General features: G+C 50.6%; 5 protein-coding genes and 1 non-coding gene across 7 annotated transcripts; 2 read left to right on the top strand and 4 right to left on the bottom strand.

Annotated features, from left to right (window-relative positions):
* Window positions 1-12441: 12441 nt before the first annotated feature.
* On the bottom strand, window positions 12442-24602 carry MCEE (methylmalonyl-CoA epimerase). Its single transcript, XM_054561963.1, has 3 exons — window positions 24495-24602; window positions 17947-18284; window positions 12442-12852 (listed from the first exon to the last, which is right to left on the bottom strand). Exons 1-3 carry the CDS (start codon window positions 24550-24552, stop codon window positions 12700-12702), a joined length of 549 nt encoding a protein of 182 aa, XP_054417938.1. The 5' UTR covers window positions 24553-24602; the 3' UTR covers window positions 12442-12699.
* Window positions 24603-25000: 398 nt separating this feature from the next.
* On the top strand, window positions 25001-38218 carry MPHOSPH10 (M-phase phosphoprotein 10). Its single transcript, XM_054561889.1, has 11 exons — window positions 25001-25167; window positions 26783-27461; window positions 28271-28434; window positions 29068-29239; window positions 31162-31303; window positions 32126-32193; window positions 33075-33212; window positions 35714-35821; window positions 36405-36512; window positions 37220-37450; window positions 37995-38218. The coding sequence occupies exons 1-11, from the start codon at window positions 25079-25081 to the stop codon at window positions 38142-38144; spliced, it is 2049 nt and encodes a 682-aa protein (XP_054417864.1). The 5' UTR covers window positions 25001-25078; the 3' UTR covers window positions 38145-38218.
* A 1969-nt stretch (window positions 38219-40187) lies between these two features.
* On the top strand, window positions 40188-57938 carry FAN1 (FANCD2 and FANCI associated nuclease 1). 2 transcript variants are annotated; one of them, XM_054561969.1, is made up of 14 exons: window positions 40188-40224; window positions 40690-42086; window positions 44949-45089; window positions 45887-46088; window positions 46562-46795; window positions 48375-48506; window positions 50062-50170; window positions 51334-51453; window positions 54587-54751; window positions 55150-55300; window positions 55713-55816; window positions 56264-56458; window positions 56837-56965; window positions 57671-57938. In XM_054561969.1, the coding sequence occupies exons 2-14, from the start codon at window positions 40841-40843 to the stop codon at window positions 57806-57808; spliced, it is 3066 nt and encodes a 1021-aa protein (XP_054417944.1). In that variant the 5' UTR covers window positions 40188-40224; window positions 40690-40840; the 3' UTR covers window positions 57809-57938. The 2 variants fall into 2 exon arrangements, with proteins under 2 accessions (XP_054417944.1, XP_054417943.1); XM_054561968.1 differs by lacking the exon at window positions 40188-40224 and adding an exon at window positions 40319-40367.
* Window positions 57939-60118: 2180 nt separating this feature from the next.
* Window positions 60119-92715, bottom strand: MTMR10 (myotubularin related protein 10). The gene is made up of 16 exons (XM_054561971.1): window positions 92286-92715; window positions 91658-91718; window positions 85112-85248; window positions 84918-84990; window positions 84282-84424; window positions 78305-78395; window positions 72284-72455; window positions 70329-70416; window positions 70160-70248; window positions 67684-67814; window positions 66527-66596; window positions 65859-65929; window positions 65020-65189; window positions 63704-63874; window positions 62325-62507; window positions 60119-61778 (listed from the first exon to the last, which is right to left on the bottom strand). The coding sequence occupies exons 1-16, from the start codon at window positions 92343-92345 to the stop codon at window positions 61182-61184; spliced, it is 2307 nt and encodes a 768-aa protein (XP_054417946.1). The 5' UTR covers window positions 92346-92715; the 3' UTR covers window positions 60119-61181.
* LOC129061311 (small nucleolar RNA SNORA77) lies at window positions 64533-64661 on the bottom strand. The gene has a single exon (XR_008528142.1). It is a non-coding gene; the product is annotated as a small nucleolar RNA SNORA77 (small nucleolar RNA).
* A 4740-nt stretch (window positions 92716-97455) lies between the features above and the next one.
* Window positions 97456-143119, bottom strand: TRPM1 (transient receptor potential cation channel subfamily M member 1). The gene is given in 27 exon segments (XM_054561967.1): window positions 97456-98728; window positions 109786-109918; window positions 110503-110705; window positions 111910-112054; window positions 112824-112844; window positions 114711-114885; window positions 116174-116425; window positions 117483-117611; window positions 119724-119855; window positions 120090-120212; window positions 120749-120977; window positions 121647-121939; window positions 126867-126896; window positions 127741-127881; window positions 129569-129619; window positions 129880-130014; window positions 131359-131532; window positions 132478-132578; window positions 133327-133399; window positions 134871-134994; window positions 135414-135588; window positions 138318-138489; window positions 139212-139336; window positions 140089-140302; window positions 141861-142056; window positions 142981-143089; window positions 143092-143119. Coding segments are annotated over 27 exon segments (4956 nt in total).
* Window positions 143120-207075: the final 63956 nt, after the last annotated feature.

The raw sequence follows: 207075 nt of genomic DNA, 5'->3' as shown, positions 1-207075 counted from the left end.
CACCCAAGGAGAGTCAGTGATCCACCCTCACAAGTGCGAACAACCCCCCTTGAAGCCCTTGAAGGACGGGACGTGCTGGAGACAGACACCGGCGTCACCTTTGACCCCTCTTGCCCGTTCATTCAGCCGCATGGCCAACTGATGTGGTCACCTGTGGGTTCTACCCGGGAAGCCCTGTCCACCCAGGGCCGGGGCTCGGGTGCCTCCTCCCGCAAACACCGCCCCCCCATTTGGCCCCTGTTCCCTTCTGTGCTGGATCGGGGTGCAGCTGTGGGGGTGGGGAGGGTTCTGAGGAAGAGTGCCGCAGAAGGAAGGGGAGGCCTGAGTGGGGTGAGGGGAGCCCGCTCCTGCGGCAGGAGGGCAGAGCTGAGACCCGGGAGACGGGGCTGGAACAGCGGCAGCCTAAGCCAGACCGTGGCGGACCTGGTATGGACTTCCTGTGGCCTTGAGCTCTTAGGCTCCTTCCTACTCCTCAACCCCCTGGAGCACCGCCCCCCCCTTCAAAAACACAAAACAAAAACCACTCACCCTGACCCACAGACCCAGACCCTCCAGTTGGGGGAGCTGGTCCTGGTGGCGCAGGTTCGTAACCCAAATGCCAAACAGAGGCAGCAAGGACAGAGCCCAGAGCAGGCCACGGGGATTCCCCACCCACTCCAACCTCGGGGCTGAGGTGTCGCCCAGCCAACAAAAAGCTCAGCTTCATCTAGTCTTCTCTGGCCCAAGCTTTCCTCCAAATGCCAATGACGGGATAGCAACAGAAGAGAAGAAATGACTCCGGCCTTAAACATTAAGTATGGAGTCCAAACGCTCATCTTACTCCAGGGTGGTCAGGTCTCAAAGGGGGTCTGTGCATCCCTGGATGTGGGTAAGCTGCTAGTGCGGCGCCGGTCCTTCGGCAGCGTCGCGAGAGCTCCGCCCGCGGCAGCCCTGGGCCGGCCAACGAGGTGAGCCCCCATGCTGCACGCAGGAGCGACCGCGGCTGGTGTCCCCCGGCCACCGGGTCCCAGGCCCAGGCCTGTCCTGCTGCCCAGCTGCACGCAGACCTCCTAAACCTGGTGAGCTTCAACCGTCACTATTCCGCGAATTTTTAAAAAATCTTGGAGCGGCGCAAGCATTTCTCAGTATTGGAAAACCACAATGTAAAAGACTGCCAGCCCTGGCCGGGCGGCTCAGTTGGTTGGAGCGTCATCCCCTGCACCAGAGGTGGCGGGTTCGATTCCTGGTCAGGGCACATGCCTGGGTTGCAGGGGATGTACAAGAGGTGACCGATCCACATTTCTCTCTCTCCCCTTTCAACCCCTGCTTCTTCTCACTCTAAAATCAATAAATATCCTCGGGTGCAGATTAAAAAATTCTTTTCTTAAAGACTGCCAAATGTGACTTCAGAAAAATTCCATGGCAACCATCACCATTAGCAAAGTCAATAACAAACCAAGAACAAAATATTTGCAACTCACATCACCAACAGTTAATTTCCCTCATATATAGGTAATTTCCTTCACCATTTCTAGATAGCATCTAGAAATGGTGAAGGAAAAAACAACTTAGGAAGAAAACAGGCAAAGAAAGGTAAGGAGACGACAGTCCACAGGAAATACAAATGACTTTCAACATCGGAAAAGATGTCCCTCCTTATTCGTAATACGAAATTATGATATTAAAAATGTGAGGACAACCAAACTAGGACACCGTTATAAATGGAAGAACCAAGAGGCCATGTTATTAACATGGAATGTTCTCGAAGACATACTGTTAACGAGAGAATGAAGAGCAGATGCAAGTAGTGTGCCAACATGTGTGTAAAAACAACAGTGAGCACACACATGCTCGTATGTAGTCATAATTTGAAATATATAATACCCCAAAGAAAAAAGCATTTAAATTATCATCCATAACCCTGGTTCTTAACTCTTTGGGGAGTAACAGATCTCCAAAATCTTTCTCTTTTTGCTCAGGGGGAATTAAAAAATAGACCCTCTGCCCCGCCGCAGGAGATGCCTCTAACAGTAGGGTTGAACCACGTGGCTGTGCTACCTACCACCACTTAGTGGTCACATTTGTGAATTGCAGGCACAGTGCCAATACCCTTAAGCCCAGAGGAGCTCCAGGCCAGACTTCCTGCAAGACGCATGTCCAGTGAAGCCAAAAACTTGTCAATTCCTCAGCACTCACCATAAGTTAGTTTGAAAAAATAATGCATGCCTTTTTTATACAGGGAAGGAGATTAATGGTCTGCCTTAGAGGCCGGGAGGACTTTCCCTTATAAAACTCCTGAACGACAGAACATTAATTTTCTTTCATTCCGGGGCTGAGCGTATAAACGGGTTTGATTGATAGACATGCGCTCTCTCTACGGGGAGGGCAGGGCGACGCTCCTCCCGGAAAGCTGCTGCTTGGCACAAGCCTTATTGGGTCTCGTCACTCACCAATTTTGCTAACTCCAAGCACGTGCACTCTCCCTTAACCCTCCATCCTGTGTTGTCACAAGTGTCCTGAACCACGAGCCAGGGGCCCTGTACCCTGGCACCAGCCAGGGCAAGGCTTCAGGTACAGGTGAGGAGGTCAGCCTCCCAAATCCCCAAGATGCATGGGAAGAAATGTGACGCAAGCCACTGCAGGGCGGCCTTTGACTCTCTTACCTTCAGGATGCAAGTCGGTGGGAAACTCACTAACCAGCTCACGCTCTCTTGGTCTTTCCACCAACCAGGGCTTTACGTCAGACGACACAGACACGCAGTGTGGAAATGCCTTTGACGCCCATGGAAGCCAATTTCCCTCCTAAAAAGTAAATACCATTTTTTTTTGGACTGAAATACTGTGAAGGGGACAGTTTCCACTGAGGCTGGAAGCAGTAAGGGCAAGCCTAGGGCTGCCAGAGCCACTGGTGAAGGCAGGCCTCCTAGAGAGCAGCACTAAGCCAGAGGAAAGCTGGGCTGAGGGTGGAGGCCCTGGATCCAGCCATGCCTGATTGCCCTGCAGCTAGGTGATTCCGTTTTTTGTTTTGTTTCGTTTTCATTGATTTGAGGGGTGGGGAGAGAGAGAGACACTGATGTGTTGTTCCACTTACTGATGCATTCATTGGTTGTCTCTTGCATGGGCCCTGACCAGGGATTGAACCCACAACCTTGGCAAATGGGCATGACGCTCCAACCAACTGCGCTACCCGGCCAGGGCTACAGTTCAGTTTTTAAGTCTCTCTGAGTTAAGTTCCTGCCCCCGGTAACCTTAAGAGCCTGATCGGATACAGTAAGAACCATGATTTCTTTGTTGTCACCAGGACCAGTAAGGAGAGGAAGAAACACAGCCACCAGATTGCAGAAAGAGCAGCGGCATTTATTGTCACAGGCCTCTCTCAGTTCCAGAAATGGTTTCCCTCGTCACTTCTGGAACCTCAGAAGCACATTTGAGAGGAACTTAAAGAATTGAATACAAAAAAAATCCAAAAAACAAACAAACAAAAAAACCCATTCAAAAAGAATTGAATACATAAAGCTTGTGGAGGCAGAGGCTCGGGGAGGTTTTTGGAGCGGTGCCTTCTGCAACTGGACTGAGTGCCGTCGGGGGGCACAGACCTTGCTGGGCCTGAGTCACAGCGTCACAGTGGGGTTGACAGTGGAGGTGATACAAGGAGCACTTTGCCACAGGGACCACTGGGCTCTGCGGTGACCTTCGACATTGCCTGGGCTCACTTGCTGGCTTTTCCAATGTGGCTTTTCCAGGGACAGGACCCAGGGCTGAATGACCCGCCCCTTCTGCCCCCCTCCCCCGCCGCCAGAGTCCCCTCTCCATCCTCTGGTCCTGCTGGACTGGGTTTATACAAGATCAACTATGTTTCCCACATCAGAACTTGGGGCTGGTCACAGGCCATTCCACAATGACCTGGCAACGTCAGGAGACGCTTTTGGTTGTCACCGATGGGCCGATGCTTGTGGCATCCAGAGGCTAGAGACCTGGGACGCTGCTAAACATTCTACAGCACACAGCTCAGGTCAGTCCCCGCACGCAAAGCGATCTGGCCAAGCCGAGACACCAACGGCCTGAGGCTGAGCAACCCTGCCGTAGTATCTTCTAATTCCATTTATTTGCATGAAAAAAAAATCTGGTAAGTATATAAAAGTTCATTGCAAGCAGGGAATGCTTTCAAATAAAGAAAATGAAACACTGCTACATTTCTATAGACGATAAAACAGACAACCAGACCGCAACAGGGCTGTGACCTGGCTTTTGGGTCTGTCCTGGGCGAGGCAGCGTCCAAGGCTGGCCACGCCGATCACACAGTGACACCCACGAGTGTCCCTGGCGATGCCCTGGCCCTGCCCCTCCACCCCCGCTTCAGGCCCAGAGCTGGCCACCCCAGGTCCAAGTGCAAACGCCGGCCCAACACAAGGGAGGCAAGTGAGGGCTGGGTCCTGGCCCGTCCTCCACAGCATCACTGAGCTCCTGCTCAGCTGGGTGAGCCCTGGTGAACCGCAGTGCTGAGTGACAAGCACAATCCTGACAGGGACATTAGGGACAAGGACACTGACAGATGATTCCCTGGTGAGAAGGGCTGCAGGGACGCCATTCTGGATCCTTCTGCACGGAGCCCAGCCTCCCGCTCCTGGGGCTGCCTTGGCCGGTTGCCTCCCCCCACTCCCTCCCCTCCCACCCCTCCCACCCACCCCCAAGGCTCGGCGCTGGCTCCTGGCTCCTGTCCTGGGCCTGCCTGCCTCCCTGTCTTGGAAACATTCCTAGAACACTTCACACAGAAGGCAGAGACTCCGGGAAGCCGCCTTATAGTTTCCAGAGACGGGCGCTGAGGTATTGTCTCTTTGCGGCAGGGTGGCTTTCTCTCTGGCTGGGGTTTTTGTGTTTCTTTTTTTTCCTTCTCAGAGAAGCTCTTGTTAAAGCCCCTCCCAGCAGAAAGCCTGGCCTTCGTGGGGGCGCACGAAGCCTCCAAGGACAGCAGATGCCAGACGTCCCGGTGGGGCCCACTCCCCTGCTTGACAAGAGCTCCAGCTTCTCAACTGCCTCCCCTCTCCTGGCCTTCGGCTCCCCAGAAAAGCCTCCCCCCGCCTGCCGCTGCCGACCCCACAGAGCTGCTCGGAAACGCTATTCCAGCATTTTCCTTCCTGACTTTTAATGTGTTTTGCAATTCTTTGTCTTCCTGAGCATTTGATTAACTGTTCTCTCTCTTGCTCTCGCTCTCCCCCACCCCACCCTCCTCGCCCCCGCCTCCGTACATGCTTTGACACAGCTCAGGGCACATCCTCTGCTCACAGCTCAGTGCCTGCCATAGAGGCTGCCCTCGGGGAAGACTGGCCGTCTGATCAAACGAACGCCTGGAAGATATTTAAGAACCATTTCAAGGTGCAGAATGCCAGCACCAGTGGAATTCAAAGGCTTGACCAGCATCCCACACGACGACGGCTTGGTGTGGAGTAAGATCCTGAGGTTTGGAGCGCAATGTCCAAATAGACTCAGATAAGGCTGAAAATCCTGCACCTTGAGTCTGTCAGAACCGCAGTCTGTCCCTGGCTCGTGGAAACAGCCTGCTGTCCTGTGTCGGAGGAGACCGGCCTTCTGTTGCTTAAGGATGCTGCGCTTGCTCTCCTCTGCAGGCCGGGGGTGATGGTAGGAGATGTCCCTACTGAGATGGTCCCTGGGCTCCTTGGGGATGGTGGAGTTCTATGATGGCAGAACCCGAGTAGCAGGACTGAACTGCCAAAGACAAGGTGGGGGGCTATTTGTTGTCACAGCAGGAAGACAGTGGTAACCCGGATGCTCCGCCCACGGGACCTTTGGCAGTGGTTAGTAGACCTTGAAGAATGAAGAGCGGCCACATTTCCAGGCTGAAGGCCGTTCCTAGTCCCAGGGTCCCTCGATGAAAGGGGAGGCTGAGTGTCCTGAGAAGACGCCACAGCATCGCCAGAAACATATGCTGTTGATCTGCCTGATTCTTCCCTACGGGGGCCTCTGGCCATTTGCTAAGGGTCACGGGTGCTCCAGGAAAAGGGGAATGCCAAGGCCCTGTGCAGACTTCCGGACGTCGCCTCTCAAGTCATGTTGGTGCTTTGGAAAGCCTGGGAAAATTCTGAGAAAAGCGAAACGCCGCTGGGCTCGATCGGTCCAAGGAGGGCTGACTGTCGTCAGGGGCATGGAGTCAGGGCCCAGGTCTGCCCCACAGCGGGCCTCGCGCACCCGTGACCTGTCCTGCAGTTGATTCCCCATGCCGGAACATGTCATTGGAACAGACACGCGTGGCCCCTTGGTGACCAACGCGGTGAGGGCCATCGTGGGAGGAAGGGCTAAGGGTAGTGGGCCAGAAGCAGCAGAGGTCACCGTCACCGTCGGAGACTGGGAAAGGACGCCTGTCACAGGCCCGTGTGCTCTGCCTCTTTAGTAGGTGGCATGTGAATCCTGGAAACTGACAACAGATTGTCATAAACTTAATCTGGTAGGGACTCCAATTGCAGCTGCTGTGCCAGATGAGGTTTAGAGACATTCCAGATGTGTCCAGACCGGAGCAGAACAATAGCCCCTGGCAGCTGGCGTGCTCACTGTTAACTGTTCCTTGTCCCCCTTTTCCCTCACTTCCTCGTGCAGACCAAACTGGTTAGCATTTTAGGGACCAGGTGAGAATGTGACCGAGCTGACTTGATTCCGCGATAATATGATAGTAGTGAGACTTCTCCATCCAGATGAAGGACAGGAGGGTGAAGCCGTGTCGGTCTGGGTTGTCCCCTCGCCGGCCCCTCCGGACCCACTGCCCCCACCGCCCGGCCTGCTCTGAGCCCAGGAAGCTGACGTCTGTGGACGGTGCCTGGGGCTCCCTGGGCCTGGGGCTTCCCGCTGGGTTTGCCCCATGGGAGATACTGGCAGGGCACTGGGGGAGTGAGGAGGGAAAGCACATGCACTCGCTCCCCTCGCGGAGCTTTCTGGGAGAGACAAGTAGGAATGTGACCATCGCACGGAGGGAAGTTACCAATGCAGTGCGAGGCTTGACAGGCACAGGGAGCTGTGAAAGCTCGCAGTGGGGGAGGGGTGCTCTTCTCGGACATTTGGGCCCTGTTCCAGGCAGTGGAACAGCGTGTGCTCGGGCCTCGGAGCTGGCAGGAGCACAGTGTGTTTGGGGGAATGAAGAAAGGCTTATGTAGAGGAGTCTGGAGGGGTGGAAGGTATGTGTGACCAGCAGGCGAGGCCTCCTGAAAGACTTCGTGCTATGGAGGAACCACTCAAGCACCAGGACGTGCGTTGGGTGGCCTCTTGGTGGCCCCTGTGGTCCGCGTCCAATGTGAACCCTTCCCTGAGGGTGGCATGGACTTACCGACTGACCTGATGAACAGGGCCGGCAGAAGTGAAGGAATATCACAGCTCAGGCTGGGTTACAAGAAAGGACTGGCTTCCATGTGGACACCCTCTGCTGTCCTCTTTCCTCTTGGCCCGCCGACGGCCCTGCGTGAGGACATACTCAGACAGCCTGTGGGGCTGCCATGTGGCGTGGAACCCAGGAAAGGTCATTGCCAAATCCATGTACGTAAGCATGCGAGTAGGTTGCCCCAGCTCACCTCAGCCTTTGGATGGATGGCTGCAGCCTCAGCGTACGCCTGAACCACGACCCCATGGGGGGCACCCAAGGACACCCAGGCAAGCCATGCCAGGGCCCAGACCCACAGGAACCAGGGGACACTAAATGTTTGCTGTTTTCAGTTGTCAAGTTGAGGGTAATTTGTTACACAGTCACAGGGACTTAACACAGAGCACATGCCTCGGGGGGTGGCAGGTGTCATTTGGTCAACAAGCACTAAAGAGCTACTAAGTGCCAGGCATGTTGTGGGTGCTGATATAATACATTTTATCTGTTTTCATGTAGTTATTTTTTGAGTGGGTAATACTGTCAACGTGGTTTGAAATTCTAAAGTGACAACAGGGGACAGAGAGGAAAGTCCCCAAAGACACTCAGTTCCCTCACCACAGCTTAACGTTCTGTGCAGCTGGGTGTCCATCGCAGATGTTACACACGTACAACCACGCACGCACTGGTTCACACACCAGTCCGCCACTCCCTTTTTTCGTGTAACCATCTACCTTAAAGGAGATTCTATGTCTGCACATAGAGAATTTCGTTGCTATTTTTCACGGCTGTATTGAATTCCATGATCTGAATGTCCCCCTATACAGGACAACCTGTTCCTTATCCAGAGACCTGTAGATCATTTCCAACCATTTGCTATTACAAACAATAGCGCAATACATAACCTTCGCCACACACTTCGCCCTCTAGGATAAATTTCTAACACTGGGTCGGAAAGCACGCAGGCGTGCAACTTTGATAAGAACTGCCCAACTGCTGGGGAGATGCCGTGGCTGGGTAGAGAGGTCCCAATTTATGTGGCCATCAGGGCACGAGACCGTCAGCTTCCCCCAAAATGTCAACAAGGCCTTCATGTTTGCCACGCGGGCCAGTGGGAAGCAGTGCCTCAGCGAGGCCTGAAGTTGTCCTCCCTTGTTAAGGGGTGAGGCTGAGATTCTTTGGACATGTCTAACAGCTGCTGACATGACTACAGGGAAAAAATAATCCCCATACATTAAACACACACGCTCTGGCTGCCAGGCGAGGGCCGCGGGGATGAGAGCGGATGCAGGGAGCCGGACAGAGCGGGGCGGAGAGCAGCAGATGGGCCGGAGCTACCGGAAAGCCTACAGAAAGAGGCCTTTGTGATGGCTCTGTGCGCGCGTGTGCATACGTGCGTGCGCACACACGGAGGGGCGGCTGGTGGGGGAGAGGCTGTGTCGGGATTCAACTTCAGCCTCTGGCTTGTGCAACCTGAAGGTAGGAACCTTCACTGGGGCAGGTGTGTGGGGAAAGAGCAAATGTGTTTCCCACCATGGGCATGACTGCCAGGGACCTCTTGCCTTTACTATATGCTGTGCCTTACCCCTTCACGGGGTTTTAAATTGTGACCTTATTTTGGATTTCACATGTGTAAGACACCAAGCCAGTGAATCACACATGTGAAGCGCTGTGTCAGGCTGCGTGTATAAAATGCGGACCAGCTCTCTGCAGTGTGCTGAGGGGTCGGCTGCCACAGAGGTGACAGAGGCTGCAAGCACCTGGACCTGGGTTCAGCCCAGGACGCGGCCGCTTAAGTAACTCACCCGAATGACACAGGTAGACAGGGCTCCCCAAAAACAGCTCTGTCCCACGTGGCCTGTGAAGCCAGCAGAGGCACCTGAACTTCACCTTCTCGCTTCCGAGCGGCCTTCTTGTTCGAGGCGTGCAATGTTAATGTCCGCAGGGTGGCGGCATGGGGTCCCATCCAATTCCGAGTCCGTTATTTTAGGGGGAGGAGGAAGTAATGGCAAAAGGGGGGAAGAAGTGTGACTTTTACAGTTATATATGTGAGTCTACAATGCCAGCTAGATCGGACGGATGCCGCCGTGACTGGCTGCGTTGTTTTTCACCCCCTGCCCCACTTCTCCTGGCCCTGCAGCCCAGACTCCTGGCTGTAAGGGCTGCCGACAGGCCAGGGAAGTCGGAGAGTGAGCCAGTCAGTTTCTGGCTTTGATGCTTCACAAGCCAACATCTGCGTATGAGACAGAAAGGGAGGGACCGTCCCCTGCTTCTCTGCCCTGGGCAGGATTCTGACATGGTGGTCCCCCATCACCTGGTACCTGCTTGGAGAGGAACATTCTCAGCTCTCACTGCAGACCTGCAGAATCGGAAGCTCTCAGGTGCAGAGCCCAGAGACCTGTTTTACACCCACCGGGTGATTCTGACGCAGGGGCTCCTTATTTATTATGGGGAAGCTGTTGAGAACGTTTCCCATAAGCTCCAAGTGTCTTTTCTGTGTGAGAACCTAAGGAAAATTTTTCTCATGTCTCACTTCTAGGAAAGCCTGACTGTCTTAGGCCATATGCGAGGTTTTATCTTCCAGAGCCCCCGAAAGTTGTAACCGGTTGTGTTCTGGGGTTGTTTGGCTGCTAACAAGATCAGAGACAAAAGTCTGGCTGACCTGTGGAAACGGCACAGGAACTGTCGAGGGCCATCTTTTTACTATCGGGCCCTGAACTTCCACGTACTGTGACTTTTTAAATCTATTTCATCCTGTTGCCTTATATGTGTTTTGTAACATACATACAAGTATCACGTGGCCCTCAAATGAGGCAATGTTGTATAAGATGCATTCAAAGCCCGAAATAAATGAAACGCTGGATTTCATTTTCCCAGTGTCTTTTGCTGCTATGGCATCAAGCAGCCTGGTGACAATGGGTACCGACTGAGACGGCCACGCTCTGCCAACAGGCTTAGAAGTGACATTTACACGGGTCTGGCTCCCAGCCCACCCACTGAAAACACCAATGTGGGCGCACCCAAGAGATCCTCTCTCATGAGAATGAACTCCCAGCAGCCAAACCTGTAGAGACTGAGATACCAGCCAGAATGTCATAGCATTGATTTAGGATGACAAGTATCTCCGTCAGGTAGACCCCGAATGCTGGCCCTGACACACGGTGCATGGAAAGGGAATGACAACAGAGAGTTCATTTCAGGCTCAGCTGCAGGAACAAACCCCCGGGCCCCCACACACAGCTGGGGCGGGGCGGGGGCGGCAGACTCTGGGAAGACGCCCAGGCTCTGCCGGCTCAGCTGCCCAAGCATCCTCTCTGTCCATTCCCAATCCATCGCCCTTGCGGTGTTCACAGCCTTGTTGCAAACAACTCAGTTTCTCACTAGCAAATTGCATTTACGTTCCTGTGCACCACTTGGAGCCTCACTCTCTATTCTGGTCACCCTGACGGGACTCTGGGGACAGCTACCTGGTCATGCATCTGAAAGCCACCTCTTGGCTTATCCTCTGGAAACGACTCCCATCGCATCCACTGCTTGTGGGTGCTGCTTGCGCCCCTGGCAAGGGGAAGCCCTTCCCTCCTTATCTCCAGCCCTCAGGAGGACCCTGTTGGCATTTCTCTCAGCAAAAAAACATGGCAGCCTTCCTCTCTAGAAAAAACCAACTCCTTCCATTTATAAAACTATAGAATACAGTTTGCCTTTTTAACAACTACGGATTGAGTTAAAACCAAGAGGTGGCTTTCTGCATAGAATAAGCCTATAAAGGTAAAATCTTTGTCCGACTGGTGAAAGGCACAGAGCTGACAGCTTTCCTGGCTTTGAACTGAGCAGGTGGTGCCATCCCTACTCAGACCCTGTGGATTCTGGGAATCCAGTGTCACGTCCGTTGGTCACCTGGAGACACGGACACCTGTTGTTAATGTCACTGCTAGCTGAACGTCATCATCTGACCAAAGAGGACAGACAAGGCCTGAAAACCCTGAGTTCATCTTGATTTTAGTGCTGCTTCAACAGCTCTGAGAAAGGTACCGTAGAAAACATGTTGGCAGAAAGATACAGAAAAAGAAAATCCACGCTCCTACCCCAGGCTCCGAGAACAACTTTTGAGACTAGGATCTTCTCATCCATCAGAAGATCACTTCCAGTCCTGCTCTCATCCTGTTGTGTGGGCGCCGGCACCCAGTCTGAGCCCACTGCCAATGTAAACACAGGAAAGAGCCTCGGATTTAGACACTTCGAGAAGTGCAGATCCAGTTTCCGGCCCCCAACAGGTACAGGATCCCCTACAACCTGTAGTTGCTTCTCCCTTGGAAGCAGACGTGGTGGAGGTAAACGGTTTGGGGAGGTCAGGCAGATGGGGGCTTTTATCGGAGCTATTTCCCTATTCGTAAAGTGGGGTTAATATCGGTGTCCAATCTCACAGATGGGGTGAGTTTAAAATGCTTAGCATAGGCCTGGCCGGGTGGCTCCGTTGCTTCCATAGTAACAAGCTCACTCTGTACACACCTGCTTATCTACTCAACATCCATCCACCCATGAATTTAACATGTTAACCACTTTCCCGTGCGCTGTACATTCTATACATCCATCCACCTGCAGAGTCTTAAAATTCATACGAGCCTTGTTTCTGTTATATTTGAAAGACCTGATATGCCTCTAAGCCCTTCCTGTGAGGGCTATATTCCCTTCCCTTTTCTTTTCAGCTCCTTCGTGTTCTTTTTTAAGTATTTACATTTATTTCTTGAAGTTGTTTCCCAAGTGGACCGGAAGCTTCTTTGCAATGGGCTCTGTTCACTTTGAGTAACTCTTCAGGACCTGCCGTGTTCTAGCACCGCAATGATTGCTGCCTCTGCAGATCCGCTGCCTTCTCCGTGCCTGCTGATTTAAAAAAGAATGCAGCCATCTCCACAACGAATAGGTCACGCTGCACGTTTCCTCTGACACTTCCTATTGGCACATGTAGTCCGTACCACCCCAAATGCCCGCCCTCAGGAGCTAGTGAACGTGACAGTCCCAGAAGAACAAGGCTTTTGAGGTCCTTTGCGTGCCCCCCCCAACACACAACATCCCCTTCCACAGCCAATATTCTGTACACAATCATCCCATTTTAGGACAGGAATAATTTATTACTATGAATATGATTTTTAACAATACTCCCTAGGTGCTAAGTAAGCAAAATTTTCTCCAAATCAGTAGAAAGCCCAAAATAATTAACAAATATATAGGTAGATATATATATATATATAAATAATGTTCTGATTCTCTGCCTGCAATTTAGTTTTTAACTTCGAAGCCACAGAGGAGTGAGGGCCTCAGCGCCGCAGCGCACACTGACCCCGCTCTGCCAGGCCCGCGCGCGCCCCTCAGGCCTGCTCCAGCTCCACGAGGACGCCCCCACAGTCCTTAGGATGGAGGAAAATCACCGGTTTCCCGTGCGCTCCTATCTTGGCCTCTTCACTTAGACTGCGGACCTTCTTTTCTTTCAAATCCGTCACAGCTGCCTTTATGTCGTCCACCTTGAGACAAGGGAGTAAGGACACGTTAGAGACCATACGAACACCGAGCGACAGCACCCTAAGGCTGGGCAGAAGCGCTGCAAGCCCTGGTGCCCCAGCCCCTCTGTCCCGAAGCCGTCGCACGTCAGAGAAGCAGCAGCAGCGGCTGGGTTGTCCTTGGTGAGTGCCTGCAGGGCTGGCGAATTTTCACCATCTGCAAACCTTTCTCCCTATGACTTCTACAATATATGCTACATTCTGTAACATTTTCTTCCCTTGGTGCTACTGGTGATACTGCATACATCGTTTTTTCCCAAGAGCCTTGGGCTCCCCAGCTATACAATAGGGAGACGAGGCCTGCCATACAAACGGGCAAGAGATTAAAGGGGATGAATAAGCAGCTCCCCGCACAGTTTATGGTGCGCACTCAGTAACCGTGGATGTTTCCCTGATCCCCAAACTTCCCCCTGCCAAACTACCTGGTTAATGTTTCTGAAATTAAAACTTCATACACAGGAAAATCACTAGTAAACTGTAACCAAAATGTGTTTTTCCATTTTAAAACTCCGAACATTTCTAATTTTTCTCTTCTAAATCACTTCTGTGTTCTTCACGTTTATTGACAGCCTAGGAAAAGAGCAAATGTGTCTCTCTATACTTATGGAAAAATGGTTCTCCTCTGTCCTGGAAAATCATCCTTAGACTGGGAACCCACCAGAAGGACAGAAAGGAGAATACGAGCGGCCACATTCCTGAGCTGTCGTAAATCGCCCCAGAGTTTATCGACCTAACAGCATGCCAAATAGTTTGTGCCCAACGTGTACCTTTAACAAATGCCCATATTATACAATCTTATTTTCAAAGAACCAAGGACTATATATACATACTGGATTCTAAAACTGGTCAGAAAGACAACAAGGACACTAAGTGCTACCATGAGTGAACTATGATTTCTTCCGACGACATACCCTCTACTTGTATGTTCTTGGTAACGTTTCTTGTAAAGCCTGACAGGTCTGCCAGAGCCGAGCCGGACTGTGAGCGTGGTCATTCCCTGCCACCGTCAGGTGGCTGCTCTGTTCTCACCTGTCCGGATGGTGAGGCCCTTCCCAAGCATGATACCTTTTTGCACCTTGATACAGCGAATTTCATTCTGTTGAAGTTGACCTCTTTTTCCGTTTTCCCAAAGTTAGTTTAAATTCAGTCTTTACATTTGAAAATAATTTTTAAATTACGCAGAACAGGAAAACGGAGAGCTAGGTACCCCTTGACCACCACTAGTACCATTTTCCTCTCCGGAGGTAATTACTACACTCAGTTTGACATGTGTTCCTCCAAATTTTAAAAGTTCTTTTTCCTCTTCTTTCTTTTTACTTGGTAATAAAATGCCCTTTCATTTACAAAATGATGTTAGCAATAGATGTAAATCTAAAAGTTTGTCTTCAGTTAATAACACAGAAAATTTAAACCTTTTATCAAATTGCCTAACTTTTTGCTTTGTTCTGTTCTCTAGAAATGTTATCATTCTATAAAACCCCCATGTCTGGGAGCTGGCGATACACAGATGCCTTGTGAAGCTTAGCAATTCTCTAGGGTTTCTTGTAAAGCCAAGAAGAGAATGGAATTTTTTGAAAAGTAGAATGCTCTCCCTTTCTGATTGAAGAATAGCCATTTCCCAACACGCAGGAAATAAGTTACCTCGCTGGCCTTTTACCTTAAAGTTATATAACTTTCCCTTCATAAGGAACATATGCTCAGGGAAAAAGATCTATAAAACACACAAAAGCATAAACAAGAAAATGAGTCACCTATTACGTGACTACCCAGAAAATAAAACTGTGACAACTGCTGCGTTTCTTCACACTTTTTTCTCTCTCATTTCTGACATAACATTTCCATCATGTGCTTTCCCCCAGCAGCCTGAGCCAGGACGGCTGCCCGTAGACGAAAGCTGACATCCTCTCCGTACTTGTAACGCATTTCTCTGGCCCCGGGAGCCTGGCTCCTGGCTCACTTGATAAACCTCCCTCCGGGCAACCATGCCCCTCCCCTGTGGCCCGTGCCTTGCACGCGCGCGCACACACACACACTCACTGCACAGGCGCCAATGCTCCATCCGCCCCCCACCCCCTCGGCACGCCTGGGCTCCAACTCCGCACTGGACTCGCCCCCATGCCGATGCCTCTTCGCTCTGACACCCCGCGTCTGGCTACCTCTGGGGTACAGCCCGCCAGCCCACCCTGCTCAGACTCTGACGCCCCGCCCTGAACCGCCCGGTCTTTCCCAGGGCAGGCAGCGCCAGCGTATGGGTACCCTGCGACCCCACCTGAGAGCCAGCAGCGCCCGCGTGGCGTGCGGGGTTCCGCCAGCCCTCGCCAGCGAGCACAGGCTCTGCTCTGCCCTCCCTAAAGTCTTCAGGGCGGAACTGTCTGGGAACGAGAGGGATGAGGAAGGAGGGCGGGAGAGGCCATAGTCCCTTTCAGACTGTGAATTTCCCCTTTTCTTTGGCAACTGGGAGGCCACGTTTGGCGGAACTAGTGGGCATACTGATCTCAGCTGCAGTTTTACTTGCCTTCCATGTCCTTTGTTCTCACCTGCTTTGTTAGTATGTTTACCTTTTGTACCTTCCAGGCTTCATTTTGGTCAGTCCCCTGTACCCTCTGTGGGAATGCAGGGCGTGAATGTGACCTGTACCCTCTGTGGGACACGCAGGGCACGAGGACATGCATGAAGCGGGACAGAATGCTGTCCTTTCTTCGGCTACCCATCCCCAGCGCCCAGGGCAGCGAAGGTCACAGTGCTACTGAAAACACAAACGAGGAAAGTAACACAGACCGAGGCACCGACCCAGCAGCGCTGCGGGGCCCCCACCGGGCGCTGAGTCCTGGGGGAGCCCGCTGCACAAGCACTGCCCTCCAGCTGCCGGCCCTGCGGGTGTGGTGGGGGCGGGGGTCCCAGGGAAGGCTCCTTCTGAAGGGAGATGTCACTCAGGAGGGTCAGGGCAACAGCTGTTTACCAGCCTGCACAGAAGCATTTTAATATTTTTACACCCTCAGCACAAGCTCGTTGAGTAAGGAAGTGTTTTCCGTGGCCTTTAATGTTCTCCCTGTGACAGGCCCTGCTGCCTGGGCGAGTTACTGAGGGAAAGCGCGGCCAGCCCTGTTCCCGCCAGGACCACCTCTTCAGGGACGGGCCTGCAGGGGCAGAAGCATCAACACGGCCAGTCCACACTGGGAGACGGCTGAGTGGTTTCCAGGGCACCTCCGGCCTTCCCTCCCCGCAGGCTGGGGAGGGGCGATGCCTGGGGCAGCCCCGGCGTCCTGTGCTCCGACACAGGGCTGCCCGGCAGCTCGTCAAGTCTGAATTCCCAGATGAGCCACTGGCTTTTCTACGGAGAGCAAGCGGAGAATATCGTGGGGAGTGTCCCGCTGATGTGGCACTCACCGACCACTTCCACCCCTTCTCCTACCACCTACCCTCATTTTACACTGATGCGCCTTTTCATCTGCCCCCACCCTCAACTTTCAGATTCACTGTCACGTTACTGAACTTGCACCGTTCTTCACTTAAGTGAACTCCTAACTCGCGTCGGCTCCCTTTGAAGGCCTGGGCTCTGATGTCGCACACAGACAGTGTGTGGGACGGGGAACAGTGGATTCAAAGGCTGGGGATCCTGCTTGTCATCCTGGGGGGTCTCAGACAAGCCCTCAAGTCCACTGCAATGAAGACTTGCAGCCAAAATCAACCTCCTAAGGAAAGGATAAAGGTTAACTATTCGGCTCTGTTAGTTTCCTTGCCTAACATCTTACGGGTCTCCCACCTCAGAGTTTAAACCCAGCTTGTACGACGACAACAATTTGGGACTGTGGCTACCAGTGTGAACCCTGGAATTGGAACGAATCTGGGTCCGAACCCCAGTCTTGGCACTTAACTACTAACGGGACTCAGGGCAAGCCGCCCTGAGTCTCAGTTCCCTCACCTGTCACATGGGGAGGACAGCGCCCTCAGACGATGGCTGTGAGGATTAAGGAAAGCGCAGCACACCAAGCTCTCTGTGCAGCCAGAGGACCCAGTGGTGGTCGTTAAAATAGCTCCGCGCCTCCCCGCACGCTGGTCCCCCTGCCTGGCAGAGCTCCGTCCTCTTGCCTGCCCTGGGGGATTCCTGACCAGATGCCTCTCCGCCTCCTGTCTTGCCACGAGCCATCCATCTCTCCCTCATTTGTGCAACTGAGAAGACAGATACACTAACTCTGGTTATCACAGGGTGAACGAGCCCCGCCTCCCTGCGGGCGGGGCCCATGTCCTAAGCATCCGAATCCAAGTGCATAGTAGCAGGCTCTCCAATACGTCTGCTGTGTGAACTAAGCAAATCCTTGATATCAATACCCCTCTCTCCTGGATTAGCAACGAAGCCTAACTGTTAATTGTGTCATTTCTCCCATCAAAAGAATTTAAATTAAAGCATAATTGCTACCGCTGATACTGTATTCCTACAGGCAGTTATCTGAACACGAACATCTACAGATAAAGGCTCTCTAATGAGAAAGTTCTTGTCTAACATTTCAGGTTTTCTTCAGGAATTGTTAGCAGGTGCAATTGAAAAGATCTTGACACGTCAGGGTCAGTAATTGAAAATGTGTTGCTTTTGTAATAAACAAGTTAACAGAATTTTAAGGATGGAAAATAATTACATGAACACTTAGCATGTATACAGAAATTCTTACTTTATAAAGCCCTTTTAGTTGCTTCTTCTAATTGCCTTGTGCTAGTGAAGGCAGTTGTATTCGTGTTATATTGGAGATCATCTATAATCAATAAATACTACAGTCAAAACTCAGCTCTGTTTCGGCCAACTTCAGTGGCTTTTATAGTGGCTGCTGAATTCAGATTTAATAAATTATATTATTATTATTATCTGCAGTTTTCTAGAGGCGAAGAGTATACCTGTGAATCCGTCTTGGAGTAGGACCAACAGTACCGTTCCCCTCACAGGACTTAATAAATGTTGCTGATGACAGTAACTACGTGTAATCTCGAAAAGGAAAAGATGTTTTGTGAAATTTATTTGAAATTTAGAGAAATTTAAAACACCAAGCATTACAATAAATAAAATACCTCGATGCAGATGTGATGCATTCCTCCAGCCTTGTTTTTCTGCAGAAAACCCGCAATGGGGCTGTCATTTCCCAGTGGGTGAAGCAGTTCCATTTTGGTGTTTCCGAGGTTGACAAAAACCACAGACACTCCATGGTCAGGAAGAGGGACCACATCGCTCACCTGGGCCCCCAGAACATCCTGGTAAAAGGCCCTGGCCTTCTCCAAGTCGGGCACGGCAATGGCCACGTGGTTCAGCCGCCCCAGGCTCCAGACGGCGCCAGCCACTCGAGGTGGGGACTGCGAGGTAGACAAAGCCCGGAGGGCTGGAAGTGGCGTTTGAAGTCTGGGGAAAAGCCCTGGAAAATGGAGCAGTCATTGAGATCCTTCTTTTGAGATGAATGTACTTTTAAAGTTATTTTTTAAATGAAACAAATAATCAATGGAGAAATTACTTACATACCTATTCTTTTGAATGACTGAAATGAAATCAGGGGAGATAAATGGCAAAACTGTGTAAAATTACTCATTCTGTTCTGAAATAACCGTCTGAAATTAAAAACGTAATTCTGAGCTTTTTAGATTCAGAACAAAGAATGCCATTTTTCATAAGTTTATATTTACTGATAACACATAAAGGGTAGCTGCTATTACTGAGAATTATTTGCTATTCTCTGCATTTCACAAAGGGCACGTTTGAAAGTGATAATGAAATAACACATTCACTGATGAGAACAAGCAATTTTCTTCCCTCTCTATAACTGATTTTTTTGTGTTATCATCTATAGTAAGTTCATTAAAGCCATGACCTTGCAGTACTTTTTAATGTGCATTTTATTTGAATGATTATCAACCAAAGTATCTCACTATTGGGGGGAAAAAGAAGCAAAGATCAAGAGGGTACTCCAACCAATGAGAATTTCCTCTGAGACAAGATTTTTAAAAAATATTTTTTATAATGTTGAAGGATTCCAAGCCAAACCCCTTCTGAATACAAAGAAATCCCTTTCGTTCAGAAGCCGAAGAGGCCTGCTATGTGTTCTCTGTTATTATTCTGTGTCCCCTGCCCCTAATCTCTGGACTTCAAGAGCCACATTCTCCCTGGAATGAAAGTTACACACGTGCACAAGGTCTAAACACAATCTTGTAAAGCAACATCACTTGATAAAAAACTACGATATAGCAAACTGAAGAACACATTTTAAATAATACTTTTAGCTCTTAATGCAAAACATTTTAAACAGTACCTAGTATCACAGAGCTTCAGCTGACATAAAATTCTTCTTTACTGAAGTTTTCGATAAGAAAGAAATTAAAGTGACAGTATTTGATTTAGGACCATAAACCTTGTGGGGAGAGGCGGTCTCACGCACGCAGTCTTTCCACCCCACCGAGCCACACAGGGACAGCCCTCAGGCCTGGCGCAGGTCCTTGTCAAGAGCAGTGGCCCACCCAGCCGGTGCCAGGCCTACTGCCCGGTGCTGGGAATGTCACTTCTTCCCTCAGGCTCCATGAAGGCGCCTTTGTCTCTGCGGACAGTGTGGCTTGCCATGGCCAACCCCATCGTTACTGCTGTCTCCCGAGTGGAGGGGACAAGGTTCTTTCTACTGTGGCACAAAGGGGGTGTGCAAAGGCAAACTCTCCTGCTGTCCTGTGCAGGCCACTGTGAGAGCCCTGCTGGCCGTGGGTGACTGACACCGGCTTCTTAAAGAAGCTGCTCTCGCTCTTTAAGTAAAGCGGGTTCCACATGGGGCTTGGAGACTCTGATCCATAGATGCAATGGGCGTTTGTTTAGTCTCCTCCTCTGGGACTGATGACCAGAGTGTGGCGCTCTGCTCGACACACCTGGTACACCACAGGTCAGCAGAGACAAAAGCCAGCCTAGCGTGGCCTTCTGCTAGGCTCCAGCCTGGGTTATTGATTACCGGACTTCCCAAAGGTCCCCACTATCACTAGGCAGGCACCGCCCTGTTCTGTGAACTCATGGTATTACCGCGACATTCAAGCGTATCCCAACCCAGGACACACACACATAACTGTACTACTGAAAGTGAATTTCATAAAAAGAATACCTAGTGTTCACGAGCTGTGATGTGCTCTACTATTTTCTAGTCTATTGTATTTTATTTCAGTTTTAAGATACTGGTACTACCCACTAAATCTCCATCTTGCTGGTTTGTTGTGAAAATTAGATATTTGATATAAAAATATATAGTACAATGCCAGACACACAACAGGTGCACAATAAATTGAGTCCCTCTTACTGTTCATGACACACAACGATTGTCTGCTAGTTGAGTGGCATGCAGGGTTATCTGTGGAGACCAAGAAACTGTCTCCAAGTCACAGAGGAGTAGTGAACTTTAAAAATGTTAATGACCAGCAAAATCACTGGTCAAACTGCCTGTCCCTCTTTTCCCCTGCATCTCTGATATGTGTACCAACTGCAATGAAAGGTCAATGTGGAATGTATTTGTGTTAAAAAACTGTGCATTTAGGGTAATATGCACAATAAGTCACTGGATCTGTAAAATTCGGAGGGTATGTCAAATCTGATTCTAGGTGTTTCTAAATTCTAACCCATGTCATCTCTGCAAGGCACGGGGCAGCGGGAGGAGCCTTGGCAGGTGTCCTGGTACCAGCGCAGGGGCACACGGAAATGTCGGAACAAACCAGACGTCCAAGTGAAGGTGACGGGTTACATACAACACCACTTTCCTTCAGGGACATTTCAAAAACTGGAGACCTCACTGTAGTCTACCTTTCTGCAAAACCTCCTTATCCTTTGGACGGGGAAAAGAGGGAGCAATTTCCTAGAATGGCTCATTCTTTTTCCTTTTAATAGAACACAGAATCTTCTTAATACGTTAGGAAGATGAGTAACATCTTTATATGAAAGTCAAGACTACAGCAATATAGGTTTACCTTATCTCTAGAAATGGAAACAAGTTTGAGAAAGGAAACATCCCTTTATTGGTTTTATTTGGCCCCTAAAGCCTATGTTCCAGGGATAGGACAAAAATAAATACAGTGATACTGGTGAGAATGCAATCATTCAGCTTCTTTAAAATGGTTAGGGATATAAAAATGGCCAAAATGTACATGATGTACTCAACATCATTAGCCGTCAGGGAAAAGCAAATCAAAATCACAGTGAGATACCACTTCACACCACAAAGGAGGTGTTGATGAAGATGTGGAGAAACTGGAGCCCTTGTACATGGCCTGGAAGAATGTAAAATGGTACAGCTGGCATGGAATAGGTGGGCAGTTCCTCAAAAAGTTATATACAGAATTACCACAGGACCCAGGAATTCCATTCCTAGTTACCCAAATTAATTATAACAGGGACTCAAACAAAAATTTGTATGTATTCATAGCAGCACTATTCTCAAGAACCAAACAATGGGATATTACTCATTCTGTACCATGTAATATTATCCATACAATGGATATAAAATACTAATACTTGCTATAACATGGATGAACCTTGAGAACATTATGCTAAGTGATAGAAGCTAGACATAAAGGGTCATACATCGTATGACTCCATTTATATGAAATATCCTGAATAGGTCAATCTGTAGAGACAAAAAAGGAAGATGGTGGTTGCCAAGGGCTGGAGCGAGGAAGGAATGGGAGTGACTGCTTCATTGGTAGGGGATTTCCTTTTGGGGCAATGAATGTGTTGGAACTAAATAAATGTGATGATTGCACAACACAGTAAATGTAATAAATGCAGCTGAATTATACATTTTAAAATGGTTAGTTTTTACGTTTTATGAATAACCCTTAAGGGAAAAAAAGGTGGTCCTGGCAGTCAGTCTATGGGTGAAGGGTGAAATAATAAAAGTACTTCTGAAAATATACATACAAAATGCTGCTCTGATAGTCCAATTATTATTTATATGTTCACCTTCAGGTTCTATGGTTGGGAACATGGGCTCTGGTGCCAGGCTGCCCAGGTTCAAATCTCAGCCCTGCCACGTTGCGTAACTTGGGCCAGTTGTTTACCCTCTTTGTGCCTTTGTCTTCTTATACAAGAAGCCAATACCTACCTCACAGGATTGTCATTAGACTAAAATGAATACATATAAGGGGTGCCTGACACACACAAATAAATAATGAACTCCAAGGAGTATCATTAGCACTTTAAGAAAGGTTACAAAATAACTTTTATAAATGGAAGCATCTCACGTTGTATTCCTTTAAAGGAAAACGTTGACTATGCACCTACCCTGTACTCGGTAGTACACGGTAGAATACAAATCCCATGCAACAGCTAAAGATTGCTTGCATTGGGCCCATGTCTTGGCACACATAGTGCTTCTGTATTCACTGCACCGTTTCATAAATCCAAGACCTATTACTCTTTATGCAGAGACTACCCTTTCACTCAGGAGAACGTCACTGTGTTACTACTGATCTAGAACATGCTCGGTAGTCTTTCAATATTTAGTGACTACTGACATCCTGGTGGAATAATGTCACTGGAAGGCACTACAAGCACAGTGTTCTTTTTGCATTTTGATACAAGAATACTGACTTACGACTTTTCCAAGTTAAAATTAGTTGTTTATGGTAACTCCCTAACTCCCTTACACTGCTCCTGACTATTGCTTTAACTTGGGAACGAACTCCTTTTGGTGTCATGTAAAAGTGGAAACTATATTTATAATTCTGCCTTCAAAAACCCACAAACTGGTTATGGTCCCCAATGCAGACATGCCTCAGACTCAAGGCATTCTTCCTCCTGCTGGGATCCAGAATCTGTGGAGGACAGAACCCCCTGGCCTAACCATTCCCTGATTTGACCTCTTCTTCCTAGTAGAGACCCGCGGGTTAATTTCACTGTTACTGTTACTTAGGCAGCGAGACTTCTTTGCAATCTTGCCTCAGCAACCTGTTAAATCACAAATTCTGAAACGAGAGTGGATCACGCCACAGCCCGGCTCGGACCAGGAGTCTTTATGGCCATAAAATAGAGCTAATAGTCATAGTCCGGGGAGCACTTTAATCGTCACAGTAACTCTGTGAATTAGGTAGTAGTAGTTTTCCCACTTAGAGATCAGGAAAATAGGCCTGAGTAAGTAATTTTCTTCAAAGTCACACTAGGTGGCAAAGCTGGGCCCCAAACTCAGGTCTGTCTGACATCGAAGTGCATGCTGTTAAGCCATTACGTTTAATTTTTCTCATTCCTCTGAAATTCTTTACCATTCTTTTGATCCTCGGTTTTCAGTATCTCCAGTTTATGTTCTCTGAGCAATATCTACTTGCTAAGAGATGGCTTTTGAGACATAATAAGAGACGACACTTTTATGACTTCTTTTTGTTTGTTTCTTGCAAAGGGCTACGTTTTTTTGTTTTGCAATGGTATATCAGATAAGATGCTGACTCGCATTTTACCAAGGAGAGGAAAGAGGGTCCAGGAGGGCACGTTATTAGCAGAACTTGGGTTCTCATTTGTTAATTAGAGATTCGTTTTAACAAGCTGTGCTCAGCCTGTTATAGTATTTTTCACGCAGACATACCGCCTCTTTAAACGGGTAGCGCCCTGAGGCCATTGTCCCACACCGCTTGGCAGGGGGCTGGCTCATCGCTTCGCCCTGGTCACTAGTGATCAACGGAGCCCTGGTTTGGCCTGAAGACGGGACTTGAGGGTGCGCAGCGCGGTACATTTCAGAGGCGGGGTGCAGAGCGCACCTTCCCGGCGAGGAGCCTGACGTTCTTCAAGGTTCACCCCCTCGAACGCTTTCTGAAGGTGCTGAGCTGAAGGGTTTTCACCCCTATTCGGGAGCAACGCAGAGACACTCCCACGCGGCACTGGCTTCCTAGCAGGGAGTTCCAGGTGCAGGGGAAGAGCTGCGCTCCGATGAGGACGAGAAGCAGCGGGAGTGGGGAGAAAGCGGGCCAGCGAGTCAGGACACCTGAGTTTCTGTCCTCACTGATTCTAGGCAGCCTTTTAATTTTTTTTTTATTTTTTAATGGATAACTCAAGGAACCTAACAAATGTGTCTGCTTTTCTCTTTCCTGCTCATATACAAGAATATAACTTTATTTGAGCCGGTTCCGGGGGAAACGCGCCTCTTCCCCCAACTGACCTTCAAGTGCTCCCAGCAGGTGGTGGAAATGCTCGGAGGCCAGCTGACAGGACCTGTTTTACAGGACGTGCCCTTCTTTTTGGTTTCACCCGTCTCTCAGGGCGCGCCAAAAAGTAAACTCAGCGTCCCTCTGCCATTTACGTCTGTCCCGGCCTTGCTGTCCCCACGGACAGGTTCCCTAGCCTCTCTGGGGCTTCACGAGAAAGGGGCAGCGTTAGCTGCACGCCCTTCCCAGGGCGGCTGTGAGACCCGCAGAATGAGGACCCGCCCCCCGACCCCGGCTAACCTGACGCGTTCCCGGGAGATACCTTCTACCTACAGGTGCTGATAGCGGCGCTGGGCACGCGCCTGAGGGGGGAAGAGCGCGGCACACCTAGTCGCTCCGACCACCCCGGACTCCTGCAGCCCCGGGCTTTCCGGCCCTCGCGCCCCACCCCACGGCGAGCCCCGAGGGCGCGGGGTATTCACCTCCTGCGCGCGCAGCCGCCGCCGCCACCACCGCGGCCACCTTCAGCACGCGCGCCATCTTGGGAAGCGGCAGGCTACCTCCCGACGAGCGTCCGCCCGGGCGTGGAGCTCGGCCGAGGGGCGGGGCAACGTGGCCGGAGGCGGGGCTGAAGGGCGGAGGGGCGGGGCGTTTGAGGTTAGGGGGCGTGGCGAGTAGTGCAGCGCCTTGGCGGGTTCCGGGGTGCGGCCCCGCTCTTATTTACAACACAACGTATTGAATCTTAGTGGATCTAAAGCGCCCCTAAAAGAAGGGCGCGCCATCCACTGCGGGCCCCTCTGGAATACAAAAATGGAATGTTTGGAGGAAGTTCCAAGGCGCACGACCTAACCAATAGCTATTTTCTGTTTCGCGCTCCATCCCCTGCGCAAGCGCAGTGGAGGCCCTCGCGCTGCCAGCGGCTCTGGCTGGGGGTGGGTCCGGAACCTGTATAAGGCGGAATCTTTGCTTCTGCGCTCCAGCGTGCGCGAGGCGCTTCTCTGTGACACGTTTCCGGCCATCCTTTTTTCCTTCCCATGCGGCGCTGTGTGCGGAGTTTTAGACAGCCATGGCCCCGCCGGTCTGGCGTCAGCGGACCCTGAAGCGGTGTCTGGACGAGGTTGGTAAAAACACAGGCCGGCCGGAGTGCTTCCTCACGTAAGTGCGCAGAGCGTGGGCTAGGGATTCGGCCCAGGTCTCACGTGGGCGCGGGCTGCGGGCGTGTCAGTTTCTGGAGGAAGGGGAAGGTACAGGGAAGCGTAGATCTCTTTTCCCCAAAATTCAGATCGTTTCTGCGCCTGTAGCCTATCAAAAGTTTTTAAAGTTGTACAGTGCGGATCTCGCAGTCGCCTGCTGTTGAAATCAAACTAAGCTCAGTTATCAACGCCCGGAGGCCTCCTTTGAGCCCTACGCAGTCCCTGCTCCCCTACGCACACGCACACCGCCGCACGCTAGGTTGGTTGCTGATTTCTCCCGTGTACTCCCAAAGCCCCCAGTGCTTACTTGCGCATCGTCATACTTTATTGAAAGTATTAACTTGTCACTTGTCTGTCTGTCCACCCCCACGACTGAGTTTCTGGAAAATTAGGACTGTCTTTCCTCTCTCTTCGAAACGTAAGCTCTTTGTACTCTGTTGAAGGATTTCAAAGGGCGATCTATGAAAGTGTGGCTCTCAGATTTATGTTTCAAACCTCACCTCTTGAGCTCTAGGCTCACAGGCACCTACAGCCTCTATACTCTCAACATCTCAAATTTAATATGCTTGATATGAACTGTTGCTTCTATTTACTCCCCTACACTCTGCCCTCCCACGAATTCTTGGCCCTTGTTCCCACCAGCCTTCTGTCTCAGTCGATGGCGCCTCTGTCTTTCCCATCATTCAGACATAGAACTAAGCTACTTCCTTTATGTATCCCATTTCCTCAATTCTACATCTCGTTCATTACCAAATCCTGTTGGTTCTATGTCCTAACCTTATTCTAAATTTGACTACTCAAATTTAGTGTGTCCAGTGCTCTAATCTCAGCACAGTTCTTCCTCATCCTTTGCCCAGAAGGCTGCATCCACCTCCTAATCACCCAGTTTTCATTCCTTTCCTCCATAGGCTGTATCTCCAAAGCATAAACTAGGTCATTTTAGTCTTCTGCTTAAAACCTTCTCTTTACACTTAGAATGGCAAACTCATAACTCTGAGCCTTACCAGACGAGGCCCCCATCAACGTCCCTAACCTTACTTTCTGCCTCGTTCACCACATTCCAGCCATGCTGACCTTTCTGCCCCTCAGACTCACGAAGTGCATGTCTATCTTAGGACGTTTATTCTTGTAGTTTCTTCTGCCCAGAATACATGTTTCCAAATCTTTGTAAGACTGTCTCCTTATGTGTAGCTCTCATCTCAGATGTCACAGCCTCAGAGAGGTGTTCTCTGTCCACTTTTGCCAAAGCAGCGGCATTTAATAGAGCAGAGTTGAGAATGTAAGGTTGTGTTTCAGAATAAAACTCTATGCAAATTGATCTGTAACAGATTCCCCACTAAAATCCTACGGCAGATTCACAGATACTTGTTTGACGCTTTTATATATTAAAGTGGCTCATCAGCAAGATTGCCCACTCTTGGGGACCAGAATCTATACTTAAAATTGACATTTCATTCAAATTTGACTTTGCACAAGAGGTGGGCGTGTGGTTTTTTTCCTTTTGATTTCAGAGGACTGTGAAATTATTACCTCTAAATATAAATCTCCTATCACTTTCTCCCCTGCTCCCTTCATAGGATTCAAAATGACTTGGCATCAAACTTCACGTCTTTAACAAAAGTACTTTATGACTTTAATAAAATCCTAGAGCGTGGCAGGATCGACGGAAGTCCTCTACAGAAACTGGTGATAGACAAGTTTGACGATGAGCAGATTTGGCAACAACTGGAACTGCAAAATGAGCCAGCCTTACAGTACTTTGACAGTGCAGTTAGTGAAACCCTTAACGACGAAGATATCAGTCTTCTCCCAGAGAGTGAAGAGCAGGACAATGAAGAGGATGGCTCAGAGATGGAGGCTGCTGGCCAGGAGGACCTAGACCAGCACGTGGAGGAGGAGCACGTGTCAGACCTAAGCGGCGATGAACCTGAAGGGGATGAGGCAACCAAGCGCCTGAGCAAAGGTGATCTGCAGAAAAGCCCAGTTTTCAGTGATGAGGATTCTGACCTTGACTTTGATATCGGCAAATTGGAACAGCAGACCAAGCTGCAAAACAAAATGCCCAAGAAACCAAGAGAAAAGTCCATAGTGGATGATAAATTCTTCAAACTCTCCGAAATGGAGACCTTTTTAGAAAACATGGAGAAAGAGGAGCAAAAAGATGATGCTGAGGAGGAAGAGATTGATTTATTTGAAGATATTGACTCGGATGAAGATGAGGGAGGACTGTTTGGAAGTCAAACACAAAAACTTAAGGTATAAGTTTTGGGAGAGGAGAGAAAGCGTCCCTTTTTTTTTTTTTTTTTTTTTTTTTTTTTTTTTTTTAAATCCTCCCTTGACGATATGTTCATTGATTTTTAGAGAGGAAGGAAAGGAGAGTGAGAGAGACATCAATGTCAGAGGGAAACGTCAATTGACTGCTTCCAGTACACACCCTGACTGGGGACTGAACCTGCAACCTAGGCATGTGTCCTGACCAGGGTTCAAACCTGCAGCCTTTCGGTTTATGGGACAGCGCTCCAACCAACTAAGCCACACTGTCCAGGGCAAGAAAGAGTACTTTTTACCTCCTCGAGTTATATTTTGTTCTGTTTCTTGGGAAGAGGTTAAAATACCTCAAAACTCACCAAGGCATAAGAGAAATATTTAGATCAGTTAAAAGGAATTGAATGGAAAAATTAAACCATCATTTCTATATCACAGAACACTTGTAGCTTAAGAACCGTAATCACATATGTTATGTTCAGAATATTCCCTCAAACATGTATTTTTACCTAACACTAAAAATAATAGTGAAAGGAAGGCATTTGTATACTTTATTTAGGCAGGGATATTTTGGAAATAATTGTAGTTAGACCATTTAGAGATAGGAATATTGTGCTCTATCTAATCAGACTTAAAGAACCCATACTTTCAGTCTGTTATGGTCTAGTAGTTCTTAAGGATTTATGGTAGTGTTATTGGTTAGTAATTTTCCCTGCATAATACTAAATACACATATAAGCCTGATTTCATGCATTTTGCTACCCTTAATTAAAAGTTAAATTTTTCTTGTTTTGTTTTAGTCAGGTAAAAGTTCCAGGAACCTGAAATACAAAGATTTCTTTGACCCAGTTGAAAGTGATGAAGATGTAGCAAGTGTTCATGATGAAGAACTGGGTGAAGAGGAAGAAGAGGAAGGAGAAGAAGAAATTGCTGAAGAGGAAGGAGGAGAAAGCCTGTCAGAAACGTGAGTATTTTCAGTGATCCTCTGCATGTAGGCTGGAGCTGCCCAGTCATATGTCCTAAGAAGTTAGATTCTCTAAGATCTCTAAGATTCACTAAGAAAGACAGAAGAAAGTCAACTCATAACGGGGGAAAGAAGGGGAAGGGTCAAGTCAAGGACCCTGTAGAAAGGACCCGTGGGCAAGGACAGCGGGGGCAAGGGGGGCAGATCAGGGGAGAGCAATGGGGGGAAAATGGGAGCAACTGTAACTGAACAAAATTTTTTTTTTAAATACATATGAAAAATAAAAGTCAAACAGTCATGAGAGGTCACCTAGTGAAGATAAACATCACTAGCAGTAGCACTCAAGCCTTTGTTACAAAGAGCTTTGATTTGTTTTTTGGGCCAATAAAAATAACCCTGTCGTTATTTGTACGCAATAACATCGCATTATATATGGACAGGAATTTACGTTGCACACTTTTTGTTCCATTTCACCTCAGTCGTTGCTTCTGTTTTTCTTTACTAACTGAAAGACTTTAGAAGTTCTGAATATTTAGTTGCATTACTTAGAAGAAGGGAACTTTAATTGCTAGAGAATTTGTTTCTTTTTGTTTTCCTATTGAAAAGCATTTTATATGTGTTTTGACACTATAGGGATGAAGATTATGACCTGGAAGAAACTGAAGACAGTAAACAACATAAAGAAACCTCGAAAAGAGTGACCTTTGCTTTGCCGGACGATGAGGAAACTGAAGACACAAGTATCTTAAATGTGCAGAAAGACTCTGCCGAAGTCAAATCCTCTTTCGAAAAAAGACAGGAAAAGGTAATAAATAGGAATTTAAGGAATTTGTTAACATGCTTAACGTGACTGTGAAGCTTGCAGACTACTAATCTACTGTTTTTCTTGGCAGAATGCTTGATTATCCTTTAAAACAGCACACAAATCTTGCTGCTCAGTAGAGCTCACTATAGAGATGCCCATGGGAAAAGCACCTCATTTGTAAAAATCGGTGCTGCAATCCCAGCCCGTGGCTTTCAATGTGTGGAGCCTCTATAAACGTGTTTCTTTTCCCTGTCCCTGCTGTCTTCTCACCTAAGGCTTGTCTTTCCAAGTTAGCTGTCCCGTGACCCTCTCCTTGTAACTGTCGGTAGCTGCTCCTACAGATCCTGTGTGTCTCTTTGAGGTGCTCCTCAGGTGGCTTTCATGAGTGCCACGTAGACGGAATTTTAATTAATCCCATCTCCAGCGCATCTTCCGAAGTTGATGAAAATTATCTCCACGTCACCTGATTTCAGACAAATGAAATGTCATTTGAAAATAATATCGTCGGGCTCCGGTTAGTTGGCTGTATCATTTAACTGCCTTAAAATCATATCCAATAATTAGAAATGAGGATAGGCAAATAGCCAAAGATACCAAGGATATCAAAAGAATTATTTTAAAAAAGAATCTGAGTTAAATCTATGATTGGCAGAGTGTCTTCAGAAGAGAGGGGAAGTCTGAAGGGATAAAAAGGAAAGCGCTGTAAAAGAAAATGAGAGATTTTTCACTGAGTTCATGTCCTTCCCTCCCCCTAAAAGAAGAAAGAAAAGCAAGTTTCATTTTACTGGGGAATTATATCAGACTCTTAAGAAATAGATAATTTAATGCTGTTTAATGAATTTCCATATATAAAGAGTAAAGCTTACAAACTGTTTTCTTGTGAAGCTGTTACAACATGAATAGTGAAGCATGACAAAGGTAACATTAAAGCATACACATGAGTGTCATGTATGAGTAGTGATGGGAGAACCCACAATAGCACAGTGAGATATTAATGCCACCACACCCATGTGGGCCTCATTGTCTCGAATCAGGATTAGGGAATCTATTAATTCAATTCTGGATTGTAACAGGTTAAGGAGAAAAAAAAAATCGTATGGTCAGCTCCATATATGTCAGAAAGACATTTGATAAAATTCAATGTCCATTTCTAATTTTTTTTTTACTCTTACTGGAATGCAAATACATCTAGGCAAAAGGTACCTTCACACTTAATGGTAAAATTCTAGAAACATCCCTTTAAAATAAGAAGACAAAATGGCTGCTATTAGCACTGTTATTTAACATTCCTATAGAATTTGTAGTTGCCAGTGCAACTATAAAAGAAAAAAATAAGAGGTAAGAAAAACTGAAATGAACGCGTTCCTCTTTGCAGGTAATCCCAGAAAAACCAAGCCGATGAACTGAAAGCTGTTAGCGAAAATAAGAGAATTCAGTTAGGGAGCTGAAAAGACTGGCATTTGATACGCTGTGCAGTCATTATAGATGTCGTCGTTCAGAAGTGAGAGAGGACTTGGACTGGGATGTGGAGTCAAGGGGCAGGCTCCATCGGGTACTAATGTAATGAAATACACGACTTAATCTTGGAGTGCTCTAATAATTAAAATTGTTAGTAGCTTGTAAATAGGTAGATCATTTGACTAGTAGAGCCTCAGAAATACACTAAAATGATTCTGGGGGGTGGGATTAGTATATTACAAACTTGACATGTCATATCCCTGGGGAAAAGAGGTCCTCACCCAACCTCAAGTGACAGGGGTGGGAAGTCACCACCGGCACAATGAAAGGGACAGGAACGCCATAGCATTGTATTGAGGATCAATACATTTCCTTCCCACTTAAAAATACTTGTTGCTCCTGCCCAATGAGACGTCCAATTTTGTTTCCTAAATGTGCGATAACTCTTTGTGTCTCTTCCTTAGATGAATGAAAAAATTGCATCTTTAGAAAAAGAGTTGTTGGAAAAAAAACCCTGGCAGCTTCAAGGGGAAGTGACGGCACAGAAGCGCCCGGAGAACAGCCTCCTGGAGGAGACGCTGCACTTCGACCACGCCGTCCGCATGGGTAGGTGCGCCCGCGCGCCCTGGGCTCCTGCCCGTGGCCCCGCCGTGCTTCCCCGTGGGTCTGGTTTTCAGAAAGACTTGACGAGTATTTCTCTTCCCCCAGCCTTGTAGATTAAAAACTGGCCAACATACAGAGGGATGGAAGAAATAGTACAGGGAATATACGTTTGCCAGTCACCTGGGTTCATTGTTACCGTGTTATATGTCTGCTGCATACGTGGGTGACTGTGTGCGCACATTTTCCCCACAGTCCTTTGAGAGTAAGTTGTTAATATCATGACACTTTACTCCTAAATACTAAGCGCTTACTCCTAAGTAACTAAGTTCTTCTCAGAATGAGGACATTCTCCTGTACAGCCACGAGAACATTACCCACCCAAGAATTACGGATACACTAACAGTACCTTACGTGTAGTCCATTCTCAGAGTGTTGCTAGCGTTCGGTGTACAATGCCTGCTGCCATTGTCCACTGATTACATTGTGATCTCTAGCCAGAACCCCCTCCCATTCTTTCTTGCACCCATGAAGTGAAAATGAATTTCCTCTGTATCCAGTGCTAGAGAGAATGGGAAAGGGGGCAACTCCCCAGGTGCGAGGGTAGAAGCGTCTGGTTTGGCGGTTCTGCAGGGGGCGGGGCATCAGAAGGGCTGGTGAACACAGGCAGGCGCCCCTCCCCCACTCCGATTCAGGGGCCGGGTGGGGCCCGAGATTTCGCAGTTCCAGCAGCTCCCAGGTACCGGTGCCGCTGGTGCATGGGCGCCCGTTGCGGACCACTGGTCCAGGTCCTACCTCCCCACTGAGGACGTGTCTCCTTGCCTCTAGCGCCTGTGATCACAGAAGAAACCACCCTTCAGCTAGAGGACATCATTAAGCAGAGGATCAGAGACCAGGTCAGTAAAAATGGCACTGACCTTCACTTAAAATGTGCCGGGAACTTTACAAATACTATGAGAGTATGTGGGGAGCAGGAATAACGCTGTTTTCATAGAAATTGTTATGTCCGTTGTTCGTTTAAAAGCCCTATGTCTATGCCAAAGGCATCCTCAGCTTTTGTTGTGTGAGGCGCTATCTTCACAGGTGGCCCGGAAGGACGGGTGTTGGGAAGGGGTAGCGAGAGCCGCTGCGGGGTCCCCTGCGCCTTGCCGACCCTGCTGGGTGGCGGGAGGTGAAGCGGGGCGGGGGGCTAGTGTCTGACTTGATGTGGTCACACCCAGGACGCCTGCTCTAGGCAGTCTCTGGTGTGACCAATGAAGGGTCTGTTTTTTGTTGCTCTTTTTTTTAATGAAATGTTAAAAACCTAGCAAAGAGGTTTTGTTTAAGGATTGATCTTCTTTTGTACACTCAGACTACAATTCGAGTATGTGACGCATAGAACGAGAGACGGCATTGGAACGTGAATGATGTTTGCCTAACATATGAAGGGTCTGACAAGTGGGCTATGCTGAGTGTCTTTTAAGCTGAACTGAGACAAAACAAACTTGATGTTGACTTTTAAATGAACCATGAAGGGGAAATAGGGGATTAACATTGGTAACCAGGAGGAAGACAAAAACCGAAACACAAAAGCATACTTGAGTGAGGCTCTCTTGGCGTTTTCACACACTTACTCTTTGTGACTTTGAGCAGGCATTTCAGAGTTGACTGTTGCTTTCCTGGTGTGGCAGTTGGCTTCGTCTGGGACAATACTAGATAACCCAGAGGTAGATCCTTCAGCGAGCCTAGAAAGGACAGATTTTGTAAATTGACCTTCCGCCTGCCATTTGTGCCTCAGGCCTGGGATGACGTGGTGCGGAAAGAGAAACCTAAAGAGGAAGCGTATGAATATAAGAAGCGGATAACGTTAGACCATGAGAAAAGCAAGTTGAGCCTCGCTGAGGTTTACGAACAGGAATACATCAAACTCCAGCAGGTAAGGCAGCGTCTGGGGCAATGCCGTCATTATTGGAAGGAGAGCATTAGAGAAGCAGTTCTCCTGGGACGGCTGAAATTCAGGAAACACAGAAAGCTTGAGCTCTTGGTCGACCTTGTGTAAGCGGGAGGCAGAGCAAGCTCAGGGTGGTGGGATACGGGGCTCCCGCTGAGCGAGGGGGTGGGCATTGGCTTGGCACAGAGCAGCGGTCACCTGATACGCCACAGCTACTTGTTACCTTTCCAGCAATTAGAAGAGTAGTGCTGCAGTTGCTAAATCATCCCTCACTCACACTGTAGATGTTGCTGTGTGTTTTATAAGATTATCTGTGGATTCATTCCGATTTTTAGGTCTGGTGGGTATTTTTGGGTTTTGTTTCTTTTTACTTAGATTCTAAAAAAAATAATAATATCTCTGGTTAAATAGAACAAAGTCATATTTCCAAAAATATTACATTCCCAATATAATAATTGTGAATTATTCCTTTACATTGGGTTTAATGGGACTGTGGTCAATATGTACTTAGGGTTGAGATATCGTCATTATTCTGCAAAAGCCGTTGAAGACTGGCCAGGTTTTGTTAACTGATGCCACTCAAGGAGCAAGAGCAAACGGTGCCCTCGGTGCCACCGTGAGGTTGAAGAACAGGGGAGGTTTGAGTTAAAATTCTTCCTGGCCGCTTTGCAACCCAAGGGGCGTGTGGGCAGCCTTGGGAGACGCTTATTGAACATCACCTGGCTACTTTGAGGAGACCAACAAAGGCAGAAAGTAGTTGGTAACTGAGAGTGAAAAATGAGATTAAGTGTCTGACAGACAGCTTGTACCAGCCCTGTAAATGTTTTATTCAGATCGCGAGAGCCCACAGCCAGTTCACCAGTCTGGGAGTGTGGACTCTGTTGAGGCTCATTCTAGACCCGCTCCTTTGAGTCCGTCTGAGCACAGTGGGCAGTATTTCCTGAAGTCTGGAACCAAACTCAAGGTCATGGGCAAAGCGGTGGCGAATAGCCTGTGAATGAACCTTTACTCTTAGTTGTCTTTGTGATCTGTATTCAGGGAGAGATATATTCTATATATCATGTCTGTGATTTACCTGGGATGAGGCAAATGACATGTTTGGGATTAAATGTGAAATAAGTTACAATAGCGAGAAGCAGTAGCGAGCGTTGGGGTGTGGCAGGCGCGTGAGCTCTGCTGACAGATGCTGGGGACAGACCCGGATGCATCTGCAGCGCTGGAGGCGACGGGGCAGTTGCTCTGCAGTTCTGGGGTTTTGTTTCTGTCTTAATAAAAGAGCAAGCAAAAGCAGTCTTAGCCTTTTAGAATAAGCATTTTGGGCCGAGGGGAAGGAAAAATACAAAGTTCGAGTTTTCCCCTCAGTAAAATGAAAACTGCTGGCAGTTTTTTTAAATTTGCATAATCAGATTAAGGAACAAATTACATGTAAATAAAAGAAGGTAAGTCCCTATAATTCCAGGGGATATTTGGATAATTTTACAAAGTCTACATTAACACCTTAGTTGTGTTTTTTTTTAATTGAAGTGACATAAGTTTAACTCCTTTAAAGTGAACAGTTTGCATAACATAAAGGTGATCATTTTAAAGTGAACAATCCAGGGGCATTTCGCGCAGTGTTGTGCAACCACTATCTCTAGTTTCAAAACATTTCCCTCGCCCCCAAAATAAAACCACACACCTTAAGCAGCCGCACCCCATCCCTCCGTCACGCCAGCCAGCCCCGGACAACTACCAGGCTTGGATTTACCTACTTTTAGATGTTTCATGTAACCGGAATCATGCTGCGTGACCTTTTGGGTCTGACTTCTTCTGCTTGCTGTAATGTTTTCAAGATTGTGCTACGTGTCATTGCGACATTTCTTGTTTTATGGGAGGAACAATATTCCATTGCGTGTATGTACCACAGTTTATCTAGTCACCAGTTTCGTGGGCATTGGGGCTCTTTCTACTTGGAGTTAGAGCGAATAGTGCTGCTCTGAACACGTGTGCACACGTTTTGTTTGAGTACCTGTTTTTAGTTCTCTTGGGTATGTGCCTCGGCACGGAATTGCTGGGTCAGATGGCAATTCTGTGTTCAGCCAGCTCGTTTCCGCGGTGACCGTACCTTCTTGCTTTCTCGCCAGCAGCGCACAAGGCTTCCGTCTTCCCCACATCCTCGCCAGCACTTGTTAGCTGGCTTTTGTAATGGTAGCCACCGAGGTGGGGACAGCTCAGTGCCTGACAGAAGGAAATACCAAGGGGGTTAAGCTGGGAGTCCCAGCTGCTGGAAGCAGTGGCTGCTGCGGCTCCCGGACACACGTCCCATGTCTTGCTGGATGTGCGCCGGTGCCATTGTGGTATCGGTCACCTGAATTCTGCCTGGGGTGCGTCACTGGCGCTGAAGCCTTGATGGAGAGAAACGGGGGTCCCCTCATTCGTCTTCAGTGGGTTGTCCTGTGGTGCCCTTGAAGCCGCTTAGGCTCATGTCGTTGGACTTATTTTCTAAGGAAAAAACTGAAGAAGAAAATCCTGAGCACGTGGAGATCCAGAAGATGATGGACTCCCTCTTCTTGAAGCTGGACGCCCTGTCGAACTTTCACTTCATCCCTAAGCCGGTCAGTGCGTGAACGTCCCGTTTTTGCGTGGAGCTCAGGCAGATGGGATCTCAGTTCCTTTCTGAGCGTTTGTGAGACAGGCTCTTTGTTTGGTTTCTATTTACAAAAGCCTGTTTTCCGTCGCTGGAAAAGGAGAAAATCGACCATGCAGTCCATTTTGACTCTTGTTCCAGGGAGCTGTCTTTTCCCACGTAGTTCTTAGGGTGACAAGGTAACATTTACGGGAATCCAGAGTCGGTTCACAGCAGGTGACGCTGAGAACGTATGCAGACAGGGTAGGTTAGTGACAGAGGGGAGAGCTGCTGTTCGAATGCGGCGGAAATGTCCTGCAGGAGCGCAGGCACTGCTGCTCCTGGCGCCGCGTGGAGACGAGGACCCTAAACACGCAGGTGTCAGAGGCACTGTCCCCAACCCGGCCACCGCCCCCGCGAGCTTCAGACTTGCGCTGTCGACACGGCTCGCGTTTTAAACAATCCCCCAAAGGATTTTATGTGTTAGATTTTCAATTGATACGTTCACAACTCCCAGTTCTTTTGTGAGCACTGCTTCTGACTTCCTGTTAAACGTATTGTCTGTCTTCTAGCCTGTCCCCGAGATTAAAGTCGTGTCGAACCTGCCGGCCATTGCCATGGAGGAGGTCGCCCCAGTGAGTGTCAGCGACGCAGCCCTCCTGGCCCCGGAGGAGGTCAAGGTACGGAGCCCGGGCCGAGACACTGAACGCCCGTCTATGCGTGAGCTGTCGGTAGCCAGGTCCCCACTTAACGTCATTTTCCATGAGTTTGTAATTTTTTAATGTATCTCAGCAGTCTCTAAGTATAATCAAAGTACTAATATTATCAGAGTATGTAATTTTCAAATACCAGAGTCCTATAATCAGGCATCATTGTGAGATGCAGGTACGAGCGTTATCATAAATTACTATAAAAGCTATTGGCAAATATCCAATGTCAGTATCTTGTTACAAGCCCTTTGAATAGCAGCAATGTTAGGTTTAAAACAAATTGCATGTGTTGCTTATATGCTATTAGCAATCTTTTAACATCAGCACTTTCCCCCTTATTTCATCCATTTAATGCTTATCAGTAGTGGAATCAGGGTGTAGAACATGAGCATTTGGATGTGGGAGTAGGTTGGATGTGCCAAATGCAGGCAGCTGCTGCCTTGTGATCATGGAACAAGAGGCAGTGACGCGTGTCTGGATAGATTCCCTCCTGTCTCTGGGGGCCCCGCAGTCGGCCTGGTGGCCGTCGACAGCGGCTTAGCTCTGGGGCTGCCTCGGGCGTGTTCCTGGAGCTCAGGCTGGGATCTGGGTGCCGTAGGGGCCGTCTTCGCCAGCGGTGCTACCTCCTGAGACGCCAGACTAACTAGCACAATGGGTCGGTGTTTGTTTTTCAACAGGAAAAAAATAAAGCCGGAGATATAAAAACCGCTGCTGAGAAAACAGCGACAGACAGGAAACGAGAAAGGAGGAAGAAGAAACACAGGAAGCACATGAAAATAAAGGAGAAGGAGAAGCGGAGGAAACTCCTTGAGAAGAGCAACCTGGACCAGACAGGGAAATACAGCAAGGCCGCTGCTGCAGAGAGGCTGAAGCAGCTGACGAGGGCAGGCAAAGCTTCACTGTTAAAGGTGAGGCAAGGCCGCAGAAGGGGATCGGCCCGCGGGGACCTTGGCGAGGAGCGGGTGGCAGGATGTAGCTGATTTGCTGTCCCCTGCACGGACAGAGCCACCGACATGGCCCCCTGGTGGCGGCTGCGTACAGCCTTCCACTCTCGGGGCCTCGCGGCAGTTGGTCCTTCTGCCCTGTCCCTTGAATGACAGGAACACTGTCGCAGCACAGGACGTGTAAACGCCTGTGTCGATTGGCTGCAGTTTTCAGTTTTGTCTATCAGGGTGTCCAGCCTTGGGGCGCCTCCGGGCCACACTGGAAGGAGAAGAGTTGTCTTGGGCCGCACATTAAATACACAAACACTGACCAAAACTGATGAGCAAAAAAATTTAAGTCAATTTCCGATTTTGTGTCAGGCCGCATTCCTAGCCATCCTGGGCCACATGGGGCCCGGGGGCCCCGGGTTGGACACCTCTGATACTCTTTCATAGGCTGTTGTCATTGTTAGGGTTTTTCACCCGTGAGCGCGCTGTGTACATGAAGCCTTGTGATTTTCAATTGCAGGATGAAGGGAAAGACAAAACCTTGAAGTCATCTCAAGCGTTCTTTTCTAAATTACAAGACCAAGTAAAAATGCAAATCAGCGATGCAAAGAAGACAGAAAAGAAAAAGAAGAAAAGACAGGACATTTCTGTTCATAAATTAAAACTGTAATATACTTTGACTGTAATGTAAATATGAATGCCTAAGTTTATATTCTCTCAGTATTCTGTTTTATAAATAAAGATTTTGGGAACTTTTCTCGGCCTGGATGGCAGCTACTTTGAGAATCCCACAGTGTGAAGAGACAAACTCCAGGCTGCCTTTGGAAGCGATTTCTTGCGTTTTCGGGGTGGGAAACAGGAGCCGCTGGCGAGGCCCTTCCAGTACTGAGCCCGCGGGAAAGCCAGCGTGGGCCGCAGGCCAGTGACACCCTATCACAACCAGCCGCCCCCGGCAGACGTGCTCACCCTCTGGGGTCTTGATTTTCTTCCCCCCCTGCTGCCCTGTCAACGTTTCACAAAATGGTGTGATTTTCACGCACAGGCCTGGCACCTTTCCCCTTGGGAAAGGAACTTGTCACCTAGGCCATCGAGTACCGTCCACAGTCAGGTGTACAGAGGACAGGTAGGATCTAAACAGGACAGAGGGTGAACAGCTAGAAGGAAGCCTGGCAGTCAGACGCTTATGGTTTCCAGCCTCCCCAGCCAGGGAATGCTGGCCTTTGGTCTGACAGCATCTCCTTGGACGCTTTGAGTGGAAGTGCCTTCCAGGCGCGTCCAGCCTTTGGTGTCTCTGGGCCACCCCTTAGGTACAGAATGACATGTAATCACAAAAATATCTCTTTTAAGTAAATTCATGATTGTGTGTGGGGCCATAGTCACAGCCATCCCGGGCTGCATGTGGCCCGCAGGCCACAGGTTGGACGCCCCTGCAAGCCTCACGGGTGGAGACCCCTCCTGGCCTTGTTCTGAGACTTGCCTGGCAAGCTTGTCCCTCAAAATGGGCGTCAAGGACATTTCCCAACGCGAGGGGGGCACTCAGTATGTATGATGATTAATTCCTTATTCACGGCTCTTTTCTCTGGTTGGTTCATTTATGCACCCGTTCAACACATGAAGGAATTAGTCACAGTGCTGGCCCCTGTTGCCGGCAGTGACAAGTGACAATAAGCACAGGTCCCCTGCACTCAGAAAGCTTACCGTCCCGTCATTCTTGGGGATGCTGGAAGCCGCTGGTCTCTGGGCCCAAGAGCTGACTGGTAAGCTTTAATTTTTCAGTTAAGCATAGCCATTATAAATTATATAACGTCACAATTAGGCTGTATTAAAAAGAAAAGTAAGAACCCCTCCAAACTCGCCACTCCCTAGTTACACGAGTGTCCCCTTAGGATCCATGGTTCCACTTTCCACCGGTGGTCCACCCCAGTCCAAAAACGCGAATGGAAAATTCCAGAAATAATTTGTAAGTTTTAAATTGCAGGCCATTCTGTGTAACTTGATAAAATTTCGCCAGCGCTTGCTCGGTCCTGCCCCTGCGTGAATAAATCCTTCGTCCAGCATATGCATGCGGAAGAAGCTCCCTGCCCACAAGTCACTTAGCAGCTGTCTCAGTTGTCAGGTCAGTTATCAGAGGGAGATGTCCCAGTCATATAACTCTTATTACAGTACATTGTTATCGTCCTATTTTATTATTATTGTTAATCTCTAATTTATAAATTAAATTCAATCCCAAATATGCATGTATAAGGAAAAACATTATACAGGGTTCGCTATTATCCGCGGTTTCAGGCATCTGCTGGGGTCCTGGGACGTGTCCCGGGAATAAGGGGGTGCGGCTGTACTTGACTCCGTTTTACTATTTTTTTGCCCTGGAGGTTGTTTGCATCTATGGTATCAAGGCGCCAATAGGACTTCCCTCCGAAAGCCTAGCATTACGGGTTGGGTAGAGTCCATCCATACCTGCGTCTTCTTCCGGGAGGGCACTTCACTTTGACGCGTCCGCTTCCCCAACAAGCCACCTTCGCGCCAGCCGAGTGCACGTGCCGGGGGAGCACCTGCGGTCGCCTCCATCAAGTGTGACGGGAAGCCGGTGTCCGGTCGCCCTGCAGGGCTGCGCCCCCGGCAGCCGCCCTGGGTAGAAAGAGGCCTTCGGCATGGAGGGGCGCGGAAATCGATCGCTCGGGCCTCCGCTGGCCGCGCCTGTGCGAGCGAGGCGCGGAGATCGGCTGGGCATGCCTGGCGCGCCGAGCCAGGTGAGAGGCGCGGGGCCGCCGGGCAGGGGGCGCGGGCGCGGGCGCGGGGCCTTGGGAGGCGGGGCCGGAGGGCGAGGGACGGGGTGCGAGCGGTCGGGTGGGTGGCGCGGGCTCGGCGGCGGAGCCCCAGGTGTGCACGCCAGGTGTGTGTGGCCGCGGCCCCCAGGGGACGGCCAGGCTCCCCGCGCGCCCCGGGTTAGGCCTGGAGTAGGCAAATTGTCCCTTTTTAAGAACGGCTAATTCTAGATCTTAAAGCGAGGTCTTAGCGATGATCCTTGCCAAGCCTAGGCCGTCATTTTAGGGCTGAGGTCACACTGAGGTTGCACGTGGAGCCTTGGTCTCCGGTCCCAAGCCCAGAGTTTTTCCCTTAAGCCAGAGATGCAGCCGGCCCATGCTTAGAGCTTTCTTTTCCCCCGTTTTGAATTCATAACAACGTTTCTAATCTGCTTGTGCTTTCTTTTGCAGAAAGAAGAAATCGCCTAAACGAATAACATGAGGTCAGATAAAGGCCCACTTTTTCTTCAATGCAGGGAAGTAAAAGCAAACCATTGCTATCTTTCCCCAGGGATATCCTTTGTTCTACTCCTTGAAACGTCCAGCTTTTCTCATAGTTACGATGTCAGAAGGGCAATCGCCTGCCAATAAAAGGCCCCGTCGAAGTTTATCAAGCAGCAGAACTAAAAAAAATGAATCTAAGTCTATTGTTTTGTTTTTTAACAATGCACCACCTGCTCAACTTGCCTGTCCCATTTGTAGGAAAATGGTGCCAAGATATGACTTAAACCGGCACCTTGATGAAATGTGTGCTAACAACAATGACGTCGCTCCAGCTGATCCTGGGCATGGTGGCCTAACGAATTCCAGTGTGTCCACTGTAGATTTAATCAATGTTGCCGTAGAAGATGCAACACCACAGAAGTCGTCTCCATTAAAGACAAATTTAACCCTTGACCAAAGCGATTCAGCAAAACTGGGTGTGAAAAAGCAGACCAGTCCCTACTTTAAAAGTAGTGATGACAAGCTGTGCAAAAATCAAGATGACCTGAGCCCTCGTAATGTCAAAGTCATTCCTTTGGGAAGCCTGTCATCTAAATTATCCAGAAAATACATAAAGGCGAAACGATCGTTAGAGAAGAATGAGGAATTTGCCAGTCATACCCCACAGAGTTCGTCAGCCACAGTGGCTGGGATGGTTAACTGTTCAGAGACCAAGGACGTGGATCAGATTTTGAACAGTTCTCAAAAGGAAAACATATTTACCTGTGATTCTCTTACGGAGCAAAACACTGAAAATACTGTAGAAGATGCTAAATTAATGGAAGCAGCAAACCAACAGACTGCCCAGGAATGGGAAAGATCAACTCTCACTCCTGCTTTCTCAGAGAGTGCTCCTGTGGTGTCATCACCAAAATTAACTCTTGGGAGTACACGGCAGCCTGCTTCACAGGCCAGTCTTGCAAAGCAGGAGAGTGTCAGACAAGTAGAGCGTGAAGGGGCTGAAAAACATGAGGCAGATACTGGTGAAATCAACATGCCTGTGGCTTCAGACGCTAAAACGCAGTTGTCAAATTGGGAGGCACGATCTCATAGTTCTACTCATGATGCTTCCCAGTGGAGTAATATCCACAAACGTCCTCTGGAAGGTGATAGTGGCTTAGAGAACAAAGTCACTTGTGGCAATCCTTTGGAACAGGGGTCAAGCTGTGGTGTTCCTGGTAAAACCGTTCCAGCACCATCGAATCATCCTTACTACCTTCGCAGTTTCCTTGTGGTGCTAGAAGCCGTCTTTGACAATGAAGATGACAGGGGGCTCTTTGATGAACACGACAAGGGAATTGTAACTAAATTTTATCAATTATCAGGTATCATAAGCCTCTTTGCTTTCAAGTTTGTCTTTCCCATTTGCTGTCCTGATTCAGGCTGGGATGTGATAGGTAGTAATCTGGTGACCACAAGGAGTCAGTGTGGTTTTGAGAATCATCTGCGACGCCTGGTTGGAGTCAGCCTTCTACAAGTTCCTCTAGGGAAGGATGCGTGTGGGAAAGAGGCGGGGTTTCGTGCCCTGTGATGTCTGCTCCTGCGATATTTATATAAAACAACTCGGACAAGGTTGTTTTATTTGACATCTTTTTGTTATAACATTAATGAAATGCAATAGGGACTTTTTTTTTAAAGATTCTATTCACTTATTTTTAGAGAGAGGGGAAGGGAGAGAGAGAAACATTGATGTGCAACAGATATATTGACTGGTTGTCTCTTGCACGCCCCCAACTGGGGACCTGGCCCTCAACCCGGGCATGTGCCCTGACCAGAATCGAACCAGTGACCTTTGAGTTCGAAGGCTGGCACTCAATCCACTGAGCCACGCTAGCCAGGGCTGAACTTACTTCTTCTTTATATCAGTCAGTCTATGGTAAAATTGGTTTTTTTTATACCTATTGAAATGACTGATAGTTGTAAAACAATCTTTTCTTGTAAAAAAAAAAATACAGTGCTACTTAGAAAAGCACACTTAAATTTTGAGCTTGTCATTTGGGTTACAGGTAGGTCTGGTTTTTGCACAGCCTTTTCTCAAATCTGAAAGCCAAAGAAAATACAGGAAAAAACACACCAAGGTGTGTTGAGGCCTATTTTCCCCCCCAACAATATTTTAGGTTTCTGGACTCTGCCTTTTAAAGTCTGGGCGGGGAGGAAATGGAAACTTACAAGCTAAATTGGTCCATTGAGAAAATATTAGTCTATGCCTCAGTTCCTTGGCAGCCAGTGGTGGCTCTAAGCCGGAGGTGCAGGTTTGGAACAAAAACCACCCTTGTGACAGCTGCAGTGCTTATCCAAAGGGCCATGGTGGCGTGGTGGAACCCGGTCCCTCCCGAGGTAGGAAAAGCTTGCTTGGAGGCCACGCTGACCTTGGGTAACATGGAGCCAGGTCTGACTCCTCAGTAGATTTTAAAAATCTTGAACATTACTACTAATGTTTAAAGGAAAGGCTTTTGTTTTAAATTCACACAGTGGAATTATGATGGAAGTCCTTATATTAAAAAAATTTTTTAAATACATTTATTGATTTTAGAGAGAGGAAAGGAGAGAGAAACATTGATGTGAGAGAGAAACATCGATTGGTTGCCTCCCATATGCATCCCAACCGGGGATCGAACCTGCAACCTAGGTATGTGTCCTGACCAGGGATCGAACCTGCAACCTTTTGGTGCACGGGACGATGCTCCAACTAACTGAGCCACCCAGCCAGGGTGGGGTTTCTTATATTTTTAATATGTGAGCCTTAACTGGGCACAGCTGCTTCAGGATGCACAGAGCTTCCATCTCTACTTGTCCGGTTCTCAGCAGACCATGGACACGATGCCACATAAACTCTTCTATCCGGAGCTGCTACATCTTTGGTTGGGTGCTGGTTGCGTTCGTGTAAACATTTCCCTGAGTAGCTGGTGGCTCTGTGCTTCCCTGTAATTGAGAAATAGGACCAGTTTCCCCTGGACAAGTTCTGCATATCTTTGTGTGTTGCTCTGTGGTGACTCATTTACCACCCGTGTGTGAAAGCAGCTACTGTGAATTGTTTTTGCCTTAGAGGAAAAAATTGTCGACCATTTAAAAAATATAATTTTACCATGTTAGAGTGGGCAGAAATTTCATGATAATCTGGGTAACAGGGAAACTGAGACCAAACAGGTTAAGTAGATTGGCTGAGATCACAGAGAGAGAGAGGCTGTCCTACCAAAGCTAGCCTTTTAAAAAATTTATTGGTTTTAGAGAGAGAATGATTTGATTTGTTGTTCTCCTTATTGATGCATTCACTGGTTCATTCTTGTCTTATGTTCTGACTGGGGCTCGAACCCACACCTTGGCATATTGGGACGACACTCTAACCCATTGAGCTAGCTACCTGGCCAGGCAAAGCTAAACAGGTTTTGAAAATTCTTTGGGTTGAAATTATTTTCAACCACAAACGGAATGCTGTGTATTAGACTGAAAGCAGAGGACAAAATAACTGCAAATCCAGGTAGAGCTTTTCTGCACAAGTGCAAAGGGCGGCTAGAAAAATGGGGGATGCGGTGCTTCGAAGTTTTGAAATGGTCAATAATCATTACCAATGTTGGAACTTTCCAAATGGTTTCTAGACTAGACATTGACTATGTCATCTTGTTTAATCTTTCCAATCGCTTTGGGAAGGTGATGTTATTGCTTTCCACCACCCTCTCCGTATAGAAGAGAAAATGAGGCCTCAGTAAGGTAGAGTGATGTTCACAGAATTCACAAGGGGCAGAACTGGCTATGCTGGGAATTTCTGTCTTTCGATGACAAGCACACGGGACAGGGAGACATCCCCATGGGGACTTTTCTTTTAAATTTTATTTTTAGAGAGAGGGAGAGAGAGATACATCCATCTGTTGCCTCTCACATACTCCTATCTGGGGACCTGGCGCATAACCCAGGCATGTGCCCTGACTGGGAATCGAACCAGTGGCCCTTTGGTTCAAAGATTGGCACTCAATCCACTGAGCCACACCAGCTAGGGTAAGACTTTCTATTTCAAATAAATTACATCTTCCACAGGAAGAAAAGATTTTCTTGGAACCTAAGTTGAGAGAGCATGTATGTCTTTCTAATAAAGTCTATTTTACCTTGTTTTTAAAAAGTAAAGGATGTTTGTATGTTGTTTTGGAAACGAAAGATAACATTTCCCCCCATTTTTCCTAACCTGATTGCAGATGGTGGTCAGAAGTTATACGTAAGACTTTTCCAACGTAAATTCAGCTGGATTAAGATGAATAAATTGGAGTACGAAGAGATCGCCCCTGACTTAGCCCCTGTGGTTGGAGAATTGCAGCGAGCCGGCTTTCTGCAGACAGGTACGATTCATCGAAGGAAACGTACAACGAAAACAGGACGCGAGGAATGAACTTCCTGCCGAATGACGGTGATATCAGTGTGGTGCTATCTCCTGGTCGGTGCCTGATAAATAGTAATCGCGTGTGTGCGTGCGTGCGTGTGCGTGCGCGTGCGTGTGTGTGTGTGTGTGTGTGTAAATTGAGTTTTTAATCATAGGACATGAATTATTCATGTGATGTTAGAGCCGTTGTTCGCCTTCAGGATTAGGACAACTAGGATAATGAGAGAGTGCCTGCTTTTGCCTTGTTGTCTGTCACGGCGTTGGGACCAGCAAACCACGTCGGGATAGGTGTGTGGGTTTGTGTTGCAGGAGGTGCCCCTCAGCCCTCCTCTGCTGCCTCCAGCCAGATGGAACCTCCTCCTCTCCTCACTCAAGCTCCTCATTTTATGACAGAATAAAGCTGGCCTGTCTGATGCTAATACTGCCTCTAAAAGCTTCATCTACCGCCCCCTGCGTGGTGCACAACTTAAGAGTTTCCAAGGTGGTTGCCTCAGGAATCGTATAGCTCATTGCAGCCTGTGTGAACAGCAGGTAACCTTGGTTGTCTTAGCAGCAGCCTCAAGTGCCCGCCTCCCTGACCGAGCAGAATAATATTGTCCTGGAGACAAGGGGACAAGGAGAATGACAGATGGGAGTCTCAGGTTCAAGTTGCTGATGGTTCAGACTAACATATGCAAACTAAGCCAAAGCCAGGTTTCTTTGCGGCTAGAGAATGCTCGAGTTCTTGAAAATGACTTTTTTCTAAACCCATTTCAGAATCTGAGCTGCAAGAGCTCTCTGAAGTGCTGGAACTACTTTCTGCTCCTGAACTGAAAACGCTGGCAAAGACGTTCCACTTGGTGAACCCCAATGGGCAGAAGCAGCAGCTGGTGAATGCCCTGCTCAAACTGGCCAGACAGCCTTCTGTCTGCACTTGGGGCAAGAAGCCGCCTGGAATCGGAGCAGTGATTTTAAAGAGGTTTTGTTGGCTCTCGTTACAGGGAAAGCATTTAAAATATTGATAGTGCACACTAACTTAATAGTGGATGGGACCTGGTTTTGAACCGTAATTGCTGATTTCATTTGCAAATAGATCCAGAAGGCAGAAGGGTTTTCATTCTAATAGCCTGGGTTCGTTCTTATTTTATTATTCATAATTCTTGTGACACCATACTGATTTCTAGGCCTGAGGAAAATGGGGAGGCAGGAGAATGCAGGCAATAGGCCCCTGGTCAATTCTAGTATTTTTTTATTCAAGAAATATGCCATTTGAACCACTATTCTTGCAAGATGGAAGGGAAGCTATCCAGTCAAATTTTTATTTTTGTAAACTTTTCATTGACGTGTAGCCTCTCCACCTTAGTACGCAGCTTCTCCTGAAAATAATTTGTAAAATCTGGTACCCAAAGGCTTAGAAACCGGAGAGTTACTTCTCGACTGTCTGTTCCTCAGAGCCCGGGACTTGGCAGGACCGTCACTGAGGCTGTGCAAAGGCCCCCGAGCTGTCTTCTCCCGGGTCCTGCTGCTCTTTTCCTTGGCGGACTCCCTGGAGGAGGAGGACGCTTCCTGCGGGGGGCAGGGCCAGCTCTGCACCGTGCTGCTGGTCAACCTTGGCCGCGTGGCGTTTCCTCAGTACACCGTCCATCGGGAGACCCGGATCTTCCAGGACAGAGACGACCTCATCAGGTCAGATGGCATCCGCTTGCGGTCAGAGCTGGGTATTAATCTTATGTAAAAAAAATTTTTTCAGCCACAGTAGAAACTTAAGTTCATAGTCAAAAAACAGTCTTTTTTTGGTTATCTTTCTGCCTCACGTGTATACATTTCGGAGACTCTCAGGAGCATGAAGACATGTGCTAAGGTTACAGTTGCCAAAACCAGTGTGTTTTGGGTTAGAGCTACAAATGTTTCTCCTGGCTTATGTTCCCAAAGAGCTTTGGCAGAGAGTATTTTTTAACATGTAGACATTTGAACAAACCTGCCTTGGGAATATGTTGTCAGCACGAACAAGACTGAAGATGAATGTTTTCCTAGTAATAATGCTTCAGATAAAGCCAATAGCAACTTATGTACTTATACCAGACCTGTGGGTGTGTTAGGTTAGAAATGTTCACCAGTGTGTTTTGGTGCATGGATTTAGTGAATGTTTGGTTCTGGTAAAAGCAGGTTTTGATAATAATGGTATAGGTATTACAGGAAAAAAATACTTGTATTTCCTAAGAATACACCTTTTAGAAGAAAAATAAATTTGGAATGCCTAAAATGTCACTTCTGAGTCTTGATTTAAGGTTTATGACTCAAATGAACTGCCCTTGAACCTGATATTTGATTTTAGGGAAGTCACTTAAATGTTGTTTAGTACATGCATTAAAAATAAGTTATTGAAGTGACTGAATCAAAGCAATGTCAGGATAAGCTAATTTTAACCCATTTTACCTTAGCTATGAGGAAGCTCAATATCTTCTTTGTGTTCAGCTGGAATAATGTTTTTTGTCAAATCTTTTCATGAGAATGTTTCCTTTTACCCTGTTTTTAGTTGTCTCATGTATTTTTGCCTTTTCATTTTTAGTGACTTTATAGTTTTCTCTTTTGTGAGACTCTGTACTCAGAAGCCAAATTCTGGTCTCTATACTAATGAACCATGAAACCACTCTGCCTCAGTTTCCTCACCTGTAAAATGGGGAGAATAATGGTGTATTCCTACATATGTGTGTTGATACTTGGAAAGAGCTTCGGGCCTGGCCTCTGGGGATGGCTTCTCATGTCTTACTTAGTAGGACAATTGCCATTATTACTGTTATAGCTAAAGATTACCTTTTAATTCTATGATTGACAGGACCGTGGGGTCAACAGGTTCAAAAGTTGGGGGTGGGGCTCGAGAGAAAAAATAAACAATATTTTTAGAAAGTAGGTACCCTATTTTGCCATATATAATGCACAGTTTTTACCCAAATATTTTGAGGGAAAAAATAAGGATGCTCATTATACATGGGACTATTATACATTAATAATAATACATTATTACATTACAACAAATACATTACATGATACATTACATTATTATATATTACATGATTACATTAATACAGTATTACAAATACATTAATATTAATAATCCCATGTATAATGCGCACACAAACGTGGGTGTGCCTTATACACGGCAAAATATGGTATGCCGGAAATGACACGAATAATTAAAACTCAACGGGTCTGAATATATACATGAAGTTAGACCTAACTGACCCGAGGAAGGTCATCTCCCCAGGTACGCCGCCGCCGCCCACACGCTGAATGACATTTCCACCGCCATGGCCAACGGGAACTGGAAGGAAGCAAACGAGCTCTCTCAGTGCGCCAAGAGGGACTGGAACAAACTGAAAAACCACCCTTCCCTGAAGTAAGACTGGTTTTTGGGGTTTTTTTTTTTAGGTAAGTCTCTCCATGGAGAACGTTCTCCTTCGGTCCCGTGGTCAGACCTGTGTGAGCTGACTCTCCCCGTTGCTCCGCGCAGGGTCAGCGTGGGCAAGGGGAGGAAATGTCTGTACATGTGAGGGGGCGTTGCTGTCGATCAGATCCCTGTGCAGCAGACTCGCAGGGGAGCCGACAGCGGGCGGTCCGTCAGGGGCCGCCTGGGGTGCCGGCTTCCCTGAGTGCTGAGCGGGATTGAACGTCGGGGGAGCCCAGCGGGGAGAGTGAGAGGCTCTTTCAATGCTATTATTCTGAAAAGGAAAACTGACTTGAACGTCACTTCCAAAGCTCAAGGACACAGTGCGTGATCCGTCGTTTTTCTGGTTTGATGTTAAACATTTTCCGTGTTTCAGGAATTTTTCCTTCATTGTTACACAGTGATGAGCAAAATGAGTCCGTGTTGTGAAATCCATCCGTCTTCCAGAAAAACAGAGGACGGACGTAAAGTTCATACAGAAGTAATGACTTAAGAACCATAGCCAAGTGAATAGATGACTTGCTTCGTTTAAAAACAAGGCCTCAGAGCCGGGAAGTCAGGCTGCCGTAGGACAGAGGCTGGGAGGCTGCCCCTGGAGAGGGTCGGCCGGTGTGTACTGTGGGCTTCGCTGCGGGCACCGAGCTCTGCCGTTGGGAGAGAGCAGCCACGGGTGCACGCGGATGAGCGAGCGGGACATGCTCCGGCTCAGCCTTACTGTGGGCACGGAAATACACGTTTCCTCTAACTTTCACATGCTTATTAGACTTGTCACCCTCCATTTGACTTATTTTAACCATTTAAAGATGTGAAAACCAGGATTAGTTTGCAGAATGTACAAATTCCAGGGTCAGCCTGGGCTTGATCTGGGGGCTGTGGTTTGCTGACCTCCAGCTTCAAATAGGACCATTTGTCCCCACCTTGCTGCGCTAAGTGATCCAGAAGGTGGTGGCTGCCTGTGGGCATGTAGATCGGTGGTGTAGAAAATTGTGCACAATAGTATCACCATGCGGCTATAAAAAAGAAGGAAGTCTTACCTTTTGCAACAGCCTGGATGGACCGGGAGAACATTATGCTGAGTGAAATAGCCAGTCAGAGAAAGACAAATACCGTATGATCTCACTTATATGTGGAATCTAATGGACCAAATAAACTGACCAACAAAATAGAACCAGAGGCACGGACACATGGAATAGACTGACGGCTGTCAGAGGGGAGGGGTCGGGGACTGGAGGAAAGAAGATGAAGGATTAGAGGACATCTATGCGTGACCCGTGGACACAGACAACCGTGTGGTGACGGTCAGGCGGAAGGGGCGGCAGGGGCTGGGTCGGGTGGGCCAAGGCAGGGAGAATGGGGACATCTGTAATGGTGTCAATAATAACAATAATTTTTAAATCATACTAGATTTTTTTAAAAAGGCACTCAGTCTGCTCTGTGACTGCTTGGGGTTGTCTCACAATAAAGAAACCACATTACCAAACCGCGGGCGTGTACACGTTCATTTCAGGCACCACGAGAACTTACCGCTCTTTCTGCGCTGCTTCACTGTTGGATGGGTTTACACAAGAATTCTGTCTCGGGCTGTCGAGATCTTGCAGAGACTTCACATGTACGAGGTGAGAACACAGACTCCCACCTGGCTTTTAGGGGCAGTTCAGCGGTGAGCTGGGGAGGGGGGCCTACCTGGCTGTCGACATTTTCCACGGACGCTAAATATGTCCTGGGTTGGCAGGAACGTGGCTGGACAACCCGCTGTTCTGTGAGTTGGCGTCGGGGTCACGGGAGGGCCCCGCAGGGCCTACCCGCCAGTCTGTGCCGCTGAGCCCCTCCTGGGCGCCAGGGGGCACTGGGGAGGTCTCCCAGAATCTCTCTGTTTCCCTGACAGATGTCATGGACTGGCTGGAAATAATTTATAATCACAAATCCGAAATTTGGTCGTATCCTTTCTTTTTTTCTTTTTTCTTTTTTTTCAAAGATTTTAGAAGGGAAGGGAGGGAGAAAGAGAGGGAGAGAAGCATCAATGTGTGGTTGCCTCTCACGTGCCCCCTATCAGGGACCTGGCTTGCAACCCAGGCTTGTGCCCCAGGCATGTGCCCTGACTGGGAATTGAACCGATGACCCTTTGGTTTGCAGTCCGGAACTCAATCCACTGAGCCACACCAGCCAGGGCTGGTCGTATCCTTTACCAAACATTGTGAGATTGCGCGAGTTAACCTCTGTTACATTTGATGTTCTACTCTGAAAAATGCTTAGTTTACAGAGGATATGCCAAAGCCAGATTCTTGACCTGGGTCTCTGTATCTGGAGGGTCCACAGGAGGGGTTCCGGGGAATCTGTGGACCCCACAATTGTGTGGACACAGGCTTTGTGCAGTCAGGAGATGTTTCAAAGAGATCCACGAACGACAGGAGATTAAGAATGAGTGAACAGTTTGTGCGAATTTAGACCACAAAGCATCCCTGTGAGGGTACCCTGCCTGCCCCAAATTCCTCCCAGCGTTGGCCCTGGGACCTGCAGGGATCCTGGAAGCGGGTGGGGCTCAGCTCCTTGGAACTTGATCCCTTGTGGTGGCCCCGTGCCCGTGACTGACCTGCAAGAATATTGGGCAGTGTTCACAGTTGGCAGGGGACCCGTAGGGACACCTCAGGTTGCTCAGGCCCCTCTAGAGGCCCTCCTTGGCCTGACTGTAGAATGGAAAGCTGTGCTTTGTAAATAGACGTTGCCTATTTGCTTTTCTGGTGTGTGTGAGTCTAACAAGCTTCCTTTGTTGCTGCGACAGGAAGCAGTCAAGGAACTTGAGGACCTTCTGTCCCAGAAAATCTACTGTCCCGACAGCAGAGGCCGCTGGTGGGATCGGCTGGCTCTCAACCTGCACCAGCACTTGAAACGCCTCCAACCGGTGGGTACTCAGCAACTAACATGCGCTTTTTATGGAGGCGTGCTTTTACACGTTCCATAAATTTGAAAAGTAAAGCAAACTACTGTTACCTTAAACATCTGAATGTAATGAGGACATTCATTGTTTAACCTCCTTTTGTCCATGTTCTCCCAACCCTACGAGGCATAACAAGGTTGCGCCCTGGCCGGGAGGCTCAGTTGGCTGAATTGTTGTCCAAAAGGTTGGGGGTTCGATTCCCAGTCCGGGCACAAGCCTGGGTTGCGGGTCCAATCCCATCGGGGCACGTACAGGAGGCAAGCAATTGATGTCTCTCTCTCCCTCTCTCTTTCTCTCCATAAAACCAGTAACATTAAAAGAAAAGAAATAACAGGGTTGCTAACACAAGCATGACCATGAAGGCAGGAGACTTTTGTCCTGTCCTCACTGGTTCGGGAGCAGGGTTGGCAGTGGGACCTGCGTGGGGATTCAGGAATTAATGAGAGTTAGGAGCCAGGGGGGTTGACAGCTGTGCCCTCAGTAGGTGCTTTCTGTAAAAAAAAAAAAATGGTGATTTTGTTCATTTCTTGCATGGGACCTCCAGGTACAAGGCTGCTGGAAGGTGTCCTATTGCAGGTACTTCATGAGCAACCCTGCCCCCTCTGCAAGGTATTGCGCCTGGCGGTGGCACAGGCCACGTTCTCCGTTAGGGACCCTCTGTGGCCAGCAGCACGGGCCTCCGCAGGCGGCGGCGGCGGCTGAGCCAGGCAGCAACAGTGGCTCTTTGTGTGGCCGCCGAGTCCTCCCACCCGGCCCCGTGCTGGCCCTGCCTTTGCCACGCACGGAGGACACTGTGTTTTCTGGGAGCTTTTGTTTTCCCCAGGAGCTCATGCAATGAATCAGGGTGACGTGGGGGTGGAAAAATTGACCCTGGGTGTGGAAACGCGGCAGGCTGTTTTTACCGCCTTCAAATGAAGAGGTGCCTTGTTAGCTCGAGGACATCGGGCCAGGGAAGCTGATTGCTGTCCTGCAGGAGGGTGGGGTTGGGGCTTCCTTCCCTCTTAGAGGTCATTTAGCTGAAATAGCAACAGAGGGCACCTGCCAGGCCGCGAGCAAATGTGCGGAGAGGCTGTGGGGGGGGGGGGTGCTGCTTCCTTTCGTTGAAATTAAATTCTAAAGAGTGGACAGCTTCCCCTCGCCTCCCCCTCCACGCCCCCACTTTGCTAACGGGAGTGTGTACTTATAATCCCAGAGGGAGACAAGCCACAGAGCTTATTTGGGAGACGGACGGAAAATCTCAGTTCCTTTTAGCCGTTTTCCAAAGCTCTTCCTGGCCACCCTCACAGTCTGCATTATTTCCTTGCCATTCCTGGCGTTCTTGACACCGGTGATGGAACCAGGGCCCACCGGCCAGGCAGGCCGAGGTGGGTGGCCTGGCTGTCCCCTCCCTGCGGCCAGGCCCCCAGTGGCCCTGGCTCCTGCTGGTGCCTCATTCTCTCTCCTTGATTCCTTTGGGCCACTCCGTTCCTGATGGCCTGATCCTTCATGGATTTTTCAGGTTTGGGGGGTTTTTTGTTTGTTTTTTGCTTTATATTCTTTTATAGTAAAATATCCATAATGTAAATAAAGCCTGTCATTTTAAGTCTTCAGGCATACAGTTCAGTGCCATTAATTATACTCACAATGTTGTGACAGCATCCTCTCTGTTTTTCGTTTTCATCCCTCCAAACAGAGACCCTGCACCCATTAGCCCTGGCTGCTGTGGCTCAGAGGATTGAGTGCCAGACTGTGAACCAAAGGGTCGTGGTTCGATTCCCAGTCAGGGCACGTGCCTGGGTTGCAGCCAGGTCCCCAGTAGGGGGCGTGCAAGAGGCAACCACACATTGATGTTTCTCTCCCTCTCTTTCTCCCTCCCTCCCCCTCTCTAAAAATAGATAAGTAAAATTAAGAAAAAATAGATTGCCTTTAAAAAAAAAAAAAAGAAAAGAAACCCTGTGCCCAGTAAACCATCACTCCCCACTCCCCTCCACCAGCCCCCATAGCCTCTAATCTAATTTCTGTTCCTATCAATTGGCCTGTTTTAGGTATTTCATATAAAGGGAATCATACAGTATTTGTCCTTTCGTCACTGCCCTATTTCACTGGGCAGTGTCTTTAAGGTTCATCCATGTTTTCGCACGGGTCAGAATTTCCTTCCTCTTCAAGGCTGAATAATATTCCACTGTACACAGAGATCACATTTTTCCACCTGTCGATGGGCACTTGGGTTGTTTCCGCCTTGTGGCAATTGTGAATAATGCTGCTATGAACGTGGGGGAGCAAGTATCTGTTTGGAACTCTGCTTTTAGTACTTTTGGATACACACCCAGAATGGAATTTCTGGGTCACATGATGGTTCCGCGTTTAGCTTTTCGAGGAGTTCCCAAACTTTTTTTCACAGCATTTGCATTATTTTTACATTTCTGCCAGCCGCGTGTGACGGTTCCAATTCCGCTCCCATTTTTCCCAACACTGACTACTTTCCATTGTCTGATGGCAGTCATGCTAGCGGGTCGTTTTGTTTATTGGTCCAAGTCTGAATAACCTTAGGAAATGCACTTAGCTCTTCCGAACCTAAGCTTCTTTTCCCCGTAAGTGAGAACCTGGACGGTTCTGTGCGAGAGACTCGCCTGGGAGCCCCGAAGTGGTCACGTGCCTGGGTCCTGCCCTGGAGGTGCTCCCTCTGTGGCTCAGGGGTGGGGACACCTGTCTCTTTCAGAGCTCCCAGGTGATTCTCCACGAACCACTGAGCCAGGTCCGTCTCCCGTCTCCTCTGGCCATGATCCAGGGCGTCCTGAACTTGCTTGGTCTCCCTGAGGGTGTGGCAGTTGAGACGTAACCGAACCGGGAGGTGGGGTCAGGAGCCGGGCCTCTGGTGCTCCAGACGTTTGTAGGCAGGGAGGAGCGGATACCCTTCCTCAGAGTAACCCTTCAGTGTATCACAGTGACACCTAAGGAATATTCTTTGTCTCTACAAGTGCTGCTTTGCCCATTGCTAATTAGGGAAACTCAGTAACTAATAAACAGCAGGGTTTCCTGTCACGTGAAGTCCTGGATGCAGCCACAGGGACTTTCGGGGTCTTTCCAGACCCTGATGTGGGACTACGTTCTTTGCTAGGCTATCAAGTGCATCGCCGAAGGGCTGGCAGATCCCGAAGTGAGGACGGGGCACCGCCTGTCATTGTATCAGAGAGCCGTGCGCCTGAGAGAGTCCCCGAGCTGTCGGAAGTACAGGCACCTCTTCCGTCAGCTGCCAGAAATCACCGTGCGCGATGTGAAACATGTGAGTGCCCGCGGGTTTTTCCTGAGTGAAGGCAGCCCAAGAATGGTTTGCAGTGTGCACTTGCTTTGAACAGTGGCTTGGCCATTGTTCCGTTTTCCCCTCAGTCCTCCTACCTTGCACCAGGATGGCTGGAGTGACTTTCTGGAAAACTCCCAGGTCAGAAGCTCACAGCCTTTGCCACTTTCGCCTTCTCGGTCAGGGCTCCTGGAGACTCGCGCTGGGGTCCATGTGTTCCCCGGGGCCGGGGCAGTGACCTGACCACCTCCTCGCAGGTGCCACAGTGTGGGTCACACAGCCTTGAGTTCTGCTAGGAAAGGGTGGCTTTGGGGGTGTGTAGGACAGTGTGTCCTCAGGACACCACAGTCAGGTTCACGAACGCTCTCCTGTCGCCACCTCAGGTGACCATTACGGGCCGGCTGTGCCCACAGCACGGGATGGGCAAGTCCGTGTTCGTAATGGAAGCTGGGGGGGCCGCCACGCCCGCCACCGTCCTGTGCTCCGTGGAGGAGCTGGCGCTGGCCTATTACAGACGCAGCGGCTTCGACCAAGGTAATGAATGCGCAGCATGTCTCCTGGCCACCCGGTCACCATGGCGTTTGTCAGCCATCGTCCATCCATTATGTCCCCAGTGGAAGACACGCTGACTGGGGAGGGTGGGAAAGAGAAAGAGATGGACTATGGGTGTCAAAGGCCGTCTTCCCCCGTTCGGCCCACGCCCACCACCGCAAACCTGTGAGGAGCAGCACTGGGTGGGATGTTAGAAGCCGGTGACATGGATTTTGCTCCCAGGCTGTTTTTGTAGATGAGCCACGTAATAAAAAATGAGCTAGGAATGGCATGAACATGGCCTTCAAATCCTAAATCCTTCTGTGGTTTCCTTTGCATCAAGTAGGTGGGTGATGGTGGCGGTTTTTGAACAAAAGGAAAAGCCTGAGTTTTCTTGTGTGTGACCTGGCTCTAGGCATTCATGGGGAGGGGTCCACCTTCAGCACCCTGTACGGCCTCCTGCTGTGGGACGTCATCTTCATGGACGGGATACCGGACGTCTTCAGAAACGCTTACCAGGTAAGCAGCCGGGCTCCAAGGTCCGGGCGTGTGCCCACCCAGGACCCATGCCCACTTGGGCCATGCGTCTGCAGCCCCCCGAAACCTGCTTGGACAGTGTTCCGTCAGGGTGCTAGTTCCACAATCAGGTGTGAAACTCGAAGGTGAATCTACCTTCAACTTTACACTTGAAATGTTACTGCATCTGCAGCTTCAACCTTTTCTGAGCGCCTGCCAGGATCCAGGTGTGTGCCAGGTGCTGTCACAGGTGCCATCTGTCATGTGTGCCTGCTGAGAGTTCCACCAATTCCCCTAAAAACTTCTCCCATGTTATTACTCTAAAAACCAGTGTAATAAATTGCTTTCACGTTAAGTATTTTTTACATAACTCCTGAGAAAAAGAATGTGCCAGTTGAACCAGGCGGGCCAGTTGTGTCGTGTGGTCTCTGATGAACCGGTTCTCACCAGGCATTCCCCCTGGACTTGTGCACGGACAGCTTCTTCGCCAGCCGGGGACCAGCCATCGAGGCCAGGCTGCAGCTGATCCACGGCGCCCCCACCGAGCAACTGCGAGCCTGGGTGGCGGACACGTGGCAGGCCCAGGAAGGCAGAGCGGCTTCCGTGGTCAGCTGGGATCGCTTCGCTTCTCTTCAGCAAGCTCAGGTGCAAATTTTCATACCAGACACACACAGTGTGTATATACACATATGCATGAATCTGTGTGCGTGGGCATGTGTATATATGATAGCACTCCAGCCCAGATGCTACAGTTACTGAGGGGAACACGCCAAGGCATCCAAGCCCATTATGCCTCCTCCCCCTTGGCTGACAGCTTCCTGTTGTCTGATCTGTAACTGACAGAGCTGCTGGGGGAGTTTTAGCTAGAGGCTCGGGAGCCCAGCGCAAGCAGCAAGATCATGCCCGGCGTCCTTGGAGCCACATCCGTTGGATTCCCGAGCCCTTCCTGTCTCATGATCCCCGGGAGTATTTCAGGGCCTCGGTCACCAGGGAGTGATGGTCACCCATGTATTCTGTGTTCAGGACCTTGTTTCCTGCTTGGGGGGCCCTATCCTGAGCGGCGTGTGCCGGCGCCTGGCTGCGGACTTCCGGCACTGCCGGGGAGGCCTGCCCGACCTGGTGGTGTGGAACTCCCAAAATCATCACTTCAAGGTCAGTTGAGCCAGAATGGAGGGTCCTATTTCTAATTCGATTGGCAACTTCATCCAAGGCCACCGTCTAGCCATCTCTTGCATGGTTGTCAGCGAGACTGAACCCTAGATAACTACTGGAGGGCCAGGGTTCCACGGCGGCTGACAAGGCCTCCCTGGTTCCCTGTGTATGGACCTGCCCCTCTCCCCATGGTAGCTCGTGTGAGCAAGATGAAGTCCATCCTTTCTAACCTGATCTTGGAAGTCACGTGCCATCATGCTTGCTGTATCCTGCTTTTAGAAGCAGGTCACCAGTGCAGCCCACGCTCAGGGGAAGGCATGGTGTAGGGCGTGCACACCAGGGGGCCAGGCGGACGGGGAGCCATTTGTGAAGCTCCCGGAAGGGAGCGCCTCCCATGTTGTAGGTCAGGCGCCTCCCTTGGCTCATGCTCCTGCCCACCACAGGTTAGCTGTTTTCTCATTAGTGAGCTTTGAGATTGAAAAACAAAAATCTGGTATCACACATCCTTTATCAGATATATTTCATCCCAGTCTGGCTTGTTTTTTCATTCTCTGATAGCGCCTTTTTAAGAGCCCAAGTTTTCCATGTCAACAGCAGTGTAGTACAGTAGAATGAACCATTTAAATAATTAGGGTGGAAACTAGCTTATTTGAATGGCTGTTCAGTTTCTGTAAGGTACCAATAACTTGAAAACTGCTCTTCCAGCTGGTGGAAGTTAAAGGCCCCAATGACCGCCTTTCGCATAAGCAAATGATCTGGCTGGATGAGCTGCAGAAGCTGGGGGCTGACGTCGAAGTCTGCCACGTGGTCGCAGTTGGAGCCAAGAGCAAAGGCCTTACCTAGTAACATCTATGGATCTAAGATTCTCAAAAGCCTAAGTGTCATAATGACGTTTCACTTCATTTTGACTGTTACTGTCAGAAATAAATGCGGTGGTAAAGTTGGTACTAGTTTGAATACACGCCTTGATTCCACCCAGCAGGTGGTGAACTTTTGAGAAAGGTGAACACTTTAGTGGCCATCTTAAGACTGGAGGCGTCTGTTACTAGAATTACCGAAACAGCTGAAATCCCCCCCACGAACAAGATGAGTCCCAGCTTTTATAGTGTGCATGGCATTTCTTTCTCAGGAGTATATTGGAAACAGATTCTTGTAAGTTTTCCTATTCTACTTTACGGTCAGCTGTTAAACAGTCTCATTTCATCATTATCCAAGAAGGGCATGAGCAGTTGAAATTCCAATTTCTTTAGGAATTTAATAACAAATTCGCATAAAGTTGCTTATTGCATCAGTCACATGACTGCTCTTATTAATCGGGCCTGTGCCACCAAAAGAGGGAATAGTCTTTATCGAAGGCAGCTGTCCCTTTTCATCCTTCTTGGGAACATCCCTAGTGACCAGGTTGGGGGCGATTTTCTGTGTCGACAGAACCACTGTCACAGGGCTGCTCGTCCCCCGTGGGAAGCCTCGCGCCGGGGGAGGTGTGAGGAAGGCGATTCAGCACAACGGTCGGCCCAGATGTCAGGGCCTGGGGTCCCCGGCTCCAACGGACTAGTTACTGGGACTTGAGGGAAATGACACTCCCAGCTTTTTCGGTGATTAGATGGAATGACCAATTTGGCCATGGTCCATGAACACACGTGGGGCCTGAACTGCAGCTGGTTCTGAAGTGATGCTAAAACGCCAGGGATCGCTCCTCAGGCTTAGGAGCCGGAGTGCTGAAGGGGCCCCCACACACGGGCAGCTAGAAGGAAGTGCCCCCACATCTCGAGTCTCCGTTCTCGTAGATGACGTCACACTGATAACAACTCCAACCAACAACTCGGAAGTTTTATTTAGCAGGCAGAATTTCCTTCACATTCAGCACTGTTGAACAACAAGATCTCTCTTCCTGCTCCTCCCAACTTTAACTCAAGTCATGATCAGTTTTAGGCACAAAGGCATTAGTTTCCTCTCAAGGTCAAGTTTAACTACTTGAGGTTACTGCTACAGCAAGCCGACTTGGCTGAAGGGGGCGTTGCATAGTTTTCGCCCTCTGTTAGCACAAATTAATATACTTCTCTTAAATAAAGTTAGACATTTTTGGTTTTAAAACTGGTTTCCATCATAAAATAACAGTGAGACATTGTACATCTTTTAGGTTCAGTACTAGAACGCCGAAGCCGTCTGGCGCCCGCGGGGCCGTGGGACACAGGGAGGCTCCCGGGCAGCGCAGCAGCCCCACGGGGACTTCTGCCGCCGCCACGTCCTGCAAGCTCCCCAAGAATCCAGGCAGTGCTGGGCCGGCCAGGACCGGGCTGGGGCAGCTGCTCTTCGTATCACGCCCGGACGCTGTGGCACAATAGTCATGGCAGAACTGCCGCCCGGCAGCAGAACACGAAAAACCGTGTTTTACTACGTTTGATTACCATACAAAAATAGGCACATTTTCTATCTGAAAACAGTATTAATAGTACCTAATTGTTTTTAAACTTGTAAATCAGAAAATTACTAAAGGAGCTGCAATAAATGTGTGAAAGGAAGAAAATTAGAGAAATAAATGCTCAACCCTCTCTAAAAGTAACAAATTTAGGACAATTTGTAATAATAAAAAAAGCAGCTTATGAAAAAGGGAGGAGAATTAATTAGTACACTTGCAGTGCCAGGATATTCACTGTGGTGGCTTAGGGGAACTGGGGCAGGTCTCCAAGAAGGCCTATAAAATGTTTAATGGCAATGATGATACTCTCAATAACTGAAAACAGCCCTTATTTTCTAGGCAACAAGTTGAAAGAACCCTGGGTTTATCCTGAAGATGAATTTTCTAAGACACTGTAGAAGAGCTTCTGTCCCTGTAAGTCCAGGGACATTACCAAACCATTTTTTAAAAGGCAAATAATTCAAAAAGAAACAACGATTCATTCCGTACACAGGGGAAACACTTACTTCAGAAAAGGAAGTACACTAACTGGACACTACTGCAGATTTCTTTTTAGAGTTCAGGATGGCAGCTTGAGAAACCAGGTAACAGCAACGTGGACTCCTTCGCCCCGTGAACAGGGCGAGGGCTGCTAGGGGCGCGCTGGCCCCACGGCTTTGGCTCTTGCACAGCGGGAAGACAAGGGCGTTTCCGACCCAGATGCCGCCTCTCACTGTTGCCGTATTCGTGTGGGGGCGGAGCGGGGGTGGCAGAGTTCGCTTGTGTGCTCTGCCGAAATGGCAGGGCTTTGAGAGGGCGTTTTTGTCTCTCCTCCTGAGCACTGAGGACGCTCTCTGGGAGGAAGGACTTCAGGGCAGGTGACCCAACTCGTGGCCTCGCTGGCTGCTTCCCAGGGAAAGTGCCAACGACAGTTGGTCACAACACTGGAGATACTGAGGGGGAAGTCCTCTTTCTAACCCACAGGCCTGCTGTGTCCTCAGGGACTTCTGGGGGGATGCAAAAGGTGGCTTTGGGGACCCCTGGCTATTGGTATGAACTCAGTGTGAAAGTCTGTTTCCAATGTGCAGGGGGATTTTAACTCCCTAATTTTAAAAACAAATTGTATCTAACTGTGTTATTCTTACCTTAATGTTAAAGGCACTTCTAAGTTTAATTATATTATCTACAGAGAATGCTTTTAAAGTTAACAGTGCATGTCATTTTAAAGTTAGTCCTAAGAAGTTAAGAGAAAACTCAGGATTTTAAGACACAGTGATTTACGGTCCCAAAGGGATCTAAAATAAATTACGGCGCTGGAATATTGAACCCTCAGGCGAGTTCAATCAGACAACAGAAAGTGACCAGAAAAACACGAATACCTGCTAAGGCCTGTCGGGGGATTATCGGTGCTTCTTGGAAAAATGCTCAGCCCTGATTTCTGAGCTTTCCTGACATCAGCTTCTTTGGGTTGCTAGTCTGAGGATCGGGTAACCTTTAGAAGGCAGTAGGAGCAACGGATGCAGACAGATCCTGGTTAATTTGATCACAGTAATAAGATGTGTGCATGTCTGCCTGCACATCACCTCAAAATGAGCAAGACCTAAAATGACAGGAAAAGGACATCAAAACCTAAATTCATGCCTATCTTCTAAAAAAAAGTGAAGCATAATTCAGTATGTTTTTAAAACATTAGTGCAAATTCCAACCATTATTCTTACGTATAAAATTATTAGAGCTTCAAATGCCTAGCTTAGCAATTCTAATCCAGAGGAAAAAAAGTCTCCAGCTTCCCTCAAAATGTTCAGAAAATACTCTATTTCAGTCTTCATTTGCTAGTGTCTCAGTAGATAACCATATTTTGGCCCCACTCAAAAATTTGCTTAACGGTGTTCCTGAAATGCTTCGTCTGCACAGATTGCCAACAGGGGAGAAGGGAAACGAGGAGGAGAGGAACTCCGGGGTCCCCGAGGGGTCGTGGGGGCCGCTGGCCCGGAAGTACATCCTGCTCTGGTCCAGCTCCGCATAGCAGGCCTCCAGAGGGCCAGCCCGATGCTGCCGAAGCGTCCTGCTGAGCACGTCCACCTCGTCGGCCAGCAGCGAGAGCCTGTGGAAGGCAGTGATGAAGCCCCCGTGGCTGATCTGGGCCTCGGGGACCCAGCGGAAGTAGCACAGTTTCCACAGCTTTATGTGCATCCCAGATACACGTGGCAGAAGAACGCCGTGCAGGTCGGCCGGTTTGGAAAACCACTCTCGGAAGAACTGCTCCATGCCGCCGTCCTGGGCGTCCGCTTGTGGCAGGGGGTCTGGTTTTACTTTTAGTATCAATGAGTTCCTCCGTGGAAGTGGTTCTTGGTCGCTGATGATCCCGTTCTTGAAGGAAGCTGGCACTCCTCTCAGTGTGGAGCTGTAGTTTCTCTGCAAAGGAGAGAGAGGTTAGCATTACTGTTCCGGGCGGCCCTTTTTAAAAAGACAGCAAAGGTGCAATGGCGAATACGGACTTGGTGTTAGGAGAAACTGGGGGATTTGGGCCTCAAAGAACAGTGTTCTCCCTTTTAATGTTTACTCCAGCCCTCCTCCCCTGAGGTTTAGCTTTTCCAGGCCTTGACCCCAGTAGTCTGCATGAGGGTGGACGCAATATATCCGATTCATCAACTGGCTTAAGAGCAGATTTCTAAGATTTCTGGCTTCGAAAAAATTCCAAGCAGGCTGCTCCTAGAAGGGAGAGTAGGCAGAGAGGATGCGTTTCAGGAACGGGGCCCCGAAGCTCACAGCTACGACCTGCCGCCTCTCGACACTGCCCTGGACTTCGCGCACCTCAGATGCCAAGAAGAATCAGAGTACATTTGAGTCCCTCACACCGGGCACTGGCAGTATCATCGGGGGGAAGACTTCGCCTTCACTACTCGGTGTTCTGAACACGACTGTCCCGACAGTGTGCGCAAGTGCCCGGCTGAGATTCACCTTGGTCCGCTTGAAGGCCTTCACCGAGCCGTTCTGCATGCGGGGCATGCTCCTTCCGACGTACAGAGGGTTGTGGAAGAGGGTGCGATCCTTCGCTGTGAACTGAAGAGACCAGTCCCAAACCGAGGGGAATTTTAAGCCCTTTTCATCACCCAACTGGATATTTTTGCTTATAGCAAATTCCTGCAAAATAAGAATTTTGAACCTTTGTGAAAAGATGCCAAAGTAAAGATTCTCTCACGTGAATTCCTGGCTTTGGGCGGGCCACCCGTCACCACCCAAGTTGAATTTTCAGAACCAGAGCAACACCAGACCAACTCCAGCCCATGGAGCAGCAGATTTTCCTTCCCGAGAAGAGGCGCCCTCGGCGCCCCAGGCCCGAGGACACGCCACAGCCTGCGTGAGGAAGGGAGTGGGACCTCTGTGCCATGAGTGTGTTGTGATGAGAACTCAGATTTCACAAACGTGACACCACAAATGTCTAAGTTACAATTGCAGCATCTTCCTTGTTAAGCACGTGATCACACATTTACGCAATTACCTGTTAGGTATAAAACCTGGTAAGTGAAGCAGCAAAACCACCTTCGGGTGGCGTTGCTGCCGTCTATCTCACGCCTCCACCCAGCTACGTGCCACCTACCCCGTGACCAGTATCTGGACCGCAGGCTGGGAGCAGGAAAAAGGGATCCACGCCCCACGGTCCTTGTACTTGTCGGAGACGTCAAAGACCCCAGCCCCGAGGCTGGGCCCTTGCTCACAGGAGCCCACCTCTCCCCGACTCACGCAGCTTGGTGGCCTGCGGACCTACCGACCCGGTCTCCCGGCACCGCAAAGCCAGGCTGCCCCGCGCTGCAGGTGACATGCGACCCCTGGCTGCTAAGTCCAGCGCCGTGCCCACAGACTGCTTCTCCACACAACTCTCACAAAAACAGACTCCTGCTCAGTGCAACTTTTATCCTGTTGACCTAGCATCTCTGATTACCCACTAGACAGCCCAAATGTGAAAGTAGAAATATAAAAGCACGATATTTAAGGTGGTTAAAGTCATTTACATGATCAGAAACAATGTACATAAGAGAAAAACAAAACATTCATAAAAATGAAACAAGTTCCTAGATTATGTCTTTAAATAATTCATTCAGAAAACTCATTTGTTATGGCTTAAAATGGTAGCTAAAATCATTTTAAAGTATAGACAGTCAAACCTCAGTTCTCAAACATCCCCCATCTCGAACAAATCACTTCTGAACAGCGTTTCAGGGCAAATGAAGCCCAAGAACCGAGGTCCCACTGTGTTTCAGATTCTCAGCTAATTGTCCTTCAATTCGATCTCATTGAAGTTGTAAAAACAAAGCAGCCACGGCCACCACGTCACTTACTGTGCTCTGCTTCACCCGCTGGTGCGGAGAGTTGAACAGGAAGGTGCCGAACAGTGGGATGCGGGTGCTGTCGCCCAGCACGGCCAGGTAGGTCTCCGAGAACTCGAAGGCAGCCGGGTGCTGTTCCAGTAGCTGCCACGTGGTGTCCAGGAACAGCAAGAACAGCGGAGACTGCAAGCATGACCCAGAAACGAGACTGCTTAATGCGGCCTTCAGGTCCCATGTTTCCTTCCAAACTCATCGCTATGTTGAGAAAGACGTAACTAACAAGACACCCGAGCCGAAAGCCCGGGGCCCCTAGGTTGAGCTCAGGACATGTTTGACGTGATAAACATCACAGCCCTTATTAGCCTGAGATGGAGGCAAAGCTGAAGGGGAAACACACAGACGGGCAGCTTGTTTGTCACTGTGTGAACAGGGAACAGTGAACCATGTGTAAGCCTAGCCCGGAAACAGTTCTTCAGGACAAAAAAAACCCACCCCAAACCAAGAAACAACTTCTGTAATCCACTTCTGCTTGCCCCTGCAGGCTCAGCTGCGAGAAGCTTCCCAGAGTCCCTGCAAACCGCGGGCACCGCCCATCTCGGGGTCCCAGGCTGTGTCCCCACGCACAACAGCTGTCGGCAGCTACTGTGGCCCGCCCAGCGCGCCCCGAGGAGTCCTAGCGTTTGCTACTGAACAGGAGATGCCACGGGCCACGCTGCACTTGCTCTCCAAGCCACCCCGGCAACAAGGTCCTTGCAGGGCCGCTCACAGCTTAACTAGGGGTCCAAGGCAGCCACTACCCCCAGCTGTTACACGCATGTCCCTCCAAACTCCCCCTTCTTTTCACCATGTCCCCAGGCAGCTGCGTCACCCTGGACAGGTCTAGGCGGTCGCAGCAGCCTGGAAGGCTTCTGTGGCAGATGAAAAAGCTCCCGCCTGGAACTGCATGCGGCCAGGTGCAGAGTGAGTCTGCGGGGAATGTCCCGTTCTCCACACGGGCGCTCCACTGTAAGAGCATGTGACACCCTCAAACGGATTTTTCAGAATATCTCATGTGCTCGTTATGTGCTTTGCAAATAGTGCATTTCTTCAAGAAGCTTTCCACTTAGAGAAAGGCAACAGACAACTCTTTAGACTTTACCTACAGTCACAATAACCTTCATCAGCACATCACCCGTTTGGACTCAGTCCTGGACTAAGCGGCAACACTGCACTAAATGCGATATTTAAAAAGCCTCCTCGTCTCTTTCCAGAAGGAACACGTCTGCACAGGGGACATGGGGTTTCCCTCGCGCACACCCCCAGCCCGGCAGCCGGCGCTGAGCCGTTACCTCCTTCTCCGATCTCTTCAGGTGGTTGCACCGGTCCAGGAACTGGTACCCTGCCATGACCCACTCCTTCTGTATCAGGCTCTGGAAGCCAGGGATGGTCCTGAAGTAGGGGTCCAGCATCACTTGCACGAGGGAAGCGACAATGCAGCTCAAGTCTCTCCCCTCCTCCTCTGTCGAGGAAATGGAGAGAAATGAGGGTCGCACCGGGGAACGCTGAGAGCAAGGGCAGGCAAGGTGGAGTGGACGATGCGGGGTTCCGTGCTGCCAAACGGTCCATGTGAGGCAAGTACCAATGCCACACATTGGACCTTTGCATCGACTCAACCAGTGTCTAGCAGGAGACGGCCTTGTGCATGCGGGTATTTTCCAGGTAACGGTGGCGCCTCCCGCACGGGTTTCACATCTCAGTGGTTGGTGGGGGAACTCTTTCCCGAGTCCCTCCTGCCTGTTTGTCAAGGACGTTAAATACAATGTAATCCTTCTGCCCACAACCCCACGGAGCCAGAGGCATCGACTCTAAGACCTGCGTGAATCAGAAAGACGGCACGACCAGGGAGAACGGCTGCCTGGCCACGGTAACGCCGTATGTGATTCTGCCAAGGACTGGAGCTGCCTCCCCATGGGGCGGGAGGGAGATTAAACACGTCACAGTCCCCTGGCTCCCTCCTCCTGCCCCGTGTGCAGCCTCCGCGCCCCGCTTCACTTGAGCAGTGTGAGGGGCCTGGACAGTCAATGGGCGTGGTGTCGTGAACCAGAGACGGCTGAGAGTCAAGAAACTGACTTGAACGTGGACACAGCACCCAGGCTGGCAGCAACCAGAGTTCTCAGCAATGAATTACCTTGGAGGACGACGGAGACACGCTTGCTTTCTAGTGTGTACACCAGTTCTGCTGAATGTTTCAGGAACGCCCTGAGGAGAGAGAGAGAAAAATACTGTTAAAAATCAAATTTACACTACAAAGCTTTTAAAAAAGTACTTGAAATCAGGCAAGTCTAACTTATCGCTATACACATTTGTAGTCTCAATAACCTTTATGAATTTCTTGAGAGTTTATATGATTCCTCAACAGACAACCATCTGGTTTTTGTATCAGGAAGTTCATTAACCTTTTATGAAAAGGAAGGAGCTGATTTAGAGAACGTTCTTGGAATGAACTGCAGAGGGAGAGGACAGATCAACTGGGTGCCAGGGGACAGGGCAGGGCTCTAAATGGCAGCAGGAGGCAGCCTGTGGTGACGGCGCTGGGCTCTGACCGGGGCAGAGGCCACGGCCCGCCGGTCGTAAAGCCGCGCAGGACCGTGGGCACGTGAGGGCCGGTGGGACTGGGAGGACCTGAACGAGGCCGGCAGCCCGTTTGCGGTCAGTCCCCACGCAGCGCAGTGGCGCGAGGCACCGCCCCGGGGTCACGCCGGGGGACGCGCACTGGCTCTGTGCCGCTTCTGCACCTCCTGGGTGTCCGCGGTTATTTCAGAACGTGAAGACAAAGCGGAATGTGGCGGTACAAACCTTACATATTCTAGCCACCGAGTATTTTCCAGTGAGGATAACCATTTCTCTTCAGTTTCTTCAAAAGGCTCTGTAATAAATGTGTGATCACATAGATAATTACATATATATTCACACACACATACACAGACAGTACCTTTTCAGGCTTTTTAAGCTTAATTTTACATGATCAATATCAGAGTTAAGTGCTACATCAGTTCTTAATATTTAGAAGTTGGCTTGAAGGAAGTGTCATGCACTTTAATTACACGCACATCTTAAGAAGACACGCCACAGTTCTATGGAAAACGCCACCAAGCATTCCCCTGGGCCTCCACCTTCTCGCAGGCTCTTCCAGGGAAACCTCGGGGCGCGTCCGACCCGCCGAGCCTCCTGGGAGCGAGTGACCCCGGCCTGGCGGCCGGCCCAGGCCGCAGCGCGGCCCCGCTCCCGGCGCCCTCCCTGCACGTGGCCGACGTGGCCTCGGTCGCTGACCATGCAGGGGCGAGGGCACCCCGCGCCATCATGCCCTGGCTCCTCACCACGCCCACGCTTCAGTCACATCCAACTTCCCGAAGGGCCGAGAACCGTTCGTGTCACTGTGCTTCCCGCCCTGACCCCGGCCCTCCCTCCGGGCTGCGCCCACGCTCACGCAGACCCGCGGCGCCGGCCGCCTCTCCCGGCTCCCAGGAGACACAGGGGCTCGCTCTGCGCACACTCTGCCTAAGACGCTCTCACGTGACCCGCCCCCCTGGGACACAGCGAAAGCACCTGACGAGGGTCTGCGCCGGCGGGCACCGGAAGCCGAGCCTGCACAGACCGCCGCGTGCCGCTGTCAGATCACACACCTCAGAAGGTGACCATGCGCTACCACCTTAAGTTTGTCTGGGAGGTAGCAAGTTATTCCTCGATGAGGACATCCCGTAAGCTTTCCAGGACTTGAAGGTGATTTATTTGGTTCATCTTTCCCTCCCAAACAGAAAGCATTTGTTTAAACTTGATTTTCTAAGGGCTCCTGACCTCATACAGTAATAATCTGTACAAACATTTCAATGAGCCTCTAGTTAAAAATATCTATTCCTATGTTTTTAAGGAATTACCACTTTTCCCACCACGCCTCATACAATGCTGTATCCCCCATTTGCCACTAAGTATATACAAAATAAACATGAAATTACCATTAACGCAGAGTTGTTTCAGTTTCACAAAAGCCCCTTGTATTTCTTGGATATTGGGCAGGGTCTTATCCAAATCTGATTTGTAGACATCACTTCTCTGTGGATGACTTTTAGTTATTGCGTTACAAATCCTAATAAAGACAAAATCCTTCCATCACTATTCATTTATTCAACATACATTTCTTGAACACCTGCTATGAGCCAGGACACTACAAGCTGGAGAGAGAGAGACGAACAAGACAGGCAGGGCCTCTGCCCTCGTGGGTTCACCGTCCTGGTTGGGGTGTCGGGGGTAAATGGGAAAATAACAGGCAGTGGCAAAAGCCACAGGTGATGTAATCGGGAAGCACAGGCTGGTTCAGGCCCCAGGTCAGACGAGGCCCCTCTGTGCAGCTGGCGCGGAAGCCACGCCCCAGACGAGCCGGAGCCGTGCACAGACCTGGGGGCAGTGGCCCGGGCAGAGGGACAGGAGGGGCAAAGGGCCTGTGGCAGGACACAGCTGAGCTGGAGGGGAAACGCGGAGGCGGCCATGGGGCTGACGGGACGGGTCCGAGGGTAAAAGGGTGGAGATAAGGGTGGCCAACAAAAGGAACCTGTCCTAGATACAAAGAACAGGACAGCGGAGAAAACAAAAGGAATGAATATCAGTCTTAGCTTAAATAAATTAAAGTCTTGCCCCGGCCGGTGTGGCTCAGTGGACTGAGCGCAGGCCAGGTCCCCGGTAGGGGGCTCGTGAGAGGCAACCACACACTGAAGTTTCTCTCCTTCTTTCTCCCTCCTTTCCCTCTAAACATAAATAAATTAAATCTTTAAAAAATAATAAAATAAAGTCTTCCCTTCAAGCACATTTACTTCATCAGCAGGCATGCTAGTGAAAAAGCAGCTTGGAATATGCTCATTTCCAATTACAGGCTGGGGGCCTGCCCTTCACAAGGGTGCGACATACTCATTTCTAATGTGATTAAAGTGAAATTAAAATCCACCAGGTAATATGGACTTGTGCAAACTGCAGTCACCCGCTTCTCTGGAAAACTACAGGGTCCTCTGGGAGCCACCTGATAGTCACTTGCTGCAGCAAATGTGTCTCTCTGAGTTGTGGCCCTGGGGGAGGACCTAAGATCTGGCTGTCCCCAGAGCAGCCCGTGCCACCCAACTTCTGAGACTCTTGGAGCCTGTTTTCTAAGATCTGCTCCTTTGTTCTTCATTTACTTAACAAGCACCGAATGCGTAGTGTCATAGGTGTGTCTCCTGCGTGCAGAGCAGACAACGGTGTGAAACAGCCGCAGCCCCCTCCCCGCACGGAGCTCACAGCCTCACAAGCAAGGAAGGCACAGATCGAACTGCCACGCACACAGCCACAGACGGAGAGCTACGGAGAGCGTCTGACCTGAGGCCGAAGCGCGCCTGGGAGGCGGGGGAGGCTCACCCACGAAGGTGACATCTGACGGGGACAGAAAGGGTCGGTGAGGACCGAGTGGGCGGGGGAGCATGCGCGAGGAGGAACAGGACGAGGGCGGCCCAGGAGAGACGAAGGCAAGGAAGGCCAGGGCGGGGGACCTGGCGTGTCGGGCGCCATCCTGGACGAGGCGGAGGAAGCGAGGGCTCCCTCCAACACACTGGCAGGGGTGAAGCTAGGGCAGCCACATGTGCGTTTTTAAGGTTTCTAAAAAGTGAAGTGACAGAGCCAGGTGACTGACAGGGCAGAGGAAGGAGGCGAAAGAGGACGGCATTGAGAAGGGCCCGCAGGCTTCCGAAGCGCAGGTGGGGAGGGGCCTGGCGGCCAGGCCCCGGCGTCTGGCTCTGCACACGATGAGCGCAGAGGGCCTTGGGGACCTCGACATGGGAGACACGCTTTAGACTGGAGGCCCAAGTTTCACAATGGTGACTCAGGCCACGGGCCACAGCAGGGCTTCTTTAGGAAGGAAACGCGAGCGGGAAGAGGAAGTGGCCCGACACCTGCACAGCAGCATCCGCGGAGAGGGCGGAGAGGGCGGAGAGGGCGCGGCCTGCGTGGCACCTGCCCAGGGGAGGAGGGCGGCCGTGGCGGCGCAGGGAGGAGCAGGGCTCTACGAGGGCAGACCGACCGCGGGGGCGCCCCGCTGTGCGGAGGGTTCCCCGCTGTGCGGAGGGCTCGGAAAGGCCTCCTGTGTGAACGACCGAAGAATGCGTAACTGTAACGGAAATGTCTGCTTCACCCTGAAGTTTCTCACCTGGAAATCACTGCTCTCCAGCATTAGAGCAAGAGCCTCGAGTGTCTCATAAGCCAAAGCATGAATTTGTATTTAGTATCACTTAAATGTCAGTTAATTTTAACATATTCACATTCTTCTCAAAATGGCAATTCTTGCATAGAATGCATGGCGCTAACTATCAAGATTGTGCCATTTCCCAACTAACTTCAATTAGGCAGGGATTCACTGTACTTATTGACGACAACTAGACGTGTCCAAAGCAGCGAAGACCACGCCTTGCTCACCTCTGGTCCACCTTCCTCTGCTGCAGCACGTCCTTTATGAGGGCCATTCGCACAAGGGCGCTGCCGTTGGAGTGGCTCCAGCACCAGAGCTAGGACGGAAGCAGAGCCCTTATGTGACTGGGGAGGAGAGCGGACACCAGCAACCATGAAATCCAACAGTGTCACTTACTGGCATCCTCCTCCCAACAAAGGAATGGGAAAAGGTCTTCAGGTCTTGGTCTGCTAGGGAACTTGGCACGACAAAGTACTCTGGAAGGCTGGAGGGAAAGAACAAACCACCGCGTAAGAGTCCTGTGCTGTCGGCAGGGTGAGTGTGTCCTGCAGACGCCACATGTGGTCAAACACATCTATCCCCATTTAACGTGCACCCCACATAGTGCACATCGTGTGGGACGCTAACGACCCCAGACAGCTCAGTGAAACATGTATGACGTGGCCAACTATCACAAAATTTATATTTACAGCAGGAGGAAAATCCGAAGGAGACCCTGCAATGTTTCCAGAATGACTATCAATCAAACGTGGCTGCAGTTTCTGAAAGACATACCCACCTTGCCCTCTGACAGGCTACAGGGAAGGAGATACCAGGCACACAAAACAAAAACCCGCAAATCTGCAAATCTACCAAGAAGCTTTCACTCCCTCCCTTCTCCTCCCCCTCTTCTACCTCCCCTGTCCCCAGAGACCCGCAGGCTCCACAGCCCGGAATAGGCACCAATTACTAGGAGGTCGCTCAATGCACCTTAAGACGCCTCCTCCTTTCTCTCTGTCCCCCACAGGGCCAGGCAGGGGGCCAGGCCATCACGTGCTCCTCCACACATGACATGCCAGAGCGCGCTGGCCACAAAGTCTAGAGTCTGGGGGGACAGGAGGCCCCAGCTGCAGGCTCCAAACACCTCCCCAGAACTGCACCCCCGCAAGCTCCTGGACCTGACCAGCCAGCAGCAACACTGCTTCTCTGCAGGAACCTGTGAGGACTTCCTTTAATGGTCTGAAAATAAAGCGTCCCCCAAACCCACCAGTACTACATGATGTAAGCAAACGAATTTAAAAAACAATTTCCCGGTCACTTCTGGCAGAGTCTAGGGAACCAGCTCGTTGCTCAAAACTGGTTAAATAACGGAAAAAAGTAAACACAAAAGTAGACCCTTGAGCAACACCGTCTGAACTGAAGGGTCCACGTATAAATGGATTTTTTCAGTGAATACAGTAAATGTATTGTCTCTATTTTATGACTTTCCTAATAACATCTTCTTTTCTCCAGCTGGCGTTAGGAACGCAGTTCGGGATACACATGACATACAAAATACACCTCAGCTGACTGGCTGTTCTCAGGAAGGCTTCTGGCTGAGCAGGCTGTTAGCAGGTAAGTGCTGGGGAGCTGAGGCTGTACGTGATTTTCGGCTGTGGGGCTCTGGGGCCCCAGGCGCTGCCCGTGCCGTACAGCGGCACTGCAGGGTCCTAGCGGGCTGACGGGAGGGACGCCTGCTGGCAGGGGGACAGAGTTGGAGCCCGACCGACAGCACTGCCGTCGCTGCTGAGGAAAACCGCAGGCGGCGACGGCCCAGGAGGGAGCTCTGCGCCGCAGGATCAGGCCAGGCGCACAGCACCCCCACCGGGGCACTCCTGCCAGAACCCCGGGCCTGCACCTAACGAACCCCCATGTGAACCCCGGAGCCAGCTCGCCCCATGCAGGGAACGCAGGGGGCGGAGGAGCGCACTGAAGGGCGCCGGCCAGCGCCCTGAATGTGGAAGACTCTGCAAGGCGAACGGCCGGCCCTGTCAACAAGTAAATGGCTAATAAAAAAGGGGGTGGGCAGGGGCTGCCCTCCATAAAGGGCCCAAGGCCAGAGCAGACAAGCTCACTGTGTCCCGACCCGGACAGACCGAGCACAAGAGGCCTTGGCAGGACCCCGATGCACAGAGGCACTGGCTGGATGAGCGACAGGTGGGAGGAAGGCCTGCCAGTTTCTTTCCGTGGCTACGACGCTGTCATTACGGTACAAAAGCCCTTCCACATAAAACATGCACTAAAGCACCGTTAAAAGCAAACGCCCCATCCGCTGTGACCTGAGAGCCGTCAAGGAGCCCGGGGCCGAGCCCGGCCGCCGCCCTGGGACTCACCACGTGGAGACCATGTAGCCCTCGTTGACGGAGCAGACCCGCCACCCCGAGGCGCCCGTCCTCTTGATCTCGCGGTCCCAGTCTGAGTACGTCTCAAAGAGCGGAGTTTTCTGGCTGCCGCCACCACCAGCTCCACTGCCGCCTCCTACGGGCATCCCGTTAATTTTGTTGGCTACAAGGAAAAGCAATCTTTTTAGTTCTGTTTTGGCAGCGACACGCCGTCCTGCCTCCGCGCCTCCTTCCGCAAACACCCCCGGAGGCGGCCTCTCGGCCCGGCCTGTCCTCTCGTGTCGCCAGGACTGTCTCCTTTCTCTCGCGGTTCTGCCCAGGGGCGGCCCGTCTCCCTCAGGACACCCGGGCCCTCCTGCCCCGGCCCCTTTCCCACTCCTTCAGCACCTCCGGCTTTCTGTCCCCCTCCCGGCTCTATCTCCGATGCCTTCACACACCCCCGGGTCCGCAGGGCTCTGAAGACTGTCCCTGGTGTTGCACTGGTACCGCCCTGGCGGGTCCCCTCCTCCTACCGACCACCTGCCCCAGTGAGGGATGGCGCCGGCTGCCATGGCTCCTCACCACGTACCCTCTCCTTATGTCCAACTCTCTTTAATCCCTGCTGGTCAGTGGAAACCATGCATGAGCCTCCCCCCTCCCCTGTCCTCAACTGTGGGAAATCCAAGTCATTGTTCATTTTCTCCCTGTTTTACCTGGAGAAGTAAGTGCATCCACAAACATCTGTTCTCAAGCCATCCAACCCGTCACCTTCTAACAGCGCCTTCTCAACCCTTTTCTATGGCTCACTATAAAACTGTCTTCTAGCTCTACTCAGTTTCTCTTCGACAAGCTCACAGGGATCCCTTATATTCCATCCGCGTGCCAGCCCACTGGGAATTTCAGCAGGAAGTGCCTGGCCTTGAAGTTCCACGGCAAGGGGCCTTCTCTAACCTGGGAGCACGCCCACGGCCTCAGCAGGGCCTGCAGAGCGGCTCGCGAGGACCAAGGTGTCCCAAGGGTCAGCCTCGTCCACCCTGCCCATCTTGGTGACAGGCGGCACACCTTTCGGGGCCAGGGTCTCACGGTGAGGGCGGCAACTGCACAGGTCTCCCAGCGGCATCCCGGCCACTGCTGGGCTGCCCCCAAAACTGCCTAACCTTGCTGCATGACCACTTCCCAAAACACATGCGTTCCCGGTGCCACAGCCTTGCTTCCGGTCATGCTCCTTTCCCAACCCAGTCCAGCCACCCTGCAGGGCTTGCCTCACGTACCTGGTCTGCCCTCAATGTCCTGCTGTTCCCTGACTCCTGCCCTCCTCTGCAGCCGTGAAACAGCCTCCGCGGCCCCACAGACAGGCCACACTCAGGCCAACACTGTTTATTAGCACCTGGGGCAAGGCAGGTGCTTTCTGAGACCCTGGTGTGCTAAGGCCTGAATGTGACGTCCGGCCTGAAAGCACAAACACTAGTCCCAGCGCGCTGGACGCACAGGCGCCACGGCAGGGCAGGGAAGGTCTCCTGACTTGAGCCCGTCTGCACCGAGTCCTGGGGATGGAGCCACACACTGGCAGGGGCTGGTGTCGGGAGGCGGGCGTGCTGGGCAGGGCGGATCCTAACCAGCACGGCGTAACTACACAGCCTCGGTGAGCAGAGCGCCAGCGGCGCGAGGGGCGGCCCAGAGGCTGGAGAATCAGGTGGGCCGAGACCCCTGAGCTGCACTGCCCCAAACAGTAACCACTAGCCCCTTGTGCTATTTAAATTTAAGCTGAAATTATAATAAAATTATTTATCCAGTGATTCTGACTTTAGCAGAACTTGTTGAAAATTAAAGTGCTGACTCCTAAGCACATATCCTGGAATCCCCCCCACCACCCCCACCCCCGGGGCCATGTCTAGGGTAACAGGCCGGAAGGAACCTCAGCGGCTGGGCTCCCTCCAGGACGCAGAACCTTCACGAAATCCCAGGCAATGCCCACTTTACACACAGTGGCCCAGGAGACCAAACCCACAGGAAGACAGTCAGTGTGAGAAAACCTAAGTCCTTCGTCACAGGACCAAACTGAAAGGGAAAAACCCATACAATCAGCCTAAGTGCAGAAAAACATTCAACAAGAGTTTAACCCCTGTTCCTGATCTAAAACAAAAACTTCAGGAAATGAGGATACAAGGGAAATTTCCTTGACTTGACCAAGGGTATTTATCAGAAACCCACAGCAAACATCGCTCTCATTAAAACCAGGAACAGACGATGCCTGCGGCCATCGCGACCATCCGATGCTGTGCCACACAAGGGGACGAAAGCAGAAAGAACACGCCCAAACCTCGTGAAGAGCAGGGCAAGCAGCCTGGCAGCGCACTCCTGGCAGAGTCCGAAACGAGCGCTTTCCAGCGTTTGAAGGTACAGGCCTCAGCGAGCTGGTCCGAGGACACACTGCTGCTTGTGAAGTGAGAGCGCCTGCAGGATCTTGCGTTTTTTGCCATTTCACTGGCTTCACTCATTCAAGACCTGGCCGCCTCTCAACACCCAGGACCAGGACTTTTTCACACTCCACACCTTCTCCAGGGAGAGCTTATTACAGAAAGGGCAGCCGACACTCAATCTGGCGTCGCAGAGTCTGGTAACTCCGGTGTTTTCCAGAGAGTCTCAAAGGCCTGACGATGCCTGTGGCCTGTCCCGCAAATGGATCGGAAACGGACCACTGATAGGGGCCACAGCAACGGGATGGCACGGCTGCTCATCTTAGGGGGATCTGGGTCCCCCAACAGGCAGCTGGGAGGTTTTAGGACTCGGATCCTCAGCTGACTGGAAGTGAGCCCTGGGTCTGGGCGGGCCCTCTCCGGTAACACAGTTCAGAAGCGCAACCTGCGGCTGCGCTGAGAGTATCTTAGAGAGGCCCCTTGCATATTTAGAGTGGCCGCAAGCAACGGGAAAGACAATCAAAGTGGTCAAGAAAGAAAGTCTATCACTTGGATGATACTGCAGAAATTAGATGAGGAGGAGGCAAAAAAAGAAAAGAAAAAAAAAAAAAAAGACCCTGATCATTAAGAAGTTCTACAGAGGTGAGTCAACCCAGAGGCTCCAACAGGAGGCGTGAGCTTGCGGGCCTGGGATTCTGTGATGCACGTGGCTGGGTAGGAATCACTAGGACTCAGGAGACAGGAGGGTCCACCACAACATTTACAGCTACACTGGGATCTGAAAGAGCTGGTAAGCGCTGTCTCAAATGCACTGTATATGCTCTGAGTGGCTTCCAAAGAAGCATCTGAAGGAAAATCTACTATCAAGACCTATGTTAATAAAAAGGATAAACTCAAGGAATAAAATAAATGTCGCTGAAAATGCACATTTTCTGCCAGGAGTCTCGGACGACTTCAGACTGCGTCACTGCCTTTTCGAGCACGACGCTGGCCGTGACTGGGGCTGCAGGTCACGCCGTGAGGCTTGCAGTTCTTCAGGAGCATGATTGCACATCTTATCAATTTTATAACAAAGATGAGCCTGCGCTTTTTGGACATTTGCCCAAGAATAGCCTGACTGATGAAAATAGAGTCTTTGTGGTTCCTTTCAAGTTCAGAGGGAACAGAAAGAGCCCTGTTCTCCAGGCAGCCCCGCGACGCGATGGCAGGGACCGTGGGGCCGCGTCTCTCCCTGGGCTACGGCCACCCCGCAGAAGCACCTGGAGGACCACGGAGCTCCTCAGGGGCGGCTTTCCACTCCAGCAAGGCCGACTTTCCGAGAAGAAAACCTCGGAAGGCCTAGGGCCATCTGCGAGATTCCTTTCTTCCATTACTGCAGAGGACATCCTCTGACTTCAGATCTTATGTGTGGAAACAGCTTTGTCACCTACCTGCCTGCAAAAAGGACTTCTTTAAGCCAGCCAATGAGCCAAGATGTCATCCAGAAGTTCAAGAGTGGGTTACTGGGCATCTTTCAATCACAAGTAATGAATTCTGCCTGCAGTGTGTGGGAATCTCAGGCTCCTTTTGATCTTAAAGATGCAGTTTATGCTTCTGCAACAGCACGGAAGGATATTAAAGGCTGTTACCCTAAGAGGAATCTCAACAAAACCTTGGCCAAGTGTTTATATTTAGGAAGTATGGTCAAAGGCAGGGGAGTCAAAAGGATGTAATATAAAGTGCTCCTGAATATTTTAAGTATTACTTATTAATTTTATCAACAAGCTGTACCTAAGGAGATACAGAGAACTGATAGATGCACATAAGGAAATGCAGCCCTGGCTAGTGTGGCTCAGTGGACTGAGCACCAGCCTGCGAACCCAAGGGTCACTAGTTCAATTCCCAGTCAGGGCACATGCCTGGGTTGCCAGCAAGGTCCCCAGTAGAGGGCGTGCGAGATGCAACCACACATTAATGTTTCTCTCCCTTCCTTTCTCCCTCCCTTCCTCTCTCTAAAAATAAATATTTTAAAAAGAAGAAAAGAAAAGAAAAGAAAAGAAAAGAAAAGGAAGGAAGGAAGGAAGATGCAGCAAAAGAGCTACGGGCTGAATAAACTAAGGTCTCATTAACCCAGAGGTGCCCATAAGGACGGATGAGGAGACCTGGGAGCAGCGACTGAGGCAGGCGTCAGCTCGCCCAGGGCGCAGTGGCGCCTGCTGCGTGCAGAGCTCCGGGCACTGCATTACTGCAGAAGGCACAGAGCTGCACTCCGGACTAGCTGCCTCCATGAGAAAAAGAGTAGCGTCAAGAACTGATCTGGATCATCAAGGAATTTAAGCAGGAATCAGAGACGCTCCTACAACCCTTCTATTGCCTGCAGTTGTCACTTCAGCTGCTGCCTTTCCACAACCCTGATGATCACACCCCACAGCTTGATGGCCAAACCAAAAGGAATCCTCACCTAACTGGCAGGATAGGACGGGAAGTGCATTTTCTTTACATTAAGAGATAAACGTTAAAATTCAACTGTATTGCTCAAATCTAGGCTGCAGGTAGTTATATTTTGATAAGAAAAATTAAGTTACAAGAACTTCGTGGTCCAACTTCTCTGCAGCGCCATGACGTTCCCATACCATCTATGACAGATACTTTACAAGTGTCTTTTAAAGTAGTGAAACTATACTTGTACTTCACGCATCTGCTGATACTACAGTGCCCTCATTTTAATGTATTCACAATATGGTGGTGCTGGAATATACGTTCATTCTACAGATTATTTAAATTGCTACCATATGTTTTGAGGCAAGAAAATGTAAGACCCGTGCAATTAATTAATTTATAAGATCACCTCCAGACCATGCTGGGGTGAACGGATCTTTCATTATAAACATGTAGCCGATTTTTCTTCTTCCTTGAAGAGTGGAAGACCATGTGACCCAGTGAGCGCGCTGACATGCGGTCACTAACCCACAGGAAGCTAATATTAGACGTGGCCTCTTCATTACCCCTCTATCCTTTTATGAGGTCTTTAAAAATGGCTGAATTACTGACCCCCTGGAATTTTCCTTGATTACATCACTGCTGACCCATGAATGTGGACAGAACCATTTCACGTTTATAAAAACTGCCTCGCCTGTATCTGTCCTCTGGACAAGGGCTCATCTTCCTGTCACTGATCTTATTCTGAATCATAAAGTCGCTGTTCTCACTACCTCCATGGAGTCCACCACAAAGTTCAACCTCCTCTGCTTTTACGTGGCATCACACCCAGCCAGAGAAGATCATGCACTTCAAATATCTTAACATTCTGCCAGTTTTCTTAGAAGATAAGATGAACTCAAGCTACCAACTAAATGGGGGGAAATGGGTCTTTCCTCGTCACACGCAAGCCGACGACTGCAGGAAACTACTGACATGGCCCCTGTGTTTGGCTGCTCACAGGGTCTTCCTGGCCCCTTTTTAAGAAACAGTCTGACAAGTACTGCCTCTCAAGGGGCAGGGCTGGCTTCTCTCACAGTCATGAAGCTAGTGACTCCGCAACCACTGCCGCTCGGGCGGTGAGAGGCTTCTGAGAAACATAAGAATCAAATTTACACAATGTAAAGTTAGTCACAATATTTAATATTTTCATATTTACCTGAATTGTGGTATTTTTTCCCAACATATTCAAATGCAAAGAGTAGCTGGAGGTCTGTTGGCTGGGAATAATGAGCTATTGCAAGGCATACCTAGGAAAAATTCTACATTTAGAATTTGATGTTAACACACTTAGTTAAATGAAATGTACAATAAGGCCTTGACTATTGGGAGCGTCTTGGGGCAGTGATTACAAACACTTATTTACACGTTCTTCTGTTGGCCTAGAAGGCGAAAGAGCTCCCTAAGGCCAGGTACCTCATTCACTGCGGTGCCCTTAAGACATTATTTAATTCTTAGTGAGTAGATGGAAAGTATTCAGTAAGTGTTTGCTGAGTTGAATTTTAACAGGCAGGTAATTTTATTCAAATAAATGGCACTTGAAAACTACAGAAGCAATCTCCCAAAAGGCAGTGACACATCCACTCCTAAGAAAAAAGAAAAAAAACTTTCATTTTCGGAGGACTATAGTAACTTAATACCAGCAATTTGGAAAGCATAATGGAAGGCATGAAAATTTAATGTTCATACCTCATGGATTTAAAAAAATGCAACCTGAATAGAAAAACCTATAATCACAAAAAATAAAAATTAGCAAGAAACCCCAAAATACGTGGGTGGCTCAAAGAAACACATAAAAGGCAACGCCGCGTCTCAGTGAAATGGGCCGAGACTGCGCCTGCGGGGGAAAGCGTGGGCCCCCGAACCCAGCAGCCGGCCCAGCTCCACCAAGCACGTGCCGCAGCCTGTGGGAGGCCCGTCCCTCTCTCCGGGCCTCGCTTCGCGCACCTGCAACATGAAGACAAACCTACGGCCGTGGCGTGAGTTAGTAATCCTGATGCACGCGTGCCCCCTGGAGGAGCCCCGCACGTGAAGCCTGGTTCTTGCTATTCTCAGCTGGCATGGATGGTGGGAGCGAACGCTCTTAAGCGAGCAAGAAGGAAGGAGAAATTTAGGACATATGCAAGGAGAGAATGTTAGAGAATCTTACTGGAAAAGATTGAGTATCACTGAGAAGGACAAGCGTTAAGCCAGTATGAAGTGCTTTTGACAGCAAGCGAGCAAGAAACGATGTTAATTGTTAGTTTGGGGTAGGCTGATGCAAATTTTATCAACTGGTAGGTATGTATTAGCTTCTTGTTTAAAATATAATTAAAAAGCCTTCTATAGAGGGAAGTTTCTGGCCTTCGGCTACGCGAGTCCCCGCGGCACCCGCTCTGCGGGCGGCCTCCCGGGCAGCCTCTCTGGCAGAAGCGGCCGCAAGCTGCGCCTGGAGACGGTCGCGTGGCCCCCGCGCCCTCTGGGCCCCACACGCAGGGTGGAAGCTCTGCTGCTCTTTCCTCAAGGCTCTTTCACTTTTGCCCCGTTTTGCTGCACCGCCACAGCCACGCCCACGGGCCACACCCACCGCACGGCATCTCTGTGGGCGTCCCTACGTGTTCTAAAACACGTCCGCAACACCCAGGAATTCTCTTGCAAAGATGAAATTCTGACCAATAAGTCTGCTCTCTGGGTGTTTCGCGGTGGCTCCCAGATGCCTCCCTGACCAATGCAATCTTCCTCTTGGTTCTGCACAAGCTGGCCCCCCGCCCCCTCACCTTCCCACCAGCCCCTCAGTGCCCTGCACACGATCTGCCTGACCTGGTCCCCGCCGCCTCTCGGCCACGCTCTGCTCGGGAAATCGTCCCCCTCTGCTCAGCCCACCGGGCTTTCTCTGAAACCGCTCAACTCTCAGCGCTTGGCAGGCTTCCCCAGGCCGGGCCAATTTCGCAGTTCCAACGGCAAAAACCCTTCTGCTCTCTCTGCCTGACAGCAGATCCAACATAAAGTGTTTCTTCAGCAAACTGTACTCGGGTGGCTGCACTTCCAAGGTATTCACACAATAGTCATGGGTGTCAATCAAAAGCAAGACATGGGCTGTTTTCCTTCCATCAAGTTCAATTTCTCCAGGGGAGACAGCACGTCTCTCGTCCACTCTGCGGCAGCGAACAGAACAGACACAAACCCCTGTCCTCATGCAGCTTACCTTCTAGTCGGGAAGTAAGAAAGACTGTGGTAAGTTAGATCATTCTAAGCGCTGAAGGAGAGGGGAAATCCAGAGGGAAGGAGGGATGAAGCGCTCCAGGGAGGGAGGAGGAGGCGGGTTAGTAACTTAGAGACAGAGCAGGAGCAGTCTCTGGGCAGAACGAGTAAGGGCCGGGGCCCTCTCTGCTGGGCCGTCCCTCAGTGGCCTTCGGAGGCTGCTGTGCTCACCAGCGGCTGCACTAAAAACACTAGCTGGCAAGACTAGTTTGTGTCACTGCCTGTGAGACTTCTGGAAAGCAGTCACAGGCCTTGTTTTCACAAGTCAATCACCTCTCATTGATTACAGAGTATGTTCTTTGTGGCCATAAAGCAAAAACAAACACAAACTGTCTGCTAGGCACAACCCAGTGGAGCCCGTTCTAAAAAGCCCTTAACCATAGAGGGCACAACATCACATTTATAACGGCTAGGCAACGAATGGCATGTCTGACAGCGTGCACATTCTGAGAAGGCTGCAAAAGGGGGGTGAAACCGAAGCTCAGGTCGATAGCTGACCTGGGGGAAGGAGCTAGCTGTCCGGGGCTGGGATTACAACCGTGGGCGACTGCTTGTGGGACTGGAGGGCGGGCGCCTGCGGGAACCCCGGCAAAGGCACGGTCAACCCGAGCTCTCTGGGCTCCATTCGTGCCGCTGGTCCGGGGCCCTCCGGGGACGGGCAGCGAGCCAGGCGTCCTCTCTTCTGAGCTTTTTCACGCACACTATTTTAAAAGCCTCCATTCACATTCCTAGCTCCCATCACTAAGTTCGGAAGACCTTAAAAAGTAGGTCTCATTTTCATATGAAAGTATTCTAGTTTTGTAACATACTCCCTAAGCATCGAAAAAATTTACAAAAATGCTCCATCTTTAAAAACTGCCTCTGAAATAGTTCATTTGCCCTGGCTATCAAAGGAAATGAAGAAAATCTTGGTATTAAAGACGTTAAACTGTGGTAGATACTTTACTGTAGGGACGTGATTTTTGGACCGAGGCGGACACCCCAGACTGGGCGGACGCCAGCCCGTCCACAGGCGGCGGCTTCGCCTCTCAGACCAGCTGGATGCAGCCCGGGAGCGGCCGACACTCGCCAGGTCCTAGCACGGAGAGCAAACGGCCGGCCTGTGCGTCTGTGGTCCGAAAGCCACCAAGAAGTAAGTCTCAGACTCAAGGCAAAAATGACAGGTCAGGACAGGCCAACTGTTCTCTGAGGAGAGTACTGAACTGTCACTTGTAGAAAGTGTGCCTGAGCACGCGGCTCACAGCCAACCAATCCGAGGACAAAATGGAGAAGCAAGGGCACCTATTTCACTGACTATCTTGACATATACGTAACGTGATAAATATGAAGTTATATTTATCAAGTGACAAATCATTAAAAACAATTTTTTTTTTTACCCTGCTTCGAGCAAACGTTCTTGGAAAGGAAATGGTGACTCAAAGCTGCTTTGAGGCTAGATGTCCAATTCTGCACTGTCGAGTTCCATCCTAGACCTTTCCCAATGTCCTTACATGCTTGTCCCGCCCGGGGGTAATGAGGGAGAAGGCTGGTGACGCAGGGGCACTACGTCATCCCACTTTGTCTTAACACAATTTAGGCAGCACCAGCTAGACTCCAGAAAGCTTAAGCGCAATTTTTAACAAAATGTGAATCTACTCGGCATTTTAAGATTTCATATTTCAAATAGAAATATAAATGCTTTCAGCATTTCAAAACTAATCCACAGTCTGGCCACCAGAGAACTCTGAACATGCATTTGGTCATTTTAAAACAACTTTTAAAATCAAAGCACCTCCAGACAGAATGCAGCATTCAACGTCTCAAGGAAATAAAATCAATCTGTAGCTTCCCAACTTGCTACCTAGTTTTAGTTGAAAACTTCCCCTTGAAATAAAAGAATGCTAGAGTTTTGCTTTTAACTCATGAAGGATTAAGCTTTGCAGCCACATGTGATGTAACCCTCTGTATCTGAAGACATGTAAACCAGGGACAAACTATTCTATTTATATTCTTATTGCCTATATATTTTTTCCTGCATGTCCCGCCTATGACTGTACAAGAGACAAAAACAGTATTTCTTTTGGGTCTGCGGTAACATGCTTTTTATATTTTAAGACAGTGGGGAAAGGATTTTTGCCAGAAGCTTGGTCTTGGGAAGAAAGGGCCTAGCAGGCTGGACCAGGCTGCTCTGCGTGCACAGCTCAAGGAGGCCCCCGCCACTCGCACAGCCCAGCAGACAAGGGACATGCTGAGTCCCCGGGGCCTTTGTTCTCTGTCTCACTCATCTGGCAACTGACCACTTCTGTGAGAACATCTTTTATGTTGCCACTCTGTATTGTTATTTATTTTTCATTTCTTCACACTTTATTTTCTCAACGAACTTAGCCCATTGCCTCAGACATCAAAAATGACCAACAAGTAGTCTAGATGGCTCAAGAACCAAGCCAAATTATTATGATTTCCAATTACTGAGACAGTGTCATCTGAAATACAGTAGAGCATGGGAGAGATGGACCCTTCCTGGGAGAACGTTAAGCCACTATATCAAGTTCTTACATAAAAAGTGCCCTGTTCTAATTCAGTCTCCTGAGTTCCGTGCTGTCCTATTCTTGAGATGCTACATGTTCTGAAATCAGGGTTTTCAGAAAGATTCTTGATGCTTTACTTGATTAAATTACTACATGTACTGAAGATCAAGAAGGTAACTTGGCTAAAATATTTTATGCAGCATCTACCACCTAACCAATACTAAAGCCTTTCTATATGAGAATAGGCATCTTAAATCAGTAAAATGCAAAAATAAGAAAACAAAAACAAAAACAAAACCCCACTGCAGAACTGAGGAGCAAAAAGGGGTTTTCAATGCCGCCGCACGCCAACAGGTGGCTTTACGGACTCCGTCTGACAACTTTCAGCCACAGACCCCTGCACCCCTGCGCTAGACACTCCAGTCCGAGCGGTCATGCGTTTTCAGATACTCATCTCATGCTTGCCGTCTTCCTGTGAAGAAACTGCTGATCTTAGTTCTAAAAATAAACCTGCCACCTCCTGACCAAAGCAGCAGATGCGGGCAGCTGCCCCAAGACCATTCTGACAGCCTCCTTTTGCTGTCAGCAGAAAATGTATCACAGTGAGTCTACTGATCACAGAAATCAAATGCGCCCAGTTTTGGGGGTGCCAAAGCTGCTCCCCTTTTGAGAAAGCAACTTCCTGCTTCTCTGAGACACTGCTCCTCTAGTCCCTGCGTTCAGACGCAGGCTTCTCCCAGGGACGGCTGCTACTCTCTGCGTCTGCTGCTCTACAGGCTGGGCGCAGCTCCTCTCCTCCGCGGGAGGCCGAGGCGTGGAATCGAAGGGGGGTTTCTGCCCTTGACTCTCACTCCACAAACAGGCAATACATTCCCCGGGAGGCAGGAGGGAAACAAGAAGATTAGAAGCTCCTAGCTTTTGGTGGTCCCGGCAGAATGTCACTCAGATTAATTCATTCAGAGCTCTGTAAAGCCCGAATACTCATTAGGCCCCTCCCATTACTATCCATTTCCCTGGCCCTTATGTACCTAATACCTTTTAGTTTGCTGATAAAGTTCTGGTTCGAAGGTCTTACCAAACATCATTTACAATATACCTCCATCTATTCAATCTTTGTAAAGAATGTTAATGTAAAAGATACACTAATCTCTGTGTGAAACTTGGTAATGTTTTAGGAGCTGTTAAAATATGATATAGAATATTTTAAAGCAGCCATAAACTAGTCCAAGGAAATAGTTCTACTAATGTATCTGACAACTTCCCTTAAAAAAAAAAAAAAGAAAAGAAAATCTGAGCACCTGAGAAATCAGAACTACCATACAGAACTGAAATTGGTAAGCACAACGCAAAATCCGGAACCTGACAAAGCGTAACCAAAAAAAGTATTACCTTCTTGGCACTTTCAGGACCTGATTCATCAAAGCGAAATCTGACAATTCTGAAATCTTTACAGTAAATAATCAACTCAGTTGGATTAAACTTCAATTTCTGGTTCGGGCCTAGGACTTTCTGCTTCCTCTTATGGTCGTTTACTAAAAAAGAAAAAAGAAAAGATTAAAATGTGAAAAAACTCTTTTTTGTTCCTTACTCTTTACCACCTCGCCACAGTCTGAGTAACAATAATTGGAAGGCTGCCCGCCGCCTGAGCACTGTGCTTGGCTGGACTCTTACATTCATTTGTCTGTGACGCCTAGAACTTTGGGGGATCAATTTTAACTCCGCTTCTGAAGTTATTTCACATGATTCTTTGCACACCAACCATCACCATCTAGATAGATTTTATGATTAAAATTTTAATTTAAAAGAGGATAAATCCTAGAAAATATAAAAAGCTATACATTCTATACCTCCATTTTTAAAATAATTTCTTGATCTCTTTCTTTGATCAATGTCTCTGGGACTCAAGGAAAAAAAAAAGGAAAAAACCTACAAAAATAAAATTCCAACCCAAGTATCTCAATTATCTTCACACAATTCTTCCTGGGTCGTATCAGCTTTATGGACTGAGCAAAGCATGATACATACCTGTGACAATCTGCTCAATGCATGTTAATGGGACATCATGTTCACCAAGGAGGAGGTTTCTGTAGTGGAATTTCTGAAATAAAAAGTTACGTTCATGTTAATTCTTTTCCCCATAACCTCACAACAGTAATCGGAGCCTTAACTTCAGAGTCAAAAGCCTTGACACAATGAGGCAACAGACAAGCAGAACACACCTGTAACGGCATCGGGTCATCCGTAACAAAGGAGATTTTGAAGTTGGTGCATATCAGCTTTCCCCACAAGTCGTACTGACTTGTGTCTGTTGCAATGCATTTTCTCACAAAATTGACTTCGTTTACAACAATTTCTCCTTTAAAGAAAGAAAAATACCATTGTGTGAGCGACAGCTGCACTCTACAATGTCAACAACAGTCACTGTGCGACCTGGAGGAACATTTCAGTGAAGCAAGAAGGCAGGCCAGGGGCTCCCTGGACCGCAAGCGCCTTCGCCCTCCCGCAGCACAACAGCAGGGCCTTGCGCCCCACGCGGAGGACACAGGCGCGGAGGCGCAGCGGGCTTAGGGGTCCGAGGCGGGCAGCCGGGGAGGCTGGACCCAGGTCTGTGCGCTCCGCCTCTCCTCACGGAAAGGTATTCTGGGCAAGAAATAAACTACACCCTCTCCTTCAGGCCATTATTTGATGGAATGTTCATATGTTATTAATACGCAGCTAGATCCCCTGAACCAATGTTTTTGATTTATTTTGGAAGGAATGAAAAAGAGTTCAGCTTTAACCTCAAAATTAATCATGCAATCTATTTATTTTAAATATATTCCATAAATCCTAATAAAATATCCCTCTGCACTCAAATTATAACTTAGTTGGAGATAAGACTTAAGAGTTAAAAGGGAGAAGATTAAAGAATAAAAACAAGAAACTAATATAAAAGTTAAAAGTTAAGATACTGACCTACTTTGTTTCTAGCGGTTTAAAAACCTTTAACAAAATAGATAGAACCTGTTTGTTGACAAGCCCCCAGACACCTACCACTTCATGAAGATTCCAATTATAGTCTCAAAACAATTCTTGCCTTGGCAAGGGGGCTCAGTTGGTTGGAGGGTCACCCCGATGAACCTCCGTTGCAGGTTCGATCCCAGTCAGGGCACATACAGGGATCAGCCAATGAATGCATCAGTAAGTGGCTGCATCTCTCTCTCTCCTCTACCTCTCCCTTCCTCTCTCTCTCCCCTCCTCTCTAAAATCAATAAAACAAACAATTCTCTAAATGACTAAGCGATACAGCATGAAGACACTGAACAAAGAACTGATTCACGTCCCAGAAGGGACAGAGCAAGACAGCAAGAGATTTCATCATCTCTTCAAAAGCTCAGGATGCTTTTCAGACTGGTGCACAATTTAAAATTTATGAATTGTGAATTGTTTATTTCTGGAATGTTCCATGTAGTATTTTAGACTGTGGTTGATCGCGGGTAACTGAAACGGTGGACAGCAAAATGCAGATTAGGGGGGACTTCTGTACAGAGAAACAGTCAGGAAGGTGGAGTGTGAGCAAATTAGAGAGGTTCAAGAACTTGGCCTTGATCCTGTTTAAGCAGGATTTTACTTATGGAGGTTCATGGACCATTTCTGAGCAGGAGCTGCCAGGTACGGGCAGACCGACAGTGGGGAGCGAGGAAGTGAGCGACAAAATGCTGGCCTCCGCCCCGGCGGCAGCCGCCCAGGAAGCGGAGAGCTCCAAACTGACAGCCCTAAGTAAGCGGAGCCACAAACCGAACGCTAAGATCCTGCAGATGCTAGCGCTGGTCATAGTTCCAAGTCCTTTGCTCTTTCTAAAGCAAGGTATCTGTGAATCAAAATACTACAAAAATCGGTCCACAATCATCTCTAAAGCCTATCTACAAAAAAGTATTAAACAACCTAAAACATCCAGCAAAGAAAGTCTTTACCTAAGGGGCGTGCAATCCAACTGAGAAAATAAGACTCACAGTGAGGCAGAAAACAAGAACAGCACATAAGTGGTCCACACATGCAATGAATACGTAAAAAAAAAAAATACACAAGACATCTACCCAACAATGGGCATCTTCCTTTCCCAGATGGCCCCACGGTCTTACGCTTCTCTGATCCCGTTACAAAAGACTGACAATCAGTGCATTCATCATCAATCGCACAGTGAAGCTCGGCGATGGATATGCTGCAGGCCCCGCAGACGGGACCGCGAGCCCACAGGCGGCCTGAGCACAGGGGCCCAAGCGGGCCAATGCTCCAGGCCGGTGTGCCAGACGCGGAGCAGGAACCTCTCCTGGCCCTGCCTCCTCCGCGCCCCTCCCTGCCCCCATCTGGCCTAGGTGCCCATTCTGGGAGCCCTCACGGCATCCGCCCTCTCGCAGGAGAGCCTTTCCCCGTGAACTGAGGCTGTCCAGGGCGGGCACCTGTCTTCTCCAGCTTTGTCCCCTCTGCCAGGAGCAGGACCACGCAGTCGCTCGGTACCTGCTGAACAACTAACTCGCTGTGAGCCGCGGCTTCTGCAGTCGCCCTCACCCTGCCCTGCCCCTCACCGAGCCTCAAAGGTCAGGCCCCAGGGTCAGGAGAGAGAAGCGCCATTCACTGCAAATCTCACATCCTCGTGACAAAGGGGCTGGCACTCCACCAGCCTCTGCTTCAGCACCGCCAGCAACGGGAAGTCCCCTGCCTCCAAAGACTTTCCACTTTCAAGCAGCTGAAACATCTGAAAGTGCTCCTCGAGATGGGGCGAAATCTGTCACTGCTGTGCAAAGGACAGAGCCAAGGACCGAGCTCTCCCACCTCCCTGGCGCACCCCTAGGCTGACAGCCCATCGGCTCCCTCCAGAAACCCTTATCGGGCCCTCAGGCCACCTGTGCTGTCCGGGAGGCCCCACCGCGCAGGGGTCGGCACAGCCTGCGAGGGGGGCTCAGAGCCGAGGTTCTGCCTGTGCCAGCGGTGCCACCCCTGCAACTGCAGCTACGCCGCCATCAAATGGCTGTTACAAGGACAAACCTGTAAGCTATGGATCAAGCAAAGATCTTAGTGGAAAAGGTCAGAAGCATGCCCAGAAGTCCCTTAGTAAAAAGAAGCAATCGGTGGCTTTTGTGTTGGCTGGACTTCAAGAAAATGGGCCCCTCGGTGTTCGCCACTGCCTCTCTCGATGAGACCGCACTGTGTGCACGTCCTCTGGGACCACGGCCACTGGCAGCGTTATCAAAGGCGCCACTTCATACCAATCTGAAAGCATCCCGGGAAACCTGTGCCCGCGCTTGCGGACTGGGGGCGGGTGGCCACGCTCGAGCACAAGGCTGGATGGAGATGGGGAGAAACAATCTGTTACAAGAAGGAGGGTGCACTTTTCAAAAGACGGTGGAGATTCTCAGGCTGACAAAGTAACTGATGCTAAACTGTACCTATAATATTAGAGTAATTTAATTGTGTGGTTTCCAGGCCCGATTCCAGAAATCAGGTGAACGACAAAAATTATTCAGGAAACCAAAAGATTTCTCAATCTTTTATTCTCCTAACATAAAAACTTTCTAGAAAGCCACAGCTACTATTACTATCATTTGAGAAAAGAACCTACCTACGCCAAAGAAGTTAGAACGCCTTAATTTCAGAATAAAACACAAGCTTTTACATCAAATCAATTTAGCTGTGAGGAAGAAAAAGCCACATCTTTCTTATTTTTCCCCATCTGACCAGCGGCTGGCCAAGGCTTCCACCGGCTCTGATGCCACCCAGGCCTTGGCTGACACTGGGAACCGCGACCCAGGCCTCAGTCCTCCACCTTGTCTGCAGGCAGCGTGGCGTTTGCCCAAGGTCTTGCTGTGTGGTCCAGGCATACTGCTCTTCTAGCACTTTCCCCATTGAGCACAGGGCCAGGCACCCAGCATGACCCACATGCTCACTGAACTCATCTAGCAGTTATTTAAAAAAAAAAAAAAAAAGACAATAGCATACCCTAGCACTACTTGCTCCTAACAAACATATGCTGAACACACCCACCCACCCTATTTTCAAAAGAACTAGAGCAATGTTATACATCGATAACACAATCGTTAAAAGACTGAGATTCATGTCATGATGGGAGATGAAGTGGAAGTCTAGGCAAAGCTGCTGGCTTTCGCTGGGCACTGTATTTCAATTCCAGGCGCAGGTATAATTTTCTTAAGAGGTGTGGCTCTGGGAAAGAGCAGAGACGCCCTCGCACAAAATAACAGTCTTCCTCCACGGCTCCATCCGAGAGCGGTCTGTGTGCGCACGCACGCACGGCTATGGTAGCAATCTAAGCAGGTGGCCTGAGGAGTTCTTTCGGTCAGTCAACATCTCAGTGCAGACAATGCTGGATGTCAGAGCCACAAAGGTGAATTAGATACACTCTCCATCTTAAGGAGTTTCATGAGCCAGGCAGGTTGAAAATTATTAGCAGAAACCATGATCTAAATTAGATTATTAGTCGTTTTCTTGTTTTCTCTGCTTCATGAAAGATGAGGATCATTTTAAATTTAGGTTTGTTAGGTTCCAGCAGAGCACTCTGTAACTGCACACAAATAAACAGTTGATTTTGTGTTCTAATTTTCATCTGCTTATTGAATTACAAGTTCAAACTTTGGGCAACTGAAGTAGGATATCCTTGAACCCAAGGCATGATGCCAAAGCATAACATGCAACACTCTCTCTCAGAACAATGACTTCTTGTTCCGGGTGCCTGCGTGAAGCCACAGGCAACCTGGCCACGCTGCCCCTTGGTTTCTGACTGAGGAAGGCCAGGTCGGCAATGCTCTGCTCACTGCGACTGGTCCTCCAGGTCTCAGGGGCGGAGCAGCAGGCTGCAGAGCAGAGGAGGGGCAGCGGAGGTCCCAGTGGCAGGCAGAGAGGTGACATGACAGGCAAAGGAGGAAACAGAGGCCCTGGCAGGGGCGAGTGTGGGGAGCACAGGATGAGACGGTGGGCAGACACACTAACTTAGGGCTGGCCGACTGTTCTGCAGGGACAGGTTAAATGCAAATAGAAGGCTGGGTGCCAGGGCCGCCCTGTACGCAAATGCAGGCCCAGCGCAGAAAATTAACACAGGTCAGAAGACCCAGCCTTGGCTGTGACTGCTGGGACGAGTGAACCCCTCAGGGTCAGGAAACGAGCTCCCATCTTCCCCAGAGCGCTCGGACTTTTCTGTAGAAAGGCAAATTTTTAGTTAATGCTACAGAATGGATGATCCTTCAATGTCAAGTCCTTCGTGCTTATTAACGCTTTTCATAAGCATATCGCAGTTTTTAAAAATCAAGCCCTACTTTTGTAGCTAAGACCATGCCGTTTACTAGTGTCAAGTCACAGCTTCAGAAGAGGAGAATCAAAGCCTAAGACGGGGCCTGTTCAAAGCAAAGGAAGCCGAAGGTCAAGGGCTCGCTGAGGCTCCCACGCACCTGCACACACCTGGGGTGGCCAAGCCTAAGCCCGCACTCGCAGGGAGCAAAGGTTACTTAGCAGCTCTAGGGTTTGCTCTGAGACAAGCACAAAGGATTACTCCGCGCACTCAGTTTTGGTGAAAAGCATGAACAAAATCAAGGAAACAAATTTTAACTAACTCTCACAATAAAAACTAAAGCAACTTTTAAATTGTGGGTCTATAATATGGCTGATGTTTTTAATGCATTTGTTCCTACTTAATGTTTAAAATTTTAAAGTACAAAGTTTAAAGGTTTCATATTTATTCAATGACTACAATAAAAGTTGAATCATTTCACTGGATTTAGTATGAGGTAACGACTAAGATTTTTCAATGTTCAGAGTAGCCATACAAACTGGTGTCTGACTGTATCTCAGGTTTAAAGCAGGCTCTTCTAAGTATCTGGCTACTTTCCCCAATAATCACAGTGAATAATGAACTTTTCCTCATTATTACACAATTATGATACGATTCAAAAATACCAATGAAGTAGCTTATCTGCTTTAAAACTAAACTGCTATCTACCACCAGTGCCTACCTCCATCTTAAAGGTTCTCTAAAACATCCTTTGTTCAAACCCAGCTCCACCCCCGTGGAAGGAGGAAAATTTTTAAAATCTTTCCCTCAATGCTGGAGACACGCTGGGCATCACCATCAGGAGCTGGGAGAGGGGGTGCCACTAGCTTCCAGCAGGTAAAAGGCCAGGAACAGCCCCCACAGCAAAGGACCAGGGGGGCCCCCACATGTCAACAGTGTCTCTGCAGGGAGATGCCTTGCCTTTCTAAAGGGACACAAGTAAACTGGCAAACACAGCTAACACTTTCAAACAACATTTGCCAGTAAGTGATGCAAAAAGTTCACTACGCTTTGTTATAGGTACAGAGATGCAGACGCCATGGAAGTTGCTTTCCACGCTATTAAAATGATGATCTGACTACTAGTCATCAATGCATGAAGTTGCAGGCAGGCAAGAAGGGCAAAGATGTTTCCACTACCTAAACAACTGGAGGTCGCTTTAAAAAACAAAAACAAAACACCTCGGGAGACGAGGAAAGCGGGTGGTAATATTCTTGACAATTTTCTATGAAGCTTAAACTTTCAAGAACAAACACCAATTAATCATTACTTTCTGATGCTGTTTAACTGTAAGAAACTTTTTTTTTTTGGCTTCCTCAGTGGTTAGATTTTTAACTAGATAAACTTTAAAGTAAAAAGGAAGGAAAGCTGACCACAGGGCACCAGTCAGTAGAATAATATTGGACCCAAACCCATTCACTAAATTATCTGTCGGACATCTAACGTTTACCTGGCAAAAGGACCGGTTCCAGTTTTTTAATCTTCGGTTCCGAATTAATCTTATCGTCAGTCTGAAATACATGAGCAAAATAAATCAAAATAAAAACTTTTTCTCCCCATGAGATACTAAAGCAAGTTCTGTGTTCTAAGGGATGACATATGCGACAAAGAAATCCGCGCCCCCACCCCCGCCCCTTACATTCTTTCACATTTTTACCGAGTTCTTTTGAAGGTCGGCTCACTAACGGCTCGGGGGTTTGACAATTAAATATTAAAACTGCCTATACTGCTTCCAGAGTCTCACACTTACTGATAGACAGGTACCTCGTCTACCAGGTGCCCATAAGCGACGCAATCCCGCTGGCGGTCACAGTGAGGACCGTCGCCGGGCTAACAAACCCAGCGCCGGACGCTCCCTTGAGTCTCGTCACACGACAAAACTACGGACCGCAGGTCACCGGGCACAGAATGGCTGCTGCGGAGTTTTACAAGTTTTTACCGCGCCAGTGGGGGCAGCCGCGGAGCTGGGGACAGGGGGGCGGGGGTGGCCTCCCGGCTTCCCCTGCTCCCGCGGGCTGGTCCGGCGGCTCCCCGGAATCTTCGAGGACACGGGCGCTCGCTGGAAGGGGGCTGTTTACCTGGGGCGGCGGTAGGAGGTAGGACTTGAACGTGGGTCTGGGCGGCTTGAGGGAGAACATGGTGCCGTCGCCTTTTCGCCCCGGCCCGGTCGCAACCCGGGACCCGCCACGCGCCAGCGGCAGTGCTGACGCCTCCGGACGCCCGCGGGCTTACAGCTCCCCGTGCGGCCGCCCAGGCCCTGTCTGCGGCCAGCCGGGCCGGGCGGACTGGCGGGCGGGGACACGGCGGAGCGCCCGCCCGAGCGGGGAGGAGCCGGGACAGAGTCAGGCAGACTCCGGCGCCGGGGCCCATCCCCGGAAGGGGCCCAGCGCCCCGCCCCGAGAGACGGTGCGCGCAGGGCCCGCGGCCGGCCGCTCTCGGCCTCTAGGCCGCGCTGGCGCCGGAACGCAAAGTTTGCGTCCCGCACCGTTCCCGGGACCTCGTCAAAGAGAATGCCGTGGGGTACAGTGCCCGGTAGCCATCTTGGGGGCGCAGGTTAGGGGGCGCGCTCCTACGGCGGCCCGCGGGAGTCATGGCGGCCCCCAGGGACCTACGGTGGCCCACAGGGGTCAGGTGATCCCCAGGGATCTACGGCGGCCCGCAGGGGCGGTGTGCACCTGCGGGAGTTGGGCTGTGACCGTGGACCATGCCTCAGGACATCCTCTGTCGCGACTGTCCGTTTTCTTCTGGGACAGCTCTCTTGACTATAGCTCGTTAGTCATGCAGCCGGCGGGATCACTGTTTGAAGTCCTCGGGAGGAGCCCGGGCGAGGGGGAAGGGACTCTGGTGCCCTGGCGTCAACCAGTCCCACTGCGCCCAGCGTGTGAGAGAAAGAGACCGACTCCGGGAGAGGGGACAGGTGCCGCCGGCGATGACCCGTCTCAGACATTCGGCGCGGTCAGTACCGCATATAAAGCCCCTTAGAGATCCCACGCCTGGGCGAGATAGTCTTCCATCACCTGTATTTTGTGCCCCCCGAGCTGACTGCCCATTTCCCCCGGATGCCCGCACCTGCCCGCACTGATGACATTGGCAGGCCGCCCAGACCCCTCGATTTCGTGTGTTTATTTCTACTCTCCTTATTAAACTTCAATGTGGAAAAAGATTAAGCAAGTTACCTCCTTTCTTTTCTTTCTCCTCCTCACGGGTAAAGATGGGAGTGAGCAGCTGCTAAGTGATCAAAAGCCCCAGCACAGGCTATGAGCCGAATAATCTGCCCATTCATTGCAAAGGACAGAGGCATTTCAGCACATCTGAAACTCTTAACGTATTTCTGACCTGGAGGAGCCTTTGGTGGAAGAGGGCTGACGATGTTGCATTTCGGTGACTCTGTTGGTTGAGACTAGATGCTTCTTAGGCTTTGAGGAAGAAAACCGTAATCCATTTCATAATTAATGTCACAAGGAAGCTCCAGTGTGGCCCTGGGAATTGTAGTGGCAAGTGTTGCTAAAGGAAATATTAAAAAACTTAGAGATTCCAAAGGTTGTTTTTATTCCTGAAAATAATTTATCCTCGGTTCAGCCCTTCTAGTTAACTTACGTGACACGTAATTCCATTTTGCTCCAGAACCACAACTGTGTTTTGAAATGTTAAGTCCACTGGGTTATAGGTGTTAGAAATACTATTGTGCAAATGCATTAAGAAACTTCTTTACGAATACTCTGTGACTTTTCTACGTTAAATGGACGAAAGAAAACAAAACAAAAAACTAACAGAAAAAGACCAGGTTTGTGGTTACCAGGTTGGAGGAGGTGGTTGGAGGATTGGAGAAATGTGGTTAAAAGGTACAAACTTTCCATTTATAGTTAGGATCAGTAAGTACTGGGGATGTAATGTAAAACATGATTATGACTCGCACTGCTGTATGGTACATATGAAAGTTGTTAAGAGAGTAAATCCTAAGGGTTCTCATTACAAGGAAAAAGAATTTTTTGGCTTCTTTGTATTGTATGTGTATGAGATGATGGATGCAAACTAAACCTATTGTGGTCATTCCTTCACCATCTAAGCCAAAAACCATAACGCTGTACGCTTTAAACTTACACAATGATGTGTGTCAATTATATATCCAAAAAAAAAACTGGATTTTTATCCAAACACACTTCTCAAGCAATGTGTGGGCGTTTCTCTAGTTTTAAATGACTTACTCTGTGATTTAGTTTTTCCCGCATAGGCTTTCTTAGACTCTATAACTGTTAACATGTGACCACATGATTGGAAAGTGAGAAAATTGATTTGCAGACTTGTTGTTAACCTCACCCTCAATTTTATGACACTTCCAGATACCTAATTGTATTAGTCTGCTTGGGAAGCCATCACAGAAATACCGCGGACTGAGTGGCTTAGCCAACGGAAGTCGGTTTCTCCCAGCTCTGGAGGCTGGAAGTCCAAGGTCAAGGCAGGTTTCTGGTTCAGGCTCAGGGGCTGCGTCCTTACCATCTGATGGGGAGGGGGAGAGGCAAGCTCACAAACGCTGGTGAGCTCTCTGGTGTCTTCGTATAAGGGCACAAATCACGCTCGGTTAGGGCCCCAGCCTTTCTGACCTCATTTAACCTAAGGGCCCTGTCTCCAAGAATAGTCACATTGCAGTCAGGGTTTTAACACAGGAATTTTGGGAGGTCACAACACAGTCCTCACAGCCAGTCTTACGGCGTCTCGTCAGCCCCAACCCCTCTGACTATCCTGTATGTTCACAGTCACTGGCTGTCCTTTCTTTTGGCTCTAATGCCATTACTTCTCCTCCTCCTCCCGTTTTTCTGACTCTCTTTCCATCCTTGGATCTTCTCTCATGGGGGATAGCAACATTCCCTATAGATAGTTCCCTTTTCCCCGGGAGGAAAAGAGCTAGCATTTCTTGATTACCTACTAGGTACTCGGTACTTTATACAGTCACTCAGTTGGTTACCAAATTTGTATTGAATGCTGGCTTTGGGCTAAAAACTATCCAGGTCCCTGAGAAGACAAAGTTCCTACTTTCACAGCATTTTCACTATGGGTAGAAAAATATAAAAAATTAATACCTGTGTATCATATACGTGTGTGTGTGTGTGTGTATATATATATATATACACATACACCATATTTATTATTTGGATGACAGAGAACCAATTAAATATCTTGAAAATTGTCAAATGGGAAAAATAAATCATTGTTCCTGCTATACAGTGTGAGTCTACCATTCTGTAACCAAATAGGAGGTAAAAGGAATCATCTCATATTCAAACTAATAAAAGAAATAATAGGATTAAAGTATTACGATTCAGCCTCCTATGAATTAAGAGATCTGGGCATTGAGTATCACCAACTGCTGACATCACAAAAAGGCAGATGAAAAGTCCCGTGCGCCCCGCAGTGAAAGAAGCAACATCGCCCAGGTAGCCTTGCCAAAGGGCTTGAACCTAAGCCAGAATGAGCCTCTGAATTCTTCTGCCAATTTGCAAGAACGGCGGAGCATGTCAAACTGCCCATGGGTAGCCAACCAGTAAAATTTAAACTCTGGTAAACTTTACAAGACAAAATGGCCCATGTTCTTCAACAGATTCATCATAAGGAGGAGAAAGGAAGGGATGGGGGGGGTGGTGTGGGGGTCAGCAAGTGAAAGCAAAGAGTGAGACGAAACTATAGTGCGGAGGAGCAGTCAGGCGACAAAGCTGTGATAAAGTGCAAGGGTGGCCATGTAAAAACACACCTGCAAAACTGTCAACACTCCTTCCCTATATGACCCGTCCCTTTGAGTGTAGGCTGGCCTTAGTGACTCCTCTGTAGCCATGCAATGCGACATAAGTGACTCTGTGTGACTTCTGAAGCCAGGACGTAAAAAACGATGACATTTTCTCCTTGTTCACTGGGACACGCGGCTTCGGAAGACTGAACTACTATGTGAGAAATGTGACTTCTTTGAGACCGATAGAGTGTGAGGGACACCTGGAGAGGCCACGCGTATGTGCCCTGGTGGATGGCAGCAGTCGTGGAGGATCCCATTCTAGCCCACAGCCCACGTGTGAGGGAAGATGCTTCCAGAGGGTTCCAGCCTCCTCCTCCAGATACTCAGTCTTCCCAGCCCAAACACCACGGAGTAGCTGTAGCCAGTTAGTCCTGGCCTGCAGTCGCTAACTGTTAGCATCTTTCCCCACCTCCACATTCCGATGCCATGTGGAGAGCTTGGAACTAGCCATCATAGGAGCCTTTACACCATGCAAATCAATCAACACCAGAAGCCAGAGCCATTCCTGCTGCGCCTTGCCTGAATTCCTGACCCACAGTGCCCATGAGCAAATAAAACCGGTGTTTTAAGCCGCCCAGCACTGGAATCATTGTTTTATAGCAAGGAAGTCTTTACTATAAAAGGACAGTGGTTACTCCCGGGGGGCGGGGGGAGGTGGAGGGTGGGCCTTTGAACTCCCAAACTGAAGCACAGCACCTTCTGTTCTCAGCCATGAATGGCCTCTGGTTCTTGACAGCTCCCGCCTTGAACATGTACCTTTTACCTTTTAGCCACAACTTTGCACAAGCCATTGCGTACAGCTAATGCAGAGGTACAGCTAATTTGCGTTTGCTATTAAGGACTATAGGACCACAGGAAAATGCGTATTGGCTCCTTTATTTTTACACATTAACAAAACTCTTGGTCACCCTACACTATTACAGCGTGATCTCTGATATACTCCTGTCCTTTCTTTTATTGTGTATTATAAAACATTAACATGTAAAACAGAAACCCGAATAAAACAAATGGTGTTCATGGCTCCTTCCTGCTTCTCACTTCTCTTAGCTCATCATTTTATTTTTCTTCTCCCCCCACCCCTCTTTTTTTACATTTTTGCTTTCTCTTTATTTTCTCTCTCTTTCCTAATTCCTTACTCCTTAAGGAACCTATTAGTGGCACCCAGAAGCACCTCCTAGGCTATTTGGTGGCCCTCAGAGACTGTGGATTCTTGTATACTGATTAAATAATTAATCTCAATTAGAGTATGATCACTTTCATTTGATCCTACTCCAACTAAAAAAAAAAAAAAAAGAACCGAGTTTACTAACAAATGCTAACAAAATACTCCTTTAAGTTCAGTGCATTCCATTTTAATCCCAGGTCCCAGTAGCCAAATGTGTTTAATGAAAACGTTTTCAGAAACTGATGACCCAGGATGGTATTCATCAGTGGCTTTGATTTAAAAATCAGGGAGACCAAACACATTAGCATTCAGTTTCGGTGGAAGTTTTCTCTTGCTTAACCTTCTGTTTCTCCATTTGGATTCCAGACACGGCTCCGAGGTTACTGACGCTGCCGGCGTGTCCCGATCTGTCTAACTTGCCCTGAACGGCTTGAGCATTCCTAGGGCGGCCGTGTAAACTTTTTGACCTTAAAGATGGGAATCCCAGCGTCTGGTCTGGTTTCACAGCCAGGAAGTTCTCCTGTTCAGCTCTCTGCCTAACGGCTAGCGACAAAGGAGACGCTCGAGGGGCAGCTGTGGAAACACAGCTGTCGTCTCCGGTGTCTGTCGAGGGGTCTTTATGCTCCGCCTGCACAGCGGCTTCCCACGCCACGTAGGGGATATCAGTACTGCGAGACCGTGTGACCCTCTGAACTTGGTACTTCCATTCTGTTGTCCACTGCTGCCCTGCTGAGGGACAGGCTTGATCCATGATGGAACTGTACTCTGCACACCAGCTGTTAACCCCGCTGACCAGCCTTCTGCCATGGGAATACACGAAACTTCTGGACTCCGTGGCTTGACCAGCACTGAACGTTTCACCGGGGTGACAGCGTGTCACCTGCGTGTCTTCCACGGGACAGGAAACACTGCCTTCTATCTTTGCTCTTTCCACTGTTAGCTGAGCGTTCTGAACATCGGATTTAGTCAGTTCAGGCATGACCGCCATTTGTTTTAAACCTGGGGAGATGGTTTCTTCTCTTTTAGAGGCGGCCTGCCTTCTGTCACCTTCAGCGGCAATCCCGATGTCTGGACCCAACTTTGGCTCCGACGCGTGCTTTACGTTGGCTAACGCCAGCCAACTGCCCTCCCGTGTCGCGGGGGCGCTTGGGCTGGGTAAGAGGTGAAGGCTGCCCTGGCGCTCCGCGATCAGGCGCATTTTGGGGTCCTTTTCTTCCCTCGTACGGAAGGAGCGGGCCTTCTTCCCGGACCCTGTCCCCAGCGGCATGGCCGGAGAGGCGTCCTCACACGACAGCTCCTCCGCGTGGAAGTGGTCCCTGCCCACGCCGCAGCTGTCGGCGCTGTGGACGCTGCTTTGCCGCAGAAGGTGAGTCGCGTCGCATTCAGAAGAAGCCCGGGACCGCGTCTGCGTCAGGTCCCATTTGTCGATTCCTGCGAGGTGTTCCAGAGCCGTCGCCATCCTGCTGGAGAGTTCTTCCAGCTGAGATAGCCGGAGGTCGACGGTCTGCAGGGACGTTTTCATGAACTGTTCTCGTTCGTTGATCTCTTCCAACCTCATGGACATGTTTTCAACTCTGGTGAAAGCAAAGGGATAGGTTTATTCCAACGAGACGAATCCAATGCCATACAAACAAACAAACAAAAAACAATATTGTAGTGTTACCTGATTTTACCGTCTTTTGGGAATCATGGAGCTCATTGGGCCTATTTTTGAACTTCATACACTCTTTCTTAACCAAGCTGCTAAAAATTACCGTGAGGAGCGTTAAATAAATTTAAAATACAGTTAACACACGTAATGCTGTTGACCATTGATTGCTCTGAGTGCCTTGTGGATTCATTGATAAGGACCCGTTGGGGGGTGATTCTAGGCTGGTTTAATCCTCACCGCAGCTCTATGAGGTCAGCGCGGAGAGTGCAGGTGACTTGCCCAGGGTCACACAGCTGATCAGCAGTGGCGCTAGGATTTGGGGGCACGCAGGGCAGCCCCAGCCTTGGCCCTGGCTCCTGTCCCTTAGCTGCCACCTCACATTGCCTCTGGTCACAAAGGAAGGTACGAGCACTCAGGGTTTTGACTTCTGGCTGTGGTTCTCAGCCAGTGATTGTTATGATGACAAATTAAATACATTGAAATCCTCACTTGAAGTTCAGGGAATTCAGAAAATAAATTGTTAATAATTAAGTTCAGGTTATCAGATGGTTTATGAAAGGCACGTGAGGTCATTTAATTGTGTGAAGAAGACCAATAAATTGTTCCTTATGTTAATAATTAGTATTTCCCTAATGGGGCTGTAAGAAATAGAAATCATGGCAGATTATAAATATCTGCTGTTAGATTTCTTTTCTTTAAAAGATTATATTTATTTATTTTTAGAGAGCAGGGAAGGAAGGAAGAAAGAGAGGGAGAGGAACTTTGAGGTGAGAGAGAAACATTGATCAGTTGCCTCTTGCATATGCCCCAACCAGGGACCGAACCTGCAACCCAGCCATGTGCCCTGATCGGGGATTGAACCGGTGACCTTTCTTCTGGGGCGACAACACCCAAACCACTGAGCCACCCCGGCCAGGGCAGGTTCTTTTTAAACTCCTGGAAGATCAGGCAACAGCCTATGAAACCATCATGTTGCCTGAACAGCAATCTTCTGGTGTAGACTACGTTTTAAATCTCGAGAATACGTACAATATGAATTCTTTCAATGCATTCATGAAATTTAACTCTAACAGGTAGTAAGTTATGCCCAGGGCCAAGGAGGGCCTTTAAAGTTGAATTTGTCCCCACGGTGGCGGGGCAGAGGAGATCCTGGGGCCTCTGAACTGGGCAGCGTGGTGACCTGTTCCGGCAGGTTCATCCCTGCGTGAAGGCAAACACCTGGTCTGACTGTGCCGTGCATCGATTTCTTCCATCCTCCTGCACAGGCAATCTCGAGGGTCACCTAGAAGGTCTTTCCTGCACTCCCTCCATAGCCTTATAAACTCCCTCACCTGTTCTTACCTCTCTTAGCCACTCCCTGCTATCCGCTGCCTTCTAAAATTTCATTTTATTGATTTGAGAGCGAAACATCACTTTGTTGTTCCTCTTCTCTACGCATTCCTTGGTTGCTTCTTGTATGTGCTCTGAGCAGGGAATTGAACCTGCACCCTTGGTGTACGAGGTCAATGCTCTAACCAACTGAGCCACGCAGCCCAGGCCCCGCTGCTCGTCTTTGCATGCAGTTCCTGCTCCCTGCCTGGCCGCGGTCTCCTGAGGGCTCCTCACTCTTGCTGCTTCTGCAGCCGGCGGCCCCACGTTCTCCCAGAACGGCCTTTACTAAGGCGCTGCTTCTATGGTCACACCAACAGCTGCCCTCTGACACGTGGGAGGGTCCTGGGCTTCTATTCTTAACTCTTTTTCACTGCGAGAGGACTCTGTTTACACCCTGGAGGAAACCACACTATTTGAGCAGGAAGGAGGTTTGCAACCAGGAGGACCAAATTCACCAAATTCACCTCGTAAGGCTCTGCCAGAGATGCGACAGATTCTAAGGGGCCTCTCTCCTCTTGCATTTCGGGGACCAACAGAAGAGCCTGTTCCTATTCATTTGCCATGACTTTGAGCAAGACTTGGCTTTCTCCTTGAAACGTCATGCCTCCTGCCTCACTTCCAATCTCTCACCCCCGATGATTCCTTCTGTGTCGTAAATCACGTTGCCTCTGTAACAGTCAAACTTGAGGCTTTTTTTTTTTTTTTTTTTTTTTTTTTTTAACAAACACTATACTTAGAGATAAGGCTGTCACGCAAACTCAAAAACAAATCAGCTGGGAAAAGAGAGATGCGTATCTTCCCTCTCAAGTGTTCTATAATTCTCTGCCGATTTTTTCCCTGTATTACCTAATCCAGATGGCGGCATTGGCAGCCACTTACACATGAAGGAAGCTCCAAGTCATGTGATTCTTTCCTCTCCCTTACACTCTGTAAGCTGCCCTCCCGCTGCAGGGAATAAGTTGCCAGGCCCTGTGGTAGGGCTGTTTTTTAGGTGTCTTTAAAATTATTTCTTTTTTTTGATTCTAGAGAGAGAGGAGGCAGGGAAAAAGAGAGGGAGAAAAATCGTTGATGTGCAAGAGAAACATCGATAGGTTGCCTCTTGTATGCTCCCTGACTATGGACCAAACCCGCAACCCAGGAATGTGCCCTGACTGGGAATCGAACCGGTAACCCTTTGGTTAGCAGGCTGGTGCTCAGTCCACTGAGCCACACCAGCCAGAGCTTTAGGCGTCTTTTAAATCTTTCATCCCCACTGCCACTCCCTTAGTTGAAGTTGTGGAAGCAGAAATGCTTCACGGTGCAGCTTAGGTTAAGAAAAATGGCCAAGATCCTTCTTTCAAGCTCATGGTAAAGAGACAGCCCGTTTTAGACGGCTATGCCAAATGGAGCCAAGTCGTACTGAGTTTTTTCAGCATGCACGAAAGGAGAAAGAAAAGTGAGTTTACATTCACGTGCTTCTGAAAATTAACAGCAAGGACAAATTTCCTGCGCTAGCCATGTTTTGTGACTTCCCACAATTACTTAAAACATGCTTCCCAAACTTTGACGTCCGTACGAGAAGTGATTTCCGTTGCAGATGAGGAGAGATGGGCTATTGGGTCGACAATTTCTCAAGTGTCCCTTATCTGTCTGCACACGGACTGGCAGGAAAACAACGAAGGACAAAGCAGCGTTCTGAGCTTTTGGCATCCTCATTCAGCTCTCCTTTCAACAGAGAGAATGATTTTTCAGCACAGCACAAAATGCAAAAGTATTCTGAGTCCAAAGTGATTTGCTTGGCTTTCCCATGGAAGAACATGGATGGCCTCTTAAAGGCCTCTTTCTGATCCACCGTATTTCTAATTTCATGTTTTCTTTTTAAAATCATCATACAGGATGTGAACTATTTTTTTTTCTTTTGGTGTCCAGTTCTATGAATATTAACACTTGTACAGGTTTCTAGAATCAACATCACGATCACGATCCAGGATAATTCCATCAGCCCCCCCAAATTCTCCCTGCTATACCTTTATAGTCACACAGCTTCCCACCCCAATCCTGGCAACCACAGATCAGTTCTCCATCCACAGCATTTTTTAAAAGATTTTATTTATTTTTAGAGAGAGGGGGAGGGAGGGAGAAAGGGAGAAACATGAAAGTGTAGTTGCCTCTCACGCGCCCCCTACTGGGGGCCTGGCCTGCAACCCAGGCATGTGCCCTGACTGGGAATCAATCCAGCCACCGTTTGGTTCCCAGACCGGCACTCAAGCCACTGAGCCACACCAGCCACAGTTTTTCAAAGCCCTATAGACATCTGCGAATTTCTCAGCCATTCCACCCAAACTTTTTAGTCTGTTGTGTGTCTCAGTGCTGGTGTCTATTATCTCAGGGGGCAGGAACTGAAACTTCTGCCCCTCCCACCTCCATCCCGCCCCGCCCCCGCCCTGCTAGCAGCTTTGGTCCTAGGCTAGTGCCAGGTCAGGGGAAATTAAGACCAATCTTTTGAGCCAGTGTTTCAGGGAGCCACCAGGCAGGAGAGGACAAATAATTACAATTCTTTGGGGATGAGGCCCTTTCTGCTTCCACTGGTACCAGGAATTCGTGCTGTTACGTTCAGGGCTACCACTGAGCTGAGCAGTCGGGGGCGGGGGAGTGAGACTGGGTCAGCTAAAACGCCCTGAAGCTCACTTAAAAAACAAAACAAAACTGCAGGAAAAAAGCACCAGCCCCGTCTCTTGAATGCGCTCTCCACAGACGGCTCCGAGTCGTTGGTTGATTTCCAGAGTCTTCAAAGAGTTGATTTTGAAAGTGTCTGCCAGTTTTGCTGTTTCTGTTACAAAGGGGTGAAATTCCACAGTTTCTTCCTGGACTATTTTTTGTTCACTTCATCTCCCTTGAGGTTTCTGGTGTGCCAATAAGGAGTAGACACCCCCTCCCCAACATTTGCCTACACTCAGATTGCGGGCGAGCTCTGTAGTTCATAAATGACTTTATGGGGTTCCTTTCCTAACCTTCTCCCGCTCCACAGTCTCCCTGGTATGTCTAGTTCCCTGCGGCTCCCCCTTTTCAATCGGAAATCTGGGACTTGAATTAATCTGCTCAGACCTTCACTTCCACAACAATGGTAGCATGATAATGTTGTGAGAATTAAATGAAATTGTGTAAATAAATGCCCTCCTTGAATGGTAAAAGCTATTCAGGTGCAAAACGGCATGGCCCTATGAAGCAGGTTTAATTGCAAATCCACACATGCTTCTATCTGTGTCTTAGTATACCTATTAGTTAAACCTTAAGGTCTTTTAACTGAAATGCAGTTTCGTTACAGCATTATAAATAACATTTTTCATTTCATTCAAATACTAGGTACAACAATATATCAATTTAGGGAACTTTTATAATAACGTCCAATATAATACCTATGAATGGCATAACGTCATTGGACTTTCATAGACTCCCAGCTATTAAATACAAGGTCAAAGTTCACATTCTTGTGAACATGAGAGGCCCTATGTGTCTTTCCGGAGGACAGAGCTTAGACATGAGGAGTTCAGTAGTAAGCCAGTTATTAAAACTTGTTTTATATGCAGTCAGCTTTTCATATGCAACCAGTACCCTTCACCTGCAAGACATCACATAAATTATATGGGAACATTTCCTTAATGACAGAGCTAAACGATCACATAAAAACATGTTAGTGGAGCAACTGGGTCCAGTTTCTACTTGAAGAAACCCATGTTTCAAGATCCCATGGTATTCTACACTGAGTTCTGAGACCATTCCTGCCCTGTAATTTTATTCCAGGTCTATAGATCATACAGTCGTCTAATCCAGTCCAAATTTTACATCCAGCTATTTTAATCTCCACGGCCTTCTTCCTATGGGGCTGCCTTTGAAGTTTCAGAATTGTAGGGAGAACACCCAGGGCAGAGCCTTCCTGTGCTTACCTAGGGAGTTTTGACAGGAGAGAGCCTACACAAAGAACGCGGCTTCAACCTTCCCTCTCCTGGCTTTCTCGTTCTCTTTAATAAGCAAAATACCGGAGAGTTACAAAAGAAATACGAAGCCCTCTAGGGCTCTAACTCTGTGATGCTGCCTCCTTGACTTCTGGAATTTGGGTCAGTGTCTCAATCGTTACCCCTTTGAGTCCCGCCTTCTGTTCAGGCCAAACTCTGGTCAGTCACTCAGCAAAGCTCTCATTAATAGCCTAGGTTCTCTTGCCCTTCCGTCCGTCATAGCGGTGGTGATCCCTAACCCTTCATTCAGCGCAGCCAGGCCTCCAGGGCTGAGCAGGGACAGGTGGTACTGCAGGCAATGTGGTACATTCATGCTACCACTTTCAGACACCATTGCGCTTGTGGTAACCCCCACGGCTTGGTTCTTGGGATGCTATGCCTTGCACAGCCTTCACCTTCTGCATCCTTGCCCTTGGGCTATAGCGGGTCACCACGAAGGTCATGGGAGCCACTTTGACTTGGCCCAATACAATCACATTATTGCATTTCCATGGGCTCCCTTCCCACCATGTTTCCTCTAAAGGTGAGTTCAAATCCTCCCCACTGCTTCCAAGTCCACAGTGTTGCTGGCCCGTACTCTTTCCCCGATCCTATCGTTTCTTCCTATGCGTCTGGACTTCTGTTTGTGTGAAACTCTCACCATTCCTTCAGTGTTTTATTTGTTCTTGAGGAGAAATGATGTTCTGGCTGGGGTTTGGGGACCAGGACACCAGTATGCTGCTGTCATCTCTCTTTGGGAGCCAGTTGCCTGCACATTGCATGGGCTCTCACTCTGTCCTGTTCACATGATAAGCTTGGTGGGAGAAGCTGACCCTGCTGGGAGAAGGGAGGCCCGCGGTGGCCCCTGGTGGTCCCTGTTGCCTGTCACCAAGCGGGTATGTCTAACACTAGCGTATGTATTTGGCAAGAACCGAACCACTCTCTCTAGCAATACTAATAAAGCTGGTACTTTTTTAAAATCTCTATCTGATATCTGCATCTATCCCTAAATTGTCTCTCCAAGTCAGGCAGGAATGAGAGTGTCATTTACGAAGCACATTAAGAATCGAAAGGTCACCGGTTCGATTCCCAGTCAGGGCCCGTGCCTGGGTTGCGGGCCAGGTCCCCAGTTAGGGGCCTGTGAGAAGCAGCCAATGGATGTTTCTTTCACACATTGATGTTTCTCTCCCTCTCTTTTTCTCTCCCTTCCCCTCTCTCTAAAACTAAAATAAAATCAAGACATTCAGATGGGATCTTCCGAAATTTCTCCCCCATTCCTGCATGTCTGTCTTTCTATTACCTTCTCTACACCCAAGGAATCACCCACCTCCTTTCTAAGACTGATCTCTCTTTCGGGCCCCCTTCTGGTTACTACTTCATTTATTTCCTCGTTTTCTTTCTTGTAATGGTCCCTGGTACCAGCATCTCCTCTTCTTGGTCACTTGGGAAGAGACTGTCAAATAAGGTCTCAAGGCCACAAACTGCTGACTACCTTTCAAGCCTAGAGCAAAGTTATCAAGACCTTAACCCAGATCCACAAATCTGACAAGAAACCGCTGATCTCAAAAGGTTTGGGAGGGAATCAGAACTAGCCATTATAGGGTTGGCTACTCTAAGACCCGTAGGCCTTTTAGTTGAGAACCAACTGCATCTCGAGCAACCGAAATATCACACACATAAAGCAACATTTCTGTAAGTGGACTAGAAGGTATGAAAGAGTAAAATAAGGAGGAAATAAGGAAGCCCTGTACCCGACATAGTCTCCAAACCTACAATAATATCCCTGTTCTAAGTAAATATTGAGCTTGGTGCTAAGCTTCTTTCAAGCCAAGAAAAAAGGAAAACTCCCTGGATTTCATACTTTTCCTTGTTTGAGGCAAGGCAGTTGCATCTCTGACAAGGTTTTGTCAGAAAAGATTCTTTCCAACTCAGTCGCTCTTGAACCGTACCCCGTGACAGGAAGTGTCAAGCCTCACAAGACAAAGCAAAACATGACAATGCATGGAACAGTGGATTTGAAAGCGTCACAGAAGCGGCCTTCATGCGCCAAGTGATAAGGATCCACGTTCCCCATTATCAACCGGTCTGGTGAGAACAGAACATGACCTTGATTTTACTGGCAGAAGGAATTTATAAAATGTTCTCCTCTGACCAGCCCGCTTGGTTATCTGATGTTATCCCTTCCAAAGAGACACCACCTGTCAATGCCAGGGCTTGTTTTGGTGTTGCTGCCACCGAGGGCTCTCCCTGACAATTATGGGTAGCAGCACCATTCACATATGGAAACTTGTTCCTAGTTCCCAAGAGTAAAACCAAATATCATCCTATTTAGTATTCCAGGAGGGAACCAAATAGAAATTTGCATGCAAATTAGGAGACAAACTTTTGAGTCATCGATTGTTCAAATAACTGAGCTTCTCCCCTAGCTGGTGTGGCTCAGTGGATTGAGCGCCAGCCTGTGAACTAAAGGGTTGTGGTTTCATTCAAGTCAGGGCACATGCCTGGGTTGCGGGCCAGGTCCCCAGTAGGGGGCGCACGAGAGGCAACCACACACTGATGTTTCTGCCCCTCTCTTTCTCCCTCCCATCCCCCTCTCTAAAAAGAACTTAATAAAATCTTTAAAGAAATAAAAAATAAAACTGAGCTTCTACTATGTGGAGGTGTGCAAAGCTCCCTGACCTGGTCTCAGGTGTGAGGTGGTCAGGGAAGTCTTCCATAAGGAACTGGCATTTGAACAGAGATCCAAAGGATGAGGAAGCAGCGGGATCAGCATGTGCAACATCCCTGTGGCAGGGAGGGAGCCGTGCCTTTGAGGAAATGAAGGCCTGCCAGCACGACAGGAGTGGCGGGCAGGGTCCCTGGAAGGCAGAGTGGAGGGGAAGGGCAGAAAAGGACCTGGGGAGCCCAGGCAGGGGCAACTTCAGGGATCCGGGGGAAAAGTGGTGGTAGCTCGTACTACTGCGCGGGTGGGGAAGTAAACAGGCTTTGGTTGTCAGTGAAGAAGAGGGAGGTGTCACAATGGTTGGCCAAGCAAGATGGCTGGTGGCGCCGCTGGCAGGGCAGAGAGCCCAGGAGCAACTCCAAGTCTGGCAGGAGGCCATGCGCACAGCGCCCTACGGCCCTGAGTGGCATGTTGGGTGGGGCTTCGGGCTCAGCGTGCTGCTGCAACTTAGCGTGGCGGCAACAAAAAAACTGAGTCATGTCTTAAATTTCCTGTTGAAGGACTACATGTTGGGTCTGACAAAATGTTGGCTAAAAGGAAAGGGTTAAGTTGTTAGAATTTTATATATCACTTTGCAAGCATTTGGGGAAAGCCGTGATTTTGGTTCCTGCACATGCATGGAGCACCCTGTATGGAAGAGCACCCTGCTTGGAGACCACCCAGTATGGAGGAGCAGCCTGCCCTGAGGAGCATCTTGCATGGAGGAGCACCCTGCCCTGAGGAGCACCCTGCACAGAGGAGCACCCTGCACAGAGGAATGTGACAAATGTGTAATTTCTTATGTGAACACAACTACAAGATGGAGTCACACAAATCACTGGCCCGGGTTTGGAAAGGCACCCAGACAACAGGGAGGCCAGGAAAGGCCTGATGGCAGCAGCACCTTTCACAGACGCTCGCCCCTACCCAGACCCTGCGGTCCCCAGGGCGCTAGCGGTGACACAACTAAGAACAGGAAAATCAGCAAACAGTGACTCAGAAAAGAACACTGTCAAATACATAAAGCCAGAGGAATGGCAGAAACCTCGGAGTACTCAAAAAAGTTTGATTTTTGAAGTCATCCCTGGTGCCAAAAGTCAGGGAAAAATTTTTGTTTCCCTGGCTCCTCAACCGGTTAAGCTTCTCCCAGGTCCCTTCCCCATGTGTCGCTGGTATTCACCTGTGACTCAGCCAGAAAGGGAACAGGACGCGCCTCCCATCCCTGGCGGGTGTCAGCCAAGGGAAACGGGAAGGAGCCTGTTTTTACTGCCAGGCTCAGTCACTGCTCTGATGTGTGCACATAGCCCCAGGAGGGAAATGCAATTTGGTAGCCTGCCTGATAACCGCATTCCTGGAGTCGGGGTCCAAGAACGGTAAAAATTCAAACAATGCTTGGGGGAGGGAGAAGGGGAAGAGGCAGAGTGAAACAAAACACGGTCGCCGTGGTAAAGGACAGGCTGGGATCGATCCAAGTTAACGTCTAATTGCAAAGTGGAAATTTCCAATCACCGAGATGGGCGGACATCATGAAGAAATAGTTGGTGTTTCTTGAAACCTCAGTCATCACTGTGAAAATAGCAAGGAAGTGTTTCGAAGTTTTCTTGAAAGTGTGCCTTAGGGAGGCCAAAGGGTGGGGCAGGTAACCATGTGGCTTGGCTGGTTGGGTTACAAGGTGACTCCGTCTAGGAGGAGGGAGAGGCCAGGGACCTGCAGGTACCGGGGACTGAGGAAGAGTCACTGTCCCGAACGTGCACCAGGGAGACTTCAAGGTATATCACGAATTCTGCTGCAGTTCGGGGGCCCTTGATTGGGAACTGCGTGTAAATATTCTTTTGAAGTCCTACTAGGCTTTCATGTTTATCAGTAAACGTGTACCTGTATCAGGGAACCTGGACTCTCAGGGCCCAAGGATATAAAGATGACTCGAGTCTCCTTAGGCATGTCGCCTTCTCGGTGCTCTTTTTATCCACATTGTTGGTTAAACTCTTGGGAACAATTTATTTTTTTAATCAGTCATCATGACCTCTAACAAGCTTCAATTGCTTTGAGTGATAAAGAGTCTTGAAAATTAAGTGATTAAAAAAAAATGTACATCATGCAGGTTTCTTGCTCCTGTCTACGCTTTGCTGGTTGCTTTTTGCCAGATGTGGCCAGAGCCATACAATGAAGTTTGGGAAAATGTCCCGCCTCCTGCCACTCCCTGACCTGCCTTTATTTGCTCATTCATTGGTTCACACGCCCATGCATTCATTCATTCTGCATTTATTAAGAGCCACCCTCCGGCTGATGATGATTTTGCTGGTATCCAGGATGTAAAAGGGTCTGAAATACAGAACAAACCCTTGTTTAGAGGTTTCCACCCTCTTGGGGGACAGACCCCTGTGCTCCTGTGGTTCCTGGTCTCAGGGGAGCACAGAGGCGGGGAGCCTTCCCCTCTGCTCCTGGAGGGTGGGGTGCGGAAGGCGCTGGGAGGGGCAGGAAAACCACAAGGTAGGGGGAGGTCAGGTCCTAGGGGGAGACCCGCCTTGCTCAAGGCCACCGCATGGCTGGAGCTGCAAGAAAGGTGACTTCCAAAGAAGCCACCTAGCCCTGCAGCTGACTGTGCTGGCCACAGATGCTGGGTCTTGTATGAACCCCTTCCTGCTCCCCCCATCCCCCCCGCCCCCATGAGGGGGTGGTTAAAATGTCAGGGCTTTTCTGGTTTGGTTTGGTTTGGTCTGGGCCTGGACTACTTGTCATAAATCCATCCTTCAGTTTTATATATAATACATAACCATCCCCTAGGAAACACATAAAATCCCAAAGTTGGAATAAACCAGAGAACTGGGAACGCATATTTAACTGACTTTGGCGCACACCCGCCTCCCAGAATGGGATGGAGGAGCCCGCCAACCCGAGGCCCAGAAGGGGCAACGCACGCGCGCGCGCGGGGCGCACCTCTCGCTGGTGACACGGATGCGCTCGTCGCTGGACGACTGCTGCTCGTCCTCCTTCTCCTGGAAGTGCTCCTGCACGCACTGCTCCTCGAACTCGTGCAGCCTCTTCAGCTCCTCCTCGCTGAGAAACAGCTCTGCGTGGACAAGGTTCCCCAGTGAGATCCCGCCAGAGCCGCGAAGAACCCCTTTCCGCGCGTCATGGTGGATTTCCCAGCCCAGCCTCAGCGCGCGCAGTTCTCCCGACCTTCCCAACCATCACACCAGAAGCGCGTGTAACAAGCTACGATCATCTTCCCAATGGAGCACAATGGCTCACTTTCTAACACAAACCCACACAGTTGCAGCTTTTCAGAAAGTGGACCCAGCCACGATTTCCTGGGAAGCCTTTTGCGCGAATTATATGGATCGAGTCAAGTGGACTGCAGGCATTTCCCATGATCTTTTAGGCGCAGCACATGAAAACATCTTGAAAGCAACGCTGATTTGACAACAGAGGAGTTACTTTCAAGAACTCTACTTCTCATCTCTTTATAGCCGGCTGTCTGTAATTACTGATACATTAACGAAACTCATCACGAAATGAGAAGTATTGTGCAAAGAATAGCAGCTGGGCAAGACTGTCGCGTTCTCACACATTGAATGAGTGTTCTGTGGGGGTGTCCCATTGGAAAACCCTTTTGAAATTAGCCCTGGGTAGAAACGAGAGTCGTGCCCGTACTCAGCCCCCGATCCTGCTCCTCTTGGTCCCCTTCTCTCTTCTTCCTGCAGCGACCGCTGAGACGCATGATGATTATGTAGATGTGGCTTAAAATGATCATCGGCGGAGGGAGCACTGGCCGGTCGTGAAATGTCATAATCAGCTGGTACCGCTGGAATTTCCACACTTGATTGGATATCGACTTTACTTCAAAGAAGGTGTTGCTTTAACAAGAACACATTTTCAGTCAGTCATGTTACTTTTTGCGTGATTTTCCAGAGCAATCAGAGTCACATTGAAATGACAAGACACAGTGAAATGGCCTTGTAGTGCCACTTAATTCTAACTCCCAGATAACCCTGTCTTCACATCTACACTCAAAGGCATTTTTTTCATGTCAATACTAATGAAGAATATTGAAACCGCAACCTACTGCGTTCCTGAAAAATCACACTGCAATCTACAGACTCCTATGCTCAGGAAATTTTATTCTATAGATTTAAAGGTATGAGCCACTCATCTCAGCATTTTGAAGTATTTAAACTTCCCTTTCAGGCTACTTTATTTTTGGTAACCGAATCGATTACTTATGGAACTTGTTTGATCAAAGATGAATTATTTTGGACACGACGGAGGCGCCATCTTTGTCCTTTCGTTTCCAATGGGAGGCAGACAGGGCACAATTGTTAGAAGTTGGAACCCTGATCTCGCGTGTTTTCTGCCAACCCGGGGACCACAGAGAAGCCAATTAACCTCTTGTGACTTGTATAGTCTCACCTCTCGAACCTGGAGTTGGAACCATATTCTCTCCAAGGCCCTGGTTGGCGTTAAGATTCTATATTTCTGTAATGGATTTCCCCCCATATTTTTCATCTTAGAAGCTACAATAACTATTTTCAAATTTATTAAGCATGATCACATACTCAGTACATCATGCCAAAATGGTCAAGTTTTATAAGAAACTTCGTTTTCAATTTGAGCCCTTTTTTTCCTAGATTACTTTATTTTCTATTCTATTCATGATAAAGGAAACGTTTTATGGAATGTTACAGCAATTGTCACAGCTTATATAGTCAACATTGTTTTCTGTGCCTCTGATAATGAATTAAAGGCCCAACTGGATCAAATCTTCCCTACCCCAGGCGGCTCTCATCAAAGAACATATTTTCACGAGATTAAAATATACCCTCAAGTGTTAAAATACTTGACCGAGTTTAAATTTCAGTGCTGTTCAAATCAACCCTTGATTTAGGAATACATTAAGGCTGACGAAGGTGGGACAAGACAAGACCGCGGAAAGCTGACCCATTTCTAAGCCCCGGTGAGATTCTGTGGGAACCTGTGGCAGCCTGGGAGCGCTCACAGATGAAATCCAGAACCTGCAAAGTGATCGATAACAAGCATGGGGCCATCAGCCGCGACACGTACTTGAAGACGGCGATGAGCAGGTTGACCAGAAGAATGTTGGCCACCAGCAGGTAGCACGCCATGATTGCCGGGGTCAGCCAGGCGCCCGGGATGCAGGGAGGGAGCCGCTTGCCTTCTTCATCGTACTGGTTGTCCCCACAGGGAGCTGCAAAAAAAAAAAACAAAAAACCCAAAAAAACGGTGTCTTTCTGTGCTTTCTCTTCCGTAGAATGAAAAGACTAACACAGTCTATTCTTACATAGGCTATGCAATGACCTATTTCTTTTCTAATATGACTTTTGTTTCTGTGAAAACTAGCAATTCATAGGAAGAAGATAAGGAACTCCTTTCTGAACTCAGAGATAGTCGTTCTTAACTTGCCAGGTTTGTAAACATTTTCCCTTTTCTTTATTGTGTTTCTCACATAGAGAAGTTCTTAATTTTTAGGCCACTAAATCTACCCCTGTGGTTTTCTTCTCTATTATTACTCGTGAGAAAGGTATTGTGTCTTCCCATTATTTAACATTAGCTTATGCTGTCTTCTTGGCTTCTCTCATGATTAACTTTGAAAATAACTTTGTTATGGGGTAGGAGGTAAGGATCCCTCTACCCCCGTATCTGTTAGTTAACTGCTCTGATGCCATGTTGGAAAAAATAATCCTTTCTCTCTCTGCTCACATGAAATGCCACTTTGATCGTATGGGACCTTATCTCCTGGAAAAAAGATAGGAAGATCTCAACAGAGATGGGTGAAGTAATCTCCATCAGTTTCCAGTCTACGTACTTCTTACTTATTTGCAGTTTTAAAAAGTACTGAAGCGAGAAAACCAGAGAAATATTTGCACGCACGGTAAGACGATCCAGAATTAGCTAAGGAAGAGCCTCGTTCATACACACATTTCACGGGCTACAGTCACAGTTCCATGTAAACTTACGATTAATTTCCATGGCGTAGACTGTATAGTGATTGAGAGGCAGGATTTTGTGTTTTCATTGTGACAGAAAGGGAGGAAAGAAAAGAAGATGAGAGTTAAAAGTAAAATGATTAAAGACAAGAAATGCAGTCTTCAAGCTTGGGGATTACAGATTCACACTTAGAAACAGCGATCTATTTAGAATTGTACGCATTACTAATTCCAGGGAATGTATATATATATATATATATTCCACGAATATTTATTTTACCATGTGTATAAACAATAGCAAAAGCTCAGTAGTTAAAAATAGCATGAAAAAACATGAGGCTACTGGCAAATGGAAGTTTTTAATGTACAGGTTAACCAAGAAGGCATCCTCTATGTCCCGACAGAAATACCTCATAGGCATAAATAAATACAAAATAAGTATGTAATACTCAGATCAGCCATCATGCCCTGGCTGGCATGGCTCAGTGGATGCTGGCCTGGAAACCAAAGGGTCACATATTCAGTTCCCAGTCAGGGCACATGCCTGGGTTGTGGGCCAGGTCCCCAGTAGGGGGCGCATGAGAGGCAACCACACATTGATCCTTCTCTCCCTCTCTCCCTCCTTCCCCTTTCTCTAAAAATAAGCAAATAAAATCTTTTTTAAAAAAAAGAATCAAAAACCCACATTAACGCTGTGACTGAAAATAGTGCAGCTTCCCGTTTACCTCTACCTTCTCGCGTTACCCAACTGAATGTAAAAAACACCAGTGAAAATATTACAAATTATGTCTGGATCCAGGGACCTCTAGCATTTATGTTTAATGGCTTGTTTTATGTTTAGCTAGCTCAAAGTCTTTGAAATCAAATTAGATTTTTTTGTTCTGGCCTACCAATAATTGACTTTGAGATGCTTATGAGAGTGTCCTGAATTATATTATAAAAGCTAGACAGAGGCATTGTGTGAACTGTTTCTCAGTTGGGCCTGGTGGCTGTAGAGAGATAGACTAACAACCTCGCGTTTCATACGGGGGAGGATGTTCAAAACCTTCTTCTCTCCCCAAAAGCAAGGGAAGGAAACTTGACTTGGGGTGGTGAACACACAATACAACCTGGTCCCAGATGATGTGTAATAGAATTGTACATCTGAAACCTATATAAGTTGACTAACCAACGTCGCACCAATAAATTCAATAAAAAATGTTTTTAAAAACCTCTGATAAAAACACTGGAAACAGCAGGCTTGCTACTGTATCTGATGCTTTATGATAATGCACATACGTGGATGAAAATATTCGTGCTGGCAGGAAAGCTGGGCTGAAGATCCTCGGCCACTGTCTGGGTACAAGGACACGTGACCTTCCCTTCCCTGGGACAAACAGCTCAGCCTGGCGGGGCGCCGGGGCCTGCATCCCCCAGAAGCCCCCGCACAATGGCGGCTCACTTCCTCTGCCAGCGATTATTGCCGGCAACTTAGAAACTAACACTCCACTAGGAAGAAAAGCCATTGGTGGCTTGAGGAAGAGGATAGCATGGGACACTGGTACCCTCAGTTGCTGTCTCATTCTGCCAGGATGCTGCTGCCAGCTCTGTCTTGGGGGAGAAAGACATCAAGTTGATGACACATTAGGATGTTGGGATTAGAACCGTAGTCATGTGCTGGGACAGTCCCCAGGTCCAGCTAAAGGGCCGGGAGACGCAGAATTCCAGGGAATCGTTTTACAGTAGAAGGAATGATCGACGTCTCAGAAATCTGCCTTTCGAAATCCGCATCTACTTCTCCATAAAACCATTTGATGTCTATGTCATGATTTAAACAATGCTCCATTCCCAAATTAACACATGCTCTTCCGTTAACCTGGGTCTGATCATCTGCCTCGGAAGCAGGGAAGAGAATCTTACTATGAATTCTATTCTTACGGTCTATCTGGTCCGCAAACACCTCTCCATAGATCATCCAGTAGGGCGTGTAGAAGATGTTTCGGGCCAATTTCCAGGAAGGCTCCTCGTCTGGGTGCAAAATGGCTTGACGGGCTACGCCGAAGCTCATCAGCACAACCAGCATAATGACCACAAAATACAGCATGTCAATCATCTGAGGAGAAAGAAAACATGTCTCTTGTTGTCTTAACTTATGGGCCGAGTTCACGTGGCTGAGGCTATTTATTGCTCTCCCCAGAGGCTTAATTCGGGTGAAGAAAGCTGTTTGCTTTCTCTCCATCCCATCCCTGGGCGATTTTTCTCCTTCACGCAATGTATACGTCTTAATCTACAACATTGCTATCTTCATCCCGTTTTTGCTTCTATCGTTGCCGGTAAACAAATATTCTTCTAGTCACTTCCACTGTCAGTGAGAAAGGAGAGACTTAAGGGAAAATACGTGAATTTGAAAGGGAAGCTAAGGAGTCAGAGGAAGAGAGATCTAAGGCGGTAACAAGATAATGAATTGCGAATACATGCTGGTATGTATTCATTCATTTTTCAAGTGCTGAGTGGTTGCAGAGAACCACGCTCTGGTTCCTGGATACTGAACTGGTATAACATGTCATTTTGAACATCCCTGAAGATGAGAGTCCTTCCCTGGATAAGCGGAACCATGTATCCTTTCGCTCTAAGCCATTTGCAATATAAAGAATTATTCCTAAATTTAGGAGACTCCCTTCCTCTGGGACCCAGCGTCACCACTGACGCTATTTTAGGTGATGCAAAGAAAATCTGCTGCGTCAGCCTTAGTCTCACATTCTACAGCCTGTTCTGAGGAAAAGCTGCCAAGGATCTGGGTTGATCTAATCCCACAAATAGCTTGTGTCTGTTCCAGGCCGGAGCACATGAGCCAAAGGTTGTCTGGAACACAGGTGAGGAATGACCTTGGGCCCCCTCTGTCCCTGGGTTCAACTACATGTTAGGAAGTTATTGATCAGCTTATTGGTGTATGTGTGCGTGCACACACAATTGGCCCTTGACTCATGTTGGTCAACTGGATTTTAAGTTATTAACATGTAGGAGAACTAGGTTGGTTTTTCTTTTTTAAAGATTTTGTTTATTTATTTTCAGAGAGAGGGAAAGGAAGGAGAAACAGAGATAGATGAAACATCTCGCATCAATGTGCAAGAGAAACATCAGTTGGTTGCCTCTCTCATGCTCCCAGCCAGGGACCTGACCAGCAATCCAGGCATGTGCCCTGACTGGGAATCAAACCGGCAACCTTTTGGTTCACAGGCTAGTGCTCAATCTACTGAGCCACACCCGCCAGGGCAGAGCTCGGTATCTTAAAGTGAGAAACATTTCCTGTAAGGAACCAACTACAAAGGAAAGACCGAAGGAAATTTGGCTTCACGTCCTAACCACAGCAGCGGGGTCTCTCGCATGGTGTTGGTACGAACCATCTTTCCGATCATCATCACGTAGGGCCCCAGGTACTTGTTGACACCGAAGATGTCCAGGACGCGGATGTACCAGAAGATGATGTCCACACAGTAGATGACGCGGCCATAGCCCATGTACGGCTGCTTCTGCAGGCGAAGGATGGTCCCGATCATGAACACAGAAATGGCCACGAGATCGGTGATGTTCCAGTACTCCTGAAGCCAGACTTTTATTTTCTGGCTAAGTTTGCCTGGTTCTGACATGAGGATCTGAAAACAAGGCCAAGAAACAATAAGCAGGGAGTGTGCCGTGTGGGAAGCAGTCTCGTCTTAGAATCTCGGGCAGACAGGAGTGGCGGGACATTCCGGGGCATCTGGTTCCCTTTCCTGCTCGGGACCTCCAAACGCTGCTCTCCGCAGGCAGACAAAGATATCTAGAAAGGGAAATTCCACGGAGTCCTCTGGATTCCTAGAGTCAGTGTTTCGCAAGTTCTCAGGAAATGCCTTCTAAGTTATATCCTTTGGCTGGAACTGAAGCAGCTGCCTCTTGATCTCTTTTTCTAATTCTCTGGACATGTGCCTGTTAGCTGACGTTCCAGGAGGAAAACTCTGGAACGCAGATGTGCCCGTGTGGTCCCCCGGAAGGACAACCCACCCAGTGGAGAGGGTAGAGTCAGGCCCGGAGATGTTTATTTGCCAGAATTCCTTTGCAACTTAGATAGGAGAGGTTGCGAGAAGTGAACCTTGATTTCCCTCTCCTTGAGTTCTTACCCTTTCAAAATCACTGATTAAAATCACTACTTCCTCAGAGTAAAATTGCAAATGTGTAGCAACCAGCATTGCACAGGCGCACACAGAGCAATCCCCACGGATGCAGCTAAGGGGTACGGGGCGGGGGAGGGGCGGTTCTGTGGTGAAAGGTGGCATCCTGTTAGTTATAGAGACTTTGGGTAGGTCCCAGGAACACCAGGGGAAGGACAGGGCGGTGACTATTTATGAGCCAACACAGAAGGGATTTAACAGTTTAACAACCTAGATAATGTGCCCTGACAGGGAACTGAACCTGCAAATTTTTGGTGTCGGGGATGACGCTCCAACTAACTGAGCCACCCGGCGAATGCTAGTTTGCCTTGTGTTTTGGGTTTGCTAGTTCACATTCAGTTGGGCGCAGAAGGCGGCTCACTCTTAAGCAAGGGAATAGAGTCAACTTGGGGGGGCAACCCCCCGACGGGAAACGCCCTTGCCACTTATGATTTGTGTGACACAGTCTTGCAATAAGAAGCTCCCTCCAAGATGACGTCGGTGGTCGCGGGGCGGGGGCGCTCGCCTCTCGGATTTTCTCTAACGCCAGGGTCACGATGTAGGAGATGACGATCCATTCCTGCAGGCAGGGCCAGCGGTCCATGCGCACCAGGATGACGTAGTTGAACAGCAGCAGGTAGCCCAGGTATGAGATCTGAAAGACAGGGGAAAAAAAAAAAAAAAGAACAAAACCAAAAAACACGTGAGCTGTGTGTTGGGGGAGATAGCCCACACTGGAAGGAAGTTTGGAACCATCGTTTCCGGCTGACGCATCTTCTAACTCCAATTTCCATTTCCAGCTGGGCTGACTCATTTGGAGGGACCCTTCCGTCCACGTCCCCAGTACAGTCAGAGACCTCAAGGCGGGTGGGAGGTACTTTGCTCTTTACCGTGATGGGGGCGCTGACAGGTCACTTTCTAAATGGAGATCGATGTGTTGCTGCAGTCGCCCTCATGGGAAAATGGGGGCGCTGCCCAAAATTATGATCAACAGGGGAACTTTAAATACTTTACTGGTATGACTTCTACATTCCTGGAAATTGGACACTGTGGCTGGCTCCTCCCTGCCTCCCAGATTCCCCTCTCGAATCTTTCCACTGCCAATGGGTGTGGGAGGTTCGAAGGGAAGACGATGAGCTGTCTGCCTGGACACCCAGCGCTGTCCCACGTCCCCTCAGTTAGCGCTGACAAGCGGCTCTCTGTCTTTGTGGCAAGACAAGAGGTGAGGACGTGGGAGGGAGGGAGGAGATGCAGGGAAGCATCTGAGGTTCCTTGTCAGAGCTGGCACAGGCCCCTTCTGAAGCCTTGGGGGCGGGGCATGTGCTAGTGATTGTGTATTGGGGATTGGACAGCCCTTTTTTTTTTTTCTTTTTCTTTGAAGAGCCTTCTGATTGTATAAGCTTGGCCAGGCTGCAGGTAAAACCCTTGGTCTACACAAGTGTCTACTATGTATTCTGGGCAGGGGGACTGGAGACAGAGCTCTCAAACGGGCTGCGCGATTGTCCCCGGGTTGAAGTCGCCCTTCAACCTGTGACCTCCGCAGGTAGCATTCAGAGGTGCTGGGAAGAGGCCTGAGGTTGAGGCGTCTGGGCTGGGGCTCCCTGGCCTCCTGGCTCTGCCCTCTTCAGCAGCATCTGAGTCTCCTGCGGGCCAGGGACACCCCTGGTCCTCAGCGGCTTCTGATCAGGATGCACAGGCGGTGGAGGCTTTGGGCACATCACGCACTGTGGCTGAGGGAAGGGTCGGTATCCAGGCCCACAACTGGTCTGAGACCCTGGGCAGCCCCCTCCCACCCCGGGGCTATTTTCCAAAGGTCTGCCCCTGCTCCCGGCTCACCCCATTCACGGCTGGGGCGACAGCCTGGGACCCAGCGTCTCCTACTCCATCACCTGCTGGCACCCAGTCCCTAAAGAAGCCGCAGTGTCTGGAGTGGAGCGGTGGCTTGGTGGCTCTGCGAGTGGTCTTGTCCCTCCCACAGGCTGCAGCGGTTGTAGGAGCCACAGGGCACTGCCACCCCTGCTGTGACTACCTGCGGCTGGACCCGTTGTCCCCAGGACCTTCCAATACGCTCTGGTTTCTCTGCCCACTTTTCCCGCCCACATGCAGAAGGCTGGGGCTGCCCTTGCTCCTGCGGAGCCAGCCTCCTGGGGTGGCCGCCAAAGGGGCCGGAGGACAGTGCGTGGCCAAGAGGGTCGGTGCGGAGGCCTGGGTTTGCTCCCTCCCTCTAGGAGGGAACGATCAAAAGTTCAACCGCACACTTCCAGTAACCCCGCAATTTCATGCAAAACAGCATCTGCGGGTTGGCCTCTTCGAACACCAGTTTATTTTTAAATAAAATTATCCTTTGCTAAGTTTGTCTTACTAAAGACATTTAAACAAGCCCTCATCTTAAGCAAAAAGAATGTGACTGTTTTGCTTTAGGAAACAGTGTATTTGGGGCTGAGATGGCCGCGTTTGTATGGACGTAAAAATACGCGACAAGATTGCTAGACCCAGTGTTAGGTGAGGATCTGAAGGCGTTCCGGTTTCGTTTTCACAATTTGTTTTAATTTGGTGAACTGTAAACACCTTTTAAAGCCCTGGCCAGTTTTCCTTTTTTAAAACAATTAGGTTTTCTGAGGTAACGTTGGTCCATAACATGTAAATTTCAGATGCGGCTGCTCCCCACCCAAAGCCCAGCCTCCTTCTGGACCTGACACTTGTCTCGATTCTAACATATCTCACTGTTCCAAACAGAGGACATGGCCCACGCAAAGGGGGTCCTTACTGTGTAGAACCAGAACTTGACAATGGGAGCATTGTAGAATTCACAGATCTTCGTCCCGATCGGGATACTCCTTTGCTTTCTGTGCTCATTCTCCTCATCCCCCTTGCGCGAGCTGGCGTCTGCGTTCGCGTCCTGGAAAACATGGTGGGCGGGTTGCTAGGTGGGAAAGGCAACATTCCCCAGCACGCGATTGAACAGACAGGCGCCTTTAAAAATAAAGAGTTATAAAAATTGTCCTCCAAACAAAAACAAAAACAAAAAAAAACACGTCTTCAATGATTGCAGTCTCTAAATTCACAGTGAGAGAAATCTCGATTTTGAAAACGAGAGCAGAGTGGTACTTGTATGAGCAAAGGTAACACTGACCACAGGCTCCTCTTCTTTTTCTTTGCCATCTTCGTTTTCCTTGGATGTTTGGTAAGAGAAGTCATCGTAGGTGCGAAATTCTAAAAACAGGATGGTGGGTGGGAGAAGAAGCCCCATGATCACCTATGGGAGGTGAGAAAAAGGGCTATTTCAGCTTTGTTGATTCTCAAAACTTTTCCCACCATTGGTACAATTTTTTAAAAAATTCTCACCTGAGGACATGTTTATTGATTTGAGAGAGAGAACGAGAGAGAGAAAGAGACATCAATTGGTTGCCTCCCGTACGTGCCCTGACTGGGAATTGAACCCGAAACCTTTTGGTGTACGGGATGATGGTCCAAATAACCAAGTTCCCCGGCCAAAACGAAAACCTTGTTATTTCTGTCACAGTGGCCCATTGGTCAGGTCAGACTCTGGCATAAGACCACCTGAGTTCAGGTCCTGGACTGACTAACTCAGATCCTAGGCAAGTCTCGGCGTTTCAGGTTCTCTGTCTGCAGACCAAGGTCTGCGACAGCATCTCCCTCATGGGGTCATTCAGAGGAGTCAATAAAACAACCCATCGTAAGCGCTTAGCTCAGCCAGGCAGAGCGTAAGGGCTCCCAGGTGTCCCTCGTCCCCGTACCGTCCTTCCCAGCCTGACAGCACGTCACACGCACCTTGAGGCCAGGGTTCTTCCTCATCCGCAGCCTCCCCATCCACATGTCAGTCAGCAGCATCTGGCTGCAGGTGTGAGCAATGAAGTCCCGGTGCTTGGCCGCGACCGCCAGCTTGAGGCAGGTGGAGTTGCTCCAGTTTTTCAGCTCGTACGTGAGCAGCTTCATGGCGATCTGCTCGTCATGCTTATACGACTGGTCCAACAGCTCCACGGCCAGCTGGCCAAAGTCTCTGGACGGAAAGAAATGGAATTGGGGCTGGAGCCGCAGGGGCCGCAGATTCTTGGTTGGAGAGCCGTGGTCACAGGGGCGTCATGGAGCCACGACAGTCCTTAAAGCTCGCCGGGGTGCGTCCCCAGGGGGGAACCGCTGGGCGGGGCTTTGTGTTCAGTCATGTTGGGGGATGACTATTCTCGCTGCAAATGAAGCTTTAGGTGGACCCCAAATTTGCCCCTCAGGCCCCAGAGACCCAGAGACCAGAAGACAAAACCCCTTCCCTCACGTGTTCCCAGAAAGGGATGCAGATTAGGAAGGACAACAGATAGATCAGAAGTCAGAAAAGTGGCTGCTCTTTGTGGAGGGGACAGGTGAACCCCAGTGTGAACGGGAGGCAACTGATCAAAGTTTCTTCTCTCCCCCCCCCACCCCATTTCCTCTCTCTAAAAGCAAAAAAAACATATCCCGGGGGGAGGATCAGAAAACAAACCAACCAACAAAAAACAGTGACCGTCCAGAAGCACCTCCGAGAGGCCAAACGGAAAACGTCCCCCTGCCCGACACTGCGATTTACGCACACGCTTTAAACTTAATTGTACAGAAGTGAGAACGGCAGGCGCCACCCCTCCCCGCAGAGGGGACAGGTACTGAGGACAAGAGCCTCCCGTCCCCTGCAGACGCTAACTTGGAGTTGTTGTCCAAGTCCTGGGAGATGTCATCCACCAGCTCGCTCTCGGAGGACTCGTGCGCCATGGACTTGTAGAGCTTGCAGGCCACAAGGGCCTTGGCCATGCTCTCCTCGCCTCGCTGCCACAGGAAGACGGCCATCCTCTGGCGCTTCATCAGCACAGCCCACACCAGCAGCTCATGGAAGGGGTGCTGGAAGCGACCCACGGCTGGGTCGTCCACGTCGATGTCCATCTCCTCCTCCTTCTTCTTCTTTTTCTTCTTCTTCCCTTTGGCCGGAGGCTCGTCATCCTGAGGGGAGACAAGCACATGGCCCACGGTTCTGCCATAGCCATGGGCAGCTACAGGTTTCAGGGTGACGTGAAAAAGGAAAACCCTTCTTAGGGACACCTAGGTTTCCCACGCGGTGTATTAATTCTCCTGAAGAGAGGCTCACGGTTATTATGAGAAGTAAACCATGAGAATGAGCAGAAAGGCATCCTGCCCTTTAAAGAACTTGTGCCTCTGGGTTGGCAGTGTTTTTTAAAAAAATCCCGATGCCGAGATTGTGAGTTTGACCCCCGGTCTGGGCGCATGCAAGAATCAACCAAGGAAGGTATGAGTAAGTGGAACAACACATTGACGTTTTAAAAACCGAGGAGACGCTGCAAAAATAAAACAGTAACAAGAACACTCTTAAATGCAAAAAGCACCATGGGAGAGATGAAAGCCCACGGTTTATTTCCTCAAGAAACTCTTCCAAGAGCAATTCTCGTTTGCAGATATGGTGGAACGGGGGATCCACCAGAGAAAAATAAAAGGGGATAGAGAAAAATGTCTTCGGTTTTCCTGCCAACGTTTTAGGGATGCAAATGCTTCATTCTGAATGAGTTTGGTCTTTTGGTGCATGAGGTACAAATGGAATGCCAATGTTTCCCGTTTCCCAAGGGGGTTATGAGGGCTGGTTCTTAACATGGGGCAGGATAGGAAAGAAATGTGGGTACAACTGAGAGAATTGCGGCTGGAGGCAGGGAACATGGGAGCAACACGGAAATAGGAGGGGCCTAGACCGTCCCAGGCTAAGACTTCAGTGCTCAATGGAATATTAAAAGGGATATTTGGCTCTGACCGATGTGGCTCAGTGGGTTCAGTATCATCCCACAAAGTGAAGGGTTGCTGGTTCGATTCCCAGTCAGGGCACATCCCTGCGTTTCAGGCCCACATGCGAGAAGCAACCCATCGATGTTTCTCTCACACGTGGGTGTTTCTCTCCTTCTCTTTCTCCCTCCCTTCCCCTCTCTCTAAGAATAAATAGATACCATCTTTACAAAAAACGATATCTGTTTTTCCGCAAACAGTGTTCCATCAATTATCTGTTTTTATTTCTCTTTCAGTTATCTATTTTTATTCTCACTCTGAAAGGCTGTGAATGTCTTCATTTCCTCGGATGAGGAATTTGTGGCCAAAAGACTGAAGAACCTGTCCACAGTGACCCGGCTGGCGCGGCAGGGGTTGGGGGACGGGGGAGCCAGGCTCCTCCATCCCTACCCCCATTGTTCACAGGTCGGCCCACAATCCCGTAATGAATTATAATATGTTTATCAAAACTATCATATCTTGCCTCTGATTTCAATGTTTTTGTTCTCATTTTCTAATTTGCCACAGTAAAACCATACAGTAATTTTGGGAAACTTGATACACATAGGTGGAAATTTGACCTAACAGAAATTTTAAAATTAACTTAGCTTTATTTTCGAGAGTATGTTAAATCAAATAAGAAGCCACGAATGGCTAATGAAATGTAAGACAGAAGGCTTTTTAAGCCTACTTTTCAATAATATAGAACATTATAAAAATATCCATTGTATGCAAATACTCTTAAAATGATTTTAAGATTGCTAGAGAGAGAATATAGCAAACAAGGGCTTCACTTCCCTAAAATGCAAAGAACTCCCACAATAAACAAGAACAAGAGAAACAACCAAAGAAAACAACAAAAGGTAGGAACCGAAAAGATAAAGAGAAATGAATATATCTACAATCATAGTGCATCTCTAAACACATCTCGCTTAGAAATGAACCTGAAAAAACTTAGTAAATATAGAAGCAAATGGAATAATATAATGACCAAGCTTGATCAGACAGATAAGTGTAAGAACTGGACCCAACGAACTGAGAATACACGTTTGTTTCCAACACACGTGAATCATTAACAAAAATCAACCAGGCATTAAACCCTGGTTTCTTTGAGGTTTTATATCTCAGTGATTTCATGTTAGTCTACATTCAAGGAATGAAATTAGAAATTAACAAGAGTGGAATAATGACAACAGTAAGTCTGTACCTAGCAAAGTTAAAATATGCTTACACATAACTCTTGGATCAAAGAGGAAATTATAAATATTTAGAAATGATGGCAATGAAGGTTCTACTTACCCAAACCTGTGGATACCATGAAAAAAATGCTAAGAGAAGAATTATACCTTTAGTACATGTATTGGAGCACCTGGGAGACAGAGAATGAGCAAACCTTGCTTTCAAACTGAGTCAATAAAAACAGTACAGGAACTGTATAGAAAATATATGGAAGAAGGGAATAAAAATCAAAGCAGATATTAATAAAATAGAAAACAAAATAAAAGAAGTTGCCTGATAAAGCAAAAATACCAAATACATAGGCAGGTGTTGTTAAGAACAAAAGAGAGAAGGTATAAATTTTTAAAAATTGGAACAAGAAATGGCACCCAGCTAAAGATATTGAGGAGGTTAAAAAGTTAGAATACTATGAGTCCTGGCCAGGTAGCTCAGGCAGTTAGATCATCTTCCCGATATGCTAAGGTTGTGGGTTCAATCCCTGGTCAGGGCACATAGAAAAATCGACCAATGAGTGCATAGAGAAATGCAACAACAAATCAGTGTTTGTTTTCTCTTTCTCTCTCTCCCTCCCTCCCTCTCTCTAAAATCAATTTAAAAAACTAATAAATAAAAAATTAGAATCCTATGTAAAACTTTACACCAATGAACTGAAGGCCTAGACGAAATAGATTGTTTTCTAGGAAAATGTGAACGACCGAAGGTAACCCCAGGAAATAGAAATTTCATAATAGAGCCTGAACTGACTCATCTTATGAAAGTTGTTTCAGTAGTGCTCCCAGAACAGGGCTGCAACCAGGCTATTTTTAGAGGTGAGTTCACCCAGCAGGCAAACCCAACTCGACACAAAGATTTTGCGAGAACAGACTATTACGGAAAGCTGCATACCATCACCCGCACGAGACCACAACTCCAGCGACGACGATGCCACCATGCTAACGGTGTGCCTTCATGGCGAACACGGAAGCCAAACCATCTACCCTGCATCCACGCAGAAATGGGGATGCTATTTAACTTAAGACACGCATTTGATTGAGAAGAGTCTTTACAATAATCCACTTGTGCGTTCTGTGATATGGCATTTCTTCCATTCGTTTAAATATCTTTTTGTCTATGTTTTGTCCTTAAGGTTCCTTCTCAAGGTCATTGCTGAGTACGTTTGTCCCATTATCAGGGAACTCTTTAGTTGACTTTCCTGAGTTTTCTAGGTAAAACAATATTGAATTATTTCCTCTCCTTTTAAGGTACTTTTTAAAAGATCACCTCTTTCAGTGGTACAGTTTCCAGAACTCTGTAAAAAGCGATAGGGATAATTATGATGTCAACAATAACGGGCCTCCTTGTCTGGTTCTTGATTTTTTTTATTTGATTTTTTAAAAAAGACTTTTATTTATTTATTTGTAGAGAGAGCGGAAGGGAGGGAGAAAAGGAAGGAGAGAAAAATCAGTGTGTTTCTTGCTCCCTAACCGGGACGTGGCACACAATCCAGGCATGTGCACTGACTGGGAATTGAACTGGCAAACTTTCGGTTTGCAGGCTGGTGCTCCATCCACTGAGCCGCACCAGCCAGGGATGATTTTAATAGAAAGGACTCCAGTGGTCCACTATTCAATAATAGGGTTCTTCCTATAAGCTATCCATGTATTTTAATCATATCAGAAAGTATTTTTATTATCATTTATTTTATTTTGGCATTCTAGTAAACTAATTTTTAAAAAAAATTAAGGAAACTATTTTACGGTTTTTTCTTTTTTATTCACGCATCTCCCACCCCCTCCTTTAGCAACCATCAGCTTGTTCTTCCTATCTATGAGTCTGTTTCTGTTTTGTTCGTTCATTTATGTTGGTTTTTTTAGATTCCAACTATAAGTGAAACCGTATGGTATTTTTCTTTCTCTGTCTGGCTTATTTCATTTAGCATAATACCCTCTAGGTCCATCTATGTTGTCCCAAATGGCAAGATTTCATTTCTTTTTATGACTAATATTCCATTGTATATATGTACCACATCTTTTTCATTTGTTATTGATTGATTTGGGGGGGAGGGGAAAGGGAGAGAGAGAGATAACCATTGATTTGTTGTTCCACTTATTTATGCATTCATTGGTTGCTTCTTGTATGTGCAGTGACTGGGGATCGAACCTACAACCCTGGTGTATCAGGACAACACTAATCAAATGAGTGACCCAGCCAGAGCTATACCATTCTTTATCCATTCACACATCAGTGGACACCTAAGTTGCTTCCAGACCTTTGCTACTATAAATAACACTGCAATGAACTTAGGGATGCATGTATCTTTTCAAATTAATGGTTTGTTTTCTTCAGATAAAGACCCCGAAGCCATATTGCTGGGTCATATGGCAGCCCTATTTTTAGTTTTTTAATTCTTTACCATCTATTGAAAAATGACCACGTTATGCTGTTTTTCTTCTTTAACTTACTGATATGAGGCAATATATGAAAGACTTATTAACATTAGATAATATTTGCATTCTTAGAAGACTTTAATTACTCGTTTATGACTTTAAAAATATTCCACTGAATTCCTTTTGGAGTTATTTATTATTTTTGTGTACATAAGTGTCATTATTCTCCAGGTTTTTTGGTTTAATCTTCGCCTGCTTTTGAAACCATGGTTTTGCTAATTCTATAAAATGAATTGGGTAACATCTAACTTGTAAAAATGTCTACGATTGCTTTACATAATTTGACTGAATCATCTAAGCAAACATGGTGTGTATAGTCTAACAGATTTATTCACGGAGACAAATTTGTTTGCTTTTATGTTGAACAAACACAAAACGCGGACGGCACATTTATTTGACCAAGACATCATAAACTATTGAAAGCAAACGCGACTTACTTCCATTCCCAGAAGTTTAAGAGCTTTAGGCTGCATGATAAAAAGGGAGGAAAAAAACCCCAATGTGATCAAATAACCGACGTTAGTTGTACATTAGCAGGAGAGTTAGTAAGAGACATAGTAATAGATTAACAATTAAGGGCAACGGCCAAGGAAAGGAAATGCCTTCAAGTGGACGCTCGGCTTCCATGACGTCAGCTGAGGGGAAGGATGTGCAGACACTTGACCCTCATTGCAGCCGGAACCAGAGAAGCTTGCCCCCAGAAATGTGGGCCAGGCGGGGTGGGGCGGGGGAGGTGATGCTGGGTCTGAGTGCAGAGCAAGGGCTCACGTTTGACTTGGGCTTGTGCTAAGCGAGGGATTTTGGCTGGGTGGGGGCGGGGAGGAAGACCCAGCTGACACAGCCGTACAGTTTGACTTGGGCAGAGGTCCGTGGTCCCCATGGCGACATGGGGATGACTGTCAGCTTGTTGGAGAGGCTTGGGTGCTGGGGCAATGACCTTGGCGGGGAATCCTCAGGCTGCGGGGAGCCCAGGGAGCCTCTGAGCAGGGGGTGCTTTGGAAGAGGTAGGTCACCGCAGCAGCAGCCGTAGGATGAAGTGGACAAAGCACAGCGGCGAAGGGTGGGACAATGCAAATCATGGGCTGAGCATCCCAACTTGTTAAGGATAAAGCACAGGGGTCCTGGGTGAAGCCGGGCGTCTGTAGGGACAGTGAGGCCTCACACCCGGATCCCTGCAGGAGGAAGGGCAGCGGAGCGGGGGAACGGAATGATGAGCTTGACTTTGAACAGGCTGAGCTATTGGAAAAGACAACAAGGAAGCCCACGTGACTCAGGAACCACACGACACCGCACACAGCCACTTGATTCTACCCTCTTGGGCCCAAACAAGTTGTTGTAAAGGGTCCGGAAGCTCTTGCGCGTGTAGTGGCAGCGGTAGGCGCCTCCCATGAGGTACTCCAGCACCAGCCCGATGTCTATGAGGCTGATGTGGTAATCGGGCGGCAGGTTGCCCTGCAAGAGAAGGGGCCGAGTCTCAGGCCCTGTGAGAGGCGTGGACTCCATCCCTCACCCCTCAGGCACGAATAGTCAAACACAGCACTCAGTCTATTGCACGGGACTCAGCCATCCTTTGGAAAATGGGTTAAACCTTCTCAGGGAGAAGAGTTAGGAGCCGGGTAGAGGCCTGCGCGTAGACAGAAAGGCCTGCAGCGCGCGTGCGTGAGCGGGAACCAATGAATCAACCATGGGCCTTGCTTTGTCCAGGTCAGTTGGCTTTGTGGAGAAGGTGCTTTGCCAGCTGCTTGCAGGACAGAAGCCCACTTCTGGGGCTGGAGTCCAGATTTCACGGGTAACAGGAAGGCGGGCTCCGTGGGAGGCAGTGGGAGGAGGGCTTTTCCCTGGGGTCCCGGCATCTCCAGTGACAGCTTCCCATGGTGCCCTGTGACTTTGGGGGGTACCCCCAGATTTCAGGAAGAACCCAAACCCGCAAACGACCTGGTGCAAGCAGGAGTCGGGGCAGGGACAGGGTCCAGTGACTGCCTCCCGTTATGAGAACGAGACTTTCGTACGACCCCTGACCGGATGATCTGGGACCCTCTTCTCTAGTCCCTCCTCTGAGTGAGTTTCTCTTGCTGAGAATATGAATGCACACCCCACACTTAGCACGCCAGGGACTGCGGCGCTCTAGCAAAAGGAATCCCTTCTGACGCCAGCCCCCTCTAACCCCGCAGCCCGTGGCCACGGGAGTCAGCAAAGAACAGGACAGGGGGTGAGCAGGCAGGGTCCTCCAAGAATACAGACTGTTACACTTCGCAGCAATGGGAAGCGGGGACATATGTCACTTCCCAAAGAGGGAACAGAAAGGGCTAAGAACAAGTGCTTTGATCCCCAGAACACACGCAGTGACACAGGCATGTCCTATTGGTCGTTCTAGAAAGAGGCGGAGTGGTGGGTCTTACTTAATGCAGACACCGAACACGAGGCAGCAGGGGCAGCTGTAGGGCGGGCCCTCCCCTGGCCGAGGCCCTGGGGACCCACCCCTCATGGCTCCTTCAGCACGAGCCTGTCATGTGTGGGGAGGGGAAGGAGCACCACATTTAAACAGGATGACTTTTTAACATTGTAAGTAAATTCTTTTAATAAAGAGAGGGGCTCATTATTTCTTAGGCCACCAACAAGAGGGACATACGTTTTAGAAATTTTAAAGTAGCTTTATAAAAGGTCTTCTTGAGAAGTCCATATTGCCAGTTGTAGAAACATACCCTGGCTACTGTGGCTCAGCAGATTGAGCACCAGCCTGCAAACCAAAGGGTCGCCAGGTCGATTCCCAGACAAGGCCCATGCCTGGGTTGCAGGCTGGGTCTCAAGAGGCAACCACACATAGATGTTCCTCTCCCTCTCTTTTTCCCTCCCTTCCCCTCTCTCTAAAAATAAATAAAATCTTTTAAAAAAAAACAGTCATGGGGATGTAAAGTACAGCAAAGAAGATATAGTTAATGATATTGTCGTAACTATATATGATGTCAAGTGGGTACTCTACTTATTAGGGTATCACTCGATAAGGTATACAAATGTCTCATCACTATATTGTACACCGGACACTAATATAATACTGTCAGCAGTAATTAGACAGTACATTTTTTAAAAATATGTTATCGAAACATGCCCTTAGATAAGGATGATGAAACAGCAGACCGACCTTTTTAACGTCCCTGACCAGCAAATGGAGAGTGTTCGGTGGACCCAGCCTCTGAAAGACAAGCATTCAGCCCTATTAACTGTGGTTTTCTCTTCAACTTGGAGCAAAATCCTGCGCTTGGACTTTAAAAACTAAAAACAAAAACAAACAAACAAAAAACCCTAAAAATAAAAAAGAATTCCTGCCTGCCATTAAACGGTGGCCCTCCCACTGCAATATTTCAATAATCATGGCTCCTCTGGGCGCACCACGCACCCGCGGTCGCGGTTGGTGCGCCCAAGCCTCCCCTCAGCCCCACCCGGGACACTCACCGTGTTGTAAAGCTCTTCCAGCCTCGGGATAGTGAGAAAGTGCTGCATGTTGACTCCGTTTTCAATCAGGAGCTTCACAAAGTCCACGCGATCTAAGACCAAAGCGTCCAGCATGGCTTGTTCCAAAGCATTTACCTGCACGAGGGAGGAGGGGAGCCTGGGAGTGTCCCTTTGAGGGGACATGAGGCAGGTGGCAGGTTGGAAACACCCCCAAAAGCATATTCCGACCCCCCGCCCCGATTCTAGAGCTGTCTGAACGGGGTCCTGTTTGCTGTCTGTCTTCAGGAAACACACCCCTCCCCCTCCCCCTTTCTCATCAGTTTGGCCTCTAAATGTCAGACCAACAATCCAAGTTCAATAAAAGGGGGAAAAGAAGCGATTTTCTCCTTTTTAAAACAAATGGAAGACCTGGCTGGTGTGGCTCAGTCGATTGAGCGCTGGCCTGCAAACCAAAGGGTCACCAGTTTGATTCCCAGGCACATGCCTGGGTTGTGGGCCAGGTTCCCAGTAGGGGGTGCACGATAGGCAACCACACGTTGATGTTTCTCTCCCTCTCTTTCTTCCTCCCTTCCCTTCTCTCTAAAAGTAAATAAATAAAAATCTTAAAGCATTTAAAAAAAATAAAATAAATTGAAGACGATTCAAAGTTACGGCAAAACTACCATTGCTCTCTCCAGTTGCCGGTTTTGTTTTTAATTAAAATAGTTTATTAGCTTCTCTTTTAATACAAACAGGAGAAAGAAAACCCCCCAAGTTGCATTCTTTTCAAAACAAAACTGCGATCAGGACTTGAATCTCCAAGCTCCCGCCTCCGTAGACAGTGTTCTTTGAGGCGGCAGAGTGCACGATTTTGTGTCCCATTATTTAGCATTTCTGTCTCTGTCCTTCGAGAGCGATGGGACCTACAGCCCTCAGTATAATGTGGAGCCTTGCTGGGCAGACCCAGTTTCCTTGACTTAGAATCCCCTGTGTGGCAGCAGGTGGGACCCAATAGGCGTGCAGCGTGCCGCCAGGGTGAGCGACAGCGACCGTGCCAGTTACCTGGCACCGCACAGGCCCCTTACCTGCCTGGCCTGTGTCATGTCAACATGATATGACTGGATATGGGTGCCTAACAGGTTTCCCTTCCCCCAATCCCAGGCTCCGTGTTTTGTTCGGTAACAATTGGGGTATTGCCCATATTTCCCCCCATGAAGCATTTGCGTGTCTGCCGGGCAGACAGACCGATGACCCGGCCTCCTCTGTCAGCGGCTTTATTCCCCTGAAGCAGGAACATTTGTGACAACCTGACAGCTACATCTCAGCAGAAGGCGACACAGATGCAATCTCGTCAATGCCTTCCCGTGGCCTCCTGGGACCTGGGACTGCGGGTGGGGCTGGAGCCCAGGCCCCCGGAGTGCCCCGCCCCTTCGAGGAAGAGGGCCCCAGCCTCAGGAACACAAGGGTCCCGAGACGTGGGAGCGGAGGCTCCCCACGTACCCAGTTCAGCAGCTCGATCTTCCGGGGGTCAGTTTCTTCCTCCACCTCCTCTTTCACTTTCCCCTTCTTCTTGCCTTTCCCTTTTCCTCTGCCCCCCTTGGTGGTTGCCGTGGGTGGCTTCTTCTCCTTCTCCATCACCTTGCTCTCCATCGGGGGGGCCAGGCTGCCCAGTGGCTGCAGTCCACAGCGAGCAGAATGGGGGGGAAGCACACACATGCACACGTATACACATTAGCGCACACATACACCATGCATTCGTGCGAACATGAGTACACACACATACACAGTTCTCGAGGCCTCCCGGGTTTCCGGAAACAGTTTGAAAACTCAGGGCTCTCCATGCAATCATCATATTTCGTTTTAAGGAGCTATTTCTTTTCTTTTGTTTAAAAGGGTAAAAACCTTGCCCTGGCTGGTGTGGCTCAGTGGATTGAACGACGACCTGTAAACTGAGAGGTCACTGGTTCAATTCCCAGTCAGGACACATGCCTGGGCTGTGGGCCAGGATCTCAGTTGGGAGTGCGCGAGAGGCAACCGATCGATGTTTCTCTTGCGCAGTGTGTTTCTCTTCCTCTCTTTCTCCCTCCCTTCCCCTCTCTCTAAAAATAAAAAATTAAAATCTTTAAAACAAACAAATAAGCAAAAGGGTAATAACCCACTTTCACCAGCCACCCTAAAATAGTGATAATTTCTTCAAGAGCCCTGGTTTGAGTCTGTGATAGGCACTGGTAGCTCTAACTTCCTCCTGGTTCTTTGATGTTAAATAGTAATGTCTCCTAACAGTCATAGTGGAGCTCTGGCTGGTGTGGTTCAGTGGACTGAGCACTGGCCTGCGAACCAAAGGGTCGCTGGTTCAAGTCCCAGTCAGGGCACAGGCCTGGGTTGCAGGTCAGGTCCCCAGTAGGGGGCACACAAGAGGCAACCAACCACACATTGATGTTTCTCTCCCTCTCTTCCCTAAATAAAATCTTTTAAAAATAATAATCCCCATGGAGCCCCGCATTGAATCATTGGAACCCCTAGATCATTTCCTGAGACCTGTGTCGTGAGGGGAGCACAGACTAGTGTAGCATCTGGACAGAGTCGGCATAAATGGTATGAACTGGAAAATACTTTCACCGGCCAGTGGGGCCCGAAGACAAAGATCTGGCTCCGCGCTATGTCGACGCGGTTCCAAGCCAGCGCCAAGCTCAACTGGTCCGGAGCTGACGCGTTCGTTCCTGGAAAGACAAGAAAGCAGGCGATTCTCTCTCCGTGCCTGGTCTGCCCAGCATTCAGGGCTGAGCATCACTGGCTATTCTCGTGCCCTGGAGCGACCATCCAGGCCCCATCTCCTCAAAGGGCTGCCCAGGAGGAGGCTGGAGGCAGCCCAGTGACCCTGGGACGCTTTTCTGGACTTGGGCCTGTCAGACCTCCGCCTGGGCAGGCCAGCGGGAGCTGGGCCCCCGGGGGGGGGGTGAGCGCTGCCGGAGAGCCCCACCGCGCAGCCGCGCAGAGCACCAGGTCGGCCCGCCAGGCAGCCGGCCCACAGCGACTCCCTCTCCTCTCTCCTGCTGTGTGTCCTTGTCCCAGCAGAGCCAAGAGGCCGGCAGGAAGTGCGTGTCCCCAGGCAACCCCCGGAGTGGTCAGGTTGCAGCCGGTCATTAGGAGAGAGGCAGGGAAATTGGACAAGGCACTGCAGGATGCAGTGACTGAGGAAGACAGAAACCCTTTTGGTGTTTACCCTCCAGGAGTCGAAACCCTTAATGAACTGGTTCCAGAGGGAAGCTGGTTCTGACTTCAGCCGGCTCCGTCCGCGGAAAAAAACACCCCTCATCACGGAACCCTTGTCGTCTACCTCGGCTTCCTGCTGAGACGAGCCTAGGCAGCTGGCTGGCTCGGGGCTCCGTCCCCCCCGGGCACGGTTCCCGGCGGGACGAGGGGACGGATTACGGAAAGGGCGGAAGTCCCTGTCGCCCCAGAGCTCACCTTTCAGCAGGGCAGTGAGAATGGCCATCTCCATGTCTTGCTGCCCCTCGGCTCCCATTCTAAACACGGTGACCTGAAAACGGGGTGACCGCGGAAAGACTGGGTGAAGCGAAGTTGAATACAAGGGGGGATATTGGGGTGTTTTTTAAATTCTCGATGGAGGATATGTTTACTGAGGGGTTTGTTTGTTTGTTTGTTTGTTTTGTTTGCGAGAGGAAAGGAGAGAGAAAGAGAGAGAGAGAGAGAAACATCGACGTGAGAGAGACATGGACGTGAGAGAGACATGGATCAGTTGTCTACTGTTTGTGCCCTGACCAGGGATCAAACCCGTAAACCTTTGGTGCGTGGGATGGCGCTCCAGCCCACGGAGCAACCTGGCCAGGGCTGGGTGTTTTTAAAAAGGATCCCCCGGACTAACAGGCAACGATTCTGAGAGCAAAACCATTTTAAACCTGGGTCTTCTGGCTTCCAGAAACAATTGCGTTGCGCATCCTGACTCTGAGCACTTGCCTGGGTTTTCTTTTATTACTTACCCCATCTGCTCACCCAGGTTCTACACTCTAATGTCTACATTGCTAGGGGAGATGGCAACAATCATTTCTACTCCGTCTCGATTACACAAGCCAACCTCATCTGATTGTGTTCTGCCGGTATTGTATTTACAAATGCACGGAAGGACCCGCCACCGGCTAAAAGATGACAGTTCGCAGATGGCTTGCATTGGTGGTTAGCAATTTTGAGCAAGTAACTATTTTTTAATCGAGGTATATACATTATTTTTTTAGACATAATGCTATTGCACACTTAATAGTATGAACAGAACTTTCATATGCATGGGGGGAAAATTCATGTGACTCGCTTTACTGCAGTATTCGCTTTTTCGTAGTGGTCTGAAACCAAACCCGCAATATCTCTGAAGTAGGAAATGTGTAGAATTTTGAAGAGGCTACCTTATGTGTGCAACAAGAGTGCCTATTCTTTATAAGAATCATTAAGGAGGCAAAGGGTGGGAAATAATTACAGGCACATCTTGTTTTATTGTGTTTTGCTTTATTGTGCTTTGCAGATACTGCATTTTTTTTTTTAAAATAAATTGAAGGCAAGGTCCTTCAGCAGCAAAAAGATTACAACTTGCTTCATTGCAGTGGTCGGGAATCGAACCCACGTTATCTGTCAGGTACGCCTGTAGTGTATTTGGAAAGCGATGTGATAGAATTTTATAATCTCATCGAAAAGGGTGGGATATGTCGGTCCTCAGATCATTAGACCTGATTAAAAGCCTGCACCTTGGAGCGGGTGTGACGTGGCGTGACGTCATCCCCCAGGGACAGAGCTCTGAACGCACCTGGGCCGCCCCTCTGTGTGAGCTCACGCTGCCGCCATCACGTGGCCGTGACGCCCAGGTTGGTGTGGGTTTGTAAGCCGCTCCTTGGAAAAGCCGAGCTCAGAGACGACCAACCCCATCACGCACACATGGGCAGGATTAGGAAGGAAACACGATGCTCTCAGTGGAGCTGGCTTGGAAATAAACTCCAGACACTTACAAGTTCTTTCTTCTTCATGCACTCCATTATAATTGCAAACAGCTGATGCGACTGTGTCTTGCTGTAATTAAACGTCTTCTGCATGGTGACCAGGAGCTGGTCCCTGAGGGATTCATTTATTACCCTGTTCAAAGGAAATGCCAAAGAGAGGAAGACAGCGCCAGTTAGTCCCTGTACGGGAATCAATCCAGCATCTCCAGACCCATCTGGTATCTTTGGTCGGAAACTTTCCATTGGAGGGGATCCCGGGAGAGCAGGCAAAAAGGGAGCAGGGTGTGAAACTGCGTTCAGACTTGTCCTAAATTCCAGGCTTTTTGAAAACCTTATAAGGGAAAACAAAGCTGGGAGAGGGTGGGTCCCCTAGCAAAAGAATTCTTAAGAAATGTCATGGCCTCCCCAGCTCCTTTTCCTGCTGACCTCGGGACACGGGGAACTGAGGAAATCCTCCTTATTTCACGTTTTTGGAATGGCTACGGTTTCCCTCCAGGCCTAACGGCAAGGCCGTTAAAGCCCCCAGCCCTCGGAATATGTCAGGAGTCCTACCCTCCTTCCTCACAGTACTTGTGCGCAAAGGACAGAATGTCCGCGGCACGTCCGCTTCCGTCGCAAACCACCACGGGGACCGGAGGCTCCTCTCGGAGGTATTCCAGGACGATGGAGAAGACGTTGGGGCCGCCTTCCACCACGAGGCCCACGACGGGCACGCCCTGGCCCAGTCCTGCAAACGCACACCACGCCTGCCCTCAGACCGCCTCCCGGCCCCGGCTGCATCCCATTTTAATTTCTGAGATGACGGCTTGGACAACGGGCCCGATGTTGCCGCGGGCGCAAGTGTCCCCCGAGAGTCCCGATGGTGGTTGTCTTCATTCTTTTATTCAAACTCCGTGTTATGGCCATAGCGGAAAAAGTAGAGTCTTAAAATTGTGACCTTTCTGAATCACATGGGGTTGAGCTCCATGCAGAGGTCACCTGGCACATAGGTTACTTCAAGGTGAGATGCGAGAGACTCTGGAAGATTCTCTCTGCTGGAAAGATACCTCCCTTGCTGCCCTGCCCCAGGGCCTGACATTCCCACCCTGGATGGCTAGTCCCTGAGGAAGGACACTGTAGTCCTGACCGGTGTGGCTTGGTTGGTTGGGCATCGTCCCAAAACGGGAAAGGCCACAAGTTTGATTCTCAGGCACGGCATGTGCCTGGGTTGCGAGTTCGGCCCCCAGTCTGGACGCATACGAGAGGCAACCACTCCCTTTCTTTCTCCCTCCCTTCTCCTCTCTCTAAAAATAAATAAATAAAATATTTAAAACAAATTAAAAGAATGCACAGTGCAAGGCATTGGGCCAGCGATAAAAGAGCTCCATTCACCTCCTGGCCTCAGTCATTAGACATTCAACATCGGGCCAGTTACCCAGCCACACGGGCCTCGCGGGGGACCATCTGTCAAAGGCACGTCATCACCGTGCACCTTTGTCTCCTTAATGGGCAGTAAATACAAGAAACTGTTTGAACATCCCAGTACTGGGTGAACTTTAAGTGGCTTGTCAGTGTGGTGTGTTCTGTCATTGTTTCTGCCTCTAGTGCGTGAAATAGGCAGTGAGTCCCAGGGAGGGTGAACCCATCCACTGCTGTTAGCCCTTGAGGGTCCTCCCCTATCTCTACCAGACCACAGGACTCTCCAGGGACAAGGTGGGAGCAAGCGAACGCTGGTGGCAGAACCAGCAGGACGGGTTCTGGGAAGCAGGAGGCAGCGGGCAAATCCAAAGGACCAGGGGTTCTGGCGATGGGGGAGAAGCAGAGACGCAACTGCCTCATTCGCAGTTTTACCCCAAAATGGCCATGACATTATGCTCTGAGTATCCTTCACCAGATGTCACGGGAGTTGCTTGATTACCATCAACCAAGTGGGAGAAGCGTCCTTGGTCTCAAAGTTTGGAAGGCCTTCAGATGACATCTGCCAGCATATGTTAGGAGATCTAAGAATCTCTTTTTCTTTTTGTCCAATTAATTGAGAGGAAGGAAGGGAGAAAGGGAGAGAAACAGCGATCGGTTGCCCCTCACAGGGAACTGCCCCTGCAACCCTGGCAAGTGCCCCGACCAGGAATCGAACCGGTGACCTTTCTCTTTGCGGGACAACCAACAGAGCCTTGCGGGCCGGCCAGGGTGAGATCTAAGAATTTCAAGTGGGGGAAGTCAGAGTTTCTGTTTTGCCTCCATAATGCATTTCCACAGTCAGGAACTTCCACATATCCTGAACAACTCTTAGAATAATCTCAGTTCAGTTTAGTTCAGCGAATGTGCATTTGAGGGTCCTCCTTGGGTCCGTCCCTGGCTAAGAGAGACTGGAAAAATAGACCAAGATGACACAGACCCTGCCGCTGAGGTTTCCCACCCAAGCGAGGCTTAGCATTTTAGATATTCGGGAATGCAGTGACCGAATCACCTTTGTTTCTAGAAACAGAGTGGAACTACCTCTTCGTGGTTTAGGCTGGACTCCCCGAAGCTCCGTGCTGTGAGAGGTGACAGCTGAGCACCCCTTTGCTGTCCCTGCCCCACTCAGAGCCCTAGGCAAAGGATGACAAAGGGAAGCCCACCAGTCACGTGGCCCGGCCATGCTGGGTGGCATGAAACGTACAAGTCCAGAAACACGAAAACACGCGAGGATGAAAAATTCAGCCCCCCGCCAACTTATCCACGGAGATCGGGTCCTTGGAAATCCACAGCTTTGCCTAGCAGGCACTCTCAACTCCGATCCCTGTGCAGACCTACGGTCCCTTAAATTGTGCTTCATAATGATCATTTCCAGGATGGCTTTTACAGAAGTCATACCAGTCATGGTAAAGACGAAAAACCCTCGACGATCACTTTGTAGACGACTGTTTGGCAATAGAAGTTGCTGGAGTGTGAGCAGGTTCCAAGAGGTTATCCTGGTTATTTTCATTCTAACAGGTTGCTATTACCATTTCATCTGGCTGAGGATCGCTCGCTCCCCTCTGGCTTGACCTCAGCAGCGCCCCGCCCCCGCCCCCCGGGAGGAGCCACCTGGCCCGTCTTGGTCAGGCTGAGAAGCCAGAGCTGAAGCTATTCAACTGAATGACCAAGCAGAGGAAACCCTACTAAGTCTTTCAGAAATGGTTTTTGTCCGAACAATAAAAAAAGTAACTACAGCAATTCTGGGGAACCGGGGCCCATTGAAGAACGCGGTGGGCGGCGGCCGTCACCATGGCAACCGCTGAGGAGGGAGCCGTTTCTGGCGTCAACCCTCCTGGTGATCTCCGGGCAAAGCCTCGGGACCCAGCTCAGTGGGTGCGCTTTGCAGGTGGCTAAGGAAAAGGCTGGAGGCAAGTCATCTTGCGCTGCTCTAACAGGAATCAAGGGTGAGGCTTTAGACATCCTGCGTGGGCAGTTTCCTTCCAGCGGGGCCCACTGCCCTTGGCCTTGGCCAGAACTTACTGGTGTTGATCTTCTGCAGAGAGATGTGCTTTTCCAGCTGCCTCCGGAGCTTCACCTCGGCGCCGTACTGGCCCAGGGTGCCGTTGTCGGCCAGGATGAAGTGAGTGTGGGAATTGTTGAGCACAGAGAGCTTGCTGAGAGGGTTGGACATGGTCTGGTAGGCTCGCGTCACCTGCCAAAACGCACGGCACACATCCGAGCTGCGGCACCCAGATGTTAAGGCCGCAGGGGAGCCGAGCGAGCGAATGCGCGCGGAAACTGCTTCCTCTAAGCGTGCGTTTCCTTCTTACCCTTGTTCTTTCCTAAGGGAGGATTTCTTTTTGCAAATTTCTATATTACATTAGAAGAGAATACATTATTTTAGGTAATAGCAACCCAGGAATTGTACGCGGGGACATTGATCGCAGAGAAATGAAAACCGAACACAAAATCCTGTACGTAGATGTTTACGGTGGCTCTACTGGGTAGAGCCACCTGGAAACCACCGAATTGCTGATACGCGCAAACAACCTGGATTTCCAGAGGATTATGGTGGAGTGAAAAAGCCAGTCCTCAAATGTTGCATACTGTGTGATCCTATTTACATACCATTTTTGAAACGATAAAATTATAGGTAAGGGCAGATGGTGGTTGCCAGAGGGCGGGAGGGCGCTAAGTGTGGATGTTCAAGGGCCACGTGGGGGAGGGTAGTGGTAACGGAACTACCGTGTATCTTGATTGTATCAATGTCAAGATTCTGGTCGTGGTACTAGGCCATAGTTTTGCAAGATGTGACCTATGGGGAAAGGGTATATGGGACCTCGCTTTCTTATTCCAGGTGAAGGGAATCTACAATTATCTCAAAATAAAGACTGATTTTGAAACATCGCCTGTGGCTGGGGAGAAAGCACTTACATCCTTTCCAACCAGGTCTTCCTTATTCTCCACGATGCCCCAGGGGGTAATGCCTATAGCGCAGACCCGGCCTCTGGACTTGGAGGAGTGGTCTTTCAAGGCGTCCCCGACGTGGCTGATGACACCTGAGAGCAGCCAGAAGTCACATTTTATGTCTCTTACCTCCCTTCATCTCACGATTTGTGAACGCGAGGGACCCCTTCTCTGAGCCGCTCCACTCCCTAGGGAACAGGGTTGAGACACAATGATGTTCATCATCAAAAGAAAGCACACTTGGGGCCTGGCCAAGTGGCTCTCTTGGTTGCAGCGCCATCTTGTGCACCAAAAGGTTGTGGGTTCAATCCCCAGTCAGGGCACATGCCTGGGTTGTGGGTTCAATCCCCGCTCAGGGCGTGTATGGGAGGCAAATGACTGCTTCTGTTTTTCTCAAAAGTCAACAAAATAAAACCAAACTGGCTGTGAGGGGGTTTCCTTTGCAGGTCTCCAAGGATGGAAGCCTCCGGGTCTCTCTGGCCGTCTTTGGCTGCATTCAGCTACAGTTGACAGCCAGGCTGCCCGGCCTTCAGCCTCCCTGTGCCTCAGTTTCCTCTCTCGTGTGCTAGAGAAAGGATGGCTGAGAACCTCAGTGAAAATGAGGTTCCTACAGGGCTCCGTTCAAGGCACGGCACATATACTGGGTGCCAGAAATGTTGACCATTGCAACGATCACACCAAAACCAAAAACAGAACAAGCTCCTGAATAAAGCCTTCACTTCCGTCATAAATATTCTTGGAGTGCAATGCCTTTTGTTTTTCAATGTCAGTTACTGCAAAGCTCTTTGGGAACCAGGAGTTCCGGGTCTGCATGTTTACGGCAAGAGAAAGGCTCCGCTCTTACCGGTGCTGACACCCCCAGTGAAGATCCAAGCCCCGGTGGTCATGGCAGCCTTGATCAGGCCTCTCCCAAACACCTGCTTCAGCTTGGGCTGCATCTCGAAGTTCTGGAGCCCTCCATGCACAGATATCAGGAGCTTGGGCAGTTCCAGCTGCCAGTCTTTCACCATGAGGTGAAGCAGCGAATCAGGCTTGGTGTCATAGGACACGCGGATGTACTGCAAGAGAGTGTGTGTGGCGCTCAGCACCCGGCCTTGGTTTTGCCTCCCGTGTTACAGGGGGACAGGGTTATAGCTCCTGTCCAAGCAAGAGTTGTCTGCCTTTCTGTCCCTCGGGTTCTGGGGCCTCCGCGTGACACGCTTGTGGCCAAGCTCCGGAAACTTTGAAAGGGTTGCCAGGCTGCCCCGTCAAATTTGGATTTTATTTTCTGTCAAAGATTTTATTTATTTATTTTTAGAGAGAGGGGAAAGGAGGGAGAAAGAGAGGGAGAAAAACATCAGCGTGTGGTTGCCTCTTGTGCACTCCCAACTAGGAACCTGGCTCACAGCTCAGGCATGTGCTCTGACTGGGAATCGATCCTGCAACCTTTTGGTTCACAGGCCGGCACTGAATCCACCGAGCCACAGCAGCCAGGGCCAAATTTGAATTTTATGTGAACAACAAAATATGTTTTAGCATAGGCATGCTTCGTGCAAGATTCAGAACACACTTATACTAAAAAAGTTATCCATCGTTCATCTGAAATTCAGATATAACGGGGTGTCTGTATTTTACCTGTCAGCCCTAATCTTGAAGGATTCAACTCCAAAGCTGGCTCAGCCAGGACCAGGGCCCTAGAGGTTGCACAGGATCTTGTTGGGGGGGGGGGCCCACCGGCCAAATTGAGTTGGAGATGAGAGTAGGGATCATTGGCCAACCTTTGGACTTGACCTTCCTCTCAAGGTGAAGAGGAGGTTAAGGCCTTGGCCCCTATGCGTCACTTTTTTGTGTCCATGCCGATATGTGGGGTGCATTCCAAGAGACCCTCCGTTGTGGTATTTGGGCACGTGGGACCGTCGCTCAGTGTTTGCCGATAGCGATCGCCATGCCGATGCCTCCCCTCTCTGGTTGGGCTCATCGGAAAGTCAGGGGTGCTGCCTGTTCTCATGCAAATGTGAAAGCCCGTGGCCTTCTTGGCCAGCTGAAGGCCAGGCAGGCTGTGGATGGACCGCGGGGGCAAACATTTCCAGCTGCTAAGGAGGGTTGAAGCGCCACACTTATAAAAGAAACAAAACAAAATGCAGACAACCCCCCCAAAACAAATAATGCAATTCCTCTCTTATCACTGGAGATAGAATGATAAATTAGCCTGCAGAGTTGGGCCAAAGTATGACCTGTGGCTCCACAATTTTGGTGTGGATTTAGGGGACACTGCATGTTCTTTATAGTGGTGCCCACATTCTGAATCTCATGGCTAAAATGCCGAGCGAGTTCTGGTCAGGTAGATCTGTTGGTGGGAGCAGCCTCCCCAAATGCCAAAGTCGCGGGTTCGATTCCCAGTCAGGGCACGTATAAGAATCAGCCAGCGAACGCATGGAAGGGTGGAACAACAAATTGACGTTTCTTTCTCTCTTTCTCTAAAATCAATCAATAAAAAAAATTAAAATGGTGAGCGAGCAGCAATATTTCAGGTCTTTGCCATGAAATATCTAGGAAGACCGAGCCACACCCGTGAAAGAAGACCCAGGAGCCCGCAGTCTGGGATTCTCGGAGGCATGGGGCTCAAGCCGCTCTTACCATGGCTTTAGTGGAGTATCCGCCACCCTGGAACTCGAGCGTCCCGTAGGAGTCTGTCGGGGAGCTCTGGGTGTGTTTGCCAACAGACCATTTCTCGGGCTGAGCCCCCACCTCTTTGCTTTCCTCCGCATTTTTGCTGGATGTCACACTGGGGGAGGGGGGGATATGCTGGTTGGTGAGCTGGCCACAGCAACACCTGAAAACAAAAGCAAAGCAGAGCAGAAGCAAGGAATGTGTTTCAAATTGCGTAGGTTTCCGGTGTGGGCTTCTGCAATGCATCATCCAAATAACATCAGGAAGCGCTAACAAAGTTGCCATGGAAACATGTCAAGAGTTCGCGGAGAAACTGAGGGCTCGGCTGGGTAGGAGAGTTTACATTTTGGTGAGTGGCGGACGTGGCGGACGGTAGCCTATTTGTGCCTTCACAGAGGAACTCAGTAGTCCACGTGACTCCCTGACTAACAGCTCATGTGAGGATAGATTCTGGCCACCCTTCTTGTCTCCCCAACCACAGGCACTAGAAGAAGAGTTGCTGGTGCCCTGGCCAGGTGGCTCAGTTGGTTGGAGCATCATCCCATACACCAAAAGGTTGCAGGTTTGATTGCCGGTCAGGGTGCATATGGGAGGCAAATGATCGATGTGTCTCCCTCACATTGATGTTTCTCTCTCCCTTCCTCTCTCTCTCAAATCAGTGAACACACCCTCGGATGAGGATTAAAAAAAAAATATTAATAATAGTTGCTGACAACTGGTAGACAAGTGTGGGTTTGGATAATGTCTTTTTTTAATGCTATTGTATATGTACTTTTTAAATTTAAATTCCAAATATTTAGGAACATAATTGATTTTTATATGTTAGGATTTTTTAAAATCCCAACTATGTATTGCAAGTATTTAGAAATAAAATTGATCTTTCTATGTTTGCTTTGTATCATATAACCTTGATAAGTCATTTCTTGCTTCTAGCATTTTTCTTTTTTTGGTAGAGTACTTGGGATCTTCTACGTAGACAATCAATTCATACACACACACACACACACACACAGAGCTTTATTTCTTCCTTTCCAATCTGCATGCTTGTTCCTTTTGGGGAATGTCTTAATTGTGGCTTCCAATTTACCTGTTAGGGTCTTTCGTGCTAGGAATGACGAAGACACATTCTCGCTTGCAAAACGTTTTTTCGATCCAAGCTTTCTGTCCCTGGAAGAGGAAGAAGTGGCTATTAGGCCATGTCTTCCCAAGCCATTGTCAGAGTTCATTCTTTTACTTCTATCAAATTCATATGTGATTTGCAGGACGTCTACCTAAAAGCATCTGGGCAGACGCTTTCCAGCCATCCCTGCCCACCCGGGCGGCAGTGCCGATCTGGGGCTGCCTTGTCTCCACAGGTGCCACCGCCAAGGATAGTGGCAGACAACCCAGTGTCACAGAGGACCCCCCCCCAGTGAGGTCATGTCAAGGACCGATGCCACTTTTTTCTCCTCAGAAGCTCTAGCCCCAGTCCTGGCGTGCCGAGACGGTCCACAGCGGGTTTCGATCCTTCTGGAAGAACCTGCAAGCCCCACCCAAACCCAGCCTTCCTGGGGAGACCTCAGAGTCAGCTGGTCTCGGCTTTCTTTTGCGTAACAGGACTGACTATAATTCAAAGCCTTACCCGGGGCCCTTCAAAAAGCAACACCATACACTTTTCTCTCCAAATAATTTCGTGAGACAGAAACAGCAGCCATCGGCCCAGAGGGGAAAACTCAGAACGGCGAGCCTCTGAAGCCGCGGCCCAGCCCTTCTTACACGGAATGTTCTCGCAATCAGCATTTTCTGTCTGGAAAGAAAATGTGCTTACCCTTTCGCATTTCACTTCTCACTTCCAAGAAAAGCTGGGAGATCATCCTTTTTTTTTTATTTTGGGGGGTGGGGACAAAGTTCAAAGTATTTGGACTGCATGCCTTTGACCAAAGACAAGAACTCTGAATAAATATTGAACTTGCATGAGAAGGCTACTTTTCCACAGAGACATAGGATAGCAATCTCAGCAGTCCAAGACTGAACAAATAAATCGATGTAGTGTGGACGGTGGGAGCTGGGGTTCTAACTGTTGAAGACAGGAAGTTACAAATGGCGGCAGTCACCCTGATCGGTGTGGCCCAGTGGGTTGGGCGTCATCCTGCATAGTGAAATGTCACTGGTTCAATTCCCGGTCAGGGTACGCGCCTGGGTTGTGGGCTCGGTCCCAGGTTGGGACACCTACGAGGGGCAGCCGATTGATGTTTCTCTCTCTCTCTTTCTCTGTCCCTTTCCCTCTCTCTAAAAAAATAAATAAATATACTTTTTTAAATGGTGAAAGTTGGAGGGGGGGGAGTAGTTAGTATGACTCTCCGTAGCTTTGGATTGAAATTGAAATTATCTATAGGAACACACAGCTTGTAGTATGTAGAGGTAGAAAACAGATACAAAAACAGACCTAGGTGTGTGTGGTCACTTTCTCCACACCCACACGTATGCACACACATATGTGTATATTATACATAGTGTATGTAATATGTGTATATTACACATAGTGTTAGTTATCGATTGCTGAACATAACAATTGGCCCCAACACTTAGTGCCTTAAAACAACCAACATTTATGGTCCCCCAGGTTCCGTGGGCCAGGCCTGGCATGTGGCTTAGCTGGGCATGTCAGACTCCGGGTCTCTCTCGTGAGGATTCAGTCTGGCTACGGGCAGGGGCTGTGGTCTTCTCCGGAAGCATGTGACCAGGGACGACCTGTTTCCAAGCTCTCACGTGGTTGTTGGCGAGATCCAGATCTTCCGAAGGGTCGTTGGCCCAACGCCTCCCTCAGGTCCTTGCTACATGGGCCTTTCGTTAGGTGACCTCCATCAGAGTGACAGATGCAAGAGCCCCACGCTACAGAAGCTACGGTCTCGTTATAACTTAAATTCTGAAGCGACAGCTCATCCTTTTTGCTGCATTCTATTCATGAGGAGGGGCCGCTCAGTCCAGTCCCCACACAAGGGAAGACGTGATCATAGGGAAAGCACCTGGCATCATGGTTCTGATCGCTGAGACGTGTGTCAGGAGATATCCATCTTGGATGAACACGCTGTCAACTGTAAGACGACGCAGCTACTAACAATGCAACTGGATGATGAACTAGGCCGCCCCACCCGCAAAGTCTCCTCTTACAGAAAGTCCTGGGGACCTAGATTCTCGCTTCTCTCTTCTCGTGTCCTCATTCCAGCTCTTAGGCTTCAAATTAGCCAGTAAGGAGTGAACCCTTGAAACCAGACACGCCCTACTCAGGGCCCTAATAAAGACAGAGCTCCAGGTCCTCAGCCTCTTTCTCTGTCTATCTGTGTCTTCACTGTATGACGCTCTGGGACCTGTGGGTAATAAATCTTGTTCCTCAAAGTCCTCTGATGGTTTTTGCAGAAGCGCATCTTGTAGATATGAAAGGGACCACAGGGCTGCTCCAGCCTCGGTGCTTGTCGCAAGTGGGGAAATGCCAACGGGGAGTCGATATGAGTAATACACGCCTGGGCCTTCGCTGTCGATAGACTCAGGCCAACACACGGTTGCCCAGGCGTGAATATGGGGATGCTGGGATTGCGGGGTCACGTGGTTACCATGCATGTACATGCACTTATGTATATTCATAAACCTCCTGTCCGCACCCACTGAGCAGGCCCAATAGCAACAACATTCCGATAGCAGGAGCACTGGTGCCTGCGTATCGTCCGCAGGAAGGAACCAGGGAGAAATGATGGAACCCGGGAGGGTGGGGGCAGGGACTGGACAAGAAGAGCCAAGAACGTCTTACTGGGCCAGAAAGTAAAGAAGCAGTTTTTGTTTTTGTTTTCTTTTGACGTCGGGATTTATCAAAAGAACACAGGGACACCTTGGAGGGGCGCCCACCGGCTTTATCGGGGATCATTTGAGCATGGAAATAAATGATCACAGTAAAGAATTATAACCCTTTGGCTGAAGTCAGGACCCATGACTCCACCCGGGTGGATATCCATACGTAAATCCATGGCGAAAGCTCTTTCTTCTCATGGGAAGTCACCCACGGAATGCAGAAGGAATGACGGGACGAGAAAGTCACCGTTAGACAACCGTTAAGGATCGTTCCTGAACGCTGAAAGTAATGGGTCAAAGTTTGAAGAGTAAGAGTACACTCTCCTGGTCTCAAAGGACCTCCCAAGGATAGGTAATAATTCCAAAGGGGAAATCAGTAACCGGGCCGCGGAGCTAGCTGCTGAACGCCGCCCAGCACAAGGTGAGCATCCCCGGGAATGCGCAGGTATTCACTGCGAGCCTCCCCGTGCAATGCGCTGGACAAAAGTGCCAAAACTGCATGGCCTCCACCTAATCAGGGGGACGCCTCAGACAATCCAAATCGAGGCGCATTCTACACAAGAACTGATCTGTACTCTTCAGAAAGGTTAAGGCCACGGAAGACAAGACGGAGAATGGTTTTAGGAGCTGTGGAGGCGGGACTGTGGAATGGCCATCCACCCGCAGGCCCACCCTCTCAGCCTGGCCTTTCCCTCTCTCAGCCCCTCCCCGTTTCCTTCTCTAGGCCCCTCCCTCTGCCCCTGTCTAGGCCCCTCCCATTGCTGCCTCTCTAGGCCCCCGCCCTCTCCATCTGCCCTGTAGGTCCTTCCTCTCAGCCTCCTGCAAGTGGGCACCTTCTAGAAACCGTGCCGGAAATCAGAAAACGCTTGTCCCGCTCCTGAGCAGCAGGGCTCAGGCCCCGTATCCTCAAAAGGGGGAAATGCCCCCTGCTATGCAGGATTTAACCCGCGGAGGTGGGTGAAGAGCTTGGAAAACAGTGACGTGCCTCTCCTTTTATTAATGTCTGTTCTGCCACAGGCAGCTTTTAAATGCCACCATCACAGGCTGGCCCCAGTCTCCTTGTCCGGCATCGGAGACCCCTCCGGGGCCACTGGCCTTGCTTCTTGCCCCCAAACCCGGGAGGGGGCTCCTCGGAGTGCTTAGCGCCAGCCCCTGCTTGGCGGCCCAGCCCTCCCCAGGCTCCATCTACTTCTCTCTGCTTCTCCAAAAGCCCTTTCTTTTTTCTAATGAAAAAGCTAGCATGTGACTAATACAATTTCCCTGGGGGAGAGAAGCACTTTGCTTTGGTATTAATGATTGATTTTTTTAAGAAGTTGCCTTAAGAAAAATGTCCTCCGTTCAAAAAATGCCAAGTTACTGCTGAGTCTCCAAAAAGGTTCAAGAATCTTCTGAGGATAAACAAGAGGCACAAGAAGTACTCTTGTTTATACATCATGACCCCACAGGGCTCCTGTCTCTGCTCAGATGTCCCCTCCTTAGGGGGGCTCTCACCCCATCCCTGCCTCCTGTCCTTCATGCACTTCATCCAGCAGCCCCCGCTCCCCTCCCCCGCTCCCCCCACAAAAGCCACCGCAGCCCAGTTCCCCAGCGTCTCCAGGGACCTGGCAGAGAGGAGGGGCCCTATATCCACAAAGACTCAATGAAGGAGTAAATGGCCTGAAGGCAGGATTGCCAAGGCTGCTCAGAGCTTATCAGACCCGCCTACAGCAGGCGCTTGCCCCTTGGCCCTGCACTCAGGGCAGCCGGGAGGCCGCCCAGTGGGCGGGGGAGCCTGGAGCTAGAATGTGGGATGCCTGTGAGGCAGGCGCCGCAGGCGCAGGCGCGGCAGGGCCTTGAGGCCCTAGTAACCGCAGGGGACCCCGTGAACTCAGGGGGGTGGACAAAGCGGAGGCAGGCAGGGGGGCTGGAGTGCGGTCTGGGCAGAAGTGTGGGAGGTATGAATGAGCTTGGGGGAGATGAGGTCGGGGTGCAGCTTGGAGGGATCTGGTGGGGGCAGAGCGCACGAGGGCGAAGGAAAGGGAGGAAGCCAGTACCGACCTTTGGGTTTCTGGCTGGCGGAACTGGGAGGCTGGGGCTGCAAATGGTGGGGTGGGGCCGCCCCGGAGCAGGTGTGGGGAGGAAGTCCAGCACTCAGCTGTGGGCCTCGGGCTGCAGGTGCCTGTGGAACGTTCGGGTACAGCAGAGGTGTCTCAGGGCAGCTAGTTGCACGTGTTTGGGACTCAGTGTATAAGTGACATCTAAAGTTGTGGGAATTGCCCCCGGCCCGGTGGCTCAGTTGGTCGGAGCGTTGTCCTGTGTACTAAAATGTTATGGGTTCGAGTCCCGGTCAGGGTGCATAGCCAGGTTGTGGGTTTGACCGGGGCACATAGGGGAAGCAACCGATGGATGTTTCTCTCTCTCTCTCTCTCTCTCTCTCTCTTTTCCCCCGCTTCAAATCAATAAGATTGCCTATGGGAGACTACAGATAAAAAGGGAAAGGCAGACAGGGCTTGGAAGAAAGACCCAGAAGGTGGAGGTCAGACGTAGGGTCACGGGCACCTCCATGGCTGCTTTGCCAGGGACCATGTGTCCATGAGGGGCCACGCCAGGCTGTGGCGGGAAGGCAGGGGACACTGCATTGAAAACCATGGGAACTGGGCCTGCCAGATATCTTTTTCCCCTAAAAAAAGGAAAAAGAAGCATCTGCTTCAACTATGATGTGCCAACCTCCATACAACCTGGGCGGCGGTCACCCACAGGCTCGTTGTCCTGTTAGTGTCTGGGCCTTTTTGTGAATTCAGTGGGAAGGGCCCGAGGAAGCGGAGACAGCCAGCGTCAAGCCTTGGGAGAAGCGTCCTGTGACCGAAAGCCACGAGGAGCCAGGAGAATTTGATCTTCTGGAAATTGTGCACACAGATGGGGGCGGCCCTACCGTGAGGGGGTGCAGGAGGGCGGGGTGGCTGCAGGGAATCAGCTTTGAGAAGGCCCCTGGGATGGGGTGACCAGAAGGGAGAGGGAGGAGGGGTGGGCGGGGCGTGGGTGATGGGCGTGGCTTTGGGCAGGGCAGTTGCCGCCCAAGGGAAGTGGCTTCCCAACATAGCAGCTGGTTCAGGGCTGGGCGAGTCTCTGTTTACTCAGTGGCCTTGTTTCTTGGGCCAAAATTAACAGCAAAGCCCACAGTGAAACGACTGTGGACCAGTTTAGCCAAAAGAAACCACTTGTCTCATGTGTCTATTTCGAGCAGACACCTCGCACCCGTCCTTCTGAGGCCGCATGTGGCCCACACGTGGACTTGGTTTGACCCTCTTCTGCGGAGAATTGCTGTTGTTATTCACGAAGGGAGGGGGTGCGGGTGGGAATCTTGACTTCTGGCTTCTCTGGAACGCCCTGGGGAGGGGAACGCTGGCTGATGTCCCGCACCGGGGCAGGTGGCTGCGGGTGCCCACACACCTGGACCTGCCCTTTCCTGCCTGCTGTAGGCACCTGCGGGCCCTACTCCTGCCTGCCTGCAGAACACAAAGGACAGGGAGCCCCAGGCTGACGACAGCGGTGCCACTACCCTTCACAATTACAAACCAGATCCTATTGTTTTTCTACACTTGTACAAACAAAGTTGCAGTGGACTGAATGTCTGTGTGGCCCCAGATTCATAGGTTGAAATCCTAATGCCCAATGTGAGGGTATTAGGAGACTGGGTCTTTGAGAGGTGCTTACATCCGGAGGGTGGAGCCCCTACAAGCGGGATTAGTGCCCTTATCCAGGACCCCAGAGAGTCTCCTCACCCCCTCCACCACGGGAAGACACAGGGAGGACACGCCATCCATGCACCAGGAAGCCGCTGCCACCAGACACCAAACTCGCCAGCTCCTTGATCATGGACTTCCGGCTCCCAGAATAGTCAGAAGTAAATTTGTGCTGTTTATAAGTCACCAGTCTATCCTATTCTGTTACGGCAGCCTGAACAGACTGAGACAAAGGTCCTATCAGAATTCTGCATATGCATTTCACCAGAATTGCCTGGGTTTTGTTGTTAAAATGTGCACACAGGTCTGTTTGTTTTGGGGGATGACCCTTCTCGATGCAGTCAAATCACCTAAGAGAATGTCTTCATTCAAGGTGGGACTGCTTATGCGTGGGGCCTGCCAGGTCGACCTCTGACCTCCCCCTTGAGTGAAGGGCTGCTGACCTGTGGGTAAACTGCCAGATAGTGATTAGCTTCAAGCAAGGGCTAAGAATCAATTAGGAGAAAAAAGCAAAACACAGAGCAAAGGAAGGCCACATCACAGCCACCTAGATACTGTACTATTTAATTATACCACTGGGCCAGCCCCACAAATCGCAGCAGAGCTGAGGCTACTGCATCTCTGATATTTGCTCCTTAATTTTTTTTTTTTTTTTTACCATTGGCAGGCAAGACTGCCAGGTCTCACACATGAAATAAGCCAGTCACAAAAGGACAAATCCCATCCGATTCCACTTACATGAGGTTAAGCAAGGAGGGAAAAGACATATATATACGCTGAACACTGTAAAGCTGTGATATTCAGTGGGGCCACCAGGTGGGAAGGCACACCTTTGGGAGGGAGGTGGGGCAAACCCAGGCATTTGATGAAGCTCAGGTTGATGCAGGTGGCTCCCGCCCACCTGCCAATCCATCCACCAGAGGGAGGGGTTAGAGCATTGTCCCGATGTGCCGAGGACATGGGTTCGATCCCCAGTCAGGGCACATACAAGAAAGAGCCAATGAATGCATCAATAAGTGGAACAACAAATCAATCTCTCTCTCAAATCAATTTAAACACACACACACACACACACACACACAAGGACAGCACCTAGCACAATCCTTTGATTTTCCTTTCAAGGAACTGAGGTCCAAACCAAACCCCAAGGCTAGTTGGTGGCCAGCTTGGCTGAGAACCGGCTTTCTTTGTCCCACCCTCCTGGCTGCTTGTCTTTGGAGGGGGCTGGGCACTTCCACTCCCACCCATCTGTTGTCTGGAAACTTCTTTTCCACCTACAGACAGCGCATGAAGGTCTGTTGCCGTATATTTTGAACCAAGTGAAAAACTGGAAACCTCCCATTTGTCTACATCAGGGACTGGTTAAAACAATTACGACGTAGCAAATCATGAGCTCTGTAACTATTTAAAAGACTAAAATAGAACTATAGCTTCTAGAGGGTAACCAACTCTATTAATAGTTGAAAAAATGGCTTGTTGTGAGATGTTTCTACATGACCCAGCGTTACAAGAACAGGCCTTATCCGCTCAGGTCTGGAGCTTGGGGTCTAATACATGGCTGTTGAGACCCTGAAGTGGGGCCAGTCGGAACACACACGTACTAGGACCATAAGGATAAGACGGAAAACTGCCTTTTGTCCTTCCTAACAAAGACTTCAGAAAAACCCATTTTGGCCCTGGCTGGTGTGGCACAGTTAGTTCAAGCATCATCTCAAAACCAACAGCTTTTGGGTTCAGTCCCCAGTAGGGGCGCGTCCGGGAGGCAATTGATGGACGCTGCTCTCTTGCATCGATATTTCTCCCTCTTCCTCTCTCTCTAGAAGTAATGAAAAAATGTCCTCAGGCGGGGCTTAAGAACAAACAACAACAAAAGGCATTTGGCAGGATTTTGAAGACTTGCTGTAAAAAAAAGCGCACATAAAATAGCTCATTTCTCAGTTTTTTTTATATCGAGGACACGTTGAAATGATATTTTAAAAATATCGACTTACGGAAGTTATAGACTTAACGTCACGTATCTGCGTTTACGTTTTGGCCCCCGGAGAGAGGCCACCTGCCAGTTCAGCATTACTTTTACCTTGGGGCATGTGAAGCATAATGATCCGTTGGGGAACAAGGATACAGGACATGCTGTCCTTGCTCTGTCTATGGAGAAGGACACACCAGGTGGGGTGGGAGCCAGAAACAAGGTCGGGGCGGGGTGGGGGCGGGGGAGGGAGAGATGCACAGTCCCGAGAAGACAGCAGCAGTGCGGCGGGGGTGGGGTCGGGGTGGCAGTTGGGGAGAGCGGGCTGGGCAGCCATTAGCTTGTTTCCTTCGCATTGTAAACACATTCTTCCTCTGCTCAGGTGGCAGTTGAAGACCCAGTTTCTAGAAAACAGCAGAATAAACTAGCTGGCGCGGTCTGCATCGCCTATGAGTGTGTGTCAGACGCTGTGGATCAGTTGCTTCTAGACTCCGGTTGCTGCTGGTGGACACTGTCACTGATTGCGGGGTCTAACTTCAGAGCTGGGAAAAGAGCGTCCTGGCAGGTGTCAACGGGTCGATCCCTTTGCCTGCCAACGTGTCTGGCTACAGTCTTTTTACGGAGGTGTGAAGACATTGAACCCTATTCACAACTTGGGCAGGAAAGGCATTGGAGGGGGGTGGGGCCCCTTATTTCCCCGGGTGAAGCTTTCTACTCTCCCAGGTCCAGACTTTACACACGCACAAATTAGAGGACATCTTGAAAACATTTTCAACCAAAGCAGGAGAGAATCTTCTAAAAATATCCAATGCCCCACGAGGATTATAAATTAATAGAAAGCGGGCTTTGTTTTTACTCAGAATGGAGATGACGAGCTACGGAAAATGCTCCGTTGTCTTTCCGTTTCTTGTACTGATTCGCTTCGCAAAGCGAATAAATGAGGTTGCAGAGAGCCACACCAAAGCAAATCCCGCACTCCCCCCAGGCACGGACCAATGTAATGTAAACAATTACAGCAACACAGTCAACACCCGCTGATGGCTCCAATGTTCTGGGGGCCTAAGGTACACTGCAGGGAGAGGTTGACTTATGCTACAAATATCGCTGCAAATGCCATGAATTAAAACTGCTATCAGCCCTGGCTGTGTGGCTCAGTGGGTTAGAGCGTCGTCCCTCTATACCAAGGTTGCAGGTTTGATCCTGGGTCGGGGCATGTATAAGAATCAACCAATGAGTGCATCAAGAAGTGGAACAACAAATCAATGTTTCTCTCTCTCTCTCAAAAATCAATAAGTAAAAAATTAAAGCTGCTGTTTGTTTGCAAAATGCCAGAAGACGATCTTTCCGTAAAATCAAACCCGTGTTATTTAAGTCTGCCCCCGGAACGGCCGGTCCCCAGTCTTAACTCCTTCCTAAGTAGGTCATTCAGAGAGAGTGAATTTGTCTTGTCTTCTCCCCACCTTCCTCCTCCTTCGTTCTCAGTTCCCATCCCTGGTCGACCCATGAACGATTCCTATAAATATTTCCATTCATCCCCAAAACCCTCCCCTGCTATGTCTGCTAACTTTTTGCTTAAGGTTTAAAAAAAGATATAATTTCTGCTAAGGAAGAGAAAATGTGCGGGTTATAGAAAATTATTCAGGTAAAAGAAGAAGAAGAAGAAGAAATGTCCTCAGAAATAATCACCCACCCAGCCTTCATCCTAAAATAATAGTGGGTAGTATTTAATGTAGTCCTAGGCTTTCGTCTAGGACTAGATTGTGTGTGTGCGCGCGTGTGTGTGCGTGTGTGTGTGTGACGAAAGATACTATGGTCTTCTGCGCATTGTCGTTACACGGTCTCTGTCATTTAGAAGTGACTATGTTATATTTCATTCTGCGGCTGGTTCTGATTTATGCAGCCAATACTCCATATTGGACGTTCGGAGGGTGTCCTGTGTCTCACTGCAGTGAACGATGCTGTGTGAATCTTGACCTCCCTGGACCCCTCGATGTGGAATTTCTTGACTTTGGCATGTATTCCTAAACTGCCTTCTAGAAACCAGTTCCCACTCCCAGCAGCAGTGAGAGGGAAGCTTGACTTCCCTTCACGACCCTGTGTGGCATAACCCACTTTTTCTCCTTTTTTTTTTTTTTTAAATCCTCACCTGAGGATATGTTTATTGATTTGAGAGAGAGAGGAAAGGTGAGAGAGAGTGAGGAACATCGATATGTTGCCTCTTATATGTGCCCCAACTAGGGACCAAACCCACAACCCAGGCGTGTGCCCTCACTGGGGATCGAACCTGTGACCTCACAGTGAGATGATGCTCCAACCAACTGAGCCACTGGACAGGCAGCCCTGAGTTTGTTTTGTTTTGTTTTTTATCCTCACCCAAGGACATTTTTTATTGCTTCCAGAGAGTGAGGAACGGAGCGAGACAAACATTGGCTGGAAGCGGGCGTGGGTTGCCTCCATACGCGCCTGGACCAGGGATTGAACCTGCAGCCTTTTGGTTACAAGACGCCTCCCCAGCCAACTGAGCCACACTGGCCAGGACCCTGAGGTTTTCAATCATAGTGTAAAACCGTCAGCTGGTAAAGACTGACAGGTATAAACGCCTCCCTCCCTCAGGACTTTTGAGTTTTCTAGGCTTCTCAGGCACACACACGTCACTCAGGGAGCGAAGGAATGGAGGTGAGACGCTAAGGACAGGCCAGGAGGCTGAGCCTGGGAGCTGGGCGTTTGGGTCCCTGAAGGAGCCCAGCGTGTTGGAGCCCTGCGCTGGCCCGGCTCCCAGGGCGGGGAATCATCCCGGCGTCCTCTCGGCTGTGCATGGGTCCCCTGGCCCGCCCCCCCCACCCTGCCCCGGAGGGCCCTGTCCAGCAGCCTCAGCAGGAGAGGAGCCAGAGGCGCCCCGGGGTGCGGAGCCCCACCTGAGCTTACCTGCGGCCGTGGCGGCGGAGCAGGGAGGGTGCAGCCTGGCCTCCTCCAGCCTCCTCCGTGGTGTGGGCGGGAAGCTGTCTGGGGAGGACCCGCTCCTTAAGAGGGGTCCACGTGAGTAGCATATGAGCGTCTGTGCCCAGCCCTCGTGATCCCAGCGAGGGCTTGGCCCCGTGACCTGCCTCCCAGGCCACCGAAGGAAAGCCGGTGTCCCGTGAAAGCTGTCTTGGGATCTGAGGGAGAAGGGGGAGCTGGAACTTCGCCTTTGAAGTGACCTGCCCCCTCCTCCCACCAGAGCCTCCCTGGCTTGAAATGTCAGCTCGGTTTGCAGAATTGAGACAACTGAACATAATCGGCCTTTCAGAAGCCCCTATTCAGGGCCTGGGAGGTGGGAGAAGGCGGCACTTGACATTAATCTTCCCTGACCCTTTTCCAAGTCATCTGAGGCTGGGCCAGGGGGCGAGGTAAACAGCGCGCTGAATGCCATGTGAGTCCCACCGGAGTCTTCGTCCCTGCCTGGGCGCTTTGAACCTCCCGGGTTCCCACTCCACCAGCAGCCTGGGGGGCCCACAGCCTTCCTAACCTGCCACGCTGTGAGCTTTGTGTAGCAATATACATGGTTACTCTGGCTTTCAATAACTAGCAGGAAAGAAAACCCCAAATCCTGAAATTCTCCTCTACATAACCCTCTGTGCAGGGGCGCCTGGGTCTCCCCACACCAAAATCATGTAGGTTCGATTCCCGGTCAGGGCACATGCCTGGGTTGTGGCTTTGGCCCCCAGTCAGGGTGTGCATGGGAGGCAACTGATTGATGTTTCTCTTTCACATAGATGTTTCTCTCTCTCTCTCTCTCTGTCTCCCTCCCTTCCGCTCTCTCTCAAATCAATAAACCCATCCTTCTACATTTATTTGCTGGAATTCATTTATAAAGTGAAATTTCGCCTGACCAAGTCGGTTCCCAGAATACTGAGCTGGTTCCCTCGTGTCCTCTCATCCCAAGGCGGCTGCTGCTGCGTTTCTTGGTTTCTGAGTGTCAGTATGAATTCACGGGCTGAAAGCTGAAACGCATTTGCTGCCTTTCAATCTGCAGCAGGGATTTTCCTTGCTGTTGCCCAAAGTGTCCCGATTTGCATTGTCCTGGCTGCCACCTGAAGTCTCGGCAGCACAGCCTTGCTGTCTGGAATGAAAAGGTGTTTTGAGTTTATCTGGTACATTTCTTGCCCTAAACCTGGACTCGGCCATTTCTCCAAGGAGCCGGGGTTCCTGTTGGTGGGAAATGATATTTAGAAACCAGTATCTCAGTATGTGCTCCTGAATTGTCTTGTTTCCAGGACTTTGCAGGGGGCAAAACTATGTGATTATATATGTGTGCATGCATATCCATATATATGATATATAACATACACAAGAAAATTCATCATGAGTTTATACTGATAGTTCCAATTCAAATCGAGAAACACAGCAAATTGCATACATTTGAGAACAAAACAGTGTTGACTTACAAATTACTCCATTTGCAGAATCTCTGAAACAAAGAGGTGGAAGGTATAGATTAGAAATATTTTGGGGGTGCCCTGGCCTGGTGGCTCATTTGGTTGGAATGTTGTCTTGTGTTGAAAAAAGGTTGCGGCTTCGAGGCGTATAGGGGAGGCAACCAATCGACGTTTCTCTCTCATATTTCTTTCTCGCTCTCTCTCCCTCCCTCCTTCCTCTCCCCTCTAAAATCAATAAACATATCCTTGGATGAGGATTTAAATATATATGTGTGTGTGTGTGTGTGTGTATATATATTTGTAAATTAAACTCATATTTCCTTGAATAATGCCTTCATGAATGAAGGAGGCTAGAGAGGAATTGAAAATCTCTGGTCTAGTTGTCAAAGATATTCATAAAAATGACTCAACAGAAAAGACGACCTGGCAGACACCTATAGGCCTGTCAGTGCGTTTACTCACCACACACTCTGCCTCATGTCTCTAACTCCCTCCCTTAGTGACAGAAAAACAAAGTAGGTTTTTCCGCTGGGGGGGGAAGTAACATGCTCAGCCACCTGGAATGCAGGCATGGGAAGCTGTCTCCTCTGTCTGGGAGCTGGAGGGTGTTTCTGGTGAATGCTGGGGACTGAGGTGGCCAAGCACGCTGGTGGCTCTCCAACGGGTTCCCAGCCCTGTCAATAAGTTAATATTGGCAGCAGCCTTTTGTGAATGGAAAGGGGCTCCAGAATAAACCTGACAAGCTCAGTGATGGAAAATAACCCCACAGGGTGATCTGATCATAAATTCTGAACTGGGTAGGTCATGCATGGTGGGTGGTCATGCCCCAGGGCTAGAACTTCTTGTTTTTTTTTTTAAAGATTTTATTAATTTATTTACTTGTTAGAGAGTGGAAGAGAGGGAGAAAGAGAGGGAGAGAAACATCAATGTGTGGTTGCATTTCATGCGCCTCCTGCTGGGGACCTGGCCCGCAACCCAGGCATGAACCCTACACTGGGAGCCAAACCGGCGACCCTTTGTTTCGCAGGCCGGCGCTCAATCCACTGAGCCACACCAGGCAGGGCTAGAACTTCTTTTGTGAAAGGTTTCCCTCAGCCCTAAGCAAGCTTTGTGCAACTAGACTAACACACCTTCGTTAAAGCCCCCTCCAGGAGGGATCCTATAAGCTACAGGCATAGAGATGTCCCCACCTTGCTTTCTCGCTCCTTCACGTCTCTTCTTGACTTCCCTCCTTAATTCCAAACGCATAAAAGAAACTGAAAAACGGCCATTCTCTGGAGCATTTGAAATCTCGCTTCCTGGCATGTCATCGGCTTGGCTCAAGTAAACCCTCGTGAAAATTCGTTACACATTTAGACGTTCTTTATGTGGACATTTTTCACGCTGCCCTGATCCACTGCACAAGGCCGCAGGCTGGCGAGAGCTGGAGTTGTTATCACCATTCATCACTGGTCATTGTGCAGTGGAGGACGCGGGCTCCAGAGGACCTTATGTTGCAATGTTGGCAGATGACATGAGCTAGGATAACAAGCCCATGGGAGAAAGAAACCCGTCAAACATCGAGTGCTTTTCAGCTTCCAGAATAAGCTCGACAATGAAAATAGAGCCTGTGATTTTGCAATGGAAAGGGTCCATTGTGTCAAAGCTTGTAGGAGTCCTACCGTGGTATGAATGTCAAGAACTGGTTGCCCTGGCCAGGTAGTTCAGTTGGTTAGAGCATTGTCCTGATATGCTAAGGCTGCAAGGTTGCAGGTTCAATCCCCAGTCAAGACACATGCTGAATCAACCAATAAATCCATCAATAAGTAGAACAACAAATCAATGTTTCTCTCTCTCAAAATCTCTCTAAAAAGAAAAAAGAAAAAAGAAAAAAAAAAAAAGAACTTGTGTGGCTAGTCTGCCCAAAGGAGGGCAGTGTGCCTGGTCTGCTGAAGCTTCTGGAAGTTCCAAGGAGAGCGCATCATTGCATCATCAGAACCGGTTTTCCTTCTCACCAAGTCCCTGACATCTCGTTAATTCACTTGCAAAAAGCCCCAGTGAGTCACAGTGCTGGAATCTATGAAAGTCTGAGTACAACGTTCTGCCCTCTGGTGGGAGCTGACGAGGGACTTCCAAATTCCAAACGCCATGGCTAATGCTTCTTAAATCTTTACTCTGGATCGATGGCCACTCTCCCAAAATGTGGGTCCAATTACATGAAAGTCAACGTGACCTTTCCTTCCTTTAAAGTGTCTGTGTTCTTGAGCCCTGGCCAGGGTGGCTCACTTGGTTGGCGTGTCCTCCGGTAAAACCAAAGGATCATGGGTTAGAGCCTCGGTCAGGGCACATGCCTGGGTTGGGGGTTCAGTCCCCAGTGGGGGACGTGCTACTTTGGGCCAGGTCGCCTTTCCACTGTGGACTGAGATTGGGGTGGGGGTAGGAGGGGCTGGCCAGAGGCTCTGTCCTGAGGATAAGGCAGGCTGCAATGGGCAGGAGAGCCTGTCACAAGAACTATTGGTACAATTGTCACACCCTGCGCTTATCCTCCACCCTGTGCTTACCCTTCAGTTCTGTCCGAGTAAGGGGTCCTGGGCGCTGCGGCTCTCCCTGCTTAGGGTTATGTGGCGAAAGGACCCCGCTAGACCGTTCTCTGGACCCGCTCTTGCCGCCGCCCCCCTGGTGAGCCCGCCGTCCTCCCAGCTCGGCTCTCTGCTGCCCCCACCTGGCCGCTCCAGAAACAACCTGCCCTCCAGCGGTCCTCTGCTCTTTCGTGTTTGCCAACTTCCTAAAAATACATGGCATGGCTCTTGGACTGTTCTGACCTCCACAAACCGCAATTTTTGAATGGGTCAACCTCATACCATCGATTAGATGTGTCTTTCATTAGGAACATAGGGCAAGAAGGAGTAAAAGACATTGTATATAAAGGACTGTAGTACCTGGGCCGACAGAAAGAAATGACAGAAAACTCGGGGTTTTATGGTTGGAGGGTCCTGGAGGAGGTGGAAGAGAGGGTGGGCCCAGGGGAGGCGTGTGTGAGTGTGTGTGTGGCCGTAAGAGGACACTGGGGGTCCCCAGTGACTTTCACACCCCAACACCAGGCTCGGCCCCTCTCCTCCCTCCTGGTAGTTCATCTCTTTATTATTTTCCCTACACTCTAAAATGATGGCCTGTCCCCAAATACTTGCGTTAAAATGTAAGTCGCTAAAATACCTCCACGCAGCCAGCATAACCCAAAGTGATGCTCTTGACGGGCTTAGCGCTCGGGCCTGCTCTCCCGGGTTCAAGGTTTTATCCACTGGCATTAATCACTGGAAAGCAGATAGCAAGGAGCATTAGCTCCGCCAGCTGCCACCCCGTGTCCCGGGCCTTCGCGCGGATTACCTTGGACAGCGCCCTCCCCGCGGCCCCGGGACTGTGCCGCCTTGCCTGGCCCGAGCGCCCGGCCTGCGCAAGCGCTCTCCCTCCCCGTGGTCTACGGGGAGGCTGCTCTTCCTCTGACCTCCCACTAGGGGGCGGGGGGGGTCCCCCGAGGAGGTCCAGCGCCCTTCCCCATGGGCCCCGCGTGCGGTCACTCCTGGACCACAGGGCAAGTGTGCCGGGGACTCTGTCCACCCCGGGCCAACAGGAGCCCCAGCGGGTTCCAGGAGCGCACGGGTGCGTTTAGCAAACTGGGAGGGTGGACAGGACAGGGCCACAGGCTGGGAGCCAAGCCCCGGTTCCCGGTAGGGGGGGGCGGGAGGCTCGAAGCAGCCCTAGCAGGGGACCTTTCTGCTCAGCCCAAGGCGACTCCCGAGGCACCGCGCGCTCCGCTTGCTGACCTGCTCTTCTGTGGCATCTGGCACCTGCCCAGTCCGTCCATTTGTTTTACTTGCTCCTCAGAGACCCCTAGTCCTGCCACGGAGTGGTCGCTGGCTACCCAGCAAAATAAGCACCCCCTCCCCCAAATCTCCAGGCATGCCCCCTTTGCTAGTGACCGTGATCGCTGATGTTACAAAGTACATTTACTTCTGAGGGCCTGGGCCGTGGCGGCTGCAGCATCCCCTCCCGGCTGGAGGCCTCCCAGTTTCTCCCTGGGGCCGCCAAGGAGAGCGCGCAGGCGCATCTCGCTGGTTTTGCTAAGGATCCTACTCAGATAGTCGCTAACCACCGGGGATTAGAGGACCGTGGGAATCGGGCTGCAACTAGGAAAAGGAAGAAAGAGGACACCAGTGAGTGCTGCCTGAAGGCCTCTCCATCCAAGCGTCCCACTCCCCCGGCCCGGAATCGACTCGTTCTTCAGTGTTCGCTGAGCTAGGAGGCAAAGGCGGACCAAACCCTGGCCCCTGGGGCTGTCGGTCGAGGGGGACTGAGGATGAATAAACAGGTACATTCATCCTATGAAGTAGTGATCTCTGCAATGAGGGGAAATATCCAGAGAAGGGCCAGTGGGAGTGGCCTGTTTCAGAGGGGCGTGGCCTGAGTGAGGACCTAGGGAGCCACGTGGCTGTCTGGGAAGGGCAAGCCAGAGGAAGGAAGCAGCTGGAGTTAAGGCCCAGGTGACACGACGGGCGGGGGACCCTGTGGCTCCGTGCTGGGCAGCAGGGCATGGCGCAGGGGCCCCGTGGGGCCAGGCAGGCCCACCCGAGTCCAGCAGGCCCCCCCGTTTCAGAATCTCAGTTTTCTCAAAGGAAGGGGTTGGGCGGATTCTGAGACTCTCAAACCATCTAGGCCCCAAACCCCACGTCCAGCTGTCTGTCTGCGGCCCGGGCGAATGACCGGCCTCGAGCTGCTCCCTGGCTGGGGTGCGGGCTCAGTGAGTGCTTGGGGGACGGGTGCATCCTCTCTGATCCACCCAGGGCCTGTCCCTGCTCCTGGTCCTGGTCTGCGGGCGTCTCTGCGGCCTCCCCCACCTTCTACACGCAGTGCGCAGCACCCGGAAGAAGCAGGGACGCCCCACAGAGCCCTAGAGGCTGACTCAGCGAGGGGGTGTCCAGAGGCCTCGGTGTGGCCCAGACTGGACTCCTGGTGGCCCTCACTGCCGGGCCTGAGTGGCAGTCATGGCAGAAGGGTGAGGCCTGTCCACACTCCCTGTGCTCAGAGCGTCTTTTAAGGCGGCATCAGGAACAGCGAGCGCAGGCTTCAAATCAGCACACAGTTGCGCAAGACCCTGTGGGGGCGGGGGGCGGGGACGACACAGGGCCATCTCAGCACCTTCCCCACAGTTTGCTCTGAGTCCTAGGAGGTGCCTGACCCTCCGCAGGTGCTCAGAGGTGGTTCGGATCCTCACTGGGGGTCTCCCAAAGCCCACTTGGTGCTCCCACAAACATGTGTTGGAGGATGAAGAGAGAGCAAAGGGTGCGGCTAAGAGTGAGGGAAGAAAGAGGAAGAGAGCGAAGGGGACAGAATCATCAAGCCCCAAAGCCCAGAACTTCTGGGGGTTGGGGGTGCCTGTTGCCAGAGGACCTGACCAGCTCACCCCTGAATGCGGCCGGTGTGGGCTATGAGCCGTTTCTGTGAAGGTGGCAGCAGCCAGGGAATGACAAATGCTGCTCACAGCGACAGGAAAGGGGGACCGTCTCCCAAGAAGGGCCCGGGAGGCTGCAGCTCTGAAGGAACAACGCCCCATCCCTGCCCCCACGGTCTGCAGAGGTCAGGAGCCCACTGTCCAGCACTCTTGCATGACCGGAGTCCCTCGGTCCTTCTGTCCCTGTGCCCGCAGGCCGCCCAGCAAAGCTCACTCACCTTCTGCGACCCCGACGTGGAGCTCTTGAGCGAGCTCCGCTTGAAAGAGCTGCTCATCTTCCGCTGGGAGCCCATGACGCTGCCCGCTGCGCCCCTGGGTGGGGGGAGACAGAGCTCCCACAGGAGCAGCCCCCCGGGGCCAGGCAAGGGGGCCCGGAGCCCGGGCGAGGCCAGCGGCGGCGGCTGGGCCAGCCCTGGAGGAGCTGGGCTGACCTCTGGGGCCCGACTCCTGCCCCCGCCGGGCACTGGGTCCTTCTATAACATCTGTAACCAGCCCTAATCCCTCCATCCCGAAGGTTTATGGGGGCAGATTTAGCAAATGGCGATTGAAAGTAAATCTACTTTGAGAAAGTGGGGGCTGCCTCGGTGGTCAAATGGGAGGATTTGGATCTCTAGAAAGGCACCTCTCCAGGGCGGAGAGCTCCCCACAGCTGGCTCCTGAGGCCCCCCTGGTGCTGCTCTTAGGGGCTGTCCTGAAATGTCCTTTTGAAGAGTGGGCCCGGCTGGTACGGCTGGCAACGAGGCTCTGGCATGGGCCTGGTGTGTTGGAGGCCAGCAGATAGATATAGATATAGATTATAATTTTTAAATTTTATTTATATGTTTTTAGAGAGAGGGGAAGGGACGGAAGAGAGGGAGAGAAACTTTGATCAGTTGCCTCTTGCGCGCCCCCTACTGGGGACCTGGCCCACAATCCAGGCCTGTGCCCTGACTGGGAATCAAACCAGCAACGCTTTGGTTTGTGGGGTGGCACCCAACCTGCTGAGCCACACCGGTCAGGGCTGCATCTATATAAATTTTTTTAATAAAATGAAATTTTTATTTTATAAATAAAGCGTGGCTGCCAAAATTCCCAGAGCATTATTTATAAAGTAAGCTGCGTGAGGACCCAGTGCTGCGCACTTTACATCTATCCATGCCCTGCGTTCAGAAGGGACCCTTTTCCGTAGCTGTGTCTGGTGTTTCCACATCCAGAAGCCTTGTGACTCACCTCTCCAGGCAGCAAACGTGCCCCACCAGGACAGGTGAGGGAAGTCACCCGATGACAAAGGAGATGATCTATTTCCCCCCAGGACTTTAGGTGTCTCCAGAGAGGACTTCTCTGGGGTCACGAGGTGCAGTTCAGCTTGCTGTCACTAGCTTCCTGCTGAAGGAAGTTAGGTTGCAGCTCTTCCTCCTCAGCCAGGTCAAGGCCAAAGTCAACCCATCTGCGTTCCGGCTTCCCAGACATGTCTCTTCTGTTTCTGCCTCCTTGCTTCCTTAATTATGCTTGTTCAAGGTGAGCTCAGGCAAATAAGAAAAGTAGGGGATACATGACATGTTTATTTAGTTTGTTTTTTTTAAAAAATAAAGCGCTTTACCTGGCATTGAGCGGGGTGGCTCAGTGAGTTGGGCAGCGTCTCACAAAATGAAGGGTTGCCACTGGTTTGATTCCCAGTCAGGGCACATGCCTGTGTTGCCGGTTCGGGCCCCATGGGTTGGGGCGCGTGTGAGAGGCAACCAACAGATGAACGTTTCTCTCACATTGATGTTTCTCTCTCTCTCTCTTTCTCCCTTCTTTGCCTTCTCTTTAAAAATAAACAACATCTTTTTAAAAAAGTGCTTTATCTCTACCCTGCAGTGGGTGGGAAAGATACGAAGGGTGACGCAGATGATTTGGAGTGAAGACCATCCTGCCGAAGGGACTTCATCTGGTGGCTCCGGGGAGGGAAGGCTGTGAAGTCTTCAGGGGCCGTGAGAGCCATAATTTTTGGAAGAATTCTCACTCTCCATCCTAGCTGTCCGGTCTGGCTAACCCCAAATTCTGGTTCTTGATGATGTCACACACGTACTGGCTGTGACTCTTACTGCTCTTTAACTCGACACACAACAGCCAAGTTCACTGACACCAACCCAGGTCTGAACGTGCCCTGAAAGCACCGTCCCAACGGTGGCATCTGTGGACTCACTGGATGTCAGTACTGCCTGGATCCCCTCGCCTGAGATGCCGCTGGAAGTCCCCCCTTCCCGACCCCCACACCCGTCTCCTTCATGACACTGGCAGCTGTCCCCCCAACTCACTGGGAAGATGTCACGGGGCCTCTGTTTCCCAGAATCATTGTTTCTCTTTCAGTTCCAGGAATCTGTGGGTTGAGCCGCGGAACTTGTAGTGGGGGAAGGAGTGGTTGATTTAGAAAGAACAAGCGCTAACAATGGAGGCCATCCACTTTTAGAAAACAGTAGCCCAGTTTTCATTCGAAAGACACAATCCTTGCCCGCAAGGAGCTTGCCTTCTGCCAGGAGGAAGTGGATGTAAATCCCGGGCAGAATAAAATCCCTCCTGCAGTGGAGTTCCCTGCCAAATGCACGGTGGCCTGATCTCTGTGTTGGAAAGATACCTGGTACAAGCCAGGGGTGGAAGGTAAAGAATTCGGTGATCGATCAGCCATGTCTGCCATGGATGGGGTGTGTTGCTCGGCTGTGGATTCATCATGTCTGGGGCCCAACAGGAGGCCTTCACTCGTAAATTTCATTAAAGACACCGATTTTGCCCCTGATGTAGGTACCTCACCTCTTCCTCTCTGTGTCCTTCTGTCTGTCTATTGTTTTCTGTTTCTGCCTCTCCATCTCTCTCCTTTCTCGCTCTTTCCATCTGCCTCTTCAAAGTGGACACATTAGTTGTCAACATGCAGAATGGCTTTGCTGGCTTGGAACCAATGATGAAAAAAGGCGGAAGGTTAAATAGCAACACCTAAAGAAAGGTCAAGGCCAAGGGGAGAGCTTTGCAAAAGAGGGCTTCCTGGGGCTGGGAGCAGGCTGCTCCTAACAAGGAAGAGCCTGGGAACATCTTGTAAAGAAGGGACATTGACATCTCAGGCCATCAAACATGCCCTTGAAAATCTGCATTCACCGCGTGTCTCCAGGCCCCAAAGGGTGGAAAGGATTAACTTCACGCTAAGCCCAAATGTTATTACTCTTGCCCATTCCCAGGCTTAAGCATCCTGCATTTTGGAGCGTCTTAAATCAGGATTAAAGGCAAGCGTGCAGGGACAGGTCTGAGCTGAGCCCCCAAATGGGAGCTGGGGATCGCCACCTGTACCCGGCGAGCAACCGAGGGAGTAGGGGGACTCAGTCATCCCCATGGCCCATCTGGCTGCCCACCTGCCCCTGTGTCACGGGAGGAGAGACAGGCGGCCTTGCTCAGAGGGTTCAAGGGTATCTGCCCATGGAACTCCTCATTTGCCCAGACAGGCGCCCCTGCTTCTGGTGGGTCCGTCAGTGAGGCTCAGGAAGTCATGCGCTTCTCATGGGCACTTTAATAACACAGTCACGATGTGAGGAGCCACCCATGGGTGGTCTCGGGGCTTGAATAGCTCCTGGCGTTTTATCACATCTTCCCAAACGTCCAAGCACATCCCTGTCTGCTAGTTGCTTCCATCCCTCTTCCACCTTTCCTTCTAGAACCCACTCCTTGGGCCAAACCACGAGCTGCAGCCCTCAGCAAAGTAAAGACCCAGGAGGCAGCTGGGGGAGGATTTCCCTGGGAGAGGGGTTCTCCCCGGTTCCTGCCTACAGAGGTCCCAGGAGAGGGGACCCAGGAGCGCCTTCTCTGAAGCACTTTGGATACATTATCCCACTGCCTACGGCTTGTTCTGCTTCTGCTGGAAAATCTGAGGATCATTTTGGGGGTGCAACATTGGTTGCGCTCCCTTGTGTGCGATGAACCCCCTTTTCTTACTGTTTTTAAGATTCTGTCTTTGTCTCTGACTTTTGGCAGTTTGATTATGATGTGCCTTGCTTATAGACCTCTTTTGATTTATCCTTCGTAGAGTCTTTTGAGATTCTTGAATTGAAATGTTCATTTACTACCTCACATCTGGAAAGTTTGGGCCATTATAATTATTATTTCAATCCTCACTGGAGGATATATGCATTGATTTTTAGGAAGAAAGGAAGGGGGAGAGAAAGAGAGACATTGATATGAAAGGGAAACTTGGATCAGTTGCCTCTCACATGCTCACCAACCGGGGATCGAACCCACAACCTTCTCATGTATGGACCAGTGCTCCAACCAGCTGAGCACCTGGCCAGGGCTGGCCATTGTTTCATCAGATAGGCCTCTGCCCCTGTCTTTCCCTGTCCTCTTTCTGGGCTCCCACAATGTGAATACTGGCCCTCTCACTGGTGTCCTATATGTCCTCTCGGCTTTGTTCCCGTCCCTTTATTCTTCTTTCTTTTCATCCTTCTGACTCTATCATTTCAGATGACCTGTCTTTTTGAGTGCGCTCGTTCTTTCTTCTGCTTGATCAAGTCTGCTGTCATTTCCCTCTAGGGAAAATTTTTAAACCCAGTTATTGTATTCTTCAGCACTAAAACTGCCAGTGGGTTCCTTTGAATAAGTGTCTCTGTGTCGATATTCTCATTTTCTTCATGTGTGGTTTTCCTGATTTTGTTTAGTTGTTTGCTTGTGTTCTGCATTGAGCGTAAGATGATTATTTTGAATTTTTGTCAGTTAATTCATAGATATCTGTTTGTTATTTTGTTTGTTTTTAGGATCAGTTTCTGGAGATTTATTATGTTCCTTTGACTGGATTATGTTTCCTGCTTTCTTGGTGTGCCTTGCTTTTTTTCTACTGTGTTTTGTGCATTTGAAAGAACAGTCACCCCTTCCAGTCTTTAGGGGCTGCCTTCGTACCGGGGAAGACCTTCACCAGTCAGCCTGGCTAAGGATTCTGAGGGCCTCTCAAATCCTTTGTAAGGATGTGCCCTTTCTGGGTTTGTGTGTGCGATTTGCTTATTAGATAAGTTTGCTGGTTTCCTTTCCAGGAGCGTGTAGTCTTGCTCCCTCTGGTGTCTGGCTGTAGTACTGCAGGTTCTCTGGAGCTGCCATCAACTGCTGAGCACTGTGCTCTGTGGCCCCCAGGGAACGGAGGGGCGTGGGTCTCATCGGTGTCGAGAGTCAGGCCAGACAGAACCAGCCCCTCCCCACCAGAAAAGCCCAAATGTTGGACACTTGTTTTAGTCTTCTCTTTCTCTCCCATGGGAGAAGCTGCGTGTTGGTTGCTTTTGTTTTGACAGTGAGCTGGGCCAGCTTGGGGGGTGGGGTCAATGTGGTTTCATGGAAATGGCTTATGTGTTTCAGAGCAACTGTTCTCATTGATGAGAGAAAGAGAGAAAAGAGAGAGGGAGGGAGGGAGGGAGGGAGGGAGGGAGGGAGGGAGGGAGGGAGGGAGGGAGGGAGGGAGGGAGGGAGGGTTTGTTGTTCTATTTACTGATGCATTTATTGGTTGAATCTTGTATGTTCCATGACCAGGGATCGAACCCATAACCTTGGCGTATCAGGATGACACTGTAACCAACTGAGCTACCTGGCAGGGCCCAATGCAACTGTTCTTAGTTTTCCTCTTGCCTAGGATGCTGCGGCTTCTTAACTGGTTTTTGGGGTTCTCTAAAAATGTTTAAGTCTTTGTGTCTGTGGCAAAATAAAGTCTGGGTGTGATGTTTCTCTCCTTCTCTTTCTCCCTCTCTTCTGCTCTATCTAAAAATAAATGTTCTCAAAGAGTCTAACCAACAACGTAGGGAAACAGGTATTATAATGATGTCAGACAGTTAATAAAAAGTTACAGTTTTGGATTTATGTTTATGGTGTTCTTCAGCTCTTTAACATTTGGAATTGGTTGTGATTTATTTTCTCACTTTAAATATTCACTTTTATACCTAATTTTGTATTTGCAACATTAAATTCTTAAAGGGCTCTTCCAACCGCATAATCTTCAGGCCTCACAAAATCTAGCTAAATGGCCATTAAGTCCTAAGATAGTGTGGTTAAATTTTATAGAATGAGTCTGATGTGTCATTGAGGAAAATTGTGTGTTTCAACTGAACTTGCCTGCAAGGACTTCAGATTCTCATTACTTGTCTGGGGTGGGGCAGAGGTAACAGCCACCACAATGAAAAGCTATCTTCAGATTAAGAAATAATGTGGTTCCCCTGGCCCAGTGGCTCAGTTGGTTGGAGCGTTGTCCCGGGCACCCAAAGGTTGTGGGTTCAATTCCCTGTCAGGGCACATGGCTGGGTTGCAGGTTGGATCCCTGGTCAGGGTCATGTGAAGGAGGCAACAGATTGATGTTTCTCTCCCCCCCTCCTTCCTCTCTCTCTAAAATCAATAATAAAAAACATCCTCAGGTGAAGGGGGAAAATGATGCAGGTGACTCCGTAGACTATCACAATTTATTGTAGGGAAATTTACTTACAAAAATGTAGGGTCGGAGCAGACAGAGGATTCAGCAATTCCACACAGATTGTTCTCCCCACTACAGACCCCTCTTACTGTACATTTTTAATAGTATAGCTCAAGTATGAGTGGTGATGGGACAAAGGGACAAAGAATGCTGTCACACTAGGGGCCATCCCTCCTGGTGGTCTTGTGATAGATAATTGTTTATAATCAATGCTATTGTTGATATTTATCTCAGTTGCGATGCCATTCCTGCTGTTATTAACACAAATATTTATGGCTGCATTTTACGGAACACAGATGAACATCAACTGGAAGGCTTTGACGTACTTGTTAAGGACAGGGAGGTTGGTCAAAGGCCACAGCATGACGCTTAGACGTGGAGCAAAACGCAGGACACAGAAACAGCGTTGGTTTTGTTCACATCTGCACGCGTACATCGCTGCACAAAGGACAGCACCTGAGAGACATGAGTCAGGGAAGCCGGCGTGGGGCCGATCCGGTGACAACATAAACGACAATAAAATCAATAATGGGGCGTGGCTGCTCAGACCAGAGCAAGGGGGGTTGTTAAACTGCCCTAGTTTCTGAAAAGTCCCCTCCCCTTCGCTAATTAGAAATGAGGATCCTGCCACCCGCCCTCTCTCTTTCTCTGTATTAAAGGTTGGTAGTTAATTTCGTGGCTGTGATCATGGAATTGTGGTTATGTTAGAAGGTAGGGGTGGGGATCCATAAAAAAGAAAGAAATCTCACCGTTTGCGACAGCATGGATGGACCTAGAGGGTATGGCGCTTAGTGAAATAAGCCAGTCAGAGCAAGACAAATACCATATGATTTCACCTCACGTGGAAACTGAAGAATATTATCAACAAAAGAGAAACCGACTCATAGACACAGAGAACAGACTGATGGTTGCCAACGGGGAGGGGGTTGGGGAGCTGGGGAAAAAAGGGGAAGGGATTGGGAAGAGCAGGCTGGTAGTTACACAATAGTCACGCGGATATAAAGTACAGCACAGAGAACAGAGCCAATAACATTGTAATAACCATGCACGATGCCAGGTAGATACTGGAAATATGAGGGGAAACACTTAGGAAAGTATATGATCATCTAACCACTATGCTGCACACCTGAAACGAATACAAAGTAACATTAGCTATAAACTGTCATTGAAAAAGAATTAAAAATAAAACAGGTCAAAAGGGGGGCTTACATTTTAGGTCTACGCTCCTGGGGTATGTTGCTGCAGTAATGGTCCCCAGTGACTTATTCCCCTGGTTTTGAAGTCCTTGTACATTTCCATCATCCTCCCCCGCGGACTCTGGGCGTGGCCTCAGGTCTTGTTTTGGCACTGGGACGTCAGCAAAGGAGACGCAAGCAGAGGCTTGCGGAGCCTCTGCACCTTGGGGCGTGCCCTCCGACCACAGGGAGCTCTCAGAAAGCCGGCCCGGGGAGAGCAAGCCCCAGCCAGCATGCTGGAGAGGCAGGGGGAGAGCTGAGGGCCCCCCTGCCCCGGTCAGCTGCCAGGCTTGCGAGTGAGGCTGGCGAGACTCTTCGGGGCCGGCAAAGTCGCCAGCTAACTATGGGTGCGTGAGGGAGCCACACCAAACCCACAAAAGGACCAGACATTCAGTCGGTCCCAGCCTGAATAGTTTCCAGCAACTAGACAACAGCGATAGAGAAGGACTATAATTCTGAAATATTTACAGATCAACTTACTGATGGTTAGAGATTTGTTTTGAAAACAGCCAGGGGCCCTGGCTGGTGTCACTCAGTAGGTTGGAGCATCAGCCCTTAAAGTGAAAGGGTCGCAGGTTTGATTCCTGCTCTGGGCGTGTGCCTAGGTGGCAGGTTTGGTCCCTTGGGATGCCTACAAGGGGTAGCTGATTGATGTTTTTCTCCCTCTCCTCCTTTCTCTCTAAAATCAACAAGCATGTTCTTGGGTGAGGATTAAAAACAAAAAGCAGCAGCCCAGGACAAGGTGAGTGGAGTTATAGATGAACAAGATGGGATATGTGACGATGGTTATTAAAGCCGGCGAGGGGTGCCGGAAGGTTCATTGGACTGTTGTCTCTACACTTGGTTGCACTTGAAATGGAAAATTTCCATAATAAAAATGAAAGAGAAAGAATGGAAGGGAAGGAGGGAAGGAGAAAGGAAGGAAGGAAGGCAAGAAGGAAGGGAAAATAGTGCTCTGTCTCTAGAAAGCAACCGAGACCCGAGGAGGTCAGCATGTTCTGCAACGCCACACAGCCACGTCATAGTCAAGTTCATTACTGAACAGACCCCTGCCTCCTGGGCTGGACCTTCTCCATCCCCTCACGTGGTCAGAGGCAGGAAAGTTCCACGGGAGAATCAGTCCAGGTAGGAATATTTTTTTTCCCTCTCAGCTGGGAAAATCCTTGTGGCAGGTCCAAGACATTACTAATGGTAAGACCTTTGATGACAAATGATTTTCACTTGTTCGGATGTGTCGCTGATCTAGTTTGTGGGAAGAAACATTTGTCCTGCCGTGTATGTGCTGAGAGCACCACCCTCCACGCCCTGCTGCTGGAGGCAAAAGCTTGTTCTGTTTTCAAAGATGTGTAGTAACCATGGCAGGCTTAACGAGGACCGGGACACACGGTGTCGCGCGATGTCGGGACGGCAGTACGAAAAAGTTTTCAACTTCAAATGTTTTCATGTTGCCTCTTTCCCACACATACAAAATGAGCAAAGCTTTCATGAATCATCTCACGGGAAAATTAAACCTGGCAATTGTTTGTCTATCGCCCCAGGATACGTTGGGCGTCTCTTAATCAAACTTCCCTAGGTAAAGCCACAGGCTGCGCCCCACCGTAAACAGACATTAAAGGATGGTTACTTAATGGGGGAAGAAAAAAAAAAGGCTTCCAGGTCTTATTATCCAACGTCGGTTTCCCTGAAACTTCTGAACCTTAGAACTCAGCCAGAGTTTACTGGGAGGAAGGAAGATTCTAGAAGGTGATAACCGGGCCTGGGACCAAAAAACACCAAATAAAAACAGAGCTCAACTGCACTGAAATGTTTCTCATAACCACGAGGGCAGGCCTTGCTTTTCTTGAGGGGTGTTTGCTGAGATCTGTGTTTGGCGATTTCTCTGCTGGTCTGGAGCCTTCGAACCAGCTTGCCCAGCTCAGTGAGGGCAGGAAGCGACAGGAAGTGGCAGCCTAGGCTTCCGAGGCAAACGGGGTGTCAAATCCATCTCTGCAGGTGTCCAATTTGCGGTTGTGTCCTGGAGGCATCAGGGAGGCCCAGGTTCTCCCTGAGGGTCACACTCAGAAGTCACATAGCTTTTTCTTATTTAATTTCCATTTATTTAACGTGTTAAGTTTTCACACCAAGGGGTCTGCGGATGGGATGCTGGGGAGGCTGGGAGTCCTGGGCCCAATGGGTTTCAGATTCTCCTTGCTCCGGAGCACCTGCGGGAGGGCTGGCGAGGGCCTGCTTGGAGCAGTTTGTTCCTGTCCCTGGGGGCCAAGCGATGGCCCCTTCTCTGCAGCTCCGGCCAGCCTGACACCTGGATGCCCAGGAGAGCGGCCCCTCCTTCTTCCCAGGGGCTGAGAAATGTCCCTCTGCGCCCATTTCTTCTCCCACCTCTTCCTTCTCCCTACTGTTCTCCACCTTCTCCCGTCTCATTATGGGAGGCTTCCAAGCCACCAACTGTCCTTCTGAGCAGCCACACAGAGTGCACAGGAGCTAACAGCAGCCCTTGTCCAAGCACCCAGGGCTGGGTGTGGGACCAGACGCTGGCCAGTCAGACTCCCCGCCCGGGCTCAGACCAAAGGAGGGGCCGCCCCAGACTCCCGGGTCCGCTGATCAAGGTGCACGGGGACACTCAGGAACCCCCAGGTGGTGAAGGCAGGTCCCGTCGGCGAACCCTTCTCAAACCCAGGGCCCCGGGGCAACCGTGGCAACCCGAGCCCCCAAGCCTTCAGCTCCCCAGACGAGAAGCTTGGCCCAGGCCCAGGGCTCACACCGGCCTCCCCGAGGGACACAGACTGCGCGGGGCGGGGGCGGGGAGAGGGGGGGGCACCGGCGGGGCACAGCTTCAGGGAGGAGGCAAAACCCCTGTCAGGTGGCTGAGGGGTGGAGCTTTCCAGAAGGCTCCAGCGGGAGCTCCAAAGCAGGAGAGGTCAGAGTGTGTGAGGAGACAGCAGAGCCCGGGGGCGGGGGACCCTGTGCAGTTCATGAGCACACAGAACAAGGCCGGGCAGAACAAGACTCAGCTCAGCCGCGACACTGCCTGGGGGGAGATCCAGGAGCTGGCCTCCATGCTCCCTGGACCAGCCTTAGCCCCAGGACAGTGACCTGTACGTGCAGGGACTTGGGGACAGTCCCCAGGGGCCTCCTAGGGTGGCGGGCGGGCGCAGGTGGGCAGAGGGTCAGCTGCCCCGCGGAACAGGGCGGCCACAGGAGCAGAGAGCCCCGAGGGCCACGCAAGTGCGGGCCGGCGGCGGCGGCAGAGCTCTGGGGTCCGGGGACCCGGTGGCGACCAGGGCTGGGGCTGTGGGTGCGAAGGCCGCGGCAGACACTAGAGGGCAGGGAGGGGTGGCCCCGCGGTCCGGGAGGAGGGCGCCGCGCGCCGAGCGCAGAGCTGGAGAGCGGGCGTGGCGCGCGTGGCGGACGTGGTGGGGAGACCCGGGGCGCAGGGCCCGGAACCCTTGTCCCTGCGCGTCCCCGCTCAGGGTCCCACAGGGAGGCTCGGGGGCAGGGCGGGGGCACGGAGCGCGGCCCTCGCGCGGCACCCCCGTTCCCGCTCCCGCGCCCAGGGAGGCGGGGCCCCGCCCCGAGCCCAGCGGCCACCACCGCGCCCCGCGCTGACCCACTTACCCGGCCGCCGGCCCAGCCCCCGGCCGGAAAGCAATGCCACCTGGCAGGTGCCCGCACCCGGGGCGCACCCAGGGGCCTGCAGGCCGCCCACGACCCCCCCTCCCCCGCCGCGGCCACCCGCGGTGTGGACCTTGGCTTCCGGGGCGGGGACAGGGGAGAGGACAAATGGAGGGGGAGGGGAACAGGCGACAGAGAAAGAGGGAGGGAGGGAGGACAGATGGGGAGAAAGAAGGGCGAGGGGAGGGGGAGGGGCAGGAGGAGGGGGCGGAAGCCGGAGGAGGGAGACCGAGACCAGACCGCGCCCCAGCCCCTTCCTGGGCGCGGGGCCAGCCCCAGAGCTGATGTCGAAATGGGCGAAGGGTGCCTCTGCCTCCCAAGCCTAAGGGGTCCGCGCCCGAGCTGCCGCCAAGACCCTCCGTGTGTCTGACCCCCCCCACCCCGCCCCCCACTCTGTCACCAGGCCCTGCGTCCCTCCACGGCCCCAAGGCCACTGTTCCCACGGGGCCAGGTTAATGGGCCCCGACCCTCCCCCCAAGGCTGTGCATTTGTAGATGAGACCATTGTGCAGAAATGACTGTGTCTGCTTGGGGACTTCGGGCCCCACGACCTGGTGGAGCAAAGCGGGTGGCCGGTGGGGGATGGGGTCTGGGGGGATGACCGCTCCCTGCCACCCAGGGAGTTCTCGCACTGCCTGCATCTTGCCTGGGACCTGGGAGGGCCCTGGCGCTGCGTGTGCGTGAGCGCTTTTCATCCATCAACTCGTTCCTCACGACCGTGCGTTCTACCAACGCTCACCCTCGGCGTTCGGCCACGCCTCTCCGAGCACAGAGAGGTTAAGCGGCCGGCCCAGGATCACACAGCAACCCAGTCAGGACTGGAGCCTGGCTCCAGGGCCTGCGAGTGAACATAGTTGTTAACTTTCCCACTTTCCTATGCATGTAGTTCCACAGATTGCTTTTCTGCTAAGAATATGTTCCTTTCTGCACAGATGGGGGACCCATACGAGGAACTGTTATCTCTGTGCATTTGAGATTTTGAGATAGGAGCAAAACCCTGTGAGACAGTGCAGTCTTGCACCCAGCCTGCCGGTCGAAGCTGCACACGCGACAACCGCGTGCGCATGCACACACACACACACACACACACCTCCTTGGTCCCCCTCAGGCCAGGGGTGGGGACAAGGGGCACCCCCAAGGGGAAGAGGTCCACCCCAGCCCTGGAAGGTGGCACGGTGGCATTGGGGCAGACCAGAGCCGGCTGCAGATGGCATTGCCTGGGTGTGGCCTGTTCCGCCGTGGCCACCCCGTGCCCCGGTGGCTGTTGTCTGAGCGAGCCTGTCTCGATTGCCCTCGGTTTGTGAAAGCCTGCGGACGCCTGCTCGGTTTTCCCAGGCCACTCCTCGACCGTCTTTCAGGTTCTCGGAGCACCCTCCCACTGAAGTCCCGTCGAACTGCTCAAAGGATGTTAACTCTACTTATTTTGGTGTCTTCTTGTGATTCCTGCGTTCCCCTGTTTTCTCCAGGGTTCTGTCTGGTTCTTCCTCTGCCAGCTGTCGGCTTCCCCTACATGTGTGGTGATTCTTGGTTGTCTGATCCCACTTGTAAATGAGTGTCAGGATGGTGGTTCTCAAAGTGTGGTCCGTGGACCCCCAGGGTTACCGAGGCTCTGTCAGGGCGATGACAATGTCAACATGATTTAATAGGAATACAAGGACATTTTCCTCTCACGATTGTTTAACAGATTTTTCCAGAGTCTGCATGATGTGGGATAGCATCACAGATTGAAATAGAAGCAGATGTGAGAATCCAGCTGTCTGCTAAGCCAGACATTGGCAAGGTTTAAAAAATTATAAAGCGTTGTCACTCTTACTAAACAAACTATTTTTAGAAAAAGATAGCTATTTCCATAAATGTTATTTGTGTTAACAAGGACTGGCTTGATTATCATTTTAAAATAAATGCAAACATATTTAAAATTGTTCTCCGTGTTGACTTGTATTACAGTAAATATTGGTTGGTTTACCCATATAAATAAAAGCCCTCTGGCCCTGGCCAGGTGGTGGCTCAGTTGGTTGGAGTGTCGTTCAGTACACGGAAAGGTTCCGGGTTCGATTCTCAGTCAGGGCATATACCTGGGTTGCAGGTTCGATCCCTGGTCAGGACTCATGCAAGAGACAACTGACTCACATCTGTCTCACATCAGTGTCTCTCTCTCTCTCTCTCTCTCTCTCTCTCTCATCAATAAAAACATGTCCTTGGCTGAGGATTTAAAAAATAAAAATTAAAAACAAATCTTAAAAACCTCTCTGGGCACACCAGCATTTTGAAGCGGGTAAAGGGGTGCTGAGTTCATCACGTTTGGGAACTGCTGGTTTTCACTCATCGTGCTTGCTGTGGGGAGGGTTCCTTGAACACAAGGAAACTTCCTTTCTGGAAGGGGCTGTCCACTCGGGTCCCAGCAACCCCTGGGCCCTTGGCGTCATGGAGACTGGCAGGGGTGTTCAAGGGCGGGGCATGTTCGTGGGCCTCCGATCTGGGGACACCCCGACTCTCATTTAGGCTGAGGTTACCTGGCAGGGACCCGCATCTCTTTCTGGCCACGCCCCTTGCTGCTCCGTCTTTGGTTTTAAAGCTACACTCTGCCTTCATCCTGGCCACAAGCTGGGCACTGTTCTCTGCTGCTTGCGTAGCCCTTTAAGTAATTCCCCCATCGGGGTCCCAGGACCTGTTTCTTCTCCACTCCTCCTGTTTCTAGGCCCCAGGGTTTTTTAGGGTGGTCTCCCACGTGCGTGGCATTCTGGGCTCCTCCGCACTGGTAGGTTTCGCTATGAGTTGGATCTCATTTGCTTTCTATTTTCTAGAGATTCTCCAATGTTCTGGTCCGCTGGTGGCATCTCCGTGGGGTTCTTTTCTTTTCTTTTGGAATTTATTCTGCTGTGTGAGAGGATCTGGGGATGGAGAAGTACCCGGATCTGTTTCGTCAGCCCTCTGGAGCCCAACGTCAAAAACGGCTGAGTGGATGAAGAAGCGGGTGCGTGAGCCAGGGCCCTTGTGGGGGAGCCGAAGCGCGGGAAGAAGACCCGGTGTGTGTATGGACCTTCCTGCGAGGCGGGGCCGCGCTGAGGGTCAGGTGGCACACCGCTGCGCCCGGAAGTCCCGTCTGCGCAAGAGCGCCTGCGCATCAGGTGAGACCAGGTGTGCATGGTCCTTGTCCTTCAGGAGCTCAGCAGTTGGTGGAAATGAGACCACAGGGCTTGGGAGACAGCACAGAAGGTTCTAGCTGATGCCCCCCCCCCCACTTCGGGCTTAATAGAGACGAGATGGTGCCTCCCCGCGTTCCGATCCGCGCTCTTTGGGAAAAGCAGCCTCGAGCATCCTGGGTGCCAGGCCCAGCGGGAGGGAGCCAATGAGAGCCTGAGAAGGAGGAGCCACCTGGGGACCAAGTAGCGGGGGAGACTGCGGTGGCTTTGGACATGGAGACCATCGCCTCCTTCTCTGCCTCAGGCCTCGCTGGTTGGGTCACGGTCACCTTCTCGGGAAGAGGAAGCCCCTTCAAGATTCCGTCTGGGAGCTGCAGGAGGCCATGGAGCAAATCATGGAGGGACGCTTAGGTCGGCTCACGTTTTTTTTTAAAAAAAGTTTTTACTTCATTGGTTTGAGAGAGAGAAACATCGATTTGTTATTCCACTGATTTGATGCATTCGTTGGTTGATTCATTTTTTAATGAGGAAATTCTTTTTTTTAAGATTTTATTTATTTTTAGACAGAGGGGAAGGGAGGGAGAAAGGGAGGAGGAGAAACATCAATCTATGGTTGCCTCTCATGCGCCCCCTACTGGGGTCCTGGCCTGCAACCCAGGCATGTTCTCTGGCTGGGAATTGAACCATCGACCCTTTGGTTCACAGGCTGGCACTCAACCCACCAAGCCACGCCAGCGAGGGTCATCAGTTGATTCTTGTATGTGCCCTGACTGGGGATCGACTCTGCAACATTGGTGTAGCACGATGATGCTCTAACCAACTGAGCCACCCAGCCAGGGCAGGTCACATTTTATTTAATAGAAAATAGTTCCCTCCTGAAGCAGGGGACAGAGCCGAAGCAAACCCTGCTCAGCTGCTCTGGAAAGTCTGGCCACACCCTCCAAATCCGGGAAGGCTTTCTTCTCAATGTCCAATGACCCTGTTCTGCCTTTTTTTAGATGTAAATGTTTATTTGGTCTGACTTTGAAATGCCTCAGTGCAGCTGAAATAATTTCAGGCAGCCTTGAAAGAGGCAACCACTTCCTGACCTGAATAGGCTGGGGCCAAGGGGAACTGGCAGGACACCTGTGGGGTCCCCTTGGGCCTCCTCCTGCCCCCACACTGGGCCTCTCAGGCAGGCGAACAGGCTGGTGACCCAGTACAAGGTCCTCAGCGCCCTGTGCAAGAAGACACTTCCACAATGACAGTTACAAGAGACCAGCATTTGTCAAGAACCCTGTTCATGCTCATCACCAGACCTAGGAGAAGAGGAACGAACTCACATTTGGGGGTTAATAGGTACAATTTGGCTTTTCACCGCCAACCTGAGAGCACCTCCCAGAAAGACAGGGGATACAGGTACATCCTAAAGGCACAGGCCATCCTGAAATCTGTGCCCAAGAGAGAACCCATGAAGCATGGCTGTGAGAATTAAATCAGTAAAATGTCCAGAAAAAACATTGTAATCCTGGGGGGGAGGGGGCATTTTTTGATTATGTTGCAAAACTCCAAGGCCATAAATAACATAATTGATTTCTTCTGCCAGCTAAGGACCAACTATTTCCGCACAGCAGAAAACATCCCGATTAAAAGTAAAAAAGGCCAGTGATAAACTGAGAATAAAATTATAGCACGTCCTTAAAATGAAATTATCATGAAGTCAGGCAAATGAACAAGGTGTATTTCTGCCCATGAGAATAGTGTTCTGTGCATAATAATATAGGTAATTTTATGTCGTGGGCAAAGGGCTGCTATAAATCAGTAAGAAAAAAAATCTAATTCTGAATCAGAAAAAGGGAAATGGATTGAAATCTTTTACAAAAAATGAAAAGGCTTTTAAATATATGAAAATGTGCTTCATCTCATTCACAGTAAGAAGACATGCAAACTGAAACGTCAGTGAAACCCCGCTTGACACCTACCAGCTGGCAAAGTTCCAGCCTCTTGCACGTGTGACAAGCTTTGTGGGGGAAGCTGGGCACATCTGTCTGAGTCACAAAGCGTGGCGATCCCACGTTAGGGGTCCATTCCAAGGCGCTCTCGCACACATGTGTGAGCAAGGCCGTTTATCACCAACACCCATGGGAACACCGAGTGTGGTTGCAAAAGAGTGGAAGCAACTTAAACACTGTTCATTGTGATATTAATTATAGAAAGTATGGCACAGCATTCATATGAAATTAACTGTTCAGTCATTTTTTTTAAGGTTTATTTTTTTCCTCATTCAAGGGAGAGAGAGAAACATTGTTGAGAAAGAGAAACATTGATGCAAGAGAGACACAGAAGGAACATCCATCAGGTGCCTCTTGCACGTGCCTGACCCGGGACTCAGGCATGTGCCCTGACTGGGACCCGAACCGGTGACCTTTCAGTTATGGGATGGTGCTCCAACCAACTGAGCCGCACCGGCCAGGGCATCCCGGCCCCACTTTTGCTAGTTGCTGGCTGGAGGTGGGGGCCACCTTGCCACTCCCCAGCGGCCCTCCTTCCCTTAGATTCCCGCCCCTTGACCCCATGTGTGCCTCCTGCCTCTGCCCCACCCCTAACTGGGAAGCTAAGGGCCCTACAGCCCCACCGTACTGTCCCCTTAGGAGAAGAAGGGGACTGTTATTAACAAATGCTTTTTCGCTACTATAGAATATACGTTAGGTTTGTATTTTTCTAAATAAAACCTCTAATAGGGCCCAGGTCATCCAATGAAATTCCTCAAAGCTCCACGGTGTCCCTGAGATGCATGTGCCCACTGTGACTGTCACCCACGCAGGGCATGGCAGTGGGACACATGGGCCCTGTCCACGGGTCTGGCCATGCGGTCTGCGGTCCGTCAGGGCTCGGACATTTGAGGGTCCTGGGAAGTCTTCCTGCTGCAGCAGCGCTGGCCAGGGGCGGTGACAAGTGGGCCTGGATCACAGTAGCCCCTGCGCCTGGCTTCTCTTGTCACCGTCACCTGCACCTCCTCTCTCCCGGGACCCTCGAGGTCCAATGCTTAAGCCCCCAACAGCACGGAGCAAAAGGTGCTCTGGGAGACAGGCCTTCCTCTGCCGGAGAAGCGCCGCGCACCCTCCTCCGGCTGCTGATCATTCTGACTAAGTCAGACCTGGTTTCAACAGTGGATGCGAGTCATTTGGAAACTTGGTGGGCAGATGGCAGAGAGCCAGCTCATCCCTCTCCCCAGCTGCCATTAGCCGTTTGTCGTTAGTGCACGTCTCCGCTGACATCGCGCTTGATTCCCATTGTTATCTTGCATCTGCGCGCATTGCTGTCCGTGGGTGCGCAGGCAGGGGGCTGAGCGAAGCCGCGGGGAAGGCCGTGAGACAGCCAAGTGCCTGCGTCCCTCCCGCGGGGGCGCGCTCCGCTGCCGGCAGTGTTGCGTGGACGGGCAGGGTCCGGGAGCGCGCGCAAGGGACAGCTCTCCATGGCTGTGCACACCCAGCTCGAGAATTGCACCTCATCCTCGGCTCGTGCGGGAAACACAGGGCAGGCGCGGTGGGTCAGCGCTCACCTGACGGTGGCGGTACCGCCTTGAGCTCATTCCTTCCTTGCAGCAACTCCGCGGGGAGCGCAGGGAGCCAACAGTATCACCTCCATTTCCCCTGATGAGTAGATTGAGGCAAGAGAGGGGCAGGACAGAAGGGAAGAAGGCTGAGGACCTGCGGGGAGTGGGGGACGGAGGGTACGCTCCCAGGAGGCAGACCATTGGTTTGTTGGGTGGCACCCAGAAGGCCAGCAATGGGAGGGTAGGGATAGGAGGGTGTGAAGGCCAAGACAGAGGGGCTGATCCAGACTCTGTCCAGGGAGCCAGCGGGACCCCAGGCTCCCTCCACCGCAACCCCTAGACTAGCCTGGAGGTTTGTTCTTGGGAGAAATTAGAGAATTGGGGGCCTCTCTTCCTGAGGTGGGCTCAGGGACCCCAGAAACAGCAGACGGCAGGGGTGAGTTTGGGACTGAAATGGGGTTTGGGTGTAAGAAGGAAAGCTTTACACTAACAAGAAAACCGGTACAGCCCCTCCTCCACTCCTCTCCCAGGATGGTGGCGGAACGCATGTCCCTAGAGAAGAGACCTGAAAATGCTTCCAGGGGAGGGTCGTCCCAGCAGGAAGTTGCTTCACCTGCCAGTCTAAAGCCCCGCCCCTGACCCGTCTTCAAAGAGCATTTTAGTGCTGTCCTCTGGCTCTGAGCAGATTGCCAAGCATCCCTGAACAGGTGAGTGAAGCTGCCAAGGTTGTAGGTTCGATCCCCGGTCAGGGCACATATAAGAAGCAACTAATGAATGCGTGACTATGTGGAACAACAAAGAGATGTTTCCCTCTCTCTCCCCCTTCCTCTCTCTCTCTCTCTCAAATCAATCAATCAATAAAAGTTTAATAAAAAAAGGGAAGTGAAAGAGAAGAAATCTCGAGGAAACGAAAAAGACAGAGGTTGATAATAACAGAGAAATAGCCATTAAAAGGGCGTTCCAGACCATTGGCGTTCCAAAAGGACAGAACAAAGAAAACAAAGAGGAAGAAATGTTCCAAGAAATAATACACGAAAATTGCCAACTGAAGGGTGGAAACTTCCCAATGGAAAAAGCTCCCCAAGCACCGGCACAACCCCGTTTTTAAAATTCCACACCAAGATGTGTCGTCATGAAATCCATAAGCATAAGGGAACGGAGGAGGTCGTCCAAGCTGGGGGTTGCGGGGGGTGGTACAGCACATGGGAAGGTTTAAGGATGAGAAGGGCAATTTGGAGAATATTCATTGGGGCATAGTTTCCTTGCAATGGGGTCAGAAGGAAGCAGGGGAGAAGAATCTGAGGGAGACCTCGTCCTTCTTAGAAAATGAGGCTGAGCCCTGGCCGGTGTGGCTCAGTGGATTGAGCGCCAGCCTGCAAACCGAAGGGTCTCTGGTTCGATTCCCAGTCAGAGCACATGCCTGGGTTGCAGGCCAGGTCCCCAGTAGGGGGCGCACGAGAGGCAACCACACATTGATGTTTTTCTCCCTCTCTTCCTCTCTCTCTAAAAAGAAATGAGTAAAATCTTTAAAGAGAAAGAAAATGAGGCTGAGCCAAGGTGGGGGAGGGGGGTAAGGTCCAGCTTCCTTTTCAGGCCAAGGGACAGGACTATGAGGTGCTCTGGTTTTTGGGGTTGAGACCTGGTCCCCGTGGCCTTGGCCTTGGCCTTTCTTCTGTCATGGTCTACGGTAGCCCCTGTTGGTGACTTTTCCTGGCCCAAGCCTGGAGGACTGGTCTTCAGGGGCAGGTAGAGGGACTGAAGACCCCAGAAAAGTTTCAGAAAGGAGGGTAGGCATCTGGAAGCAGCCACGAGGGAGACAGAGCTCCCAGCCCTGGCCCAGCATGGCCAGGAGGCAGAGAGGCAGCTGGCTGGAGGGTGAGGTATCTGCTGCTGCGTAACAAATGACCGCAAAACAGGACAGTTTCAAACAGCACACTTGTGTCTCGACGGCACGTAGTTTCTGAAGGCCAGGAATCTGGGAGCGGCTGAGCTGGCCATTGTGGTCCAAGAACATTCATGGGGTTGCAGCCAGGCTGTGGCTGGAGAATCGGCTTTTGGGTTTGCGCATGTGGCCGTTGATGGGAGGCTTCACTTCCTCAGCACATGGGTGTCTCCAAATGGCTGCTCACATACGGCTGCTCCCAGGATGAGTGATTGCAGAGAGAGACAGACAGACAGACAGACGCACAGACATAGCCAGAGACAAAGAGACAGACATCTCAACCAAGAAGGAAGCCGCAGCACCTTTTATGACCTAATCTTGGAAAGGCCACACCCCTGTTTTTGCTGTGTCCTATTGGTCCCTGTGTGGGATTCTCCACCAGGAGGCAGGATCACTGGGCCTTTGAGGGTCTGCTTCCACGGGTGGTCATGGGAGATGCCTTGAAGGGGCGCCGACTGCGTGGGAGACTCTGTGTTTCGGGCCGTGGCTGAGACAGGGTCTTGGAGGAGACGTCTGCTCCCTGGAACTCAAGTTCTTAGTGGAACTACAGTTCTTGCCCTCCCCTGCTCCCACCCTAATCCTCCCAGAAACATCCGTTCACGTCTGCTTCACCTTCTGACCTTATTCACATCTTGCGTAGTAAAGTCTCGCGATAGCTCTTGGCTGTAGGCTGGGCAGCTTTTACTAACGGTCAGGCGACGAAGTGCATACGGATGAGCCCAGCACCGGCCAAAGGCTTGGCCTGTTCGATGAGATCCTGGCTGGGAATGTAGGGACCAGGACAGGGAGGGGACAGACATTAGCCCAGGTGTCTCACAGATAAACTCACCGTTACAGTTGAAAGGCACTGATGTGGAAGAAAGTGCAGGTGACATGTCTGTGGAGGAAGCCAGGCTTGGCCAGGGCCCAGGAAGCCCCTTTGAGGGGAAAGGCGGGCAAGAGAGGGTAATTAATTCCTGGTTGTCACCAGGATCTGAGAACAAGCGAGCCGAACCCCTTATTTCTGTTCAGGCTAATGTTAGCCTGAGAGACATGCGCATCATTTACTTGTTCTCACACACTTCAGGGTAAAGGGGAATAGATCGAGCCCCACGTTAACGCATAAAGACAACCTCCAGCGATGCCTGTCGGAACCAGGCAAGGTGTCTTGTGGAGGCAGAGCAGAATCGCCCAGAAACAGGCGTCTAATTATAGCAGCGCCATCTGTGGCACTATAATAAGCATGATTATCAACACTATCTTTCAGGTTTTTCACTGAGTCAGAACAATTTGCTAAAAATAATCTGTACTGTATCCGCAACGCCCCCGAACCATGTGTGTTTCTCCCGTCCGCGCGGCCTGCCCGCTCTCCATGCCCGGCGCTTGGCAGCGGGCTCTTTCGTCAGCTGGGTTTTCACGCTGGGCTTTGCCTCTGGGGCAGTGGGAGGCAGGCAGGAGGGAAAGTGAAGGCTCAGTTGCAGCTCAGTTGGTTGCAGCACTGTCTCAGTACGCCAGGGTTGTGGGTTCGATCTCCGGTCAGGACACATACAAGAAGCAATCAATGCGTGCTCTCGCTCTCTCTGAAAAATCAATTTAAAAAAATAACAAAGATTCGATTACAGCCAGCCACAGAGGGGCACGCAGATGCCACGCTGGGCATGTGGCCTGGATTGTCGGAAGCTGGGTGCACCCTCTGCCCCCACCCAAGAGCCTCCCAAAGGACTCAGGGCCGGTGGCTGGGTCCCAGTTCCCAAACTCCTGCTAGGACCAGGAAGCCTCCTGAGCTCGCTCACGTGCACGCGCGCTCTCTCTCTCTCTCTCTCTCTCTCTCTCACACACACACACACAAAGGGCTGCAGCGCCTAAGTCAGACACCAGTGCACTGGTTCCCCGTGGGTCCCCCATCCTGAGCGCCCCTCCCTGGGGTCGGAAGTACAGGGACGCCTTCAGGGTCACACAGAGACCCAGAGAGTGTGGGAATGGAACTCAGAAAGGCAGGTAGCGCGATCAGGACGTTTCATCCCGGCCACAGGGCCACTGTTGGCTGGCCTAAAACGTGCGCGTGGGTTAAAACAAAGACCTAGTTAAACCCAGGGATGCTGTCGGGAGCTGGGCGTGCATGCGCTGGGCTCTGGAACTCACTTGCCTCCTGGCCGGGAGGGTCTGAGCAGAGCGCAGCCTGGTCGATGATGATGGCCCTGTGCTGTCCGTGGGCGTATGCCTCCCTAAGGCCCCAGAGCACCAGTGGCTTCCCTGAGCCAGAAGAACCCCTGTTCTCTGAACACGGCAGGATGGATACAACCAACGCTGTCCTCTGGACTCCCTTAGGTCCTGCAGAGGCGAGTTTATATGGATTGGCATGTGTCTCTAGAGAGATCATTTACAAACTGCATCCCGGGGCTCCGCAGGGTTTCTGGGAACTCAAGGCTGACCGGGGTCGGGGGCGGGTTGAGCAAAGAGAGCTCTGGACCTCCCATCTCAGCTTCAACCAGGAATCTCTCTCTCTCTCTCTCTCTCTCAAATCAATAAAGAAAATTTTTTAAAAATCAGGGCATAATTTCTAGGGTACTCACTAAAAGGTTAGAGCAAGGATACACAGGAGAAAAATAGACGTTCTTAGCGAAGGGAAAGAAGATGAGAAGACAAAGAAAGCATACATTTAGGTGCTAGATTAAAACCCAAATAGAGCCACAATTTTACATATATGACTAAATGTCCCATGTAAATGTCATGTATATTCACGACTAAATGTTCCCGCTAAATGACGAAGATTGTCAAATGAATTCGATGCTTTTTATATGGGAGACTTCCCAAACCCAAGATTTTAGAATAGCTGAATGCGGAAGGCTGGGGAAGAGGCACATAGAGCTATTCAAAGGAAAGGGTAACGTGCTGACCTCAGGGAAGGGTGTTTTGGTGAAAGCGCTACTAGAGGTCAAACGTATCACGTGAGCGTGATAATAGATGCTGTCAAAATTGAGGATCAGCCCCACACGGCCCCCAGATGGTGCCTCCCTCCCCCATCGTCTGTCTTTGTACAAGTGCTTGCGTGGTAAGGGCGGAGAACGGCTGACATGGACTAGCCACGTGACCCCGTGCACTCGGTTATGTGGACGTAGTGTGTCTCCGCTCTTGTAAGTCCAGGTGCATCCTTCTCTCCCAGGTCTTTCTGCCCTTGAACTTCCCATCGATTCCTTCCAGGCTTCTAACAACCCACTGAGCAGTCCCGCTCTGCTCAGGGATCCATGTACTCTATTTTGTCGAGTATAATGCGCACCCCTGTTTTTGTGCGCATTGTACACGGGATTATTACACCCGTTATTATTATATCCGTGGTATGTAATCATTATACCCATGTATCATGCACACCCTTATTTTTCCCCTCAAAACTGTGGGTAAATAAGTGTGCATTATACACATCAGAATACGGGTATATACTCCTATATCCTTACCCCGGGCACTTCCTCGGGCCGACAAAGTGGACAACAGGTGCGTTGCAAGATGCTCTGCCCTTGAGGAAGGTTGTCACAGTCACCAGGTGGGGATGATCCCAGCCACCCCACCGGGGGGCTGTGGCCCACTTGCTGTCCCTCTCTGTCCCTCCCTGACAGCCAGGGCTTATCCATCCATGAATCAAACTTGGGCTTTTTTCTCCTTTTCCAAAGGATACCCTGTACCTATAGGCAGTCAGGCTCCATTCACCCCTTTGACCAGCTGCTGGCAACTCCAACTCTACCTCTCTCTGTAGGTGCCAGGATACTGGGCATGGCGTGCAAATGGAATCCCATCCCATGCGACCTTCTGTAACGGGCGTCTTTCACTCAGCCCGCTATATTCAGAGTTCATGGCGTCAGCACCTCAGTCTTTTTCAGGGCTGAATAATATTCCATTGTATGGATATACCACATTTTGTTTATCCATTCATCAGTCGGTGAACACCTGACTGTGAACCCATTCTTGGCTCGTTTGATGATGTATATTGAGCAGTACCCTAGACCAGCAATTTTCAACCAGTGTGCCATGGGAATTTTTAAAACATGCAACATTTGCCTATTTAGTCAGCACGCTGATGTCTTTTCCCTTAGAGTGTCAAATAAAAAAAAAAAACAACAAAAACCACAGCCAACATAACCACAGTTGTTTGGTATGACCGAATCAAAATTATAGTTCATTTTTTGTCAGATCGTCAAAAAATATATCTATTTTTTTGAGAATACATAGGTGTATAAAAATATATAAATATATAAGAATATATAGAATTCTGCCCTGCAGAATTTTAGTGCTTTGTTTACGTGCGCCATGAGATGAAATAGGTTGAGACTCGCTGCCTAGAAGGTTGCCCATCTACTTTTCCCCAAGGGACATCTTGTCCTGTTGGCTGTCGCTGCTGCCTGCACCTCTGAGAATTGGAAGGCTGGTCCCCGCCCCCTCACTCTGGCCTTGCATCTGTTATGGTAAATGCAGTAATTGACACCCACCTGGAGGACACACGGTGGTGAGTAAGAGCTCTGACTGGCCCTCGCTATCCTGGGCGTGGCCATCCCCTTGTTTCCTTGGGAGCCCGGCTCAATGATGCACCACAGCCATCGGCCACGAGAGCAGACCCAACAGCAGACCCCCAGCGAGGTCTCCAGAGATGCCGCCGCCGGTGCTCTGCTCACCTGCGGGCTCCGCATCGCCTTGGCAAGTGGCCTTCAGCACCCCCCGCCCCCCGACGAAGGAGCATATCAAATGCTGCGTTCTCCAGTCTCGCAGGGTGGACCAATTTGTTTTGTTTTTTTTTTAAGGATTTTATTTATTTATTTTTAGAGAGGGGGAAAGGGGGACATAGAGAGGGAGAGAAACAGTGGTGGTCGCCTCCTGTAAACGCCCCAACTGGGGACCGAACCTGCCACCCAGGGATGTGTACTGACTGGGAATCGAACCCGTAACTTTTTGGTCTACGGGACAATGCTCCAACCAACTGAATCACGCAGTCAGGGCCCAAAATGGCACACTTTCAAAGCAGAAGGAACTCTCCGCCTGTCCCATGTCTTTCTTGCACGTAGCACGTATGCCATCTGGTCTGGGAGGGACCACACAGACTTCAGGGTACCTGGCTTAGTGCAATCGGCCTTTCCTGCCAGGTGCTCCCCATGAGAAGGTAAAATCAGGGCCTGGCAGGTGCAGAGAGGGCCCAGCCTTCCCAGCAGGCAATTCTGCCGTGGAGCTGTGACACAATTTTTGCAGGAAGCTTTTTGCTCATGTTTCTGGCCTCCGGCGGCTGACACTGCCGTGGCGTAAGCCTGCAGACCCCGGGGCGGGCAGCCAGGGATTGTAACAGCGCCCAGCACAGCTTCTGCCATGAACATCGGCTTCCCTTCCCGAAAGAACTCTAAGCCTTACCAAATCGGGAGCCCAGACAGGCTGGGTTAAAAATTGACTTCCAGCTGGTATGTTACTAGGAAGCGTCTCAGACCCCACAGAATGCCGCGGAAGGTCTCTTCTCAGGGTGGAACGTGCAGGCCTGCGCCGAGCATGCTTACCAAAGGCGGGACTCTGGTCACCCCATGCTCTCTCCCAGGGGGTTACCACAGTGTCCCCCCAGCCTCAGGGAGCCCTGTGCCCGTGTAACACCAAGCAGTTGGGGTCACAGGCAAGGCGCTCTTGGCTTTGGTCTGAGATGAGGGTTTTAATTACAGGAGGAGCTGATACTTCCACAGGTGCAAAGTCTGGGTCAGGTTCCCAGAACATCACCCGGCTGGGGAAAGCAGTGAAGGCAGATGTCATTTCCTGTGGGTCACAGCACATGTGGGTGGCAGACAGCTTGTTCTTTACCGGCTGGCGACACACAAAGCGTCCTGCACACCCCTGGCTTCCCCAGCAATGGGCAGCTCCTGCCTTCCTGAGTCGGGGTTCAGCCAAGCCCATCTTTCCGCACAGGCCAGTCTCGGTCATGTCTCCGCCGTCCTCTGGCCTTAGCCTCTCAGGCCTCGGCCGAAAGCGTCCCTCATACGGGATGCGTCTCTTCAGACTCCTGCCTTGCCCTGCCCGCCTCCCTGCCCCGGTGCGGCCCCTGCCGCCGGCCCCCGCCGTGGAATGAGGTCTCCCAGTCCTGAGAGTCTCATCCTGCCCTTCGCGCCCAGCCGGCAAGCGGGCGATGGCTCTTGTGGCATGTGGCCCTGTTCCTCTCGGCACCTTCCCAGCGCTGAGGGCCTGTCCTGGCCCCAGGCCGGGTTCTGCAAACGCTGGCTGAACCGAAACTCGAAACTCGGCCGTGGCCGCAGGTTCCCTAGTCGGTCTTGTCTTGTTCCCACTCCCGGCCCCGCTCTCGGCCGGGGCCAGGCTCCCTATATTGTGACCCAGACAAGGTCTCCTGGGAAGGACCCGGCCCACACGATGTGGAGGGCAAGACACTGGCGCCCATGAGGTCAACCTGGGTAGCTCCTCAGCTCCCTGGCAACCTGTCTCTTGGGCCACTTTCTCGGGTCGTCTTTAGGAACAATGCACAGAACAGGGCAAGGCTTAAATTTCCTTGTGAGCGTAGTTAGGACCCAGAGGAAGAACCCCACGAGGGACACCCAGGCTTTTCTGGCTTTGAGAGGGAGAACGAGGGTGGCTCTGAGGTCACGAGCCCTCAGAAGAGGGGTGGCCACTTCAGGGAGCCTACAGGACAGTCCCTGGCCTCTAGCGGGGCACCCTGTCCCCTGGATTGAGCGCTAGGGAGAACCTGAGAGCAGCAGAGAGAAGAATCTTTTGAGTGTCCCACATGGGGCCCTGGGGGAGGGGGCCTGTCTCAGCGCAGCGAGCAGGAAGTGCCTTTCACCCCGGCCAGTTACTCAACCTCTGAGTGACAGCGGGAGGCCCCTTCTCTCGTCCCCTTGGAAGGCTCGGGGCCAGAGGGGATGACAGGGCAGATGACCGACCGCGGGCTTCAGGAGGCCCGTACGGGGAGGGGGTGCGTCCAGCCAGAGGGGACAGACGTGTAGGCACAAGACTTGCTCTTCTCACAGAGCAAGAGGTGGGGACGGGCGATCAGGCTTCCTGGTCCAGACCCTTCCCTGGGCCTTCCTCTCCAGGCAACGGCTCCCGACGAAGCCCAAGGTCAAGGAGGAAGGGAGGGGACAGGTCGGCCAGCCGCCCTGTTCTGCTCACCAACGCAGAGCAGAACCTCGCCGCCGGGGCTGTGGTTAGGGTCACAAGGCTGGCCACACTGTAAGGGCGGCTGGGATGGTGCAAGTCCCAGGGAGTTACGGCCCCCCTGCCTGATCAACACCTGGGAGGGGCTGCGAGGCTGGGGACAAACCCGGCATGGCCGGCCCCACAGCCCGCAGCCAGGCAGGATGCGTCTGCTCAGGGGGCACAAAGATCGGGGACCCGGGGGTCTCTGTGGGGCAGGAACCCCAGGGAGCCCGTGTGAAAGCCCCAGACCCCAGTCAAGGGCCGCTTCCAGGCTAAGATGGCATCGCCTCCGGGTAGGGAGCCTGCCTGGGCCAACGGCGGGGGGCAGGGGGAGGCAGGAGTCCGGGGCAGCGCTTTGATGGTTCGAGGCTTGGGCTCTGGTCCCACTGCCCCGTGACCCCCTGAGTCTCAGAGGTGAGTCAGCAGGCGGTGAGCCCCGGGCAGCTGCAGGGACCGCCTCGTGGCCCTCGGAGGAGGCACTGGGGTCCCGCGGGGGCATCTGGGGTGGGGCTGACTTCCAGGAAGCTGGGACACTGGGGTCCCCAGCCCAGCCCAGCCCAGCCCAGAGGGGGTGCCAGCCCAGAGCCAGGCCCCTTCTCTGGTACGACACCAACACTGTGTGACTGGTGATAAATGTCTGTCCCAAGGCATCATCACCTTGTCCTAATCTTGCTAGAACACTCCTTGGCAACCCTTCCTCCCGCCCACACCGGGCGCCTTCCGGGAACGTGGGGCGTCTCACTCCTTCATTGTCAGACAAAGAAGGAGCCCAGGGGCCGAAGGCTGGTGCCCCTCCCAGCCCCCAACCTCCCGCTGATCAGACCTCAGCCCGTGTTGACATTGCGAGAGACCCACTCGATTGGTCGTTGTGACAAGAAGTGAAACATTGCTTAACCCCAAGGAGAAACCGCAAGAGAAAAACACACGGAGCTGCTGCAGCTGGGCCGAGGGTGCAGCCTCCGCCGCGCTGCCTGCGTGGCAGGTTCTTTGTGTGAAAGTCAAGAAAGCGGCAAGCCGTGGGGGGAGACTTTTCAAGTTCCCCAAACCCCCCTCACAGAGCAAGAGTATTGTTTGCTAAGGGACAGCAGGGTTCGGCGTCTTGCTGCCATCCATGTGCTGCTCCCCAGGCCGGGGCCACCGGCAGCCCTGGCTGAGGGGACATCGGCCCTGAGGTGCCCCCCGGAGCTGGGGTGTGGGGACAGGGCAGCCTCCCCCTCTGGGTGGGGCCCTGATGTTTCAGCACCAGGCTCCTGGTGCATGAAGGACCCCAGGCTATGGCTCCCGAGAGTGGGGCTGGGTCACCAACGAGACAGGGCAGACCCCACGGGCGAAGCCCCCCAGGCCACGGCAGAGGGTGCGTCCAGAAGTCAGGCCTCCTTCCAGCAGAGGAGCACGCTTGGGGTGGGGCTCCCCGGCTTTCATCCTACAGACTGACCTGTCTCCCCTTGAGGTCACAGGCAGCTCTCTCCCTCCCTCCTTCCCTCCGGGCCCTGCCCGCTCTGGGCTCAGGAGGCACCGTTTCAGGGACCAGGGGCCGCTCTGGGGTGAGTGTTAGCCGCGGGTTCAGGGCCCAGCCTCCCTGGCAGGCCCAGGCAGACAACCCCAGGGTTTCCCGGAACGGAAAGCCCCAGCCCCACGCGCTCCTCCTGACCCCTCCTGACCCCTCAGGTGCTGCCGGACCACCTGTCCCTGTTCCCATGCCGCTGCCTGCCTGTGCACCTGCTCACTCAGCCCTGCCCAGACCCCCGAGTCCCGGCGGCCGCCCGCCATACAGAAGCTGTGCCCCTGCACCGCCTCCCCCCACACAGAACCCCGCACACCCGTACACGCACCAACATGTGCACGCACACCCATCCACACACGTGCGCACTCACACACCCATACATGCGCCCTGCCCCGCCCGGGGCTGCCCCTCCCCCTCACACGAACCCACGCTGGCGGTGTTGGCTTCTGTGTCACCATATGCGTGTCTCGTGTCCACAGCCATACAAGGCCATAGCCCCTGTCTCCGCCGGGTGACAGACACCTGTGCTGTCTCCACCAGGGTGGTAGCCCCGGGGCTCCCGGACCAACTCAGAGGGAGAATATGCCAGAGGCGGAGGAGGCGGAGGCTAGAGGGAGGCACCTGCCCCCCCCCCCCGGCCCACTCCCCCCTCACCGTGCCCTGGGATGCGGAGGGAGCGGGAGCGCCCTGCACGTTGGCCCCGCGGAGAGCCCCGAGGGGCTCTGCCGGGGGCGGGGGACGGTTCCCATCTCAGTGGCAGAGAAAGGCCTCCCGACTGCAGCCCATGGCTAGTTTGGAGGGGGGCAACCCTTCTGCTGAGAGAGCCCCGCCAGGAACTTGAGGGGCAGGCGTGGCGGTCGTCCTCGGGGCCACGCAGACTTGCGCTGTTAGGGTCTGCGAACGGCGGGGCCGGGCGAGCTCGCCTGTGCTGGGAGTCGGTCGTTTCCAGGCGCAGAGAACGAGGCTCAGTCCATCGGAGGAGCCCGAGGAGCCCTTGCTGCTGAGGCTGTACGGGTGGTCTCCTCCCCTCCAGGGGGCGCTGTCCCCGCTGGCCGGTCACTTCTGGGCACTGCTAACAGGTGTCTCAGGTGTCCCCTTGGGCAGAGCCCCTGCTGGGTGTTGAAGAGAGGCAGGGAAGATGGTTTTACACTGGGCTGAGCGCCCATGTGGCCACATGGGGCCGAGAGCTGGCCACGCCCCTCAAGATGTGATGACCGTTCCACAGACACTAACACCCACCAGCAGAGGGGGACAGGGAAGGGAGGGCAGGCCCAGGTGGTCAGAGACCGTGCTGCCGAGCGAAGGAGTTTGGACGTATAGGACAGCCTTTAGAAAGCCTTCGGGGAAGGGGGGCCTGTTGCTGGCATTTAAAAGGAAAAAGACCCCCAGCTCTGGTTGGTGTGGCTCAGTAGATTGAGCACCGGACTGCGAAGCACAGGGTCGCCGGTTCGATTCCCAGTCCAGGCGCATGCCTGGGTTGTGGGCCATGTCCCCAGTAGGAGGCGCACAAGAGGCAACCACACTGGTATTTCTCTCCCTCCCTTTCCCTCTCTCTAAAAATAAATAAAATCTTTAAAAAATAATAAATAAAAGGAAAAAAAACTAGAGAAGGTCTGGGCAGGACCCGGGAGTGAGGGCCGCCTGCCGGGGTTTGGCTGAGCCTTAAGGGCCCCGCCCTTCCTGCGCCCACCTGGCCGGGCAGGCGGAGGAGCTGGGAGCTCGGTGAGACAGGCGGCAGAGCTCCGCCTTGGGCTGGGAACCTGGGTTCCCCTGAGGGGCCACCATGCTGGTCCAGCCAGAACAGGAGGAGACTGTTTTGGGTTCAGGCTGGATGGATTCTGTCTCCGCAGGAGTTGCCTGCTGCCCTGACCTGTCCTGGCCACCAGCCACGAGCCTTATCAGATGGCCCCCCAGGCCCAAGCCCTGCTGTGCGCGGGGCCTGCCTGGGCTTGGACGCCCTGCCCTTGCCGGGCCTGGGAAGCTCCGCTCAGACCAGCCGGGCCTCTGGAGCCGCAGCCGAGAGCTTACCCACCTTCCTCCTTAAACCCTGCGGCTACGGGTGCTGGATCCCATTTTCCAAATCAGGAAGGTGCGGTGTAAGGAAGTGACGTAGACCGCCTGGAGCCGAGGCTCGTGAGCGTCACTCCAGGTTGTTTGTTGGACCAGGCTGTCCCACCCCAGATGCCACAAGGTAGACCAGGCTGTCTTCCTTAGCTCCAATCAGGCCCAAGTAGCTTAGAGGAGACGCGACCGGGGATCCCCTCACCCCAAAGCCTGTGCTCTCAGGGTGGGAAGAGAACTCCAGACTGGCGCCCTGGCGGCCGATGCGGGTCACCGTCCTCTACAGAGAGTCCTCTTCCCTTTGCAGCTCTGGAGCCACAGTGTGTTTTTTGTACCTACGCAGGGTCCCGGCAACTCCCCGTCAAGACCCTAACTCTGCCCCGAGGCCTGAGAAAACTGTGCGCGTGACATTCTTTCTCCATCGCCCCGGCCCATTGCCTTCAGGGCCGCTCAGGCCATGCGACCCACCCGCCCTGGTCATCTGGAACATTCTCTCTAGCTCTGAGCCTCGGTGTCCAGGACAGCGCTGAGAAAACAGTTCCGCACGGCCCCTCCCCCCGCCCCCCTCCTCAAGCCTTTTGGACAAATGAACTTACACCACGTGTAATGAGACAAAAGCTGCTATTAAGGGAAACAGGCCCCTAGAGATTCCATTCTGTTCATCCCAACACAAAATTTCAGGCGCTCTCTTTGTAAAACAAGCAACGGAAAGGCCTACTGGAAGCATAGAGTGGTCAGGGGTCTGGAGCCCCGCCTCCAGCTCTGCTGCCCTGGCCCCGCCCCGGCGCTGGCTCCCCCTCCCCCAGCTCCAGGTGCCTGTGGTGCCTTAGCAGACATGCCCCCAGCCCTGAGTCGGGAAGCCAGTGCCCTCCAGTGTTGCCACAGACCAGGCATGTGGGGGCTGCCTAGTTTCCATTCCCAGTTCTCACTGCACCCAGGGGAGGCAGGTGGGCACACTGGAAGGGGTCCTCCGGAGAGCACCCCCAGGCAGGCTATGGGGACCAAGGGACACGCTGTTCCCTGGGCTGCCACAGCTGGCAGTTACCGCCCTCCCCACTCCCTCATTCCTCCTGCCAGCGAGGGGCTCGTGCAGGAAGTCCCAGAGCAGGTGGCAAAGGGGGAGGGGGAGGAGCCCTCCACAGGTGGCCTCGTCACCCCGACTCCTCAGAGATGTGAGGCCTGCAGGTCGGGGACTGGCCTGGTGACGTGGGAGGAGGTCCCACACCGTCTCCTACCTCCTGGTCTCTTCCCGAAGGAACAAGGCGGAAGCTTTCTTATTATCCTATCATCTGGATCTGGAATCCGCCTCTGGTGAGCCCCTGGGTGGAAGCAGGGGCCCAAGTGGGGTCAGACCGCTATCCCCTGAGCCACCTGCAGGGTGCGGGCGGGGGCCGGGCGGGGAGGCGGGACACACCCGCTCGGCCTGATCGAGCGTCTGCATGTGTGTGAGCCCCGCGGAGGGTGTGTGGAGAGGGGCCGGCTTCACAGGGGGGCACGTTCAGGCAGCAGGGACAAAGCAGGGACAGCAACAGAGGGTCCCACCGGCATGTGAGCCGCGGGGTCTTGCGAACGTCTCGGGGCCGAGAGCAGGCTCCAGGCCAACAGGGCGGCTCAGGGGCCTGGCCTGAGGGTTGCAGGGCCGGTTGGCCCCAGCCAGGCCCTGCCCACCGGGCTGTGCCCTGGGACCTGGCTTTGGGGCCAACAGAGTCAGGGCTCCACTTCCAATCGACTGGAAATTGCTTCATGGGCTGACCTCGCATTCAACACTCCCACCCCTGCCTGTCCCTGGGACCCTCTGGGGTCGCCCTGTCGATCTGCACAGTGACCCCTGGTGCACCCAGGCCCTGCTCTCGCCCGCGCTGGGTGCCCCGCCCTCGGACACACAGACAGCGACCCTTATCAGCCCCCCCTCCTCCTCCCGGACCTGGCTTCTCGAGCCACCACCAGGGACCCCTGTGCCCTTCCTGTGGTCCTACCCTCACTTTGACACAGTGACTTTTCTTTGTTTTTAAATGTTTAGTTTTGGTTTTTTAAAGATTTTATTTATTCATTTATTTACTTAGAGGGGAAGGGAGGAGAAAGAGACGGAGAGAAACACTAATGTGAGAAAGAAACATTGATAAGTTGCCTCTCGTATGTGCCCTGACCAGGGACCGAACCCACAGCCCAGGCCTGTGCCCTGACCTGCAATCCAAGCCAGGACCCTTCAGTTTGCGGTACAGTGCGCAATCCACTGAGCCACGCAGGTCAGGGCTCGCGCGGCTTTTATCCTGTTTCTCAGACCGGCTCCCGAGCTACTGAACCAGTGCGTGACAAGCCTGAAGGAGAAGCCATTAGTACGCAGAATTTCACGTATGTGAATTGTCCATTTACGAAATGCCCAGACAGGCTGGGCCACGCTGCAGAAATGCACAGTGCATCCCACAGGGCTGCAAGCCGCTCCTGGTCCCACCCCTCCTAGGGACACATAGAGGTGACCCTCCCTGATGGGTGGCTCATGTCGAACCCTGGTAGCTGCTCGAAGCCCAGCGACCTCGCATGAATCCCGGGCCCGGACCTGGTTGCAGGGGAGGGCGGGCGTTAACGTTCCACGATGTGACAAACTTGGGAAGCTTTTCAGGGAACACAGGCACATTCCGTCTCGCCAGCCCCGCTCCTACTGTACCGACGGCGACCAGCTTGGCGCCGACACTCCCGTGCCATCCCTGCCGTGGCCTAGACATGTTGTCACGGCCTGGGGTGCCAGCTCAGAGGAGGTTGGGTGGTCACCTGTTCCCCTCTGGTGGAACTGTGTGTTTGGAGTTCATTTATTGCGCGCTTTTCCCTCCCCCGCCGGAGCACCAGAAATCCAAACAGGGTTGGGCTCTTCTTTGTGAGCCTAGAGCTCAGGGGGTCCTTGCCGTGTCCCCCACCCCCTTCCCCGTGCCTTCCGCCCCTCCCCTAGCACATGGGGCTCCCTCAAAGGCCCCTGGGGACCCATCTTCCCGGTTTGTTTGGGTGAGAGCCCTGTATTTATAGAGGCCTCCCGGCAGGCAGCTCTCTGCAGAGGGCAGGCGGTACCAAGTGGGTGCCCAGCAACAGCTGGGCACGAGCTCCAAGTGACACACGCCACGGGGTGGGGAGGCCGGGAGGCAGCCCTCCCCCGCCGTTCTGGGGGAGCCGCCTCCAGGATAATCCCTCCCTGGGCTCCCGGGGAGGGCGGGAGAACACAGGACAATTGTCACTGATCATGTGCTGGGGACAGAGCCACACAGACCTGAGGCCGGGGGAAAGGGGGCGATGAAAACAGCCCTTTGTCTGGGGCCTGGCCGGCTGCACACTGGGCTTGTGTTTCTTGCTTTATGACAATTGGGTGAAACGTTAGAGTGGGCATTAATTATTCAGATTTCCCTGCCAGGTCAGAACAGAGTGCTGAGAATGGGGAAGCGCAGGCCGTCAGCTCCGCGAGGGAGGCTGGGGGGGTTCAGACAGACTCCGGGCTGGTGCCTGAGCCCCCTGCATCCCCCAGGTCTCCGCTGCCCACCCCCCATCCCGTCTGATCTAACCTTCCTCCACCAACACTGGCCAAACTCTGCTCTTTGCATTTGGGGGACACCGAGCCCTGGAAAGCATCACTGACGCCATTTGTGGGCCGAAAGTGCGGTCCAGGGAATTGTCTGGCATTCGGGGGACGCGGGCCTCCAACCTTCACGTTCCCACGAGGCTCGGGCTTGTTTCTTTGGCTCTGTCTGTTTGCTCAGGACCCTGATCCTGACAGACTGTCCTCACACCTCTCCCAAAGTGCCAGCAAAGAGCCGCCGCACACCAAAATCGCTCACCTGTCTCCTTTCTAGAAATATAAGCATTTAAAACCATAAGTTTTCCCCTAAACTCTCTTCACCTGTATCCTGAGATTTTTTTTGATAGGTTATGTTGTTTTTATTATTATTTTTAATTGATTTGAGAGAGAGAGAAACGTCGCTTTGTTGTTTGCTCTTACTGATGCATTCATTGGTTGAGTCTCACATGTGCCCTGACTGGGGATTGAACCTGCAACCTTGGCGTATCAGGACGATGCTCTAACCAACTGAGCTAACCGGCCAGGGTTGATAGGTTGTGTTTTCACTGTCATTCCATTCTAACTGGTCAGAGGACGTTCCTTGTACTTCCAGCCCTTCCAGATGTATTGAGATCTATTTTCTGACCCAGCGTCTGTTCTGTTTTGATGAACATGCCACATGCCCATGAAAATAACATGCCTTCTACAGTTGTGCCATCGAATGTCGGCTCGGTCCAGCTGGTGATAGTGTCGTTCAAGTCTTCTGCATCCTTAATAATTTTCTGTGCGTCGAGTGTTGAAATCTCCCACTGTTATAATGGATCTGTTTATTTCTCTTTTCAGCTGTATGAGTTTTGCCTTGTGTGGTTTGAACCTCTCGTATTCTGTGCATATGCATTTCAGATGGTGTCTTAGTCTGCTTGGACCGCCCTAAGTGAAGACCATAGACGAGGTGGCTTAAAGAACAGAAATTTAATCTGGAGGCGGAAAAGTCCAAGAGCAAGGTCCAACAGGGCTTGGTTTCTGGCAAAACCTCTCTCCTTGGCTTGCAAACGGTGCCCTCTTACAGCGTGCTCAGCTGGCCTTTCCTCTGTGCATACGAAGAGAGACAGAGAGAACTCTGCTGTCTCCTCCTCTTCTTATAAGTTACAGTCAAGTGGTGGGCACAGAATTCAGTCCATCGCAAATGACTGTCTCTCTGATGAATGATACTTTTATTAATACAAACCCTGCCTTGCTTCTAGTAATATTCTTTTTCCTGAAGTCTACGTTATCTGGTACCAATGAGGCAACTCCACATTACCTATGATTAGTATATGCACGATACATGTTTTTCAATCCTTTTACTGCTCACCGTTTTGAGATTTATACTAAAAGTGTATCTCCTCAAGATAACATATTGTTTGGGTGTATTTTAAATTTATAACATTCCCTACCTTTTAATTTAGTCCATTTATTTTTCTAAATTATTGATATAGCTGGCTTTAAATATACCATCTTGCTATTTATCTTTTTGTCCATTTGTTCCTTTTTTTCTCTTTTCTTGCCTTTTTAAAATTTTATATTTTTTAATATTTCATTTCTATCTCCTCTATTGCTTACGACCAATTGTTGTTTCTTTCTCTCTCTCCCCCTTCCTCTCTCTAAAATCAATAAATAAAAATTTTTAAAAAATTTTAAAGAAAGATCTCAAAAACCCTAAACTTTTACTTTAAAAAATCTTTAAAAAATGAAAGAAAACGGAACACAAACCAGAGGAAGAAATAATAAAGAGGCAAGCTGAAATAAATGAAATAGAGAATGTAAAAACAATACAGAAAAACACAGGATGGTTCTTTGAAAAGGTCAAAAAAGCAACACCTTTTAGATAGGTGGACCAAAAGAGTATAAAAGGAGAAGAAAAGGAAAAGAAAGAAGAAAGAAAAGGAAAAAGAAAGAGGACTCAAATGAGTAAATCAGGAACTGAAAAGGAGGAGCTAATGGAAAGAGAAAGGTTTATAAATGAATGTAAGCCAACAAATTAAATATTCTAGATGAAATCGAAGTTTCTAGAAAAACAAAGTACTGGAACTAATACAAGGAGAAATGCAAGAGGAAGTAGAGCATCTGTATAAACTTACCTGTAACAAGTGAAGCGACTGAATTCTTAATCAAAAAAACTGTCCACAGAGAAAATTCCAGGACCGGAGGGCTTCACTGGTGAATTCTACCAATGTGTAAAGAAGATCAGTAGCGTTCCTTCACAAACTTGTTCAATAAACAGAAGAAGTGAAAGCATGTTCCAGCTTATTCTACGAGGCCAGGCTTACTCTGACTCCAAAACCAATGACATCACAAGAAAAAGAAAAATAGAGACAAACATCCCTTAGCAGTATAGATGCAAAAATTCTCAGTAGAATACTAACAGACCAAACGTAGCAACAAGGAGAAAGGATTTTGCTCAAGCCTAATTCTGCTCCTCTTCATGTTTACTGACTGCTACCCTGGTTCCACTTTGTAGTAGTGAGTCCATCCAGTGCACTTTTAATTTTACTTATTGTAGCTTTTAATTATCAAATTTCCATTTGTTTCTTATTTATCGTTTTTATTTATTATTTATTTAGTTATCGCTAAAATTTCCCATCTTCCCTTTCATCTCAAGGTATTCCCCTTACTTGTTGAAGCCTCGTTATAGAAGCTGCTTTGAGCCTTTCATAATTCTAACATTGGTGCCTTTTTTAAAAAAAAGATTTCATTTATTTATTTTTAGAGAGAGGGGAAGGGAGGGAGAAAGAAAAGGGGAGAAACGTCAATTGGTTGCTTTTCGTATGTGCCCTGACCAGGGACGAAACCTGCAACCCAGGCACGTGCCCTGACCGGGAATCGAACCGGCAACCATTTAGCTTTGCAGGATGACACCCAACCCACTGAGCCACAGCAGTCGGGGCTCTGGGTTGGTGGGTGTTTTGAGTGTCCTTTTTTCTCAGGTTGAGAATTTTCTGGCTCTTCAAATACAAGGCATTTTGCATGATGGCCTGAACATTTTGAATATTTTGTCATGAGACTCTGTGTTGTTAAAATCCTAAAGAGGATGCTGATGTTTTCGTTTTAGCAAACCACTGACCTGGTTAGGTTCATTCAGGCGGCAAGTTCTGACCTACCTTCTGCAGGCTGTGGTTCCAAAGGCAGCTCGGTGCGCACGGACTTTGCAGTGCTGTTCGAATCTGCTGCACCTAGGCCTGCACCCTTCACAAGCCTGCCTAGCACCTGGGTGGCCATCTGCCTTTGAGCTCCATTCTGCAAGCCTGTGCTGTGTTGTCTAAAGGCAGAGCCGTGCATACGCAGCTCATAGGGGAGCCCAAGAATTCATACAGAACCCTCTCTCTAAAATTGATCAATCCATAAAAAAAAAATAATAATGTGAAGCAGATTAAGTAAAATAAAACACACAAATTCCAGAAAGTTATTTTGCACCAATCATTTGTTAAAGGCAAGTTATAAAAAGACGGGATATTGGTACTAAGACACTATAGACGAAGCGTAGCTGCTGTGAATTGGTTTAATTATTTAAATTTGACCTTCTTGGCGGCCAAAAAAGAAAAAAGGGAAATAAAGTGAATTACAAAGCTCTTGTTCCCTAACACAGTCTCATGACACCTTACAGAACCTCCGGAACCTCCACGGGGAGGAAGTTTTTCAGAATTCAGGACATTGGCTCTTAGACCAGTAATAATATGCAGAGTGTATTTTTTTAAAGATTTTGTTATTTATTTTTAGACGGAGGGGAAGGTAGGGAGAGAGGGACAGAAACATCCATGTGTGGTTACCTCTTGTACGCCCCCTACTGGGGACCTGGCCTGCAACCCAGGCATGTGCCCAGACTGGGAATCAAACTGGCGACCCTTTGGTTCTCAGGCCAATGCTCAGTCCACTGAGCCACACCAGCCAGGGCTGAATAGAGTGTTTTGAGTAACTCCTTAACAGAAGCAGCCCATGACAATCAGCATTCATGTTTCTGCGGAGACATGTTTAAATATTCACTTCAAGACTTTAGCTGCCTTGACATCAACCAGGTCAGGCCTTGCCACCACCTGAGTAGGTCACTAACTTATGAAAAAAGTCTTAGTTTTTGTAAACAGTTAGATTTTGGCATTGCGGGCCTGTGAGGGGAACTGTTAATTAATCTCTAGGGGGGAAAATGTTTTCCTTGTTCAGAAATCTAATACCACGCGGAGCTTGAGGGTGTTACCCAACGAAGTCGACAGGTTCACCCATGGACGTTTTACAAGAAACGCTTTGTTTCAGCAAATTCTGTCCCACATCGGTGGATGCATCTGGCCTGCAGCCAGCCTCTGGGGGCGGGGGGTGGGGAGGGAGGGGCACAGCGATGGGAAGAGGTGGCCTCCACCATGCAGGGGCACATCGTAGGGGCGGAGGGGGACAGGGTTGGGGGTGGCTCCTGGCAGTCAGCAGACTTTGCAGGGAACAGCGCTGGGTGCAAAGTGCTTTCGGCTGCAAGTAACCCAGATGCAGGTTCAAGGCAGATGGGCAGCTGGAGACAAACTGCCTCATGACAGGTAGTGCAGAGAGAGGCAGAAGCAGCACAGGCACCGAATGCCAGGCGGGGCCCTCCCCCAGGTATTCCTCCTCCTTCAGCTGGCAAAAGACATGACACACCGCCCTGGCTGGGCGGCTCAGTCACTCAGAGTGTTGCCCCATACACCATAAATGTTGTGGGTTCGATCCCCGGGCGGGGAGCGTATGGGAGGCAGCCAACTGGTGTTTCTCATATCAATGTTTCTCTCTCTCTCTCTCCCCAAATCAATAGATATATCCTCTGGGGAGACGCAGTTAAAAAACAAAAACAAAAAAAAAACAAAGAAAAACCAGCATGATCTCCTGACATGGCAAAGTCCAGTGGAACATGCTAGACCATTTCTTCTTATGAGCCTTTCTCCTCAGAGAGGCCTTTTCCCCGGGGACTGCCAGCATCAAGTCTCCTTGGAGGGACAGGGCACCAGCCCCCCAACCAGGGGAATGAGGGTCGAATGGCTGGTCATGACCCATCATTTGAGAAGGTGGGGGCAAAAGCAAAACAGGCCTCAGACAGAGAGAAAGACAAAGGATAAGCCAGCCATTGTGCTTTTAGGGGTGGGATGAAAAGGGAGGTCCTGGCTTTGTGTCCCGGTGTGCCTTTGGTGGGCGACCCGCAGCCCCATTCCATGCCTTTCGGACAAGGCCCTGGGGCCTCTGGCCTCAGAGCTCCTACCAAGGAGAAGGAACAGGTGACAGAGACAAAAGGATGGGGCTGAGGGGGAATATTGGGGCTGAGCAGACCCCACGAGGAGCCCATTTTGAGCACCTTGGGTAAGAGGCCTCCTCGCGCTTAACAGCGCTGTGCTCTCTCGGGTCCCTCCCCCACGCCCCTCCCCCACTCCCCGCTGCCTCCCCACCTGCGCCTGGCCAGGCCCTTGGTGCGTGGGGTCAGGTGCTGAGCCCTGACCAGGGGCAGGTGGCGGGGCGCAGCCAGCAGCCTCGCCGCCCACCCCAGCCGTCACATGCCTGCCCGCCAGAACAAGGCCCACAATGCCGCTTTGTGCGGCAGCTGGCTCGCAGCCCTCACATGTCTGGGGCAGCCCTGGAGGCCAGAGATGCCAGGCTGGGGCGGGGGCGCAGCCGCCCAGTCCTCCCGGGCCCTGGGCCAGGCACTCTCCAGGAAACACCTGGACAGGCTGGCACCCCAGGGGAGAAGGCGACCTTCAGCAGAGGCCTGGCCATCAGTCCACTGACTAGCAGGGCCTGCCGGCACCCTGGCACTACGAGGCCCCCGAAGCCTGCTGCTGGGGCTCCCAACAAAGGCCCTCGTCTTGGGCGAAATGAGAAAATAAGCGCAGCCCTGGCTGGGTGGCTCAGTCTGTTGGAGCATGGTCCTGTATGTGAAAAGGCTGTGAGCTCGATTCCTGTCAGGGCACATGCCTAGGTTTTGGGTTCGGTTCCCACTCAGGGTGCGTATGGGAGGCAACCGATCGATGTTTCTCTCTCACATTGATGTTTCTCTCTCAAATCAATAAACATCTTCAGGGGAGAATTTAGAAAGAGAGAAAGGGAGAGAGGGAGGGAGGAAGAAAGAAAGGAGGAAGGAAAGAAAGAAGGAAGGAAGAGAAGAAAGAGAGAAAGAGAGAAGAGACGGAAAGAGAAAGAAAGAAACAAAGACAATCAATTTTTATAAAGCCAAATGTATTTTTTTTAACATAATTTTTTTTCAGCTGTAAAAACTCCCTGCTTTAAAGAAAGGATTATGGTAGATAGAAGTCATTTTTTTGTGACAATGCCCTTCATTCACAGAATGAAAAATTGACAACTCTATTTTCATCCCATAAAAATGATTCAGGTTCATTATGCTCGAACGCGGTGCTGGGCGGGCCTGCTGCGTCTCGTCAGCGAGCGGTTGGTGAGCAGGGGAGCGCCTGAAGCTTCGAAGCTTCTAGGAGCCCCAGGGCACTGTCCCCTCTGGACCAGAAAGAGCCTTGACTGAGGCTCCGCCCTTATGCCAGAGTCCCCAAGCAAGGCCGGGCAGAGAGGAAGTATGTGCCCAGCAGGAAAGTGCGTGTCCCCACCTTCCTGGGCCTCCAGGATACAGCCTGTGTGGGGCAGGGTCTGGGACCGGAGCAGGGGACCCAGGTGTCCAGCCTGGCCTTCGGGAATGCCCTCTGTGACCCTGGGCTGGAGGACCCACCCTCGGTTCTTCCCCTGGAGGCTGAGCAGGGTGCTGGGCGACCCTTAGCAGCTGCCTGAGTGTCCTCTTTAATTAGAACATCAAGAGGAAGGGACATACTTCTCGCCTGAGCAACCCAGACTGGGTCTGAGAGAAACAGCTGTTCCCTGGCCAGCGGCCGTCCCCTGCCAGGTGGGGGTGGTCGCTCTGCAGGGACAGGAGGGGACAGCCCATATGCCACAGCCCCCCAGCTGCGGGGTCCCTGAGGGGCCCTGCAGCCAGAGACCCTGCAGCCACGTAGGTCCACGGGGACTCAAGTGACCTCTGAGCCCGCCGGGACATTTTATCAGGCACGAAGCTGGTCCCCGCCGATGAGGCCACCTGGAGGGAGGGTCCAGAGCTCGGGCTTCTCCCAAAGAGACCTGGCAGAAAACGTGCTTGTTATTTGCTGAAGTGTTCAGGAAACAAAGACAAGGGCATGTCTGTGTTGCCTCTTCTTTTCAGGTGACACGGTCAGGCGTCAAATGTCATTGAAGAAGAGATGCTCTCAGATATATTTGCCCCCTTTTCACGTGGGATTTGCCTTATGTTTTTAAAAATGTTTTTATTGATTTTAGAGAGAGCAGAAGGTGGGAGAGAGAGAGAGAGAAAGAGAGAGAAAGACTGATTTGTTGTTCGACTTATTGATGCACTCATTGGTTGATTCTTGTATGTGCCCTGACCGGGAATCGAACCTGCAACCTTGGCATAAGGGGACGATGCCCTAACCCACTGAGCTACCAGGCCAGAGCCTTGGCTCTGTAGTGTTTAAAAAAAAAAAAAAAAAAAAAAGGCAAAAAGCCCTTCCTTCTTGGGCCTGTGCTGTTCTGTGCTATTCCTAATACCCCTGTATTTATTTTTTTAAAGGTGTTTTAAAGTGGTTGCTGCTGCGTCCTGCGTGGGGCTCGCTTCCCCTACCTCCCTCCAGAACGGAGTTTGAGAAGCAAGCAGTGGAGGGCCCCACGCCAGCCCCTCCCTCGCCAGCCCCTGCGCTTGTGTGGGCGGGAGCAGGGGCCGGGGACGCGTGAGGTCCCAGGAGTGGGGGACAGGCGCAGAGGTCCCTGCTGGGGCTGATGTGCAGCTTGTGGGGTGTTCGTGAAACAGGAGAACAGGGAGAACCTTCAAAAAGAAGGAAGCAGCTCTTCCAGACCCCTCCGCTCCAGGAGGACCCCGATATCCTGGCCTGTTCCCGTCCCCTTTTTGACCTACAAGGCCGTTCTCAGGAGAAATGGAGCCCAGTGCGCCCGGGGCCCATGGGGACAGAGGACAGCTGCCTGCTGGGCTGGGGTCACTGAACCCAGAGACCAAAGGTCATCTGCCGCCCTTCCCAGCAGGGTCAGGCCTGGGAGGCGCTGTCCCACAAGAGGTTGGTTTCCAGCCCTGGGACAAGGCCAGGGGTCCAGGGGGTGCCTTCCTCCAATGGCAGGATGGTAGAATGATTGTGCAACGAGTTTCAAAGCTGGAAGCGCTGGGGGTGGGGGGTGGGGGCAAGGGGCTCCGAAAGCAGGCGGGCGGCAGCAGGGGGGACCCACCGCTGCGTGTGGGGGGCGGGGCCCCGTGGGCCGCGGGGCCTGGCAGCCCTGAGGCCCAAGGGAAATGCAATCTGCCTTCTTCGTCTTCCCTAGTCGTTACTTATTTATCGGGAAGATGCTGTGGCGACAGAAACTCAAGGCTGCACGGGGCTGGCTGTCACGAGGGTGAGAGGGGACAGAGCTGGGACGACGCTTCCCCGCCCCTGGGCCCACCCTGAAGCTTCTGAACTCCGCCTTGTCCACCCAAACTCTCCCTCCGGGCTCCGACGTGCGGAGGGGCCCCAGGGCGGACGCTCATTTTACAGATGGGGAGACTGAGGCCCGGGAGTCGCACTGCTGTGCCCACGTGCACACTCAGGGTTACGGAGGCGCCACCCCGAGGCCACCCCGTGGGGGGCCGGCAGCCTCTCCCTGTGCTTGGACGACGCCCACCTTCTGAAAATTACAGCCGCCCACGGTTGCCATGGTGACTGGTTGTGTTATTCCCTCCCCGCGGAGCTGTGTGTCGGGGAGCCCCAGGCAGTCCTTTCGTTTGGGAGATAGACTCCACTTCCAGGGTGTGTGTGTGACAGCTGGCACCCTGGTCTGGCACACTGTCCCCCTGCCCTGGGCCCAGGGAGCCCAGTCCTTTGACCCGCGGTCCCACACGGGCACCAGCTTGGCTGCGCAGGCAGCCGGCCGCCCTCCCAGCTCGCGCTCCGAGCACCTTCCCTCTTGCCCCGACTGAAGGGCTCTGTTCTGGGAACGGGCAACCCGAGGTCCCTTTACCCGCCGCCGCCTGCGGACGGACCGTTCAGCCGTGTCCAGTCCTCGGCTGCTACAGACAAATCTGCAAAGAAGACCCTTGAACAGAAGTCACCGGGAACGTTCCTAGAAGCAGCAGGATCGGGAAATGGGTGTGTGTGTTTCTAAGTTTTACAGACCAGGAAACGGAGGCTCCGGGAAATTTGTGGATTTGCCAAATCGCTGTCCAAGCTGGGGTGCGGTAGGGCCGGAAGGGCCCCTGAGAGTGTTGGCCTGGGGCACAGGCCCGTCCCTTTGGTCACACAGGCCGTGGACTATCTCTGAGTCTGTGGACGGGTCCTCTGCCAGCAGCCAGGCTACGCCGGGATCGGCCTACCCACGCTGGGGCCTTGGCGCATGCGGTCCCTATGCCCGTGAAGCTGCCCACACAGAGGCTGCCTGCAGCCTGCAGGCTCCGAGGGCCTCTCCCCGCCGCCTGCCCCGTTCTTGCTGGCCAGTGGCACAAATAGAGGCAATGTTCTCCTGCCTCCGGGTCTTCTCTCTGGTCCTGCTGCCGCCTGCCTGAACGGAGAGTCCCCCCCCCCACACCCCCGCCCCCCCCCCCCCCGCCAGGCACCCTGCAGGGCGGCGGTGGGGACGAGCCCAGCCGGCTCTCGGTTCTAGGCACCGCCCAGCGTGGGAGGCCCTGCCCCGTCGGCAGCAGCAGCTCGGAAGGGTTAGCAGGCGAGGGCCGCGAGCTGGGAGCCGCCCCTTCGTTTGCATAACAAAAGCCATCGCCCAAAGCCTCGAGGCCACCGCTCCTGGTGGCTTTGTTGAGTCACAGTAATGCTCCCGCATGCGTTGGGAACTGTTCCCCAGTGCTGGTCATCCCGGCCTCCAAAGGGACCCGGGCTGACAAAAGCCACATTGTGGGGCGGGTGGCAGCTGCCAGCATCTGCTCCCTGTGATGCCCCCCAGAGTTCTAGAGGCTCCACAGTGCAAATGCTGTCCTCGCGAGGGACACAGCCAAGGCTGCAGGTCTCACCCCAAACAGGACCAGGGGATGGGCCTAGCCTCTCCTGGTGACCTGAGGTCTCCAGGTCACCGGGTGACTAACAGTGACCCTGAACTTGAAGGAAGAACCGCTGTGATATACGCACCTGCGGCGCGGTAGACACCGTATCTACACTGCAGCGTTGCATTATTTGAGGCTCCGCTCACAGCAGGTGTTTTCTGCACTTTAAAGGTGGGGGAGCAGGCTCAGAGAGGTTCGTTAGCTGGCCCAGCGTCACACAGCAGAGCTGAGGATTGAAGGACTCAGCCCCCCAGGGTACCTCCTTGGAGCCAGCCCTGAGGGTCCCGCCCCTCCTTCCCCTTTGCCTTTCTGAGCTTCCTGACCTTCTCTCTCCCTCCCTCACCCCGCCTCCCTGCGCGGTCCAGCTGTCTGGGCCGGCAAACCCACTCCCCTAGCATGTGACCCTCTGCCCTTTTCCAGTGACCTGGGGCTGCCTCTGCCATCCTACCCCGATGCCCTTTTGCCTGGTTGCCCACAAACTCCTGTTGATCCACGCGGCTTCCGCGCACCCTCACCTGCCCTGGAAGCTCCGCCCGACTCCCACAGAGCTCTGCCGCCTCATCTCCGCTCAGGATTCCCTGTCCCTTGTCCTTCTGCATTTGGGAGCGCTCAGTACTTACCCTGGAAGCCACGCCTCAGTGCCTACAGTCAGCTGATGTTTGCAGAACGAGTCACGCTTTGCTGTATTCCAAATGACAATGGTGTGGCTACTGGGATTTGGGGAGAAACGTTGATCTCTGTGTGTGTTGTATCGGCCCCAGATGCAAATGTACCCCCATCCCAAATGGGAGGAACCCGTAAGGCCTTGCTGAGGCGCGGTGCAGGGAACCACGGGGACAGGGCGTCCCCTTGGGTACAGAGAATACCCCCGAGGGACCAGTTATCAGCCAGAGTCCCCTGGGGCGAGCAGACAGTGCTTGGAACCAGAAAACAGCTGTGTGCAAAGGGGTTTCCTCAAAGCCAGAGCCTGCTCCTGAGGGACATAACCGGTCCGCAGAGACCCCTGGGGAGGGTCCCTCCTTATCCCGCTGGTGACTCCCCGCGGGGACCCCCATAGCCCAGAACTCCCCAGCAGCCGCGGAAGGGCCGCAAAGGCTGTGATACTCAGTGAGCGGAGTGGAGGCGGGACCCGGCGGGACCAGTGTCGCCCCCTGTGAAAGCCAGACCCCAGCACAGACTGGAGGACAAGGTCAAGGTCATGCGAAAGATAACAGTCATCCGCTGGGAAGCTGGAGCTGGGCTGGGGCCTTGGGGAGAGACATGGGTCACCTTGACCAAGCTCACGGTGACCTTGAAAATCCCATACCCAAGCTGGGCTCCCGGCGGACAAACCAGCACCCTCTCCGGAGAGCCCTGGAATGTCTCCGAGCCAGGCCGCAGGTGTGGCCTTAAGTGCGCTCCATCCTCCGCCCCTCCCACCAGGAAAGTAAAAACCCACGCTTCGCGCATGCCTGTTGGCTAGGTGTCCAACTGAACCCCACAGGGCCGTGGGAATTGGAAGGAG

The sequence above is a fragment of the Pteronotus mesoamericanus genome, unplaced genomic scaffold (assembly GCF_021234165.1).
Source record: "Pteronotus mesoamericanus isolate MK-2021 breed Mesoamerican mustached bat unplaced genomic scaffold, CSHL_Meso_final scaffold_582, whole genome shotgun sequence".
Taxonomy (NCBI): Eukaryota; Metazoa; Chordata; class Mammalia; order Chiroptera; family Mormoopidae; genus Pteronotus; species Pteronotus mesoamericanus.
The sequence above is the reverse complement of the archived record's forward strand: the minus strand, read 5'-3'. Positions and strand labels throughout refer to the sequence as shown.

Coding starts and splice junctions, on each gene's coding strand:
- MTMR10 (XM_054561971.1), bottom strand. CDS start 92,345: ATGTTCTCCCTCAAGCCGCCCAGACCCACGTTCAAGTCCTACCTCCTA. Junction 84,425..84,917: donor CATTGAGCAGATTGTCACAG/GTATGTATCATG, acceptor TTTCTTTTTTAG/TAAACGACCATAAGAGGAAG. Junction 61,779..62,324: donor AGGCCTTCAAGCGGACCAAG/GTGAATCTCAGC, acceptor TCTCCTTTGCAG/AGAAACTACAGCTCCACACT.
- MPHOSPH10 (XM_054561889.1), top strand. CDS start 25,079: ATGGCCCCGCCGGTCTGGCGTCAGCGGACCCTGAAGCGGTGTCTGGAC. Junction 28,435..29,067: donor GGAGAAAGCCTGTCAGAAAC/GTGAGTATTTTC, acceptor TTGACACTATAG/GGATGAAGATTATGACCTGG. Junction 32,194..33,074: donor AGCAGAGGATCAGAGACCAG/GTCAGTAAAAAT, acceptor TTTGTGCCTCAG/GCCTGGGATGACGTGGTGCG.
- MCEE (XM_054561963.1), bottom strand. CDS start 24,552: ATGGCGCGCGTGCTGAAGGTGGCCGCGGTGGTGGCGGCGGCGGCTGCG. Junction 18,285..24,494: donor GGCGGCTGCGCGCGCAGGAG/GTGAATACCCCG, acceptor TCCATTTTCCAG/GGCTTTTCCCCAGACTTCAA. Junction 12,853..17,946: donor TGCATCACATCTGCATCGAG/GTATTTTATTTA, acceptor CCTTGTCTCAAG/GTGGACGACATAAAGGCAGC.
- FAN1 (XM_054561969.1), top strand. CDS start 40,841: ATGTCAGAAGGGCAATCGCCTGCCAATAAAAGGCCCCGTCGAAGTTTA. Junction 45,090..45,886: donor AGCCGGCTTTCTGCAGACAG/GTACGATTCATC, acceptor AACCCATTTCAG/AATCTGAGCTGCAAGAGCTC. Junction 51,454..54,586: donor ACTTGAAACGCCTCCAACCG/GTGGGTACTCAG, acceptor GTTCTTTGCTAG/GCTATCAAGTGCATCGCCGA.